At 40.1% G+C, this 288,358-nt stretch overlaps 3 protein-coding genes, 3 long non-coding RNA genes and 2 pseudogenes across 20 annotated transcripts; 5 read left to right on the top strand and 3 right to left on the bottom strand.

The window, feature by feature from the left end:
• The first annotated feature begins 31,618 nt into the window (after nucleotides 1-31,618).
• FAM20B (FAM20B glycosaminoglycan xylosylkinase) lies at nucleotides 31,619-80,057 on the top strand. Of its 3 annotated transcripts, none has more exons than XM_082393354.1 (8): nucleotides 31,619-31,638; nucleotides 43,841-44,349; nucleotides 49,572-49,658; nucleotides 53,234-53,343; nucleotides 63,596-63,767; nucleotides 63,985-64,176; nucleotides 73,459-73,518; nucleotides 76,042-80,057. In XM_082393354.1, exons 2-8 carry the CDS (start codon nucleotides 43,973-43,975, stop codon nucleotides 76,271-76,273), a joined length of 1,230 nt encoding a protein of 409 aa, XP_082249480.1. In that variant the 5' UTR covers nucleotides 31,619-31,638; nucleotides 43,841-43,972; the 3' UTR covers nucleotides 76,274-80,057. The 3 variants fall into 3 exon arrangements, with proteins under 3 accessions (XP_082249480.1, XP_082249479.1, XP_082249481.1); XM_082393353.1 differs by lacking the exon at nucleotides 31,619-31,638 and adding an exon at nucleotides 31,710-31,862; XM_082393355.1 differs by lacking the exons at nucleotides 31,619-31,638; nucleotides 73,459-73,518 and adding an exon at nucleotides 31,710-31,862.
• A 3,631-nt stretch (nucleotides 80,058-83,688) lies between these two features.
• Nucleotides 83,689-110,963, top strand: TOR3A (torsin family 3 member A). 3 transcript variants are annotated; one of them, XM_082393594.1, is made up of 7 exons: nucleotides 83,689-84,287; nucleotides 85,430-85,543; nucleotides 86,125-86,390; nucleotides 87,993-88,171; nucleotides 108,177-108,301; nucleotides 108,891-109,059; nucleotides 110,690-110,963. In XM_082393594.1, the coding sequence occupies exons 1-7, from the start codon at nucleotides 84,008-84,010 to the stop codon at nucleotides 110,820-110,822; spliced, it is 1,266 nt and encodes a 421-aa protein (XP_082249720.1). In that variant the 5' UTR covers nucleotides 83,689-84,007; the 3' UTR covers nucleotides 110,823-110,963. The 3 variants fall into 3 exon arrangements, with proteins under 3 accessions (XP_082249720.1, XP_082249719.1, XP_082249718.1); XM_082393593.1 differs by lacking the exon at nucleotides 108,891-109,059 and having other exon boundaries at nucleotides 83,866-84,287; XM_082393592.1 differs by lacking the exon at nucleotides 110,690-110,963 and having other exon boundaries at nucleotides 83,901-84,287; nucleotides 108,891-109,774.
• A 1,566-nt stretch (nucleotides 110,964-112,529) lies between these two features.
• ABL2 (ABL proto-oncogene 2, non-receptor tyrosine kinase) lies at nucleotides 112,530-229,970 on the bottom strand. Of its 9 annotated transcripts, none has more exons than XM_082378392.1 (13): nucleotides 229,515-229,970; nucleotides 139,913-139,975; nucleotides 138,512-138,682; nucleotides 134,391-134,686; nucleotides 131,071-131,343; nucleotides 129,893-129,977; nucleotides 128,667-128,844; nucleotides 127,866-128,050; nucleotides 126,709-126,861; nucleotides 125,734-125,823; nucleotides 122,810-122,983; nucleotides 122,032-122,265; nucleotides 112,530-121,722 (listed from the first exon to the last, which is right to left on the bottom strand). In XM_082378392.1, the coding sequence occupies exons 1-13, from the start codon at nucleotides 229,669-229,671 to the stop codon at nucleotides 120,566-120,568; spliced, it is 3,216 nt and encodes a 1,071-aa protein (XP_082234518.1). In that variant the 5' UTR covers nucleotides 229,672-229,970; the 3' UTR covers nucleotides 112,530-120,565. The 9 variants fall into 9 exon arrangements, with proteins under 9 accessions (XP_082234518.1, XP_082234515.1, XP_082234521.1 ...); XM_082378389.1 differs by adding an exon at nucleotides 200,617-200,697 and having other exon boundaries at nucleotides 112,530-122,265; nucleotides 229,515-229,651; XM_082378395.1 differs by lacking the exon at nucleotides 229,515-229,970 and adding an exon at nucleotides 144,536-145,647.
• LOC309636254 lies at nucleotides 120,200-125,726 on the top strand. Its single transcript, XR_014249325.1, has 3 exons — nucleotides 120,200-120,263; nucleotides 123,055-123,099; nucleotides 124,037-125,726. It is a non-coding gene; the product is annotated as an uncharacterized lncRNA (long non-coding RNA).
• On the top strand, nucleotides 160,970-174,049 carry LOC309605384. The gene is made up of 2 exons (XR_014231358.1): nucleotides 160,970-161,674; nucleotides 173,077-174,049. It is a non-coding gene; the product is annotated as an uncharacterized lncRNA (long non-coding RNA).
• Nucleotides 190,923-200,606, top strand: LOC309633625 (mitochondrial import inner membrane translocase subunit TIM14 pseudogene; annotated as a pseudogene). Its single transcript has one exon. The product of its transcript is annotated as a mitochondrial import inner membrane translocase subunit TIM14 pseudogene (transcript).
• A 15,552-nt stretch (nucleotides 229,971-245,522) lies between the features above and the next one.
• LOC309636306 lies at nucleotides 245,523-269,684 on the bottom strand. The gene is made up of 3 exons (XR_014249393.1): nucleotides 269,060-269,684; nucleotides 261,542-268,738; nucleotides 245,523-260,662 (listed from the first exon to the last, which is right to left on the bottom strand). It is a non-coding gene; the product is annotated as an uncharacterized lncRNA (long non-coding RNA).
• Nucleotides 269,685-274,089: 4,405 nt separating this feature from the next.
• LOC309634389 (transcription elongation factor A protein-like 8 pseudogene) lies at nucleotides 274,090-276,498 on the bottom strand (annotated as a pseudogene). The gene has a single exon. The product of its transcript is annotated as a transcription elongation factor A protein-like 8 pseudogene (transcript).
• Nucleotides 276,499-288,358: the final 11,860 nt, after the last annotated feature.

Raw genomic sequence — 288,358 nt, 5'->3', positions numbered from 1 at the left:
AAATGCCTTTAGTCTGTCCTCCCAAGATTAAGAGTTTGGCTGGAGATAGAAGCTGCAACTGGAAGGCGTTTCTCCCATTATTTTGAAGGGATCATTTCCTTGTCTTCCGGTTCCCAGCGCTGCTGGTGAGAATCCTCATCCCGTTCTCGCTATTGATCTTTGCCTGTGACTTTATTCCTTGACTCCACAAGCTGATAGCATCATCTCTTTATTCTGGATGTTCTGACAATTCAAGATTAAGTACCTTGGGTTGGCTCTATTTTCATTCTTCTTGCTGGTGCCCTGTGGGACCTTTCAGACTGGTGATTTATGGCCTCAAGCTGCTGAAAATATTTCTTGTATTAGTTTATCGATAATGTCCTCCTCAATTTCCCCTGGTCTCTTCCACTGAAACTTCTCTAGTATATGATATTTGGCCACCTTATTTTCCATCTCTCTTTTTGTCCTACTTTCTGAGAGATTTCCACGAATTTACATTCCACCCCTCCTACTGAATTTATTTTGACTATCATATTTCCAAGAACTATTTTTTGTTCTCTGGGTGTATATGTTGTCCTCTTTTTTACGGCTCCTTATCTTTCTGAGGATCATTATAATTGCTTAAGTTTTCTTCTGTACCTTACATTATCTTTGTTTCCTGAATTTCTTTTTTTTTTTTTTAATTTATTTATTTATTTTATTTTTGGCTGCATTGGGTCTTTGCTGCGTGCGGGCTTTCTTTAGTTGCAGCGAGAGGGGGCTCCTCTTCGTTACGGTGTGCAGGCTTCTCATTGCCGTGGCTTCTCTTGTTGCGGGGCACCGGCTCTAGGTGCGCGGGCTTCAGTAGTTGTGGCGCGCGGGCTCTAGAGTGCAGGCTCAATAGTTGTGGCGCACGGGTTTAGTTGCTCCGCAGCATGTGGGATCTTCCCGAGCCAGGGCTCAAACCTGTGTCCCCTGCCTTGGCAGGCAGATTCTTAACCACTGCACCACCAGGGAAGCCCCTGAATTTCTTTTTGATTTCTGTTTATTTATTTATTTTTGCTTGTTTTGTCTCCATCTTTAACATTGGGGGTTGTCTGGTATGGATAAAAATTATATAAGCCATAAAAGCAAAACACAAATAAGCTTCCCTTTAGAAATAAAATATAATAAAATATATATATAAGCTCCCCTCTTAAGGAAAAGAAATTAGGGTTTTTTTCAATAAAATGCTTTGCCAGGTAAACTCACTAGGGTAAAATTAAAAATCCCAAATCAGATTGCATTTTGCTGTACACTGTATTTTCTGTTCTTAAAAACTCCTGACACCTAAGGAATAAAAAATAAGAAACTTTATTTGCATTAAAACTTGTTTTTAATATAAGAAACACATAGAAAACACCTCCTATTCTTGAATTAGTCATCAGATTTGTGAAACCTTATTTAGATAATTATGTTAATCATAAATTTACGACTATGTGAATAATGTTAATGGTTTGAAGTTCACGTAAGCCTTTTTTCATAAAAAGTATGGTTTTCAAAACTCAGTGTAAACTCCTAGCAGATCAGGATAATTCTACTTGTTCTCTTACTTCTGCAGTAGAGTGGTAGTTGTTTTAAATATTCACAGGCATACCTCGCTTTATGGCGCTTTGCAAATATTGAGGTTTTTACAAATTGAAGGTTTGTGGCAACTCTGCATTGTCAGGTGATGGTTAGCATTTTTCAGTGATAAAGTATTTTTTAATTAAGGGGTGTACATTATTTTTTTAGACATAATGCTATTGCACATTTAATAGATTACAGTGTAGTATAAACATAACTAATACATGCACTGGGAAACAACAAAATTCATGTGACTTGCTTTATTTGCTTTGTTGTGGTGGTCTGGAAATGAACCTGCAATATCTCCAAGCTATGCCTGGATAGTGTTTTCTGAGCATTTTCCCTAAAACTTGAATACAAGGCCAAGTTTGTGTTTGTTGGTTTACTAATGATTTTCTCCCACTCTGGAGACCCTGGGCTGTCTGGGGGTGATTGGGTGGGCCTCTCTGAGTGTTGGACCAGGCATAAGGCCCACTGGAGCTCTCTACAGAGTCACCAGGCTGAGACCTGCTTATTTTGTTGGGAGGACCCAAACTTCAGAAGCTGTAGGTCTTTTCTCTCAAGCTGGTCAGTTTTTCCAGAGAAGAACCCTCCAGTTGCCAACCTGGAAGCACCTACAATTGCTGGGCTGCTCAGATCAGAGTGGAAAAGGGCCCCTGGGGCCTCAGAGGATAGTGTGAGGCCTTGCACTCAATTGCCTTGACTTCAGTAGGTGCCTTCCTCCCAGTCCGCTGGGCCTTGTGACCTGGAAGGTGGTCTGTCTGATCTATTTCTGCAGTGAATAAACTTCCCATCTCCCACAAGGGTGAGGACAGGAGAGGTGGGTTCCGACTCTCCCTGCGTGCTCTGCCCCATTTCGTCCCCCACCTTCTGAGGAAGCTGGCACCTACTGCTGCCTCCTTGGCCCGGACAGGCCAGTTCCACTTATTCTGTCTTTTAAACAGTTGTTGACATCTCTTATCTTTGTCTCTGGGAGTTTACACCTTTTATATTTCTTTTTTTTTTTTTTTTTTTGGCCATGCCGTGTCCCATGCGGGATCTTAGTTCCCTGACCAGGGATTGAACCCGTGCCCCCTGCAATGGAAGCATGGAGTCTTAACCACTGGACCTCCAGGGAAGTCCCAGTGTTTTTTAATGAAACTTCTTCTTAAATGGAGTTTGGGGAGGGAGGAGAGATATACATATGTTTTCAATCCATCTTGTTTAACCCAAAGTTCTCATTTTTCTTTTGTGATGACCAGATATTGTGCCTACCAGGCTCCAGCTCCTTCACAAATGCCTTCCCAACTACTCATTTATTTGCTTATCTATTCATTTATTTAACCAGTATTTTTTCAGTACCCCAGCCTCAGAGCCTGGTGGAACACTCATGTAAACAGACAGAGGCCAGCGTGATAAGGCTTGTACTTGACAGATCCAGGACTCAAATCTGGGTTATCGAATCAGACCCAGAGCTCTTTCCTCATGAGAATTCAAGTTAAAGCATCATATACAGTGGGCCCTCTGTACCCACATGTTCCACATCTGTGGATTCAACCAACCGCGGATAAAAATATTTTTAAAAAATTTCCAGGAAGTTCCAAAAAGCAAAGCTTGAATTTGTAGTGTGCTGGCAACTATCTCCATAGCATTTACATCATATTTACAATGAATTTACTTAGCATTTACACTGCATTAGGTATGTTAAGAAATCTAGAGATGATTTAAAGTATATAGGAGGAGATTATACGCAAATACAACACCACTTTATATAAGGGACTTGATGGGGGATTTTGAGATCCTGGGGGTCTTGGAACCCATCCCAGATGGATACCGAGGGACGAGGGGCGATTGTACTGCCTTCCAAATCCCTGACCTGGGCAGTACAAAAGAAAGTTACTTCCCTTGGGAGAAGGTGAGTGCTCCCCTCTGCAGGGCTGGAGGCCGTGGGGAGCCTGGGGGGTCATGGGTAAGGAAACAGTGGGTGTAGGCTTGTCTGTCATGGGTGCTCTCCCAGGGCAAGGTCATTGGACAACCCCCCATATCCCTTGCGATTCTCAATTCCTTACTTCAGTGCAACCCACCGACCCAAACATGAATTATGTGCCCTGGGCTGAGATTTCCACCTGGATGTTTATCAGGAGACAATGAGGTGACCCTAACAGCTCCCCCAGCCAGTGTCCTAGTCCATAAAACTTGATTCGTTCAGTCCCCTAACTCAAAATCGGATCCTCACGGAGGCTGGAATAGTGTTTCCAAATTCTTGACAGGTATTTAACTTCAGGATTCAGGAACAAGAAGTTAAATTCCTGGGAATTCTTGGAAATTTTCCAAAGCATAAGTTATTCTTAAAACACTTTCAACATCCTTGATACTCTTTACTCATTATTATGTATATCTAAAAATTTTTGTTCAATATATAAGAAATATTAACTTTAGTGGTATTCACAAAGAATCATGGCCTATAGTGAATATTCAAACGTGGGAAGACAACGTGTGTTGTTGGGTTGTGTTATATTTGGATAATGTAACATTCAGATCTTCTAGCAAAGTAAACAGTGCTGCACAGAATTATGTTAAAATTGCCAATTTAGGGACTTATTTTTGCTTTCAAAGCTTGTTATTTCTTGGAACACCACTCATAGGATTTGAAAAAAGTATACAAAGTATATAACCCTATTAATATTTATGTTGTTTGCAGTAGTAACTCAAGCACCAAACAGGGCCACAAACACACACTCATAATATCATAACAGCTTTAAGCAAGACCAATTATATGGTGACCACATCTCTGCTCCCATCACTGTTCCCAAAAATGTCGACTTTAACCCTCAACTAGGAGTTATCAGCACTTCCTGCTTCTGATTTCACTAGATGTCAGTGGAATCCTTCAAACCTGTCATGTCTCTGTGTTGACTGTTAAGCTTTGATTCTCACAGGAGAATTATAATACTTTTCCCTGTTTCCCAGATTGATTTTTCTCAGGATTCAGGATTTGGAAAAGCATACTAATTTTCCAAGAAGTGTCTGCATATAAACACTAGGCTGCAGTTGGTCTTTGCCTGATTTCTAAAGGAAGAACCTTGTTAAACAAAATAGTGTTGTAGATGAGAAGGTGGGCAAAGGGAAGGAAGGCAGCTGGTTGCTGCCTTTTATGGGCTGTCCCCTGGCCCTCATACACCCACGGCCACTCAGGCACAAAACAGCCTTTATTATGCCCTCAGGGGCCTCCTGGGAGCACTCAGATCCCCCAACCCCATTCTGCTCTTCAAAGTCAACATTCATTGAGCACCAACTACATACCAAGAAGCATGCTAGGCGCAGGGGACATGTAGATAAGTAAGACACAGCCTTTGCCATCAGGAGATTTGGTCTCATCCAAGGACAACTCAGGGTAGGGTCTGGTGGGGCCATGGGGGGAAATGGCAATGACCCCAGCATCAGCCACCAGTTGCCCCAGCCTCTGTCTCATCTTGTCAGCCTAGAGCTTCAACCCTCACTCCAGGGAGAAAAGCCTGTGGAGATCCCAGATATGTTTTCCTCGGAAATATGATTACTCACTTCAGCCCTCTGGTCACAGCTAAAGGTGCACCATCAATACCATCAAAGGTGTGCCTTTGTCTCTCTGGGACACCCAAGTGGAAAGAAGATGAAGGCAAGTTAGAAGGATTTGTTTTATTTCCTATGTCTGTTGTCTCTACTTGTCAAGTCAGTGGAAAGCTTAGAAGGGCCGTATGTTTACTGGAAGGAAGGGCAAGGTCCTAGAGAGGCTGGGGGCCCAGATCTGCTCTGGCTTCCATCTGGGAGGGAAAGAAATTCCTCCACCAGAAGGAACACAAGTTGGGCGGTGGAGAGCAAAGAAGGCAAGCCAATTCCTGGAAGAGGGAAGAAGCGGGGAGAGAGTGATGGGTTCCAGGCAAGGGTGGATTTAGCATGAACCTAATGAAGCACAAGCTTCAGGACCCCTCACTGCCAAAGACCTGGGAGAGGCCCTTAGCAGTTGCTTAAAATGTGTAAAATTTGGAAGAATGAGATATATTAACCATTATCAATTAAGCCTATCATCTTAGGGCTTCCCTGGTGGCACAGTGGTTAAGAATCTGCCTGCCAATGCAGGGGACAAGGGTTTGAGCCCTGGTCCGGGAAGATCCCACATGCCGTGGAGCAACTAAGCCCATGCGCCATAACTACTGAGCCTGTGCTCTAGAGCCCGTGAGCCACAACTACTGAGCCCACGTGCCACAACTACTGAAGCCCGGGTGCCTAGAGCCCATGGTCCGCAACAAGAGAAGCCACCGCAGTGAGAAGCCCGCGCACCACAACAAAGAGTAGCCCCTGCTCGCCGCAACCAGAGAAAGCCCGCACACAGCAACGAAGACCCAACACAGCCAAAAAAATAAAAATAAAAAAAAAAGACTATCATCTTAGATGATTGATATATGTATACATTGGGAATAGATTCCCCCTTTGACTTAATTAAAATATCCATCACCTAAAAAAAAAAAAAAAAAAAAGGCTATAGTCTTTTCCCAATTTGACATTTCTTGGTCACCCTTCCTTTCATGGTGGACTGTGTTTGGAACGGCTATGGGCATTTTTAGTATCTGGCTAAGGGGAGATTGAGCCCAGAGTGCATTTATATATGCGATTTGCAGTGACTTCCTGGTATAGTTAAATAATTTCTAGCACCCTTTCCCCAGTGTAGGAATGGCTCCTAGCAACGTTCCTCCTGTCCACTCACGACTCATGAACAAAGGCCATGTTGCAATATGAATGTGACCTGCGGCACCTAGTACTGGAAGTAGGTGGGAAATGTGAGAGAAACAAGGTTCAGAATGTACAGAATCAGAAGCTAGTTTGTGGAAAATTCCTCCAGTCATCATAAATGTAAAAGACAGACTTTGGTTCTCAGCGATGTCCAGTCAAAGTTTTCTTCTGCCAGGAGGTTCTCTCTTGTCAAGAATATACTTAATAATGCAGCATATTACAATTATAAGCACACCATATGTTTTCTCTATTTGTTGGGATTGACAAAATAGAATGTGTGAATTCCTGAGTTTGTAAGCATAAACCTGTAGCAATATTACAGAAAATGTTGATCAACCATAGTAAAGATTGAATTATCTTCCTATTCTTCCTATAGAAAATATTACAAAATTGTTGGCAAATGAAGTGGTTATCAAAGAGTATGCAGCCAAAAACACCTGGAAAAATACTGTAGAGGTGTAGTGGTCGGTTAACAAAAAGGTTATTTTTCTGGGTTTTTTATATTTGTGCTATTTGTCAGCCTTTTAAAATTTGTAATTTGACGTCACCTATTGTCTCATTCTAAGGAAGTATTTATTTCTAAGTAACTATTGATTTATCATTCTAAGTAAAAATCTCATTCTAAGTAAATACTTATAAAATTGTATTTACACATACAATTTTGTATTTGTAATTTTATATTATTTTTCTTAAAGAGATACCCAAATGGTAAAAGCTTCAGACCCACAAAGCCTAGATCTGGGCCTGGGCCCAGGTTTGGGTCCAGTCTCGGTCCTCAGAGTCCCCTGGGGTCCGCAGCCCACTCCTCCTCCAAAGTCTCCATCCTGGCCTCCTCATCTGTCAGGCCGTGGGAGCGATCAACAACTTGAAGCCGAGGAACACATCACCCCTCTGGGGAGTGGGAGGGTCTGCCAGCCAGTGAGACATGCCTTTGCTGGATTAGGCCTCTGGGGACTTTCCTTCAGAAAGCCCTGTCGGCAGGGTGGTTGGCCATTGTGTCAGCACACAGCACACACCGCACTCTACAAGTGAGCCCCCCGGGCCTCATGGCCTGGCCTGAGACCCCAACAACCAGAACTACCTGAGACTAGGTGTCCTGTAGCTGTTAAAAACAGGACCAGCAGAGGTGCGCTGCAGCTGATTGGAACCCCCAGATGTTCCTGAGGGGCATGACACTCCATCTTCTTAAACTTGCATAATTCAGGCTTTTTGCCTGTTTTTGCACACCTTCCTGCTCACCCCACATTGGCCCAAGTGAGTGCCTACCGTTTTGTTTATTTATTTATTTATTTGGTTGCTCCGGGTCTTAGTTGCGGCCGGCGGGCTCATTAGTTGCAGCATGTGGGCTCCTTAGTTGCGGCTCGCCAGCTCCTTAGTTGTGGCATGTGAACTCTTAGTTGCGGCATGCATGTGGGATCTAGTTCCCTGACCAGGGATGGAACCCGGGCCCTCTGCATTGCGAGCGCGTTGTCTTACCCACTGCACCACCGGGGAAGTCCCGAGTGCCTACTGTTTTTAAATAGTCAGAGAGCATGGAGCCAGCCTGTGCAGGGCATCTGGGCAGGGTCCTGTGGCTCCTCTCAGTGAAACAACGTGACCGTGCAAATAACCTGCTGCTCTTCTTCCTCACCCGGACTACTGGGTCCCTCTGACCACATTGCTCCAAGCCTTAGGGAAGTTTTTTGCACGGTTAGCCAGAACTCTCTGCCGAGAGATGCTACAGAGAGCTGTGGAGTCCAGGGCGGTCCCCATCAACTGTGCCAACCCAAGCATGAAAGGACACTGACCCCGTGTGGCCACTGGTGGAGGTGCAGCACCAGGAGAGAAAGGAAGGGGCGTCAGGCACCCACTGGTGTGGTCCCTTGGCCCTTTGACCTCAGGCAAATGACCCCTTCAGGCCCTCCCTGATCAGCTAAGCTTGGTCCCTACTCACAGCGCATGACCTTTGGGCGGGGGGGATCCGGCCCCCTCAGGGCCTGCTAACTGTTCTCCTCTGGTGACATGTCCCCATCAGGAACTCACCCCCGTGCTGTTATTGGGCAGTAGCTTCACCGGCCATTTGAGCTCAACGTGGGCAGGAGAGGTGCCACTGAGGGGGTGGCCCTGGGCTCAAAGAACAAGAAGGGTTCTGACAGGCTGTGGGGAGGAGAGTTCTGTTCCTCACTTATCCTCAGGTCCCCAAAGCACAGAGCACGATGTCCCAAACATAGTGGCTTACTTGATAGTGAGGAATAAGCAGATACCCACACACCTGCGCTCCAGGTGAGAGAATTGGCCTGAGCCCAGGCAGGCAGGCAGGTGTGGGAACAGGCAGAGAGGGCTGGCCAGGGGCGCTGCCTCTCGAGAAGCAAAGGTTCCAGGATAGGTGGAGCTCTGAATGGGCTTCTCTAGAAGCTGAGTCTCCAGCCCCAATTCTGTGGTCTTTCCCTGACCACAGGGCTTTCTGGAAGGGAAGGGGCCGAATGCTGCAGTCTGGGCTAGAGGCGGGGTGGGTGTAGAGCCAGGCAGTTGTAGCATTTCTGTGGCTATTTGAATTCCAAACATATCAAAATCAGGCTCTGTTTCTAAGCATTCACTCTTCTTTGATGCTACGATCAAGGTCCCGTAAAAAGAAAGTGCCATGCTTGGGACAGATGAGGAAAGAGAGGCTCAGACAAGCCAAGTAGCTTTGTCTCAAGCCACAGCTATTCCGTTTGTAAGAAGCCAGGTTGGGGTTTGAATAATACAATGAAAATACAACACAGGCAAGGCTGTTGGGCTCCAGAGTCCCTGTCCAGCCCCTGCACCCTGTAGCTTCGAAGGGAACAAAAGCCTGATGAGTTTCCGGGGCTCCCACCTCCTCCACCTCAATCCACTCTCCCCATTGCAGCAGGGTTGCCGCCTAAAAGGCAAATCTGACCACATCACTCCCTGTTCAACCCTGTCAGCAGCTCTCCTCTGGTGTCAGGGCAAACGCAAGACCTTGCCTTGGCTTTAGGGGCCTTCCCGACCTTGCCCCTTTTGCTCCAACCTCAATGCCGTTCTAATTTCTAGCTGCACTGATCCTTAGACAGTCCCCTAACCCACTACCTCTCAGACCTGATGTGCAAATGAATTTCCTGGGGACTTTGATTAAAAACTCAGATTCTGATTCCCTAGACCTGGGGTGGGGCTCTGGATTCTAGAGTTCTAACAAGCTCCCAGATAATGCCAATTCTGCTGGTCCATAGACCACAGGTGAGTGACAAAGTGCTAAACACGTCATATTCCCCTCACCTTTGACCTCTGCACAAACTCTTCCTTCGGTCTGAAACGTTTGCCCCTTCCTGCCCTCCTCCTCCTGCCCTGTCACTTTTACCCACGTGGCTGCCAATCCTACTCCTCCAGACCTCAGATTAGATGCCACTGCCTCCAGGGAGCCTTCCTGTCCCCTTTGAGACTGGCTAGGGCATGCCTCATCGGTTAGAGCTGCAAACAGAAAATCAAAATGGGAGAAACGATATAATATCTGGGGTTGGTTTTTAACATACTCAAGAAAAAATGTGGGATCGGGAGATAGATGAAATAAGAATGGCAGGATATTGGTAACTGTTGAAGCTGGATGATGGATGCTACATGAGGGTTCATTGTGCTCGCAACATTTGTATACGTTTGGAAGTTTCCAAAAGAAAATGGTTAAAAAACCAAAGCCTGGGTTAGGATCCTCTCCCATGTGCCTCTTCCTGTCCCGGCCTGTCCCCAACCCCTGTCCCGGCCTGTCCCCACTGTAGCGCTGACTCTACTGCACTGTGAGTTGTGAATTTTTTTAAGGGCTGAGATTGTACTGTGTTTGGTTCACTTTTGTACCCTGGCCTCTAGCGCACTCATTGGCACAGAGTAAATTCTCAACATATTATTATTGAATGATTGAATGAAAATCCTGCCAGATTGTGTTAGTTGACAGAAAAGAAGCAAATTGTTGAAAATATATGTTGAAACAAAACAACGCATATTGTTCTGCCTTATGTAGAGCTGTGCTGTGTCTGCTCCTGGAATCCTCTGAAGGCCACTGTGTCTCGGGAGAATCAATTTAAATGGCGAAGAAGAAAGAAAATTAAGACCCTGGACCTCTTCAGTGTATAAGGGAGAAGAGTGAAAACGTATGTGATTCAAAGCTGTTGGAACATAAATAGTATAGATTCATTCATTCAGTTACCAAATATCAGATCAGTGTCTGAACATAAGGTTTGTCTGCCATGTTAGAGACACCTCTTCTCCAAAGTAGCTACTTGCATGAGCTTATATGAATAGAAGTTCTAAAAAACAAAATTCAACTGAGTAAATACTAAAGATCTTATTGGCTTTATTCAATGATTTATGAATCAGATAGCATCCAATCTAGCAGATAGAAAGGAACTCCAAGGAGTTTACCAAATAAAAGAGTTTTATAGGGAAAAGAGAGCAGGAACAAGGAAGTTATACTAGGCAGAAAACAGTGGGTTTGTTATTGCAAAGTTACTTTCCTTTAGTGGATGGCAGGGCCTATCAGGCAGATTACCTAACTAATGCTGATTAGGCAATTCCTGCTTGACTGGTTTAAGATTCCATTTCTGGGAGAGCCAAAAGCACAATTAAGTCTCAGGTTGGTGACATGGGCTTAGCATAAGTAACTCCATTTTGGGTCTGTTGTCTTGTTTTTAACAGAAGCTTGTGTTGGTTGGCCAAATGAAGGAGACAGAGTGTTTTGTTTTGGACAGGAGAACCTAAAAAGAAGGAGGAGAGAATGAGGCAGAGGTGGGATGATGAGATCTCTGGGTCCCATCCTAGTTGAACTAAAGGACTAAGTTAGGGCCAGAGGTTAGAGAGCAGTCTTTGTAGGACCCTAGGCATCAACACAGCCAATGAACCACTTCCCCACTCCATTTCCTCCCCCCATCTGCTCGGACCCAGTGCTGCTTTAACACTCTGATGTCGCATGGTGGCCATGAGCAATGGGGGACGGGAGAAGAGAGCGTCATCTCGGTTTTCTGACTTGGAGAATGGAGTGAACGGTGATGCCCTTCAAAGGCGTGAGAAATACAGTGGGAAGAGCAAGCTTGAAGGAAACATGGTGAGTTCACACATGGAAACTGTTCACTAGAGGATCCCCCTTAAAGTGTGAGAGATAGGCTTATGAAAACCAAAAGAGGGGGTCACCCAGTTCCCCCAACAGGGAACAGGATTCCAGGACTCATTACCCTAAGAGGCAGGATCAGAGGCTGGAACTACAGCCAGAATCACAAAAGGCAGGTGGGTCTGAGAGTCAGGAGAGACAGAGCATAGGGGAACTAGGATGCATCACGGCAAGTTCAAAACTTCTGAGGTTAACAACAAGAAAGGCGATGGAGTTCTCTGACGGCACGTCTTTGGCCCAGAGTGGCAAAACTTACGCACGTATGATCTCAGGTACAGAAGTTGGCTGACTTCCACTAAACCATAAAATCTGGGGACAGACCCAACATCTTGTTCATTTCTGTACAACGAGCCCTAGAATAATGTCTAACTCAAAGTAGGTGCTGAGCCCATGTTTGAAAAATCAATGAACGAAATGAATGTGCTTGGAATGGTGTTGATTTTTGCTCTGCCCCCAAGCTGGAATGATTAATCTAGCTCACTCACACTCCATGTTGTTATTATTATCTTGGTCACTGTGTTTATACAGCATTTTATAACTCCCTTCTTCTCCCAAACTTCAGGGAAATTGAAGCTTCGGTAATGAGGTAAGGTTCCACTTGATTGTTTTCTGTGGGAAGTCAACCTTAGCTAACATCTGGTGGTCTCTATGACGTCCTCATTGCTGAAGGGATTTTGTGTTTTCCTTCGGCCTGCTAGATCCAGACCTTAGAGAAAAAGACCCCCCTGTCTTTCCATTAAGAGGAAGTTTAGTCTCATCTAGACTCTGTCTGGTTAGGGCCTGATTTTAGGTGGGCAGAGCAGACTTTAGCAAAATAAGCAGAGAAGAGAGAGGTTTCTGATGTTGGGGTTAGGCTTTTTTCAAAGTGAGGGGAGACCCTGGGGCTAGGAGGAGGAGAGGGCATTAGGTTTGAACTTCACCTTGGAGACCTCAGCTGTCTGGGACCTATCAGACATGGGCATGAGTCTGCCTGGCCAGCTGCGCCATTCTCCATTCCCGCTCCCTCCCAGGTCTCTGGTTCCGCTTGTTCCCTTTCTTCTCTGGACTTTGCTGCTTCTCTAGCCCCCAGCCATGTTCCTTCCTCTCCACATCCAGGTCTATGGACTTCATATGTGTGAGCAGTGACACACTGATGCCCTCTCAACAACGCTCATTCATTCAGCAAATATCTATGGAGCTCCCAGTATGTATCAAGCACTGTTCTAGGCATTGGGACTATAGCAGTAAACAAGGTAGGCAAAATTCCTGACCTCATGTGGTTTATAATTCAGTGAGGGAATGCTATACTATTGCTAAACAAATGAGCACGCCCAGCACTTTCTGAAACAGTGTGCACCGAGAGGGGCATCCCTAAGAGAGGTTTGCTCCGACACCCCTCTCACTATCCAGAAACAGGGTCCGTTCAGAACCAGGCAAAACTTATCTCTGCTGTTAAAAGCCAGGATAGTGGTTACCTTCGAGAAAGACAAACAAGACAGCAATTGGGAGAAGGTAGGTGGGGCTCCTGTGATGCTGGAAATGTTCTATTTCTTGACCTAGGTGGTTGTTACATGGGTGTATTCGTTCTGTGATCATTTATCTGTTAGCTTCTGATTTTTAAACTTTTCTGTAAACACATTTCACTTCAATAAAAAAAAAAAAAAAAACCTGTTTCAGTGATTAGACTATATTCCCCAAAAGACAAGTGATGTAGGTATAACTTACACAGTCAGATGCAGTCACAGGCTCAGGGGTGTGGTAGGGGAAGCCTTCTGGCTGTCCCGTAAGCCCCGCTGGACACACTGCCAGGGGCCCAGGGTGCACCTCCCTCAGGGTGTCTCACTGCGTTAGAGGAGCACTAGACAGCACCCTGTCTCACTCTGCCCTCCAGGATGGTCCTCGCTCAGTCAAGGGCCCGGCTTTTTGTGCAGAGCAGTCAGCACTGTGACCCGGGAGGAGAGGCTGGTCCCTCCCCAGACCCCAATCTCCCAATATTTACCAAAGGGGCTTGTGAGGAAGACCAGGAGTGGGAAAGGGGCTTTCCAGATATTGGAGGCCGGTGGGCCAACTACATAGAACCCCAACCCCCCCAGGCTGTGCAGGATTTCAGAGGAGACAGCTCCCCTCTCCCTTCTTCCCACTCACACCACGAAAAACATCCTTTGCCCCCAGGCCAATGTCAGTTTTCTCTCTGAGGTGATCACTGGCTGAGTTTAGATACTTCATACGGCCTCCGTTCTCCTGCAAAGACGGGTCAACAAGATAACCCAACCTTAAAAATGGACAAAAGATGCTCAGTATCATTAGTTATCAGGGAAATGAGAATTAAAAGCACAATGAGATACAACTATATTTCCACTTGGAATGGCTACAATGAAAAGACCTGACAACACCAAGTGTCCGGTTGCAGGGCAAATGTCTACCTTGCTGGTGGGACTGTAAATTGGTCCCCCTCTCGGAAAACTCTTGGGCAATTTCTACTAGTGCTAAACATACCCAGTAATTCTATTCCTGGCTGTGCACGCAACAGAAATGAGTGCTTGTGGCTACCCAAAACATACAGAAACACCCAAGAATATTCAGAGCAGCTTTATTCCTAACAGCCACAAAACTGGATCCAACCCAAATGTTCATCAGAGGAGAGTGAATATTGAGGCATAGTCATACACTGCAACACTACTCAGCAATACAAAAAAGACAGACACTCTGCCGTGCACATCAACCTGGATGGGCTTCACGTGACGTTGAGCGAAGAGGAGGCAGACACAAGATTACATACAGTATGATTCCATATAAATGCAGCTCTAAAACAGGCAACACTGATCTACGGTGATAGAAGTCAGGATAGCAATTCCCCTCCTGGATTGTGGGGTATTTACTGGGAGGAGGTGCTGGGAAGGTTCTATATCTTGATCTGGGTGGTAGTTACATGGATGTGTGTATAAATAAAAGTTCATCTAGTTTTACACATATTGCACTTAAGATGGCATGTAAGGGAATTCCCTGGTGGTCCAATGGTTAGGACTCCATGCTTCCATTGCAGGGGGCCGGGGTTCGATCCCTGGTCAGGGAACTAAGATCCCGCAAGCTCCATGGCATGGCCAAAAAAAAAAAAAGATGGCATGTAAGCTCTACTTTGATAAAAATTTAGAAGAAAGAAAGAAGAAACAAAAAAAGGAAGAGACAAATGAAAGAAAAATCAACAACAAAACTTGGCCCTCTCATAGGCAAAATGGTACAGTCATTCTGGAAAACAGGCAATTTCTTAAAAAGTTAAACCTTCATCTCCATGGAAGCCAACAATCCACTTTTTGGTATTTATCCTAAAGAAATGAAAATGTATTTCACACAAAAACCTGTATATGAATGTTTATACCAGCATCATTGACGATGTCCCCAAACTGGAAATAACCTGATGTCTTTCAACAGTGAGTGGATAAACTGTTACATGTATACACGGAAAACTACTGGGCAGTGAAAAGGAATAGACTATGACATTTGCATCAGCATGGTTGGATCTCAGATGCATTGTGCTGAGTAAAAACCCAATCTCAAGAAGGTACCTACTACATGATTCCATTTCTATGACATTCTGGACAAGACAAAAATACAGGAACAGAGAACAGAGTAGTAGTTGCCAGAGTTTAGAGACGGGAGAAAATGTCTGAATACAAAAGGGGCATCACTAGAGAAATCTTTGGGGTGTTGGAATTGTTCTATATCCCGTCTGAGGTCACAATCTATAGGTGTGTAAAAATGCATACATTATACACCAAAAAAAAGTGACTTTCACTGTATGCAAATAAAAAACAATTTAGTAAAAGCGAAAAACAACAAGGGAGTTCCCTGGTGGCCTAGTAGTTAGAATTCCGGGCTTTCACTGCCATGGCCTGGGTTCAATCCCTGGTCGGGGAACAGAGATGCCACAGGCCACGCGGCATGGCCAAAATATAAATAAATAATAAATAAATAAATAATAAAAATAATAAGATAAAATTATACTTAAAAACAAAGATCCACAATAAAACTCTGTCCTCTCTTCACCAATCCTGACCTTCACTCTAAGCTCAAGCAGGAAGGGCAGATGGCAGAGACCTCAAGGACTAGGGCTGGGCCTGGCTCGGAGCAGATATTCATGATCTCAATATCCTATCCAACCATTCACATGGCTTTAGAATCATCAGTTTCCTGTGAAACGCCATTAGCTCACTGTCCAACTCTGCGTGTTTGCTTTTTAATCCTTAGACTTCACCACTCAGAAACAGCTGAGCTACCCACATGACTCTCCAAGGGAGAATTTGTTCTCTGAGGCCAGGGCCAGTGCAGAGTCCCTTTGGGGGAAAACTTATCACGCACTAGACTCGTCGTAGCCATAACCCAGGGTTCCTCTCAGCTGGTGGGGCCAGGGCGTGAGCTGTTATTTATCCATGTGGAGAGAATTGCAGGTCAGTTGTTCTTGGTTATTTATACAGAGTGCCCACCGTTCCCCACAAGGTCGTGTCCCATCGCTCCTTGGCACATGTACTTGTGATGGTTGGCTCTGCTTAGAATTCCTTCCTCCCAACCCAAGACCTTGCCTCTGTCCCCCTGGAGTGTTCAGGACCCTGCTGAAATGTCACCCTCTCTCCCCCCACCCAAGGCAGAATCCGTTACCTTGTCTTCTAGCGCTTTGCATACTCAAGTCCTGCTGATTCGTCCCCTAAATACCCACCAATGGTCCCCTCTTCTCCACCAGCACCATCCTGGCCTCAGTTCAGACCATCTCACTCAGACCTTCGTGAGGCTGAGATAGCCTCCAGGCCACCTTCTCTGCTCTGACCTCACACTTCTCCGATTCTCCCTTAAACCTTAAAACCTCCCATGGTTCCCCCTCAGTGGGGTAGGCACACGAGAACCTGCCCCAGCCAGACCCCTGCTACTTTTCTCATTCCCACCTCCTTCCCAGACGCATCCCCTACACGCCCGTAAAACATAGCCACCCGCTCTTCGGCTCCTGCACATCCCTGCTCACACTGGTCCCCCTACCTGGAAGGTCCTTCCTACCCCTCTGTCTATTTAGGAAAGACCCTACTCCAATGCCACTTCCCCTGAGCACCATGCCCTCCTTCCATCTCCCCAGGGACATTCATCGATTCAGCAAGTATTTCCTGAACACCTGCTTGCTGGAAATCAGAACGGTGAGTAGGATGGATAAGGACGCTGCCCTGGGGGAGCTCCCATTCTCCCGGGCGAGACTGATGATAAACACACCCACACGTACTGTAATTTTAGAGCCATGAAGGTGCAGGGCCAGTCACGGTGGCCTCGCTGAGGAGATGCCACGTAGGCAGGGACCTGAAGGAGGTCCTTCTCCCTCTGGGTTCCTGAGCACTTTGTGTTCTTTATGGGCTCTCCTATCTGCTGTCTGACTTAGCAAATCAGAACATTGCATGGAACATAACTTGTACTAAAAAATTGTGCTTTGTTTCTCTGAAATTCCAATTTAACTGGCTGTCCTGTACTAAATCAGACAACCCCACTCCTAGGGTCTCCCTGCCCCGTGAGATCAGGGAACGAGGACTCTCGTACCCTCAGGGCCCAGCCCTGTGGCCGGCTTGTAGTAGGTACTCAATAAACAGTGGAAGAATGATCAACAGCACTTATTACCCTCTATGGCCTTTTTTATTTGCATAGAGAGTCTCCCGGACACAGTAACCTCTGCAGTGGGGACAGTGCTGGATAACGTCCTTTGTGCCTAATGCAGGGCCTGGCTAGAGGCAGCACAAGGGGGGTTTAGGGGCTTTAGCTGCCCTCCTACCCTCTCTACCCATGGCTCCCCTACCTCCTTGCATAATAACAAAATAAGAAAAACATTTTAAAATGTGGTGAAATATGTAATATGGAAAACTGACATTTTCTCAATCTTATATACACAAATAAAAGCATCTTTGGAAAACTTTGCCATATGTATTGGTGTGCAGTATACAATCTAAGAAGAAATTGTTCCATCCAGTTCCCTGGCTATGCCCTTCCAACCAGACAGGCTCCCCTAAACTTCTCCTCTATTGAAATTGTGGAGCTGGCACACACAGCTGGTGGGTAGGAGTTTGTTATTTGAGCAAGGAGTGTCAAAAGACCGTCTTGTGATTCTAGCTGTACGAGTCTGTCTCCCTACCAGACTGGCGCTCTGTATTGTTCCCGGGCCTTGCACGTGGCAGCAGCTCAGGAAAGGCAGGTTGAAAGCCTGACTACCAAGAGCAACAGATCATACCTGACCTTAAAACTCCCCCCTCAGCACGCTTCCCCAAAGAAGGCCACTTCAGAAGCGGGTCCCACTTTGCCCTCTGGAGGTCAGTGATGCCATCAAGGCCCAGCCTACACCACAGACTGGGTCAAAAGCAGCAGCCCAGGAAGGGTGTGGTCTAACTGCCCAACAAGTTCTATGAATAAGCCCAGTCTTCACTCATAGTTCATGAAAGGAGCACTGTCCCAGGGCAGCCTCAGCCCCTGTGGGTTTCAACTCAGAAGGAGAATGTTGTTGCTTGAGCCTCTTTCGAGTTTTAAAAAGGACAAGGAAAGGCACTGTGTAAAGTGTTTTACTTCTGACCTTTTTTTTTCATGACTCCAAACTGCTGGATGTTGAAAACCTTGCATTTACTTGTGAATTGCCAGTCTGTGTTTATGTATAGAGGAGGGTAAAGACTTGAAGGGTCAAAATTATTTTCAGTTTCCCTGTAAATTTCTCCACAACTTAGCTTTTCATTGAGCATCCTATATTTATTTCTGTGTAATTATGCCATTATTTGGTGCATTTTATAACCAGAGATGCTAAAACTGTTCTATCCCACTTATGTGCTGAAGTCAGATGAGCCAAGATGGCGCCACAGAATCCAGACCCACCCAGAAGTTAGACGGGGCCTCACTTATCCATGGAAGATGGTCCTGGATGAACACACTGATTTATCCAGGAGAATGAGCACAGAAACATTGTAGGTTATAGTGTCAGATATTAACTCAAAGACAGAAAATTAATTAAGAGCACACTATGTACTTGTGTTCAAGGGAAGCCAATAGCAGATCTATTTCATATATTGAAGGCAAAATTAGGGGTTAAATGCAAAATAGAGGAGAAAAGGGAGAAGGAAAATCTGAAGACAAGTTGGAAATAATGAACTTTGCCTCTTCTTGGGTAAGCTGTTGATTAGCAGGCAGCTAGCTAAGACGGAGGTCAGGATGTTCTGCCCTTGGCAGCTGGATGGGTCATCAAAGAAGATAAATCAAGTCATTTATGGATTCTCCAGAGCCCCTGGGAGTATAGCTGGGCTGTGAACATGACAAGCGGTCTCTGTGTCATGTCTGCCAGGGTCCTGGGTGAGCACCGCCGTCTCTGTTGTGCTGGTCTACCCCACAACCCTTATAAAAATTTCTCAGGAGCAAACAAATGCAATCAACCTAAATGTCCAACAAAGGGAAAACTGCTAAGTAAACTATAGTATATCTTCAGCAGAGGTTACCAAAGACATTTTAAAATGTTTTAGTAATTTAAGAAAATGTAATAAAAGAATATGTAATAGTGTGGGAAGTTGTTAATGATGTACTGTTAAGTTAAAAATAAAAAGTAGATTTCAAAGGAATAGATACAGGGAATTCTGGGTAAAGATGACAGAATAAACACACATGTATTTTTTTGGCTCCTCCCCAAACCCTGCTAAAACAACAATAAAATGATTTTTTTTTTCCTAAATGAAATAAGCTCTTTGTTAGAAGCTTAGCAGTGATATTAATAAACACAGATTCTCTAAAACAGATAGCAAACAATGAAAATTTGCTTTAAAGCAAGACTAAAGGAACATAAACCTGGGCCTGTAACTATGGCCTCAAAGGGTATTTTTAAAGGCATACACTTGCAAAGATAGGGAGGGAAAAAGAAAGTGACAAAATTTGGAAGCACATGGATGAGTGATCCACACAGGAGAGACCAAGGAGATTCCCAACCTGATGTTGCAGGGAGACCAAGGAAAAAGGGCAGAAAGTCTGTGCAGGAGTGAATCAGAAGGCTCCAAGGAAAGATTTCTTAAGGAAGGTGAAATTGTTGGAATAACTAATATGTTTGACTTTCCAGAGAGGAGATATAGGCAACCGGCAGAGATTTGGGGATTGAAATAATAATAATAAGGACAACTAAACAAATAAAAATGAAAAACAATCATTAACTCAAAAAAAAAAAAAGGTAATCAGACAAGGACTATATCCATCAGGATTCAAGCAGGAAATAGAAATTATACAGTAATTTGAAAGAGTTATTAACTATAATAGTGGATTGGAGTAAGGAGGGATTGGCTGGTAAAAAGTGAAGAAAACTATAGAGTTCAAAAACAGCAGACACAAGGGGCAGCCACCAGCCCCTCCAGCTGAGATAAAGCACCAAGGAGGCCCCTCCCTTCCCAGGACTAAGATCCGGCTCACTGAGCAGCAGAGAAGTCTCCGTGGAGCCGGGACAGAGGGACTTGCTGGAAATCTCTAAACTCGCTTAAAACCCACCCTCTAGGGTTCTAGAAAAAGCCATTTATGGAGAGGGGTCTCACTAGAGACACCAGAAGGGGAATCAGGGAAGCCCCTGGCTGTTGTGCACTACAGGAGCCTGGCCATCCGAGAGGGGCACAGTAGAATGGAGATGGAATATTCTTTTTTTTTTTTTTTTTTAATTAATTAATTTATTTATTTATTTTTGGCTGTGTTGGGTCTTCGTTTCTGTGCGAGGGCTTTCTCTAGTTGCGGCAAGCGGGGGCCACTCTTCATCGCGGTGCACGGGCCTCTCACTGTCGCGGCCTCTCTTGTTGCGGAGCACAGGCTCCAGACGCACAGGCTCAGTAGTTGTGACTCACGGGCCCAGTTGCTCCGCGGCATGTGGGATCTTCCCAGACCAGGGCCCGAACCCCTGTCCCCTGCATTGGCAGGCAGATTCTCAACCACTGTGCCACCAGGGAAGCCCCGAGATGGAACAGTTTTGTCCATGAAGATGGACACCTTCTTGCAGTGTCTCTCCGGCACCTGCTACTGACAGGGCTTAACATGGTGCCACCCAGCAAAGGAAAAATATTTAAAAGGTCCAATATGATTTTCACAGAGCAGGCAATGAAGGGTAGATTGGAGCTGAGAGGCCATAAATTGATAACTGGCACAAAGATCTTTTTTAAGTTTATTGTGAGAATAAAATAAGATAAGATATGTGATGCTTTTAGCACAGGGCTTTGCAAATAAAATGAGTTCTCAGTTAATGGTAGTTACTCTACTGGGCGATTAGTTGGCTGTTAGCAAAGAACACTTTCAGTGTATTCTTGGGTAGCTAAATGGATTATCAAAGAAAACAATTTCAGTTCTTTCTAAAGCTTTTTTTAAAAAATTATTTATTTTATTTATTTTTGGCTGTGTTGGGTCTTTGTTGCTGTGCGCGGGCTTTCTCTAGTTGCGGCGAACAGGGGCTACTCTTCACTGCGGTGTGCAGCCTTCTCATTGTGGTGGCTTCTCTTGTTGTGGAGCACGGGCTCTAGGCGCACAGGCTTCAGTAGTTGTGGCTCACAGGCTCTAGAGCGCAGGCTCAGTAGTTGTGGCGCACAGGCTTAGTTGCTCCGTGGCATGTGGGATCTTCCCGGACCAGGGCTCAAACCCGTGTCCCCTGCATTGGCAGGTGGATTCTTTTTTTTTTTTTTTTTTTTTTTTTAATAGCTGTGGGGTTTTTTTTGTTTGTTTTTTTGTTTGTTTTTTTTTTTTAATTTATTTTTATTTTTGGCTGTGTTGGGTCTTCGTTTCTGTGCGAGGGCCTTCTCTAGTTGCGGCAACCGGGGGTCACTCCTCATCGCGGTGCGCGGGCCTCTCACTATCGCGGCCTCTCTTGTTGCGGAGCATAGGCTCCAGACGCGCAGGCTCAGCAGTTGTGGCTCACGGGCCCAGCTGCTCCGTGGCATGTGGGATCTTCCCAGACCAGGGCCCGAACCTGTGTCCCCTGCATTAGCAGGCAGACTCTCAACCACTGCGCCACCAGGGAAGCCCAGCAGGTGGATTCTTAACCACTGTGCCACGAGGGAAGCCCTCAGTTCTTTTTAGATTATCCACGAGACCTCAGGAGTTCAACTGTGAGGTATATGTGACAATATATGAGGATATACTGGAGTGGGGAGATCGATGAGAAAATCTATTAGCAGAGAATTGCAATAGCCTAGGAAAGAAATGAGGAGGGTCTGGGTGGGTGGTGCCACTCCCTAAAGAAACACTAAGGCCTCAGCCATGGCAGTGGGTGACCCACCAGGTCAGAAAGTGGTTGGTCTTTAAGCAAAGATGTCTTCAGAGCAAAGAACAGGATCTACCCTTGTAGAGTGCCTTAGTTGGAAAGCTCTGGGCTGCAGGTAATAGAGAGTCTGGCTAGCCATTGCTTGAACACTCATACAGCTGGAAGTAGACCATTCCAGGTCAGGTCAAGTCAGTGGCTCAGAAAGGATCCAGGTGGCATGAATGTGCAGCTACTGCCATTCATGCACTGCTGGTGTGAGTGTAAATTGGTACCATCCCTTTGGAAAACTGGCACTATCTACTAAGTCTGAACATAAACATACCCTATTACCGAGCAGCTCCACTCATAGGTGACCAAAACACTCTTCATGGCAGAAGAATGCTCATAGCAGCAATATTTGTAACAGCCAAAATCTGGAAACTATCCCCATGTCCATCAAGAATAAAAATGGATAAATAAATTGTAACATATTCTCCCAGTGGAATTCTATTCAGCGATGAGAATGAATGATCTGTAACTACACACAACATGGATGAATCTCACAAATGTAATGTTCAGTGAAAGACACCAGACGCAGAAGAATACTGTGCATTCAGAAAAGGACTTGTCAGGATCCAATCAGTTTCCATCTATATGAGGTACAAAAGCAGAACAAACTTGTTTATGATGTTAGATGTCAGGATAGTGTCTACCCTTGGGGGACGGTAGTGATTAGAAGATGCTGGTTACACAGGTGTGTTCAATGTGTGAAATTTCATGGAGCTGTATGCTTATAATCTTCTACATATATGTTATACTTCAGAAGTTTAAAAATAGGAGAAAAAACGTGTCTGATACTTTCTATTTTTCCTTTCTGCCTTCTTCAGATGGCTGGCCCTATTATCAGGCTTCTACCCTCATAGTTGTAAAGTTGCTGCCAGACTGCACACATAAACTCTTTACAGGGATGCATCCACAGGCAGGAAGTTGGGCATTTCTCCTTGTCATTCTCCTTTTAGTAAGGAGGACAACCTTCTCCAGAAACCCTCCAGGTGATTTCTCCTCAGGTCCCATCAATTGGGATTGGTCATATGCCCCCGTTCTAGCATCATGGGAAGCTGGAAAAACAACTTTTGGCATGTCCAGCCCCCTACCAGAGGCTGAAAGGAGAGGGAAGGGTGAAGGAACGATTATAGGATGGGAAACCAATAGTGTCCACCCCATATAGTAAGAGTCATACATGTTGCTGAAAGACTTAATCACTAGCCAGATCCAGAGAGATATAGCTCCTTTCTGATAGGGAGGGCTAAGTGAGGTAAGAAGGTGGTCCTAGGATATCAGAGAGCCCCATCAAGTAGGTACTAGGAGGGAAAACTGGACTTGGAATCCCATCTCTAGTTCCCACTCTACTCTAACCAGTTGTGTTACTGTGGGCAACTTACTTCAACTCTAGACCTGTTTCTACATCAGTAACATGAGGAGACTGGACCAAATCCAAAGTCAGTACATCTTGCATGAAACTTCATTACTTCAAGGTCCTTGAAAGGAGGACATTGAGCTGCTTTTGTTGCTGACATTAGATAATGTTGCCCAACTGTTATTATGAAAGGTTTTCCCTTTTGGTGTTTTTGAGGTTGGTTTGCTTCCTTCTGTAAGCAGTTTTTTGAAGCACCATTCTCACAACAATTCTCCATCCCTCTGACATCGTCTCTTCTCTCTCTCTCTCTCTTTCTCTCTCTCTCTCTCTCTCATCTGTTAGACCTAACCAGGGAGTAATCCATCTCCACTACCCTCCCAACATACCACATGAGTACCACCCAGAATCAAATTTTTTTGTATAACCACTACTTTCCTGGAACTAAACAAATGGATTTGCCTCAGAATAACTTAATAATAACTCACTAACTGACTTCCCTAAATAGGTAAATAAGCATCACAATTAACAATAATGCAAATTAAGTTCAACCACCAGTGCATCCTTATTCAGTGATCTGGCAAAAGTTCTATAGTCTCAGTTTACCAGTTCAGTGTTCAATTCATTTTATTTTTGGTCAACAAGTATTTATTGAGCAACTTACTGTGTACCAGACACTCTTCCAGATTCTAGGTATACATATATGAGTAAGACATAGTTCATACCTTCAAAGAGCTTTCAGTCACTGTGAGAAACAGATGATTTCACAATACTAAGAGGAAAATAATGATTATAAATCTGTACTGATGGACACACAATGCATAAAGATTTAATTTATATATTACAATAGCAGCACAAAGGAGAGAAGGAATGAAGCTATACAGAAGCAAATCTTTATGTACTATTAAAATAAAGTTGGCATTAATTTGAACTACACTGATAAATTAAGATGTTTATTGTAATCACCAGGGAAATCACTAAGAAAATAATTCAGAAACTATATAGTAAAAGAAACAAGGGAATTAAATGGTATACTGGAAAATACTGATTTAACACAAAAGAAAGCATTAATGGAGGAATAAAGGAACAAAAAGTCATAAGACATTGAGATAACAAATATTAAAATGGCAAACAAATCCTACTTTATCTGTAATTACATTAATTGGATTAAACATTCCAATTAAAAGGCAGATACTGCCAGAATGGATTAAAAAACACAATCAACTGTATGATAAGTACAAGAGATATACTTTAGATATACTTTAGATTGAAAGAAAAAGAGTGGAGAATGATATTCCATGCAAAGAGTAACCAAAAAGAGTTCGGGTGGTTATACTAATATCAGACAAAATAGACTTTTAAAAAAATGTTGCTAAAGACAAAGAAGGACATTTTATTTTAAAAAAAATTTTTTTAATTTGGCTGCACCGTGCAGCATGTGGGACCTTAGTTCCCCGACCAGGGAACGAACCCATGCTCCCTGCAATGGAAATGCAGACTCTTAACCACCGGACGGCCAGGGAAGTCCCAAAGAAGGACATTTTATAACGATAAAGGGTCAGAATCCATCCAGAAGACATAACTATTATAAACACATATGCACCTAATAATGGTGCCGCAAGATACATGAAGCAAAAACTGACAGAATTGAAGGGAAAACAAACATTCAACAATAATAGTTGGTGACTTTAATACATACCCACTTTCAGTAATGGAAAGAACAACTATACAGAATATCAATAAACAAGGAAATAGGAGACTTGAACAACACTATAAAACAACTAGACCTAGAGATCTATAGAACACGCCACCCAACAAAAACAGGATGTGCATTCTTCTTGAGTGTAGTAGAAACATTCCAGGATAGCTCATGTGTTAGGCTATAATACAGGCCTCAATAGATTTAAAAAGACTAAAGTCATACAAAGTATGTTTTATAACCATGATGGAATGAAATTAGAAATCAATAACAGAAGGAAATTTGGGAAATTCACAAACATGTGGAAATTAAACAACATACTCCTAAAAACCAATGGATCAAAGAAGTAATCACAAGGGAAATTAGAAAATGAAAACAAAATGCAAGATACCAAAATTTATAGGATGTATCTAAAGTTTAGAGGGAAACATATAGTAAATGCCTATATTTTAAACAGAAGATCTTAAATCACTGTAAGATAGAGGGATATGCAGAGGCTTAGGGGAGCTGAGAGATGGGGTACTTAGCTTTTCCATAAAGATGACATTTTAAAGGATGAGTAAGGCTGGAGGAACGTGGGAAGGGAATTCCAAACAGAGAACAACTTGAGCAAAAGCACACAGGCATGAACTAGCATGGGGTATGAAGGAGAGCTTTACACAGTTCAGTATTTCCAGAATGTAAAGTGTGTGGCAAAGAAGGCTGAGAAGGCTATAGGGGCAAGTGGGTCCCAACCCTGGGGGTTTTATATGCTCTGCTGAGAACCTTCAGCTTTATTCTTTGGGTCACTGAAAGGTTATAAGCAGGCATATAATGTGGTTCAGATTTCCTTTTGGAAAGATCTTTCCAGATGGAGTTGTCTATGTAGAAACTCTGGAACAGATTGCAAGGAGTCAAGGTGGAAAGATTGGAGACAGAGAGGCTGGAAAAAGGATCACTGCCATAATCCAGGGGGAGAAAACGGAGCCTGAACCTGAACAGGAGCAGTGGTGGTAAGGCTGGAGGGAAGGAGCTGGATTCGAGGAGTCTTTAGGAGCCAGGGTTGGTGGAAGTTGGTACTGATTGGAGGTGGGTGAGGACGATGCGTCTAGGACACCCAGTGTTTTGGGTTTGGGTGAGTGCTCGCCACAGTGAATGAAAACCAGAATGCCAGAGGAGAAACAGGTCAGAGGGTGTCTGGGCATTTTCTTAAACTGTTTTTCTTTTCCCCCTTTTCTTGTGCATTGTCTTGGAGGAAATGCTATCCTGGTAGCACCATTGTTGCCAGGGATGTGCTAACCTCTCTCGAAACGCTTACACACCCCCCTCATGGGTCCCCTGCACTCCCTTCCCCAAAGGGCCCCGTGCCAACGTGTCTTGCCTCCCTGTTTCTCGCACAGGGTTCCCCGGGGCACACCAGGCATGGCAGTGAGCTGTTGGCTGCTTTCTTCCCTGGGCTCCTAGGCCTGCTGTGTTGAGTATCCTGTCCTCTCTTGTTCTGGGCCACCTCCCTCTTCCATGAACATCTACCTTTCAGGACAAGGTCACAAACTGCAGGCCTGAGCACCAGATTTCCCCCAACCATGTGTTTTATTTGGCCTGCCCTGTATTTAAAATATATATATTAAATGTAAATGCCTTTGAAGGAGGGACCAAGGTTCTCTCTTTGTCATGTTCCCTGGAAACCTCTGGTTGTCTCTCCCTAGGCCTGCTTTGCTCATTTTCCTTCATGCCTGGCAGCTTCAGGCTTCTGAACCAAGCTCCACTGGAAGGGGAGATGCAGGGGGTCTGGTCCATCAAGGGGCAGCATCTTGACAGAATAAGTCATTGGCTTCCCTGTCACCGGACAGGGGTTTTCTGTAGAATGCCTTTGGAAGGACAATCTTACCTCCCCCTCAAAAGTAAAACCAATTGCCCATATATTAGACCGAATTGTATGAAATTGCCGATATTGAACTGGTTTTGCCCCCTGAAGATGGCAATTTCACATGGTTCAACTGATTAACATGATCCTGACTTAGTCACTAGTAGAACAGTGGTTCTCAGCCTGGGTTGCAAATTAGAATAAGCTGGGAGCTTTTTAAAACTACCCTTGCTAGGACCTCCCCCTAAGACAATTAAATTCAAATGTTTGAGGATGGGGGCAGGCACAGGGATATTTTTAAAGTTCCTGTGCAGCCAGATTAAGGACTGCAGCTTTAGCACATCACTGGGTCAGTCATGAGAGAGGCTCAAAGAGTCTTCAGCTTAACTCCTTAGCATATTACCTGTGGGCAATGGGAGCTGAGTTTGAGGAGCCCAGATCTTCCATGTGGCTGCAATTACCTCATGCAGCGATTAACGCAATTACTTCATGCATTAAATTGGGTTAATAAAAATTAAAGAATTTCCATCACAGCAAAAAAAAAAAAAAAATGTGTATTAAATACACATGTGCATGTGGTACCATCCTAAGCGCATTACAAAATGACTGCCTTGTGGGAATTAGCAATCTGGAATTTGCAATATTGTCTCTGCCAAACCCACTGAAGAACCCAGTGGCATTAGAGAAAGACACAACAAACTGGAAAACGTTCAAAGATGTGGCCCTGGACATGCACTCAAGAGCATACACCACAACAAAGTGTGCCTTTTGGCCGGGCTAATTAAATCATTTCAGCCATACATGGCAGTTTAGTGAAACACTCTTTGTGAGTTATAACTCCTTTGCATTCTTAGTAATTCTAGGAGTTTCACTTTCCCCTTAATGTCTTTTTTTTTTCTTTTAATGAGCAGAGTAAAAAAACCTAAATAAATAGATAAATATATATTTAGAATAAAAGAGAAAATAGCATATATTACTTTTGGGGTGATGACAATGTTCTAAAATTAGATTACGTGATGGTTGCTCAACTCTAAATATAATAAAAACCATTCAATTGTACACTTTAAACAGGTGAGTTTTATGATATGTAAGCTATAGCTCAATAAAGCTGCTCTTTAAAAAAACAACAACCATAATACTAGGGTTGAAAAAAATAACTGAAAACAGTTAATATAAATTCTGAATTTCCTGGCAAAGAAGCTGTGTGTGTGTGTGTATGAGAGATGCTGTCCTTGGGACTTGACAGGTTCCCTCAGAAGGCACTGACAGAGGTGCCACAGGAAGGGTTAAGTGGGCAGTCCCGATGCTGTAAGCAAGGGGTGGGCTAGGAGTAGCTCTGCAGAGCCCGTGGCAAAATGAGAGAAAGGAGTTTGCCCAGTTGGAAAAGAAATGCAGAAGCAGCATGCACAGAGAGCCCCGTGCAGGGAACAAACCTGCCCCGGAGGCAACGAGACACAGCACACCTCCTAGCAGGGAACAGAAGGACACGAGTACTCCTTCACTTACTAAACCTCCCGCCACCTCCTCCCAGGCTCGAGCACCTTGGACCAGTGTGAGCTCTCCTACAGCTCCCTTCAATTTTCTTGATGCAGAATTGATTTAATTCGTTTCATTAGGATCCATCACTGTGGGTGTATTCTCTGAAAAGAAGGAGTGTGCGTGCTGTGTTCGTGTGTGCAGGCACCTTGAGACCGTACTCCCCTCATACCTTGGGATTGCTGGACTGTTATGTTCCCCTTATACCTAGGGCTTGACAGATTGTCAGAGACTTAGAAATTCTGAAAGAGTGGAAGGAAAATGCTTACAGAGATGAAGGGGCCAAGAAAGAAACCTCCAGTGATCCCGATTCCCCAGGTCTGCAGGACCTGCTCTCCTAAAAGCTCTTTCAAGTGTTGAGGGTCTACCATGCGCCATGTACAGGGTTAGTGCTATGGAAGAGACAGATGTGAATAAAACACTGTCCTTGGCTTCAAAGGGTTTACTGTTCAGGGGAAGAGGCCAGACATATCCCCAAAGACATCAATACAAACCGTACCGCGAGAGAGGTACAAAGTACTGAGTCTCAGAAGCCCAGGAAAACACGTGCAGTTAGAAAGGTCAGGAGAGCCTTCCTGAGCAAATGACTTTAGAGAGATATGTAACATTTTCACAGATGAAGGTCGGGATGGGGTGAGGTGGGAGTCCCGCAGGAAGTGCGCTGCCCTTGGCTGGAGGGGGACAGCCAGATCCCTGCTCTGATTTCAACTCAATGCACTTCAACACATCAGTGCAGAGACACTACCCTGTGTGAGGCAGTCCACAGGTGGAGATAAAGGTGAAATAAAGTCAGTCTGTGTCTTCAAAAGCCTTGCAATTAAAGGACAGGGAAGAGAGAGGCAAAGGGAGAGATTAGACAAAGATACCTAGTACCACAAGATATCACATGCGTCGTGAAAGGAAGCATCACAGAAGCCTTGGCAAAGTGCTCCGACCTAACTAACGGGGGCTCTGCCTGACCTTCCATTCTGTTTCTCAATATTAGACTGTAAAATTCTCAAGGATGAGGACCAGGACTTCTTTGTCTTTGCATGCCCTGGATCTAGCTCAGTGTCTGGCACTTGATAGACATTCGTTGAAGGAAGGAAGGTGGAAGGGAGAAAGGGAGGGAGGGAGGGAGGATGGGAGGAAGGAAGGAAGGAACAATTCTCCCATCATTTGCTGAGGAAGTCTGACTTTAAATTCACATAGCACTGCCTAACTTTGGTTCTTATTGTCCCTCTCTGCTCCCACCCATATTTTGCTCACCTCAATCCTCCCTCCCTTATTGTTAGTGTGGGCTGACAATACCAGCCCACACTATCTTCCTGGACCTCGATTCCTTCAATGATCACAGTCTGTGCTGCATCATTTAAGTACTCCGTATTCCTTGCAGCTGCCTCCTGTGTGCTAGTCGTGTAAACTCTTTGAAGGCAGAGTCCCCTTCTTAAATGACTGCATCCCCCATAATACCTCGAACATATTGACTGTTGATTGGTTGGGAAATAAGGCCCATTACAGGAGGGAGGGGCAGAGACTCACATCCTGGGGTGGCAGGCACGGTGCTAGTGCTGTGCATACAGGCGCAAAGAGCCTGGATAATGGGGCCTAGTGGAGAGAAAACTGAGGCACCGAACAGTTTTGCTATCTGAAAACCTCTGACACAGAGGCCCCAAATCCATAATTCTCCTTCTCTGAGGACAGAAGAAGAGAAAGTGTGTCTGTCCTGCAGCATGTGGGGTGGATGGAAGGATTTGATGGATGTGAAATTAAGCGCTGGAGTGGGTTGCCTAAAGAGGTCATGAACCCCTCTCTCTGAATGTCCCTAAAGACAAAGGGATCACCAGGAAACTGAGGCTGCAGGATGCACTGACTGGTCTCCTGAGGAGTACCAGTTGGACAGTCCATCCTTGCTGTCTTTATCAGAGTTACAGGTAAGAAAGAGTCCTTTGGGGGTAAAGCATCTTAGAGGAAATGTTGATTTGCCCTTTTGCTTTATGATCTCCAGATGTAACGAACAAGGTTTAGGAGGATTAGCTGACTGCAGGCAGACCAATGTTCCTGTGTAGAGAAATAAGGTGGACTCTCATTACTATCCAGCTCATTTCCCCAAGAATTATGTGTTCCATGGTCAGAAAACGACCCCCAAGCATTTTCAAATACATCCAGTAAAAGGCTGATACAACTCCTCCTGCATTTGACTGTGTACTCCTTCTTGCAATGATGTAATGTTTTCTGCAAAGGGGCTGCCTCCCTAACTAGATTGTCTGGGGCAGATATCAAGACCAATTATTTCTCTAGGATCATCTGATACTAACTGTTCAAAAAATACACAAATGAATACTAACTAACATTATACAATAATCTGCAAGTACTCTCCCCACACATTTCCTATTTTAGTCCTCACAACAACCCTGTGAGGTATGTACTATGATAAACTCCCATTTGCCAGGTAAGGAAACTGATACTCTGAAAGATTAAGTGGCACACCCTGTATCATACAGCCAGTAAGGAGTTCTTTCCTTTGCTTAAATGAACTATGGAGCCTGAAAAAAGTGTCAGCCCCGTCTCTCCCGTCACACATCTTATCGCATGGATCAGTGTGCATTATAATACTTCAGGGACAGGCACACTAAGTCCAAGCTTAGTATATGATGAATAAATGAATGGATGCGTTATACAGCGGATGCACCGTAGGGAGTCAGTGGAAAGGAGATAGTTTAAGAGAAGGAAGAATCTTTAATTCAAACTATTTATAAGGAGGGAACTCCCTGGGGGTCCAGTGGTTAAGACTTGGTGCTTTCACTGTCGTGGGCACGGTTGGATTCCTCCTCAGGGAACTAAGATTGCACAAGCCCCGCGGCGAGGCCAAAACAAACCAAAACTATTTATAGGGAGTCTACTGAGTGTCAGGCATTGGAGACCCAGACACGACTGCCCTGTCCTCATGGGCCTTACAGTCCATTGCAAAAGACAGACGTTAAGAAACTATTACAATCAATTAGTCACACTTTTATTAAATGCTACAAAATGTAGCAGGGAGCTTTGCTCTGGTCCGAAGTAAGAGGGCTCACTATGGTAAGGCTGGCCTCTTTTGGGCAAGGGGATACACTTATATAGGCAGAAGCAGAAGTACCAATGAGGCAAATGAAAAGGGCAAAAGGAGGAGGGAAATTGCTTCTCACAAACAGAACTTGACCTAAGGGACCCCTACTTCCAGTCCCGCTGACTGGCTGCCTAGCTGCTCACGAAAACCAGGAAAGAAAAAGCTAAGGCTAGAGAGAAGTTAGAGGTCAATTTACGTAAGCGGGGCGGGGCGGCAGGGAGAAGCAGGAGAGGCGTGAGCCGGCGTCGAGAGAGTTAAGCTGACCGGCCCGGGACGCAAAAGGTTAAGGCGGGCGGTCCGGATCAGGTCCGGTAGGCCCGCCCACCGGAGGGCGGGGGTGGGACCTCGCGGAAGAAGCCCTTGGATTGGCCGCGGGGAAGGCGTTACGCTAGGAAGGTACCAACAGTCGCGAGCCGCGGAGGCGGGGGGGTGGGTGTGGGACCGCGGGGTGAGGTGGCCAGGGAATGGCCGGGCCGGGGGTGGGCGGGAGCCGCAGTAGCGGCGGCTGGGGGCGGTGAGCGCGGCGTGGGGCTGCCCCTTCCCTGAGGCGGCGGGGGCGGCCGGGGCCGCGCCGCACCGCACCGCGCGGGCGGCCATGGAGCGAGCCTAGGGCGCCGCAGGTGAGCGGTTTGGGGGCGGGGGGGCGGGGGGCCGGGCGGGAAAGTGCAGGCCCACCCGCGGGCGGGGCGCGGTGCGTGGCGCGCGCCGGGCTGGAGCCGTCTGGGGGCGGGGCGCCTCCCTGAGGGGCCGGGCACCAGTGCCCAGAGCGGTCCACGAGCGGCGGCTGCCTCAGAGACCGGCCCGGGCCGCGCGCCCCGCTTCGCTGGCCCCGAGAGGGTTCCTACCGGCCGTCGTGGCTGGAGGGACGCGGCCGAGGCCGTCGCCTCCTCGGCCCGCCTGAGGCGCGGGCCTTACTTGGGGGCGCCTCGGGCCGCCCGGGATCCGTCCAGTGACCCACCCTCGCGCCCGGACGCGGTCCCCAGAGGCGACTGGCTCTGGTGCCGCCCTCGTGTCCCGCCGAGTGCTCGTTGCGGCGGCCCGGGGTGGGGGGGTATCGCGCGCTCGCGGGCCCAGCTCGTGGCCGAGAAGCGCGAGTGACTTCCAGGCCTGAGGCGGGAGGCAGGGTAACCGTGCCTAGGGATCCGCGGTCTCCTCGGGATCGTGCACCCCGCGCTCGCAGTCGGGCACAACTTAAGGAAATGATACGGTTGTCCCAAGTGGGTTGCGCTTGAGATTTCATTTCCGGGTGCTGTGGTCCCGCAATTAAAAGCGAACCGAAACGTTGCCATTAATGATGAGCGTGAGCAGTTGTCAAGTTGCGTCCTTGATTGTGGGATCTGATAAGAGTTTCATTCTAATCAGGCTTCTGTTACCTGCAAGTGTCCCGGTACGAAGAGAAGGGGTAGAAGGATGTTGGAGTGAAAGTGGAGGGGACAAGACGTGATTGGTTGTTAGGGAATTATTAGTCCTTTAAATGGCCATATCGTCAGTTGGAAGGGTGAGGAGTTTATAATTTGGGAAAATGAGGGATGCTGGGTACAGTGACTTGAGTTTAGGACCAAGTATCAGTATCATCCCCACCCAGCTAGTTTCCCTTCAGAGGTTTGATTTCTCACCTTGAAAAGAAGGAACAGGAATGTGGGTCTTTTAGCTTTTAAATTGCAGGACTTTATGTAAAACGATAACTATGATTACCGTTTACTAACTATTCCTATCCTCCTTGTGTTGTAAATTAATGCATAAATTTCATTGGGGTTGATTATTTTTTATTATTTATTTATCTGGCTGTGCCGGGTCTTAGTTGCGGCAGGCAGGATTTTCCTTGCTGGGTGTGAGATCTTTTTAGTTGATCTAGTTCTCTGACCAGGGATCGAACCCGGGTCCCCTGCGTTGGGAGCGCAGTCTTAACCACTAGACCACCAGGGAAGTCCCATGGTGTTGATTATTTTAAATTGGGTTAGAGACCTCAGTGTGCTCTACGTATTACAGTCTTGGAATTTATGCAGGACCTTTGAGCTAAGCCTTAGAGCTCTTCCACATATATTGTTATTTATCATCAAGACATGTCCTTGAGAAACTGAGATACAGATGTTAAAGATGCTAAGTTATTTGCCTAGACTTAGAGCCAGTCTAAGGTAGATTTAAAAATTCATGTTTTGTGTTAAATTAATAACCTCTGAAGTTTGTGAAGATGTTGGACTTTGGCCCCTAGAACTGTTCAGTGGAATCAATCAACAGGAGGGCCTTCCACCTTTGAAAGTGCTTGTCAAAAGAGAATTAAGAGGCACAAGCAAGCAATTCAGAGTCAGCGTCACTTACATTAAAGTGCAATGATAGAAATGAATGGTGGTAAAAGATGATCCGGAAATCTTGGAGCTCATAGCTTTTCTTCAGTGTGACTGGTAAAAATGTGAGATTGATTTGTTCGGCTTGTTTCTCTGGAGCTAGTAAGAAAATAGCCATAATTTAGTTAAAGAATGAAAATTGGAAAACACACACCCTGGGTTCTTTGAATAGGGAACAAACAGATCATTGTTTCTATCATCTAATCCTTTATGTCATAGAATTTCTTTACGTTGAGTTGATAATTCCTTGACTTTTAGTCCATTCTCTTGATTTCCATTTGTAGACTCCAGTTCTTTCACACAGCGTTAAAGCCTCTGCTTTTTATCTTTTCTGAATTTTGAATTTCTAAATGAAATTTTCTGTTTCCTCTACTTGCAGGGCAGACTTCAGCTTCCTACACTTTGTGTGACCATCATTTTAATGGTATAAACCCTGAAGCCAGATACTTCAGCTCTTGAATTGACAACTTTTTAAAATAGCAACCACAGTGGTTGTCTCTCGGTGACTGCTACAATCTCATAATAGAAACAGGAGGCTGCTCTTTGTATTCTGTGGCCATAGTTGGAAACAGTAAAAAGGAGACTGTCTTCTGAAGGTGATGTCAGGCCACTCTGGGACTAAGGGCCAGGTAGTTTTGGGGTGAGAAGCACAGTTACAATGAGGCACTACAGCGTGGTGTAGTCGTGATGATGATTGATGTACTTTTCTTTTTGCACCTAACAGTGCATAGTGCATAGTAGGTGTGCAGTAAATGTTTGGTGGTTGAATGAATGAATGGAAAACAGTATGCGGGAGGAGGAAATATTCTAGTGCAGATGATAAATTGTTTAGCTCCTCTTTACAGGAAAATAAAAGCCAAGAAAGTGTGTTTCTGATTCCTGTTGAAAATAGTTCTGTTGAGATGGGTATCTGTAAAGGGTGTTACTTGCTGGAGCTGCCTTGAGATCTAATTTTGTGATTGGGTGGTGTTCTAGCCACCTGCAGCCTGAGTGCAGCTTCACAGACCTGCTCCTGCAGCCTTCTCTGGCTAGGTTCAACAAGCAGTTGGATTGGTAGACAATATTTTTGCACTAATAGAAGAACTAGAGCTCTTGGTATTGGCCATGCCAGTATCGTTGACCCTGACTGTCCATCTTCTGGTCCTTCATATTGGGGGTGGGAGAGGGGAGTTATCCCTCCCCGAAGTGCTCCTCATTCCACACTTGTAAAGCTCTCCCTCTTTTCCTTCCTTGAGCTGCCTCTGTAACACTCAGGGAGTAATGAATTCATTGGCACAGACCTGGGGTACAGAACAGAAGATCTTACTTTGCAACTGAAGCTAGCTTTTGACCAACTTATAATGTCAGCATGACTGCTAGAGCCATCTAGGAAAGAATGTAATGCAAAGCTCTCACTTGTGACTTTTGTCATTCATATCCAAAATCAGAAGAGGGAAGGCCTAGCTCTGGACCTGGTGAGTTTGGGGGGTTGCATCTGTCATCCCAGTATGAGATAAGAAATGAAGGCTGATGCAGAAAAGAGATACTGAGCTTTGGTGTGTGTTTAGCAGACTACTTTCTGGCAAGGTAACTACCCAATGGAGGGGAAGGTGTTAATTTGGGTACATTTTAAAAGGAGGTCAAGGAATATGAAATTATGAATGTGAAACACAACCAAGTACAGGATGAGGCAGTGAAGTCGATCATTCCATGGTCTTAAATGCTAACTTTCTGCTTTATCTATATAGCAGTGTGGGAATAAGATATTGGGTGCAAAAATTCTTATTTTAGCTATATTTTTGTGAAGAATTTTTTACAATGTATTATATGTTTTGTTTGCTTTTTAAGCAATATAGTGTAACCTTGATTGACTTGAGGTTATAGTTACAGACAGTAATCCTGTAGGGCTTTGAGGTGATTGAAATATGTAAGTTGTTTGTCCCCTCTGCTTTTTGAATTCTTGAATTTGCTTTCAGTAGTCAATCTGTCTCTTCTTTCAGAGGCGAAAAAGCTGTACTTTTGCTGTTGTTAGCATCCCTGCTGCCCTTTTTAAAATTTTTGCAGCTTCTGATCTTCTGTGGAGTAGCAACCCAGATAACACTGCTTCCTGAAACTGAATGCAAAACAGCTAAATAGGCTTAGTGAGGGTCTGCCTGCCTGTTCTGTATTAGTGGATGAACTTTGTGACCATTATTTTGGCTGCCCAAAGACCTTTTGTTCATTTCTTGTTTCTTATCCTTGGTTTAGATAGTGAATTTGCGCTCTGTATAGGTGCATTTATGTCCCTGTAGTTCTTTCTGTAGAAAAAAGAAAATGATATGGAAATACCAGTGTTGGTTCTCGTTTCAGAAAGCATTGCCAATAATACTTGAAAATTTGGGTCCAGCCCTGTCTTGTATCATTCTTGGGGCAATGTTGGACCATCTCCAATCTTCCTCTTAGCATTTCCAGATCATCTTTACTCCCAGTCCCAACCAACACCAGACACCAGCTTGGCAATAGCAGTTGCCTTGAAAGATGGAAGCAAGGTATACAGAAGGCAGCAATTTAAAATTGAGTATATCAAGTTGGTATACATATTTGACATTTCAACATTCTTACTGTACTGTATATCTGAATTCATTACATGACTTAGTTTCCCTATGTCTGTTTAAAAAAAAAAAGAGGCCATATTTAAACCAAAGAGCTGAAGAAATTCTTATAACCATAAAGGTCTCTCTTCCTTGCTCTTCACTCCTTTTATTCAATAAGCATTTATCCAGTACCTCTCATGTGCCCTGCACTGTGCTAGGTTACTTGGAACTACAAAGAGAGTAAAATATATCCTCTGTCCTTGAGGAACTTACAATAGGGTAGAGGAGACAGGCATGCCAAAAAATATATGTGTGTACGTATGTGTGTGTGTGCATTTATATTCATATATAACAAGGGATCGTGCCTGGAGCCACTCAGCCATAACTCAGCACAGACCTGCTTGGGGTTCCTATTTCTAAAGTGATCTGTGGCCTGTCAGCTTGACATACCCTAGAACATAAAGTTAAAAGTGTGAGGTGTCACTCTTGAATAAAGCTTACATACCTTTTCAAGAACTGTAGTGAACTGAACAATAAAGATGGAAAACATGAAACTCTGAAGTAAATGTTATATGATTTGAAATTCCATATTTCTATGCTATATAGTAATTATATTCTATATAGCCTTAAATGGTTGTTAGATACCGATAATTGAGCAGTGAAATACCTGGAACTTAGAAAAGTTCATTATACCTGGCCCATTTGAAACAGAATGCAGATTCTTAGGCATTTCCATAGAGTTTCTAGATCAGTGAACACTGCACGTGTTGGTTTTTTAGAACAAATCTCACTAGCAGTATGAGCTGAAGGTTTTTTCTTTTCATTTTTCAAGGAAGAGCATTAGAGGGTTGCCCTAAATCAAGATTTAAATGGGACAGGTTGCAGGAATTGAATTTTTTTCAAAGAGGGAACAAACACTCCATAGCCTGTTTCAGTTTTACTCTCACACCCAGGAAGAAAGGCTACTTTATGCTTCATTAATGCTTGGTGATCATTTTCGTTCCTTCCTTCACAGGGAACTGTTAGAGGATTTCACAAAAAAAAAAAAGTTTACATATGTGAATAAATATTAAGTGAAAACTGTGAGGAATATATAACACTTGAATCAATTCAGACTATATGGAGATTTGATTTTCTATACCTGTAACTTAGGTTACTTCAGAGCTTATCTTAAAAGCTTTAGGACCTGCAAAGCTGTCATCTTTAAAACACAGATTTAATTTTCCAAACTGAAGAAAATTGTGAAGGGCATTCTATTCGGCTGTTTTTGTGAAATAGAAGAAGTTCATGCTTCCCATCTGTTTCACTTACATTGAATGTGGTAGAATTGAACTTTGTAGAGAAGAGAAACAGGTTGGTCAAATTAGTGACATAACCTCCCAGTCTTCTGCTTCACTTGGTACCCACGCTGAAGAAACCTACTTGCTTACAGCCTTAGCTACTCCTCAAATTTAGGAAAGGATTTAGTTCAGGAATATAAGATTACTAGAACTCTTGGTAATGCAACATAGGTATCCAGCCCCTGACTGTGTAACCCAGAAGACAACATAAGCAATGAGGGTTATTTTCTTTGTCATTCTTTCTCCTCAGGAAGTCATCTTTGGGTTTTTGATACGGTAATAATGACCAACAAGAATTACTATAGGTTGTCCAAGCACTAATTTTAGCACAGTACACATGGTAATGACATTCATTTTTAACAATTCTGTGAGTCAGGTAATAGTGTTCTTATTTCATTTTCCATATGAGGAAACTGAGGCCCAGAGAGGTTAGCAGGCATTCAGACCCAGGCATTCTGAATCCAGAGCACATATTCTTAACCCCTCTGCTACAGAAGAGTTTATATTTAGAAAGAAGGTGAATTAAGTAGCTGTTTCTTAAGTGGAGACTTAGCAAGGAAAGGAAAGGAAAACTGTATGTAGATACTGATTAATGATATTACTTGTTGTTAGATTTTGTCTTAGTTGAGGACTCCCAATTGAACGTGAAAAAGAACAGTATTATGCTGTTGTGGGCAGTGGTGGCAGTGCAGGAGTAGGCTGGTTTTCTGAGGATAATAGGGATTTATTCATGTAATAAAAACTGGATGCCATTTGGTATTAGAGGTTTAGACTTCCTAGCTAGAAACACACAATGATAAGTGGAGAGATTTCTGAATGCTCTTTATTTTACTTATAATAATTGTCACTAACCATCAGGAGAGACTGCATTTATTTCTAGGGGGCAGCTAGTAAGAATGTAGCACAGTGCTCTAATGTCACCACCAGTTAACAAGAGGGCAGTATATCAGACTTACCCCAAGGTGAAAGTATGTGTGTTTTTAATTTTTTTTTTTTTTTGTACTAAAGGGTTGTAATTTTGGCTGAAGTTTAAAAGTTAAGCTTTATAAACTGGGTGTGTATAGTTGTGTGAGTCTGTGAGTGTGTAAGGTTAGCCTTGATTGCTCTAAAGTATGTAAAGGGACTTCAGTAAATGATCCGTTTGAGATTCTGTCTTTTTCTTGTGTTACCTTTAAGAGACGTTAATTATTTATTAATCCAATCTTTATTTGTATTAATGGTTAATTTAATGTCTCCCAAAGAGTTGACATGGACAGAATAGATGTGAGAATGCTGGGTTTTAGAAATTACCCCCAAATGTAGTGGCTTAAGACTAAATGATTTGTTTCTCATGACTATATAGGTCAACTGTGCCCAGCTGACTGGTTCTTCTGCCCACATGATATAGGCTGGAGTCAGATGGGCGGCTGTATTTAGCTGGGGCCTCAGCTGGAACTGGAATGCCCTTAATGGCTTCACTTCTGTGTCTGGCATTTAGCTGGAGTGGCCAGAATAACTAGGGGCTGGCCAGGTCTCCCATCATTCAGTAGCCTAGCCTGAGCTGCTTTACATAGTAGCTTGGCCCCAAATGGAAGCTGCTAGGTCTTTTAAGACACCTAGCACACAGCCACTTCCACAGCATTCTGTTGATCAAAGCAAGTTACAAAGATAGCCCAGATTCAGGGGAAGGAAAAATAGATTCCACCTCCCGATGGGAGGAATTGTTGGTGTCTGTCTTTGTAGACAGTCAACCAAAAACTCTTAATTAAATTCAGGTCTTACCTTTTATACTAACCAAACCTTCAGAGGTTTGCTGAGACCAACAGTGACCAAAGAAGAAGTTTGTGAAAGTGTCCTTGTAATTTCTACTCAGGATCAAGGGTGAGGAGATTGTGTGAGTAAACATGATAAGATATTTTACTAGTTATATAATAAATCCTACCCCCTTCACCATCTCCTTTGTTAATAGCCCTCTGCATAAAATGTTCATACGGAATGTTTTCTTCCGGTATTTGACACTCACAAAGCATGTTACATTCCCTTCATGTGGTAAGAACTTGATTTGACTGCTGAATTGGAAGCACAAAAAAAGAGTATTACTGAAGCCTTCACTTTAGTTGCTGTGAGCAGAAGTTGGGATTTCTTCTCCGTGACGTTCGGAGAAGTAGCGTGAGGTTGTCACTTGATCAGAGGGCGATTCAACGTGGCACTGCTACTGTTAAGGCTTGGAACCTCACTGGTGGCTTGTGGGAGTGTTGGGGTGAGGTCTTTGCATGTTCTCAGCAGCCACATGTATTGAATTTTATCAGCTGATGACTAACAGATCTCTGCACTGATGTGTATTTCTGTATGTGTTCCTCCAGACATCAGCCAGATTCTTGAACAGAGGATTCTAGTCTTTATACTAAGACTTCACCTTTTTCTGTGTGAACCTGTTTCTCCCAAAACAATTTTTAGTCATAAGTTTATCCTTATAAAACACTTATCAAATGTGTAGGATAGTGTGTGTGTGTGTGTGTGTGTGTGTGTGTGTGTGTGTGTGTGTGTGAGAGAGAGAGAGAGAGAGGAATGAAATATTAGCTTCCATATCAAGCCTCATTTCACTGATGGAGCTGAGTGTGAAACCAGAGTTCAGTATGAAAATTCCTTAATAAGCTTCTGCCTTCCAGAACTCCAGTCTGGGAATTTATACCAGCTTTTAGTGTGAAGACTTACATTTGCCCTGCGTTTTTATATTTAACATTTTTTGAGTTATGTTATTACCTTGAGATTGTTCTTTGAGGTAGGCTCTGTTTCACATAACCGAAACATTAAAATAAATGACCATAATATAACTGGACAATGTTACACTGTTGGAGGCATTTATACAGGAGGTGAGGGCATGAAATATAGCAGGCAGGCTCCTGGGAATGCAAGAGAAGTTTTCATGAATAACTTGGGATATACCCAGTGATCTTGCTTTCATTTTCTTAGTATCTGAAAAGAGGGATCCTCTTAGAAACCCAGTTTGCAGAGTGTGCATAGTATGCTGCTGTCTCCAGTAAGAAAAGAAGATAATACAGCATGGAAGCTCTGTCTTGGGTACCCTCCCCTCTCAAGCATACAGGAGAGAAGGGGATCATTGTAAATAGTAAAAGAGTCTGCCATTATTAGAGGATGGAATTATTCTGTATCATGCATCTAATACATTTTTCTGGAATAGGAGTCTTGCAAACTCATAGACTTTTTGTAAAAATTCCACTGAAACCTCTACATTGTCGATTTCTTGAATATCATTGTTCTTGCCCTGTAGGCTGAAGGAGTAGCAGCTTTCCAGCTAAAGGAATACCTCTTTCTGAACTGTCAGTACTTACTCAGAAAAAGAGACTGTACTCTGAAACTACCAACTAAATTGAGTAGAGTGTTGGTAGAGAAGTAGATTCCCAAAAAAAGGAGAGCTAATTAAGGACAGCCAACATTAAGGTGCCAGTTAATACACACTCATTTGATACCGAATACCACCGAGGAAATTAACAGCAGAGTCCTAAGATACTTGCCTAGCCTCATTTGCAGTGGTTTGTTCAGTTTAGGTGAACAATGCATCTACCCTTACTATGCTACGTACTGCAGGGAGTGCAAAGGTAGTTAAGATCACTAAGGAGCCAGGATTCTGAGAGGGGGATTGAGAACTACATACAAGAAGACACTGGATAAAGCAGAATGTACTTAAGTACTGGTCTAAAGATGAGAGAGGTTAGTTACTATAGAGTGTGAGGAGAGACCAGAAATGGCTTTGGAGATGGCCCTTCAAAGCTCAGTTAGGCTTTAAACAGGAGAAGATGGGAAGAAAAGATAAGAGCTAGAGGAATTTTGACAAGAGTTCCAGTGAGGAGTGACTTAGGGGACCATGTTTGTGGTGGAAGCTGACAAGTGATGAGTGAAGAGAATGAGAGAGATGCCTAGCAATGTAGATTGGCCGAAGTCATTTAGGGTAGGGCTTTACTGCCTTGCTAGGGGATTTATAGAACTCAAAAATGGTGTGTGATTAGAAATATGATTTTGCTGCATTATCTAGTCTGGATTGGAGGACGTGGAGGCCCAGAGGCAGTTCTTTTAGGGATCCAGTAGAAGGTGCTGAGCACTAAATGAAGTCGATGGCTGTGGGCATGACGGGCGGTTGTAGAGAACAGTGTCAAATTGCAACCTTACTTGTTCTACCAGGATGTGGTGACTAATCACAAACAAGAAAACTTGTTCAGCCCCTTCGTTCAACCTGCCCTCGCTACTAATCTGCAGCGGTAAATAGTGAAGTGAGGTAACAGTTGAACTCTTCAGTTCACTTAGTAGAAATTTCTGTCCTAGTTGAGTGGATGAATTATCTGCAGCCCTAAACTGATGAATGTGCTCTTCTGAGGCCCATCAGAAGGTAATGAGATTTCAAAATTGAAAAGCATACAGACTCAGTTTGTTTTGTCTGAATTTTGGAGCTACTAGAACTTCCTATTGCATTGGTGATTTAAAAAAAAAAAAGCCCTCACTCTCCCTAACCTTTGTGCCAAATGTTTAGATATAATTTGTTTATATAGCATAAGGGAGGAATTTCTTCATTCTAAATGAAATGAGCAGCATCATTAGAAGTTCACGGGTTAACCCGACTTTAGTCCTGAGGAGGGTTTTGTAGGAAGTGAAAATCTGTTCAGCTGACCCCTTTGTGCCAGAATTGTACCTCAGCAGGAGGTAGTTGCAGCTGGAGGTGCTGAGGAAATGATTGCTGACACAGGGAGATTTCCATGTTACCTTTTACCACTGCAGCCAGAGATGTGTACTGCTGAACAAATAATTGAAGAAGTTGTGTGGTTTAGGTCATGTTGGAACTAGCAAAAATCTCTGAAATCTGCTCTTCTAGCATTGCTGTTATCAGTAATCGCAGGGAACTGTTTTACTGAGTTTCACACCAAACTTGATACCATCACAATTACATTTTGGATGTACTTGAGTTGCCTGTGTTTCAGCTAATAGTGTTATGTACTCCCTGGGAGATGATAATGCAACAAAACAGGTGGCTGGAGATAATTAGAATTTGAATGTGACTCTCGCTTTCCCATCTTTATGAAAATGAATGGGAAGAGAGGTCAATCACCACGAATAAACTGCATGTCAGCAAGCTCTGAGCAAGGTGCTGCCCTTAGAACACACTGTTGCTCTAGTAGACTGTTCTTGGATGTGTTTCCAGCTGTTATTAGGGGAGCAGTCTCCAGTTTGGGTGGGAGTGTCTCAGCCTGAATCGTTTGTCCTATCTTTTGTATTGGTTTTATTTCTTCAATTAATGGTTTGAGTTGTTAAATGAACTGGAGAGTGAAGCAACACCCTGTTATCTTCTTGTCATCTTTGTCTTAGCCCAGTGCAGTGCTGCCTGTAGGCATGTAGCAAAGTAAGCTTGTGCATGTTTTTAAATGGCCCTGTGGAGTGGAAAGCAACCTGTCAGCATGCAAATGAGGCTGAATTGTATGTTCTTGACACCCTTGCAAAAATCTTGTATTTGGAATCTTTTAGCTTCAGAATTGACCAGAGGGTGGTGCGCCCCACACCGGAAGCAGCACTTCTTTATGTCTGTAGCATCAGTATCTCTGTTACGTGCCTGACCAGTCCAGATTTCGTAGTGTTGCTCTAGTATCAGGTTTCATTAGTTTTCTGGTCATGTTCTACTAATAGCCAGATGGTGTAGGGATATGTTTTTCCTTTACTTAATTTATCCAGATTTGATTATCCATATTTTACAGGGTTTTTAATTTTGAAAAATAATTAGTAGAAGACTGATTAAGTAGAGATACATATCTGGGTGTTTGTCGTATTTAAATACATGAATAGCAGATATGACATGTCCAGGATTGCTAGGTATTTGAATTTGGAGAGGGAGTTATTACTCTCCTCTGTACGCTCTTTGGCATTTTTAGGAGTTCCTGTCTTATAACGTGTCATAAAACTTATATTTGGAGGAGATAACTGAAAAGTTACCAAATACTGGTGGTTTTGGATATTCAGAAGTCCTTTATGGATTTTGAAAGCTAAAAATGAAAGTTAAGGAGTTATGCCTATCTTAATGTTTTACTTTTTTGTGCTTTTTCCTATTGTTTTGGTTTCTAGGAATTGGTAGCCATCCAAATGGCTCCTAGATGGCTCTGCACCCTATTAAAACGGTAGTATTTGCTTTTAAATTTTCAGTGTACCTGGTTCTTAACTATTAGGTCCTTCCTTGGACCAGTTCATTTTAAATTATTGGGTCTTCTCGGGCATAGGATTAGCAAGGCTAAAATGGTGAGTAATATATTTGAGGCTTGCAAAAGATTCAGGGGTGGAAGGACAGAATTTCTGATTGAATTGTGCTTTATACTTGGGCTTGCAGGAATTGTGGGAGGCACCTCAGTGAAGAAATGGACCAGTGTGTATAATCATGGAATCTCCTTGCTGACAATCACCACCTGCTCTCCTTGATAAGTGAGAGAGAGTAGTCAGGGGAGAAGGAAAAGAGGTCAACATGAAGCTAAAGCAGCGAGTCGTGCTGTTAGCAATTCTCCTTGTCATCTTTATCTTCACCAAAGTTTTCCTGATTGACAACTTAGATACGTCAGCTGCCAACCGGGAGGACCAGAGGGCCTTTCACCGAATGATGGCTGGCTTGCGGGTAGAGCTGGTGTCCAAGCTGGACCACACCTTGCAGTCTCCCTGGGAGATTGCAGCCCAGTGGGTGGTTCCCCGGGAAGTGTACCCTGAAGAGACACCAGAGCTGGGGGCAATCATGCATGCCATGGCCACCAAGAAAATCATTAAAGCTGATGTAGGTTATAAAGGGACACAACTGAAAGCCTTACTGATACTTGAAGGAGGACAGAAAGTTGTCTTCAAACCTAAGCGGTAAGTCTTCATCTTGAAGTTATCTGTGCTATTTAGTTGTAACTTGGTATTTATATGAGTGCTCATCTCCCTCTCTTGGTATTCTCTTCAGTAAAATGGGAAGGAGAGACTAGAAGATCTCTGAAGTCTCTTCTAGCTCTTAATGTTCCATGATTCTTTGAGTAAGGGAAATTTATAGGAATATGTTTTGGTTCAATATTAGATGGCACATTTTACAATTAGAGCTATCCTTGATTCTGAAATTTGTCAGGTATCTACTATGTGCCAGATGTTAGAGATACAAAATGAATTGGTTAGGAAATAAGCAACTTGCCACCATAAGTGTACAATTAAAGACTGGGCAACCACATGTCAGGGACACTGTGGAGTAGGAGTTGCCCAGAGTTGGAGTAGGTTTTGGATGGGTGACTTAAGTCCTTTTTAGCACTAAAGCCGTGATTCTTTCACTTGAGCTTTGGTTTTGTTTTAATTAATAGGCTTTATTTTATTTTTTAAGCAATTTTAGGTTTACAGAAAAATCAAGGGGAAAGTACAGAAAGTTCCTGTGTACCCCCTCCCCTCTCTTCCCCAGTCTCTCCAGTTATTAACATCTTCCATCAAATTAGTACATTTGTTACAGTTGATGAGCCAATATTAATTTATTAACTAAAGTCCATAATTTACATTAAGTTCACTCTTCATGCTGTACATTCTGTGAGAGTTTTAATAAACTTATAATGACAAGTATTCACCATTACAGTATCATACAGAATAGCTTCCCTGGCCTCAGCGTCCCCTGTGTTCTATCTATTCATCCTTCCCTTCCTCCCCCTGAACCCCTGGCAACCCCTAATCTTTCTACTGTCTCCATGGTTTTGCCTTTTCCAGAACGCCATATAGTCGGAATCATACCTTTTGTAACCTTTTCAGATTGGCTTCTCTCTGTGTCTTAAGGTTCCTCCATGTCTTTTTGTGGCTTGATAGCTTTTTTTTTTTTTTTTTTGCTAAATAATATTCCATTGTATAGCTGTATCACAGTTTGTTTATCCATTCACCTACTCAAGGTCATCTTGGTTGCTTCCAAGTTTTGGCAGTTATGAATAAAGCTGCTATAAACATTCATGTGCAGGATTTGTGTAGATGTAAGTTCTTAGCTCATTTGGGTAAATACCAAGGAGCACAATTGCTGGATCATATGGTAAGAGAATGTTTAATTTTGTAGGAAACTGCCAGTCTGTCTTCCAAAGTAGCTGTACCGTTTTACATTCCCATCAGCAGCGAATGAGAGTTCTTGTTATTCCACATCCTCAACAGCATTTGGTGTTGTCAGTGTTTTGGATTTTGGTCATTCTAATATGTGTGTAGTGATATCTCGTTGTTGTTTCTTTTACCTGTTTTAAGCAGAGAACTGGGCCATTTTAGTTGCCTCAGTCCAAATTTGAACTAGAGAGGGCTAGATCATATGTTGTTAGACAGTGATCCCTTTGGACTTTTCTAAGGATCTACAGAGATAATTCGTGTGGCCATTCTATAGTATAATTAATTTTTTTAAAGTTTTCTGTTTGTATATGAATTTGAAATAGGTTAACATGATGGTGATTTATATTCTTTTGACAGGAATTAGTTACTAGTGGGTTTTCTCAAAATTTTTAATGTCTAAAATTTTCTGTGTACTAAACATTTTTTTCATTCCTCAGTAGAGCTTTTGAGAAAATTATAACGCATAACTTTGGGTCTCTTGCTGGAGTGGGAGAAGAAATATGGGGTGAAGGGGTGCAAAAACCAACTGTGACCAGAGTAGTTGGCTTAGCTCCCTTCATGACCCATATATCAGTAGATAATAGGCAAGCAGAGAGCTAATATTATTGGAATTCCAGAAGTGGAAGGGATCTGCATTTGCCTGGAACTGGGAAGTATGGTGTGTGGAAGATGTGGAAATTAGGAAAGTTTTAAAATGCAGTACACTTTTGGAGAATAGAAAGTCTGATTGTCAGGTAATGAGGAAAAAGCATAGTTATGTGGGCCTTGGATCTAATTTCTGTTGCATACACACCATTTGCCAGGCATTACACTAAGTACTTTTGTATCTGTTAATGCTTTTAACCTTCATCACGACTGTGGGCAGTTACAGTTCTTATTTCCAGAGTAAGAAACTGAGACTTAGAAAGAATAACTTGAGAAAGAATAACTTGACAAGATCACCCTGCAGTAACTAATGGAGCTGTCAGAGTGTGAGCAACTTGTGTTCTGCCACACACGTGTGATTCTCTTAAATTTGTTTGCCTTCCTGTAAGAGAGATAACATGGATCACCCATCATCAAAAATTTGCTACTTTCCTTTTGAAATATGATCTTTGACCCCTTGATTTGTAGCCTGAGAGATTGCAGCATAAGCAGAGTGATGGAAAGAAGACAAACTAAAAACAAAAATTAAATTCATGTAAAAAGAGATGAGTTGCAGGCATTTTGTGTTTAAATAAAAGGATACCCTCTCCACACCCACTATTTGTACACTAAGAATTGAAGGTGAGATGGGACAGCAGGAAGTGTTAGAAGGCAGATATTACTGATGGTGTGCAACATTAGTATTAGTCCAGGTGCTTTGCAGATAGGACTGGGGTATTCAGACAAAGCATAACTGGAGGGAGGAAGAGGCCAGACTGGTGACTAGTGGACGTGGCAGCAGATAAATGCATAAGCTAACCTTAGTCACTGTTGCTTTATCTCATATCTCTTACTACCACTGCAGCCTTCCCATTACTTTCCTCTTCCAGACCATCCTGAAATCCACTTTCATTCTTCTCCCAAATACCCATATAATCACTGTGCTCCCCAACTTTAAAACATCCAGGGATTCCCATTGCTCACCAGACAAAACCCAGCCTGCACAGCCTAGTGACCAGCCCCTCACAGCCTGGTCCTCCTCTCTACACCCAGCTCTTTATTCCTGTCAGTGCGGCCCCTTCCTCCCCCATCACCTTCTGAAGAGCCCTTGTCTACGCCCAGCTCCACAGATGCTCATGCCCCACCTCCCGCAAGCTGTCAAGCCCCTGCAGTAGGTGATAGCGCTCTAGTCACTGCACACACTGACCTGGGCTGATTACACCTGGCACTCTCCTGGGGTGGGGAAAGTGGGTGCACATTTAAGTGCTTGTAGAAATTGACTCCAGCCCCCAGACACCCAGCAAATTGCTATTCTGACCCTGCGGGCCTCTGAGACTATATAGTCCCAGTGTAAGTGCAAATTAATGTTCTTGGTCACATTCTGATGTCCTTCACCAGAAGGATAGGAGTGATTTATTGGCAGTTACTGTATGAATTTTGCTGCTCTGTCAGTGACTTAAGATGGATTGCTGTGTTGAGAGGAGGATCTAAGACCTTTCTGCTAAATCGAGACGTGCACCTTTCTTTAACAGCCGCTTGTGGTTCAGCATTTCTGGAGCCTGGTTGTCCATGTCCTCCTGCCAGAGATGGAAGATTTGTATAGTATATGAAATATATAGGAATACAGTGATGCCTTTATTTGCACATTTTTCTTTATTACATTATTATAAAAGTGATTTTTTTCAGTATATTGGGTTGGCCAAAAAGTTAATGGGGCTTTAAGTAAGAAAAGACATTTTTCACTTTCACGAAGATCTTTATTGAACAACGTGTTCACTAACTGAACGAACTTTTTGGCCAACCCAATAGCTGTATTCTTTCTGGAAGTAAATTGATTTTCACAGGCAAAAACTGCAGTTACGGTGGGAAAGGAACAAGACGGCAAGGGCCTGGGGGTGGGTAGAAGTCAGTGACTGATCTTAGGAAGTGCTGAAAGGGACCTTGGAGATCAGCTAGTCCAACTACTCATTTTACAGCTGGGGAAAATGAGATCCAGAGTTCTGACTTTCCGTATTTCTCATAACCAAGGCATGAACTAAGGATTCAGACCTTTGGACTCCAATGCAGTTCTTTCATTTTGATTCTTCTTCCTTTCCCTTTTCCTTCCCTCCCTGTTTCTCCAGCCTACTCCCAAAGTTCCTGGATTTTTCTAGGGTTTTACATTTCACTCAAAGCAGCCTTTCCATGTACTGGAAAGTTTTCTAATGTTTCACTAAAGGAGTGGACTGCACATCTCTACAAATCTTCCTGTGGCTCCTCTGGAGTCCTGAGAAATAAGGTATTCAAGGACTGTCACCCAGCTTTATGGACAGCCTGCAGCTGTAGTGGAGAGAGAAGTGCTTGAATAGTGTCAGCTTTTGCTGCAGTCCTGTTTAAAAACTGAGACTTTTAATTTGGAGGTAACAGGTGTAATCCTTGGCAGCCTAAATGATGCTTTGACAATAGAAACAAAAAAATACGTTTGAGTATATTGACCATGCTAAGAAGAAACTGGTGTCCAACCAGGTGGTTTTGCATGACTGTCTTCTAACATAAATGTTTCATCACTTTGATTTGAAAATGTGTTTGGTGGACATGGTTTTACTTTGTATTCTGTGGTCATTTATGTTGAAGGTCACTACCTTGTATAGTACCGTTTCTCACTTCCCCATGGCCTTTTCAGCATTGGAGATCCAAGTGTCCTTAGTGGGGTGGCTCCTCTTCACGTCATTCTCAACTTATTTCTGTCTTGAAAAGCCTGATAGGTCTCCTTTTGATTCAGGAAATGCAGGTGAACAGTAGAGGTCATAGGTGAATTGTGTCTAGTTCTTCCCATTAACAGGGAAGGCAAATGTACCTTTGCCTCCTTGTTAACAAAAACAGAGGCATATCTGGACCATTTTTTTCCCCAAGAAATTTAAACTTCTCTAATAAGCCTTGCCATAGCCATTCTGGTAAGCCTTGCCATATTTTCCTTTTACTTCAGCTTAGTCTAATAAACATTTCAGTAGACATTTATTAAGCACCAACTGTAGGCTTAACACTGTGCTGAAGATACAAAGATGGTCCTCACCTTCCAGAAAAGTACCTTACAGTTTTACTTAAGCTACATTGAAAGTCTTTTAGAGGGGTAAAAATAACATCTGTGTTTTATTCATAGAATGATTGCAGAGGTAGATGTATAATTCTAGTTTTCTTCTCCACTTCATCTTCACCACATCAACCAGTGATCTATGCTAATCCATGACTGTTCTCAGGATTGACAGAGAAGTTTTCTAGAGCAAAATCAGGCTTGCAAATTTCTATTCTGCCTCTTGTGCTGTCGCCTCTGGTACTGACATAATTCATGTCTGCATCTGTGCTTCCCATTCACTCTGCAGGTATAACCGAGACTATGTGGTAGAAGGGGAACCATATGCTGGTTATGATAGACACAATGCAGAGGTAGCAGCCTTTCATTTGGACAGGTATGTGTAATCACAGTGGGTTACATTCGTTTTGTTTCCTTTTGGAAATATCTTGGAGAGGACTTGTGGACTCCTTTCAAAGGAATGTAATAAAAAAAATGAAATCTAATAACTTTAACTTGTTACCTACTTTAGATAACTGATTAATTCCATTAAATTTGTATGAGTTCCTCATTATTTGGGTGGTACTAGGAATACCAAAGTAAATGTCTTAACTCCAGGCTTTTTTAGGTCATTTCATTCTGTTATGCCCTCTCTCATTAGCATGAGTGAAGATGTTCTTGGTAAATAAAATGGCAGGAAGAAGGCCAGAGTTTGAATTCAAGTCCCTAAATTGAACTGGCCATTAATTGGGCCTGGCAGTCCTGATTTTTGTTTTGTTTTGATCTTGTTTTAAATAATACTCACTTATCCTCATATGCTAGAAACATATAGCATGACATATATGTGAATTTTATTGTCCTTTATACAAAATATGCACAGCTTCAATAACCAGGATAATTCTAAGAGAAAAATAGATGCGAATTCTAAATGTATAAGTTAACTAGGAAAATTAATACTTTTTTAGCAAGTTACTAGTCAGGATCCTTGTAACTGAATTGTCTAGTACCCCAGTTGCTCCTCTGATCAGCTCTTTAATCAGGGCATATTGGTAGACTTTAAAAGAAATTATTCACAATATTTTTGAAATGAATCTATAAGGAAACCAGAAGAAAATAAAGATGAATTTTTGTCTTTTTTCTGGATTAGGAAGGATTTTCTAAGCATAAAAGCAATAATTTAAAAATCACAAAGAAAAAACTCAATAGATTCAACTAAATTAAAAACAAATTAACTCATATGTCAAGAAACATCAAACAAAATTTGAAAGCAAACAAACTTAGGAGGAAAATACTTGAATCTAATATAATCTAAGCATTAATAACCTTAATATATAAATGTTTAGAAAATCTTATACATGCTCTAAAACGCTAGTAGAAAATGGTCTAAGAACACAGTTGGTTGAATAGAAATTATTGATTGCTAATAAATATGACAGAGGGAGTTCATCTTCACCAGTAATAAAAAAAAAATCCAGGGAATTCCCTTGTGGTCCAGTGGTTCAGACTCCGCACTGTCACTGCTGTGGGCCAGGGTTCAGTCCCTGGTCAGGGAACTAAGATCCCACAAGCCACGCAGTGTGGCCAAAACAAACAAAAAAATCCAACTGAAACAATGGGATACTATTTTCTCCTACTGAAAATAGCAAAGATTAGAAAAAAGATAATACTTTATTGGCAGGAATACATTGACATTTGTATACTGCTTCTGTCATTGTTAATTGGTTCAGTCATTCTTTTAAGAACTCCGGCATTATGTATCAAAAACCTTAATGTTCATACCCTTTGAATGAGTAACTACCTTTTTATGCAAACATCCCAGATACTTCTAGGAAGTACCCTAGAGAATCAGAAATTCAAAGATACATATACCAAGATCTTAGCTAGTAGCATTTTCAGTAGTGAAAATATGGAAGCAATCTAAACATCTATTGAAAGGGAAGAATTAAATAAATGTTTGTTCACAATACCATGAATTTTCACTGCCTCTTCTAAGGCCTAGTGGGAAGGAGTTGGATAAATCCTACTCATCACTTAATTGCACATTAGAATCAGTCTTTCCAAGACCTCATTTGTTTCCTTATTTTCTTCATCCCTAAACCCCTTCCTGTTTCCCTGTTGATGGACACCAGCAGTTCATGAAGATCTTTTTCCCATATCCATACCAATATTTTATATTATCCAACATACTAATTTTAGTTAATCTAATATATGTAGAGTGGTATCTCATTATTATTTTATATTCCCCCAATTATGGGCAGAGATTAGTACCTCCTTTTCACAGCACAACACCTGTTTGTTAACTTAGAGTGAAGTGGTCTTTGTATAGAAATTATTACTTTTGATGTTAATTAAATATAATCATGTTTCTATTTATTTATTTATTTATTTTTGTGGCCTCGCCACACAGCATGCGGGATCCTAGTTCCCTGACCAGCGATCTAATCTGTGCCCCTTGCAGTGGAAGCACCAAGTATTAACCACTGGACTGCCAGGGAAGTCCCTATAATGTTTCAATTTATCACCTGTGCTTTGGGGGTCTTGTATTTTAAAGCCCTTCCCTCCCTCAAAGTCTGAAAGATATTCTCTGGCCAGTCCCCCTACCCCTTTTGTTAACTGCCCCATCCAAGCTCAGGTGCCACTGGACATGGCTTCCCAGCACTAAGTGGCTGCTGTTCTTTGAAGGTCTGACAACAGTCAATGGGGAGAAAAAAATACTTCCCCACTTTTTTTCCCACCTTATACTTTTCTGCTCTGGGTTGCTATTTCTCCATTACATTAGGATTTAACCACCTCCTCTGGCCTCAGGAAGTTCTCTCATTTTTTATGTTATTTTGACATCTATTGATCTCCTTTTGTGGCTTTTCTAAAAATGAGTTTAGGACAGAGTCAGTCAGCAGCCCTGAACAATGGATTATTTATTGCACAGTCATTTTTTTTTTTAACATCTTTGTTGGAGTATAATTGCTTTACAATGGTGTGTTAGTTTCTGCTTTATAACAAAATGAATCAGTTATACATATACATATGCCCCATATGCACAGTCATTTTTAAAGGCTTTTTTAATAACATGAGAAAAGGCTCATGATACAATGGTGAGTGAAAAGCAGGAGACAGAAGTGCATATAGCATAATCTCAATTGTGTATATACACACAAAGAGTGAGTATGTGTTTATATATACATGTGAAGGAAAAAATGGTCTTATGCCGAAATGGTAGTAGTTACTTCTCGGTTGTGGAATTATGGATGATTTTAATTTTCTTCCATAAATTTCTGTGTGTTCCAAATCCTGCCCCTCCAACTTTTCTTCAGCGAGTGTATATTTTTTAGCCAGAAAATTTCCTTTTTTAAAAAAAATGATGGTGCTCAACGATAAGGTTGGACTTCTAGACCATTAGAAGTATCTTCAAATGTATCTATATTTAAGTTGTCCTATGAGTTTATCCTTTTAGATTAATCTGTATAGTTTTCTGTCAGTGTTTTATGTAAAGGTTTGAAGCCCTGTATGGGTTTAAGCCCAATTTTTTTTTAATGCTTTGTTAAATTTTAAAATTTTATTATGAAAAATTTCTAACAGACGTAGAAAAAATAGTATAGTGAACCCATATACCCACTCCCTAGGTTTAACAATTGCTCACGTTTTGCTAGATTTGTCTTACATAAATTATTTACATCTTGATATTAAATTCATAAATGTATGTACGCTAAAAAATACTTACCAGCAATCAGCAATACCTTTACACACCTAACATGATTAACCATTATTTTTAAGACTACTGTTTAGGGAATTCCCCGGCAGTCCTGTGCTTAGTGGTTAAGACTCCACGCTCTCACTGCCAGGGGCCCAGTTCGATCCCTGGTTGGGGAACTAATATCCCACAAGCTGCACAACGCAGCCAAAAAAAAAAAAAAAGACTACTGTTTAAAATATATCCACAAAGATTTTTCTCTTCTGTTCAACCTTCCAAACCAGGATTCTGGGTTTCCGCCGAGCCCCCTTGGTGGTTGGCAGATTTGTTAATCTGCGGACAGAGATCAAGCCTGTTGCCACGGAGCAGCTCTTGAGCACCTTCCTAACCATAGGTAAGGAGGTTATAGAGGACGTTTAGGTAAGGGAATAGTTAATAAATTAAATGGGGCATCATTGAGCAAGCTGGCTCATGACTTTTAGGAACTGAAGAACTCAAGAGACTACAAAAGCAAATCAGGCAACTTGTTCTCAGATTACTGGGGGAAATAGATCTAAAGGTGGATGGCAGGAAATTGAAAGTTTTCCCTAATGCACGCTTTGTGTGTCTGTGAAGTAGGAAGTGAGGTCATTTACGATAGTGTAATTAGGGGATAACTTTATTTCCTTCTGCTTGATCTTAAACTAAATCTCAAACTCAAAATTTGGTCTAAATCAGTTATTGTCTGTGTATCATTGCCTTGGTGGTTTTTTTCATACTCCTGTACTTTCTTGGGAACTGTTTCCTGTCTCCTGAGAATTGAGCAAACCTTAAGGCAACTCGATAAGAGGGTCAGAAATTCCCTTGTAGGGTTGCCCTTGGGCCTGGAAGATCACCACTGCCTCCTCCTACTCTGCAAAGGTTAGCCTATGTAACTCTTTGTGTGTGGAACTGACTGCCATCCCTCTGGCCTCTGTTCTCCATTGTCACACTCTGAGGTAAGGGGTCTGGGCTAGAATTCTCACTCCTGTTCTCCTTGCAGACATAGTGAGAATGGGAGGAATTCAGAGGTGCTGTGGTCTCTTGTCTGAGCCTCTTCAGGGTGCCATTTTCAATGACACAGTACTCTGCGTTGATATGACTGTTGAAATAGACATTGCAAGATGAACTTCAACTTGCTTTGCCAGAGCGAATGGATTTACATTTATAATGAGGTGAAACTGAATATTTAAAGCACTTTTGACAGATTCACCATTCAGAATTTAAACTTATCAGGCTAGGGCTCTGCTGTTCTTACAAATAACCAAAAGCATACAGTGTCACTGATTTGTTTCATATATTTTCTAATCACTTCTGCTTGTCCAATTTTATGCTTAGGCAAACATGCATTCCTGATGGATGAGAAGAATAGGCCCGCTATCTAGAGACTCATAGAAGGTTAACTCTCATATATTGTGCAAGGTGCGGGGGAAGGGAGAGGCCAGAAAAAGGTTTGTAGAGGAGGTTATTAACACTTGGGCTGAGTATTGAAGAATCCGTAGACGCTACCCAGGCAGCAAAGAGGGAAGGGCATTGGGCAAAATAACAGGAAGTATAATGGAAATGAGGGCACAAAGACCTGAAAGTACAAAGGACTGGTACATTTAGAGAAAAGCTTCTGGATACACTCTACAGCATAGGGCAGTGTCTTAGTTTGGCTGCTATAACAAGATATCATGGACTGTGTGGCTTAAACAATGGGGATTTATTTTTCACAGTTCTGGATACTGGAAGTCCAAGATCAGGGTGCCACCATGGTTGGGTTCTGGTGAAAGCCCTCTTTGTGATTCACAGGCAGCAGTCTTCTTCCTGTATCCTCACATTGCAGAGAAAGAATGAAAGAGGAATCATCTCTGTCATGTCTCTTCTTATAAAGGCACTAATCCCATCATGAGGACTCCTCCCCAAAATCCCACCTCCAAATACCACCATATGGGGGCTTCACCGTGTGAATTCTAGGGAGTCATGAACATTCAGTCCATAGCAGGCAGGTAGAGGGATTGGCTGGAGATAGGTTTTAAATAATGAGCTGACCTTAGCACAATTTTTAAAATGTATTACTAGATAACTTGGTATAATGATAACTAAATTTTGTATAGCCCTTGCAACTTGACAAAGCACTTTCACACAGTTACCTTATTTAATCCTCTTGACAAAAGAGTGCAATAAGTAGGGGAGATTTATCCACATTTCAGACCTGAGAAAGAGGTTTAAAAGAGTTAAATGACTTTCCCAAAGTCACAAAGCTACTAACTGTTAGCCAGGATTCAAACCCAGATTTTGAGACTAAAATATTTGATCTGCTTATATTCTTCTACATTCATTCATTTATTTATTGAACAAAATTTTGTTTCACTCTGTGTGGCAGGCTCTGAACTAGGTGTTGAATATACAAAAATGAATGACACCTTCCTGCCTTCAAGGAGCTTTATCTAGTGGTGGGGGAGCCAGACATATACAGAGGGCCTGTGGGAATGTGAAGGGGAAGAGGAGGGGGTCTAGAAGTTAGGGCTGGAGTGATAGTTTCAACCAAGTCTTAGAGGGAGAATAGCAATCCTGCAGGAAGATACAGTGGGAAAGAACACCCTAGGTTTGGAAAAGGACTCTTTAACCTTTTTTTGTGCAAGTGACTCCTTTGGCAGTCTAGAGAAGTTTCTGGATCCTTTCTCAAAATAATGTTTTTAAATACATAGACTTATAAACAAAACTAATAATATTGAAGTATATATTTTTTAACCTAAAATTACAAAAAGCTAATTTGTGATAGAGTAACATGTGCTTCGTTATTTACACATTAAATAACAAGATTTAGAGTGATCTAGTAACTACCATAATTTCGGACCATAAATATAAATGATACTTTGCAGTATCTGCAACAATGCTAATATATGAAAATTTTATTGATTTCTTCTGTTGAGAAAGTTACAGGTAACGCTAATACTATGGTTTGCTGCCTACCATCATAACTGAAGGAGATGCTAAGTTTCAGGTAGAAGTTAGTGAAAATAAAAATGTAATTTTGTTTCCATCCAGTTCACAGGCTCCCTGAGTTAACCCTGTTCTAGGTGGAGGACAGAGCAGAGACAACAGTGACAAGAAGTGAGAGAAGAGCATGGCAAGCTCAGGAGACTGTGTAGTTGAGCTGAAGTAAAGATTTTCTCCTTAGGCACTGGGAGGCCATGGAAAAGAGTTTGAATGTGGAAAGATCAGATTTGAGTTTTAGAAAACTAATTGTAGCAGCGTTGTGGAGGATGAATTGGGAAGGGCAAGCTGAGATGAGAGCCCTTGGGGGCTGTTGTAGTAAATGCACATGCAGTGAGTCCAAACTAAAACCTGGACATCTAGGGGATACTCAAGAATTGGAATGGAAGGAATTTGGTGAACATTTGGGCTGAGTGAGACAATTGAGAGAGAGGAAAAAGTTAAAAATGACTCCTAAATTTCTGGATTGGATGACTAAGTGTATAATGAAGCTGTTAGCTATCTTAGGAATATATAGAAAGGAGCAGACTTAGGGAGATGGAGCAGAGGAAGATAATGAATTTAATTTTGGATATTTTGTTTCCTTGTGTAAAATAATAAATAGATATATTGGTTTCTGTCCCCAGTTCCTGACACACAGCTCCTAAAACCCTTGTAAATTCCTAAGTGATAGGAACACTAGGAGCATATCTTATTCTATTGAGGTGATTCTGGGTTGGTTCCTGGATGCCTCCTGGATGGAAGCTGTTCACCAGAAAGACCAAGCCATAATTAGAAGCTTGGAATTTTCAGCCCCGTACCCTTGCCCCTTCTCCAGAGAGGGGAGAGGAGCTGGAAATAACTGATCATGGCTGGAGTTACTAATTGATCTTGCCTACGTAAGGAAGCCTCTATAAAAATTCCGATAGTACGGGGTTCGAGGAACTTTACTGGTTGGTGAACCAAAAGTTTCCACGTGCCACCATGCCAGGCCCCAAACTCCGCAAAGACAGAAGCTTCTTTGTTCAGGACCTTGACCTATGTATCTCTTCATCGGCTCTTGGTTGATGTCCTTTGTAATAAACCAGTAATCTAGGGAGTAAACTGGTTTCCCGAGACCTGTGAGCCGCCCTAGCAAATTTTTTTTTTATTGAGGTATAATTGTACAACATTATGTTAGTTTCAGATGTACAGCATAATGATTCAGTGTTTGTACATATTGTGAAATGATCACCACAATAAGTCTAGTTAACAAACATCACCATATATAGGTACAGAATTTTTTTTTTTCTCGTGAGGAGAACTTTTGAGATTTGTTCACTTAGCAACTTTCAAATATGCAGTACAGTATTATTTACCATAGTCACCATCCTGATGACTTATTTTATAACTGGACGTTTGTACCTTTTGACTCCCTTCACCCATTTCTCCCACCCCCCGACCCCCCAGCCTCTGGCAACCACCCATCTGTTCTCAGTATCTGTGAGCTTGGGTTTGTTTTGTTTCGTTTTGTTTTAGATTCTGTAAGTGAGATCATACAGTAGTTCTCTTTCTCTGACTTATTTCACTTAGTGTAATGCCCTCAAGGGCCATCAGTGTTGTTGCAAATGGCAAGATTTTATTCTTTTTTATGGCTGAGTAATATTCCATTGTATATATACCACATTTTTTTTCGTTATCCATTCATACATTGATGAGTACTTAGGTTGTTTCCATACCTTGGATATTGTAAATAGTACTGCAGTGAATATGGGGGTGCAGATATCTTTTTGATTTAGTGTTTTTGTTTTCTTCAGATAAATACCTAGAAGTAGAATTGCTGGATCATATGGCAGTTCTATTTTTAATTTTTTGAGGAACCTCCATACTGTTTTCCACAGTGGCTGCACCAATTTACGTTCCCACCAGTGATGCACAAGGGTTCCCTTTTCTCCGCAGCCTTACCAACACTGGTTATTTCTTGTCTCTTTGATGATAGCCATTCTAACAGGTATGAGGTGATGTCTCATTGTGGTTTGATTTACATTTCCCTTGTGATTAGTGATGTTGAGCACCTTTTCATGTATCTGTTGGCCACTTGTATGTCTTCTTTGGAAAAATGTCTATTCAGGTCTTCTGCTCATTTTTTAATAGGATTATTTTTTTGCTATTGAGTTGTATGTGTTCTTTATATATTTTGGATACTAACTGCTTATCAGATATACGATTTGTAAATATTTTCTCCCATTCAGTAGGTTGTCTTGTTTTGTTGATGGTTTCCTTTGCTGTGCAGAAGCTTTTTGGTTTGATGTAGTCCCACTTGTTTATTTTTGCTTTTGTTGCCTTTGCTTTTGGTGTTAAATCCAAAAAATAATTGCCAAGACCAATGTCAAGGAACTCACCGCATATGTTTTCTTCTAGGAGTTTTATGGTGTCAGGTCTTAAGTTCAAGTCTTTAATCCATTTTGAGTTAATTTTTGTATATGTTATAAAATAGTTGTCCAGTTTCATTCTTTTGCATGTGACTGCCCAGTTTTCCCAACACCATTTATTGAAGAGACTGTCCTCTCCCTGTTGTATATTCTTTACCCTAGCAAATTAATCAAACCCAAACAGGGGCTCATAGGAACCTCTAATTTATAGCCAGCTGGTCAGAAGCACAGGTGACAACCTGTACTTGCAATTGGCATCTGAAGTGGAGGGCAGTCCTATGGGACTGAGCCCTTAACCTGTGGAGTCTGATGCTATCTCCGGGTAGATAGTGTCAGAATTAAGTTAAATTTTAGGACACCCAGCTGGTGTCCAACAATTGCTTGGTGGTGGGGGAAAACCCACACACAGTGAAACTGGGTGCAGAATCTCATCTTGACAGGAACATCCAGGAGTAAATGTTGACTAGTTATTTCAGAGCTAAAATCTGTAGCTTAGGCAAGAAGTGTGGGCTGGAGCTATAGATTTTATTATCATATGTGGTAGTTCATCCAAGGACAGCATGGAGATCGAGGTCATCAGAAAACCAGTTTTAAAAGTTTGGCGCATCCAGGAAATAGTGAAAGATTCAGAGCCTCAGGTTCATGGCTATAAAACCGGAATATTGAGGTCTGGAAAGGTAGATTGGAACCAGATTATTCATAATTAATAGTTGGCATTGATTGGTCTCTGACAATGTGTCAGGCACTGTGCTGAGCATTACTGGGGATTGTCTCTTTCACTCTTCACAACCCAAGGGCGGAAGAACTGTTATATTATCTCCGTTTTACAGAGGGAGCTTAGATAGGTGAAATTACATGCCCAACATCTTGCAGTCTAATGACTATTTAGAGTCTATATTTTGATCCCACAAACCTGACCTTAGATTGCACTTTTAGCCAGTACACCTGACTCCATTCGGTTATAAAGGGTCTTATTTACCAAACTCAGAAGTTTGGATTTTGTCACATAGGCAACAGGTTTCCTACACCAAGCAATGTTTTGTTTTGTTTTGTTTTTTTATGTTTTTTGAATCAGTAATACATTCCCACAACTCACAATTTTTAAAAAATACCGAAAGGACTACAGTGAAAAGCTTTCCTCTCATCCGACCATTCCTTCTCCCTCCTCCTAGTGGTAATCTCTATTAGTAATTTCTTTATGTCCTTTTTGTATGAAATATGAATATATATTTTTATTTAACTCTACTATTTTATACAACATATGTCATACTGTACATACTACTGCATCTTATTCTTTTATGTAATACATCTTGGAAATCTTTCTATTATCTCATGTAAAGAGTTTCTTCTTTTTTTTTTTTATTTTAACCAGCTACAGCATGCTCCATTGCATGGATCTACCATAATTCATTTAACCAGGCCCTTGTTGGACATAAAAGTTCCAGTATTTTGTTTTTACAACCACTGTTGCCCAAAATTACCCTGTACATATTTTATTTCATACATGATCAAATATATCCAGAAGTGGAAGTGCTGAGTCAAAGGGCACATACATTTTTACATAGATGTTTAATCAGTTTACATTCTCAGCAGTGATGTATGAGAATGCCTCTTCCCCCCTAGCCTCAACAGCAACGTATTATCAAACTTCGGGTTTTGTTTGTTTCACATGTAGCATCTTTTTATTTGTTTAAGAGCCATTTGTAGTTTGTCTTTGCATATCCTTTGCTCATTTTTTTAAAATAAATTTATGTATTTATTTATTTATTTTTGGCTGCGCTCGGTCTTTATTGCTACGAGCGGGCTTTCTCTAGCTGCAGCGAACGGGGACCACTCTTTGTTGGGGTGCGCAGGCTTCTCATTGTGGCAGCTTCTCTTGTTGTGGAGCACGGGCTCTAGAGCACCAGCTCTAGAGTAGTTGTGGCGCATGGGCTTAGTTGCTCCATGGGATGTGGGATCTTCCCGGACCAGGGCTCGAACCCATGTCCCCTGCATTGGCAGGTGGATTCTTAACCACCGCACCACCCGGGAAGTCCCCTTTGCTCATTTTTAGCTTTGTCATTGGTCCTGTCGATTTACAGGAGCTCATACATAAGAAGGATAATAGCCCTTTGTGATATGAGATATAAATATTTTCCCCAACTCTTTAATTTCTTTTGACTTTGCTTATAGTTTTTTGTTTTGTTTTGTTTTGTTTTTGGGGGGGTTTTTTTGCCTTACAGAAACTTTTTGTTTTTAATGTAATCAGTCCATCTTTTCTGATAGATTTTCTGATTTTGAATCATAGTTAGCCTTGCTCACTCCAACATAATGGAGGAATTCTGCTTTTTTTCTTTTCTTTTAGTACCTTTATAGTTTTATTTTTTGCATTTAAGTTTTTGATATTGTTGGAATTTATTCTGGTATATGTAATGAAGTATGGCTCCACTGTTGTTGGGTTTTTTTTCCCAGATGGCTATCATTTGTCCCAATAGCATTTGTTAAAGAGTCTCTTGTTTTTCCCTGTAGTAAATTTTCTTTATTTAGTTTCTTTATTTAGCTTTAGTTTCTGGACTTTTTGTTCTGCTCCATTGGACATTAAATCTGTTTATGAGCTGGTCTATAATGTTGTTGTTGTTGTTTAATATTTATTTTATTTATTTATTTTGGCTGCTCTGGGTCTTCGTTGCGGCACTCAGGATCTTTCTGGCGGCATGCGGACTCTCAGTTGCGGCATGCAGACTCTTAGTTGCAGCATGCATGTGGGATCTGGTTCCCCGACCAGGGATTGAACCCGCGGCCCCTGCATTGGGAGTGCGGAGTCTTACCTACCGGACCACCGGGGAAGTCTCCTATAATGTTTTAATTATTGAGGCATTATACTATGTTTTGATATCTGATAGGTCTAGTCCCCTCTCTTTGCAGTTATTTTAACAATTTTCTAGCAGTTCTTATTTATTTTTTCTTATGACCTTTAAAATTGTCATACCTAGTTACCCTCTAAAAGATCCGTTGGTATTTCTGATGGATCAAGTTAAACTTACAAGTTTATATTTTTATAATTAAAAAATAAATGTGGTATATCTTCCAATTAGTGTTCAAATCTTCTTTACCTAGAAAAGTTTGTAAAGTAATGGAGAGTGATAGAATCAGCTTTGTGGGTGGGTATATAGTGGATTAGTTTCTATTTAGTGTGTACTATGCCAGAGGTTGGAAATACTAAAAAGTTTGAGTGCTGTTTGTCTCTTCAAGGACACATATACATGAGAACATAAACTATCATTAAAGGAGTATGTGAGGTTTTCTGGGTGTAGGGAATTAGCTCATTTGATGGCTATTATTTCGTAGAGGTGGAGGGCAAAGAAAGCATTACTTACCTTAACTTTTTATTTTGAAATAATTTTAGATATACATGAAAGTTGCAGAAACGATCCAGAATCCTCCAGATTCCTCAATTGTTAACACTTCTGAATCATTTGAGAACAGGTTGCAGACATGAATATCCATTACAGCATTATATGCTCCCTTAAGACTTCAGTGAGTATATCCCAACTACCACAACACTCTCCTACACAACAACATTCAACCATCAAAATCAAGAGGTGAACATTGATCCAATATCACTGTCTAATCCATAGATCCTATTCAGATTTTGCCACTTGTCCATGTAATGGCCTATGTACATCCAGGATTCAATCTAGGATATTGTATTCAGTTGCATTCACTTGTCATGTCTTTTTAGCATCCATCAGGCTGAAACAATTCCTCACTCGTCCTGTTTTTCAAGACCTTGACATTTTTGAAGAGTGCAGGCCAGTTACTTTCTAGAATATTTCTTAGTTTACGTTTGTCTGATGTTTCTTCATGATTTAAAAACTTTGGTGGAAATGCTAGCAAAGTGCTATTGTTCACTTCTCAGTGCATCATATCCGGAGGCACGTGATGTTGGTCCCATTGCTGGTGATGTTAACTCATCACTTGATTAAGATGGTGAGTGTCTGCAAGGTTTCTCCAGTATTTTATACTTACTAATAAGTAATTACTGAGTACTTTGTAGGGAGAAACTCAAAACTATATAAATATTCTATCCTCATCAAACTTTTGTCCACCAGTTTTAGAATTCATTGATAATTCTTACCCGAATCAGTTACTACTGTGATAGTTGCCAAATGGTGATTTGCTAATTCTGTCATTTCTTCTAGACTTACTGGTTGCCATTCTTTTGATGAGTAGAACTCCCGGCCCTGCCCCACTTTTGTTTACTTATTTATTTATTTATATCACTATGAACACGTAGACTCTTAATTTACTCAGTTACAATTTGTTACTGTTATTATTTGATGCTCAAACTATCCCAGATTTGGCCAGTGGGAGCCCCTACAAACTGTCTCTTGTGTCATTTGGAATGTCCCCGTCATTCTCTGAGTGCCTCCTTACAGCTGGCATAGCAATATGACCCAGGCTCATCTTGTACTTTCCCTGCTCCTGCTCTAGGGGTCATCTGTTTCTCCAAGGAGCCCTGGTTCCTTTTAATACAGTATTAAAATGACATTTAGAAACTGATATGTGAGTGTGTTCATTACTACCTGAGTGTTATTGTTTCCAGGTTTTCTAGAGGGGCAAAATATGTATATATATACATGTGTATGTATATATATGCATACATATACACACACAAACATTTGTACTTTCTTTTATATCTGTGTTTTAAAACCATCAATTCAAACCAGTATCTCCAATTCTAATTCAACACTGCAGGATTTACTCTGGCCTTCTCTCTTTTTATATGTTAAACTCCCTTCTCCATCTATGAGAAACCTGGTTCCCATTATCCTCAGTCTGTTTACTCATTTGCTCTAGACCCCACTCCCCACTCCGTATGTAACCAAAGTCCTGGTCCATGGCTTGGCCTTGTACATGCCCTCTCTCCCTCCCCTGGGCATTCTGGCCAAAATGTCAGTCCTGCTGAAGAAGAAGAGGACATTACTTAAAGTGAGTTCAGAAAGATACTTGTGACAGTAGTTGACTTCTGGGAGAGATTGGGTAGAAGGGACAGAGAGGGAAAGGGGGACTTAACTTTTTCGTATATATCCTTTTGTACCTTTTGAATTTTTTTACACCATGTGCTTTTATTTCCTATACAGAAAATAAATAAAGATTTAAAAATAAGCTCAGGATCTTTGTTTTCACACAGAGCTGCTCTCTTCTGCATTGTTTGGGGAGAATTTGGAGTCATCCTTTTTCTGTAAGTGTATTTGGTTCCATTCTCTCCTTTAGGAAATAATACTTGTTTCTATGGGAAATGTTATTATTGCCGAGAAACAGAGCCAGCCTGTGCTGATGGAGACACGATGGAGGGGTCTGTCACGCTTTGGCTTCCAGATGTGTGGCCTCTACAGAAACACCGACACCCATGGGGCAGGACTTACCGAGAGGGCAAATTAGCCAGGTAAATGCTCCTGTGAGCCACTACTTCATTCTCTCCTGCGCCTGGTCAGGTGCCAACCCTGTGTAGGAGCCAGGGTTCTGTCCAAGACTAAAAAGGACTATGGGGGGTTCAGGGGGAAACCTGCTAGTCAGGGACTCTCTCTTCTCTGTGTTTTAAACATTGTTATGTGTGGTGCTGGCACTCAGTAAACAACCCTGGTGTTGCTGCTTCCCTCCAGGTGGGAGTATGATGAGAGCTACTGTGACGCTGTGAAGAAAACATCCCCTTATGACTCCGGCCCTCGCCTCTTGGACATCATTGATACAGCTGTCTTTGATTACCTGATTGGCAATGCTGACCGCCATCACTACGAGAGTTTTCAAGACGATGAAGGCGCTAGTATGCTCATCCTTCTCGATAATGCCAAAAGGTAGGACCAGCAGGACTCTCCTTGTCAGTTAGGGGTCCTGTGTAGACAAGAAGAATGCTTTCTAGGGTACCCTGGAAAACCTCCAGAGCAGGCTCAACAGAAGGCATCCTTCTTGTTTCCACTCGGAGTCTTTGCCATTGGCACCCATCCTTCCAACTTGTTCAGAGTTTGTACTCCTTTCACCTTCAGGGATCTGAGGACTTTAAAAAAGTGGAAAACTCACTTTTTTCAAAGAGTCAAAGAGTATGATTCTCTTCACAGACAACTGGAAATCAGGTCTTCTATTTATTGCTACTTACATCATTCTTTCTTGACTAGGATGTTTAGAATCTTGAGAAATACATAGTTAACGGAACATGAAATTTAGTTGTTGTTAAATTATTCTATCCAAAGGTTCATACAGTTTAAAAAATTAGTTTATTTGATAGGATGTTTTTGCTATTTTTATGGCAGTTTAGGCCCAGATTTTTTCTATTATGAGTAGGAGAGCAGTTAGTTGCTTAGTGATTGTATATAAAGACAAGTTACTTTTATCTTGAATAAGACAATTTTATTAATTTTGAATAAATGGAATGTCCTCATTTAGGTCTGAGCTATTTGAAGAGCACATTGTATTTTCAGTTTGCACTCTGCATTCTCCATGGTACCCAGTTAAGTGCCACACTTTTAGTTACACATAATAAATGTTTGCTAAAGAGAATACTTCCTTGGAGCTGGAATTGTCCAGGCTCTGAGTCACTATTGGGTTTTTTTTTGGTTGTTTTTTTGTATTTTTGAATTTTATTTTATTTATTTTTTATACAGCAGGTTCTTATTAGTTATCCATTTTATACACATCAGTGTATATATGTCAGTACCAATCTCCCAATTCATCGCACCATCACCACCACCCCCGCCACTTTCCCCCCTTGATGTCCATACGTTTGTTCTCTACATCTGTGTCTCTATTTCTGCCCTGCAAACCAGTTCCTCTGTACCATTCTTCTAGGTTCCACATATATGTGTTAATATACGATATTTGTTTTTTTCTTCCTGACTTACTTCATTCTGTATGACAGTCTCTAGATCCATCCACATTCCTTTTTATGGCTGAGTAATATTCCATTGTATATATGTACCACATCTTCTTTCGAATGGATAAAGAAGATGAGTCACTATTAATGTTGGTTGCTGAGAATAAGCTGAGACATGGATACTCGGTGAAGAATGCTTGGACAGCATTTGCTAAGGAGGCCATCACCTCATACTGAGCACCAGGTGCCTCATACTCCATGAAAGGGGGTGGCAGCTACAGAGAGTGAGAGGCCTGCAAACATTGCCTCTCCCATTCCCAGCAAAGCAGGTAGTGGCCAGTGCTATGTATTTCATTTTCATTTATACTGTATTTTCAGTTCCTGAATATCTTTATCGCTACTTGTAAAAATGATCGTGTGCTGTGGAAATACACGTTGAAGTAATTGCCTTTGCCTTTTATTATTTGAGGGCCTGCACTGTGCTGAGGGCTACCAGACCCTCCAGCTATTAAGGTGAGCATCCAGGAAAAGAGTGGAAGGTTGACAGTTTTTCCAGAATCAGTTCTCCTTTTCTAACTCGGAATTACTAAGAGCATTTTTACATCTGCTTTGAATCACTGTTTTCTCAGCCTCTGTGAGCAGTTTTTCCAGTTTGAATCTGACCATATACTTTCTTGTAGGGAATACGATAATCTAAGTCTTTTTCTGATTGGTAATATTAGAGTAGAACAAGTATAACTTCTTTTTACAGGTAATGACCTTCTGCTTGTTTGCGAGAACCTGATATCAGTAGCCTTTATTTCTCTGCATACCCTTAAAACCTTCTCAGGTTTGGGGGTCTTCAGGTTCTCCCTTGGTCTGTGGACCCCATACCGTGTTACGATGGTTATGCTTCAACACCTTGCAATATCCTGGCAGGAGCAAGGATCCTTGTAAAGGAGTATATTTGTTGTTTGATGCTGCAGTACAAGCTGTTAGGAATCCTGTGTCTAATTGGTCATGCCCTGTTTATTTTTATTTTTATTTTTTTTTTCACACACACACTGTATTTTATTTTTACAAGAGATAAATAGACTGACACCAAGCATTGTACATGGATGACCACAACAAAAGCAACAATGATTGCAATTACCAAACCTGAAACACACTCATACTATGTCATAATATTGACATTCAGTCCAGCAATCCTCCACTGTAACAGCTCCTTTACTTTGCAGTGAAAATTGATTTGTATATTCTTTGCCTCTGAGTCCTTGTGGGATTTTTTTTTTTTTAATTCAGACAGAAAGTCACAAAAATTATACTCATCTTCATCAGTTCACTCAGTCTCATGTAATTAAATTTTTTTTTTCATCTTGATCTTTTGTTAGCACTTTTTTGAGTTCATCAGTTTTTCATTAGAGTTCTGAAAATGCTTATTCATTCAGTTCAGCAGTACAGTCAGTTACCAGAAACCTGTACTTGTCAGAGTCTTTTCCATGAATTTCTTGAAGATGAAACCCTTTTATAGGAACATATTTGCAAAAGCATCAGAGTACACCCACAACTGTCTGTAAATGACAAAAGACTTAAAAATGACCACAGTTAAAGATTTGATGAAAGTTCATAATAATGCAGTTGACAAGAAAATTAGTTATTTCTGAGATATACATTTTAAAGTAATAACTAGGATTATTACTTATAACATTATACCAGAACATATAAGATTTTTAGAAATTTCATGTAATGTCTGAAACATTTATATTAACATATTTCCATACATATTTCCATACAAATACAAATATAAGATTTTTAGAAATTTCATGTAATGTCTGAAACATTTATATTAACATATTTCCATACAAATAACCCAATGAAAGTTTAGTATTAGTTGTTTTGTTTGTTTGTTTTTTTATACTGCAGGTTCTTATTAGTCATCAATTTTATACACATCAGTGTATACATGTCAATCCCAATCGCCCAATTCAGCACACCACCATCCCCACCCCACCGCAGTTTTCCCCCCTTGGTGTCCATATGTCCATTCTCTACATCTGTGTCTCAACTTCTGCCCTGCAAACCGGCTCATCTGTACCATTTTTCTAGGTTCCACATACATGCATTAATATACGATATTTGTTTTTCTCTTTCTGACTTACTTCACTCTGTATGACAGTCTCTAGATCCATCCACTTCTCAACAAATGACTCAATTTCGTTCCTTTTTATGGCTGAGTAATATTCCATTGTATATATGTACCACAACTTCTTTATCCATTCGTCTGTTGATGGGCATTTAGGTTGCTTCCATGACCTGGCTATTGTAAATAGTGCTGCAATGAACATTCGGGTGCATGTGTCTTTTTGAATTACGGTTTTCTCTGGGTATATACCCAGTAGTGGGATTGCTGGGTCATATGGTAATTCTATTTTTAGTTTTTTAAGGAACCTCCATATTGTTCTCCATAGTGGCTGTATCAATTTACATTCCCACCAACAGTGCAAGAGGGTTCCCTTTTCTCCACACCCTCTCCAGCATTTGTTGTTTGTAGATTTTCTGATGATGCCCATTCTAACTGGTGTGAGGTGATACCTCATTGTAGTTTTGATTTGCATTTCTCTAATAATTCGTGATGTTGAGCATCTTTTCATGTGCTTCGTGGCCGTCTGTATGTCTTCTTTGGAGAAATGTCTATTTAGGTCTTCTGCCCATTTTTGGATTGGGGTGTTTGTTTCTTTAATATTGAGCTGAATGAGCTGTTTATATATTTTGGAGATTAATCCTTTGTCCGTTGATTCGTTTGCAAATATTTTCTCCCATTCTGAGGGTTGTCTTTTCGTCTTGTTTATGGTTTCCTTTGCTGTGCAAAAGCTTTGAAGTTTCATTAGGTCCCATTTGTTTGTTTTTGTTTTTATTTCCATTACTCTAGGAGGTGGATCAAAAAAGATCTTGCTGTGATTTATGTCAAAGAGTGTTCTTCCTATGTTTTCCTCTAAGAGTTTTATAGTGTCCAGTCTTATATTTAGGTCTCTAATCCATTTTGAGTTTATTTTTGTGTATGGTGTTAGGGAGTATTCTAATTTCATTCTTTTACATGTAGCTATCCAGTTTTCCCAGCACCACTTATTGAAGAGGCTGTCTTTTCTCCATTGTATATCTTTGCCTCCTTTGTCATAGATTAGTTGACCATAGGTGTGTGGGTTAATCTCTGGGCTTTCTATCTTGTTCCATTGATCTATGTTTCTGTTTTTGTGCCAGTACCATATTGTCTTGATTACTGTAGCTTTGTAGTATAGTCTGAAGTCAGGGAGTCTGATTCCTCCAGCTCCATTTTTTTCCCTCAAGACTGCTTTGGCTATTCGGGGTCTTTTGTGACTCCATACAAATTTTAAGATGATTTGTCCTAGCTCTGTAAAAAATGCCATTGGTAATTTGATAGGGATTGCATTGAATCTGTAGATTGCTTTGGGTGGTATACTCATTTTCACAATGTTGATTCTTCCAATCCAAGAACATGGTATATCTCTCCATCTGTTGGTATCATCTTTAATTTCTTTCATCAGTGTCTTATAGTTTTCTGCATACAGGTCTTTTGTCTCCCTAGGTAGGTTTATTCCTAGGTATTTTATTCTTTTTGTTGCAGTGGTAAATGGGAGCGTTTCCATAATTTCTCTTTCAGATTTTTCATCATTAGTGTATAGGAATGCAAGAGATTTCTGTGCATTAATTTTGTATCCTGCAACTTTACCATATTCATTAATTAGCTCTAGCAGTTTTCTGGTGGCAGTTTTAGGATTCTCTATGTATAGTATCATGTCATCCGCAAACAATAACAGTTTTACTTCTTCTTTTCCAATTTGTATTCCTTTTATTTCTTTTTCTTCTCTGATTGCCATGGCTAGGACTTCCAGAACTATGTTGAATAATAGTGGTGAGAGTGGACATCCTTGTCTCGTTCCTGATCTTAGAGGAAATGCTTTCAGTTTTTCACCATTGAGAATGATGTTTGCTGTGGGTTTGTCATATATGGCCTTTATTATGTTGAGGTAGGTTCCCTCTATGCCCACTTTCTGGAGAATTTTTATCATAAATGGGTGTTGAATTTTGTCAAAAGCTTTTTCTGCATCTGTTGAGATGATCATACGGTTTTTATTCTTCAATTTGTTAATCTGGTGTATCACATTGATTGATTTGCGTATATTGAAGAATCCTTGCATCCCTGGGATAAATCCCACTTGATCGTGGTGTATGATCCTTTTTTTTTTTTTTTTAATTTTATAGCTACTTTATTTTATTTATTTATTTATTTATTTTTGGCTGTGTTCGGTCTTCGGTTCGTGCGAGGGCTTTCTCTAGTTGCGGCAAGCGGGGGCCACTCTTCATCGCGGTGCGGGGACCGCTCTTCATCGTGGTGCGCGGGCCTTTCACTATCGCGGCCCCTCCCGTTGCGGGACACAGGCTCCAGATGCGCAGGCTCAGTAGTTGTGGCTCACGGGCCCAGCTGCTCCGTGGCATGTGGGATCTTCCCAGACCAGGGCTCGAACCCGTGTCCCCTGCATTAGCAGGCAGATTCTCAACCACTGCGCCACCAGGGAAGCCCTGTATGATCCTTTTAATGTGTTCTTGGATTCTGTTTGCTAGTATTTTGTTGAGGATTTTTGCATCTGTATTCATCGGTGATATTGGTCTGTAATTTTCTTTTTTTGTAGTGTCTTTGTCTGGTTTTGGTATCAGGGTGATGGTGGCCTCATAGAATGAGTTTGGGAGTGTTCCTTCCTCTGCAATTTTTTGGAAGAGTTTGAGAAGGATGGGTGTTAGCTCTTCTCTAAATGTTTGATAGAATTCACCTGTGAAGCCATCTGGTCCTGGACTTTTGTTTGTTGGAAGATTTTTAATCACAGTTTCAATTTCATTACTTGTGATTGGTCTGTTCATATTTTCTATTTCTTCCTGGTTCAGTCTTGGAAGGTTATACCTTTCTAAAAATTTGTCCATTTCTTCCAGGTTGTCCATTTTATTGGCATAAAGTTGCTTGTAGTAGTCTCTTAGGATGCTTTGTATTTCTGCGGTGTCTGTTGTAACTTCTCCTTTTTCATTTCTGATTTTATTGATTTGAGTCCTCTCCCTCTTTTTCTTGATGAGTCTGGCTAATGGCTTATCAATTTTGTTTATCTTCTCAAAGAACCAGCTTTTAGTTTTATTGATCTTTGCTATTGTTTTCTTTGTTTCTATTTCATTTATTTCTGCTCTGATCTTTATGATTTCTTTCCTTCTGCTAACTTTGGGTTTTGTTTGTTCTTCTTTCTCTAGTTTCTTTAGGTGTAAGGTTAGATTGTTTACTTGAGATTTTTCTTGTTTCTTGAGATAGGCTTGTATAGCTATAAACTTCCCTCTTAGAACTGCTTTTGCTGCATCCCATAGGTTTTGGGTCGTCGTGTTTTCATTGTCATTTGTCTCTAGGTATTTTTTGATTTCCTCTTTGATTTCTTCAGTGATCTCTTGGTTATTTAGTAACGTATTGTTTAGCCTCCATGTGTTTGTCTTTTTTACGTTTTTTTCCCTGTAATTCATTTCTAATCTCATAGCGTTGTGGTCAGAAAAGATGCTTGATATGATTTCAGTTTTCTTAAATTTACTGAGGCTTGATTTGTGACCCAAGATGTGATCTATCCTGGAGAATGTTCCGTGCGCACTTGAGAAGAACGTGTAATCTGCTGTTTTTGGATGGAATGTCCTATATATATCAATTAAATCTAACTGGTCTATTGTGTCATTTAAAGCTTCTTTTTCCTTATTTATTTTCATTTTGGATGATCTGTCCATTGGTGTAAGTGAGGTGTTAAAGTCCCCCACTATTATTGTGTTACTGTCGATTTCCTCTTTTATAGCTGTTAGCAGTTGCCTTATGTATTGAGGTGCTCCTATGTTGGGTGCATATATATTTATAATTGTTATATCTTCTTCTTGGATTGATCCCTTGATCATTATGTAGTGTCCTTCCTTGTCTCTTGTAACATTCTTTGTTTTAAAGTCTATTTTATCTGATATGAGTATAGCTACTCCAGCTTTCTTTTGATTTCCATTTGCATGGAATATCTTTTTCCATCCCCTCACTTTCAGTCTGTATGTGTCCCTAGGTCTAAAGTGGGTCTCTTGTAGACAGCATATATATGGGTCTTGTTTTTGTATCCATTCAGCCAGTCTATGTCTTTTGGTTGGGGCATTTAATCCATTCACGTTTAAGGTAATTATCGATATGTATGTTCCTATGACCATTTTCTTAATTGTTTTGGGTTTGTTTTTGTAGGTCCTTTTCTTCTCTTGTGTTTCCCACTTAGAGAAGTTCCTTTAGCATTTGTTGTAGAGCTGGTTTGGTGGTGCTGAATTCTCGTAGCTTTTGCTTGTCTGTAAAGCTTTTGATTTCTCCATCAAATCTAAATGAGATCCTTGCCAGGTAGAGTAATCTTGGTTGTAGGTTCTTCCCTTTCATCACTTTAAGTATATCATGCCACTCCCTTCTGGCTTGTAGAGTTTCTGCTGAGAAATCAGCTGTTAACCTTATGGGAGTTCCCTTGTATGTTATTTGTCGTTTTTCCCTTGCTGCTTTCAATAATTTTTCTTTGTCTTTAATTTTTGCCACTTTGATTACTATGTGTCTCGGCGTGTTTCTCCTTGGGTTTATCCTGTACGGGACTCTCTGCGCTTCCTGGACTTGGGTGGCTATTTCCTTTCCCATGTTAGGGAAGTTTTCGACTATAATCTCTTCAAATATTTTCTCTGGTCCTTTCTCTCTCTCTTCTCCTTCTGGGACCCCTATAATGCGAGTGTTGTTGCGTTTAATGTTGTCCCAGAGGTCTCTTAGGCTGTCTTCATTTCTTTTCATTCTTTTTTCTTTAGTCTGTTCCGCAGCAGGGAATTCCACCATTCTGTCTTCCAGGTCACTTATCCGTTCTTCTGCCTCAGTTATTCTGCTATTGATTCCTTCTAGTGTAGTTTTCATTTCAGTTATTGTATTGTTCATCTCTGTTTGTTTGTTCTTTAATTCTTCTAGGTCTTTGTTAATCATTTCTTGCATCTTCTCAATCTTTGCCTCCATTCTTATTCCGAGGTCCTGGATCATCTTCACTATCATTATTCTGAATTCTTTTTCTTTAAGGTTGCCTATCTCCACTTCATTTAGTTGTTTTTCTGGGGTTTTTTCTTGTTCCTTCATCTGGTACATAGCCCTCTGCCTTTTCATCTTGTCTATCTTTCTGTAACTGTGGTTTTTGTTCCACAGGCTGCAGGATTGTAGTTTTTCTTGCTTCTGCTGTCTGCCCTCTGGTGGTTGAGGCTATCTAAGAGGCTTGATGGGAGGCTCTGGTGGTGGGTAGAGCTGACTGTTGCTGTGGCGGTCAGAGCTCAGTAATACTTTAATCCACTTGACTGTTGATGGGTGGGCCTGGGTTCCCTCCCTGTTGGTTGTTTTGCCTGAGGCAACCCAACACTGGAGCCTACCTGGGCTCTTTGGTGGGGTTAATGGCAGACTCTGGGAGGGCTCACGCCAAGGAGCACTTCCCAGAACCTCCGCTGCCAGTGTCCTTGTCCCCACGGTGAAACAGAGCCACCCCCTGCCTCTGCAGGAGACCCCCCAGCACCAGCAGGTAGGTCTGGTTCAGTCTCCCCCAGGGTCACTGCTCCTTCCCCTGGGTCCCGATGCGCACACTACTTTGTGTGTGCCCTCCAAGAGTGGGGTCTCTGTTTCCCCCAGTCCTGTAGAAGTCCTGCAATCAATTCCCACTAGGCTTCAAAGTCTGATTCTCTAGGAATTCCTCCTCCCGTTGCCGGACCCCCAGGTTGGGAAGCCTGACGTGGGGCTCAGAACCTTCACTCCAGTGGGTGGACTTCTGTGGTATAAGTGTTCGCCAGTCTGTGAGTCACCCACCCAGCAGTTATGGGATTTGATTTTACTCTGATTGCGCCCCTCCTACTGTCTCACTGTGGCTTCTCCTCTGTCCTTGGACATGGGGTATCCTCCTTGGTGAAGTCCAGGGTCTTCCTGTCAATGATTGTCCAGCAGCCAGTTGTGATTCTGGTGCTCTCGCAAGAGGGAGTGAGAGCACGTCCTTCTACTCCGCCATCTTGGTTAATCCTCTGCCCTGTTTATTTTTAATTTAAGTGATTTGAGCTGTGGGAGCATGAAATTATCCAGGATCACATTCAGGTTTCTTATAGAATTTGTTCTTGCTTTGATGCTAAGAAGGGGACGGGTGCTTCCACCTAATTCACTAAGTTTTCATTTAATTTTCAGCTTTGGGAACCCCTCGCTGGATGAGAGAAGCATTCTTGCCCCTCTCTATCAGTGTTGCATGTAAGTTACACAGTCAAGTACATTTGCCTGCATTGCCTTCCTTTCCAGGCTCAGGTAACAGTACATCAGTTTTCTTGGCTTTAAAACTTCCTAATACCTGAGCAGCGCTTTTCATGCTTTTCTAACCCTGAACCCCCTGGAGATCCTGAGCTGTAGGGGATCAGGGAAAGGTTTCCACAGCAGTGTAGCCCAAAGCTCAGAATGCATTTTGAGTTTTGTATGAGTAGAAATTTTCACTTTATCCAATAATGTATATCCATTTTGTTTTAATATCAGAATATAGTCCTCACTCCCCCCCCACCCAAAATCTAGTGCAACCCATGCCCCTAGTTGCTGTACTATGTTTACCTTGTGGTTTCAAGTCCTCTCACTCAACAGCACAACCCACCTGTGGTTTGCTTATCTCAGTTTGAAATTGTGTAAACCAAAAGTAGCTTTCTCCATAGGTATTTAGTAATTGATTTTTTAAAAGTCTATATTAGATAACAAAGAAATTAAAAAGTAAATCAAGAAAATGAGATAAAGACTGGGCTCTAAGGAGCTCCTTTTCAGATCTTCATTGCCAGTATGATTGTAAAGCATGGGCACTAAGAATCAGCTGCGATCCACCTTGCTTGGCTACACAGAAGTGCAGGTCCAGGAGTACCACTTCCTACTGCTCAGCTCCCAGAAACACACTGATCATGTAAGACTGCCTCTTCTGGCAACTGGTCTGTTTTACTTTTCTTTTCTTTCTCTTTTTAATAACAACAGTATTCTGCAGAAAGTGTTTACCTAGGCAACCCTTAATTATCTTCATTAATATTGGGAAGCAGTGATACATCCAGTCAGAACCTGTATCTGTGAAGGAAGATGATTTTGTATTAATAGTGCTATCTGTCTGGTCCAGTCAGGAGATAGAAAAGACATGGTGGGTTAGACAGGACAGTTTAGTATAAGCATTATTAAACTCTTTGATACAAGAGTGACTATAAAAGAAAACTAGAGCTGAGGGAGAGTACCCAAGGAAGAACAAACTTGGAAGGGGATCCCCCTCCCCAAGGCTGGGGTTTGGACCTCAGTGGAGAAGGTGTAGTTCAGCCCACTGAATAGCAGAGAAGTGTGTTAGTTTGCAGGTGCTGGGAGTGCAGGAAGCAGCCCTCCAGAATGCAGGCAGGGTACAGGCAATCAGCAGGTGGTAGCATGGCATACCAAGAAAGCAACAACTCAGTAGAAACCCTCCAGGCTACAGGCAAGGCTTATTTGTGGGCCTGCACAGGGAATTGGGGCACCAGCATGGGTGGGTGGCTTTGGGGGCTCTGGTTTCCATGTCAGGAGGGCCTTAGGAAAGTTATCACCAAGCCAGGCCAAGGCTGCAACATCATGGAGGGCCTGCCTGTTCTGGGAATGTGGCCAAGGCAGAGTTTCATTTGATGACCTTTCCCGCACACTACTGACCCACTCACTGTACAGCAGCCAGAAGTGTCTGGAGAACCTCTTCCTTCTGCAGTCTCCTTCCAGTGTCCTCTACCGAGAAAGCCTAAGAGGAGAGATGCTTAAAGGATCTCTGTCCATTATAGCAGGGCATATATGAAGAGTGAATTTGGAGCTGTGAGAGGCAGTCAAGTGATACCTTCGTCACACAGGGGGAACTCTAATGCTCTAGGCACTTGTAGTATTTTTCAGAAGAGTAAAACCACACTGCCTCTGTGCTTGTCCATCCCTGCCATGCTTTATCCGAAGATCCTTACTTTCTTACTTTTCAAATGGTTGCAGAACAAGTTGCCTGCCTCATGCAGAGTCAGACTTTAATGCATACCTAGTAATTCTCACATTACCCACAGGGAGGTAAAAACTTTTTTTCCTAAGATAAATAAAAGATCCTCTTTAGTTGGTAAAATAATTGAGAAAAATAGGTATCCTTAAACTTTTTCTATTTATAATATTAATGCTAGAATTTTTAATTCAGAAACATAAAAAGAAGGAAATTAAATTACTTATTAAGATGTAAGGATAACTCCTGTTAACACTGTAGTGATTTCATTGTAATCGTGTGTATGTTTGTGTGTATGCTTACACACACATTTTCTTTCCCCACAGATTTGGAGTAAAAGAGTGTTTTCCCTCCAACTATTTTCGCTGACTCAATATTATATCATGGGCATTTCCCCATGCCACTGAATTTTCACAACTGCTTTTAATGGCTGCATCGTATTCCCTTGAATGGATAAGCCATAATTTATTTAACTATTTCTCAGTTGTTGGACATTTCAGATTGTTTCACATTTTTCCTGTTACAAATAGCACTGCAATGAACATGTATAAATATTGTATATATTTCTCATTAATTACCGAGAAAGAAATATCAAAATGTGGTAATGTTACTTACTCATAATGTAGAGCTACTTCTAAAACAGAAATGATTTTTCTAGTTGAGATAGTTTACGTAATTATTTCTTTACTTTTGTCTGCCATGCGGGCTTTAATCTCCATTTGATAGTGAGAGGTTTTATGTAACCTGTCCTAAAACTTTTTTTCTCCCAGCATTCGGGTTTCTACCTGGAACAGACTGAACTACCTGAAGAATGGTGTGCTGAAGTCTGCCTTAAAATCTGCCATGGCCCATGACCCCATCTCCCCAGTGCTCTCTGATCCTCACCTAGACGCTGTGGACCAGCGGCTCCTGAGTGTCCTGGCCACCGTGAAGCAGTGCACTGACCAGTTTGGGATGGACGCAGTGCTGGTGGAAGACAGGATGCCTCTCTCCCACTTGTAATTCTCCACAAAATAAGTGAAACTTCTTTTTACAAAGATAGAGAAACAGCACAATCAATTCCGAATGGTATGAGGTGGATTGGAAATGGCCAGCAGCACGTTCTGGTGACAGGGGACAGGGTGGCCTTGGATTTCTTTGGTGTTTGCTGTAGTAGAAGTTGAAGCAAAGACTACAAGTTTCAGACCACGGAGCTGTACCTGCTGAACCACCTTCTGACTTCCTCGGCGTATGCCCATTCTAGCAGTGGGCATCACAGTTGGTCAGTATTAATTCTCATGCCAAAGGACAAATTAGAGGTGTGACATTTGAATAGGTTAATGTTGGGGTTGGTTCTGAAGTGTGTGTTTTGAGTCCATCCTTATAATCCTTTCTCCACACTTGTGGATTTTCCGAAAACACTTTGTAATCTCTCGAGTCCAGGACTAGTCAAATTGGGAATTTTACTGCTTCCTAAGGAGTGGCAGCAAGTAACCCAGCATTCTATTAAGCCAAAGTAGCATGCTCTGTTGGAGGGACTATGTTTTTAAGATAGAATTAGAGGAAGGACAAAAGCAGGAAAGATGTTTGGGCTTTTAAGTGAGTAGGTGGTGCTTTTGATGATTCTTAAAGGAGGGAAGAAGAGAGAGAGACCTGCTTGGTAGAACCAGAATCAAGGCGGTGATTGAATTAGTGAAAAAACAGGTTCCCCTGTATTTAAGTTCTTAACGTATATAAAAGCAAGCATGACTTGTACCTAAGTAAGATTTGCATTCTCATAATTGTGTCCAAATTAATCCAAAAAAGTGTCCCTGGAGAACCTACCATTACAACCCAAGCACAATTCTGTTATGGAGACTTTTTTTTCCTTTTGCCCAAAGCAGGCAAATCCTTTGCAAATTATCAAAGCAAACTGAAATAACAGCTTGAATAAGAGTTAGGTTGCCTGTCTTCTCTGCCATCCTGATTTTTAAAATGAATTTCCACTTCTGTCTTCAAGGCATTTGGTCATTAAAGCTGCTGTTCCCAAGAGATTGGCGATCCTATTTGTGCCTTTCTTGTGAGAAAAGCCAGCTCGCTCCTACGGATAATATAGTTCAGATCCTGCTGGTGGCTGGACCTATCTTGTGATTTGGGCCATGTGGAAGGCTGGAAACAAAGATTTTAAGCCTTCTGAGCCTTAAAATTAAGGTGGTTACCAGGAAGAGCCTTAAGATTTTGATTTATGTCAAACCCTGATTTCATCATTTAATCTTGTTTGGAGTTCTGAACCCACAATGTAGTATTGTCCTTCCGTCTCCTATTAGCACTTTCAAATTTCAAGTTGCTAAAACAGGCTTAGTTTTGTGTTCTGCCAAAGCGATTTGACATATAAGCACTTGCATTAAAATACAGGGCAGAGGAAACTAGGCCTGGTGTGTGCCCACTCACGTGTCCTCAGAGGTGGGTGCTTCTCTCCTGCATTTTGTCTGGGGACTGTTCCAGTTTTGACTTCTGTGAAGCAGACACTAATATTTAAACAGTGTGGTTGAACAAATTTACTGCCAGCCATTGGAGACCAGTTTTAGGTAACCACCCTTTCAAAAACAGTTAAGAATTTATGCCCCAATTTTCTCAAATTGAAAGATAACTGAGTACCCCATAACTACTTTAAAGTAACATGAAATTAGGACGCTTTTGTACTTAGTATGTACATTTGGCGATGTACACAGAATGGGCTGAGTTATTTTTAAAAAGGTATTGAATTTAAGAAGACAGGTAGTAGCACAAAACACTGAGCTAGTGTTAACAGAAGGAAGCATTAATTCCAATTTTAAACTCATTTACTATGTGCATCCAGGGAAGTTCACATTTGAGCTTGAGAATACCTTGGATGGTGCTTACCTCAGAGCATCAGGGAGCCAGCTGGAGGGACAGTGGGGAGGAAGTCAGCGCTGCTCTCCTTGGTAAATGTTAGCTGAACTAAATTTCTTTCAAACATGTGATACCTTCAGTATGCCCCAGTGAAATGAATAAGAGCTGTTCTCAAACTGGGAACTTTATTCATGATGTTGAAGGCAGAAGATTCTGCTAAGGAAAAAAGCAGGAGGAAAAGCTGCTTTGAAAAATGCCTCATTCTTTTTTCCAAACATTGCAGAAAATGTATAATCTCATTCTCTTTCCCTATTTTAAAATTCATGATCTTAAAAGGTGTTCAGATGTATAGTGGTTAAAGTTAGAATTATGCTAATAGAGTGGTGTGAACTGATGCTTAGAATATAAATTTATGTTCTAAGTCAGGATCGGATTAAGCTGCAAAAGTACGGTTAGAATCTTGGAAACAAACCAACCATAAGCTTATAGCCCTAAAATTCATAAACACTAAATTCTGTTTCAAAAAAGAGGTAGATATCTTTTTTTTTAAGTTTTGTAATGCTATCCTCTTGATGGTTTATCTTTTAGAATCGAGGACTATTATAATCAAACAGGTCATTGGAAGGGTTTTTGATCAGTCCTAAGCTGGGCGTGCCTAGCTAACATCTAAAGGTAGATGTGGGTACATGTTAATATTATAAAACTAAGAAAATCAGAACTGAGTACCATTTCCTGCCCCCCTTCTTCCACTTCTTAAATATTAGGTTGGCCAAAAAGTTCATTCTGGTTTTCCACACCATCTTACAGAAAACCTGAATGAAATTTTTGGCCAACCCAATATATATATTCCATAGTTTGGGCGAATATGGGTATAGAGGTTTCATTCTAGAATTGTTATTTAATATGAAGCTGTATTATGGGTTTTGGGGGTAAATAATTTTCTGTGCAAAACATTAATAGGATCTGATTTACTCAGAGTATTGCTCAATAATTTATTAATAAGGCATTTCTCCCTATTTGCACTCAGGATTAATAAGTCAAATGAAATTTAATAAGGAAATGGGAGAATTCAGGTACATCCTATTATTTTGGGAAAGATGAATCCTATACATGGCAAAAATTCCATGTCACCTGAAGGCAACATGTTCTTCCAAAGAAATCCAACCTTTCCTTTCTTTAAAAAAAAAAAAAAAAAAAAGGCTTTTGGCCTTCCCCTTCCATCCACCACGTTCCTTCACCCTCCCTTCTCCACAGCTTCCGTATTCTTGTTTGACCATTACCTGACCACACCTCAAATAATGGTAAACAGCATCTATCAGTGAGCTGTCTTATGTGAGTCGTCTTGTGAGCTTGGGCTTCAGGAAACATGAGTCAAGGTATATGTATATATATAGTCATATATGTATTCTAACAAGAAAAAAATGTATTTATTTTGACACAGGGAAACACTGTTGCTGAAGAACCTGAAGCTAGGAGAAGGTTCTCTTAGTCTCTGAGAGTAAATCTAAGTGACATAAAGATATCCATTCAGCAAACACCTCCTGTGCTAGCCAGGGCCGACGCCCGAGGCGCATAGACCAGCCTCGTGAGATGGTTGTACAGGGGAAGGCCAGCTTTCCCCCTTCGACGCCTCAAGTCTGGGTTGAAAAGGTGAGGGCTGGATACTATACTGCCACAGGTTTTTAAGGAACTAAGGTGTTACTCACAAATACAAAATGTCTGGGGGGGAACTGGGAATAACTTACTGGGAAATTAATTTATTTGCTTCAAAGAGAGGTGTAGGAACCACTACCCTCTGTTTTGATCTGCCAGGGATTTCCTCTCAGAGCTGTTGCACAAATAGAGGTTGTGCTTGGTAAGATACCAAACAAGACAGATATGCACCTAAATTTCTAATGTGTTCTATGGGTTTCAATTCTGAAAGAAAGAAAATGAATAAAGATTTTAATAAGTACTGATGTACCACCTTTTCCTCATTCTTTCCCCACCTCCCCACCCCAGTTCGGGATACTTCCATTGTTTTCAATTCCGATTTCCTGTTTTGTTAGGGGACAGAAGATTACATCTTCTGCATACACATAAACTTCCACAGGGATTGTTTCACAGAATCGACGGATAAGACCTTTACACTTCTCACTAGTCTTCAGAAGGCCCATATCAGGTTGTGACTGAACTGAGAATTTCAGTAGGATATTCTTAGGTGCCTTTTGTTTATTTAATTGTTAACTTCTTTCTTGCAGCTTCTTTAGAGGTAAAGAATTATGAATCCCAAAGAACTTGTCAGCACAGTATCATAGAGGCCTGGAAGAAAAGACCAGCTGCCCTGATTATAATTCTTAGGACACCCAGACTTTTAAATTTTGAAATGGAAATGCAGCGTCATAAACCTCAACCAGACAACTGAGCAGAGTTCTCAAGATTTTTACTTGATTTGTAGCGTTTTTGTTTGTGCCAGTTTTTGTCACTTGTACTTGAAAACCAAAGGGAGGCTAAAGCCTAGTTAACAGGTCCCTCGCTGACTCACCTCATACGATCATTTTCCAGGCGAGATTTCAGGCTTCATTTTCTTCTCAAGCATACCAGCAAGACCAGTATTAAAGCCTGAAAAGGCAGCTGGGAGTAGGGAGGGAGAGGTTCTGTTATGGGCTCATTTTACCCACTGTATTTGCCTATAAAAACTGATTTTTAGCAGCCCTCATTTTGTAAAATAGACAAGAATGGTCGTAACCACTGGTTTAGCGTGGGTGAATTCTGTAAGATAAGCCACTTTATGAATCCGAGGGAATTAGAGAATGAAGTCACAGTGTGTAAAGTATTGGTCTTCAGTAGACATTTGGGCCTTGTGCTGGAGGCCATCAAGATGATAATGACTGTCCCTTCCTTCAAGGAGCCCATAGTCCTAGCAGAAGAGACTACTTGTGAAGTACCAAATGCCTCAGGAATCATGTGAATTAGAGTGGAAATAAGGAGCAGGAAAGAATCACAGGAGGCTGAGAGTGAGAGGTAGGCAGACCTACCTTGGGGAAGAAGGGGAGATCAATCCAGGCTTGACATGTGGTGTGTGTAGAACCCCTGACTCCAGAAATGCAAAGCCGTATGTGTGTAAGATATAGAGCTTCCTGGGCCTGTACTCTGTTTTCAGTACGTGGGTCACCAGAAATAACCCTTCAGGGGTTTCCTTTGGTTTTCATCAGGTGTGCCCTGCCTCTTGAGAGGAAGTCTCAGTCCACTGTGATGCTTCAGTTGCTCTACTTCATAGATGTTAAAGGAGCCATTGGCTTGTAGATTAGCTGTGAAACATTCATTTTATCTTTTCAGAGTTTGCTTTTTACATGCCAAATTTATTTGGAGATAAAGACTTGATTTTTACCCAAAGGTTGTTTTCAAGGTGGATGGTGTTCTGACGGCCTTCAGCGGGGTAGGGAAGTTGTCTAATTGCTAAGCTAGGTCCCATTCAGATGACCTCAATAAAGGTGCTGTGTGCCCATTTTCTCTTTGAAAGACTGTGCTAAAATGCATATTTTGATTGAGTAGGTTTGGGGCCTGAGTTTGCATTTCTAACAAGCTCCAGGGCAACGCCAGTGCCACTGGTCCTTGGGCCATTCATGAGTAGCACTGAGTTTGCTTGCTAAGGAATCAAGCTACCCCGTAGTTTTCACAAAAGCCTCTAGATGTCCCCATCATCTATGAGATCTTTGCTCCTAGAGTTACAACCAGTAGCTTCCAAGCACTGAGAATGAAATATGAGCAATTTACTTGAAATAGAGGCTTAGCTAAAAACTGGTGTTTGGATTCATTGTTTCTATGTGGGACTGACTCTGGTAAAAAAAAAAAAAAAAAAAAAAAAGTTTACTCTTTCAGGAAAAAGATGTCTTGAAATCAAATTGTCCCAGAACTTCCAAGCTACCTGCTTTATTTACCATGAAATGTGAAATCCAAATAAAAATCCAATCTCAAAAATTATCAGTTAGACCTACATGAAAGTTACCAGTTGAGAATTATTTCCACAGTCTTCAAACATGGATTTTTTTTTAAAAGAAGCCAGGGTAAATACTAGTAATTTTATCACCATAAATTCACCTGTGAAGTTCACAAGTGTACATAAAGTCTTCCAAAGCCTCCTGTGTAGACCATCCAGTCTCCTCCAAGGCGGGGGCATTTACAATAATAAAGGTTAATGCAGAACTGAATAAGCTCATTAGCCCTCACAGCATGCCTATGAAGTGACCATTTTATTATCCCCATCTTAGAGGTGGGGAAACTGAGGCATAGAACAGTTAAGTAACACCCAAAGTGACATATCAGAAAAGGGGCCATTCAGTTAATCACTATACTAGATTGCCATTCATGCTCAAACAACATTTATTGAATGAGTTAATGTTTTCAATTTCCAAATAAGCATAATGGTGTGTTCCTTGTTAACTGTCCTTCCAAGGGTTTCACGAGCTTGATTGCAGATAACTCAGCACTGGTGTACTAGCAACTGCTCTGTGTGTGGAAGGTTTGAGTTCAGCTCTGACATCACTCTGAATGACTAAAACATACAATATGCATACATAATGTAGCTTTTCAATTTAACTTTCTAGGTATCCTCACACAGGTGATTATCTGATTTATGCAGCTGTTTGTCTTGCCTTTTTTTCTTTCCTCTTTCGTAAATTATCAATATGTATATTCTTATTGCCATTTTGTTAATTGTTTTGGATTTGTTTTTGTAAGTCTTTTTCTTTCTCTATTGCTGTTTGAATTAAAGGCAGGAGCACATTTGGTGAGCTCTTGAGGAAGGAACAGACCTGGCATTGAGTGTTATCTAAGAGACTGGAATGAACATATGAATCAATTTGGCTGTGACAGATCTGGTGCTAGGATTCACCTTATGGTATGGGGAGGCCAGCCTCAAAGCCACTGAGCCTATGAAATTAGTCAAGTCCCATGATTTCGAGACAGCAGTTTCTTCCTAGGACAAGATGGCTCTTAGGCCAGTGGCTTCAATAACTCAGGTGATTTTGAAAAATGCTTTAAGCTCTTCCAAAATCTAGCGACCTTGTTACCTGCTCAGGTTATGAGAACAGAGTCCCAGGAAAGAGGCTCGTAGGTCTTTTGCCAGTGGTGTCTGAGAAGCTGCTCACAGTCACAAGCATTTGAAAGTTGCAAACTTAAAGCCAAGAAAGTGCACCCAGTACTCGGCCTAACTTGTTTTTAATGGGCTATGATAACATTGATATGAGACCTCGTGATTTTCCCATGGCTCTGGGAGTTTCCAAAACCCAAATATCTCCAGACTGGAGCCCACCAGCTTCCTCTTGCTTTTGGTGGACTCCAGCTGTGGAAACCTGCTGATTCTTTGCTGCTCTGTTTCAGTTCCCTTTGTAGAGGAGCCACGCCCAGGGCTGACTGCCCTGGCCAACTCAAGCTCCTGGGTGAGATGGTTGCCCGGTTTCGTCTAACAGGTTGGCAAAAAGTTGATCTGCAGACACGGGACAGGGCACAAGTGGGTGCCCGTGTTAAGTAGGCCTCAGATGGGGCACCAGAGCTGCCCGAAAGTATCTGGGTGATTATTGACAGTGGCCATCTTAAGGCCTGACTTCAACTTCTTTGCAACCACAGTCACCCAGAAGAGACTGCTTGCTGCCCGGCAGCGAGTCCCCGGTGGGTGGGCGGCGCCTGCAAGCGGCCTCGGGACGCCCTCCGGAACACCATCCGGGTTTCGGTTCCCGGCCGGCGTCTGGCTCGCCCTGGGTCACATGGGAGGCGAGCTCTGCCCGCCTGCGGTTCCCGTGGCAACGCCAATCCCCGGCCAATCCGGGCCTCGGAAGTGCCGGCGCGCGCCCGCCCGCCCGCCCACCGTGGGCTGGAAAGAGCCGTGGAGGGCGGGCGGCGGAGGGACCGGCTGCCGACCTGGCCATGCTTCGCGGCCTGCGGCGTCCGCTCTGGCCCCTGCTGCTGCTCCTGCTCCTGCTCCTGCTGCTGCCGCCCCCGGGCACGTGGGGACACGGCAGCCGCGCGAGGCCGAAGGAGGGGGCCGAGGAGGCGGGCTCGGCCGGGTCCTGGCCGGCCTTCCAGGGCCTGCGGGAGCGGCTGAGGGCGGCCGGCGCCCTTTGCAGACGCTACTGGGCTCTCTTCAGCTGCCGCGTGTGGCCCGACGGCTGTAGGCAGGATGAGGAGGCGCCGGCGCGGCCCCTGGGTAAGTAAGACCCGCCGGCTCAGGAGGGCGGGAGCGCGCGGGCTGGATGCGCGAGGCACGATGGAATCCGGGCACGGAGGTCAGAGCCTCGCGCCTGCCCTGGGCCATTGTGATCGGGGTCACCAGGCGGGCACCTTAGCCGCCGGCTTTGCTATTCCGCCCAGCCTTTGGGCCAGGCTGAGGGCAGGGAGCCTCTGCGGGACCAGGAAGGCCCGTCACTGCCCTCGTTCCCAGCCCTGGCGCAGCGCCCTTGTGCATACGAGTGGGCCTGGCTGCGCTCCCCCACGTCGCCCGTTCTTGACTCCTCCAGGCGGCTCACACTTCCTTGCTGTCTCCGAACCTGCCCTGGCATTATTCCAAGGAGCTGCTCTTGCCCACCTTCTTGATGGCTTTAAGGAAAGTCCCCGGTTGGATACACCCCCAAGTACCTTCTCCTTCCCCTTTGCTGCTTCTGGTGGCGGAGGCTGGGCTATGAGTCCACCGGACCTGAGTTCTGATTTATTCTCTGTCACTGACAGATTGTGAGGCAGGGTTGTCACGTCACCGTCGTGGACCCAGTGATCTCTGAGGCTCCTTGCAGTCGATGTCGTTAATTCTAGGTCCTGTAATAGTACTGTAATGGTAATGCTGCAGTGGTGCTAGAAACATCTTCCATTTAAATCGAGAGTTCTAAATTCCAGTGAATGGTTTTTGTTTCGTTTTTGCTAATGCTGGGCATATTCAAATTGACATTTGATAAAAGAATTGAGATACTTGGGGTTGGCCGTGATCAGATGATTCTGCAATCCAAAGCAAGTAGGAAGAATGATAATCACCAGTTACTGTGTGTCTCCCTCCTAGGCTCCAAACTCCTTGCAGGCAGGGCCTGGGTTTCTTACACGTCTGGCACAAATGCTTAAGGCTTATTTGTTGAGTAAACTGAGCTTTTGCTGCAGCTGGAGCTGCATCTGTATATAGCAAGGCCATCTACTTCCTCATAGCCGGAGGTGCCCACTTGTGCCCATTCCCTAGTGCGGCACAAGGAAGGCCCAGGGCAGAGCAGCGGGGAGTGGCTCTGGAGAGAGGACGGGAGAAGGGATGCAGTGCTCAGCTCTCCCTGGGACCTGGGCTCCGTCCCTGTCTCACAGCTCCTCCTTTTCCAGGCTGGAGCCTTCCCCTGTTGGGCCAGCAGTACCTGGATATCCTGACCACCTGGTACTGCAGCTTCCAGGACTGTTGTGACAGTGGGGACTGCAGGATCATCAATAACTTCACAGGTTGGACCTTACATGGCCCTAAGGCCCAGGAATCTGTGGGGAGGGGAGGCAATTCAGGAAAATGCTAGGGTGAAGGGACCCAACCTCAGCCTGCCCACAGCTGGCAGCACACCCTCCCTGTGTCCACCACGGCTCCTGATCGAAACCCTGCAACCTCATGGCTGAGAGGAAGGAAGGCCTTGGAGGAGGGCTTTGCACACACTAGCTGCCTTCAGTAGGTGTTTGCTGAGTTGAATTAGAATGAATAAAATGAGGGTGTCTCCATAAAATATTTAGGGGGTCCTGAAACTTCTGGGTGGGAGCAACTTCCTCCTCTGGATAGGATTCTGCCAACCCTTCTGGGGTGTCTTCAGGGCCTTCAGAAAGGGTCAAGTCAACCTTGATTTCTCAAAACTCTTCAGAAAATAGCCCTGAATCTCTTCCACTGCAAGGTCTGCCCAGTGGCTTCTTGTCCTGAGGCCACCAAACAGGATGGCTCCCACCTCATAGACGTTCAGAGGTGCTCAGTCTCTCGGCTGTCGCCGAGCCTGGTGGGGACGCGCCTGTGCGCACCTCTCAGCATGGCTCTTTCCTGGCCCTAGGCCTAGAGGCGGACCTGCGCGTGCGCCTGCACGGCCAGCACCTGGCCCGGGAGCTGGTCCTGACAGCAGCCAGGGGCTACTTGGAGCTGCCCCGGCCAGACAAGGCCCTGGCTCTGTCGTTCCACGGCTGGTCTGGCACAGGCAAGAACTTCGTGGCGCGGATGCTGGCGGAGAACCTGTACCGGGACGGGCTGAGGAGCGACTGTGTCAAGGTGTTCATCGCCACGTTGCACTTCCCTCACCACAAGTATGTGGACCTGTACCAGGTGAGGCCGGCTGTGCCGGGGAGCTGGGCCAGCGGGGCTGGGTCCGCCTGAGGCTCCGGCAGCTGAGGCGCAGGCCCCTGTGCTGGGACGGGGGCTGAAGCCAGCCCTGGGTGTGGCGGTTGGAGGACGGGGCCGCCGTTGCGAAGGAACCTGTAACCCACAGAGGCATCCACTCCACACAGATGAGGCCCTGAACACGTGGAGGAAAGAGTGATGTCCCGAACACTATTCGTGCCGAGCTGTCGCCCTCCCTGCCATACAGGAGAGGCCAGACACTGAGCTTAACCAGACACTTGGTGTGTTAAATTTTTCTGTCGCGGAAATAGTGGAAGTGCCTCAGGAAGTGTGGAACAGAGAAAGCAAAAACTTTATCATAATCTCCCCCCACGGACACCACCACAGTTGGCATTTTGGTGCCTTCAGGCCATTTCCCCTGCGCTCTTTTATGTCACTGTAATTATATTGGACAGAAAGTTGCATATCCCACTGTTTTTTTAAGCAGGCTTATCGTAAGTAATTTTTCCATGTCTTCCCCAAACTACTCATTATATGTCAACAAGTGGAGGGCAGAAAGTGTCTCTGCTGCTCTGCTATTTTGGGTTTCATTCATTCAGACATGTTAGCCATACGATGACCAAACCCCACTGCAGCATGACAGAGGTGACTGTGTCTACCTTTGGCTTTTAGTTCCAATATTTGGAGTGTGTTAACCTGGGAAGATTATGTAAGCCTTTGAGGACAGATTGCCTGGCAGTTTCAGCGCGGCCCGGGAGGGCAGGGGTAGGCTAACGTGTTCTAAGGGCAGGCAGCTGGTCAGCCGGGCCTTCCCAGAAAGAACTGGCTGGCTTTGCAGTAAAACAGCTGTGAATCTCAGCTTCCCCACTGTGAAAACCGTGTGCACTCTCTCTCTCATACCCTGCCCATCCTCTCACACACACTCTGGGGAGACAGGGGGCTGAAGTCAGAATCCAGGAAGGCTAGAGGTGGATGGTGAGTGTGGGCTCTGCTAAAACACCCCACCCTGGGGCAGGAGCTGGCCCTGTTCTCCTGAACCCTGTAGAGCAGCATCTTTTCACTAGAGCGCTTACTATCCTGCCTGGGGTGGGGAACCCCAGTTTTGAGTTGGCTGGGTCCCAGACAGGTCCTCCCCTGGGTTCTTCCCTGAGAGCCCAGCCTGGTGCCAGCAGGTGCTCTGCTTGTGGGAATTCAAGACGGCACCTGTGGGCATTCGAGCCTATCTCTGCCTGTCACCCCCGTGTGAGAGCCTGACTCCTATCCTTGGGGAGGGTGAGTTAGGGTTAGTTCTGGGAGGGAAACTCATCCTGAAGGGGAGGGAGCATGGCTGGGGCCGTTTCCCAAGGACCCTCTCCCTTTCCCCAGGCTGGCTCCACCTAGTTGGCTTTCAAACCTCAGGGCACAGGAGAATCACCTGGGAAGCTCATTAGAGGCAGATGCCCTAGCTCCACCCCCGGAGGTTTGGATTGGTGGTTCTGCGGTGGAACCCAGCTGCAGGTGCCCTGGGGAAACCAGTGCCTCACCGGGGCCCTCGGGGCTAGAAGGTGCCTCCCACTGCACCTCAGCAGCTCCCTGTATTCTGTGCAGGAGCAGCTGGCAAGCCAGATCAGGAAGACGCAGGAGCACTGCCACCAGACCCTGTTCATTTTAGATGAGGCTGAGAAGCTGCACCCAGGACTGCTGGAGGCCCTCAGGCCACACCTGGAACGCCAGGCCCCCGAGAACCCGAGGGCCAAGTCCCCGAGAACCATCTTTCTTTTTCTCAGGTGAGGTCTGGGGAACAAAAGTCAGGAGGACTGGGTGAGGGGAGGAAGAACCCTGTCCAGGCGCTGTGAGTGCCAGGCCTGGGAGCTGTTACTTGGCCTGTAAGCCGGCGGTGGAGGGCTTCCACGCTGTCCTAGGCTGCCCACTCTTTTCCAAAAGGGAGACCAACACAAACTCCGGGAGAGAAAACAGAAGCCCAGCTGACTGGGTGGCAGCAGGGGCGGGGAGCCTTAGGTCTCCCTGCTTCTGCCTTGATTCTGCCAAGCACTTCTGAAGGACTCTGACATCCCCTCCCCCAGCACAGGCCAGCTAACTAACTCCCAGGACCAGCCTGGGGAGGACAAGCTGTCCCTCATCTGACCTCCTCCATGGTTCTCTTAGGATGGGGAGGCTCCCCTCAGACTCCCCAGTTAGTACATAGCCTCCTGAGGGAAGGACACTGGGAGTCCCCTCTTAGAAGGACATTAAGTGTTCTTTTTTAATTGAGGTATAATTGACATATTAGTTTCAGGTGGACAGCGTGATTAGCTATTTGTTTATATTGTGAGGTGATCACAATAAGTCTAGTTAACATCTGTCACCATACTAGTTACAAAACCTTTTTGTTCTTGTGATGAGAACTTTTAATATGTACTCTCTTAGCAACTTCCAAATATGCACTACAGTATTATTTACTAAAGCCACCATGCTGTACATTACATCCCCATGACTTGTTTATTACTTGAAGTTCGTACAGTATTTGTCTTATTTGTCTTTCTCTGTCTGACCTATTTCACTCAGCATAATGCCTTCAAGGTCCATCCATGTTGTTGCAAATAGCAAGATTTCCTTCTTTTTTATGGCTGAATAATATTCCATTATATATATATGTATTTATATGTATACACACACACACACACATTTTTTTCTATATCCATTCATCTGTTGATGGACACAGGTTATTTCTTACCTTGGCTATTGTGAATAATGCTGCAGTGAACATGGGAGTGCAGATATCTTCTCAAGTTAGTGTTTTCATTATCTTTGGATAAATGCCCAGAAGTGGAATTGCTGGATCATATGGTAGTTGTATTTTTAATTTTTTGAGGAACCTCCATACTGTTTTCCGTAGTGGTTGCACCAATTTATATTCCCACCAACGATACACAAGTGTTCCCTTTTCTCCACAGCCTTACCAACACTGGTTATTTCTTGTCTTTTTAATGATAGCGATTCTAAGAGGTATGAGGTGGTATCTCATACCTGTTATGATTTGCGTAATATCCCCCGTGATTAGTGATGTTGAGCACCTTTTTGTCTACCTGTTGGCCACTTGTATGTCTTCTTTGGAAAAATGTCAATTCAGATCTGCCCATTTTTTAATTGGATTTTTTTTGCTATTGAGTTGTATGAGTTCTTTATATATTTTGGATACTAACCCCTTATCAGATATATGATTTGCAAATATTTTCTCCCATTCAGTAGGTTGCTGTTTTGTTTTGTTTTATTATTTATTTATTTATTTGGCCATGCCGGGTCTTAGTTGTGCCACACAGGATCTTCGTTGCTGCGTGCGGGATCTTTAGGTGTGGCATGCGGGCTCTTTTACTTGCGGCACGTGGCCTGTTAGTTGCAGCATACGGGATCTAGTTCCCTGACCAGGGATCAAACCTGGGCCCCCTACATTGGGAGCGCAGAGTCTTAACCACTGGACCTCAGTGAAGTCCCTGCCTTTTTGTTTTGTTGATGGTTTCCTTTGCTGTGCAGGAGCTTTTTGGTTTGATGTAGTCCCACTTGTTTATTTTTGTTGCCTTAGCTTTTGGTGTCAAATCCAAAAAATATTTGCTAAGACCAATGTCAAGTAACTTACTGCCTGTGTTTTCTCTTAGGAATTTTATGGTTTCAGGTCTTAAGTTCGAGTCTTTAATCCATTTTTAAAAATTTTTTATTTTCTATTGGAGTATAGTTGATTAACAATGTTGTGTTAGTTGCAGGTGTACAGCAAAGTGATTCAGTTATACATATACATGTATCTATTCTTTTTCAAATTCTTTTCCCTTTAGGTTATTACAGAATATTGAGCATAGCACCTTGTGCTATACAATAGGTCCTTGTTGGTTATCCATTTTAAATATAGTAGTGTGTATATATCAATCCCAAACTCCCAGTTTATCCCTCCCCCCCACCTTTCTCCTTTGGTAACCATAAGTTTATTTTCTAAGTTTGTGAATCTGTTTCTGGATTGTAATAAGTTCATTTGCATCACTTTTTTTTTAGACTCCACATATAAGTGATATCATATGATATTTGTCTTTCTCTGTCTGACTTACTTCACTTAGTATTATAATCTCCAGGTCCATCCATTATTTCATTCTTTAATGGATGAGTAATATTCCACTGTATATATGTACCACATCTTCTTTATCCGTTCCTCTGTTAATGGACATTTAGGTGCATGGGTTTATCTCTGGGCTTTCTATCCTGTTCCATTGATCTATATTTGTTTTTGTGCCAGTACCATACTGTTTTGATGCCTGTAGCTTTGTAGTATACTCTGAAGGCAAGGAGCCTGATTCCTCCAGCTCTGTTATTCTTTCTTAAGATTGCTTTAGCTATTTGGGGTCTTCTGTGTCTCCATACAAATTATAAAATTTTTTGTTCTATTTCTGTGAAAAAAATGCCATTGGTACAATAACTTGATAGGGATTGCATTGAATCTGTAGATTGCCGTGGGTAGTATAGTCATTTTGACAGTATTGATCCTTCTAATATAAGAACATGGTATATCTTTACATCTGTTTGTGTCATCTTTGATTTCTTTATCAGCGTCTTACAGTTTTTGGAGTACAGGTCTTTTGGCTCCTTAAGTAGGTTTATTCCTAGGTATTTTATTCTTTTTGATGCAATGGTAAATGGGATTGTTTCTTTAATTTCCCTTTCTGATCTTTTGTTGTTAGTGTATAGAAATGCAACAGATTTCTGTGTATTAATTTTGTATCCTGTCACTTTACCAAATTCATTGATGAGCTCTAGTAGTTTTCTGGTAGCATCTTTAGGATTTTCTGTGTATTGTATCATGTAATCTGCAAACAGTGATGGTTTTACTTCTTTTCCAATTTGAATTCCTTTTCTTTTTATATCTTTTTCTTCTCTGATTGCCATGGTTAGGACTTCCAAAACTTATGTTGAATAAAAGTGGCAAAAATGAGGGGGCTTCCCTGGTGGTGCAGTGGTTAAGAATCTGCCTGACAATGCAGGGGACACGGGTTCGAGCCCTGGTCTGGGAAGATCCCATATGCCGCGGCGCAACTAAGCCCATGCGCCACAACTACTGAGCCTGCACTCTAGAGCCCGCGAGCCACAACTGCTGAGCCCATGTGCCACAGCTACTGAAGCCCGTGCACCTAGAGCCCGTGCTCCACAACAAGACAAGCCACCGCAATGAGAAGACCGCACACCGCAACGAAGAGTAGACCCCGTGTTATCTATACATATTAGTGTATATATGTCAATCTCAATCTCCCAATTCATCCCACCCCCCCACCCCCCCACCGCTTTCCCCCCTTGGTGTCTGTATGTTTGTTCTCTACTTCTGTGTCTCTGTTTCTGCCTTGCAAACCGGTTCATCTGTACCATTTTTCTAGATTCCATATATATGCATTAATATATGATATTTGTTTTTCTCTTTCTGACTTACTTCACTCTGTATGACAGTCTCTAGGTCCATCCACATCTCTATAAATGACCCAATTTCGTTCCTTTTTATGGCTGAGTAATATTCCACTGTATATATGTACCACATCTTCTTTATCCATTCATCTGCTGATGGGCATTTAGGTTGCTTCCATGACCTGGCTATTGTAAATAGTGCTGCAATGAACATTGGGGTGCATGTGTCTTTTTGAATTACGGTTTTCTCTGGGTATATGCCCAGTAGTGGGATTGCTGGGTCATATGGTAATTCTATTTTTAGTTTTTTAAGGAACCTCCATACTGTTCTCCATAGTGGCTGTATCAATTTACATTCCCACCAGCAGTGCAAGAGGGTTCCTTTTCTCCACACCCTCTCCAGCATTTGTTGTTTGTAGATTTTCTGATGATGCCCATTCTAACTGGTGTGAGGTGATTCCTCATTGTAGTTTTGATTTGCATTTCTCTAATAATTAGTGCTGTTGAGCAGCTTTTCATGTGCCTCTTGGCCATCTGTATGTCTTCTTTGGAAAAATGTCTATTTAGGTCTTCTGCCCATTTTTGGATTTTTTGTTTTTTTAATATTGAGCTGCATGAGCTGTTTATATATTTTGGAGATTAATCCTTTGTCCATCAATTTCATTTGCAAATATTTTCTCCCATTCTGAGGGTTGCCTTTTTGTCTTGTTTATAGTTTCCTTTGCTGTGCAAAAGCTTTTAAGTTTCATTAGGTCCCATTTGTTTATTTTTGTTTTTATTTCCATTACTCTAGGAGGTGGGTCAAAAAAGATCTTGCTATGAGTTATGTCAAAGAGTGTTATTCCTATGTTTTCCTCTAAGAGTTTTATGGAGTTCGGTCTTACATTTAGGTCTTTAATCCATTTTGAGTTTATTTTTTTGTATGGTGTTAGGGAGTGTTCTAATTTCATTCTTTTACATGTACCTGTCCAGTTTTCCCAGCACCACTTATTGAAGAGACTGTCTTTTCTCCATTGTATATCCTTGCCTCCTTTGTCATAGATTAGTTGACCATAGGTGTGTGGGTTAATCTCTGGGCTTTCTGTCCTGTTCCATTGATCTATATTTGTTTTTGTGCCAGTATCATATTGTCTTGATTACTGTAGCTTCGTCGTATAGTCTGAAGTCAGAGTTTGATTCCTCCAGCTCCATTTTTTTCCCTCAAGATTGCTTTGACTATTCGGGGTCTTTTGTGTCTCCATGCAAATTTTAAGACATTTTGTTCTAGTTCTGTAAAACATGCCATTGGTAATTTGATAGGGATTGCATTGAATCTGTAGATTGTTTTGGGTAGGATAGTCATTTTCACAATATTGAGTCTTCCAATCCGAGAACATGATATATTTTTCCACTTGTTTGTGTCATCTTTGATTTCTTTCATCAGTGTCTTAAAGTTTTCTGAGTACAGGTCTTTTACCTCCTTAGGTTGGTTTATTCCTAGGTATTTTATTCTTTTTGTTGCAGTGTTGAATGGGACTATTTCCTTAATTTCTCTTTCTGATCTTTCGTTGTTAGTGTATAGGTGTGCAAGCTATTTCTGCGCATTTTGTATCCTGCAACTTTACCAAATTCATTGATTAGCTCTAGTAGTTTTCTGGTGGCATCTTTAGGATTCTCTACGTATAGTATCATGTCATCTGCAAACAGTGACGGTTTTGCTTCTTCTTTTCCAGTTTGGATTCCTTTTATTTCTTTTTCTTCTCTGATTGCTGTGGCTAGGACTTCCAAAACTATGTTGAATAATAGTGGCAAGAGTGGACAATCTTGTCTTTTTCCTGATAATAGAGGAAATGCTTTCAGTTTTTCACCTAAGAATGATGTTTGCCGTGGGTTTGTCGTATATGGCCTCTATTATGTTGAGGTAAGTTCCCTCTATGCCCACTTTCTGGAGAGTTTTTATCATAAATGGGTGTTGAATTTTGTCAAAAGCTTTTTCTGCTCTATTGAGATGATCATATGGCTTTTATTCTTCAATTTGTTAATATGGTTAAATCCCACTTGATCATGGTGTATGATCCTTTTAATGTGTTGTTGGATTCTGTTTGCTAGTATTTTGTTGAGGATTTTTGCATCTATATTCATCAGTGATATTGGTCTGTAATTTTCTTTTTTTGTAGTATCTTTGTCTGGTTTTGGTATCAGGATGACGGTGGCCTCGTAGAATGAGTTTGGGAGTGTTCCTTCCTCTGCAATTTTTGGAAGAGTTTGAGAAGGATGGGTGTTAGGTCTTTTCTAAATGTTTGATAGAATTCACCTGTGAAGCCATCTGGTCCTGGACTTCTGTTTGTTGGAAGATTTTTAATCTCAGTTTCAATTTCATTACTTGTGATTGGTCTGTTCATATTTTCTATTTCTTCCTGGTTCAGTCTTAGAAGGTTATAACTTTCTAAGAATTTGTCCATTTCTTCCAGGTTGTCCATTTTATTGGCATAGAGTTGCTTGTAGTAGTCTCTTAGGATGGTTTGTATTTCTGCGGTGTCCGTTGTAACGTCTCCTTTTTCATTTCTAATTTTATTGATTTTAGTCCTCTCCCTCTTTTTCTTGGAGTCTGGTTAAAGGTTTATCAATTTTGTTTATCTTCTCAAAGAACCAGCTTTTAGTTTTATTGATCTTTGCTATTCCTTTCATTTATTGTTTCTATTTCATTTATTTCTGCTCCAATATTTATGGTTTCTTTCCTTCTACTAACTTTGGGTTTTGTTTTCTTCTTTCTCTAGGTCCTTTAGGTGTAAGGTTAGATTGTTTATTTGAGATTTTTCTTATTTCTTGAGGTAGGCTTGTATTGCTGTAAACTTCCCTCTTAGAACTGCTTTTGCTGCATCCATAGGTTTTGGATCATTGTGTTTTCATTGTCATTTGTCTCTAGGTATTTTTTTATTTCCTCTTTGATTTGTTCAGTGATCTCTTGCTTATTTAGTAACGTATTGTTTAGCCTCCATGTGTTTCTGTTTTTTACGGTTTTTTCCCTGTAATTTATTTGTAATCTCATAGCGTTATGATCAAAAAAGACACTTGATATGATTTTAATTTTCTTAAATTTACTGAGGCTTGATTTGTGACCCAAGACATGATCCAGGAGAATGTTCCATGTGTACTTGAGAAAAAAGTGTAATCTGCTGTTTTCTGATGGAATGTCCTATAAATATCAATTAAATCTCTCTGGTCTGTTGTGCCATTTAAAGCTTGTGTTTCCTTATTAATTTTCTGTCTGGATGATCTGTCCATTGGTGTAAGTGAGGCATTAAAGTCCCCCATTATTATTGTGTTACTGTCGATTTCTTCTTTTATAGCTGTCAGCAGTTGCCTTATGTATTGAGGTGCTCCTATGTTGGGTGCATATATATTTATAATTGTTCTATCTTCTTGCATTGATCCCTTGGTCATTATGTAGTGTCCTTCCTTGTCTTCCTTGTAACATTATTTTAAAGTCGTTTTATTTGATATGAGTATTGCTACTCCTTTCTTTAGATTTCCATTTGCATGGAATATCTTTTTCCATCCCCTCACTTTCAGTCTGTATGTGTCCCTAGGTCTGAAGTAGGTGTCTTGTAGGCAGCATATATATGGGTCTTGTTTTTGTATCCATTCAGTGAGCCTGTGTGTTTTGGTTGGAATATTTAATCCATTCACATTTAAGGTAATTATCGATATGTATGTTCCTATTACCATTTTCTTAATTGTTTTGGGTTTGTTTTTGTAGGTCCTTTCCTTCTCTTGTGTTTCCCACTTCGAGAAGTTTCTCTAGCATTTGTTGTAGAGCTGGTTTGGAGGTGCTGAATTCTCTTAGCTTTTGCTTGTCTGTAAAACTTCTGATTTCTCCATTGAATCTGATTGAGATCCTTGCTGGGTAGAGTAATCTTGGTTGTAGGTTCTTCCCTTTCATCACTTTAAATATATCGTGCCACTCCCTTCTGGCTTGTAGAGTTTCTGCTGAGGAGTCAGCTGTTAACCTTATGGGAGTTCCCTTGTACGTTATTTGTCGTTTTTCCCTTGTTGCTTTTAATAATTTTTCTTTGTCTTTAATTTTTGTCAATTTGATTACTATGTATCTCGGCGTGTTTCTCCTTGGGTTTATCCTGCCTGGGACTCTCTGTGTTCCTGGACTTGGTTTACTGTTTGCTTTCCCATGTTAGGGAAGTTTTCGACTATAATCTCTTCAAATATTTTCTCTGGTCCTTTCTCTCTCTTCTCCTTCTGGGATCCCTATAATGCGAATGTTGTTGCATTTAATGTTGTCCCAGAGGTCTCTTAGGCTCTCTTCATTTCTTTTCATTCTTTTTCTTTCTTCTGTTCCACAGCAGTGATTTCCACTATTCTGTCTTCCAGGTGACTTATCTGTTCTTCTGCCTCAGGTATTCTGCTGTTGATTCCTTCTAGTGTATTTTTCATTTCAGTTATTGTATTGTTCATCTCTGTTTGTTTGTTCTTTAATTCTTCTAGGTCTTTGTTAAACATTTCTTGCATCTTTTCGATCTTTGCCTCCATTCTTTTTCCAAAGTCCTGGATCATCTTCACTATCATTATTCTGAATTGTTTTTCTGGAAGGTTGCCTATCTCCACTTCATTTAGTTGTTTTTCTGGGGTTTTATCTTGTTCCTTCTTCTGGTACATAGTCCTCTGCCTTTTCATTTTGTCTGTCTTTCTGTGAATGTGGTTTTCGTTCTACAGGCTGCAGGATTGTAGTTCTTCTTGCCTCTGCTCTCTGCTGTCTGGTAGATGAGGCTATCTAAGAGGCTTGTGCAAGCTTCCTGATGGGAGGGACCGGTGATGGGTAGAGCTGGGTGTTGCTCTGGTGGGCAGAGCTCAGCAAAAGTTTAATCTGTGTGCTGATGGGTGGGGCTGAGTTCCCTCCCTGTTGGTTGTTTGGGCCGAGGCAACCCAGCACTGGAGCCTATGGCCTCTTTGGTGGGGCTAATGGTGGACTCTTTGGTGGACTCCAAGGAGTACTTCCCAGAACTTCTGCTGCCAATGTCCTTGTCCCTGCGGTGAGCCACAGCCGGCCCCCGCCTCTGCAGGAGACCCTCCAGCACGCAGGTATGTCTGGTTCAATTTCCTGTGGGGTCACTGCTCCTTCCCCTGCATCCTGATGTGCCCACTGCTTTCTGTGTGCCCTCCAAGAATGGAGCCTCTGTTTCCCCCAGTCCTTTGAAAGTCCTGCAATCAAATCTTGCTAGCTTTGAAAGTCTGATTCTCTGGGAATTCCTCCTCCTGTTGCCGGACCCTCAGGTTGAAAAGCGTGACGTGGGGCTCAGAACCTTCACTCCAGTGAGTGGACTTCTGTGGTATAATTGTTCTCCCGTTTGTGAGTCACCCACCCAGCGGTTAAGGGATTTGATTTTATCGTGATTGCACCCCTCCTACCGTCTCATTGCGCCTTCTTCTTTGTCTTTGCATATGGGATATCTTTTTTGGTGAGTTCCAGTGTCTTCCTGTCGATGATTGTTCAGCATTTAATTGTGATTCTGGTGCTCTTGCAAGAGGGAGTGAGCGCACGTCCTACTCTGCCATCTCTGAGATGATCATATGGTTTTTATAATTCAATTTGTTGAAGAATTTTTTGATTTGCAGATATTGAAAAATCCTTGCATACCTGGGATAAATCCCACTTGATCATGGTATATGATCCTCTTAATGTACAGTTGGGTTCGGTTTACTAGTATTTTGTTGAGGATTTTTGTGTCTATGTTCAACAGTGATATTGGCCTGTAATTTTCTTCTTTTGTGGTATCGTTGTCTGGTTTTGCTATCAGAGTGATGGGGCCTCAGAATGAATTTAGGAGTGTTCCTTCCTCTGCAATTGTTTTGGAATAGTTTCGGAAAGATAGGTGTTAACTCTTCTCTAAATGTTTGATAGAATCGTCTGTGAAGCCATCTGGTTTTGGACTTTTGTTTGTTGGGAGTTTTTTAATCACAGTTTCAATTTCAGTACTTGTGATTGGTCTGTTCATATTTTCTGTTTCTTACTGGGTCAGTCTTGGGAAATTGTACCTTTCTAAGAATTTGTCTATTTCTTCTAGGTTGTCCATTTTATTGGTATATAGTTATTTGTAGTAGTTTCTTATGATCCTTTGTATTTCTGTGTTGTCTGTTGTAACTTCTCTTTTTCATTTCTAATTTCATTGATTTGAGCCCTCTCCCTTTTTTTCTTGATGAGTCTAGCTAAAGGTTTATCAATTTTGTTTATCTTTTCAAAGAACCAGCTTTTAGTTTCATTGATCTTTTCTATTTTCTTCGTCTTTATTTCATTTACTTCTGCTCTGATCTTTATGATTTATTTTGTTCTACTAACTTTGGGTTTTGTTCTTCTTTCTCTAGTGCTTTAGGAATAAAGTTAGGTTGTTTGAGATTTTTCTTGTTTCCTGAGGTAAGGTTGTATTGCTATAAACTTCCCTCTTAGAACTGCTTTTTCTGCATCCCCTAGGTTTTGGATCATCGTGCTTTAATTTTCATTTTTCTCTAGGTATTTTTTTATTTCCTCTTTGATTTCTTCAGTGATCCACTGGTTGTTTAGTAGCATACTGTTTGGCCTCCACGTGTTTGTGTTTTTAGTTTTTTTCTTGTAGTTGAGTTCTCAGTGTTGTGGTTGGAAAAGATGCTTGATATTATTTCAGTTTTCTTAAATTTACCGAGGGCTGCTTTGTGGCCCAGCATGTGATCCTGGAGAATGTTCCATGTGCACTTGAGAAAAATGTGTATTCTGCTACTTTTGGATGGATTGCTCTATAAATATCGAGTAAGTCCATCTGGTCTAATGTATCACTTAAGGCCTATGTTTCTTTATTGATCTTCTGTCTGGATGATCTGTCCATTGATGAAAATGGGGTGTTAGAGTCCCCCACTCTTCTTGTGTTACTGTCAGTTTCTCCTCTTATGGCTCTTAGTATTTGCTTTATATATTGAGGTGCTCCTATGTTAGTTGCATATATATTTATAATTGTTGTATCTTCTTCTTGGATTGATCCCTTGATCATTATGCAGTGTCCTTCCTTGTCTCTTGTAACATTCTTTATTTTAAAATCTATTTTATCTGATATGAGTATTGCTCCTCCAGCTTTCTTTTGATTTACATTTGCATGAAATACCTTTTTCCATCCCGTCACTTTCAGTCTGCATGTGTCTCTAGGTCTGAAGTGGGTCTCTTATAGACAGCGTATATACAGGTCTTGTTTTTGTATCCATTCAGCCAGTCTGTGTCCTTTGGTTGGAGCATTTAATCCATTTACATTTAAGGTAATCTTTTTTAATAAATTTATTTATTTTTTATTTATTTTTGGCTATGTTGGGTTTTCGTTGCTGTGTTCAGGCTTTCTCTAGCTGCGGCGAGTGGGGGCTACTCTTCATTGCGGTGCACAGGCTTCTCATTGTGGTGGCTTCTCTTGTTGTGGAGCACAGGCTCTAGGCGCACAGGCTTCAGTAGTTGTAGCACGTGGACTCCGTAGTTGTGGCTCACAGGCTCTAGAGCGCAGGCTCAGTAGTTGTGGCACACAGGCTTAGTTGCTCCATGGCGTGTGGGATCTTCCCAGACCAGGGTTCGAACCCATGTCCCCTGCATTGGCAGGCAGATTCTTAACCACTTCGCCACCAGGGAAGTACTATGATAATTATTGATATGTATGTTCTTATTGCCATTTTGTTAATTGTTCTGGATTCGTTTTGTAGGTCTTTTTTCTTTCCTTTCCTCTTTTGTTCTCTTCTCTTGTGATTTGATGACTAACATTAGTGTTGTTTTTGGATTCCTTTTTCTTTTGTGTGTGTATGTATTGTAGATTTTCAGTTTGCGGTTACCATGAGGTTTTGATATAACAGTCTGTATATAAACAAGATTGTTTTAAGTTGCTGGTCTTTTAATTTCAAATGCATTTCCAATATCCTGCATTTGTACTCACCTTTTCTCATGATTGCTGGTTTCGATATCATATTTGTGTGTGGGTGATTTCCTACCTTTACTGTATGTTCGCTTTCACCAGTCAGCTTTTCCATTCATAATTTTCTTGTTTCTAGTTGTGGCCTTTTCTTTTCTGCCCAGAGAAGCCGCGAAGCTGGTCTGGTGGTGCTGAATTCTCTTAGCTTTTGCTCGTCTGTAAAACTTTTGATTTCTCTATTGAATCTGAATGAGAGCCTTGCTGGGTAGAGTATTCTTGGTTTTAGGTTCTTCCCTTTCTTCACTTTAAATATATCATGCTACTCCCTTCTGGCCTGCAGAGTTTCTGCTGAGAAATCAGCTGATAACCTTATGGGAATTCCCTCATGTGTCATTTGTTGCTTTTAGTAATTTTTCTTTGTCTTTAATTTTTGTCAGTTTGATTACTGTGTGTTTCAGCACGTTCCTCCTTGCACTTATCCTGCCTGGGACTCTCTGTGCTTCCTGGACTTGGGTGACTGTTTTCTTTCCCATGTTAGGGAATTTTTCAGCTATTATCTCTTCAAATATTTTCTCAGGTCCTCTCTCTCTCTCTTCTCCTTCTGGGACTCCTATAATGCGAATGTTGTTGCATTTAATGTTGTCCCAGAGGTCTCCTAGACTGTCCTCTTTTCTTTTCATTCTTTTTTCTTTATTCTGTTCCACGGCAGTGATTCCTACCATTCTGTCTTCCAGCTCACTTATCTGTTCTTCTGCCTCAGTTATTCTGCTATTGATTCCTTCTAGTGTATTTTCTATTTCAGTTATTGTATTGTTCGTCTCTGTCTGCTTATTCTTTAGTTCTTCTAGGTCTTTGTTAAACATTTATCTTCTAGATCTGTGCTTCCATTCTTTTTCCGAGATCTTGGATCATCTTTACTGTCATTACTCTGAATTCTTTTTCAGGTAGATTGCCTATCTCCACTTCACTTAGTTGTTCTTCTGGGGTTTTATCTTGTTTCTTCATCTGGGACACATTCCTCTTGCCTTTTCATTTTGTATAACTTTCTGTGATTGCAGTTGAGCTGGGTCTTGTCCCTCTGGTGGGCAGGGCCATGTCAAGGGGTGTGCTTAGCAGGTAGCCGTATGCTCAGGAAGACTTTAAGCACCCTCTCTGCTGAGGGGTGTGGCTGTGTTCCTGCCCTGTTCGGCCTGAGGTCCCAGCACTGGAGCCTGAAGGCTGTTGTGGGTCCAGGTCTTGGTGAGAAAATAGCAGCCTCCAGCAGGGCTCATGCCAATGAGCACTCCCCAGAACTACCGCCACCATTGTCTTTGTCTCCACAATGAGCCATAGCTGCCCCCTGCCTCCACAGGAGAGACTCCAGTACCAGCAAGTAGGTCTTGTCTAGGCTCTTATGAGGTCACTGCTTTTTTCCCTGGGTCCTGGTGCACACGAGACGTTGTGTGCACCCTCCAAGAGTGGAGTTTCTGTTTCCCCTAGTCCTGTGAAATTCCTGTGCTCACACCCCACTGGCCTTCAAAGCCAGATTCTCTTGGGGCTCCTCCTCCTGTTGCCAGACCCCCAGGTTGGGGAGCCTAACGTCAGGCTCAGAACTTTCACTCCTGTGGGAGAACTTCTGTGATAGAATTATTTTCTAGTTTGTGGGTTGCCCACCCAGCGGGTATGGGATTTGATTTTATTGCAATTATGCCCCTCCTACCGTCTCATTGTGGTTTCTTCTTCGTCTTTGGTTGTAGGATATCTTGTTTGGTCGGTTCCAGCATTTTTTTGTGGTCGAGTTCATTCTTTTGCACGTAGCTTCCTGGTACCATTTATTGAAGAGACTGTCCTTTCCCCATTGCATATTCGTAGCTCCTCTGTTGTAAATTAATTAACCATATATGTGTGGATTTATTTCCAGGCTCTATTCTGTTCCATTTATCTGTGTGTGTGTTTATATGCCAATACCATACTGCTTTGATTGCTAAAGCTTTGTAATATAGTTGGAAATGTACACACTAGGAGTTCCCTCTTACTGTGTGCCACAGGCTCTAGAAATGGCTTGCAAAAAGTTAATTTTGAAATCAAGCTGTCCAATCCTATCTTTTTATGGCAGCTCCAACAGAAAGTCCTGCCCAAGGTCTGTTAGCAGTCAAGTTTGGGTCCCTGTTGGCCCAACTCGAATGCTTCACATGCAGCTTCTTGCACTCAGTGGAAGCCAAAGCACTCCTCCCCACGGTTACCCACCTCCCGCAGGCCAGTACATGCTTGCTAGGGGATTTCCCCCAGCTTTAGGGTACACCCTGTGAGGAGAAGTAAGGGATCTGGTTTTTCATCCAGGCTTGGTGTGTGTGAAGGAGTGAGCTGTGGAGGGCAGATCTTGTTTCATTGTGGACCCACAAGACAAGGTGGAACTGGTTTAAACTGTTGCTGGGTTGGGATTTTGGTGTGTTAGTGGCAAGTCCTTCCTGGTCTATAAGTAAGGCTGACAGGACACTACAGTGCATTGCAAAGCAGGGCCTTTGGGAGCCCCCAAAGGTGATTTTAAGAGAAAAGTAGAGAAAGCTTTTCTAATATGACTTGAGTGATCAGAATTAGGAGGCAAGGACAGTAAACTCTGTGATACTACTTATCACCTTCTGAGGTAGCCCAGAAGTGCAGATCTCTTCCTGTTGCAGTGAATTAGGTAGGGGCTCCAAAATGCAAAGGAGGCGAAATAAGGAATCACCTTGGTTCCCCAAGGCTTCTCCACCCAAGCCCTGGCAGGGGGTCAGGGCAGGGGACCCCTGGAACCATTCCTGCAGGCAGAGTCCTTCCCTCGGAACGGAAGGAAGCCTAGTGCCCAGCTACCTCAGGACGCCCTTTCTATTGCAGGGATCCTTTGACTTCGCGCGTGGCTTCTTTCCCCCTCCACTGCCTGGTTCCTTCCTCCCTCCTACCAGGCCAAGCCCACTTCTGCCTTGTGGCTGTGGCCAACCTTTCCCCAGCTTGGCTCGAGGTGCCAGGGCACTGACTTCCCCACCAGTTCTCAGCTTGGAAAACTTCACCCTTGCTGTTGCCAGGATTTCCTAATGCAACCCAGGTGACCCTGCTATCTCTAGGCAAATGTTTGCGTTTGTAGTATTTTGGTCATCGACCCACTGGCAGTGCCCCTGTCCCACCACCTGCCCTTTCCCCCTAGTGACCCAGCGTCTGTGCACTGTCTGAGGCCACGGGGTCCTGATGAGCAGACATTGGCAGAGTGGAGGCAGGGCCAGGAAGAGAGCCACTGCGGACAAGCTGCCCTGTGGGCCTAGTGTGATAAGGGATGCAGAGGCTGCACTGGCCCTGAAGGAGCCTTTGAGCCCCTAGGGAGGAGGATGCACACTGGTGAGAGAGAGGCGAGGACATGGCTTCCAGTTCCAGTGGCCCTGGTGTGGGCCCGGCCCGTGAGAGCCAGTGGTCCCCAACAGGCCTGGGTGGACTGAATGGAGCCCGTGGGCCAGCCAGGCTGTCAGTGCGGTGCAGCACCTCGCACCCCTGCCTCGGGCAGCCAGAAAGCAGCACCTCTAAACCCCAAAGTTTCCAGCTAGTCTAGTGATGATAGGTGGGGGAAGATGGTGTCTCTGGACTTGATTTCTACGATAACCTTACCTGTGTGGTGAGGACTCTTATATTTGAAAAAAAAAGCACAGCTGATTCAAATTGATGGTGTAAACAAATCACTAGTGTAAGGCCAGTTGTTTGTTTAATCCTGAAAAAAATCCTAAACCTGCTATTCGAAGTGAAGTGCTAGCGGCTTTGCTGGCCCCCCTGCAAAGTGGTGGTGTCAGATGGCAGAAAGGAGGAGGTGGCAGCTGAAGCAGGGGGTGTAGTGGGGAGCGGGGCTGTGGCTAGAGTTGTTGCCCCAGCACTCAGCCAGTCCTTCATCTGGGCCTGAGGAATTTGGGGGCCCTGGCCAAGTACCAGAAAACTAACATTGACTGCTTTTGCCCATTTCTACCAAGTACAGAAGGCTCTGGGAATGGAGTCACAGGGCAGGACAGGCACAGTGGAACTCTGGGGATGAGAGCTACTGGCCTCTTCCGTTGAAGCTGTAAAGTGAAGAGGGTAATTAATGCCTGTTCTCTTTGGGCTGCTGTCAGGAAAAGAATGGATAGAAAGGGCTTTGAAAAATGAAAAGAACTATACAAATGTCAGTTATTCATGGAATCAAAGGCCTTGTACCCCAGCACATAGCAGGTGCTCACAGAAGTGTCTATTTGTTGACTGACCATTGAATCCAAGGTGACCTAAGGAGGGCTTCTTAAATTGTCTGCTTCAAGTCTCTCATTTTACAAATTAGGAAACTAAGGTTCAGAGAGATTATGATTGAGTCAAGTTTGTATCTGTTCTTCAGGGAAGACTTAGCAGTTAAGGCTGGGTTTTGTTATCACAGTTCTGGAGGGGCCTTTGAGTCTCCTTCCTCTGTGGTGAGATTTCATGTCGTCCTGTCCCAGAGCCAGGGGAGAGAGTTCATCTCTAGAGGTGCCTTCTGTCCCTTGATCCCTTAAGACCTCCCAGTCAGCAGGCAACCTGGGAGGATGTGCAAGGGAATTGAAGTGTTCCGGGAAGGCAACATCTGTTTAAAGGTGTAATTGTTGGTGCCTGAGGAGCTGAAGACTAGGGGTGGGGTTGGAATAGAAAAGGGGCCCAGGTTATGTATTGGTGGGTGAGATAAAGCCTGTAACGTGGAGGAAGAAGAGAGACATTGGCTGTGGGACAAGGGGAGAAATTCAGAAGGGAGGTGGAGACAGATAGTGTAGACAAACATGCAGGGATGTCCATTTATTCAATAAACATTTAATAAATATTGAGTGCCTGATAGGTGCTAGGCACTGGGTAACCACAAAGAGGCTAAGCTTATGCTCTCAAGAAACTTAGTCTTAGGTGGCTTTCTGGGTAGAAATGGGGAAGGCACCGGAGTCTGTGCCCCTGGGGCTGAGGAAGTGAATCCTGTTCCTCTCCCTTTCACCCTGGATGCTTGTCCTGCAGCCCATGGAAAGGTAAACCCTCCTTTGCCTCCTGTGAGGAATGCAGGATTGGGCAATCCCTTGGCAGTGGGCAGGTCTTGCCTCAGCTGATGCAACTGTGGTCTTGCGTGTACACAGACAACCTGCCTGGCAGGCCTTCCTGCAGGAGGAGGAGTAGGGCCACAGCTTCAGGAAGTAGAAGAGTGTCGTCATAAGCAGCTTCCCCAGCTGCAGATGTCAGGGGAAGTCTGGCTGAGCAGCTGAACTTGAGCAGGGAGCCCCCAGGCTCTCTAGCTGGGGGCTCATGGCCTCAGGTGAAATCTAGCCGTGAGGGGCACACTGGCCCCTACAAGAAGGAAGATTGGATCACTTGGCAGGAAAGGATGCCTGCCCCAGCCTCTCTCTCCTTGCCCGTCCATGGAGGCAGGCAGGGAGAGAACCACCCAGCTCCTCCTCTGTGTCCCAAGCCTGGCCCCTAGGATACACTCAAATGCTAAATGAGAAGACAAATGAGCTAACATACCTGAGTGTCAGAGCTTGATGAGAACAGAATGGAAATACTGGATCCCCACCCCTTCACTTGCCACCTCTCTCCCTGTTTCCTTCACTCATTTTATTCCCTCACTCTGCTGGGCCTGAGGAAAAAGCAGGGCAGAGCTCGGTTTGTTTAAGGAGCTGGCAGAAGGCCTGGGAGGGGAGATGAGTGCAGTGGGGTGGAGAGAAGTATATCCATCAGGGGTGGGGAGGACGACATGCTGCCAGTCCCAGCCTCCACTTCCTCCTTCCCAGCTCTAAGATTTCTTCTCCCCTTCATCTCTAAATCACTCCTCTTTCCTGTATTTTAGACCCACAATTCCAGTTGCCCAATGAAATCACAACCCCTGGCGAGGTCACAGGCAAGTGCACAACACTCAAACGTGTGTAAATCCAAGCTGGCATCTCCACCCTTCTCCTATATTCCACTTTCGCTGAGGGGGCTGCAGGCCACTCAAGGCAGACACTTGATTTCTTTGTTGACCTCCTTTCTCTCACTTCTCACATCCATCACTTACAAGGTCCTGTCAATTGTGCCTCCTACACTAATTCTAAACCCTTCTCCATTCCCTACATCACCTCTAAACATGGACTACTGCAAAAAGCTCCCTGACTAGCTTTCTCTTCAATCCAACCACTGTGGCCCAAGAAGGATTTTCTTTCTTAGGAAGTAAAGTTGATCAGACTACCCTACTACCGTATACTCTCAAGTTCAAAACCCTTCAACAGCTCTCCATGGCCCATAAGCTAAAATCCAAGTGCATGGCTCACAAAGACCTCACGCCAGGCTCAGCCTACCTTTCATGCCTATGCTCCTCCAGCCTCTCCAAGCTACTTGCAGCCCCTGAACCCCACAAGCCCTCTGACTGTCGTGCCTGGACACGTGCCCTTCCCTGCCTTGTGTCTGATGATCACTACTCAGTCTACATTTGCCCAGAATTCTCTTCTTCCCTCTGAAGTCTTCTCCCTGGGCCCTAGTTGCTCCTACATTAGCCCTTGCCACACTGTCCTGGAATCACACACATGTGCCTCTCCTTCCACACAGAAGTCAAGGGAAAAATCTACATCATACCATCTTTGTGCACTCTGCACCTAGTACCGTCTCAGTGTTTGTCACAAGCGAGTGAGGCAGGGAGAATGGGTGACAAAGCAGGAGGGTGTGTTGCGATAAGATTTCCTGGAGGAGGGGAGGCCCAGGCCCCTCAACCTCCATTCTTCCAGTCACCAATGCAATGGCTTCGGTGGTCAGCTTATTCATTTGGAAGCCAAATATAAAAATAATGAAATCTAAGACATGACACCATAAAACTCCTTGAAGAGAACATAGGCAAAACATTTTCTGACATAAATTGTGGCAATATTTTCTTGGATCGGTCTCCCAAGGCAAAAGAAATAGAAGCAAAAATAAACAAATAGGACCTAATCAAACTTAAAAGCTTTTGCATAGCAAAGGAACCCATCAACAAAACGAAAAGACAACCTGCTACGGAATGGGAGAAAATATTTGTAATGCAACCAACAAGGGCTTAATTTCCGAAAGATACAAACAGCTTATACAACTCAATATCAAAAAAAAAAAAAATCAAAAAATGGTCAGAAGACCTAAATAGACATTTCTCCAAAGACATACAGATGGCCAACAGGCACATCCAAAGATGCTCAACATCGCTAATTATTAGAGAAATGCAAATCATAACCACAATGAGGGGACTTCCCTGGTCCCTCATAGTACCCAAGCAATGAGGTGGTGCAGTGGTTAAGAATCCGCCTGCCAATGCAGGGGACACAGGTTCGATCCCTGGTCAGGGAAGATCCCACATGCCGCAGAGCAACTAAGCCCATGCGCCACAACTACTGAGCCTGCACTCTAGAGCCTGCGAGCCACAGCTACTGATCAGCCCACGGACCTAGAGCCCATGCTCCACAACAAGAGAAGCCACTGCAATGAGAAGCCTGCGCACCACAATGAAGAGTAGCCCCCCACTCGCCACAACTAGAGAAAGCCCGCCTGCAGCAACGAAGACCCAACGCAGCCAAAAATAAATTATTTAATTAAATAAATTTAAAAAAAAAAAAAACCACAATGAGGTGTCACCTCACACTGGTCAGAATGGCTATCATCTAAAAGTCTACAAATACTGGAGAGAGTGTAGAGAAAAGGGAACCTTCCTACACTGTTGGTGGGAATGTAAATTTGTACAGCCACTATGGAAACCAGTGTTGAGGTTCCTCAGAAAACTAAAAATAGAGCTACCATGTAATCCAGCAATCCCACTCCTAAGCATATATCCAGAAATGATAAGAATTCTAATTTGAAAAGATACATGCACCCCAGTGTTCATAGCAGCACTCTATAATAGCCAAGACATGGAAACAACCCAAATGCCTATCAACAGACGATTCATTTAAGAAGATGTGGTATACACACACACACACCATATGGAATGTTAACCGGCCATAATAAAGAAATATTGCCTTTGCTGGATGGACCTAGAGAATATCATACTAAGTGAAGTCAGTCAGAAAAAGACAAATATTGTGTGCTATCACTTATATGTGGAATCTAAAAAAATAATACAAATGAATCTATATACAAAACAGAAATAGATCCACAGACGTAGAAAACAAAGTTCTGGTTACCAAAGGGGAAAGGGGGGGGTGATAAATTAGGGGTTCGGGATTTACAGACACTATATAAAATAGATAAGCAACAAGGATTTACTGTATAACACAGGGAACGATATTCCCAACAATATTATAATCACCTATAATGGAAAATTTTCCAACAATATTGTAATCACCTATAATGGAAAATAATCTGAAAAATATATATATATATAAAAAACTAAATCACTTTGTTGTTCATCTGAAACTAACCCAACATTGCAAATCAACTCTACTTCAATTTAAAAATACCAACAACAGAATCTGTTAACCGGGCTTGTCTCTTTCAGTAACCTTGGGGGCAACATCATCAATGAGGTAGTCCTGAACCTGCTTAAGGCTGGGTGGTCCCGGGAAGAAATTGGGATGGAGCACTTGGAGCCCCAACTCCAGGCTGAGATTGTGGAATCCACAGGTAAGTGACTCCCAGCCTTGCAGAAAATAAGCCTCTGTTGAGAGGGGAGGAGGGGGGTAATGTGTATGTACTAGAAGGTGTACTCATGAGATAGGGTATTCAGGATCACAGAGGATGCGCCATATAATTATCTCGTTGTCAGCTTCAGATAGGCACTAGAAAAGTGCCAAGAAAGCTGAAGTCCTTTTCTGAAAGTCCTTTGTAAGGGAAATAGTTGGCCGTGGCCACACAGGCAGTGGTCTATGGAGTACGCAGACCCTGAGGAAGAAAGTCTCACTGCGAGAGCCTCAGTGGCTCAGCCTCCAGTCAGATAGGTAGGGTCACTCCACCTTCTGCTTTCTGCCATCCAATGAAACCATAACCTGGCAGGCATAGCCCCTCTCCCCCTCTCACACATCCAGTTAATCACAGCCCTGTTTCCCTAAAGGAAGACACAGTTGCATAGTTCTTGACATAAAGTTCAGACAGCCCTCCCGGAGTTGGCATATAAGAACAAACCTTGCCCAGGCCTAAGGGTAGGGGACACCTCACAATTCCAGTTGGGTTCAGCCCCAAATCAGACTCCATGTAACTTTGCTCTTGATTTTAGACAGTGGCTTTGGACACAGCTGTCTTGTGAAGGAAAACCTGATTGACTTCTTCATCCCCTTCCTGCCACTGGAGTACCGTCACGTGAGGCTGTGTGCACGTGATGCTTTCCTGAGCCAGGAGCTCCTGTATACGGAAGAGGCACTAGATGAAGTCGCCAAGATGATGGTGTACGTCCCCAAGGAGGAACAACTCTTCTCTTCTCAGGGATGCAAATCTGTTTCCCAGAGAATTAACTATTTCCTGCCTTAAGGGCTAGAAGAAAACTTCCAAAGCTGCCTTCCTTCCACTAATAGGATCCTGGGGCCTGTCAGCACACTGTCCAGGACGTAACGGGTTGGAGGGGCAGGCTAGCACCAGCAGCCACGAGCACAAGTGGTGTGTAAAAGGGAGGCCTTAAATCAGAGACAGAGCCAATTCTTAAAATCACTTGGTGCCTTACAGAGCCACATTCCAAAATGTGGGCCAGCTGGTTGGAGAAGGTCATGTGGGAGATAAATCCCAAGGATTTATTAGCATATCAGCTCCTGCCTGCAGATGCCTGGACTTGGGTGTTGGGCCTGAGGCTGCAGTATCCTCAGTGACTGACAGAGAAGGGAAAAATGAACTTCTGCTTACCAGTGGCAGGAACTGGGTGGGTTAGCTTTCAAGTTGTTATTCCCAGAGGGAAGCTGATCAGCTTCTATCTGTGAGATCAGGAAAGAGCCTCAGGCTGAAGGAAAAAGTGCACAGAGGAAGATTTTTTTTTTTTAAATCAGGTATGTGTAGGCTAAGACTTGTTCTGCTCTGCAGATTTAAATCAATTAAAGAATTTTTTTTTAAGTTATGGACCTTGACATGATTGTATCATATGTAAAGATATTAAAATTTTGTATTTTTCTAAAACCCTCGGCTTACTTACCTTCTTACTGAGCCCTAGTAATCGTGCTCACTCAGCAAAATTCCACATGCCAGCTAATACTGATGGGGACTGGTGGAGACGGGGGACATATACTGGCACTCACAGAGCGGACAGGGTGATTACCTGCTCTGCCAGTTTACTTCAGTTTGCTTTGGGACCACATCAGCTGAGCCAGGCTATTTCAACCTCTTTACTGAAGAGCCACCCACAGCATATTGCCCTTATATATATGAAAACAGCACTCCTGTGCTCCCAGCTTTAAAAAGAAAAACAGTCATCGTTGAGGATTGAATGGCCATGTGTGAATGTGTACATTGTGCCTCTATACACAGGAGGTGCTCATTGTGTGTTTTTCCCCTTCCCTTGATTCTTCCCTTCTACCACACTTCTGGAATTACACACGGCTCTTTTATATGTGTCGTCACCTCAAGTGGCCCTCTTCTTTACAGTCCTCCCAGCCCTCTCACCTTTAGTCCTGGTAAAATGGAACACTTCTGCTCCTCTCCTGTTTAACACTTTATTACATTCGTTTACTTGAACAGCTACCTCTAGGTTAGGCAGTACCTAGCCTGAGCAACGTTAGATACCCAATCAATACTCACATAAATTAAAGGAACTTAGTTTTACACCACCCATGGGACAGACGTAAACCTGGCCTAACTGCACAATCAAATGGGGGCCGGTTTTAGGTGCTGGCTCCCTGTCTCACTCTAGAGCATTTCAGGAACAGTATGCAGCCACCCAATCCTGTAACATACCCAGATCTAGACTCTGTAAATACACACTTTAAAAGGTATGTTCTATAGCTTCAGGTCTCAGAGCCACAGAGCAGCTGACATGCTTTTAGCACTGGCCAGCCATGTTTGATGTCATAAACATTGGGTCTGAATCTCTTACAGCTCGGGAACCAAAACAAGCAGCAGACTGCAGTGGTTCCGCACACTCCTCTGGAGCCAGACTTCTCTGCTCAGCGGCTCCGCCACTTACCGCTTGCTGTTGAGACCACGGGGAAAGCTACTGGCTTCAGTTTAACCTTGGTTTCCACTTCTGTAAAAGTGAGCATACCTGTACCCACCTCACAGGGCTGTGAGAATTAAATGAATTAATATTTATCAAGTACTCAGGACACAGAGCTTTAGGTGTTTTAAGAATAATAAAACCTAGTAAAACTGCTGTCAGTTTTGGCACCATACTCAAAGCCCAGGCTGGGCCTTTACCTCCATTCTAATTCTTGGAACCCTGCGACTTTTGTTTTAGGTAACTAACATACCATGTGTCATACTTCGTGCTAAGTGCTCTATAGCCTAGTCGATACCTCATGTAATACTTAACACTTAGGGACCAATTTAATCACCATTTAATGACTGAGAAAATTGGGGCTCTGAGAGGTTAAATAACTTGGGTTAAGTCACAGAGCTAGTCAATGAAGGAGTGGGATTCAACCCAGGCAGTCCAACTCCAATTCCTATGCATTAATGACTTAATGCTTCTAAAATGATTTTCTTGGCAAAAGCCATAGCCTCAGGTGTGGAAAGTGTATGGAACAATGGGAGGTTGGAAAGTGTGTGGAAACAATGGGAGGTTCTCCTTGAATGACTCTGAAACAAGACTTCCTAAACTAAACCAAAAATGCATGGGAGAAAAGGACTGAAAGTGGCGTGTAAGGAGGTGTATAAACTGATGCTTAACAGGGTCAGGAAAGAGAATTTTTCCTTTTCCCCTTCTAGCGTCTTTGGCTGGCCTAATAATTAAACTGACATAAGATTAACAGGAGAAAAACAAAAGTTTAGTAAAATGTACACATGGGAGAGACCCAGGAAAACTAACTCCAAAATGGCAGAACCTATCACCTTAAATACTATTTTCAGCTAAAGACAAAAGCAGACATTGGGGCTGGGAGGTCAGTTATGGATGGTTACCAGGAAAAGCACAGTAAACAATTGTGAGGTTGTTATGCAAATTTAAGTCCTCACCTTCTCCACTGATAAGTTTCTAGAGATTTGGTCATCCTCCTCTTCTTGGTAGAGCAAGGGAGACACCCTTACAAATGGAGATTTCCCTCACAACTGTAAATCTCTCTTACAAAAGGGTAACTTACTCAGGTTTCGCCTGTGTCTGCAGTTTCTTAAAGATAACCAGCTTAAAATAACGCTTATGCCAAAGAGGCATATTTTGGGGTGGCAAATTCTGCTCCCCTACAACAGGCATTCTAATTGGACCATATGTGTGCATCGCTTCAGTATATCCTACTCATCCTGAATTAAAATGTTACTTCTAAAAGCAATGAGTCATTCATTTCTTTTTTAATTGAAGACCAAGTCAAACAAGACTAGAATGTTCCCTGTGAGGTTCCACACTTACTCCATTAATGCTGCTTTGGCTCAAAACATTTTTACAACTTATTTGGAGCTGTCCTCAGAATGAACTTTGAGAGAATTAAGTCTCATTTTACAGTCACCTCATGTTGGATGGACGGACAGACCCACACACACATCACCCACCTTATGTGTCAGCTGGGCTCCAGATGATGCCTTTGGCCATTTCCAAAACTGTAATCCATCAAAGGGTGAGTAGCCACCCCCAAAGAGGACCATTCTAAAGAATATGCCAGAGGGATGCTTGCTAAAATCAGCTTCTTTACCTTAAAGATATCTATTTTACGTAGAGAGAGAGAGAAATTATGCTTAGATTACCCATCAGTTAAAATTATAGGAGAAACACTCCAATCACAAGCCCACATTGCCAATAAAATATTGCAACCTTTATTTAAAATAAAACACAAGTTGGCAAGCCTTGTGAGACAACAGGCAGACAGCATTCCCCTTTCAAGGGCCTCATTATTTACATCAAGTTTAACACTGTTAGCAGTTCACAGTCAGACAACAGGGTGAAAGTATTAAATTAGAAAAACAAAACACCTGAAAATATATTACAATAACAATTAAGAACAAATACCTGACAACACTGGTAGTGTGACCCATGATTGATGTGTTTTCAATTAAATCCCATATTGTCTCACTGTGTCCCCTTAGCAATGCACACAGGGGTAGGCCCCCCAGACTTCCCCCTCTGTGCACCCACCTCACATACACCTGCAGAGCGTGACCTTTGGTATAAACAAGTTTTAAAGAATCTGAATCATATGTTTTAAGGACAAACTTCCATCAACAACCTTGAAATGTTCAAACTTATTTTTGCCAAGCAAGCACAAAACTGGGGTTTCTCCACTGATAGTCATGACAGAATCAGACTGCAAAGAAGGAAAAGCGTGGGGTCTACCCAGGAGACAGGGGGTTCTGAGCATGCATTAACAGCTCAGTCGGCCTGTTCATGGCAAACACACTAACCAGGGCACAGCTTCCATTCACCACAGGGAAAGATCTGATTAACTCCTCTCTCACTCCCCTCCTTTCTTAGTGAGCACGACAACAGTGTATGTACGTAATGTGGAATCGCATGTACCCTCTACACAGAGCTGAGATATGAGGGTTTTCAAACATACACCCTAAAGAACTATAAGATGAGTACCTCACTGTTCCTTCTAGCTGCTGAATACTCATTTCTCTGAAGGACAATCAGCCTAATCAGGGTGATTTCTCAAGACCTCAGCAAATTTCCCTCATGATGAAGTCCCAAGAAGAGCGGCCACAGTGAAAACTGGTTTGTCAAAATGGAGCAAGGCTGGTTATCTGGCCCTCATCCACCGGAAACATCTGCCTCTTGGCATTCTTGCCACTTACAACACATGGTACGGTACTTCAGAATTGTACAGAACAGAATTTGGATTCTCCACCAATGAGCCTAAAGCATTGCAGGATCCTGCAGTATCTTCCAAATCAAGAATAAATTTATTTGGCGTATCTGTGTTATTATTGTGTTAGAACTGCTGAAGATTAATTGCCTTTATATGTGAAAATTTTACTAACCAGAAGTCCCATTCTGCAACTAAAGTTTATGGTGCTTAATTACATGATTTAAAACTCCTATCCTGAGGCTCAGAAGCAAATCTAAGCAAGCTCCAACCATACAAACTCTTGGTATTTCCTTTCTTAATGCTTGCTGGCATTTGTCAGTCCACCTCCACCGTGTTCTAAAGAGTTAATTAGAATGATCCAAGACCTCAAGCCCTGAGTGTATAGCTCAGCACTTTGGAATGACATGCAGGATCCAGAAACTTGCTGCTTCGAGTACAATGATGAACAAAAAATCTCAAAGAACAGACATAGTCGGTGTGTACGTGTGTGGGGGCCTGGCCTTTCAACTTACAAGGAGACATCCCTTCCCTTAGATGGTCTGCAGGTTTGAAGATCTGTTCACACGCCATCTGTGACCTCAGGCTGAGGTAACAGGGCCTTGCTACTGTGTTCACGTCACAGAGCAATGGAGAGGGTAAAGGATATAATTTTTCTAGGAGAGGTAAACAATTTCAAATTCATAATTGTACATAGTGCACTTGGAGGGTGGGAAGGGTCCAGTTAGAGCGTCCTCCCCCCAGCTCACCAAGGGGATGGAGAAAAGTGCAGCAATCTACCAAATCAGCACCCCATGTGGAGAGAATATCTCACTGACGGGGGCTTTGAGCCACTGCTACCAAAAAGTTCATTTCCACCAGTTTTAGTTTGATGATTGTGCAACATCAACCTAGCTGACAATCTTTTCCTCTGCAAAACACATGAAATCCATCTTTGAAGGCACAATCCTCTAGGAATGATCTCTACCACTCCAAGTCAGCCCAGAATCAAGATGACCTGCCCAGGCCTTCTCACCCGGAGAGAAACATTGGCTCTTCTTACCCTGATTATCACAGGGTGGAATCTTCCCTAATTTCCTGTCCTTTGGATCTAGGATACTGAGTCAGAAGTGAAGGAAATATCATCTTACACACTTGTTATCTCAAGATACAATAGAACATATACACCTCAGGTGGGTGGCATGAAAACCAGCAGCCCCAGAGCAGAAACTCATCTTTTGGGACATTGCAGTAAACTTCACAAAAGACAGGCTGGAGCTAAGAGAGTCACTTGGGTAGATGCTCTGGGGCAGGGTGCAGCACATTCCGCAGCCCTGAAATCCACCCCCCGCCCCCGCCAAGTAATACAGGAGGGCAGAGGATGGCAGTGAAGTTCTGGCTGTAACAGAGCTGCAACAAAGCAGGTAACAGTAATTGTTACTCCAGGCACTGTTGGCTTGCCAAAAAAAGCTAGCCTTGTATTATATTTTTAAAAGTCTGATAGCTGGAAAACTGGAACTCTATCCTGTTAAGAGTGGGACAAGTTTCAGAACAAGCCCAAGGCCTCTCCTCTCTGACCAGTGAGGCCTACAGCAATTTCCCTGTGTTGTCACGTGGAAGGTACAGGCAACCTTAGGGCTGCCTTTCCCTATTTCTCTCCTGCTCCCACATATCCCAGACTGAAGCAGGAATTTACAAAAGAACTGAGCTACTGGCTTGACAGAAGCTAAGACAGAGATATAGATAGCTTAAGTCCATTAATACATATGAAGAAACTTATGTCCAGAGAAACTTACCTAAAGATGACTGGTCATAACAGATGCTTGGAGCACAGAGATGGCCCCCAAATCCAGGTAGAACAAGTTAATGTAAGCAAGATGATGAAACCCCAAAATCATCAAGAATAAAAATGTAGACAAACCTGTCAGCTCAATATGGACTCCTGTGGAGGCATAGCCTGATAGTAACAATGACATCGGTAGCAAAAATGGAAGGGAGTGGGAGAGGTCAGAATGCAGTAGAGCTACACCTCAGGTGTGGCCACCAATGCAATTAACTCTTGAGTATATTTAATAATTTAATAGGTGAGTTATATTCAGCTACTCCTCTTAGGGGGGAAAAAAACAAACAAACAGGGATGATGAATATCAAGCTCATCTATATCTGGTAGGAAATCCTAGAAAAGTAATTCCCAAAGTGCACTGGTTCTACAGCCATCCTATCTCTGCCCCACCCTCCCCAAAAAACAACAAAACTATGCAGGACATAGGTTAAAAAAGACACTGTCAACATGAACAGGTAATGCGTCTGCTCCCACCATATTTAGGGTACTAAATGGCTGAGCATGTGGTGGACAAACGTTCAAGGATGAGAGGGCCTCACTCTTCTTGAGTCAAGGTCCCTAGAAGAGCTTCTTTGTTCTGGAGTGAGTACATGTTACTAAAACCAGAAAGTTGGTCCCTAGTTTTCTGAAGTTATTCAGCACTGAGCTACAATTTTAGCAAAACACTTACTATACCTGCACATATTCATTTAGCAGTTTCATATTTATAAATGTGATAAATTACAGAGCTGATTGTTCATATATCTGCATTTTCAGGTCCCCCACAGGCAAAAGCTTATAAGTCAATCAACATCTAATTAACTGTTTTAACTTCTCAATAGACATTAATAATACAACTTTATAGTTATATTACACTTGATACTTTTCTCAAAGTGCTTTCATATACATTACCTCATAGTTATCAAAATGATACGGAACAATAAAGTTTTGTTGTTGTTGTTTTTTAAGAAAAAGGAATGTAGGACTAGGTTTTTTAAAATTTAAGTTGTTATTTCTTTATTACAAAGTGCAGATTGCTGTGTCGCTAAGGTCTGTCCAAAAGAATGACCCCATATAATTTTTTAAATTACTGAGTTCTACTGAATGCCTGCTTTGCTAGTGTTGCCATTACTCAACATTCAAGTCCCTTAAGGTCAGGGAGTGCCAGGAACGTGTGCTTTAGAAAGTGTGCAGCACTGTGCAGACTGATTGTCTACCTGAGCCACTTTTTTTTTTTTTTGGCAGTGTCTCACAAGGCAACAGGAATGGTGGAAAGACCCCACAACGAGAAAGTGAATAAGACCCAACTCTAGCCTTGGCTCTGCCACTAATTAACTGCTCTGAGAATATGGGCCAGTAACTTAACCATCCTCTCTTCCAATTTCTTAAGCTGTAAAAAAAAAAAAAAAAAAGAGTTGGGGTATTGCTAGTGTTCACACAGTGCTGGGTGTCTGAAACACCCGGAGAGATTCTTGGAAAACACACTGGCTGAGACCCAACCCCACAGGGAATTCTTGATCTGGGGTGAGGCCGACACATCAGGTTTTTTGTTGTTTTTCTTTTTTTAAACCCCAGGAAATTTTGTTGCACATCCTTGGCTAAGACTCACTGGAATAAGCGTTAATAATAATAGTAGTAGTAGTTAACATTTATGGAGTACTCATTACATGCCAGGCACTCAAGCTAACTATCCTACACACATTATCTCATTTAATCCTTACAACAACCCTGAGGTAGTTACTATTATTATCCCTGTTTTCCAATGAGGAAACTAAGGCCCAGGAAGGTTAAGTGACTTGCCTTCTAGACTGGCTTTAGAGTCTGAACTCTTAATCACTATCTAAACTGTATCCTTGAAGCTCAAAATCTCCATGATTTTGTTAAATAAATATGGGTGGTGCCTTAGCAAAGTCAGCATTAACTGGGCACTATTTTACTAGCTAACTTGCAACTGAATTGTAAGAAAATTCTAACTTAAACCCCATAATTCAGCTGAGAAAGGGTCTCCACTCTAAGAACCTCAATGTCATCTGAAGAAACACTGAATAAATTTCTCAGGGCCAATTTTTTTTTAAGGCTATATCTCTGAAAATCATGATGGAGAGCTGTAGGAAAATATATACATTTTAATTTTACACAAAGCCTTTTAAGAAAATACTTCATGTAAAGCACAATCAAGATGTATTCTCAACACTGCATTTTAAGGTTGTAAATCTAAACTGGAATCATATTATCTGTGCATGAAAAGATTGAAGCTGTGGTAACCCCAAAGGTATACATACGTATAACCACTTTAGAAAGTTTTCAACACCTTGTAGAAGGGCTTTTGCTATCTGCTTTGTTTTCAAACTAGATAGAATTAAACTACATTTTTAGATTCTAAAAGCAGTTTTCTCTGTTTTGAATTCAAACTTTTAAATTTACCTATGGTTATTTAAAAAATCTGGTCCTTTTCAAGTAGATAATAGAAAAAACCTAAGTTACACTTTTATAGTAAGTTGACAGTGCCTCTTTAACCTGAACCCTGAGCCCTCAACTCCTGAAGTTACACAGTTAAAGCATCACGTGGCTGGGTGTGCTACAACAGTCAATGCTACTCTTGACAGTGATGAGAAAAAAATCCATTCTATTCATAAACGTACTGAGCACCTACTTCGGACGAGGCAGAGCCAGGTGCGGCCCCTGAGAAAGACCCAGCCCCCACCCTCAAAGACTGTTCTTCGATGAGAAAACCAGGAAGCTTAAATACACTCAGTAGTGTTCCTCCAAGGCTTATTTTCAGAGCTCTCAAGGAAAGATCCCTTGCTTTAAAAAAAAAAAAAAAAAAAATCCCCTGAAAAACAATTAGAATCCCTCAAGTTGCATCCACAATGACAGGGATAAACTTAAAAAGCAGCATAACAATATTCCAAAGTTTTAGCTTTCCCTGCCCCACCCTTAAAAGGCTAATTGCTAAAACGATTTCAAGTTTACGGAAACATATGATGAAGGAGAGTGGCAAAGAAGGTAGGAGGACTGCTGGTTTTTAAATCCAAGTTAAAGGGAGCTCTTCCAACCATTACAAGGAGATTAGCCAGATCACTAGTTGCCTGTGCTTCACCTGTAGGTAACAGACAGACAGGGGTCACCCCACCCCTGAAAGGAATGCCCGGCATTGTCTCCTCCCTTCTTATCCTTCTCTTGGCCTGGGACTCCTCTGGAACACCCACGGTAAGAATCAGTTCCTTTCTTTCTAATGAAAACTAAATTTCCTCCTTGGTCAAAGATGCCAAACTCTATCCAAAATGCTTTTTCTCCCTTAGTATTCTAGCCCAATTAGTATAATCTCAGCAGTTTTAAATTTCATTATCTGCTACTGAGCAAAGAAGAGAATGAAAAACTTGTATTCATATATAACAATACTGCACTGAAGAGCTTTCCAGAGAGGCTCTCAAAGGGATAACTATACAGTTATTTGCAAAACACCCTTGAGAACATGTATCATTACATTTAATAGATGAAGAGACGGGGCTATGGCCTGACAATGGATCGATGACAGAGCCAGGAAGAAAACTCACTGTTCATCAATGTTGAATTCCTGTCTTCCTAAGTTAATATTCCTTTGGGAGGAAAAAAATGTATTTTTTTTATATTGCGTTCTCCTTGGAGGCAGGAATGGAGGGGGCATAAAGTTTTAAAAAGAGGATGAAGTGGTCACTGGAATTAGACCTGATATCGAGAGTATTAATAATATCTAACCAATTAGACTTGGTTCTAAATTAAGAAGCGATCCTAATTAACTTCCATAACAATAACTGAATAGGGTAGGAAAAGGAATCATTAGGTTTCTGGGATCTAATTGGTGTCCCCCGAAAATGACCTGCTCCTTCAACTATGCATTCTTAAAATAGAGGTGAAATGATAAAATAAATATCAAAGAATATTCCCAATATGATCTTTACAAACAAGCACAACAATTGGCAGGGGGAGTATGTGAGAGTAGAAAAGCATGTGAGAATAATTTAGGGTGATTCATTTGAAATCGTACAGAGTGAGACAATGCTTCTCCATATTCTCTACCTAGACTGGGTCTAAGGTGATAAGGGAGGGAGGGGAAACTGCCATTAGGACCAAGCCAGCTTCTCCTCTCAGTCACAGACCTCTGGGCTGACCACTGGGTTTCAAGAAGACACCCTTCCCCTGGCATTTTAGTTGATAAAGAAACATATAGCTGCTCAAGTCCTATGCCAGTATGTCAGTATGCAGGGGCACTGTAACAGAAAAGGATTCCCCTGTGAGACCTGTACATGACCATTGTTTTCAATAATGTTCAGTGTTGGTTAATGCCCTGAATGCTGCCAGGAATAAAGGAAGACAGCCTGCCCAGCAAGGGGCAGAAAAGAATCACCAAAGAGACTCCTATGCCTATGGTTTACAAGATAGGCACCAACAAGCAAAAAGCCAATCCTGACCCATTAGGAAACAATATACTAGCCTGGGAGAAGTGGCTTCTGCTAAGTAATATAAGATTTTAGGAGAAGGTTTCAATCTCCCTAAATATACTTCCTAGCATTCTTTATCTCCTGTACCAATTAATACACCAATGGCAAACAGGACAGGAGCATACTGACAGGGCCACATTTCCCAGTTTTGCATCTAGCCATCTGATCTGCAGTTCTTACTGCAGCAGTGACCTGTGGAAGCGAGGCTAACAGCAGCTTCCAACAGCCTTGAACAAAACTTCTCTTGGCACATTCCCAGCTTTCTTCTGTCCCACCCAGTAAGTTAGACGAGTTAGAGCACAATCACCATTAGTACCTACTGGGGCCCCAAGTCAATTCCCTTCCGTGTGGTGCAGAATGAGCGCCACAGCCAACGCGCTGTCTGGGCACAGTCCCTGCGGTCCTGCTGGAGCAGCCCTAACCAGCTCACATCACTCCAGGTAAGAACAGGCTGGATTTGGTTCTTCATGGCACGACATATGCATGTTCCCTGATGTTCCAGCGCAGCTTCCAATCCGGTCCACAACTGCCCTGCCCCCATCTATTTTCCCTCTCCTATGGGTTTTGCTTTTTGTTATTTTTGAGATGAACCTGTAAACGTGAGAACTCAGAGATCTGAGGTACTTCACAGAAACACACTCAAGTATCAGTCTTCCATTTTTTGAAACGAGAACACAGGAAAACAAGTCCCTTTTCCTCTCCCCTCAGAAATGTGTGCATCTTTCCACCCGGCTAACGGTGGCTACCTCTGCACCACATCACTGATTTCCTGTACACATGACAGTAAGTTGTTAAGGACAGGGTTTGCCCCGGGCACACCAGCAGCTGCCGAAGACACCTGCAGCTCCTGCAGGCTGAGTTCCAGTTTGCTCACAGCCTCGCGGAAGGCAAATTTGTTGCGAGTTTGGGGGATGCAGTCCACATAGCCTGAGCAGTAGTCGAGCAGCTGGTGTCCAGTGTCCACCAGCTGGCTGTTGGGCACAGGTTCCGTGATTGCACTGGACAGTAGGTCAGCACATTCCAGCAGGGCCTCCTTACTGATTTTGTCAGCTGAGATTTTCTCAGCCACCTGTCTGGTTTTTCTCAGAGCCACTTTAGTGCCTGCTGTGCCATTGGCCATTTTCGCTGGCGAGATGGAAGATGTGGGCAGAGGCACTTGAGGTGGGGGCATTACAGGCCTCCCAGCTTTCCCACTGATGGGCACTGCCCCTGGAGCCGCCTTCTTCCCTCCCTCCTGTGTCTCTGACGTGGGCTCTTCCATGGAGTCTGAGCACACGGCCGGATGCTGCAGTAGTCTCACCCCTGGCGGCGGGGGTGGGGCACACTTTGGTTTTACCCGGCGGGGTCGGTCCTTGTCTCCGGAGGAAGTGACCTGATGCTCAGATAAGAGCTTGAACTTATTCCCCTGAGAGTCTGTGCCAATGAGCTGCACGTCAGCTGGAGTGTGCTTCAGAGTGGGTGAGATAAGGACTGGCACTTTGTGGTTGTGAGTGGTTGGGAGGACCGCCGCAGCCTTGGCTGGGGCAGCCCAGCCTGTCTGCTCGCCATCCTCTGGGACTCCAGCCATGCCAAGTCGTGCCCCACCATTCCTCTCTCTGCTCTTGGGGGCAGCTGCCACTCCAGCCACCCCCAGTCCTGGAGAGTCCTTCTCTGTAATGGCTGGATCCCCAGAGGGGGTTCTGAGAGGAAGAGCGGTGGCTCCTCTGGGCAAAAGTTTGGCTTTTGGTCTCTCCCTGGTCGGAGCGGCACCTTCCTCTGATTTTTTGGGAAGCATGTCATTGGCCCTATCCACATTCTCTTCTGGCTGAGAAGAGGTGGACACTGTCCTTTCCAGCTGGAGTTTGGACCTCTGGCAGTTCCTGGGAAGGGTCATTGCCATCCTATCCTGCTCTGGAAGCCCTGAGGACATGGAAGATGTAGAGTTTGACCTTGGAAAAGGCTTGGAAGTGTCATCACTGGCTGTGGGTTTACCTGCTCGTAAGCCCAGCGTCTTTTTGATTAAGCGTGGTGTGAAGAAGCCTGTGATGCCAGACCACCCACCCCCAGCAGCGCCACTGCCCCCACCCCCGCCACTGTCGTCATTACAGAGGTTCCTCTGTGCAAAGCTACCCCCATAGCACTTGGGTGGCACCAGATTCGCCTCTTGCTGGGCAGCAGTGAAAGAGAACCCATCAGCATGCTGTAGAGAAGCAATAGATGAGAAGTTACCCGTGAGTTCATATTTCTTGTGGGGCTGATTCTCCATTTCTCGGAAGGAGCTGCTGCGTTTGGGGGGTGTGGGAGCATTTCTCTTTTTCATGAAGGAACTGAAGAAGCCTCCCTTCCTATCTCTGGTGAAGCATGTCTCTTTGGCATCTTCCAAGAGGCTGCTGGGGGACTTGTCTCTTTGCTTTCGAGGCAGTGCTGGGGACCCACTGGGGGCCTGTGCACTTCTAATGAACCCTGATAAAAAACGGCCAATCAGTAATGTGAAAAATAAGAAGTGACTCATTTGAGTTACTAAGGCTGAACTGTAAGAGTGCTGTTGGCATCTATTAAATGTCAAGCGTTAGCAGGACTCAGAGGAAACTAATAAATACATTATCATTTCACGCTATTGTTCCAAATGCAATATGGGATATAAATGGAAAGAAACAATCAGCTGGTTTTTACCTCGGCATTCACCTTTTCTCTAGAAACTACAGCACAACCTGGCTTCATCTATCAGACTCAATGAAGAACTTTTTGCCAGAACTGTAAAGACAGTAACTATTTGGGGATCAGGAGTTTAGGAGATGGAGTGGGAGGCAGAGCTGTATGCTGGACGGACAGACCAGGACTACTCACACTGGCAATGCAGAGCCCAGGGCTAGAGTGGCAAATGAAACAGATGCCAGCCACACTTTCCTCAGGGAAGATGGGCAGGAAAGTGGAAATAAAAGCATCATACCCCACGGCTCTTTAAACAAGGCAGTTTGACTCTACCTGCCTAGGGACTCATTCATACCTGGTGCTGAACTGGAAGCAGAATTTTCTGTGGCATCTTGTGGCCCTTCAATATTCTCCTTGTTCTCCCCCTGCTTCTTCAGCGTCCGGGTCTTAGAAGGAAGTATAGGTAATCGGGGCAGATATGGAACAACAGATGAGGAGGAGGCAGCTCTCCCAAGCTCCTCGGCTACCTCTGTGAGGAAGGCAAGGGGAATGATAAAAAGAACAATTTCATGACCAAAAAATGGGAGTTTCTCTTTTCAGAAAGGCATACAACTGAGAAGAACTGAAGAATGGAGTATAAAATATGTAAGTGGAATCACAGACTATGTACTCTTTGTGTCTGGCTTCTTTTGCTCAGCATTCTATCTGTAGATTCATCCCTGTTACTGCATGAGGCAGGGGTTTTTCTTGTTGCTGTGTACTGTTCAAATGCATGAATACACCAAAATTCATCCATTCTCTTCTTGATAAATGTTTAAGTTGTTTCTAGTTTTTGGCTATTATGAATATACTGCTAGGGACATCCTATTGTACTATGTGTCCTTGGCTTCACAGTGGTATGCACGTCTGCTGGGTACAGGAGCAGGTAGGTCACAGGGAGCACATAAATTCAGCTTTGTTGGGTCTTGCCAAACCTCCCCAAACTGGCTGGACCAATCTACATCCCCACTAACTTGTATGAAAGTTCTGGTTACCATGCATGCTTGCCAAAGTTTGATGTTAGTTTTTTTTTGTTTGATTTTAATTTTAGCCATTCTGGGATAGATGTGTAGTGGCCATCTCACTGTTTTATTTTGTACTTCTCTGATGATGGGTGATTTTGTGTGCTCATTGGTCATTTGGATATCCATGTTTACTAAGCGCTTGTTCAGAGGTTGAACAAAGCAAACAGATGTTTGCACATATTTTTATTTTCAGGTTGCACCTTGCATAAAAAGGAAGGTAGATACAATCCATTCCATTTCATGCCAGTGAAGCAAATGAGGCTCCTGAAAATGTGTTCACCCCATTAGTAAGCCTCAGCTGATTGAAAGCGGTCATGGGTTTTGTGGCTTTTACTAATAAGGCAGACATACTTTGCTATTCATTCCTGAACAAAAATGAAGTATGGATCAATTAAATTGTGAATTTTTGTAATTAATTTACACCTTTTTTTGGTAATTATTTTTCAAAACTGACCCCCCACAAGCGTGGGTACATGGCACATAACCCAAGCCGTGCCAATGAGATTCCTTTCCTACAGAGCAGCTGCGAGACAGACATGAGGATGCTGACAACTGTGTTCTGTGCCACCTGGAGGATTTGGAGGATGAGATTAACGTAGAAACAAACGTAAAGAGGTACTGCGTGGGAGAAGGTGTGGGAAGGAAGGAAAGAGAAGAGGGAAGGAGACCTGAAGCTATTTGAGTCCACGGCTTCAAGTGACCCTGAGGTTAGCGCCATCCCTGCTTTTCCATGGTTTGGTTATGAGGCAATAAATCCTCCTCTTGTTGCTTAAGAAAAGTTTGAGCTAAGTTTCTTTCACTTACAACTAATATACATCCTTTTAAGGTAAGAACTGTGTCTTATCTCTATGTTTTCAGACCCAGTATAGTGCTTACGACAGATTAAATACTTAATAAAATGTGGGTTAAATAATGTTAAATTTTTTGCTTAGCAATTTTTAATTGAAATTAGCTTTGAAAATTGATATGGTTGCTTTTCTAAAAGGCTATAACATTTTCAAGAGAAGCAGAAATATTTAGCTAAGGATTCAACAGAAGTTAAATGTTTACACAGAAGCAACCAATTCTTTGACCAATATTTATGATTTCTACCACTTTGACTGCATAGGATATAAAGCGACAGAGGAAAGAAGAGTGCTGTGATAGGCAGCTGCTCAATCTGGCCCAAAGGGCGAGCTGTGCCCTCCCCAAGCTGCAGAAGTTCCATACATCAAAGGACGAGGATGGAAATACTTTTCATTAAACTTTGGTGTTGTACTTCTTCCTTTCTTCTTACCTAGACATGATAAATCACTAAGGGAAGCAGACAAAAATCAACTTAGCTGATTTCCTCTTCTAACATTCTTAACTTGAACTTAAACAGTTACGTTCTCTGTTCAATTATGCAGGAAAAGAAAAATTTTAAAAATATGTATACAATTCTGGAACTACACCAAAATGTCTAACAGGCAAGTATAACTAAGAATTGTTTGTTTTTAGCTCTCTAAGAATAGTCTCCCTCTCTTTATAACAAGTAAGTTTATTGTTTCACTTTTGCAGATAATTTTAAAGAGACATTAAACACAGAAGTAGAAAACTTCCTGTATGTGTCCATATACTTGTTTGTTTGTTAGATAAGAAAAAGATTCTCACTATTCATAGCTTAACATTCTCATTCTAAACTTTCTATGTCAATATATTTAAGAATATCATTTTAACTACTCAATTACATGGACATAATAATTAGCACACTAAATATTTAAATTGTTCTTAATTTTTCAATATTATAAACTACACTCTGATGTAACATCCTTACAGCTAAATCTTTGTTCATACTCTTAATTATTTCCTTAAGATCTATTTCCAGAAATGGAATTTCTGGATATTGCTTTTATGACTTGGTTCTGCCTTTATAGGTGTGGTTTAGAGAGTTGAAATATTTTTCATTCTCATTTTTTCCTCTTCTCTTTCCTGCATCGTGTTAATGCTTAACCACTGAACTTAAACTTATTCTCTTCCTGAAAAGACTGAACTAATTTCTAATTAATATGAGCTAGAGACACAAAGATATACCTTAAAATAGAAAAAAAAAGCAAAACAAGAATAATAAAGGCCAAGAATTAATTCAATATCTTGAAATGGAGTCCCAAATTATAAGAATCTATCATTTTTGAAATGATAGCATCCCCAGCACTTAGAACTAGCCACCACCGATAGTAAATCACCAGATTCTCACCTTCAGAAATGCTGGAGTCATGGAACATGGTTTCAAAAGCTTGATGTGTTTCAGCAAAAGAGGGCCGGTCAGCAGGGCTCCACTTCCAGCCTATGTAACAAAAGAACAGTATTAAAAGCTTCTTGCAGGAATTAAATATCCAGGGGCACCCTGATGGTGAGTTCCATGCATTAGGACACATGCTTGTTAAAGCAGAGTTACAGCAAGTTCGCAATGATAGTGAGGCAGCCGTTTCTCAGTTCCAGACTCAGAGGTGTGATGAACCCACTTCCTAGGGCCAGTCCTTCTATGTAGCCTCAGCTCCTATTCCCTCTACTATAGGGATGCAGAAGGGTGGGGAGATGGTTTAGAAAATGACAAGTTTTCTTCCACTGGAAAAATGAAAAGTAGTAAAGCCTGTCTTTAAACTCACTCTTATAAATAATCAGTTGTACACATTTGGAAACATAACAGTATATCAGAAAGGCGGAGCTTGGAATTCACATTTGACAAAGACAGGGCAGTAGGCAACACCAATGCTCAATGGGAAAATAACAAGACATATTCAAACACACTGCAGTTTAATTCACTACTCACCTTCCTACTTTCTCATCTTTAAGAAGTCAGATGATTTTGTTTATTCATCACAGAAGTCAATTTCATGCATTCTCCATAGTCTTTAACAATCATTTTGTGTAGCTGAAAGCAGCCCTCCCCTACCTAATCTCCAAACCCAATTTCTTATTATCCTATTATATATGCAAATGTGTGTGGAAAATTGGGTGAATATTTGGGCCACAGACAATGGCTCTTCGGATTCCAATAAGACTCACTGGTAGAGCATACGATATCCCAATTGGCTGATCAATGACCAACTCTATGTCATGAGGCTGGACACAATCTTACAACATTGAGAGGAAAAATGTTTTCAATTTTGTTAATCATCCTGAATTGCTCACTTTAACCTTCAAAATTAAAATATGCAAAAATACTCACATGCTCTCATAAGTTCATACACCTTAGGGGGACATCCTTCAGGCTGTTCCATTCGATACCCTTTTTCCAGTAGATCATAGACCTGAGACAGGTCAATACCTGGATATGGTGACATTCCATATGTAGCAATTTCCCACAGGAGCACCCCAAAAGCTGCAAAAGGGATGAACAAAAAAGAGCTTTATATTTCTTCTGATTTTTTATTTTATACCATTAGGTAACTTCTCTTTCAAATTGTGGGTAACATTCACACTATTACAACATTAGTATACTCTTATAATTCTTACAACATGACTTGTTCTTCGAAGATATCTTCCACAGGAACACTTCACTGAAGGAACACTTCACTTTAAAGACAGTTTTCTTTAAATTTCCCAATTTTTATTTGGATTTCCTTTACTTCAATGAGGGAAAATAAACTATGACCATACAAGAAGTCTGGGGCATAAGCAAACTAGTCTAAGAGCAATTTATGATCTATTTAATGAATTTCACAATTTTTAAGTCAGCTAATACTAGAGGAATAATATAAAAATAGACTCATTTAAAATCAGATAAAATTCGCATGTGAAAAAAGAGTTTGCTTGATTTTCTCAGAGGTTATTCCTGAGTTTGAGATTTCTGGTAAAATATGACCTAGAATCCTCAACTATTTCTACTGGCCTACAATCCAAACTTCTAGACTTGTTCTGTCCCCTGAGTCTCTACTAAATCATATTTCTTTTCAGGGCAGTAGAAACAAGATCAGTTACAAGGACAAATTCTAGATGAAACTTCATCATGCCTTCCTTGAAAAGAGGTTGCTACTCTGTGTCACAGTGCTCTAGAAACAAGCAATAAAGCCTAATGTGGAAAACAGGGAGCTTCACAGAGAGGATCATTAGAACTTCAGTGCAATATAATACCTAGACTGTGAGTGCTGTGAAGGCAGGGACGTTTTTTACTTTTTTCTTTACAACTTCTTTCTACGGTAAGTGCCTCGCAGATAGTAATGCCTGGCAGATAGTAAATATTTAATAAATGCCTGCTGAATGACTGAAAAAGGACGGGTGTAAAGGCAAAGGATACGGATCATATAAAAGAGAACCTCTAAAGAATTAAGCATTTACTTAAAAAGAAAATGACAAAACACAGAAAAACGTCCCTTCCAACCTTACCCCAGACGTCAGATTTAATTGAGAAGGTATTGTAGGCAAGACTCTCTGGTGCTGTCCATTTAATAGGAAATTTGGCTCCAGCATGAGCAGTATAGGTGTCTCCAGTCATCAATCTACTTAAGCCAAAGTCAGCCACTTTTACCACATGGTTTTCTCCCACCAAGCAGTTACGAGCTGCAAGATCTCTGTGGGAAAGAGAAGCCAAATGTGATTCCAATCAGATGGTTCTGGAAAATGGTCATGAATGCTCTATTATCGGTTCTTTGTGCTACAAGCAGAGTTGATAAGTAACTGTTGACAGATATGGTATTTTATGAAAATCGCTGACATGGTAGAAAGCCACTAATTATACATCACTTGTAGAGTACTCATCAAGAGGCGGTTATGTGATGCCACAATAAAGCAGGCTTCAGAAAACGGGTTCCTATTTGTAAGTACAGTGGGATAGGTTTCAGAGGTGAGTAACAGATGCTCTTCTACAAGGTTTCAAGTTCTTTACTAAGACAAAAAGCTATTTTTAAACTTAAGCCGCTAGATGGAGCAAAAAGATCTTGGATATAGTCTTGGGCAAAATAAACAGCTTTCTGTTCTGAGAACAGCAAAAGCCCTGCATTAATACTTGAATCAGAATACACAGTAGGTTTATAGGAAATGACATTACAATGGTCCCTGTGAAAGAGAAAATTATTTTCCTGAGTTATCTGAAAATTTCTGGGAAGGTTCTCATATTCTTTCCTTTATTTGCATGTCAGGCAAGGCAGCTTCATGGTTAATCATAGGCGATAATCAGGTTTTACACACCTATGGATGAAATTCTTCTTCTCTAAATACTCCATTGCAGAAGAGATCTGAGTGGCCATGTAAAGCAGTACAACTGCAGTCACCTCTTCTCGGTTGCATTCTCGGAGATAATCAAGCAAGTTCCCATAAGGCATGTATTCAGTCACAATGTAAAATGGTGGCTCCAAAGTACATACACCTGATAGTTCAAATAGAGCTTGCTTTATTAGTATATATTCAAACACTCCAAACCACTTTGGCAAGAATAATGGACAATTTTTAAAGTCTAGTTCAGCAGTAATCTTTTCCTTTCTTGCCATGTCATTCTCTGAAAATAATGCAGCAAAGTTAAGAAGCTGGCTGATAGGAAGTCTTTACTTCCATTGATATCACACTCTGGAAATTCACATGCATTTTGAGTATGTGCCTGTTTGAGCAAAAGCAGAGTTACTTGTATTAATTCCATAAGGGGTCAGGACTACCGATACTTCTAGAGTTCTGTACGTGCCCACAATTCCCATCCTCAACTGCATGCTAACAATGTTTATCTAAAAGTAACAGCAATTGTGCATTTGTTGAAGGCTATGTGAGCCCAGACTGTAATAATGTTTTTTAAAAAGATTATAACTGTTTCCATAGTTAAGGATTTCACTAATATATGGCAGACTCCTTGTAAAAAACCAAAAGAAACTAATTCCTTTGGGATAGTTTGGTGCAATGAACACACGAAGAAACTGGCCCTATTTTTTAAAAGGCAATGGTTTCAGTCAAAGGTTTCTCTGTGATCTGAAGAGGTGAGAAGCCTATCTATCACAGCACAGCACTTTCTGCTTATAAAGGTAAACTGATGGGTGGTCACAATTTTTAATCTTACTCCTTTGCTTAATGCCTCTTTATGACTATGATAAAAGAAGGACTTTAATCATAGTCCTTTGCTTAATGCTTCTTTACTTTGCAAAAAAATTTGGGACAGTTTTTGGTTTACTATCATTTTGAATGATTCTGAACTTTGGTCTGGGGCAATAACCGTAAGCTGGGCGGTTTTATACATTGCAATCAAACCAGGTCACTGTTTGTTGGGTAATTTTTAAACACAGAGACTGCTGATTAAAACAACAACCATTTATTGAAATAGATTTGTACTAGGAGCTTCCACCATGGTGATTCAAAAGGAGGATTTAGAGATAACAGGGGACTGGGGGACAAGTATCTTTGAAGAAACCTATGGTTCAGGCAAGCGTCCTCACCTAATAGCTGTACCAGATTAGGATGCTTGATTTCCTTCATCACTGCAGCTTCTTTTAGGAATTCCTCCACCTCCATAGTATCTTCCTGGAAAGGGGGGAAGAAAAGAAAGAAAAAGAGGAAAGGGACACGCCCCCATCTTAATCATTTGAGTCAACTCACAATCCTAAAACTTCAGCTTTAAAAGGTGGTATCTTTTGAATATTTTAGCACTTACTTCAAGAAATTTTATCACAAAATAATATGCTCTATACAAGTCCAATTGAGAAAGAAAAATGTCTCCCTGAATTTATTCAATATTTGAAACTGGAGTAAAATTTAGTAGGGTGAGTAAAATTCAGCAATCATGTCCTATCACAACTGAAACACAAAAGACTTGGATAGATAACTCAGTTCTCTGCTAGTTTACTTCCCTAGATACCTCAAGCCTCTGAAAGAGGAGACAGAACAGTTAGCTGTTTACACATTTGTCTTCCTGACAAATTCCTTAAGGAGCAATGCATATCTGCAAGGCTGTACATATTGTTTCACACTCAGAACAAGCACTTAATAAGTGCTTGCAAAAGAACTGACTACTACTCATAGGTGAAGAGCAGTCCTTTTGAGTGACATGCCAGAGCTACTGAGGCATATGAGAAAATCTTCAGAGAATGGAATGAGTGACAAAACTTGTAATTCGATACCAGGATGCTTAAAGGAGAAAGAGGGTGGCATCAGGAAAAAGATTTCTGTGAATATGAAGATCAAGAAAAAGTGATCTAATCTCATGGAGATGGGAAGAGCAAGCAGCAGGGAGATAAAGGACAGAACAAGAAAAGAGAGTGCCCATGATTCTCCAACAATGCATGAAGAATTCTGTCCAGCAGGGCTTGTTCTGAGGAAGGAAAGCAGCTTGCTTTGCTTTTACAAGTAATAATTTGCTTCTAACCTCCCACCAAGATCTATATCAACAGCCTCCAGAGACAAACCTTCCCCCCATGTGGATTTCACTGCATCTCAGTGAATAATCTGCCCCTGCATTGTCAGCAACGGCACCAGGGTTAATCATCACAATTTGCTGATGTGCTTGGCACCAGTGGGTGGAAAGCATTCCAAAGTTAAAGAAGGGCAAGCTGATATTTCCAAGTGATTCAGCACAAAAGAAAAAGATGCCTGAAAACTGTAATTCTCAGCAACCCACCTTCAATGTTTTCACAGCAACCGTAAGGCTATATTTCTTCCAGACGCCAACGTAAACCTCTCCATACTGACCACCCCCAAGTTTGTGCTTCATGGTAATATCTGTTCGTTCCATTTCCCATTTGTCATGGATAGGGGACACACCGTAGACTGTAGGCTTATTACACTTGGGTGCTGGGTAGTGTAGTGTTGTTACCAGTCCATCAGCCACCGTGGAGTGATGGTGAACAAGCTCGGCCAAGGTGCTAAAGCGGCTCTCAGCAGTTACATACACCTGGTGAGGAGAGTGGAGAAAAGCTAAACCAACCTAAAAGAGGTCATTATCTCACTAGTCTTAAGATATGAAAATAAGCAGCACTATTCACAATAGCCAAGACATGGAAACAACCTAAATGTCCATTGACAGATGAATGGATAAAGAAAATGTGGTACCTATATACAATGGAATACTATTTGGCCATAAAAAAGAACGAAATAATGCCATTTCCAGCAACATGGATGTGACTAGAGATTATCATACTAAATGAAGTCAGAAAGAGAAAGACAAATACCATATGATATCACTTATATGTGGAATCTAAAATATGACATAAATGAACTTATCTCTGAAACAGAAACAGAATCATGGACATAGAGAACAGACTGGTGGTTGCCAAGTGGAGGGGGTTGGGGGAGGGATGGAGTGGGAGGTTGAGGTTAGCAGATGTAAGATTTATATATAGAATGGATAAACAACAAGGTCCTATTGTATAGCACAGAGAACTATATTCAATATCTTATGATAAAACATAATGGAAAAGAATATAAAAACAGAATGTCGATATATGTATAACTGAATCACTTTGCTGTACAGCAGAAATTAACACAACATTGTATACCAATTATACTTCAGTTTAAAAAATATTGATTAAAAAATATGAAAATAAGGAATTATCTTATTGAGGTAAATGGAAGAATTAAACCATGATGGCAGGGGGAAACAGAACTTCAGTTTAATCTCATTTAAACCACTCTTCCTATGGTTCCTAAAGTAGCTCTAGTCTTGAGGGGGATAAGCTTCCAAAATCTCTCTCTGGATCATCAAGACCACTGGTCTTCAAATATTTTTATGCAAAAAGACTACGGAACCCAAATATATAAGATAAAGGAAGAGAAACGCTGATTAAAGTAGGTAAGAGGGGATTGGCTTCCTGTAAAAGTTTATGAAATACCACCTCAGAATCTTGCACAGAACATAATTTGAAAAACACTGACTTCAGTTTTTTTGGTAGGGAGAGAGTACTCAAATATCTTATAATTTTTATTTCATTAAGATGTGCTTTTGAGTGTCTAGGCCATTTTACAAAAAGCCACAATTTTATTTCAGAGAGTTGTTAACAAAATTGTAGTTAATTTGTGATAAGCAGTAAGAAGTATAAAGTAAGATAGCAGTCTTTGGGCCTTATCTCCCAAGGGAGCTTGCTTATTTTTTAAAAAAGAAATTTCTAGTGTATACAGAAGAGTATACAATTAATAAATGGAGAATTGATGATTTCTATAAAGTGAACTCACCCATGTAAACATCTCCCACATGGAGAATTACAATATTACCAGCACCTAGAAGCCTCCCTCGTGCCCTCCCAGCTATTTACCCCTGCAAAGGTAACCACTCTGCTGACTTCTAACACCTTAGATTAGCTTTCCCTGCTTGTGAACTATACCTATACAAATGGAATCACACAATAAGTACTGTTTTGTGCCTGCTTTCTTTCACTCAACTTTTTTTTTGTGATATAATTCATATATCACACCATAAAATTCATGATTTCAAGTGTACAATACAGTGGTTTTCAATATATTCACTGGTTGTCCAACCACTACCACCATCTAATTCCCGAACATTTTCATCACCCTACAGAAAAACCCCATACCCATTACAGTCATTCCCACTCCCCTCATCCCCATCCCCTGGCAATCACTAACCCCTTCCGCTCAGCTTTATGTGTATGAGAGTCATCTATGACAGGGGTCAGCAAACTTTTCTAGAGGACCAGATAGTAGATATTTTAGGCTTGTGGCCATAGCGTCTCTGTCATTACTCAAATCTGCCATAATATTGAGAAAGCAGCCGTAGACAATACATAAACAAATGGGTGTATCTGTATTCCAATAAAATTTTATTTACAAAAGTAGGCAGCTGGTGGGTCACAGTTTTTCCTGAGAGTGTGTGTACCAGTACTATGTTAATTTTGCTGTTGTATGAGATTCCGTTTTATGGATATACCACAATGTATTAATTCATTCTACTGTGGTTAGACAGTTGGGTGTTTCTAGTTTCTGACTACTATAAATAATGCTGCTGTGAATATTCTTGTACATGTCTTCTGTACACAAATGCACTCATTTCTATTGGGTATACAACCAGAAGTAGATCTGTTGAGTCTCTCTTATATCATCACTCATCTGATTCTATTTGGTTTCATCAAGAAAAAATATGTCTGTAAGGTGATGCAAAAGAGAAAGAAAATTAATAATTTACTATCTCCTACTTTTTACCAGCCATTATGTTTTATGGAAATTATCTCACTGAATCCTCACAAGAATCCAATAATATGGGATGGGAAACTGAGGCTTAAGTAAGGTCACAACGTTAATAAATGATGGAGTTACCCAGCAAACCAGATCTGCTTGCTTTAAAGCCTGTGTGCTTTTCCCCTACTATGCATATCACAAAGAGAGAAAGAGTGGAAGAAACAATTCAATCTAAATTTACTGTTCAATAGAAGAATTGACATAAGCCTATACTTTACCATTTATAAAGTAAAACAGTCCCATTCTAATATGGCCATTTCTATATGGTTGGTCTTTCTAACATATAAACTGCTAAATGACTGATTGAACTATTTATAGTAACATACATTAATGATCAACATCAGTCTCAGAAGCCTCAATTCTTATTCGTTAAACTTTCTGGTAGAGATTATTATCATTTTCATAGATACAAGGTTTAATTTATAAATTCTACATAATGTGTTGGATGCATATATGCACACCTGTATACTGATGATGATGAGAACAGTTAGCTTATACAGCTGTTCTCTTCATTCTTCACCTTCAAATCTAGCTCATCATTAAACTATTAACATAACACTGCTTTTAATTTCCATTACCATATTCTTTTGAAAAGAGTAAGCTCTCTCTCACATGCCAAATAGCTCAAACTCACGTCAGTGATTAGTTTATTTCATGTCAGACATAAAAACTATACTCTTTGGTCGTTCTGAGTATTGTTTCTAAAGAGCAGCCAGTCCACACCTAGAGGTGGCTGCCAGCCAGTCTTACCTTGCCATCTGTGGTGGTATTGATCCTGTAGTGATACACACGCCCCTCATATCTGAGCGAGATTGACAGCTGCCCAGGGCTGCTCTCACTTTCTCGCACCAGGAAGCTGCCATTGATTAGACTGCTGAGTAGGTACTCTGCTGCACTGCGAGACACAGGTCCATGGTACCAGGAGTGTTTTTCCAGGCTGTTCACTGGGGTGATGTAGTTGCTTGGCACCCAGCCTTGGCCATTCTTAGAGCGAACTTCACTCCACTCACCATTCTGGTTGTAACCAAGGACTCGTAGCTTTTCACCTGGCCAGGAGGTCGTCACAGAATGAAAGAAAAGATGTTAAGACTATCTCAAATGGAAGCAGTCTACTGTCAAACTTAAAACTCACTGAAAAATGAATCAAGAACTTTTAAGCCAACAAAATTTTTAAAAATAATGAAAAGTTGGCTGTCATCATAGCCTGATTGATATCTTTAGCTCATAGCTTAAACAAAAGCAGCATAGTTAAGAGATGGTTTTCTGACACTACCTACAGAGTTTTAAAGGTTTTTAACCAGAAACTCCATGTATGCAACTAAGGTAGCATACAAAGATAAAAAGGTTACTCAAATGTCTGGAAAATGACATAGTCTCACTCTTCAAAAAAATGAAATTAATTTTTTCCTCAAAACAGTCTGTCAGGGAATGTATCTTATATATGGTTCAGTGTTAACCACAATCAAGGACTAGGGATAAGACATGTAAAATACAAAGTTACTTCTAAATTTCAGTTGGCACAAAGGCTACAAAAACCATCAATGTAAAAAAACAAAGAACAAAACAAAAAAGAACTGACCACAGAGCTTTCAGCAACATTTTCAGAAAGAAAAGTACTTGGAGGTGGAGGTGGGCAGTGAGGACTCCCGAAGCACAATCTTTTCCAGGGCTCAAGTTTTAAAACAGTTAGAATTTCCCAATTTCCCTCCCATTCCCCATGATGAATTAATCACCCCTATCTGCTCCTCTCAAATTAGTGTGTGGCAAAGGGAAGCTGAGTCTGAAGTTGGAACCCAAGACACAAGTTACTCGGAGTTATCTTTGCTATCAACTTCAATGTCCTTGATTTCTCTAATAAAGCCGTGAACATCAACTTTAGACTCCCCAAACATACACCCTGTCCCTGTACTTGCAGCACAGGCAAAACACGGAAGGTGAAAGAGGTATCATTAGTGATAAATGATAACTTAAAGAATCCTTATAAGGCCTTAGGCTCCCATATCTGAGAGATGCAAGCCTTCCTATAGAGTTCACATTGACTTCACAGTGTCAGAAAACAAAAGAAAGCCAGAGCAATCAAAAGCACATGGCTCAGCAGTTATCAGGCAAAGGCTGTTGAGGAAAAACTCAAAATTACTATTCTGGCAGCCATCTAACTTTTTTCAGCAGTCTACAGAAATGTTTACCATAGGATAACTTTCTATTAGCCCCTACCACCTCACCCAAGACCCTAGGATGTGAGACATTCAATGAGAAAAAACATGAGTTTATGCATGTGCACACGCACACACACACATACAAAAAATATATATACGTATAGGTATATAGTAGTGTACGTGCATGTGGTGGTGGAAATGCATGTGTACTGATAAATACTCCACAACCATATCTGCAGGGAAAAAAAATCTTACTGCTGCCAGAAAAGCTAAATAAGACTTGTCAGTCTGTAGCTTTTCTCCACTACTCTAAGAGAATGAGAATTAAAGACTAAGTTCTTTACCAAGTATATTACTGTTGCTTCCTTACAAAGAACTGATAATGACATGTCATCATAATCAGGATACAGTCAAACTCCCTAGGTTTTTGGTTGTTTGTTTTTCCCTTTTTGGCAGTTAGGAGGAGAATTTTCCACTCTGGAAGTTTTGAATACCATGGAAATTGACAATGGATATAAACATTGGCCCTATTGCCAGAGGAATCCTGGGAGAACTTTGTTTTTGTTTGTTTGTTTGTTTGTTTATGGCTCTGTTGGGTCTTCGTTTCTGTGCGAGGGCTTTCTCTAGTTGCGGCAAGTGGGGGCCACTCTTCATCGCGGTGCGCGGGCCTCTCATTATCGCGGCCTCTCTTGTTGCGGAGCACAGGCTCCAGACGCGCAGGCTCAGTAACTGTGGCTCACGGGCCTAGTTGCTCCGCGGCATGTGGGATCTTCCCAGACCAGGGCTCGAACCCGTGTCCCCTGCATTGGCAGGCAGATTCTCAACCACTGCACCACCAGGGAAGCCCCAAGAACTTTGTTTTTTAATTCAAGCAAAATATCATCTTTGAAGAAGGAACTAAAATAAGTATTGCTATTTTATTTTTTAAATATTTTCTTGTCTTTTAAAATAATAAATTAGCTTTAGCATGACACTGTTTTATATTAATAAGAACCTGGATAAAAACCTGGCATTTCGAAGGTTTTAAAAGAAATCACTGTTGGTCATAAGAAAACGGGAATCCCACTTCTTGGGCTGCACACTAGTAGTTGCCATTACTGGTAACAGATGAATCAACAGGCTTTCTTTATCAATGTTTCCTTGGTGACTGACTGAGCTATCTTGGAAAATAACTGACATGAAAATTATATCTAGGAAAGAATGTTCTGAGTCTTCACTTCACCAACTTCTCCACTGAAGCATCTTAAGGTAAAAGAGTGTGTTGTAGCCCAAAGAGACTACCTACCACACAGTATATAATGCTTTTGAAGTCCTTTGTTTTATCCTAAACCTCTGTGTAAAATTTTCCTCCCATCATAAAACACAGCCCCCCACACATGTACAAATACCATCACCAACCTACCGCCCCCAAAACTACCCAAAATCTTTAAGTAAATTGATGTTAGGAGATAATAATGCACTTTACTTTTCCTGTACTTTTGAAACCTCCTTGCACATGTACACATACAATCATGCCCACTCTGGGACATACCTACACCCCAGTTTGAGAAACTCAGTTTTAAGGATTTCTGCTTTTGAAGAATCTGGCTGGATTTTAAAAATTGATGTATATAAAAATTTTATTTAACGGTAACATTCCTTGAGTGGAGACCTGTCTTCTTAATTTGGTATATGTGCTCCCATTTAATACCTCATTCTGAACCCTTACAAATAAAAAGAATATGTTTGACAAATAATCATTTAAGTTACATTTTCATTTAGCTAAAAATTATCCTGAATCTTATTTTTTCCCAGTAGGAAGCTTTCATAAATGCAAAAGACAAGAAAAGCTTAAGCAGATTAGCAATCCAACTCACGTACACAATGAGAATGTCCTATACTATTTCTTTCTCAAAAAAGTTTCACGTTTTCTGTCCTTGTTCAAAAAACCAATAATGGTTGGTTTTACCTGGACATGTTCTCGATGTTCCCTTTGATAAGAATTTACTACTGAAAATAAACTACTACTCTGTTGAGAGTGTTAGTACAATAGAAACCCTTCCTACTAGTCCTTTCACTAACGCATATAAACACAAATGAGAGATAAGTTGTCTAGGCCAGTGCTACTCAAAGCAGGTCCACAACAAGATGCTTGTGCCAGAATGTGAATCACTGGATTACTTTCTTCCTGCTGAAAGTCTTGTTCCAAAAAAGGAAAATGTCAGCTGAACTAAATAATAAATAGTGTACTTAGCAATGTAGTTGTTTTACATTTTGAGTGAAAGTTCTTAATCTCAGTGCAGACTGGTAACGAATGGTTCTCAAATAGGCAGTCAGTCCACGAACGACACTTAGAGTAGCACTGGGGTCTGGCAACATGACATCTTAGCCACAGTTCAGTGAGAAGAGGTGTACGGTAAACCTTACCTTTGTGGCAGGTGAATGCTGGCATATTATGTATAGTACAGAATTCCGAGAATGAGTAAAGTTTATGTATATATCGTGTGGTGTTTTTTCTAAAGTACTTCGTCTCATTTTAGCCTTAATAAAAATCCTATAAAGTAGATAAAGTGGCATTATCCCCTACAAAGGTTTAAAAAAAAAGAATGAACCAAAGGTATCTGGGCCCAAATTGCCTAGCTAATTTTAATCAGAGGCAGAATCTAGAATACACCCCTTTATTTCTTAACCACTAATAAAAACTGAAAAGTGAGAGGATGTTACATAGAAGCTCACCTTTAGTAATACTCAGTGTGTTATCACCACTTGCTACGAAATCATAAAGTGCAACAAAGAGATTAGGGTCACTCTCAGTGGCTCCAAGCAAGTTCTCCTTGGAGCTCCACCTGATGGCTTCATTCAGGGCCTGGGGTTCAACATCACAACCATAGGGGCGGTGCAAGGCTTCTGAAAGACATAAAGAGAAAGGAGTTCACAGTAAGTCCAAGAGATGGAAATTCATTTGAATTCAGTACATACACAATATTTTAGCTGCTGGCATTATACTGATGGCTCCAGGGTGGAACAAAACTGTACACATAGTTGTGGAGTCATGAAGAATGAGCAAAACAGCACCATCTCCTAAGCAGGAGAGAAGTCTACTTGTTGAAAATACAACAAGATAGAGAAAAGAACACAAAACGAGCATTTAGCTGTTATATGCCTTAACCAAAATCAGAACTAAATGAATAGGAAAGGCACAGTTTCCTCAAAATAAAAAAAGAAATCTCAAAAAGAAATGGCAGTTCATTTTATAAAACACACAAGATATTTTGTCTAGGTGACGGTGGTTTTAAGAAGGAATAGTTATGTTTTATAAGTCCTCCCAAAGTACCTTTCTCCCCTTACTCTCTCCATATAAAACAAATTGTGGAAAAGATAATAGAGATTTTAAGAAATATGTACAGACTGTATTAATCCAGACCTTCCATTTACATATAGAAAATTACAGAAAGTGCTTTTAGAAAAAAATCCTAAAATTATCTATTAAATAACAGAAAAATATTTTGGTTTAATACAAAATATTTTTGGCATCCCAAAATACCTTTGTGTTACCATGCACTGTCTATAACATAACAGCTTTCAATTGTTAATTGTTTTAATGAAAAAAAAATTTTTACCCTATTTTCTTTTCCTAAGTGGTACATTTTTATAAAATAACTAACTTAGGGCTCTAGAAAATACTGCCAGCAGTGGACATGATTTATTGAGTTTCTATCATGTGTACTGGTTGAAGCCTTGTAAGACCTGGTTTCTTCCTCAAGGCATTGTGGTTCTTAGATTTAGTTATACTACACAAACAGGTGATCCCTATACCATCTTAGTTAAAGATCACCTGCTTCTCACAGTTCAGGATGATTATACAAAAATTACACTCATCTTTCAGTAGCAATGTTCTTAATCACTAAAAACTGGTTTTTGTGGCAATCTGCCACTATCCAGCTGCCTCTGTCATAAAACAACACTTTTCTAGTATGTCTCTCTCTCCCTCTCCTTCCACTCATTTTTAATTTAAACTTGGTTTTATCATACATGAAGAAAAACCCTTGAATCCGTGATTTTCTTTCTTTTCCAATCCATTCCCTCCTCTCCTTCTGTACTGCCAATGTCTTAGTTCAGATTCCCATCATCTCTCACCTGGACTACTGCCTCCAGTCTTGTCTCCCTCAAATCCATCCTCCACACAGCTGGCAAAGTGATCTATTTAAAACAAAAATTTGACCATGTCACTCTTCTTAAGATTCTTTAATAGTTCACCATCAAGCTAAAATCTCTTTAACATGGCCTACAAGGTCTCTTATTATCAGATCTCTACCTATTCCTCCAGCTTCACCTCTCCCCCATTCCACACCTCAAATTTTACATCTGAACATACACCATGATGCTTCCTACCTTTTTGCCTTTGTTCACATAGTCCTATCTACCTAGAATGTGCACTCATTCCACCCTTTTTTTTGACTGGCTGGCTTCTACTCATTTTATTGATATAACACTCAACTCCAATATAACCTCCCCGTGGAAGCCTCACATGCTCCTCCTCCCTGTGCTCACAAAAGCATTACCCTTGCTGCAGTAACACCTCCTATCTTTATCCTCAATTTATATTCATTTCCCCAACTTCACAATGTGCTCCTTGGCATAAGAACTGTATCTTTTTTCTAGCAAGAGTCACATAATATGTGTTCAGTAACTGTTGACTGAATGAATAACCAAATTACACAAAAATATAAGTGATAGGAAACAGTGAGATGTCTTTTAAACTTCAAATAGCATTAACCAATGTTTTTAAAATGGCTTCATAACTGTCTGTATCAGATAGACAGAAATTCCTCTTATAGGTTGGATGTTCTTCTAACAGTTTATTTCACTTCTTCACATTCCTTCCTCCTCTTAAAAAGAATATATTTTTTAAATTTCACAGCTAATTAAATTGTTTTACATTAAGAATGTTAACAACAAACCTGATGATTGTCAAACAGTTCAAGTATATTTCCTTCTTTTTAGATAAAAGAAAGTCCCCCTTGTTTGACATTACAAGAAGAACAAAAATCAAGGGTAACAAGAACTTCTGTACTACCAAGTCAGAAACAGTAATCAAGTAGACACTGAAGCCAACTCTTAAATCCTATCAGGCCAGAAACAACAAATACTGTATGTATATTTATACCTTACTTTGTGAAACCCAGTATATTAAAAATCTAAGATTTACAAAACTAATGATTTTAGTGAACATCTACTATACAGTAGGCACCATGCTAGGCCTCAGAATATAAAGATTAAAAATCACTAATAACATTATTTGGACTTACTATAAAAAACTAGCATCCATTCTTTCCCCCAAATGTGCTGCTCTCACAGAATTTTCCACCTCAGTTAATGGCAAGTCCATCTTTTCAGTTCCTCAGGCCAAAAACCTTGGAAGTTTGAGTACCAACTGTAAGATAAATAAGCTCTGGGGATCTAGTGTATAACATAGTAATTATAGCTAATAATACTGTATTATAAATTTTAAAATTGCTAAGAGACTAGATTGAAATTGTTCTTAACACAAAAAAGAAATGGTAATTATGTGACATGATGCAGGTATTAGCTAATGCTATGATGGTAATCATCTTGCATTATCAAAGTGTACCAAATCAACACTTATGTATTATTATACCTTAAACTTATACAATGTTATATGTCAATTATATCAATAAAGGTGAGGAAAGAAAAACAAAAAACCTTGGAATCATTCATGACTCCTTTTTTGCTCTCCAATACAACATCCAATCCATCAGGAAATCCTATTGGCACTGCCTCCAAGAATATATCTGGAATCTATCCATTTCTCACCGCCTCCACTACTACTGCCCTGTCACCACCATCATCTCTCAGCTAGATTATTTCACTAGACTTCTAACTGATCTCCATGCTTCTTATCCTAGCTCTCTACTGTCTATTCTCAACACACCAACCAGCTTTTAAAGCATAAGTCAGATTGCTTTACTCCTCTGCTCGAAACTCTTTGATGGCTCCTTATCTTGGAATAAAAGCTAAAGTCCTTACAAGGGGCCTGCAAGGCCCTTTGCAACTTACCTTGCCCAATTCATCTTCCTACTATTCCTCTCCCATTTTACCTCATTCTGACTACTGGCATCCCTGCTGTTGCCTGAACAAGACAGGCACACTCCTACCTCAGGACCTTTGTACTGGCTTTTCCATCCGCCTAAAACATTCTTCCCCAAGACATCCACATGACACTTCACTCAAATGTTACCCTCTTGGTACGGCATTCTCTGACCATCCTATTTTAAAATGCATCTACTCCTGACAACACTTCCACATCCCCCACGCCTCCTTTCCGAATGTATTTCTCTCCATCACTTTTTTTTTTATAAATTTATTATTATTTTTTTGGCTGTGTTGGGTCTTCGTTGCCATGCGTGGGTTTTCTCTAGTTGCGGAGAGTGGGCTCAGTAGTTGTGGCTCACGGGCTTTAGAGCACGGGCTCAGTAGTTGTGGCACACGGGCTTAGCTGCTCTGCAGCATGTGGGATCTTCCTGGCCCAGAGCTCGAACCCGTGTTCCCTGCATTGGCAGGCGGATTCTTAACCACTGCACCACCAGGGAAGTCCCTCCATCACTCTTACTACCACAAAATATGTAATTTATTTATCATCACATTCACATCAACTATTACCTCATCCCACAAGAATATTAGTTTCAGGAGGACAGATATTTTTGCCTGCTTTGTTCACTAATAAATTCCAAGCACCCCGAACAGTGAATGCATATAAGAGGCTCTTGAAAACAATTTGTTGAATAAATGAATCATGCATACTGCTATACTCACAGAGGGTGCTATGAGAGGACAGAATAAGAAAACAAAACTCTGCAGTCAGAAAAGGTTTCAGAGAAGAGAAAGCATTTAAATTGGATGAGCAGGAATTCTGCTCTGATGATAGTAGAATGACAGACTGTCAAAGTGCAAGGACATGTCTATGACATGTGATTCATCTGTACTGGAGAGGAACTCCATCAAGCTCAAAGGAGGATTTTTAAAGGCAAGTCAGCTTCTTAAAACCATGTTATTTGACAAAAGGAGAAAGGAGAATGAGACCTATGGCACAATTTTATGAAAACTTAAAACATATATACAGGCCAAAAAATACTGTACATTTCTGTAATATATACAAAATAATAAATACAGGAAAACAGTCATTTCTGAGACCAAAGCACTAGAAGAACCACAACTTGGAAAACAATCCTTTTTATTCCCCAATCCCCTTCTTCCCATCTCTGGTTTTACAGTCTTTTTGGTCAAGTCAAAAGATCTTATTTCCTTCGTTTCTTCTTTCTTCCCACTCTTTTGTTCTCACAGTACTAAGGCTCTATTTCCTGTACAATCCGCCTGCACAGGATATCCACTTAAACACCATCCTACCCACTAGCACCAAACAAAAGGGGAAATTTTCCAAAGACAAGAAATAACCTAACATTTTCCTGAGGCCAGGAATGAACATGTTTTAAATCGTAAAGAGTTAAAGAACTAAATGGGGGAGAGCAAGCTAAGGAATGAAGACAAAAAGAGGGGGGAGGACCTATAGGAAGTAAATGCCACCGTGTTATCCAGTAGGTCTAGTCTATGCTACTTTCCTCATCGGCTTAAGACAGTCAAATCTGGATGATTCAGATGTACTGCACCCGCCCAAATACAAGTGTGTAGGCTGGGAATGTTTTATTTTTGAACAACGTCAAGTGACTACTATACATGAGGTAACTTAGATAGTGAGTTATCTGTCATTACTCACTATTGTTGAGGTATATCATGGACTTAAGATGACACAACAGAAGACTCTAATTTTTACTTATGGAATATAGGACCCAGGTAGCAGAAATACATTGTGACTATTAAGAAAAGGTAATTTTGTTACTTTTTTCTACTCATACACTTGTAGGAAACAACAAAAATAAGGTAAAACATAGAAGTAGCAGCTTGTACAAAGTAAATTATCAGGATTAAACAAGTTAAAATCCAGAATAAAACTCAAATTCAGAGATAATTCCTAAATTTAACGTTTAATGTTTAATTACTGTTTAAATAATGTCTAATGTTTAATTTAATGTTTAATTTTACTTAAAACACTTTTTACCAATTAGTCATTCAATAACTTTTAGCAGAAATTTCTAAGTTTAAGAAATTTCTAGGTAGAAATTTGTCAGGTAGTAATTGGAGAAATTAATATTCAAAAATTTCAGTTTAGGCATTTCCAAGCATTTTTACAAACACTTATCTTCCTAGAATTCTACTTTGATTCCATATTCTCTAAGAAGCTAATACATTTTTTTTTTTTCTTTTTGGTTGTGCCGCGCAGCTTGCAGGATTTCAGTTCCCCAACCAGGGGTCAAACCCAGGCCCACAGCAGTGAAAGCACAGAGTCCTAACCCCTGGACCACCTGGGAAGTCCCTAAGAAACTAATACTTTTTAACACCTCTTTTAAAAACTGTGTAAGGTGGTTAGATAAATCAATTGTTCTCAATATCAAGCCATATGTATCTTAATACTACAAAATATCATGTTATTCATTTCTTCTTTCATTCAATAGGTACTTACTAAGGTCCTACTATGAAATACCAGGAAAAAAAAACACATGAAGCTTCACTGGCCAAGAATAAAGATGATAACAATAGTAGATAATATCAATTTTTTGAAATCTCCATTCATGCTTGATTACTGTAATTATGTACCCTCCCTAAACTATCACCCTTATATCATACCTGTCAAGTTGGGTAGAGCAGTTTCTGAGGCCTCACTGCACAGGTAGCAAGGCGATGTGTCCTGATCTCTGCCATAACAATTAGGTAGAAGCAGAGCTGTCCCAAAGACCATTCCTCTGCCCAGAAGCACAAAAGTTTAACTGATGTATGTACAGAGGAAGTCTTGGAATTCCACTCTCTGACAAGCAATACCATATGCATGTGACACTCATTCATGTACTCAGTAGCCAGAAGGAACCAATGGAAGGGTAAGCATTTACAAGTCCAAAGTGGGTGAAGAGTTACATAAAGGAAAATGTCTAGTAATTAGCAAAACATTGAGTCAGAATGGAGATACTTCAAAACCTCTGGAACATTTTGAAAAAATAAGTAAAAACTGACACACATGAGTAACAAATAATAAAATACGTAGGGATTAGTACATATAGATGGGGTTTCATTCCTAAGTGATAATGAAGTGAGACTGTAGAGAAAAGTTTCCTTGAAGAAAACGCATTTACAATAAGTGTTTACACTTTTAAAAGAGAGGAAACGCCTAACAAGACTCATCTTTTGCATCACTTAAATTAGTTCACGAAACCACAAATCCAAAGTCAAAGAAATAGTTACAATCTGATTCATAAGCACAGAAGCCAGGAAATGACAGCCTTCACTAAAATTTTGGCTCTATTATAGCTTAATAAAGGTTAAAAACATGGCATGATAGTGCTGAAAACTTTTGAGTATTAAAACTTTTAAAAGTGAAAGCCTAACCTTTGTTAATACATAAGAACAAAGTTAAATAAAACTTAAGAACCTTATAGGAAATTAGTAAAATCTACAAATGATGGATGACTTTAGTGGTATAATCTACAAAAATAATACAAGAATGTGTTACTGTACACCTAAGAACACCCATTGATTCAATAAATATTTGTTAAGTACCTACTATGTACCAGCCACTGTGCTTGGTTCCAGGTCAATAAAGGTTAATGGTAAAATTATAGATAGTAGAACTGAAATAGCCTTCAATAAAGATGTTACAAAATTATAATGTAAACTTAAAGAATGACTTTGATGTAGGTAATTATTAACAGTGTAAAAAAAACAAACCTTATGCACTCAAAGAAATTAACTTTAAAAAAAAAAAAAAGAAATTAACTTTTATGAAGCCAGTACTGTTAACATCATGAGGAAAGCAAGAGTTAAACGACTAATGGGTTACCTCAAATTAATGACTCAGAATTTCAAATACTGGGTTGAATTTCTCCTTCCCTAAATTACACAAAATAAAAGGCAAAGGAGCTCCATAATTCATATTTTATACATATCTATATTCTATACCATATGATTTACTATTTAATCAGTAAATCTGCTATTTAAATTACCAATAATTTATAGTTACATTTTTTAAGGCTCCTATATTGTTTTTTTTTTTAAAGATCGTTTTGTGATCTCAGATTAACAGCTTTGTTCTTTCTTTTTTTTTTTAATTTTTATTTATTTATTTATTTATTTATGGCTGTGTTGGGTCTTCGTTTCGGTGTGAGGGCTTTCTCTAGTTGCAGCAAGTGGGGGCCACTCTTCATCGCGGTGCGTGGGCCTCTCATTATCGCGGCCTCTCTTGTTGCGGAGCACAGACTCCAGACGCGCAGGCTCAGTAATTATGGCTCACGGGCCTAGTTGCTCCGCGGCATGTGGGATCTTCCCAGACCAGGGCTCGAACCCGTGTCCCCTGCACTAGCAGGCAGATTCTCAACCACTGCGCCACCAGGGAAGCCCAGTATTTCATTCTTTTTGATGTGATGGTAAATGGATTATTTCTTGAATTTGTCTTTCTGATCTTTTGTTGTTAGTGTATAGAAATGCAACAGCTTTCTGTGTATTAATTTTGTAACCTGCCACTTTACCAAATTCACTGATGAGCTCTAGTAGTTTTCTGGTAGTGTCTTTAGGATTTTCTATGTATAGTATCATGTAATCTGCAAACAGTGACAGCTTAACTTCTTCTTTTCCAATTTGGATTCCTTTTATTTCTTTTTCTTCTCTGATTGCTAGAGCTAGGACTTTCAAAACTATGTTAAATAAAAGCAGCAAGTGGACATCCCTGTCTTATTCCTCATCTTAGAGGAAATACTTTCAGCTTTTCACCGTTGAGTATGATGTTAGCTGTAGGTTTGTTGTAATGGCTTTTATTATGTTGAGGTATATTCCCTCTATCCCACTTTCTGGAGAGTTTTTATCATAAATGGGTGTTGAATTTTGTTGAAAGCTTTTTCTGCATCTATTGAGATGATCATATGGTTTTTATTCTTCAATTTCTTGATGTAGTGTATCACACTGATTGATCTGTGGATACTGAATAATCCTTGCATCCCTGGGATAAATCCCACTTGATCATGGTGTATGATCCTTTTAATGCATTGTTGGATTTGGAGTGCTAGCATTTTGTTGAGAATTTTAGCATCTATGTTCATCAGTGAATTACTGGCCTGTAATTTTCTTTTTTTGTGGTATCTGTCTGGTTTTGGTATCGGGTTACTGTGGCTTTGTAGAAATGAGTTTCAGAGTTTTCCTTCCTCTGCAATTTTTTGGAACAGTTTCAGAAGGATAGGTGTTAGCTCTTCTCTAAATGTTTGATAGAGTTTGCCTGTGAAGCCATCAGGTCCTGGGCTTTTGTTTGATGGGAGTTTTTAAATCACAGTTTCAATTTCAGTGTTTGTGATTGGTCTGTTCATATTTTCTATGTCTTCCTGGTTCAGTCTTGGGAGACTGTACCTTTCTAAGAATTTGTCCATTTCTTCCAGGTTGTCCATTTTATTGGCATACAGTTGCTTATAGTCGTCCCTTATGATCCTTTGTATTTCTGTGGTGACAGTTGTAACTTCTCCTTTTTCATTTCTAATCTTATTGATGAGTCCTCTCCCTTTTTTTCTTGATGAGTCTGGCTAAAGGTTTATTAATTTTGTTTATCTTTTCAAAGAACCAGCTTTTAGTTTCATTGATTTGCTACTGTCTTCTTTGTCTCTATTTTGTTTATTTCTGCTCTGATCTTTATGATTTCTTTCCTTCTGCTAACTTTAGGTTTTGTTTGTTCTTCTTTCTCTAGTTGCTTTAGGTGAAAGGTTAGGTTGCTTATTTGAGATTTTTCTTGGCTCCTTGGGTAAGATTGTATTGTTATAAACTTTCCTCTTAGAACTGCTTTTGCTGCATCCCATAGGTTTTGGACTGTTGTGCTTTCATTTTCGTTTGTCTCTAAGTATTTTTTTGATTTCCTCTTTGATTTCTTCAGTGAACCATTGGTTGTTCAGTAGCATATTGTTTAGCCTCCACATGTTAGTGTTTTTTATAGTTTTTTTCTTGTAGTTTATTTCTAATCTCATAGCATTGTGGTCAGAAAAAATGCTTGATATGATTTCGATTTTCTTAAATTTACCAAGGCTTGCTTTGTGGCCCAGCACGTGGCCAACCCTAGAGAAGGTTCCCTGTGCACTTAAGAATGTGTATTCTGTTGCTTTTAGATGGAATGCCCTATAAATATCAATTAAGTCCATCTGTTCTAATGTGTCATTTACGGCCTGTGTTTCCTTATTGATTTTCTGTCTGGATGATCAGTGAGGTGTTCAAGTCCCCGGTATTATTGTGTTACTGTCTATTTCTCCCCTTACGGCTGTTAGTATTTGCCTTATATATTGAGGTGCTCCTACGTTGGGTGCATATATATTTACAACTGTTATATCTTCTTCTTGGATTGATCCCTTGATAATTATGTAGTGTCCTTCTTTGTCTCTTATAACAGTCTTTATTTTAAAGTCTATTTCCTCTGATATGAGTATTGCTACTCCAGCTTTCTTTTGATTTCCATTTGCGTGGAATACATTCTTCCATCCCTTCACTTCCAGTCTGTATGTGTCCCTAGGTCTGAGGTGGGTCTCTTGTAGACAGCATACATACAGGTCTTGTTTCTGTATCAGCCAGTCTATGTCTTTTGGTTGGCACATTTAATCCATTTACATTTAAGGTAATTATCAATATGTGTGTTCCTATTGCCATTTTCTTAATTGTTTCTGTAGGTCTTTCTTCTTCCCTTCCTCTTCTGTTCTCTTCTCTTGTGGTTTGATGACCCTCTTTAGTACTGTGTTTGGGCTGCTCTTCCTTTTTTGTGTGTGTATCTATTGTAGTTTTGGGTTTTGCTGCTCCCATGAGGTTTTGATATAGCACTCTATATAGGTACAAGGTTGTTTTAAGTTGCTAGTCTCTTTCCTGCCTAGAGGAGTCCCTTTAGCATTTGTTGCAAAGTTGGTGTAGTGTTGCTGAATCCTCTTAGCTTTTGCTTGTCTGTAAAGTTTTTGATTTCTCTGTCAAATCTGAATGAGAGCCTTGCTGTGTAGAGTATTCTGGGTTGTCAATTCTTCCCTTTCATCGCTTTAAATATATCATGCCACTCCCTTCTGGCTTGCAGAGTTTCTACTCAGAAATCAGCTGATAACCTTACGGGAGTTCCCTTGTATGTTATTTGTTGTATTTCCCTTGTTGCTTTTAATATTTTTTCTTTGCCTTTAATTTTTGTCAATTTGATTATTATGTGTCTCAGCATGTTCCTCCTTGGGTTTATCCTGCCTGGGACTCTCTGTGTTCCTGGACTTGGTTTACTGTTTCCTTTCCCATGTTAGGGAAGTTTTCAGCTATTATCTCTTCAAATATTTTCTCTGGTCCTTTCTCTCTCTCTTCTCCTTCTGGGACCCCTATATTGCGAATGTTGGTGCGCTTAATGTTGTCTCAGAGGTCTCTTAGGCTGTCTTCATTTCTTTTCATTCTTTTTTATTTATTCTGTTTCCGTGGCAGTGAATTCCACCATTCTGTCTTCCAGGTCACTTATCTGTTCTTCTGCCTCATTTATTCTACTATTGATTCCTTCCAGTGTATTTTTCATTTCAGTTATTGTATTCTTCATCTCTGTTTGTTCTTTAGTTCTTCTAGGTCTTTGTTAAACATTTCTTGCATCTTCTAAATCTGTGCCTCCATTCTTTTTCTGAGATCCTGGATCATCTTCACTATCATTATTCTGAATTCTTTTTCAGGTAGATTACCTATTTCCACTTCATTTAGTTGTTTTTCTGGGGTTTTATCTTGTTCCTTTAACGGGGACATAATCATCTGCCTTTTCATTTTGTCTAACTTTCTGTGATTGTGGTTTCGTTCCGCATGCTACAGGATTGTAGTTCTTCTTGCTTCTGCTGTCTGCCCTCTGGTGGATGAAGCCATCTAAGAGGCTTGTGCAAGCTTCCTGATGGGAGGGACTGGTGGTGGGTAGAGCTGGGTCTTGCTCTGGTGGGCAGGACCGTGCTCAGTAAAACTTTAATCAGCTTGTCTGCTGATGGGTGGGGCTGTCTTCCCTCCCCGTTTGTTGTTTGGCCAGAGGCGACCCAGCACTGGAGCCTAAAGGCTGTTTGGTGGGGTAAACTGCAGCCCCCAGGAGGGCTCATGCCAATGAGTAATTCCCAGAACTGATGCTGCCAGTGTCCTTGTCCCTGTGGTGAGCCACAGCTGCCCCCCAGCTCTGCAGGAGACCCTCCAACACTAGCAGGTAGGTCTAGTTCAGTATCCTATGGGGTCACCGCTCCTTTCCCCTGGGTATTGGTGTGCACAAGACTGTGTGTGTGCCCTCCAAGAATGGAGCCTCTGTTTCCCCCCGTCTTGTGGAAGTCCTGTAATCAAATCTTGCTGTCTTCAAAGTCCAGTTCTCTGGGGATTCCTCCTCCTGTTGCCGGACCCCCAGGTTGGGAAGCCTGACGTGGGGCTCAGAACCTTCACTCCAGTGGGAAAACTTCTGTATAATTATTCTCCGGTTTGTGAGTCACCCACCTGTCAGTTATGGGATTTGATTTTATCATGATTGCGCCCCTCATACCATCTCACTGCAGTTTCTCCCTTGTCTTTGGATGTGGGGTATCTTTTTTGGTGGGTTCCAGCATCTGCCTGTGGATGGTTGTTCAGCAGTTAGTTGTGATTCCAGTGCTCTCACAAGAAGGAGTGAGCACACTTTCTTCTACTCTGCCATCTTGAACCAATCTGAAAACTGACTTTTAACTGAAAGAACGTGGCAGTGACAATGCAATGACTATTAGGTACTGTTTAATGTCACTACTTTGATTTCTTTTTTTTTTTTTAATTTATTATTATTATTTTAAATTAATTTATTTAATTATTTTTGGCTGTGTTGGGTCTTCGTTTCTGTGTGAGGGCTTTCTCCAGTTGCGGAAAGCGGGGGCCACTCTTCATCGCGGTGCGCGGGCCTCTCATTATCGTGGCCTCTCTTGTTGCGGAACACAGGCTCCAGACGTGCAGGCTCAGTAGTTGTGGCTCACGGGCTTAGTTGCTCCGCAGCATGTGGGATCTTCCCAGACCAGGGCTCGAACCCGTGTCCCCTGCATTAGCAGGCAGATTCTCAACCACTGCGCCACCAGGGAAGCCCACTACTGTGATTTCTATTAAGGGCATAAACAGCTTTACCTATAATGCTTTGGCACCATTAGTGCAAATGTCAGCACAGAGATTTGTTGAACACAATCAGATTATTTATTCATTCATTCATTTATTTATTTATTACTGCACTGGGTCTCAATTGCTGCGTGCAGGTTTTCACTAGTTGCAGTGAGCGGGGGCTCTCTTCGTTGTGGTGAGCAGGGGCTCTCTTCGTTGCGGTACGCAGGCTTCTCATTGCAGTGGCTTCTCTTGTTGCGAAGCACAGGCTCTAGGCGCACGGGCTTCAGTAGTTGTGGCACACAGGCTCAGTAGTTGTGGCGCATGGGCTTAGTTACTCTGTGGCATGTGGGATCTTCCTGGACCAGGGCTCCAACCCATGTCCCCTGCATTGGCAGGCGGATTCTTAACCACTGCACCACCAGGGAAGCCCCACAATCAGATTCTGAGAATTGCTGCCTCTAGGATATCCACCTGAGTTAATGTTTCACTTTATTTTCAATTTTTAAGCCCTGCTTTTTAAAGTTCATTTCATTACATAAAATATTTACATGGTTCCAAAGTTGAATCTACAGAATGAGGCACCCTCCCACCTCTACCCTATTCACTCCTTCCTTAGAGGTAACCTAAATTTAAGTGTTTTATTCTTACACTGTTTTAATGTAAATGGATACATATTCACAAACCCTTCCTTCTTCTTAAACAGTAGGATATTTCACACTTTTTCTCCACTTTGCTCTTCTCACTTAACTATAAGATCACTCCACAGTAGCACACAGAAACAGTTCTCTTCCTATGTACAGCTGCATAATATTTCATGCCAATTACCACACTCTTAAATGAGGACAATTTAGAATAAATAGTAAGGTTTCTTTATTCTGGATCATGAATGTGAAAAAATGCCAGTTACATTTAAATGGTTCCTTCATGAAGTTGGAGAAGAACTAATCAGTGCTGTTTATGTTATTCAACTCCGATTTAGGCAACTAGACATCTCCATTTGTTATCAACTTACGCACACAAACACAAATCAATATATACTTTTTGCTAAAGCATATTGACCTCCCTCTGAATTGCACTGTACAGAACTGAATAAGGGACCCCTAAAAAAATTCTCAATAATTCAACATTTCTCTACAAAACCAAGTTCAGACAATAAGTACATTTCTATTTATAATTCTTGGGTAAGAAAAGAATAGTTACAATAATGATGGGACATTCAGGAGCACCCTTACATTAAACACTGGTCAAAGAAAAAAGTAGAAGGAAAAAACCTACGCAACTCCCACAATAAAAATTAGGCAAGGTTCAGAAAAGTCAAAGTCATTAAAGACATACAAAGGATGTGCAAACAGCTCTGTGGGAAATGACAGCATCTAAGTTAGAAAACTACAAAAATTAAGAAAAGACATTCTACTTGAGGACACGGCAGGGGGAAGGGGAAGCTGGGACAAAGTGAGAGTGTAGCACTGACATGTATACACTACCAAATGTAAAATGGATGGCTAGTGGGAAGCTGCTGCATAGCACAGGGAGATCAGCTCAATGCTTTGTAACAACCTAGAGGGGTGGGATAGGGAGGGTGGGAGGGAGGTTCAAGAGGGAGGGAATATGGGGATATATTTATACATATAGCTGACTCACTTTGTTATACAGCAGAAACTAACACAACATTGTAAAGCAATTATACTCCAATAAAGATATTTTTAAAAAGATACTCTAAAAGTAAAATATGAAAAGATACTTTTGTCATTCTATGCTGCTTTTAATTATCTAAACCATCTAATACCACCTTTAACATTTTAGAGAAAAAAATAAAATGAAAAAGTGCACATGAAAAACTAACCACCAAAAAATGATAAATGAAAGCCTAAGATTAAATGCAACAAAAGTATTAGTATGACATGTTTTCTTTTTAAATTGTTTTCAGTTTATAAAAGCAATATATACTCATTATAGAAAATCTGGGAACTATATATAAATAGACGACACACTACCCACTTCTACACCCCCACTTACTAAATTATTAAAATATTGGCCCTTTTAATCTGCATCATATTTCATTCATTCAGCCAATTATTTATTGAGTGGATACTATGTGCAAAGCATTTTGCTAGGCAGGATATATCAAGTGCTAGGCGAGAAATAAAGTCCATAAGAGAGAAATGTAACAGGTTGAGGTAAGGTGGGGAGTTTCACTACCTCACTGCAGGATCACACTTACAAGAGAACAATGACTGGAATATTGCAGATTTTGCATTTGAAACCTTGGAGGCTAGAAAGAAATGAAAAAGCATTATCTTAAGTGCTCAGAGAAAAAACTGTCATCCCAAAATTCCATAATCACAGAAAACATCCTTCAGAAATGAAGGTGAAATAAAGACATTCTCAGTTGAAGGAAAGAACTCATTGACAGCCGACCTGCTCTAAAAGAATTGTTAAAGGAAATTCTCCAGACAGAATGGAAATACCAGAAGGAAACTTTATTCATTAGGAATAAAGAAAGAGAAACAAAAATAGGAAATAGAATAGACTACTCTTCTCAAGTTCTTTAAAATATGCTTGATGATTGGAAGCAAAAAGTATAACACCATCTGTAGGGACTCTTCAGTGTATATAGATATAATATGTAACAACTACAACATAAAGAGGGGAAAGAAAATTATATAACAGTAAGGTTTCCATATTTCACTTGAGGTGGTAAAATGTTGAGTCTAAGTAGAATGTGAAAAGTTCAATATGTATATTGCAATCCCTAGAGCAGCCACTAGAAAACCTATACAAAGAAATATAGCCCAAAACACAACAGATAAATTACAATGCAATACTTCCAAAAAAAAAAAGTGAACCCAAGAAAGAGCAGGAAAAGGGAAACAGGAACATAAAAAAATAAAATGGTAGACCTGAATCCACATATTTATAATTACATTAAAGGACAATGGCCTAAACACAGACATATGGCAGATATATGATCCAACTATAGGCTATCTAACAGAAACTCATTTCAAATATAATCACATAAGTAGGTTAAAAATAAAAGGATGAAAATGTATGTCCACACAAAAACGTGTACATGAACGTTCCCAGCATTATTCATAACACCCAAAAGTGGAAACAACCAAAATGTCCATCAATTAATGAATGGATAAAGTTACTCAGCAATAAAAAGGAATGAAGTACTGATACATGCTATAACATAGATGAACCTTGAAAACATTAAGCCAAGTGAGAGAAGCCACTCAAAATGAACATATATTCTGTGATTCCATTCAGATGAAATGTCTAGAATTGGTAAATCCATAGAGACAGAAAGTAGATTAGTGGTAACCTAGGACTGGGGGTGTGGGGAGGAATATGGAATGACTGCTAATGGCTACAAGGTTTCTTTGGGGGGGTTATAAAAATGTTCTAAGATCAGATTGTACTGATGGTTGATGAACTCTGTGGATATACTAAAAACCACTGAATTATACACTTTAAATGGGTGAATTTTATGATATGTGGATCTATATCTCCATAGAACATTAAAAACATTATGCTATATGAAAGAAGCCAGATTAAAAGTCTACATATTGCATGACTCCATTCATATGAAATCTCCAAAAAGAGCATATGTAGAGAAAAGGAGATTAGTGGTTACCTGGGACTGGGTTAGGAATGCTGACTGACTACAAACTAGTACAAGGGAAATTCTGAGTGATGGAAATGTTCTAACAGCTATATTGTAGTGAGGGTTGCATAACTATGTACATTTTTTAAAAATCACTGAATTGTACATCTTTCAAAATATAAGTTTTATAGAATGTAAATCATAAGTCAATGAAGTTTTTGAGCCAGTCATGAACTCTTCGCTCCTTGAAGAGGCTGCATCCCAGTTTGCCCCTGATCAGTTAGGGAGGGATTCTGCTCCATGGAAAAGGACCTCTCTCCTAAAGAGACAGAGCCTGTTGCCTCCATCACAGCTTCCCTTTGGGCTCATTTCAAGCTTGGCCGAACTGGGGAACAGAGTGGAGACTGCCCTGCATTCCCCTTTCCTCTGCCTCAATATGTCTTTATAACGTCAGCTGATGTCTTACAAAGGGCAAGGGAAGCCAGCACACACCCAGAACTCTTGCTGGTCAGAGATTCCCTAAGCGTCTGTCCTTGCCTGAGTTTCGTGTGCCTGTGTTGTGAACCTTGGAACTCTGGAGTTGGGGAGGGGGGGGGCAAGTATTGCCCTAAGAATGCTTACTGTTCTTTTATTGTTGGGATCTGTTCTTGGGTAGGGTGGCAGTTGGGGAAGCTTGACTTTGTCTTCGTCAATAAACTCTCATTTACACAAAGGAAAAGAAAAGAAAAAGAAAAAAAAGAAGTCAATAAAGTTGTTCTTTTTTTAAAATAAATTTATTTATTTATTTATTTTTGGCTGCATTGGGTCTTTGTTGCTGCCCATGGACTTTCTCTAGTTGCAGAGAGCGGGGGCTACTCTTCATTGCAGCGTGCAGGCTTCTCACTGCGGTGACTTCTCTTGTTGCGGAGCTCTGGCTCTAGGTGAGCGGGCTTCAGTAGTTGTGGCTCACGGGCTCTAGAGCGCAGGCTCAGTAATTGTGGCACACGGGCTTAGCTGATCCACAACATGTGGGATCTTCTCAGACCAGGTATCAAACCCGTGTCCCCTGCATTGACAGGTGGATTTTCAACCACTGCACCACCAGGGAAGTCCCAATAAAGTTTTTAATAAGGCATAAAAGGTGAAAAAAACAAGCAAAACCAGACTTTTGTTGTCTGAAAGATACTGTTAGGAGCATGAAAAGATAAGCTATAAATGGGAGAAAATATTTGCAAATTATATGCCTTACTCATTAATTTTCCTAGAATATGTATTTAATATCTGTTGACATATCATTTTTTCCTAATTATAGAAGCAATACTTGCCCATTTTCTAGAATCCAAAACACACAGGAAGGAAGCCAATTAAAAGCAATCAGGATCCCATCACCCAGAAATAACTACTGATAATATTTTTCATACATTTATATCCAGTCTCTTTCTTATCTTATTCTTAAATATGTTCTCTAACACATACTCTTACATCAATTTTTAGCCTTGAGATTAAAATTAACATATAATCTACCAATTCCTATAACTTAAGATTTGGAACTTGGCAATAGAAAGAATTTAGTTCATAGATTTGTTTGGGACATGTGCAAATTTGATTTATTTCATTTAGATTTTTGTTCTACATATTCAGATTCCTAAGATCCAAAATTTATAAAAGCAGTATGCTTTTTAGAAAGAAATTCAAAGCAACTTTATCAATAGGTAAGTAGTTTTTATATCTTTATAAAGCATAAACAATTTTAATTTTCAAGGATGAACAAAATTTAAAATGAAACATATGTTATAATCTATTCCTAAAGTATTTTGCCCATTTTGTGGTCAAAATATCAACTGCCCAAAAGTAAAAATAGTCCTCACGTGTTCCCAAAATCAAATAGCAAAGTTTTCAAAGTCTGAATATTTCAGAAATTTATTCTAATGAGCTTACAATTTTGATTATTTTCAAATGCCATACTTAATTATGTACTGGTTTCCATGAAAAGAGAAGTTGATGTCTCCTCGCCATTCGCAGATCTTTATTCTCCTCACAAAACTGAATTAGAATCTTGACTTTCAACTCCACCCTCAAGGAAATGGAGAACTTGCTATAATTTATTATATTCAGAGATGTTGACTGGGCCACATTTTCTCTGTCTACTGTGTTTTTCTCCTGTTTCTTTTTAGAAGGTATGGTCTTTTCATGCAACAAAAAGGTAAGATCTATAACTTGGTCCTAGCTAACTATATTTCTTCAATAGGCTTGAAGCAAAAACTCCTTCTAATAACAGAAAGTGTATCCTGCCTTGCTTAGTTCCATGTGCAGATGTCATTCTTGAAAGAGAATCCTGTTTAAAGGAGTGATACAGGGGGAACTTAGGGATTGTGCTGTCTCTAAGAGAATTCTTTAATATCATCCCCTAATAGCACCCCCTTCTCATTATTTCTCACACTATCATTTGCCCTGTTTTTGAAGGTATAGGTGTCGTGAGATAGTATTAAAATATTTGCATTTGGGAAAGAGTCACCCAGCCATTTGCAGATAAGATTATTTAAACAGATAGCTGTTTGCATTCAACAATGTGATCACTAATTTTCCTCTATACTAATCACTGTACCTTGCACGTAGTAGGCACTCAGTATTTTTTAATTAGTGTTCACAAAACTCTGCCAGCATGAGTTTTCCATGCAAATTAAAAATGACTCAAAGCAATTCTAGCTCTCTCTACACTTTGATTATAATAATAGCTACCATTTATGGAGCATGTATTATAAACCAGGCACTTCACACACTTTAATTGATATATTACAAATTATAGTATTATTAACTATAGCCCTGAAGGACAGGCTTTATTATCACCAATGTACAAATGCTCAGAAATGCTAAGTATCTTATTCAAGCTCCAGAGCTAGTTGGTGAAGCCAGGATTCAAAACCGTTAGGTCATGTATAACTCCAAAGCCCATGCTCCTTTCGCTATTCAAGGCTGCCTCAATAGAGAGTGGTACAAAAACAACTACTGGGAAATGTTTTCTTCTTACCTTCTAGAGAAGAATTTTAAGACAGCCAGACTGCCCAAGTGGAATGACCTTGATTCATCTGTCCATACACAGGATGACATTTAAGAGTCAAACCTAAGAGACTAATCAGAATGATATACATGTGCTCACCAACCAATGGGTTCCATCAAAGGAAACTGGAAACTGCTGGAATTTACTCCCAGCAGCAGAGTAATTACAAATTTTTCCAGAGTTAAGGCACAATGACTCAAAAGAGTTTTAAAAATTTGTGTAGGTCATGCCCGAACTCAGAATGCATCCAGAAATATAACCTTTCTTTAACTGACAACTTTCATCTCTTCTTTGAAGAATCTTATTTAGACCAAAACAAAATACTGTGTCTTTACTTTTGATTTGTCCTCAAATATGAAAGAATGAGCTGAACAAAAGGCTTCCCTTAATGTACGGCTCATCTCACAAACATCTCAAACAAAAAAAATACTGTATATGTGAGCATTCGTTAGGAAATATTTCTTATAGTTCTAAAGGTCCTCTAACCTTACCCTCTAGGACACCTGTCACTGCCCTGCAGATAACTTAGTAACATAATCCTTTCATGTGATTTTAAAAATCAAAAAAGCTGGTCTTTCCTGTTTCCAACTGGTGGAGCTAGTTTTCCAATGTCTATGAAGAGGCATGTGTATGTGTATATACTACACTCTCTATACTTGGGTCCTGGCTGCAAGCTATTTCCTGCTGGCTGAATTCAGATATTTCCAATGGCCTTAACTGAAAGAAACAAAGACCTGATTCATTACCCTTATTTCAGCAGCAATGGCTGTCCAAAGCAATAGAACCCTCCCTACAGCACGAGTGTTAGAGGTAAGAAGAAAAAAAAACATACTTCAAATTACAAAATTCTTTTGGTTTAGGGCTCAAAATAATATATATATATTTGTTCAAATAATCTATAAAAACATGCTCAGGATTCAATCCATATGATTTCATTGCTAAACTCTGTACTTCTCTCCAGCTTAAAACAAGACTACCAGTGAAATTACGAAATTACTGAAAAATTTTAAAGATACATCTTAGTTAATAAAGCTCTCAAAGTTATTTTTACTAAAAGATCTGTCTGAGAATACACAGTACTATAAGTACTACATAAATACTATGTATTATGTAACTGTGTACTATGACTCAAAGTTCACTATTATCACTCGGTTAATTTATGATGTGGGGTAAAATCATACAGGGCAGCAAAAAAACTCTGCTTTAACACCACCACCACTGCCAATAATGTCTTTCCAGGTCACTAGTTCAAATATCCAGGTGAGAGTTGTAGGTGAAAAGGGAAGAAAGGGGAGGAAAAGAAGGGAGGAGGGAGGAAAGGAGGAAAAAAGAATACTTTAGAGGTATCCAAAAGATAAAAATACAGAATCCTTAAGAGCAGGAGCTAGTAGAATTTCTTCACCAGGACAGCTGGGCCCAGATCAAGAGAGTAGTGGCTTTGTGCATTTAAATTAACCCAAAAGTGTTACTAATTTCAATTTCCCTTTTCAGTTTTGCTATATTTCCACTGATTCTATCTTGATGATGGAAGGGCAGAATACTGTGCTCACTAGTAACATTTACAGGACAGACTGAGGAAGAATGTAAATCAGGTATCAAAACTCTTCCTAAATGCTAAGCCAGACTGTGAGGAAAAGAAATAAGGGACAGGGAAGAATAAGTTAAGAGGTTGAAAAAAGCAATGTTATATTAACCCCACAGGAGCAAAACTTAAATTCTGGACTTTTGAGCACCATATCATTTAGGAGCAATTTAGAAGACAGAGAATGGGAGAAAATTAACATCTAACAGTTGCTGAGTACTTGCTGACTTAAGCCAAGCACTTATATCTATTACCACTAATCCTCATCTGAACAATGACAGAAATATATTATCCCTTTTCTCAGATAAACAGACCACATAATGCAAACTATATGTATTTTTTATTTTAATTTATGACTATAACCAGAGAGACAATTTTGGAGTAAGATTTGAAATTCTGCCTTTAACATTTATAAGCCTTGAAATTGTGGGCACTTAATAACTCTGAAAACATAAATAAATAAATAAATAAGACAATAAAAATAAATAAATAACTCTGAAAACAAATAAACCCACCCTATTTACAGCATGGTACAACAGAACCATGATAGTATTACAAAATCATATGCATTTTATTAAATATCCTCCTATGCCAAGGATCACATGCCCTGAACTGCCAAAACCAGAATGTTTTATGGACCTCCACAATCACCTGATTGTTTGGCTTTCTGCACTTATGCAGTAAAACTGACCTCTGACCTAAGGTGGAAATGAGTGAGTAAGACAAGGTCTTTTCCATGATGAGGGAGGAGAAAAGAAAAGATAAAGCCAGAAAAAGATACCACAAGAAAACTACAGATCAATACATCTTATAAATACAGATGCAGAAATCCCCAATAAATTACTAGCCAACCAAATGCAGGAGCATATTAAAAGGACTATACACCATACCAAGTGGGAATTATCCCAGGAATGTAAGGTTGATTTGACACACAAAAATCAATCAATGCGGGACTTCCCTAGTGGTGCAGTGTTTAAGAATCCACCTGCCAATGCAGGGGACACGAGTTCGAGCCCTGGTCCACAAAGATCCCACATGCCATGGAGCAACTAAGCCCGTGTGCCACAACCACTGAGCCTGCACTCTAGAGCCCGCGAGCCACAACTACTGAAGCACGCGTGCCTAGCCTAGAGCCCATGCTCCACAAGAGAAGCCACCACAATGAGAAGCCCGCACACCACAACGAAGAGTAGCCCCCACTCGCGCAATTAGAGACGGCCTGCACACAGCAACAAAGACCCTACGCAGCCAAAAATAAATAAATACATAAATTTTTAAAAATTCAATCAATGCAATACACCAAGTTAATAGACTAAAGGGAAAAAAACATATGATCATCTCAAAATAACTCCTATTATTACGTGGGAAAATTTTTCTAAAGCATTCCTATTTAGATATATAATTTCTAGCTTTTAAAAAGAGATGTTTTAGGGACTTCCCTTGTGGTCCAGTGGTTAAGAATCCGCCTTCCAATGCAGGGGACACAGGTTTGATCCCTGGTCGGGGAACTAAGATCCAACGTGCCGCAGGGCAACTAAGCCCACACGCCACAACTAGAGAAGCCCGTGCACCACAACCAGAGAAGCCTGTGCGCCGCAACAAAGAGCCCATGCGCTGCAAGCAACACACTGAAGACCCAGCACAGCCAAAATAAAAAAAAAAAAGACAATTGTTATTAAAAAAATAAAAAGAGGCATTTTGAAGTCATGCTTTGCAGAATTCTTTCTAGTTGTGTTTAACAAGAATATATGATAATACCATGACTGATTTAATGAGTACCTAACACATGTGAAGTGTTAAGCACATGAAATTTGATTTAATTAAAACTGCCCTTCAAGACAGCTGTTATGAGTATAAATAGGCAGTAGAGCATAGTAGTTAAGAGCATAGACTCTGAAGCCAGATTCCCTGTGTCTGAATCCTAGTTCTACACTTAGTAACTGTGTGACCTTCATCAAGTTAACATTTCTGTGCCTCAGTTTCCACAACCAAAAATGGACAGTATGATAGTACCTACTCTTAGAGAAGAGGCATAAGAATTAAATGTTATTGTATGTAAAGATGTTAAAACAGTGTCTGATACAAAATAAGAGCTGTATAAAGAGTTAGTTATTTGGTTGGTGAAGATGAAAAGGCTAATTAGAAGGAATGTACACCAAGCCCTATCTTCAGACCTTAGCAATGAAGTTTCTGCCTTTTCTATCAGACTGTAGTGGATGATCAGATGAAAGCTGGTTTCATCCAACTTTAACGTGGGTAAGATGCATACTCTAAGGACAGATAATCTCTTTAATCTGGAATCCTTAGAACATGATGTCCAAGATCAATTAATTTTCCAGTTCACAGAGGGGATCTGTGCTAACTCTTTTCTTCTTACAACTAAGGTAACAGACGGTGTAACAGTCACAGAGCACATGAAGACTTTCACATCTTGCTGGTGAAGGAGTGGTAAGTAGTCCTAGACAAGATAGTGCCTCAAATGTACTGACAGATTGTTTCATAAATTATCAGCAACAGCTGTTTATGATGGGATTTCTGGTTCAGGTGATTTCTTGATTTTCTGCCTATGGATTTAAGAGATTAATCTATTTAAGAAAAAGGCTAGACTTCCTGCTAACATCTGGAAGAAGGCAAGGATGCCCACTCTCACCACTTCTATTCAATGTAGTATTGGTAGTCCTAGCCACAGCAATCAGACAAGAAATAAAAAGTATCCAGATTGGAAGGAAAGAGGTAGAATTGTCACTATATGCAGATGACATGATACTATATATAGAAAACCCTAAAGACTCCACACAAAAACTACTACAACTGATAAACGAATTCAGCAAGGTAGCAGGGTACAAGATTAACATACGGAAATCAGTTGCATTTCCTTACACTCACAGTGAAATATCAGAAAGAAAAAGTAAAAACACAATCCCTTTTAAAATCACATCAAAAAAATTAAATACCCAGGAATAAACCCGACCAAGGTGGTGAAAGACTTATATGTTGAGAAATATAAAACACTGATAGGGGCTTCCCTGGTGGCACAGTGGTTGAGAGTCTGCCTGCCAATGCGGGGGACACGGGTTCGAGCCCTGGTCTGGGAAGATCCCACATGCCACGGAGCAACTGGGCCCGTGAGCCACAACTACTGAGCCTGCGCGTCTGGAGCCTGTGCTCCGCAACAAGAGAGGTCGCGATAGTGAGAGGCCCGCGCACCGCGATGAAGAGTGGCCCCCGCTTGCTGCAACTGGAGAAAGCCCTCGCGCAGAAACTAAGACCCAACACAGCCAAAAATATATATAAATAAATTAATTAATTTAAAAAAAAAAAAAAACACTGATAAAGGAAAATGAAGATGATTCAAAGAAATGGAAAGATATCCCATGCTCTTAGATTGTAAGAATTAATATTGTTAAAATGGCCATACTATCCAAAGCAATCTATAGATTTAATGCGATCCCTATCAACTTGCCCATGACATTTTTCACAGAACTAGGACAAATAATACTAAAATTTACATGGAACCACAAAAGACCCAGAATTGCCAAAGCAATCCTGAGGAAAAAGAACAAACCTGAAGGCATAACCCTCCCAGACTTCAGACAATACTACAAAGCTACAGTAATCAAAACAGCATGATACTGGCACAAAAACAGACACATGGATCAACGGAACAGAATAGAGAGCCCAGAAATAAACCCACACACCTATGGTCAATTAATCTTTGACAAAGGAGGCAAGAATATACAATGGAGAAAAGATGGTCTCTTCAGCAAGTGGTGTTGGGAAAACTGAACAGGCACATGTAAATCAGTGAAGCTAGAACTCTCACTCACACCATACACAAAAATAAACTCAAAATGGCTTGAAGACTTAAATATAAGACATGACACCATAAAACTCACAGAACATAGGTAAACGTTATCTGACATAAATCATAGTGATGTTTCATAGGTCAGTCTCCCAAGGCAAGAGAAGTAAAAGCAAAAATAAACCAATGGGACCCAATCAAATTTATAAGCTTTTGCACAGCAAAAGGAAACCATAAACAAAACAAAAAGACAACCTATGCACTGGGAGAAAATATTTGCAAACAATGCAACCGACAAGGGATTAATTTCCAAAATACACAAACAGCTCATATAGCTCAATACCAATAAACAAACAACCCGGGACTTCCCTGGTGGTCCAGTGGTTAAGAATCTGCCTTCCAATGCAGGGGACGCGGGTTCGTTCCCTGGTCAGGGAACTAAGATACCAAATGCCGCCGGGCAACTAAGCCTACACACCACAACTACTGAGCTTGAGTGCTCTAGAGCCCGTGTGCCACAACAAGAGAGCCCGTGTGCCACAACTACTGAGCCTGTGCACTCTGGGGCCCATGCACCACAACTAAGGAGAAGCCCACGTGCCTCAACAAAGAGCCCGCCCAGCACAACGAGGGATCCCACATGACACAACTAAGACCCAATGCAGCCAAATAAGTAAAAAAAACAAATAAATATTTTAAAAAAACAATCAAAAGATGGGCAGAAGATCTAAATAGATATTCTCCAAAGAAGACATACTGATGGCCAATAGGCACATAAAAAGTTGCTCAACATTGCTGATTATTAGAGAAATGCAAATGAAAACTACAATGAGGTATCACCTCACACCAGTCAGAATGGCCATCATTAAAAGTCTACAACTAATAAATGCTGGAGAGGGTGTGGAGAAAAGGGAACCCTCCTACAATGGTGGTGTGAATGTAAAGTGGTGTAGCCACTATGGAGAACAGTATGGAGGTTCCTTAAAAAACTAAAAATTGAGCTACCACATGATCTAGCAATGCCACTCCTGGGCATATATCTGGAGAAGACTCTAATTCCAAAAGATGCAGGCACCCCAATGTTCACAGCAGCAATATTTACAACCGCCAAGACATGGAAGCAACCTAACTGTCCATCAACAGATGAATGGATAAAGAAGATGTGGTATATATATATATATATATAGATATAATGGAATATTACTCAGCCATAAAAAAGTGAAATAATGCCATTTGCAGCAATATGGATGGACCTAGAGATTATCATACTAAGTGAAGTCAGACAGAGAAAGACAAATACCATATGATATCACATGTCGAATCTAAAAAATTGATACACATGAACTTATTTACAAAATAGAAACAGCTTTAGAAAACTAAGTTATAGTTACCAACAGGGAAAGCAGGAGAAGATACATTAGGAGCATGGGATTAACAGATACACACTACTATATATAAAATAGATAAACAACAAAGTTCTATTGTATAGCATACAGAACTATATTCAATATCTTGTAATAACCTATAATGGAAAAGAATCTAAAAAGAATATATATGAATATATAGATATACACACACACGTGTATGTACATATATATACAAAAAACAGAATCACTTTGATGTATACCAGAAATTAACACAACATTGTAAATCAACTATACTTCAATAAAAAAGAAAGAGGCTGGAGAATATGGTGGGAACTCTGCCTATCCCTTCAAAATTTGCCATTTTGGGTTGTTTTTCTGAATATCATTACCTTGCAGCCTTCCTGGAATTCTGATTAAAAACCATGGGTAGCTACACTTTCTTATACTTGGCTAACATAGAATTATATTAATCTCTCAAATAACCTGAACTGGATTAGTGTAATGTGTTTAAATATAAGCTTCTCTGAAGCTGCTTGTATTGATACAGAATCATTTTTTTATACAACTACTCTATCTTCTGCACCATTCCTACCTATCAAAACACTGTTTAATGGAGCTGGAGGAAATCAGGCTCCTTGACTTCAGACTATACTACAAAGCTACAGTAATCAAGACAGTATGGTACTGGCATAAAAACAGAAATATAGATCAATGGAACAGGATAGAAAGCCCAGAGATAAACCCACGCACATATGGTCAACTTATCTTTGATAAAGGAGGCAAGAATATACAATGGAGAAAAGACAGCCTCCTCAGTAAGTGGTGCTGGGAAAACTGGACAGCTACATGTAAAAGAATGAAATTAGAACACTCCCTAACACCACACACAAAAATAAACTCAAAATGGATTAAAGACCTAAATGTAAGGCCAGACACTATCAAACTCTTAGAGAAAAACATAGGCAGAACACTCTATGACATAAATCACAGCAAGATCCTTTTTGACCCACCTCCTAGAGAAATGGAAATAAAAACAAAAATAAACAAATGGGACCTAATGAAACTTAAAAGCTTTTGCACAGCAAAGGAAACCATAAACAAGACGAAAAGACAACCCTCAGAATGGGAGAAAATATTTGCAAAATGAAGCAACTGACAAAGGACCAATCTCCAAAATTTACAAGCAGCTCATGCAGCTCAGTATCCAAAAAACAAACAACTCGATCAAAAAATGGGCAGAAGACCTAAATAGACATTTCTCCTAAGATATACAGATTGCCAACAAACACATGAAAGAATGCTCAACATCACTAATCATTAGAGAAATGCAAATCACAACTACAATGAGGTATCACCTCACACCAGTCAGAATGGCCATCATCAAAAAATCTATAAACAATAAATGCTGGAGAGGGTGTGGAGAAAAGGGAACCCTCTTGCACTGTTGATGGGAATGTAAATTGATACAGCCACTATAGAGAACAGTATGGAGGTTCCTTAAAAAACTAAAAATAGAACTACCATACGACCCAGAAATCCCACTACTGGGCATATACCTTGAGAAACCCATAATTCTAAAAGAGTCATGTACCACAATGTTCATTGCAGCTCTATTTACAATCATCAGGGCATGGAAGCAACCTGTGTCCATTGACAGATGAATGGATAAAGAAGATGTGACACATATATACAATGGAATATTACTCAGCCATAAAAAGAAACAAAATTGACTTATTTGTAGTGAGGTGGATGGACCTAGAGACTGTCATACAGAGTGAAGTAAGTCAGAAAGAGAAAAACAAATACCGTATGCTAACATATATATATGGAATCTAAAGAAAAAAAATGGTTCTTAAGAACCTAGGGGCAGGACAGGAATAAAGACGCAGATGTAGAGAATGGACTTGAGGACACGGGGAGGGGGAAGGGTAAGCTGGGACGAAATGAGAGAGTGGCATGGACTTATATATACTACCAAAATAGCTAGGTAGTGGGAAGCAGCCGCATAGCACAGGGAGATCAACTCGGTGCTTTGTGACCACCTAGAGGGGTGGGATAAGGAGGGTGGGAGGGAGACGCAAGACGGAGGAGATGTGGGGATATATGTATATGTATAGCTGATTCACTTTGTTATAAAGCAGAAACTAGTACACCATTGTAAAGCAATTATACTCCAATAGAGATGTTAAAAATTTTTTTAAAAAACACTGTTTAAGGGACATCCCTGGTGGTCCAGTGGGTAAGACTCCACATTCTCAATGCAGGGGGTCAGGGTTCAATCCCTGGTCAGGGAACTAGATCCCACATGCATGCCGCAACTAAGAGCCCACATGCCACAACTAAGAAGCCCGCATATGGCAACTAAAGATCCCACGTGCCGCAACTAAGACCTGGCGCAGCCAAAATAAATAAATAAATATATTTTTTAGAATAAAATAAAGAGGTCGTATGGTTTAAAAATGAAATATTGCTTTGTTTACTGTCTTTCTAGACATAAAAAAAATAAAATAAAATAAAATTCAACTTAATAAAACACTATTTAAATTGAATACCAACCTTTTGGAACATGTATAAATATATATCTAATTATCATATTAGTATGTATCTAATTAGTGCACATCTATCTATCTAATTCTCATAATAATCCTGTCAGGTAAATAACTTATCCAAGATCATACAGATTTGCTCCAATTTCCTTCACCTTCCTTACATGTTATACTTTATGATAAAAATTCACCTTTGAAAGATAATACTGAAACATAAGTGTTTTTAAAATACTTAAATTATTAATAAAATAGTATGTACCTTTTATGACAATTTACAATTTTTTAAATGGAATCATTTAATTCTGAGTTTCTCAGCCATGACACTACTGACATTTGGGCCAGATAATTCTGTTTTGGGGAGGTGTCCTGTGCATTGTAGGATGTTTAGCAGCATCCCTAGCTTCTACCCACTAAATGCCAATAGCACCCCATCCCAGCTGTGAAAACCAAAAATGCCTCAAAAGGTTGTCAAATGTCCCTTGGATGGCAAATTGCCCCACTGTTAATCTTTATAACAATCCTACAATATATAGGGCTTTGACAAAAATCCTAACTGAGTGGTACTCAAGCCCAAGTTTTCAGACTTTGAATCCAGTGCTCTTCCCTCTGCAGCATTTCTGCTCTACCTTATATGCTCCCAACCCGTAATCCAAGGAAAATATGTGATAGTGTGACCTTGCTTACAAATATGTACAAATGAAACGGTCATAAAACATTTTTACTACATGTGACGCATTCTTATGTTCCCTTTTCTTTTCCTCTCTACCATCTCAACTGCTAGTGTGGCTCCCCACTGGACTGATTTCACAACCCATAATTGGAAAACTACTGTCTAAGGCAATAAAACGAGTCAATCTGTTGTATGAGTATTCTAATGTGTTTTATAAAGTTTTTCAACATCAGTAGATAGTACAAAAAGACATTCTGGTTAATCCTAGTCAGACCTAGGTGATCTGAATCTTCTCTTCTCAGTTGTTGTTCCTCTGCTAACAAAACCCCAGACTGAGTGATTTCCTAGAGTGGGTTCTTCAGCCTTAGCACACACAAGAATTACCTGAAGAACCTGTTGGAAAACACAGGTTTTCCTCTGAGAAAACACTCTGAGTTTCTGATTCAGTTGGCCTAGGGTGGGACCTGAGAATCTGCATTTCTACTATCACCCAGAGGTGAAATTGATGGTACTGGTATAGGAATCAAACGTTCAAACTACTGCCTAAAACTGCCTTAGAAATGGAATAAATGAGTCATAAAAAGAGATTAAAAAAAAAAAAAAAAAGTCGGGGAGGGTGGGAGGGAGGGAGATGCAAGAGGGAAGAGAAATGGGAACATATTGTATATGTATAACTGATTCACTTTGTTATAAAGCAGAAGCTAACACACCATTGTAAGGCAATTATACTTCAATAAAGATGTTTAAAAAAAAAAAAAGCATATGATTCTTTAAATGCTTGTTTCAAGACTTAAAACTAAATGAAATCATGTATCTATATATTTAACAAATAATGAGTGCTTATCATGTGCCACACTATTTGGGGTAACATACTAATAAGTCATTATTTCCCAAAGTATGTTCCATGAAAGTAGATTGAGTAGATGTCACAGGACAATACTGAATAAAACAAGTCTTACAACAAAGAAATGTCTAACTTATTAGAGTCATTAATATACTCATGTTTATAGCAGCCATCCAAAAGGCAGCTACAGCATGTAGCATATCTCAGATTTCTTTTCTCAGTCTGCTATTTTTGAGCATCTCAAAAAACTAGTATTCCGTTGTACAGCAGAAACTAACACAACATTGTAAAGCAATTATACTCCAATAAAGATATTAAAAAACAAACAAACAACTAGTATTCCAGGGAAGGCACTCTGAAATATGAACTGAGGGGATGAGAAAGGTTTGGACACACCTTTATGTCAAGCACTTCATACACATGAATTAAAATTATCTAATTTTTATAATAATCTTATCAGGTAAATAATGTAGCCAAAATCACAGGATGACTTACAGAGTAACCCACTTTTTTTTTAATTAATTAATTTATTTATTTATTTGGCTGCGTTGGGTCTTAGTTTCAGCATGCAGGATCTTTGTTGCGGCACGTGGGATCTTTTGTTGTGGCGAGCGGGCTCTTTGTTGCAGCGCACGGGCATCTCTCTAGTTGTGGCACACGGGCTCCAGAGCGTGCGGGCTCAGCAGTTGTGGCACGCGGGCTCTCTAGTTGTGGCACGCGGGCTTAGTTGCCCCGCTGCATGTAGGATCTTAGTTCCCCAAGCAGGGTTCGAACCCACGTCCCCTGTGTTGGAAGGCAGATTCTTAACCACTGGACCACCAGGGAAGTCCCTAGAGTAACCCACTTTTAAAACCTGGCTGCTGGTCTTTCTCTGAAGTCCTGTGACACTCTTTTAATAAGAAAAGTGATAAGAACAAGAAACATTACTTACTCATGATTTACAAAGGCCAAACAAAAATGGGTTAAGACACTAAGAAAACAACACATTAAAAAAAAACATGGCAAATGACTTGAACAGACACTTCACTGAAGAGGTTATATAAATGGTGAATAAGCATATGAAAAGATGTTGAACATCAGCAGCCACTAAGAAAATGCAAATTAAAACCACAATGATACCACTACATGCCTATTAGAATGGCTAATATGAAAAACACTGACAATACCAAGTGCTGAGGATGCTGACCAACTGGAACTCTCAAACACTGCTAGGGATAATGCAAAGTGATACAACCACTCTGAAAAACAGCCTGGCTGTTTCTTATAAAGTAAAACAAACACTTACCATATGACTCAGCAATTCCACTCACAGGTATTTACCCTGGTGAAATGAAAACTTGTATTCACAAAAACCTGTACAGAAACATTTATGGCAGCTCTAGTCATAACTGCCCCAAACAGGAAATAACCTAAATGTCCTTCAACAGATTTACAAATAAATTGTGGTATATCCACTACCCAGCAATAAAAAAGGAATGACCTATTGATATACACAACAACTTGAATCTCAAAGGCATTTTGCTAAATTTACAATAGAAGCCAGTCTCACAAGCACATTGTATGCTTCTATTTATATGCCATTCTTAAAGAGACAAAACTACAGTTCACCCTTGAACAACATGGGTTTGAACTGTGCAAGTTCACTTATACATAAGTTTTCCCTAAATACATACTACAGTGCTACAACAAACTGTGGTTGGTTGAATCCATGAATGTGGAACCGTAGATACCAGGGCCAACTGTGAAGTTATATCCAGATTTTCCACTGCTCAGAGGGCTGACACCCCTAACCCCCACGTTATTCAAGGGTCAATTGTGTAGTGACAGTGAACAGACCAGTGGTTGCCAGGGGTTAGGGGTAGAAGAAAGATGTGACTACGAAGGGATTGCACATGAAAGTTTTTTGGAATGATGTAACTGCTCTGATTATGGGATTACACAGATCTGCATGGGTTAAAATCCAAAGAACTGTAAAACAAACAGAAAAATCAATTTTACTGTATGATAATTTTAAAAATAAAGAGGAAAAAAGGCAAAAAATGGGGCTGAAAGTACATTTTCACACCAGTTACATGAAAATAATAAAAAGTCATGCCATAAATGTCATATCACAGAACACTAAATTTTAGTAATACCTACAGATGAGAATTTACAGCTTAACTTGACAATCTAAAATTTCCACGCTTATTTTAGATATAAATACCCTTCTGTTCAGAATTGTGACAAAAGTTTAGAGGAAAGTAATAGCCCTCCTAAACACATAAAATGTGTGGAATTCAGCATTCCAAGATCTTTGCATCTTAGCAGAAACACATCATTGCCTACGTTGTTTAGGCAAAAGATAATGAAATATCTAAGGGATGAAAGGAATGTGCCAATCCTCTTTCCCTCATGGAATTCTCAAAGTCAATGTAACTAGCACCTGGTACAATGACTTCAATGCAAGCTCAGAGCTGACATTCCTAGGAAGGGACTCACAAATAAACCTAGATCATTCCTAAAGATCTACAATACAATCCTCTGTAATCCAAGCAGTCAGCTGTTTCACTGAGACTAGGGAAGCATGCAACAACTGCTTACATATACTCACATACACATTCACACACACATTTCTGCATGGAATGTATATGATGTGTCTGTGCCCATAAAGAAACAATATAACTCAATCCATAGGAAATTCTAAAATGCCTAACTCTCAGTATTAATTCATCAATTTATTAACTATTCAAATATTTATCAAACATCCACTTTGTACCAAACACTATAACAAGCACTTGGGATATAACTGTAAACTGGAAAGATGAAATCTGGCCCTCATCCATCACCTCCAATTTAAAGACATACAAGTCATTTTTATATCAACCATCTGAAGTAAAGTGAGATCAATGACAGCAAACTGCATAGCACATGATGGAAACTGAAAAAAACTTAGTATGGCCCCAGGATTTCTGTTTGTTCTTTGTGCGGAGGCAGGTATGTGCATGAAATGAAGTGCTAAGAAAATTAAAGTAGGAGAGGTAAGCAAGGACCAAATCTTGGAGAACCTTGAATGCCACACCAAGAATTTCAGATTTATCTTGTTGGCAATTAGAAGCCATTAATAGCAGTAACAATTTCAATAGTTTTTCTTTCAGACAAATATGTATTTTGAATATTCTGGATTGTGGAGGAGGGGACAAATAGTTAAACCAAGGAAATAGAAAATACACACAATACACACTACGTCACTGAGCTAATAGTTAAATAGTATTTCTCTTTGCCTCAATAGAACAACATATTCACTTATTAACTCTTTTCCCAAGGAATTAAAATGAAGAACATCCTGCATAATATTAATAATTGACATTTGTATTAAACTTTACTATTTACAAATAGTAAATAAATAGTAAAATCATTTTTAACAGATATTGCTAACATTCACCCCATTTTATAAAATTAAAGATTGAGGACATATGTTAATTGAAAAACTGCCCTTGTTCTAACGTTCAAATTACATATAAATGAGAGAATGTGACCAATGTACTCGCTGGCTAAAAACAGATCAAATTAGTTCTCTGTGGCTCAACAATACCTCTTTCTGGCCCTAATTCCACAACCTTAGTTTAGGCCACCTTCATTCTTCACCTGGGTTTTTGCAATGGTCGGTCTCCTCACTGGTCTCTCAGCCTCTGGTCTTATCTAACATCAATCTAATATGCATCAACAGCCAAAGATGATTTTTTTCTTCTAGCTCACAGGAAAATCTGATTACATCACTACTCTGTTTAAAACCTTCCAATGATTTCCCCACTGCATTCAAGTTAAAGTCTAATCTCCCTCACATGGCATAAAAGGTTCTTTTGCAGGGACCTCGGCCTTACTCTCCTACCCATTCTCCTTTTGGTAAACACCTGGCCTCTCATCTTATGCTTTGCACATACTCAATAATTCCCCAAACCCTCTTTTTTTTTTAGCAAATATTGTTCCCTCACCCCCAAATACTTTGTGTCCCACTGCCCCTACCTGGATTTTTCCTGGCTAACTCCTACTGCTTCAGATCTCAATTTAGGTATCTCATTCTAGTAAATAATATCCATGGACATGAGAGAAAGCATCTCATTAAAAGATGCACAAAATAGGTTGGACTCTTGTTCCCAGTTTTTCAGTTCCTCCCTGTTAAAGAATTATACATCCAAATCTTTGGCCAGAAGACTCTGCAGTTACCTACCACTAGAATAGAGAAAGTATGTTTCCTGGCCTCACTGATGTTGGGCGTGGTCGTATGACTTTCTCTGCCCAACAGTGTGGGCAGTATGCCAATTTTGGTTTTGTTTTGTTTTTTAGTATTTATTTATTTATTTTGGTTGCGCCGGGTCTTAGTTGCAGCACGCAGGATCTTTGTTGTGGCATATGGGATCTTGCGGCGGGCAGACTTCTTAGTTGCGCCATGTGAACTCTTAGTTGTGACATGCATGCAGGATCTAGTTCCCCGACCAGGGATCGAACCCAGGCCCCCTTCACTGGGAACGCAGAGTACTACCCACTGGACCACCAGGGAAGTCCCCCGACTTTGAATTAGAGCCTTAACAGCTTTCATGTGTGTTTGTTTCTCACCCTTCTTGTGTTTCCACTTTCTCCACAGGAAGATTATGAGAGATGCAGAGCAGACCTATGAGCTTGGGAGTCAAATCCAGCTGAATCCAGTCAAACTCAGCTGAGAGCAACCAAAACCCAGCTGACCCAGAGACTCATGAGGGAGAGGGAAAAAACGTTGTTTTAAACCACTGGAAATTTCAGATTATTTACTACATAGCATTTTTTTTGCAGCAATAGCTGATATAATGCATTTCCAATAAAATCTTACTTTTAACTATCAAAAATATATTCCTATTGTTTTGATTATGTACTAACAGGTTTAAATACTAAATCAATCATAAAATTTTTAAACACAGAGAAACTAAAAAATATCCAATTTCAATTTATATACCTATCTTAGGTGCAGAGAACTATGATATGGTATTTGGGGAGTCAATATAATGCAACATTAGGATAAAATTCTATGAGGGAAGTAGGACAGAAATACAAATCCAAAGAAAACAAGAATAATTTACAACTTTCAGCTGTTAAATGGTAATGGTAAGTGATAAATCACTGCGGTATTTAGATTCCTGGATACTTTTTCTTTTAAAATGATGTAAGAGCTTTATTTTAAAATATCATTATTTATAACATATCAAAAATTATATAATTCACGATTATTTAAACTTATGATGAAAAAAGTTTTTAGATGTCACCAAAAATGTGCAAGAGAGTACACATCTATTTTCTTTCTTTTGGTGTACAGTTCTATGAATTTAATACATGTATAGATTCATGTAATCACCACCTGTTTGTACAAGATACAGAATAGGTACATACATCTCCCTCAGGCTACCCCTTTACAGTTACATCCTCTTCTAACCTAGATCTTCCAGAAGTCCTTTTAGGAAATACGTGAACAAAAAAGTATGAAAAACACTGCTGTATGACACTAACTAGCATGACTTACTTGTCCAGTTACTGAGGCTTCAAATTTTTAGCCAAATTCCAGTTCATTTAGTAATATTAATAATGCCGGGCTTCCCTGGTGGCGCAGTGGTTGAGAATCTGCCTGCCAATGCAGGGCACACGGGTTCGGGCCCTGGTCTGGGAAGATCCCACATGCCGCGGAGCAACTGGGCCCGTGAGCCACAATAACTGAGCCTGCGCGTCTGGAGCCTGTGCTCCGCAACAAGAGAGGCCGCGATAGTGAGAGGCCCGCGCACCGCGATGAAGAGTGGCCCCCGCTCGCCACAACTAGAGAAAGCCCTTGCACAGAAACGAAGACCCAACACAGCCATAAATAAATAAATAAAATAAAATAAATAAAAATTTAAAAAAAATAATAATAATGCCAAAAATATCCAATAAGTAGTGGTAAAATCTACTCTGGGGGCCAAATAATATATTCAAGTCAGTCAAAACTGAGTTGGTTAATATACTTACTGACTCAGAGTTCATTACAGTCAAAACGTAAGTTTCTCCACAATACTCACAGAGGATGATATAGATGAACTTAATCTGGAAACTATTCTTATCTTTAAACAGGTTTGCTTGGTTATACTGATTAAGTATTAAAAGACCTCTCTGAGTTAGAATTTCCTCCCATTTTCTGCTTGCCTTAATTTTTCAGAAAGTTGAGATTTAGATAAATATCACTTCTAAAGAGCAATTCCAGATAAAATCATCAAAGTATAATACAAACAAGAATAAACCCTTTTGCACACAAAAGGAATCTAACCAGTCTCTCAAAACACCAAGCATACCAGGAGAAGCACTGAAAGTCAAAACCAAGGGACTTTAAACAATTATGTAAAATATAAGCAGGGAAAGTCAAATATAGGAAATAACCTAAAGTAGCTCTTGCTGAATTAAGAACACTGCTTTCATTCTATCCAACTCTAAAGAAAAACCTGCTAACAAGGTAGGTTATTTTAGTCATTAAGACCAAACATTAAATAATACCTCTCTCTAAAAAAAAATACACGATACAAATCCCCAACACAGTTGTATCTGAGAATAAAAAAGAATTAAATGGAAAGTGTAAACTTCAGTAATCTGTGTTAGCATTAATTAATACACACAGAAATCCTCATTCACTCAAAAATTTTTGAACTACTACTCTGTTCAAGGGACTATAATTGTGATATAACATGACTGGTGATGGGCCATTTGTGCAGAAGCTCATTGATAATTCTACTAACCTCTTCATAACACACCACATTTTGAACCCACTTACAGCAGGGTTTTACTGTTAGCGAGATACTAAGGGGGATACAAAGATGAAAGATACAGAGACTGCTCTCAAAGAGCTTAACATCTAAGTTAGAGGTTTGGTTAGAATAGGTTCATTCTACACTGCTATGAAATAAAAGTACAACATGTACTTAATAATGCTACACTTAAATACAAGGAAATGGACATAAAATTCTGTAAGGAACTCTGTCAAACTTCACAGAATGAGTTTTCATGTACCCAGAAAAAGAACAATAAAATCATCAAACCTAACTACTGGTCACAAATGTTCCTTATTGATGCTATGAAACAATCCCACAGTGGGGGAAATCCCAACAGAGACCACATATAACTACCTTTCTCCTCACTAAAGCTGATCACAGAGCAAGAGCTTAAAATAATTTCATGGCAAAGTAAAAAGCAAATTAAATCATCTTAAAAATAATAATAGGGGGGCTTCCCTGGTGGCACAGTGGTTGGGAGTCTGCCTGCTAATGCAGGGGACACGGGTTCGCGCCCTGGTCTGGGAGGATCCCACATGCTGTGGAGCAGCTAGGCCCGTGAGCCACAACTGCTGAGCCTGCGCGCCTGGAGCCTGTGCTCCGCAACCAGAGGCCACGATAGTGAGAGGCCCGCGCACCGCGATGAAGAGTGGCCCCCACTCGCCGCAACTAGAGAAAGCCCTCGCACAGAAACGAAGACCCAACATAGCAATCAATCAATCAATCAATCAATCAATCAATCTTTAAAAAAATATTAATAATAATAATAGGTTATCAGCATTTTCAAATAGCAAAGACTAGAATTAAAAGTTGAATATGCTGCACTTCAAGAAAAAGTAACTCCTTAATCAGGTCTCGTTCTAAGGAAGATCATAAAGTAGGCCTTGATGGACAGGTACCCTCCTTTCCTGACCTCTCTTATGAATTTGTCTCCTTACTTCCCAAGGACTTGCACCCCTCACGATACTCCTACTACCCTCTACATGCACACATACATGAATGCACATACAAACTGTCCCAGGTCTATCTCTTTCTATCTGAAGGACTGAAGTGATTTTATCTTTGATTGGAGAGTGGTATTAGGGGGAAGAGAAGGGACTCCATTTATTTTCACTACACAAGAGCTAAGGGTGTTTACTCCTCCAGGCAAGGTCTCTAGAAAAATTGTGCTCTAGAGCCTTAGAATTTAAGGATAATATAATAAGTAACTTCTACTAAGATTTTGTTGTTGTTGTTGTTGTTGTTTTTGGCCATGCGGCATGTGGGATTTTAGTTCCCAGACCAGGGTTCGAACCTGTGCCCCCTGCATTAGAAGCGCAGCATCTTAACCACTGGACCACCAGGGAAGTCCCTACTAAGATGTTAATGCACATATAATGGCACTGAATCCCACCACCTCCCTAACTATAATGATATCTACATCTTAATAGGTTACACAGTGAAAATGGAAAGAAATTCATTTTTAAAAGAATTTTAGCCATTAACTAGCAGACAGAGAGACACTGCTGGTGTTCCTAAAATCATGCCATAAAGCCTATTCTTCTATCCCTATTAAAAAATACACATGGACTAGCTCTGTTTTAACTTTGGCCAAAAAGCAAGCAAATCTCTTCTGAAAATACTAAATTAAAATGGTCAAACAAATGTCTACCCAGAATATTATGGGGAACTCTGCACTGTAAAACACGTATATAACAAACCTCATCTGGACATTCAGAAACTTGTATTAAAAATCATAAATTAGGGACTTCAAGATGTGTCCCTGGTGTGCAGTGGTTAAGATTCCATGCTCCCAATGCAGGGGGCCTGGGTTTGATCCCTGGTTAGGGAACTAGATCCCACATGCATGTCGCAAACAAGAGTTCGTGTGACACAACTAAGGAGCCCACAAGCCGCAACTAAAGGAGCCCACAAGCCCCAACTAAGGAGCTGGCCTGCTGCAACTAAGACCCAGCACAACCAAATAAATAAATAAATAAATTTTTTAAAAAATCATAAATTATAAAGAAAAGTTTTAGTTTAAAAAAAAAAAAACTTCCATACACATTCTTCCAAAACCATCAAGAAATATTTTGAAGCATTTTCTAGGAAATAGCTGATATAATTAGAATAACGCAGTAACAAATTTTAAAGCTACAAAGGCCTTCACTGTCTTTTTAGAAATAATAACCTTTTCCTTTGCACAAAACAATATTAAGAGTGAAGGGAAGGGGGCTTCCCTGGTGGCGCAGTGGTTGAGAATCTGCCTGCCAATGCAGGGGACATGGGTTCGAGCCCTGGTCTGGGAAGATCCCACGTGCCGCGGAGCAACTGGGCCCGTGAGCCACAATTACTGAGCCTGCGCGTCTGGAGCCTGTGCTCCGCAACAAAAGAGGCCACGATAGTGAGAGGCCCGCGCACCGCGATGAAGAGTGGCCCCCGCTTGCCGCAGCTAGAGAAAGCCCTCACACAGAAACAAAGACCCAACACAAGCCATAAATAAATAAACAAATAAATAAAAATTAAAAAAAAAAAATTAAAAAAAAAAAAAAAAAGAGTGAAGGGAAGGACTTCCCTAGTGGCTCAGTGGTTAAGAATCCACCTGCCAATGCAGGGGAAATGGGTTCCCTCGAACCCTCGTCTGGGAAGATCCCACATGCCACAGAGCAACTAAGCCCATGCGCCACAACTTCTGAGCCTGCGCTCTAGAGCCCGCATGCCACAACTACTGAAGCCCACGTGCCTAGAGCCCATGCTCCGCAACAAGAGGAGCCACCACGATGAGAAACCCGCGCACCGCAACGAAGAGTAGCCCCCGCTCGCGGCAACTACAGAAAGCCCACACACAGCAGCGAAGACCCAACGCAGCCCCCCAAAAAAAAAGAGTGAAGGGAGAGAACCTAAAGGTGAAGACAAGATTTAAGATACATAACAATTCCATTAGATATGATATCAAATGTTATATCAATTATTTAAAATGTCATTGTGATAAATAGGTCTTATCTGGATACTAATTCAGAAGAGAATGACTTTTGAACCTAACTGGATATATGACTATACAGAAGCAAAACAAATAAATGTTTTTTAAAAGAATAAATTACAATAACACTCAAAAAACCCTGAAGCATGATACTTCATGCTTGCAAGGGGAAAAAAAAAAAGCTTCAAATATATTGGTAAACCACCATTTTTATTATGGTTTCCCCTTATTAACTATTCGTGTGTGTGCATGTGTGTATTCATATCAAATTTCAGGTAAAGAAGAAAAAAATTCCCACTTTTTTGTATTCTGACCTATGTATGTATATGCCTTAAAAGCAGCTGTGGAGCACCTCTTCACTCACAACATGTTCTCTTCCTTTGTCTCTGACTTTCCCCCCCCTCCCCTGCATGCCCTGGGAACATATTACTCCCCTACTCCTACCTCCTCACCTTGGATCAAAGAATAAGAAGCTCACCCCATCCCTACTACTTGCAGACACCCAAAGCCGTTCCAGTACTATAGTTCATTCTTCTTTGATATTCCTCGCTGAAATCCCCTGCACCTGTACATACACCTGAGAATTAGTTTGAAATATTTTGAAATATATATGAATATTACACTTTATTCAGTCCACAGTATAGTCTTAAAACCTTCTACAACTTTTTTTAATATCCCTCAACTTTTCTATTGATTCTAAGCAAAAAAGGAGAAGGTAGAGAAAGATAAAAGAGTGATTATCCCCTGGCCTCCTCTTAGTGCCTTTACCTTTTGCTACTGCCTGTGAAATTTCTTAGAGCACTTTTTATTTCAAAAACAGGAGAAAATATATAAGATAGGGGGTTTTGGGGGTTTTTGTTTGTTTTTGGGTTTGGGCACAAATAGGCAAGGTGGAAAATGTACATGGCCAGAGAAGGAATAGGAAATTAGGGATGCCAAAACCAGAAAGAAAATAAAGACGGGCAGAATATTAGACCAGGCTGATATTAGATGTTGAGCTAGCTCCTTTACCCTATTCCCTTTACCACTTGAATTGGCCCTCTGTTCCCTGGCCAGCCTCAAAAAAGAAAAGCCACCACCAGTCACTTGGAGCTGGTGAAGACTAGACTTCCACAGTCAAGAATACTTCACAATAGTAAAAGTTTACCAAGTATTTGGTGGCTTATTTAGAATATTAGAACAGACTAGTCTGAAGCTACCTAAAGGAAATAAATTAGCTATCTGAGGAGTAGGATGGGAGGGGGAAGCTACTCTCCTTAAATAGATGTCCTTAAGGAATAAACATCTAGGGCTCCCCTGGTGACGCAGTGGTTGAGAATCCGCCTGCCAGTGCAGGGGACACAGGTTTTAGCTCTGGTCCGGGAAGATCCCACATGCCGCGGAGAGACTAAGCCCGTGTGCCACAACTACTGAGCCTGCGCTCTAGAGCCCGTGAGCCACAACTACTGAGGCTGCGTGCCACAACTACTGAAACCCGAGCGCCTAGAGCCCGTGCTCCGCAACGAGAAGCCACCGCAATGAGAAGCCCACGCACCGCAACGGAGAGCAGCCCCCACTCGCCGCAACTAGAGAAAAGCCCGCACACAGCAACAAAGACCCAATGCAGCCAAAAATAAATAAATAAAATTATTTTTAAAAAAGGAATAAACATCTAGCTCTTAATTTTAATCTCTCAGCAGACAAATATCCTAGGAAGTTTTACTACTGTCTGGCATGCTGTCTTGTAAGTCTAATAAATGAGAATGTGAGCTCATGCCCTAGCCAGTAAGACATAAAGGCTGATGAAAGGGATGATGAAGCAAATTAATAAAGGAGATTACTGGTTAGAAAAATTCTTACCACTCTCTCCACAATCAAAAGAGGTTGTAAGAAATTGATAGAAATCAATTATCACTCCTTTTTAACTATACGCATAAAAGAGTTCTTAAAGTTCTAAAAGTCTCTCACTTTGGGAGATGAAGGCAAATATCTGGGATAGTCAAGTGCTATTCAAGAAAACAGAAGCCTTATTAGGCCATTATTAACAGCAGCTAGTTTTGGGGTTTTTTTGTATATCAGAAATGTTTTTATTGTTACTAATATTCCACTATATGAATATACCACAGATTGTTTATACATTAACCTACTGATGGGCATTTTTGCTGTTTTCAGTTTCTCGCTATTAAGAATAAAACTGCTATGAACATCCTTTTTTTTGCTTTTTTTTTCTTGCTTTCATTTCTTTTCAGTAAATACTTAGAAATGAAATGGTGGTCATGGGATAGGTGTATTCTTAACAGTAAAAGCTTAAGTGCTAAACAGTTGCTCAAAGTGGTTATACCATTTGCCCTACAATCAGCAACATTTGTGAGTTCCATTTTTCCACATCCAGTTGATATACTGTTGGTGCTGTCAGCCTTTTTTTTTTAACATCTTCATTGGAGTATAATTGCTTTACAATAGTGTGTTAGTTTCTGCTTTATAACAAAGTGAATCAGCTATACATATACATATATCCCCATATCTCCTCTCTCTCTCGTCTCCCTCCCACCCTCCCTATCCCACCCCTCTAGGTGGTCACAAAGCACCGAGCTGATCTCCCTGTGCTATGGGGTAACAGCAGCTAGTTTTTAATGTTGTTACATTTTCCTATGGTAAAAAAAATACAAGTAGTTGATCATTTTTCCAAAGTAAAACTCTAGATTTGATGAGCCAAACCTAGGAGTGAGTATATCAATAGAAAAAAATCAACTTTAACTCAACACATTAGCCTAGGGGAAAGGGAGGGACTAGTGAGGCACAGGTTTCTGTTACTGGCAAGAAGAACAAGGATTAAAAACATTGTAAGAGATTAAAAAACAAACAAACAAAAACACTGTAAAACAAAATAAAACAAAAACTGGTTGCAAGTTAGGCTGCTACACTAAGCATCTTGATTATTCCAAAGATGCCCTGAGATCCAACCCAACCCTTCTGGCTTCCGCCAAAGAAGCATAGAAACAGCCAAGTTCCAAGAATAGTCATGACATACCATCCCCTTCCAACTACAGTCATCCTCAGGGAGACTGTCGGTCTTCGGGAGTATCTTGCCCTGGGTCTAAAGGCACTATCAGAAGGTCAATGAGTTGTTATCACTGCTTCCTTCTTTATCCACTGAAACCCAAATAAACAGGAAAATAAGGAACCTTGGATTTAATAGCAATTAATTCATTTCATTTCATTTATTTATTTATTTACTTTTACGGCCACACTGCGCAGCTTGCAGGATCTGAGTTCCCCGACCAGGGATTGAACCCATGCCCCCTGCAATGAAAGCGCAGAGTCCTAACCACTGAACCGCCAGGGAATTCCCAATTCATTTAATTTAATGGCAATTACTTTATGTAATTCATTGGGGACAGCAAGACTAGACTAAAACTGTTATCTCTTTCAAAAATCTTGTTTTCTGGGGCTACCTGGAAAACAATAGGTGCTAAAATCAACTTTTAAAATACTTAAGAATAAAAGATGGCCCTTCTCCTGCAAAGCTGAGGTCAACTGTATATTAACAAGTTATATAACCAGTTTAAAAGTGAGTTTTTGGTCCGGGAATAAGAGCTACTCATACTGTTCTCCCTGTTCAGTCATCAGTAGCCAAGGAAAAAATTCTTACTAAAACTTCTTTACCTTAACACATTATGGCCTATTGGAGTGTCATGGCCTTCTAACAGAATGCCCATAACAAGATCCAAGGCTTCTGGTCTCTCTACTCATTATATGTGTAATACATTCTGGTATGTAATTGAAGTGCTATGTGTAAATATACTTGTGTGTGTTTTAAGTTTGCAGTTATCCTTGATGCATTTCTCCCCTTTATTTCAAGTTTTCATTAAGTATCTAGAGATAATTATCCATATGCAAATGGTGCTACACTCTTAAAAGTAACCTACTTTCTTATAAGTGCTAAGTATTTTACTATGTGATTCAATATACAATATATACGACATATAATATGTAAATACAATATATATATCACTAATGTAGAATGGTGCGTAGCAGAACCTTTTTTGACATAAATTGTGCAAAAAGTAAAGTTCTGCCCAAGTTATGATTTTCATAGCCACAGAATACAATTTAATAAAAGTTTATGATACTTCAATGTAGATGTGCTTGAAAAGTCTTCAATAAACTAACTTTGAACTATGAAAATATCTAACAAATAAGAATTAGAAAGTATTTGGAGACTTGAATATACTTGTACCACCCGGCATATAGAGGTTCTGTCTCCCACTGTACAAACTACTCTTTTTTTTGTAAAAGGGGAGGAGAGGACAAAATAACTGGGAATGTAAACATCATGGAAATTCATCGTAATGTCAGCCATGGAATTTAAGAGATAGGAGAAACTTTATAGATTATCTAATTCAAGCCCCATTTTTAAGGATGAAGTAACTGAAATAGAAAGAGAAATTAACAGACTCATCCGAGGTAATATATAACTAGTTAAAGGCCTTATAGGTAGAATTATCTCCTAAGAATGAATCCCAGTACATGGCAGGTAAGGATGTAAAATGGTGAGTTCCGTGGAAAACATTTTGGTGGTTCCTCAAAAAGCTTAACACTGAATTATCACATGTCCCAGCAATTCCCCTCCCAGGTATATACTCAAACGAACTGAAAATAAGGATTCAAACAGATACTTAACACGCCAATGTTCATTGAAGCATTATTCCCAATAGTCAAAAGGTAGAAACAACCCAAGTGCCTAGCAAGAAATGAATGGAGGGACTTCTCTGGTGGTCCACTGGATAAGACTCCTCGTTCCCAATGCAGGGGACCCACGTTCAATCCCTGGTCGGGGAACTAGATCCCGGATGCATGCCTCTACTAAGAATCCACATGCCGCAACTAAGAATCCACATGCCGCAACTAAGACCCAGCAGAGCCAAAATAAATGAATATTAAAAAAAGAAAGAAAAAAATGAATGGATAAACAGAAGTAGAATATACATACAATAGAATATTATTCAGCCATAAAAAGGAATGAAGTTCTGATACATGCTACAACGTGGTGAACTTTGAAAACATTATGCTAATTGAAATAAACTAGATACAAAAAGACAAATATTGTATGATTCAACTTACATGAAATATCTAGACTAGGCAAATTCATGAGACAGAATGTAGATTAGAGGTTACTAGGGGCTGTGAGGAGGGAAGAATGGAGTTATTGCTTATTGGTGATATTTTCTGCTTCGGTTGTTAGAAAAGGTTTGGAAATAGTGGTGATAGTTGCAATACATTGTGAATGTAATAAATGCCACTGAGCTGTACACTCAAAATGGTTATAACGGCAAACTTTATGTTATATATATTTTATAGCACTACAAAAAAATTTTAAGAGTAAATCCCATAAAAGCTGATGTGCTGGAGTCAGGTAGTTCTGGCATGGAAGAGCTGGTCTACCCCAGGAAAAAACACAACAGAGATGTCTTCAATCCCACACTTTAATTTTTTTAAATTATTTTAAATAAATCTAGGGACTTCCTTGGTGGCGCAGTGGTTAAAAATCCACCTGCCAATGTAGGGGACACGGGTTTGAGCCCTGGTCCAGGAAGATCCCACATGCCACAGAGCAACTAAGCCTGTGCACCACAACTACTGAGCCTGCACTCTAGAGCCCGCGAGCCACAACTACTGAAGCCCGTGCGCCTAGAGCCCATGCTGCGAAACAAGAGGAGCCACCACAATGAGAAGCCCATGCACCACAACGAAGAGTAGACCCCGCAACTAGAGAAAACCTGCGTGCAGCAATGAAGACCCAATGCAGTCAAAAATAAATAAATAAATTTAAATAAATCTAAATAAATTCCGGTTTTCACACAGTTGCTGTTTATATAATAAATATTTATGGTACCTAGATTCATGCCAAAAAATCCAAGACATTTTTAGTATGCTTATACTCTCCTTGAATATTGTTTCACCTAATGATTTCACAACTAAATTTAGTAGCAGAAAGAGTAAAAACTTACAGTAAAATGATTAAGATTCTGGACTCTAAAAAGGAAGAACATCTATCATAAAGCCTTCTTGTAAAAACAAACATGTATCACCCACTGACTAAGTCATTATTTCTAAGGAACACCCAGATGACAACTTTTGACGTCAAGAATAGGAAGGAAAGCAAGATTGACAAAAAGAGAGTGGAAATTAGGAAACACAAATGCATTAACAATAGTTACATCTTAAGTAGGAACAATATAATGAATCACCAATTTAAAATGTGCAAACTCAGATGTACTGATCTAGAAGGGTAAGACACATAATCTTGTTCAATTATTTAAAGAGCTCGGATAATTCCTCCACATGAAGATGAAGTCTGCAATTCTAATCTTCCTACCTAACATCCCAATCCCATAATAAGCAATCATATTATACTGATTTTGATTTATGACACATACTCACTGGAATACTGATTATTTCATAAGTCAAGTGTCGAAGCAATTTTCGGTTTGGGAAGGCGAAGAAGTGAAATTTAAAAGCCAGGAATATTCAATATATAATGCTACATAATGTAAATATTAGGAAACAAGAGCAACAGCTATCTTAAAAGCTTCCTGTAATAGAAAGTATCTGTGAAGAGTAAGCCAAGAGCTAGGGAGTACCGAGGTAAATAAGACATGATCCCTGGCCCTCAAGAACCTCACATACTAGTGGGAGAAATAAAAAAGTAATTATCATGGTTACATACAGAGATGTGGCCTGAATGTTTTGGTATCATAGAGCAGGAGTGTCAACTAGTATAGCCAAAAGCAGAGAAGGCCTCTTAAAAGAGGATTCTTGGTCTGAGTCTTAAAGGAAAGCCAAGAGTTAGCCGTGGAATAAAAGTCAGCATGTTAGCATGTAAAAAAGTACAACTGTCATACATACATATATGTATTTTTTTTTCATTCTTTCAAGAAATATTTCTAGACTACCTACTACTTGCCAGGCACAGACCATGTTTAGAGAACAACATGTATTTTAGTATGGCTGAAGCCTAGAGAGCATGTATGAGACTAGGCAGGCACCAGATTATGAAAGCCTTGGATGCTCTGCTAAGGAGTTTAGACCTCATCCTGAAGATGGTAAGAAATCAATGAAAGCTCTTAAGGAAATGACAAGATCAGATACACTCTGATCAAGATCAATACACTCTGATTCAGGCTTTCCTATACAATCTCTCTGAGGAGCTGGCATGAAGACTTCAAAGGGAAAAGAAGGAAGGAGCTGATATGACCCATGTTTCAAAGATACTGTATGAACATCAGCAGCTAAAGTCTACTACTTCTCTTGTTCTGTCACCAGACTCCACTCTAATGGGGTACAAAGCTTCCATACCAGTAGCAGGTAGAAGACAGAAGAGTGGTAATGTAGAGGAATTCCTCTGGCCAAAATTCATAAGGGCCATCCACAGGGAACTACTAATTTTAAACAGAATATTATATTAACAAAATAAAACTAGAGCATATTAAAACATTACCTGATAAGATGGTAAATTCTATGTTGTATGTATTTTACCACAATTAAAAATAATTTTTAAAAAAAGAGAAGAAAAAACAACTGCAATTTAGGCACCCTATTTTTTCTACTCTGGCAAACATTTCACAAAAATGTAAACACATTAGTTCATACTATACTTAATTATAATTCCCTCATTCTTCCTTCACAATTAAAGAACTCTTCAAAGTCTGCCTCCTACCACAAAGCAAAATGTTTAAGACCACAAAGAAAAAGTATGATAATTACTATCTTACTAGGGGAGAGAGGAGAATCATATCCCAAATGGACACCATCCAGTAGCCCACTATCCTTTCCTAGAGACTTGCCATGGTGCAAACTGCCACCATAAAGAATGCACATGAATTTGGGCAGACACATTCTAACAGCACAGCTGTCTGTCCAGGCATGCTGCTGAAACAATAGTACATTCCTACTTGTCCTGTCCCCCACCCACCCTAAGCCCCCTTACAAAAGGAAGTTTAAACAAAAAACTGTCTTATTTAAGCATCTAATATGTATATATGTGTGTGTGTGTGTGTGTGTGTGTGTGTGTGTGTGTGTGTGTGTGTGTGTGTGTTCAGTAAGATCAGTTAGGTAATAACAGTAGCAATGAACCCCTCTAACATCACCCTTATCGCTATGTTAGTCTCTGAAGATTCCTGAAGAGGAAAATAATTTTTTTCATGTGTATTTCTCAAAAGTCTTGACTTGAGACTGCCATTTAGGTTCAAAGAGAGGATAACAAGTCACCATCTTTCAGAAACTTGATCTAGTATGGTAGAGGAGTGAGTACTGAGAGTCAGAGTAATGGAGTTTGAGTCCTAGGTAGCCATCTTACTAGCTTTGTGACCTTGGGGAAATTGTCCAACCTCTTTGAGCTACAGTCTGTTCATCTATAAAACATGAGCAATGATGCTTACACTACCTACATTATAGAGTTGCTGTGACGATCAAAGAACTAAATGTAACCTTACCTCAGCCACACGCTGCAATGCACCCTTCTCAATAATCTAAATTTAACACAACCCATTTTGAATACGTATTCTAGCTTACTAACTCATTCCTTCCAGTACATGAACTCTTATCATAATTTGATCCCATCAGGACCTCAAATCTACCGACTCAACTATTTTTTCATTGTCCCTCACCCCTTGAAGTCCCCTCTTCTCTCTTTATCCAGTTTAAGTTCCATGATCCATAAACATAATCACTTGCTCCCCTCTCACTTGGATACACTCACTTTGCAAAATCACAAGCTTGATTAAATTAAATTCTCTATTCTCCTACTCCTAAAATCAATATGGAGGGAGGAAAAACACACACACACACACAACCAAGCTGACTGGTGACACTTTTAACTCATGACCTTTAACTTCAAGTAAGCCCTTAATTCTGCCTGGGAATAATACTGTATTTTCCTAGGCCATTTCACTCTCGCATTTCTCTAAATGACAATTATATGCGCTCTCCTCTCTTCTCAAACTTCTAATGCCTTCTTCCATCCCCTTTTTTGCCCTCAGCCGATAACTTTGCTCAGAAAATTAAAGGGATTAGAATTTCCAGGAATTACCACCATATCCACCCACAGTATCAGCAGCTATCTGCACCTAAATGCTCTGCCTTCCTTCTTGTTATAATAAATGAACAACTATCTGTTCTCTTTTCAATATCAGCTCCAGCAATTCTTCTGCTCTCTTCTATATCATCAATATCTCCCTCTCCTCCTTTCTACTAGATCACTTCCATGAGCATATGAAGTATATACGAAAATGCTGTAACTTCTCCTATCATAAAAACTGTACTAGCAGAAACACTGCCAGGTTGAAATAAAGAGAACAGATAGTATAAAATGAAAACAGGCCTTTGGATTCCCCACATTTCTATGAGGAGGAAACAGGCTGAGAAAATGACTCATCTGCAAACACAGGCTGTACTTTATGGAAAAGGAAGACCCAAGGGGACGGGACAAAGAGATTAAGAAGGGTGACATAACTTTTACAAGGTCATGCAACTAAATAAGTAGCAGACGTGGGATTTAACGCAGAAAGTCTACATTCTTAACCAATATACCTATTATGTGCCAACCAAAATACGCATATCTCATTGAATCTTTTTAACTTTTTATTTTATATTGGAGCATAGTTGATTAACAATGTTGTGTTAGTTTCAGGTGTACAGCAAAGTGATTCAGTTACACATACACATGTATCTATTCTTTTTCAAATTCTTTTCCCATTTAGGTTGTTACATAATATTGAGCAGAGTTCTCTGTGCTATACAGTAGGTTCTTGTCTGTTATCCATTTTAAATATAGCAGTGTGTACCTGTCAATCCCACCCTTCCCCCCTGGTAACCATAATTCATTCTGTAAGTCTGTGAGTCTGTTTCTGTTTTGTATCTTTTTTGTACTTCTTTTTTAGATGCTGCATATAAGCAATATCAGACGATATTTCTCAAACGGTATTATTTCATTCTTTTTAATGGCTGAGTAATATTCCATGGTGTATATATACCACATCTTCTTTATCCATTCTTCTGTCAATGGACATTTAGGTTGCTTCCATGTCTTGGCTATTGTAAACAGTGTTGCAATGAACATTGGGGTGCATGTATCCTTTCTGACCATGTTTTTATCCAGATATATGCCCAGGAGTGGGATTGCAGGATCATATGGTAGCTCTGTTTTTAGTTTGTTTGCTTTTTTTTTTTTTTTTAAAGATTTTTTTTTTTTTAATTTTTATTTATTTATTTATTTTTGGCTGTGTTGGGTCTTCGTTTCTGTGCGAGGGCTTTCTCTAGTTGTGGCAAGCGGGGGCCACTCTTCATCGCGGTGCGCGGGCCTCTCACTATCGCGGCCTCTCGTTGCGGAGCACAGGCTCCAGACGCGCAGGCTCAGTAGTTGTGGCTCACGGGCCTAGTTGCTCCGCGGCATGTGGGATCTTCCCAGACCAGGGCTCGAACCCGTGTCCCCTGCATTGGCAGGCAGACTCTCAACCACTGCGCCACCAGGGAAGCCCTGTTTGCTTTTTTTAATTAATTTTTATTGGAGTACAGCTGCTTTACAATGTTGTGTTAACTTCTACTGCACAGGAAAATGCAACAGCCATACATATACATATATCCCCTCCCTTTTGGATTTCCCTCCCATTTAGGACACCACAATGCATTACGTAGAGTTCCCTGTGCTATAGAGTGTTTTCCCCTCAGTTGTCTATTTTATACATAGTATCAATAATGTATATGTGTCATCCCAATCTCCCAGTTCCTCCCAACCCACCCCTTTCCCCCTTGGTATCCATATATTTGTTCTCTATGTCTGTGTCTCTATTTCTGCTTTGCAAATAAGATCATCTATACCATTTTTCTAGATTCCATATACATGCATTAATATACAATATTTGTTTTTCTCTGACTTACTTCACTCTGTATGACACTCTCTAGGTCCATCCACGTCTCTACAAATGACCCAATTTCGTTCCTTTTTATGGCTGAGTAAAATTACATTGTATATATATACCACATCTTCTTTACCCATTCCTCTGTTGATGGACATTTAGGTTGCTTCCATGTCCTGGCTATTGTAAATAGTGCTGCTATGAACACTGGGATGCATGTGTCTTTTTGAATTATGGTTTTCTCTGGGTATATTCCCAGTAGTGGGATTGCACGGTCGTATGGTAGTTCTATTTTTAATTTTTTAAGGAACCTCCATACTGCTCTCCACAGTGGCTGTACCAGTTTACATTCCCACCAACAGTGTAGGAGGGTTTCCTTCTCTCCACACCCTCTCCAGCATTTATTGGCTATGGATTTTTTGATGATAGCCATTCTGACTGGCGTGAAGTGCTATCTCATTGTAGGTTTGATGTGCATTTCTCCAATCATTAGCGATGCTGAGAATCTTTTCATGTGCCTCTTGGCTATCTGTATGTCTTCTTTGGAGAAATGTCTATTTAGTTCTGCCCATTTTTTGACTGGGTTGTTTGTTTTGATGATATTAAGCTGCTTGAGCTGTTTGTAAATTTTGGAGACTAATCCCTCGTCGGTCACATCATTTGCAAATATTTTCTCCCATTCTGTGGGTTGTCTTTTCACTTTGTTTACAGTTTCCTTTGCTGTGCAAAAGCTTTTGAATTTAATTAGGTCGCATTTTATTTTTCTTTTTATTTCCATTACTCTGGGAGATGGATCGAAAAAGATCTTGCTGCAATTTATGTCAGAGTGTTCTGCCTATGTTTTCCTCTAAGAGTTTTAGAGTGTCCAGTCTCACACTTAGGTCTTTAATCCATTTTGAGTTATTTTTGTGTCTGGTGTTAAAGAATGTTCTAATTTCATTTTTTTACATGTAGCTGTACAGTTTTCCCAGCATCATTTGTTGAAGAGACTGTCTTTCCACCATTGTACAGTCTTGCCTCCTTTGTCATAGATTAATTGGCCATGGATGTATGGGTTTATTTCTGGGCATTCTATCCTGTTCCATTGATCTATATTTCTATTTTTGTGCCAGTACCATACAGTTTTGATGACTATACCTTTGTAGTATAGTCTGAAGTCAGGGAGCCTGATTCCTCCAGCTCCATTTTTCTTTCTCAAGATTGCTTTGGCTATTGGGGGTCCTTTGTGTCTCCACACAAATTTTAAAATGTTTTGTTCTAGTTTTGTGGAAAATGCCACTGGTAATTTGATAGGGATTGCATTGAATCCGTAGATTTCCTTGGGTAGTACAGTCACTTTGACAATATTGATTCTTCTAATACAAGAACATGGCACATCTTTCCATCTGTTTGTGTTGTCTTCCATTTCTTTCATCAGCATCTTATAATTTTCGGAGTACAGGTCTCGTCTCTTTAGGTAGGTTTATTCCTAGGTATTTTATTCTTTTTGATGCGATGGTAAATGGGATTGTTTCTTTAATTTCTCTTTCTGATGTTTCATTGTCAGTGTATAGAAATGCAACAGATTAGTGTATTAATTTTGTAACCTGCAACTTTCCCAAATTCATTGATGAGCTCTAGCAGTTTTCTGGTAGTGTCTTTAGGATTTTCTATGTATAGTATCATGTCATCTGCAAACAGTGACAGTTTAACTTCTTTTTCAATTTGGATTCTTTTTATTTCTTTTTCTTCTCTGACTGTCGTAGCTAGGACTTCCAAAACTATGTTGAATAAGAGTGGCGAGAGTGGACATCTCATTAAATCTTTACAACCCTATGAGTAGAAAAGTGCTAAAATTATCCCCATTTTAAAAATGCAGAAACCGAAGCTTAGCTAGATTCAGTAACTTAAAACACATTTTCCAAAAAAACTACTTTTTAAACATCTACATTATATTCAGAATTGAGATAAAACTTACAAACCAAAAAGATAAACAAGATATGTATTACATTTAACAGTCAGTTTCCAAAGTATTCTCTTACAAGAAAATTACTGCATCAAAATGTTTAAGTAAGGGACAAGAAAGATGTCTCAAAAATAAGAAAATAATAAAATGACTATATTCTTTTTTTTTAATTTTATTTATTTTTGGCTGTATTGGGTCTTTGTTGCTGCGCACAGGCTTTCCCTAGTTGTGGCGAGTGGGGGCTACTCTTCGTTGCGGTGCGTGGGCTTCTCATTGCAATGGCTTGTCTTGTTGCAGAGAATGGGCTCTAGGCGTGCACACTTCAGTAGCTGTAGCATGCGGGCTCAATAGTTGCGGCTTGTGGGCTCTAGGGCACGCAGGCTTCAGTAGTTGTAGCCTGCAGGCTGTAGAGCACAGGCTCAGTAGTTGTGGTGCACAGGCTTAGTTGCTCCACAGCATGTGGGATCTTCCCCAGACCAGAGGTCGAACCCGTGTCCCCTGCATTGGCAGGCAGATTCTTAACCACTGAGCCACCAGGGAAGTCCCAAGAATGACTATATTCTTAAACCATTAAAACTACTGACTTGAGTCTAATAATACACACTAATGCTAAATATAACCACTCTTCCACTAAATTTTACTGTATAACGAACAACCCTGTTTTTAGTCAGAAATTTTTTGACTGCATATTTGTTTTGTGTTATTTTTACTGGAAACTATCTACAGGGCAGTATTTTACTGTATCTATTAATAACTGCAACTTATTTTTGTAGTGTGCTTTCCAGTTAAAATCTTTCAAGTAAATGGGGTAGGCACAGGTGTTCCTCCTGCAGTAAGTTTTCAAAACTCAAATTGGATATGACTAAAGGAACACAATTTATACTGCATAGAATGCCACTGGTTAAAATTCACAATCAAGGAAAACACTGTGTGTGCATCACCTTCAAGACAGATGCTGGGTGATTAAGGAGTGAGGTGTTATTTCCTTTGCCACTGATAGTTGTGACTTTTCCTGCCAATTATTATTTTTATAACCAATTGTCAGTATAGCTGGCTATGTCTGCCTGTGATTAGTATCAAACATTGCTCAAGAAAGCAATTTCTTTCACAACTCTTCCACAAAGAGCACATTTCAGTTATAAGCAGCTTTCATTTTTTCCTCTACTTTGGCTAGAATCACTAGATATACCAATTTACATACCAACAGGGTGCTTTAGAGTTCAATATTTATGGGTGTTTTAACAGCCTCATTACCTCAAAATTTTGGAAACTGTAACTATTTTGTTAGGAGTTAACAAAGTTTGTTTCTATATATCTGTAAATATTTGGCTTGCTAAATAATAACGTCAATAAAAATTTAAGGATAACATTATTTAAAATTTAAAAATTAATTAAAGATACTTTCTCTGTTTAATTTTTTAAACTATTAAGCATGTTAAAATGCTACTAACATCCTTAGCTATTTGTTAAATCAAGTGCCCCAATGATTCTTATAAGCAAAACCATTCAATCTACTTGCAGTTACTTATACCTCAAAAAAATAATGAATGTCCTAAAATATTCCATAAATCAGACAACCTATAAAGCCAAACTGGTTCTTCTTATTAAAATTAGTAAGGCCTTTAAGCTTTTAACAGAAAAATTTCCACTTATACTTTGCATACTTAACTCTTCTAAATAAAATTAACTATGCAAAACTTAATTCAAATCAAAATAAATAAGAAAGCAATAAACACAACCAGAAAGCTGGCAATTAAGATTAAAAGGTTTAGATACTGTATTCCTAGAAATTCCAAGTTGACTTTCACTTGGAGGAAGATAATCAAGGCTGTCATCTTCTCAATATAAAGAGAGCATCTTTATATGTATGCACAAAGCACTCAAGATAATCATAAAGCAGCAATTAAACAACAAAAAAGGATAACTCCTGTCTTTATTAGTGTACAACTGAAACAGTCAAAAAATCATAATACAAAACAAACGTAAGGCAAAATGTTATAGAAGAGCACTGAATCGGAAATCAGAAGACCTAAGTTATAATCTTTTCTCCATCAGAGATATGAAAATTTACTGTATTTCCATTTCCCCATCTACAAAATTAAGGGGCAGGGGAAGAGATCATCCTAAGGTTATTTGCAGCTCAAATCTTATGATTCCATGAACCAAACTGAGGTTATATCTTATTTTCTTATCTTAAATAGAAATAAAAATAAATTATTACATAATTGGGGTTAAAGGTAGCCTTATACTATCTAAAAGATTGTTGTAGATAAAGACTATGGCAAAAATAAAAATCCAAGAAAAGGTATGAAAATATATTAATAAAAATACATACTGGACTTCCCTGGTGGTGCAGTGGTTAGGAATCTGCTTGCCAATGCAGGGGACACAGGTTCAAGCCCTGGTCCGGGAAGATCCCACATGCCGCACAGCAGCTAAGCCTGTGCACCACAACTGCTGAGCCTGCGCTCTAGAGCCTGCGAGCCACAGCTGCTGAGCCCTTGTGCCACAACTACTGAAGCCCACGCACCTAGAGCCCATGCTCTGCAACAGGAGAAGCCACCACAATGAGAAGCATGCCCACCACAAGGAAGAGTGGCCCCCGCTCGCCGCAACTGGAGAGGGCCTGCGTGCAGCAACGAAGACCCAACGCAGCCAAAAATAAATAAACAAATAAATAAAATTTATTAAAAAAAAAAATACATACTACCTCTCTGGATAAAGTTCCTTCTGTAAACATTTGAAAAAATCTGAAGTTATCTTCTATACCATCAATGTGAAACTTTTAATAGCTACTTTATAAGTCACAGGAACATTATACAAGCAGATGAAATTAATAGAAATTAAGAATAGAGAAAATTATCAATGCCCTTGTAGGCTATAACTACATAATGTGTAATAAAATATTTTTGGAATTCACTTTCAGAGTTCTTTCTTGAATGGGTGTATGACTATGCTAGTCATTTCAATGTAGTCCCTAAACTTGACTGGATTCAGCAATTCCTTATTTAAAAGATTTCATAAACTCAATATACTAGGCTTTCCCTCTTACTTTCATTTTCTATTCCTCTTCTCCTTCCAACACTAACTATATTTAAGTATGCTTCACAGTGTCTGTTTCGCTTTTCTATTTCCTACATCTTTACCATGTCTGATCTTTATGTCTCCCTTATCCATGATTTCATCTTTGATTCAAAATGCCTTTATTCACCCATTTAGATATTAAGAGTCCTGAGATTTATTTCCTTTGATGCAATTCTTTTCCACAATATCAAACATAGGAAGTTTGCTAGCAAATTCAGATATATTACTCAGTGACTCAAAAGTTTAAATTTTACATGTTGACATTTTTATATTCCATTTATTTTCACCACTAGCAACCTACTTGCTTGAAGTCTAAGAATTTTGACTTTTAAATACTTTTTAGCATATCGATACACGCTGGAGAAACCAAAGCATTTCAAATTTGAAAAGTCACCTAGTCAAACTGGAGAGGAAAACATAGCACCCAATATTTGTCAAAAATCTGCAACATAGCCTTTTTTTGGAAGGCCTAAGAAAAAAATTTACTACATACTGTAATATAACTATAAAAGGTATTGGAAGTTCTTTTGGGAATCTTACCATATTTCTTTAAGATGCAAGTAATGCTTGGGGGATCTATACAAACAAATTTAAATCATTACAGAGTTTAACTATAATTTCTAAAGTTACCATTTAAAAATGAATATTCATTATGAATTCACTGTCATTTCTTACCGCATTATTCAACAGTAAAAGTCAAATCCTAGAGAGAAGTGACACCAAACTAAATTTGATAAAGCTCTTTGTATCCAGTACACTGCTGCATATTCTATGGCTATTTTAGACTCATAACTAGTTTCTCTGCTTTCACCTCTGCCCCCAAGAGTTTATTTTCCACAAAGTGCACAGACTGAACCTTTTAAAATATAACCCCCCTACACCAATAGATCCCCATCCTACACACAACTTTTACCTTCTTTCTCCCTCTATGTATTATCTCCTAGCATTCTCCGCCTGAGCCAGTCCTCTCTATCCAGTCCAGCCTCCTCCACCATTCTGGAAGGATAAAAACCTCTGCTTTACAAATATTCTCCAGAATTTTGCCTTTGATGGTTCTCTTCCTGGAATATTTTTCTCCTGAAAGTCTTAAGTCTCACTCCTTCAGATCATTCAATTCTCTATTGAAATGTCACCCTACCAGAGGCTTTCTCTGACCACCCAATCCAAAACAGCATTTCCCCTATCACTCTAATTTACCCAGGTTTATATTACTCTCAGAACTCATCACCACATGATATAGTAAATTTAAAAATAGAGCCTGTCTCTACCCACTACAATATAATCTCCATGAAGGCAGGTGGTTTCATTTGTTCAATGCTATATTCCCAGTACCAAGAAAGTGCAACTATTAAATGTAGTTGGCCCACCATATCCATGGGTTCCACACTGGCAGATTCAACCAACCACAGACGGAAAATAATCAGGGGAAGAAAAAAAAAACCCAGACAGTTCCAAAAAAGCAAAACGTGAATTTGCAGCACACCAGCATCTATCTACATAGCATTTATACTGTATTTACAGGATCTAGGTATTTTCACCATGAGACACTTAGCCATAAAAAGTTTTGCCGAACAACTAATTGGCCATAAGACCATTTTGCATAAAAGATAAAATAACTGATCAACAGTTTAGGTTTCATTACACTAGAAAATGATAATCAGTTTTTGCAAATCTTTTGGGGGGCACAGTCATCCTTCCCACCCAACAAAACCAAAAGTTTACCAAGCTATAGAAAATACAAAAGAGGCAGTTAATAATTCACAAGCCTTCAAGAGCATTAATTATTGATTCTTTAGCTAATTTAGATTCAACACCTTGTTCTCTAATGCCATCTTTACCAATTTTGTGCAGCGAGCAGGGGCTACTCTTCCTTGCGGTGCGTGGGCTACTCTTCCTTACAGTGCACGGGCTTCTCTTTGCAGTGGCCTCTCTTGTTGTGGAGCAAGGGCTCTAGGCACGCAAGCTCAGTAGTTGTGGCGCATGGGCTTAGTTGCTCCGCAGCATGTGGGATCTTCCCGGACCAGGGATCGAACCCATGTCCCCTGCATTGGCAGGCGGATTCTTAACCACTGCGCCACCAGGGAAGTCCATGTGATTCTTGATGAGTATAAGTTTCTTGAAAATGGTGAAAATTTTTTGCTATTCAATAGTGAAGAACGTGATGTAGACAAAATTTTGGTATTTAGCACTGAATCTGGTGTAGATGATATGATGAAATATAAGGGCTGGGCATGTGATGGAACACTTAAATGTAGTCCAGATGTGTACTACCAGTTATATACGTTACATATATTGATAAGAAATAGCAGCATCCCTTTTCCATTTTACTTCTAGGGAGAGCTGAAGACACTTAACAGCAAGTTTTTTTATACTGTAAAGAACTGACATCCAGCATTAGATCCTGAATCCTCAACGTTCGACTTTGAGAAAGGAGTATCGCTTTATTCCCAATACAGCCGAATACAACTATAACCATGAATCTCCAAACACTTTAAATATATTCAAGTATTTTTTGTATTTTCATTTTTCATAATAAGGTCTTTTTAAATTTTTGTTTTCAATTTTTCAGTTTCATTAGGTCCTTTTTAATGTCTCTCTTTTACTTTTGTTATTTTATCTTTTAAGGCAAAATTGTCTTATGGTCAAGTAGTTGTGCAGTGAAACTGCTTCCAGCATAATTTTTTGCAGCACAGATTCTTAGGGCGAAAATACTGTACACAGTATTTACAACTATTTACATAGCATCTACATTGTATTAGGCATTGTAAGTAATCACAAGATGGTTAAAAGTATACAGAGGACATGCGTAGGTTATACGCAAATATTACACCATTTTATATAAGACTTGAACATCCTCAGATTTTGGCATCCGCAGAGGGCCCTAGAATCAGTATGCTGCAGATACTGAGGGACAACTGTAAATGAAAAATTTAAACACCTGACTCTAAAATCCATGCTATCAACTTTAATTATTCACACATACCAAAGAAGTCCTTTAAGTAATAAATGTTCAAAGTGTATTTAAACTGGAAATATTGCCTCTGGAGAAGAGAACCAGATGGCTAAAGGGAGAGAAATACGGGACAATTAAATGTATACCTCTTAAATCTTGAACTATTTGATGTGTTAACACTATATTAGTGTGTTAACTTTTCATTTATTATATTAATGTGTTAACTTCAATCTTGAATTATATTAATCTGTTAACTTTCTATTAATTTTAATAACACTTTAAAATTTGATAGTAATATTGATGCTGGAATTACATAAACTTCCCAGTTCAATTCTGCATTTTCAAGATGTGGAACACTAGTGGTAAAAATACGACATTATTCATGTCCTGGGATAGTTTAATAAGGTTTTTCAGGAATTTCTCAACGCACAAGAACTTTTACGTTCCCTTCCTAAATGTTCCCTTACTGTTGAATCATATTAACTAGTTCTCTTACTCCTGTATCACTAGCAAGTTGTTAGCTACATTCACTAGTTCACTCAGGGAGGGTAAAACAGCCATCAAACAGCCAAGTGTGGTAATACCTTTCTTTACTAACTAATTATGAGGTTGTTTGCCAGGGACATTGTTATCAGAAATTTTGTCACCAAAGACAGCAATTACAAAGAATAGTCTAAGATATGCTCCAGTATAGCCAGAATTTAAAGTCCTAGCCCTGGTAATGGGGTTGGTGAGAAGGTTGGGAAGGGAAAAGTGGAAGCAGCTGTTCAGTCACTTCCTGTTATCTACTCTAACCACAGCTAATCCCCAAATTAGACAGGAAGTTACTCCCAGTTCTCTTGAAAACTTGCTCCTCTCTTGCTCCTCTCAACTGACATGAAGGCCATGTGAAGAAGGACATCTTCAGAAGAGAAAACCCAGCATGACGATAGTAATGAAATCTTTCACAGATCAACACTAGACCTAAGGACCTTCCCAGGACTTTATACTTGTATTATATCATGAAGGATCAGAATTATAAAACCATAACTTGAAAGAATAAACACTGATTTCTGCCAGCTATAACATAAGAGACTACTGCACTTTATTTTCAGATTCAGATAATGCTGAATACTTTTCCAACTCTTGTATATTAAAATATTAGGTGTTACATGATATGACAATCTTCCTGTATGAAATCATTTTAACTACATACACATATTCCCACATCATTTAAGTAATCTCTACTTAATAAAATGTTTTTAAAAACCCAAGAGTTTTCCCAAAACTACTAAGAAACAGTTTATATAGTGTTATATGAAAGATGGAACAATTAATTACTCCCTCAATTGAAGTCAGAGAAAAAAATGACAATCAGTTGGAACCTGTCATATAAAAATTAAGTTTGGACCTAAGCAAAAACACTATCAATGGTCTTTCTTTTGTTTACTTTAAAAAAAAACACACATTGCAAACAAACAAAAAAGTATTAAAAGCAAGAGAGTCTAACAGTGACACTGTGACATTTTGCCTTTCCTCTAGTCCAAATACAACAAAACATGAACCAGTCACATTTCATTTATTGACTAATCATTGTACATAGCAGGGAACTTAACCATACTCAGCAGTTACAGAACTAGTTGCGAAAAATGGTTCATAGGAATACTCTGGCTCTCATTCTACCATAGGTATACACAGCTGGTATCTAGGTCATGCTAGTCAACCTAACCAGATGCATAACTAAAAGGCCTGATTATCCCAACACTCTCTATAGGTCTTTCCCCATTTTGCTAGGGAAATAGAGATTAAAAAAAAACACACACACACACACACAATATGAGTAAGTCAAACACAGTCCTTCTACCCAACACTGTTATCACCATAATATCCTATAAAATCATCACCCAAGCTCAAATTAAAACAAACTCTCAGTAATTCCTATACCACCTTTATTTTCAATGGACAAATATATATACTTGCTCTTATCCCAGACTGTCTGAAAAATGGCAACATTTTTCAAAGCATGCTATCATGATGGCACATGATTTCACCCACCTGTTGTACTTACAAATAGCAGAAATCAGATGAATTGATGAGTTAAATCTGACAAAGTCACTAAGAATCTATGTTCAAGGCATACAGGAATGAAATCCATGATATGGATATGTAGAAAACTCATACAATCATATCATAGACAAAATCAAAAAAGGGCTTAGGAAAAATAAATAAAGAATAAATTTTTGGCTAACTGAAGTATTTTCTGAAACATTAAGTGTGATAACCTTTTCCTAGTAAGCACAAGAGCCTAAACTGCTTTCTTGAATCTGGGAGATGTTGGTCAAAGGGTACAAAGTTTCAGTTATGCAAGGTGAATAAATTCTGGAGGTCTAATGTACAGCATGGTGACTGGAGTTAAAAATAATGTATTTGGGGTTTTGTACGTGCTGGTGGTGGCCGCGTCGCTTTGTGGTAGAGGCATAGAGTTGGTGGGGTGGGATGAACCGTGCTCCCGGTGGAAGCAGAGGAGCCGAGCGGGAACCACGGCCAGTATAGTGGTAGCAGTTGGACTGACCATTGCTGCTGCAGGATTTGCAGGCCGTTATGCTTTGCAAGGATGAAGCATATGGAGCCTCAAGTAAAACAAGTTTTTCAAAGTCTACCGAAATCTGCCTTCAGTGGTGGCTATTACAGAGGTGGGTCTGAGTCCAAAATGACAAAATGGGAAGCAGCATTAATACTAGATGTAAGCCTTACTGCCAATAAGGGGAAAAAATACTAGATGTGAGCCTTACTGCTCATCAACGAATTATGCTTTTAAATCACCCAGACAAGGGAGGATCTCCTTATATAGCAGCCAAAATCAAAGAAGCTAAAGATTTACTAGAAGGTCAAGCTAAAAACTGAAGTAAATGTATGATGAATTTTAAGTTCTTACTCATTTATGTATATGAGTGCCAGCTTTTTATAATAAAATGCCTCAAAGCTAAAAAAATAATAATAATAATAATAATAATGTATTTGTATACTTGAAATTTGCTGAGACAGTAGGTCTTAAGTGTTCTCACCATTAAAAAAAAGAAAATGATAACTTTGTGAGGTGATGGATATGTTAATTCGCTTGACTGTGGTGTTCATTTCACAATGTATACACATCAAAACATCATGCCTGTTGTATCATCAACATATATCAAAACAGAACAAACATACAACTTGATGCCTTAATTAAATATGCACAATTACCATTTGTCAATTATACCTTAATAAAGCTGAAAAAAATGCTGTAAATTCTTCCACAGATGAATATTGTCAAATTAATAACCCAAACCAGTCCTAAAAAGTATACTTTTTTTTTTAATGTAAGCAAGCAGAAAAGTAATAATTTTATTAAGCAAGAGATAATTTTTAAACTATAGTAGCAACTGTATTTTCTTCCTAAGAATTTTCTTCCTAAGTACTGGAGTCTCCCCTAGTGGACTGGTGAGGAACAGTTTTTTTGGTTATTAAATTGAACTTTTAAGTATTTGAGTATGACAAATTCACTAAAAATCTTACCTGAAAAGCAGATTTTTTCCATGGCCAAAGCAATGTTAACATTTTTTTTTTAATTTCATAATTTTGAAGTCAGTAGGGGCCCTGCAAGACAGAACCAAATCTGTTTCTTGAAAAAATACTGTTTCCAATGTTACGAATATAATCTCTTCCAAGAATTGTTATATAAACTGAGCATGAATTTAGAAATGTAAAATCAATCTTCTTTAACAGTTTCCTAATAATATAATTTAAAGCAAAAGAAGTTTACTAGGAAAATTACTTGGAAGAAGGAGATTGCCAAGCCCGTGTGGCCAGGCAGGGGTGTCCGAAGCCTCAGGCTTTGTGTGTCTGGAGGTATTGCAGTGATTCCATGGGAGTAACCCAGGATATGGCCAAAGTGTTCCTGGGGCATTTCAACATATGACAAATGTAACTCAAAATACCATAAAAAGGAGAGCAGCCAAGATGGATCAGTGAACTAGAAGACAGAGTGGAAATCACTGCCACAAAAAAAAGAATGAAAAGAAATGAGGACAGTTTAAGAGACCTCTGCGACAACATCAAGTGAACTAATATTCTCATTATAGGGGTCCCAGAAGGAGAAGAGAGAGAGAAAGGGCCTGAGAAAATATGTGAAGAGATAATAGCTGAAAATATCCCTAACCTGGGAAAGGAAACAGTCACAAGTCCAGGAAGCACAGAGAGTCCCATACAGGATTAACCCACAGAGGAACACACCAAGACACACTACAATCAATATGACAAAAATTAAAAGATAAAGGGAGAATATTAAAAGAAAATTACTCAAATTACCTCACTGATCTAAATGTGAACAATCGAACTATGAATATTAAGCAGAATACTTTTAAAGAGCTAATGGTTACAAAAAATGAATTTGAGAAACTACTGACAAAGGCTTGAAAATAATGTTTTTACATACCACATAATTTCTGATAATATGTAGAATAAGAAGAACGACTTAAAAACAATTTTAAGACACTCTATATACATAAAACTAAACAATGACTATTTCATATTTTTGCAAGTAATCGAGCAAAATCTAATGAAGAATACAAGTATACAAAGCCTTTTCAATTATACTTAACACATTGAAAATAATGCTACCATGCTTTCTCCATCCACATGGTCTTTATACATTGTTCCCACTATCTGAAACACTCTTCCCCACTCCTATCTACTAATATATTTAATAACTGCCCATCCTTCAAATCTCAACGAAATCAGCACTAACCTCCCTGACTAGGTAAAATTTCACTATTATTGCTTCTCATAGCACTATGTATCTCACCTTTTACTGACTTATTTAAATAATGGCTGCTCATTTTATTAGGTTACTTAGAGAGTTCTATTATTAGTTCTATTATTAGGTTGCTGTGAAAATTAAGCGATACATGTGTAAACCACCTAGAACAATGCCAGCCACATGTAAATACTATTAGTACTGGCGCCATTAAACCTGTAAGAGGTAAACTTTGCTTCTGTCATCTAAGATTATTCTCTAGAGTTTTAGTTTGTTGTTAAAAACTACTTCATTACTAGCATTAACACAGTACTAGAGTTGTTCTCATCTATTCCTTGTCAAAGTGTTTGATACTCCTCTCCTCAAGAGGCAGAGCTTAATTCCCTACCCTTTGAGTTGAATTAGGGACTCGTTTCTAACAAATAGAGTAAGATGGATGTAAAGTTGTGTGACTTGGGGACTAGGCCATAAAAGGAATTATGACATTCTGTTCTCTCCCTTTAAGATTACTTGCTCTGGGGAAAGCCAGCTGCCATACTATGAGGACATTCAGACAGCCATGCAGAGGGGCCCATGGGGCAAGGAACTGAAGCCTCCCACCAGCAGCCACATGCATAAGCCATCTTGGAAACAGATCCTCCAGCCCCAGAAAAGCCTTCAGATAATTGCAGCTCCAGCCGGCAGCTTGACTGAAACTTCACAAGACACCCTGAGCCAGAACCACCAAGCTAAGAAACTTCTGGATATCTGACACTGAGAATCATGAGATCATCAATATTGGTAGTTTTAAACTGCTAAACTCTGGAATAACTGGTTACTCAGCAATATATATAAAGTACTGTATATGTTTAAAGAAAAAGAGGATGATGATAGTAAATGAAGAAACAAAAGACACCGTCAAAGAAGACCAACAACTCAACAAAAAAAAAATAAACCTGATTTATTTTTGGGCAAAAGACTTGAATAGACATTTCTCCAAAGAAGATATATAAATGACCAATAAGCACATGCAAAGATGCTCAACATCACTAATCACTAGTTAAGTGCAAACTGAAACCACAATGATATACCACCTCACACCCATTAGGATAGTTACCACCAAAAAAAAAAAAAAAAAACAATAATAATAATAAATGTTGATGACTATGTGGTAATATTGGAACCCCTGTGTACCACTGGGGGAAACATAAAGTGGTGCAGCCGCTAGGGAAAACAGTATGGCACTTCCTCAAAAAATTAAATATAGATTTACCATATAATCCAACAATTCCACTTCTGGATATACACCCCAAAGAAATTAAAGCAGTCTCAAAGACATATTTGTACACCGATGTTCATAGCAGTATTACTCACAGTAGTCAAAAGGTGGAGGCAACCCAAGTGGTCCATCAACAGATGAATAGATAAACAAAATGTGGAACATGCATACAATGAAATATCATCTGACACATGCTACAACATGGATGAACCTTAAGGACATTATGTTAAATGAAATAAGCTAATCACAAAAGGACAAATACTGTATGATTCCACTTATATGAGGTATTTAGAGTAGCCAAAGTCATAGAGAAAATGTAGAATGGTGGTTGCCAGGGACTGGAGGAAGGGTAAATGAGGAGTTATTGTTTAATAGGTACAGAGTTTCAGTTTCGCAGGATGAAAAGAACTCTGAAGATGGATATGGTGATGGTTACACAATGCGAATGTACTTAATGCCACTGAACTGTACACTTAAACTGTTAAAATGGTAAATTTTATATTATGTGTATTTTACCACAGTTTTTAAAAAGACAGTTTAAAGAGGATCATATAGAACTTGCAGAAATGGAAAATATAATTACTGAAATTAGAAGTTCGATGGATTAAATAGCTGATTAGATCAGGTAAAGAGCACTCTGAAGAAATACACAAAATGTAGCACAGTGATACAACAACTGAAAATACGGAACAGAGGTTAAGCAACATGAGAATAGAACAAAAGGTCCAACGTATGTCTAAACAATGTTCAAAAAGAAAAAAGTAGAGAGGGAATTCCCTGGCCGTCCGATGGTTGGGACTCGGCGCTTTGACTGCCAAGGGCTCCAGGGTTCAATCCCTGGTTGGGGCATTAAGATCCTGCAACCTATGCAGCATGGCCAAAAAAAAAAAAAAAGCACAAAGGATTACCAGCAGGATAAATAATAAGAAATCTATACCTAGTAGTTACTTTGTAGTGAAAATGCTAAATACTAAAGACAAAAAGATTTACAAAACCACCAAAAAGAAATGATAGACTGACTCCAGGAAGGATAATTATAATGACAACTAACTTCTCAACAGCAATAATGGAACCCAGGGGATAATAATATACTGAGAAAAGTGAACACTAAAGCAGATATACTTCAAGGCTGTGGGATTCAGCCTAGTAAATGCACCTGCTTGGTTCAGTAGAAACGCACTTTTTTTCTTTTTAATATTCTACAGGTGATTTTGATACATACTCCTGGTTAAGCAGAGGAGGCAAAGGAGGAAAAGGTAGAAAGGGAGGGAGGGAACATAATAAACAAAACAAAATATTAACAACTGGGAAAACAGGGCAAAGAGTAAAAGAGTTCTTAATTTTTTCTTGCACCTATTCTATAATGTTAACTTTCAAAATAAAGTTATAAAAAGAACAAAAACACATACATACATCAGAATTATACAATTCTGTTTTAAGATGCCACTATTTCTAAACACTGATTCTAAAAATTCTAATAGGAAACCATGCCTATAAATTAGTCCAAATTGTCCCATTATTACCTGGGAGCATTCATCATGAGAGAATAGAAGTTGGATGTATTTAATCAGTTACTGAAACTTGATAACACACAGGTGTCAACTAATTCATGGCAACCTCACCATAAAGGTACAGAAAAACATTCATCAAGTTTCTATGCTTCCCCTAGCCCCTTCTTGACTTTGTACTTAATGATATTCTTAGTTCTTAAACTATGAAAAGTTCCCCTGGGTGATTTTGGAGATAAATTTAAAATTCCATTTTCTAAAACTTAATGATTCTTCTCTCCTCACTAACCTTCATACCCAACCTCACATCAAACCAATAAGGAGAAGAGAAACACAAGCTTCACGTTCTCTCCTTTTTCCCCTTTACATTTCTCCAATCTCTCTATATCTTGAAGAGCAGAAAAAGTATACTAACAGTTTTTAAGACAATTATGTGCAAGACAGTGGGAGAAGCTTTGTATACGTTATCTTGTTTAATAATCAAGCCAGCCATACAGCAGGTATTATCCTCATTTTATAATGAGGAAATAAGTTCAAACAATTCACATAGTGAATAAACCACAATTCTAACCCAAATCTGTCTAGCTCCAAAACCCCTGTACTTTCTACATCTTAGTGCTTTGAGTCACATTTGTTGTCTCACTTTAAGTTCTTTTAGAATAACATTTTTATAAAGTACAGAACCTTAGCAGATAGCCTGACACCAAGATCCAGCTTCACAAAAATGGAACCTTGAACAGAAGTTTCTCAGTCACAGATTAAGAGCTTTCTTCCCTCTCCTATAGACCCCAAAATTACTTTTAGTTTCGTTTATTCTATCTACTACCCTAGACATAACTTAAACCAAAAAAATGACATCTACCTATTGGATACTTCCATGTAGAGGCTTTTTCCATGAGCATGGTAGATTCCAGTTATAATTGTATCTGATTCACTGTTGTGTTGGGGGGCTTCCCCAAGGTCACTCCCAGGTTCAATGATTCACTACGACGACTTAGCACACAGTTGTACTTATAGTAATGATTTATTGAAGCTAAAGGATACAAAGCAAAATCAGCAAATGGAAAAGTCAGATGGGGTAAAGTCTGCAGGAAATCAGGTACAAGCTTCCAAGAGACTTCTCCCAGGGGAGTCACAAAAGACACAACTCCTCCAGCAATGAGTTTTAGCAACATGTGTAAAATGCTGTCTACAGGGTAAGCTCCTTAGAGGTTCAGTACCCAAGGTTTTTCTTAGGGGCTGGTCACGTAGGCACCCTCTACCTACCACGTAGCAAAATTCCAGACTCCCAGAAGGAAAGTAGGTGTTGAGCATAAACCACATTGTTTGTACTAACAGTTTAGACACAGTGAGCCACTCTTCACAGTTCTGGGAATGGTGGAAACCCTCCCAAAATCCAAGTTCCTAGACACCAGCCAAGGACCAACCTTGTAAGCAGTGGGTTCTAAGGATTATCGGTCTCAAGCCTGCTATGTTCAGTCTTTTCTGCACCACTGAGATGGTCTCTTTGGAAACAACGTACTGCTGCTGTTTTGTTTTTGGTGATCCCTGTTTTCTATCCAAAATGTGTCTCCAGGGACTTCACTTGTGGCGCAGTGGTTAAGAATCCGCCTGCCAATGCAGGGGACACGGGTTCAAGCCCTGGTCCAGGAAGATCCCACATGCCGCGGAGCAACTAAGCCCGTGCGCCACAACTACTGAGCCTGCGCTCTAGAGCCAGAAAGCCACAACTACCGAGCCCACATGCCACAACTACTGAAGCCCGTGCACCTAGAGCCCATGCTCCGCAACAAGAGAGGCCACCGCAATGAGAAACCCACACACCGCAACAAAGAGTAGCCCCCACTCGCCACAACTAGAGAAAGCCCGCGCGCAGCAATGAAGGCCCAACGCAGCCAAACATTAAAAAAAAAAAAAAAAAGTGTCTCCATTTCCTATCATTTTAACTAAAGTTTCCTTTCCTGAGATTTATATGTTTTTTATAACTTATCAGCTGCTTATGCCCAACTTTTAAAACTCTTTTACAAGCCACAAATACACTACATACACAATTTTATGATTAAATTCTGTATCTAACCTTAAGAAGCATACCTGTGAGAAAAAAATCCTTTTAAGATTTAAAGACAGTAAAAAATTAATCTTAGCACACTGGGATAAAATCATTTGATGCAATTTAATAGATATTATTGATCATTTATACAGCAACAGACTCAATAACTATAATGCTTCTTTTAAGAAGGAAAAGGAAAAAAGGGGGCCTCACTTCCATTACATTTCTACACATTTCTAGTTAATATGTACATTTACAAATTAGCTGTTAACATTGTTGGAGTGCTATCCTTTTATAAATCGCCACCTAAAAACTAGACAGTAGGACTTCCCTGGTGGCGCAGTGATTAAAAATCCGCCTACCAATGCAGGGGACATAGGTTCAAACCCTGGTCCAGGAAGATCCCACATGCCGCGGAGCAACTAAGCCTGTACGCCACAATTACTGAGCCTGCGCTCTACAGCCCGTGAGCCACAACTACTGAGCCTGCGTGCCACAACTACAGAAGCCCACGCACCTAGAGCCCGTGCCCCACAACACGAGAGGCCACTGCAATGAGAAGCCCGTGCACCACAACGAAGAGTAGGCCCCGCTCGCCACAACTAGAGAAAGCCTGTGCACAGCAACGAAGACCCAATGCAGCCAAAAATAAATAAATAAATTTATTTAAAAAAAAAAAAAAACACTAGACAGTAAACCCACGCTTCCTTCTTCTTGAAAGAAGTTAAACAACTCATGACATTTTAAAAGGAATAGACCACAACCTTGCTGTCCTCCTCCACATTTTTATTTTTGAGTTAATGCCTCAGACTAAGTATGCTCTGCTCAAAGGGTCATATAAAAAATTAACATCATAGGAATACTTTACTTTAGCTTAAAAAAAGGAAAGGTTTTTATATATACATATACAAGGTTGTACTTTCTTAGTTTTTCGGTTATATCAGCAAATTAAGCAATGCTGGACTGAATTAGTGACTGATCTGTACCCTGAAATAATTGCTGAAATGTCTTCTGCTTTCTTCCCTACAATCTCTCCCATTAATGTATCCTGTCCTTAAATAAACTTAATAATGAGCTCAGAAGAATGAAGAATACAGAAGCCTTCAATGAAGAACTTATCTAACTAAGGAAACAGGAATAACAAAAGTGTAAGACAAAAGTATGGGTGTTAAATAATGTGAGGAGGAATAAATGCAAAAGAAGTTCTAAGAGGACCAATAAAAAAAAAACCCCTTTCTCCTTTAAGATTTACAAAGTTTCAAAATATATGAAGTGAAAAAAAGATAGTTAACAAAAATTGCATGTATGTTTTATATACTTTTTGATTAACAACACAAACTATGAAAACAGGGTTTAAAAGGTTACACAGGAGAACTTTAATGATTGTTGTCCCCAAACAGGAAGATGGGTTTGGGGTTTGTTTTACTTTTTGCTTATGTTCTTTTTTATGATGAAATATACCACTTTTGTAATAAGAAAAAATTAATTCTTTCCCTTTCCCCTTAAAGAAATGAAAGAAACGAGTAGTAAATATACGGCTTTTTTCCCCCTTTTTCTAGTTTAAAGATGAAGCAAGATCTTTGTAATAAATATTTTATACTTGTACAAATAATACAAAAAACAAACATTTCACACTTGGCCGGCCATTCTTCTGTTAGCTTTGCAAGCTGTCCCCTCAAAACTCAGTGATCAAAAATAAATAAAATAAAACAAAATACTCCAGGAAAGATCTTCAAGTTAGAAGCCAGTTAACATGCACCATCACCCTCCATATTAGTACAGACTGTCCTCTCACTGAGGTCCTCCTTAGACCTTAGATCATTCTTCACTTCCATTATTTTCCCAAAAATTATCCTCCTCAAAGTAAACTGCTTTTTCTCTTTCTATATTCATTGCAAGTAACAAAAAACCCTACATTTATATTATTGTTAGAAAGCTAGGGACTTCTCTGGTGGTCCAGTGGTAAAGAATCTGCCTTCCAATACAGAGGACACGGGTTCGATCCCTAGTTGGGGAACTAAGATCCCACATGCCGCACCACAACTACTGAGCTCCCGCGCCTCAACGAGAGAGCCCGCGTGCCGTAAAACTACAGGGCCCACACGCCCTGGAGCCCACGCACCACAACTAAAGAGAGAAAACCCGCAGGCCACAACTAGAGAGAAACCCGCACGCAACGAAAGATCCCACACGCCTCAACGAAGATCCCGCATGCTGCAACTAAGACCCGATGCAGCCAAAAAAATATAAGAAAATAAATAAATAAGTAAAGTATTAAAATAGTCTTTAAAAAAAGAAAGCTATAACACAGAAGCTCATGAATTAAGAGAGGCAGCTTGGTATACTGGAAAGCACAGTGGGCTAAAGTTAAGTCTTACATTACAGTCCAGCTCTGGCTGTGCCACTTATTATACATTATTTAATTTAGTGTAAATAGGAGATAAGAGGATTCTTTTGTGGTAGGTTGTCTTAAGATATTTCTCTTTACACAACACCTGCTAACTGTAAAAAAAAATTTTTTTTTCAAATAATATAGACATATGTAGAGTTGAAAGTGGAAGTTCCTTTCATATCTCTACTCCCACAACCACCAAGGAGCCTGAGAAGATACTAATAGGATGCTCTTCTAATAGTCCAGCTGATAACATCTGTTTCATTCACAGCTCTCTGGGCCTAAAGGAACCTCCTCTGAATCTGACAGATTCAGAGATTCTAGAGTTTGAGCTCAACATAGTTACTAGATAGAAATTTGGGTCTTCTCTCTAAGGGAGGGGGTTAGTGTGTTGCATACAACACAAAGAATGACCCAATATTTAGCAACCAGCAGAGCAAACTTAAGGTAGTCATTACTGCTCTCCATCAAATATTTCTAGCTGCCCTCCCAGGCTCATAGCAAAACTGCACCTTCCCCATCCCCTTGACATGATGTGATGCCGAACATCTCTTCTGGTTTTTAAAGTTTCCACTAGTACTTGATTCACCATTCTCTCTTTCCCTCTGCAACGCAACCGCCAGCATTCTAGAATGATGGTGTAAGACTAACAGCCTGGGTCTCTGGGTGACAAAAGATAGGCAGAATCCCTCTCCCACCTCTGCCAAAACCCCCTCCTCCAACACACACTGATCTACACTGAACAGGTAGTGTGAGTGACAAACTTTTGATGTGTTAATCCACTAAGATTGGGGTGGGGAGCTGTTGTTATCAACCTATAACCTAACTAGACAAACCAACTGATTCTAAAGTTAATATAAAAAAATAAGCAAGCAGGCATAGCCAGGAATATTCTGAAAATAAATGGAAATGAACTAGTCCTACTGGATGGCAGCAACAACAAAGAGCTAATATCTATAAAGCACTAATTACATGCCAAACACTATTTCTAAGCACTTTATATAAATTTATTCATTTACTCCTAATAACAACCTTATTAGATGGGTATTATCATCTCCATTTTACAAATAAGGACACTGAATTATAGGGATGTTAAGTAACTTGCCCAAGATCACACAGCTAAGGAAGTGAAGATTTGAAGCAAGGCAGTTTAGCACAAAGCCTATATATTCTTAACCACCATTCTTTAGCACAAAAGTCTATATATTCTTATTTATACCACACATTATAAAAATACATTAAAACAGTGTGATACTGCCACATAATTAGGCAAATCAACAGAAAGAACAGAAAATCCAGAAACAGAATCAAATGCACACAGGATTTTACTATACAAAAAGGTGAATAAACATAGTTTATTCAATAAATGGCTATTTTGAAATCCTTATATCCTTTCTGTCAGCAATTCCAATTCAAGGCATTTATTCTACAGCTATACCTAGCACATGTTTCAAATGATACATAAGATTTTTCACTACAGCACTGTTTGAAACAACCTAATTATATAATTCATCCATACAATGAAATGTCATGCATTAAAAAAAAGAAAAGCAAGTTCTTTACTTACTAACATGGAAGAATCTCCAAGATAAATGAAGTGGAAAAAAAAAAAAAAGCGAGGTGCAAAACAGTATATATGCTTCCACTGTTCTCCAAAAAAAAAAAGACTGGGGGGATACACATGCATATATGTATGTATGTGTAGATATATATATATATGTATATATATATGTGTACATATACACACACACACTTATCTGGAAGTATACATAAGAAACTGGTGATTTGGATTGCCAAAATTTGAGTGGCCAGGGAAAGGGGATGGCAGAAACACTTCTGTACCATTGATTTTTTTTTTTTTAAGAAATTTTTCTTTTTTAATTTATTTATTTTTGGCTGCATTGGGTCTTCGTTGCTGTGCGCGGGCTTTCTCTAGTTGTGGCGAGTGGGGGCTACTGTTCGTTGTGGTGCGCGGGCTTCTCATTGTGGTGGCTTCTCTTGTTGCAGAGCACGGGCTCTAGGCGTGCAGGCTTCAGTAGTTGTGGCATGCGGGCTCAGTAGTTGTGGCTTGCGGGCTCTAGAGCGCAGGCTCAGTAGTTGTGGTGCACGGGCTTTGCTGCTCCACAGTATGTGGGATCTTCCTGGACCAGGGATCGGACCTGTGTCCCCTGCATCGGCAGGCGGATTCTTAACCACTGTGCCGCCAGGGAAGTCCCTATACCATTTGATTTTTGAACTATTCAAAGGTACTGAGCATTCAATAAATAAATAAATGATTTAAATTTTACAAGAGAAAAAGACTGAGCCATTTAGCAGCAGGGATAAATGCCAAAAGAATACACTGAGAGTTATCATGATAAAGAAACTGAGCAGCCATTACACTCCATGTACTACAAGCTGAAACCGAGAAAGCCAGCTGGAAGAAAGGAAAACTGAACAGATATACAGAGCAAAAAACGATGCCAAAACCTTGCAGCCCCTAAAAGAGAAAGATGGAGCATGCAGTCTTAATTTCTAATGGCTTACTAGCTCCATTTTCCATGAGGCCCAGACATACCATGACTCCTACCGACGGAGTGTCATGATCTCCAGTGTACACACATACAACACACGCTTCCACTGGAGTTAGCTCCACTGGTTCACCATTCCCCGCCCCCTCCTTTTTTTTCTTAAGGCCCCTACAACTAACTTTTCTATTCATATGAATGGCAAGGTATTTCAGGATGATTTCAAAGTGCCCTTTGTGAGAGGGAAAAGAAAGACTTTGATCTACCTAAGTGAAGTGCTAGAAATATCCAATCAAAATGCTGATAACTGTACCAAAATAAAATAAAACTATACATTATACTTACCTATATATCCAGAAGCACTGAAATCTGGCAATTAAACCAAGGGACAGAAGAAGCCTAAATACAATATACTATCTTGTATTAAGGTCTCAAAATTATCTCAGCCTTAATGCTACCGTAATTGTTAAGTACATTAACCAATAAAAATGTTAGAAAGGCAACTTTAAAAAAACATTAATAGCTATCACTTTTTGAGTACTTACCATTCACCACGCACCCTCCGGGAATTTTACATGTAATATTTATTTAATTCTCACAGCTCTATGAGGCAGGTACTATTAGCATGACTATTTTACAGATGAGGAAACAGACACATATAAAAAATTCAGAACCCTAAGAGACCTTAGAAATTATGTATTCCCATGCAAATTATTTATTTTCTACCTATGTCAAGATATTGGTATACTAAATCATAAATTTAATCCAGGATCTAAATCCACACAGTCTAACACCAGAGTCCATAGCTATTAACAGCATGCTTATAAATGGCACTGACTGATGTTATAATTAAAAGCACTCAAAGAAAACCCAAAAGCTTCAAGAATTGCAAGTGTGAAAAATCTGTTTACATCAAGATTAGGGAACAAACACAAAGTCATTCCTGGTAGATCAGTAATCTCTTAAATATATTTTTTTAAAGAAATATTTTCCTGTTAATAGTAATTATCTAGCTATCTTTTATTAGTATTTCTTTTAAATTCAATTCTAAAAAATATCTAAGGGGACTTCCCTGGTGGTCCACTGACTAAGACCCCATACTCCCAATGCAGGGGGTGGGGGTTTGATCCCTGGTCAGGGAACTAAGATCTCACATGCCGCACGGCGTGGCCAAAGAATAAATAAAATAACAAATATCTAAGAAGGCACAAAACAAGTACATGAAGGCTAGTCTCAAAATAAAATGGTAATATTTATTAATCCTTAAGTGAATTGTGTATGTTATATTGTATTTTTCCTTCTATTTTATTACCATGAAAGCTTTGGGAAGACAGTGGAGCATCACTGCAGAACATCTCCCCCTAGGTGCAGCACAAATGGGAAAACCACAAAACTTAAGTCAAGCTCTGCTTCCTACTAGTTATGTGGCCTTAAGGTAGGAGACTTACTCTCTCTTAGCTAAACATCTTCATCTGTAAAACCAGGAAATATATATAGCTTCTGGGGTTGTGTTGAGGATTAAGTGATAGGGTAGAATAAAGTGTCCAGGACACAGCATCCAATCCTTTCCCAATGCTATTATACTGCTAAAGCACAATGGTTAAGAGCAAAATGTTTAGAGTTAGACATGTCTTATCGTGAGACCGTTTTCATCATTTATTTGCCAAGGACTAAATGAGATAACACCTGAAGTAGACTTTAACATATAAATGCTGAATAAGTATTACTACATAAGTAATACTACCAAAAGCAAAAATTGGGCACCAAAGGTAACTAGAAACTAAACCTAGAAAAATAATAAAAGTTAGACTCTAATCTTTCTGTGCTCTACTACTAAGCTATGTGTCCGTGATCAACTTGTTTCATCTGCCTAAGCATTAGTTTATTCATCTGTAAATCAAGGGTACCAGAATACTGGGAATTCCCTGGCAGTCCAGTGCTTAGGACTCCGCGCTTTCACTGCCAAGCACCTGGGGTTCAATCCCTGGTCAGGGAACTAAGATCCGGCAAGCCGCGCAGCACAGGCAAAAAAAACAAAAAAAAAAGTGTATCAGAATACATAATTTCTTTTTTAAGAGTTTTTTTGATGTGGACCATTTTTAAAGTCTTTATTGAATTTGTTATAATATTGCTTCTGTTTCACGTTTTGGTTTTTTGGCCACGAGGCATGTGGGATCTCAGCTCCCCGACCAGGGATGCAACCAGCACGCCCTGCACTGGAAGGTGAAGTCTTAACCAGTGGCCCACCAGTGAAGTCCCAGAATACATAATTTCTAAGGTCTCTTCCAGTTCTAAATTTTTATACCTCTGTCTGTCTGCCTACCGAAGTCATAAATTTTATCTTAAAACAACCAATACCGTCACATATACATACACTCACCCTCAAGGAAAAAAAATATAAACCTGTAGCAGATTGAAAAATTTAGAGATTCAGGGAGATGGCCAAAAATGGTAAGCACTACAACTCCAGTTGAAGATTTTATTTTTTTATTTTTTTATTTTTAAAATTTATTTATTTTTGGCTGCATTGGGTCTTCGTTGCTGCACACAGGCTTTCTCTAGTTGCGTCGAGCGGGGGCTAATCTTCGTTGCGGTGCACGGGTTTCTCATTGTGGTGGCTTCTCTTGCTGTAGAGCATGGGCTCTAGGTGCACGGGCTTCAGTAGTTGTGGAGCATGGGCTCAGTAGTTGTGGCTCTCGGGCTCTAGAGCGCAGGCTCTGTAGTTGTGGCTCGCGGGCTTAGTTGCTCCGCAGCATGTGGGATCGTCCCGGACCAGGGATTGAACCCGTGTCCCCTGCACTGGCAGGCAGATTCTTAACCATTGTGCCACCAGGGAAGTCCCTCCAGTTGAATATTTTAATAAGAAACATGTTAATGTCAAATACTTTAAATAAGAAAAAATTATTTTAAAATGGAACACCTAAAAATAATGAAAAACAGTGTTAACTTATAGTTGCTACAAAAAACTGAAAATACTTAAAGCATTTTGAGTACCTGCCTAGCTCGCAAAGACTCTCCTGAAACATCAGTTTCACACAGTGGTAGGCCCAGAGCAGCTAAATACATTCTAGATCAGTGGTTCTCAACCAGGGGTGATTTTATCTCCAAGGGGATTTTAGCAATATCTAGAGACATTTTTTGGTTGTTACAGTTAGAAGGTGAGCGCTACTGGCATTTAGTTGACAGGGGCCAACAATCCTGCTAAACACCCTACAATGCACAGGACAACTCACACAAAGAACCATTCAACCCAAAATGTCAATATTACGGAGGTGATCTGACCACCAATCACAGCTACTCTCCTGGGAATCTGGAACTGAGACTAAGAAATTAAAGTTTAATATAGACCATCCTTTTGGTCAGAGAAGAGATTACCAAAAAAAAAAAAAAGTAAAGTATGGTTTGAATGTCTAAGAGAGAAGAATAAAGTGAGCAAACAGAAGCCAAAACAAGAGACAGAAGATAAATATTGCCTGAGTTTTTAGCAGCCTTCCACATCCTGTTTCTGGGCCAGCCTAGCTGCATTCCTGTTCTTGAGCCTCCACTATCTCCATATAAATTTTCTAGGTATTAAATAATCTGGAGTTGGTCTCTCCTACTTGTAACCAAGAGCCCTACTCACACATATTACCCACAGAAAACTGCTAAGACAGAAGAATCGACTACAGCAGAGTAATAGTTCAACACAAGTAAATCAAAAATAAATGTGATGAAACTTTATAATAGTAAGAAACCAATGGTGAGCTATAGAAAAAAGATCAATGAGAATTAATCTATAAATATAAGGACAACAGAGGAAATAGAAAAGGTAAATAATGTGGAAACCAGGAAAATAGTCAAAATTTCCTGAACTAGAAGGAAAAGCAAAAACCAAAGACAGTTGGTATATGATATAAAGACTGAGAAATAATCACTTAAGACAGACTCCTCCTCAAACATCTACCTACCAAGCTCTTAAGCTTTAAGAGGAAGAATTTTATACAACTCAATAACACAAAAACAATTCAGTTAAAAAATGGGCAGGGAATTCCCTGGCGGTCCACTGGTTAGAACTTCGCGCTTTCACCGCTGAGGGCTCCAGTTCAATCCCTGGTCGGGGAACTAAGATCCCGCAAGCCGCGCGGTGTGGCCAAAAATTTAAGAAAGACAAAAAGAAAAATAAATAAGTTAAAAATGGGCAGAGAATCTGAATAGACATTTTTCCAAAGAAGACACACAAATGACCAACAGGTACATGAAAAGGTGCTCAACATCACTAACCACAAGGGAAATGCAAATCAAAACTACGAAGAGATATCACCCCATGCTGGTTAGAATGGCTATCATTTTTTAAAAAAGAGATAGGGTTGGCAGGCAAGGGTGTGGAGAGAAGGGAACCCTCCTGCACTGTTGGTGGGAATGTAAATTGGTGCAGCCACCACAGAAAACAGTATGAACGTTCCTCAAAAACCTAAAAATAGAACTACCGTATGAACAGTGATCTGACTTCTGGGTTTATACCCAAAGGAAATGAAAACAGCATCTTGAAGGAATATCTGCATTCCCACGTTCACTAAGCATTATTCACAATAGCCAAGATAGGACACAACCTAAGTGTCCATCAAGAGATGAATGGATAAAGAAGATGGGAGAGATACACATACACACACACACACACACACACACACACTGGAATATTATTCAGCCATGAGAAAGAAGAAATCCTGCCATTTGCAACAACTTGGATGAACCTGGAGAGCATTATGCTAAGTGAAATAAGTCTGACAGAAAAAAGGCAAATACTGTATGATATCACTTATATGTAGAATCTAAAAAAGCTAAACTCAGAGAAGCAAGAGAGGAGAGTGGTGGTTAACAGGGCCTAAGAAGTGGCGGAAATGGGGAGACACTGGTCAAAGGGTACAAACTTCCAGTTATAAGATTAACAAGTTTTGAAGATCTAATATAGTGCATGGTGATTATAACTAATAATACCAATACTGTGTATTTGAAAGTTGCTAAAAGAGTAGATATTACATGTTTTCACCACAAAAAAGAAATGGTAATTATGTGACTTGATGGAAGTGTCAGTTAATTGCTATGATGGTAATCACACTGCAATACATAAATGTGTCAAATCAACAGTTGTATACCTTAAACTTATATAAGGTTATATGTTAATTATATCCCAATAAACTGGAAGACAAAAAAAGAGGAAGAATTTTTAAAATAAAAAGATTTTATATGATGCCAAGAAAAAAGAATAAACAGGTAAACATAAAAGGATAAGCATGACCTCAGACTTGAAAAAGTAAGAGTATGGTAGAAAATTTGCCAGAGCTAAAGCCATCTTGACACAGCCCATGGCCAAGATGACTTTTCTCTTTGAAGACAGCTAGTTATTTCAAGAAACAGATAACTTGAAATAATTAGATCAAAGAACTTACAAATCCATTAGAATTTTCCCAAACAGCAGCATTCATAACAGAATAAAATAGAAAATGAAAAATATAATGATAAAGACAGAATGAAAACATTATGAAATCCTAAGACTTAAAAGTGCAGTTAAGCTAAAAATAGGGTAGTAAAAGGAAAAACATACAGTGGATAATAAAGCCAAATTTAAAGTAACTTTTTTCCAATCAGTAACTGCAAAGAAAACTCAAAGCACCTCTATGGAATAAACTCTGCACTGTAACATGCCAGGTATAATATTCCTAAGTGAACAATGCAAAAAATACCTTCTCTTGTTGAATGTATCAATTAATTTAAATTTATTGAGGGTCAACTTTGTGCCTGTCACTGTTAAAGGTACAGGGACTCCGGTGGTGAACAAGATCAAGTTCCTGCTCTCATAGAGCTTACCATACCATTTAAAGCAGAACTGTCCAACAGAAATGCAAGCCACAAATATGAGCAAAAATATGTCATTTTACATATTCTGGATGCTAGGTTAAATTTTTTAATCCGTAAAATTAATTTTAACAATCTATTCTAGGGACTTCCCTGGTGGCGCAGTGGTTAAGAATCACCTGCCAATGCAAGGGACACGGGTTCGATCCCTGGTCCGGGAAGATCTCACATGACATGGGGCAACTAACCCCGTGCGCCACAACTACTGAGCCTGCGCTCTAGAGCCTGCGAGCCACAACTACTGAAGCCCGCAGGTCTAGAGCCCGTGCTCCGCAACAAGGGAAGCCACCGCAGTGAGAAGCCCACGCACAGCAACGAAAAGTAGCCCCCGCTTGCCGCAACTAGAGAAAGCCCATGCGCAGCAAAGACCCAACACAGCCAAAAATAAATAAATACATACATTTATTTTTTTTAAATCTATTTAATCTGACATATCTAAAACATTATCGTGTCAACATGTAATCAACATAAAAACATGAATGTGACATTTTACATTCTTTTTTCATACTGGGTTTTTGAAATGTAGTGTGTATTTTAACACAGCTCTTCTCAATGAGGACAAAGGACATTTGCTGAATAGTCACATGTGGCTAGAAGGTGCCATACTGGACAGTGCCAACCTAGGAAGAGGGACAGGGCTGCTTTCTTTTTTTTCCCATTTCAAATCTTGTCATATTCTTTGACTATTTATAAACTCTCCACATATATCTCTGATAAAAATAACTATAAAGAGTTTTCTGGTCAGAACAAATAGCAACTCCAAGCACCTATTTTATGAAAAACTGGAAACAACCCACCATCAATATGAAAAATTCTGAATAAACTGTGGTATAGTTACACAGTGGAATACTGAACTATATTATTTCAAATGGATATATCTCAGAAACACACAGAATAGAAAGAGAAAGTTGCAAGATGATACATCTGGCATAGAATTTATGTAAATCTTTCAAACATACAAAGCTACAAACTGGCGCCTGCCCCACACACACCCTCTACAGATAATTACAAGTGGAATAAAATGCAACTACGCAGAAGGGAAGGATAAACACCATCAGGGTAGCGTTATACTCAGGATAGGAAGGGAGAAGAATGGGTTTGAGAAGGTCTGCAAAGGGTATTCAACTGTCTCTATAGTGTTTTCTTTCTTTTTTTAAAAATGTGACATAACATGAACATTTGTTAAATCTGGGTGGCGGGTACCTGGACATTCTGTTATGTGCTCTACTTTTCTGTAAGTTTGAAATACTTCCTTTTTAAAAAAAATGCTTTCTTCACATTTTATTTCTATTTCTGAAGAATAGACCAGAGTTTACTGGTATCAGGAACTTAACTTCTGATAAATATACATTTTTATAAAAGAAAATATTCTTTCTTCATACCTCCTTAAAGTTAATTCTCAGTTTCACAGAATTAATCATTCCGCACTGAATCTGGTCTTAGAGTTAGCTAATGGATTATCAGCATAGTTAAAAATATATATATTGATTCAGAAGCTAAACACAAGTCCAGATGCTATCTGGAGAGAATCCGGAACTCCTCTATAGTATCCACAGAATACATCTTTTTTCATAGCTAAAAGGTTTACGTTTACCAAAAATCAGTGTTCACAGGTCTCAACTACTGATGTAGCACTGTGACCATGAATTGTCAACATTAGGAATGTATTTACCAAACTTAATATTCCCCTCAGTGCAAAAACATAAATTGCATGCTTTATTCTAGATGCTAGTCACCAATAATGACACTTCTTAATGCAAAATGTAGAGAAACAATTTCTCTAGTTGCCGTATTATATACCAGGCAATTTCTCTGAAGGTACACTTAATAACATATATATGATATTTATGTGTATATATACACACTTATTATATATATACTTTAGATATATGTACTATATATACCTTAGCTATTTTGTAGAAAATAAATGGACAAAACATGTATTGTTACCACCAATAATAGTATCCAGAATTCATTAAGAAAAAGGATAGACGGTCTCTCTCTCCCTGCAACCCACTCCTACTTCCACCATGCCTCCTCCAACCAAACACCTTACAGTACAGAAGTGTGATAAAGAATGAATAGTAATAACAGCTTAAAACTCTTCCAAAATAATCCTTATTTTTAAAAAAGGGCCTCTAGGAATATCAGTTTTAAGAAAATAAAAATGTTGGTAGAAAGTTACTACTACAGAAAATCTGGTTGCCTTCCTAGAAAGAGAATTAAAGGGAAAATGATTAGATGCAATACGAATACAGTAAGGCAACCAGACCCAAGACTGACAAACAAAAATCACTACTCACATACTAGCAATAAGCAATTAGGAAATGTAATGCAGAAGAATTACACTTATGATCACAACAAAAATTTTAAGAAGCCCACCAATAAGCTTAACAAGAAATGTCCAAAAACAATGGGAAAGCAATGGAAAATCTTCTACTTAAGGACACAAAGATGACCTAGACTGGCAAAGGGACACCATATTCTTAGATGTAAGGACACAATAATGCAACAATGTCAATTCACCCTCAAATTAACCTATAATTCAATACAATCACTATCAAAATCCCATCAAGATTTCTAAATCTTAACAATCTGGTCCTAAGAATCTTTAGAAGATATAATATGCAATAACATCCAAATAAACTTTGAAAAATAACACAATAATAGGGAGCTACCCAGGTAAACATACACACTTTAAGCTTATAATACAGTTATCATAATTAAAATATGTTAACAACATGCAGGAAGAAATAAAGATGAATGGAACAATGGAAAGAGTTTTAAAAAGATCTGTGGACATTTGAAAATTAAATATATAAGAAATACAGCTCTTCAAAGCAGTGGAAATTGATGAACTATTCAATTATTAGTACAATGGAAAAACATTAAGTTGGTTCCAACCTCAAATATGTATATATAAATTTCAGAAAGGTTCAAACTGGTAACAAGAAAAAATATGAGGAAAACAGGAGATCTTTAATAATCTTGTAAACAAATATTCGTCAATAAGAAAATGGTTAAAATCTAAACAAAATGGTTAAAATATATATCAAGAGCACAGAACACTATAAAGCTATTGAAAAGAATGAGAAATGTACACATCCTGGCATAGAAAGGTCTTCCAGACATATTAAATGCAAAAAACAAATCTGGGAGGAAAAAATTCATACAGTATAATGCATTTACTTGCATTTATGAAATGGCAAGAGAAGTATTAATATGTGCACTCACATAAATGTAAATACATAAAAAGTTCTGGGAAGATAACATATCAAACCATGAACAGTAGTTTCCTCTAACAAGGGAATATGGATCATGGGTCGGAATATCAAAGAGAACTTTCATGTCTAATCTACATGCTTCTGTACTGATTTTTTTTTTTTTTACATCGAGATACCTCTTTATATATTTTTACACAATTAAAAAAATGCAAATTTCAACATTAATAAAAGAAAGCTACTATAACAAAAACTTTCAAGTGTCAACCTTTCTTTCCTGTAAGAAACAGATCGGTGATACGAATTATGCCTGTTAGTACTGCTAGTCTTAGGAAAATTTTTAAGTTTTCCTAAGAAAATTACCAAGTTTTCTTAGTAATTATCTGGAACCACAAAATGCTAAGTGGCAATCTTTAGTACTAACTCAGTATTGTTATTTTAATTTGCTGGAATTAGCATAGAGAAAGAAACATGTTAACAAAATTGTATATGTACATATTGTATATTATATTAAGCCACAGAACATTTTCTTTGACCTTGACCACATCAAGTGAAAGGTTTTCTAAACCCTCCCTCTCCTTGGAAAAGCAAACCAGGGAATATAAATTGCCTGGGCCTGCTGAGCTTTGTGTTCTGCGGGATCAAAAGCCAATACTGGCAGAGTTCACTACAGAGGAGCCCGCAGTACCATCACCATAGACTCTGCACATTTACAGCACAAAGCAAAGACAGAGAAGAAGCTCAATATAGGTCTCATTTTTTTAAGCAACCAAAATTAAATTTGTCACAGTATTATATTTAATGTGCATTAATCTGTGCATTTATATGAGTGAAAGTTCAATGGAAAATAATTGACCTGGGACTTCCTTGGTGGCGCAGTGGTTAAGAATCCGCCTGACAGCGCAGGAGACACGGTTTGATCCCTGGTCTGGGAAGATCCCACATGCCGCGGAGCAACAAAGCCCGTGCACCACAACTACCGAGCCTGTGCCCTACAACCCGCGAGCCACAGCTACTGAAGCCCGTGCGCCTAGAGCCCGTGCTCCACAACAAGAGAAGCCACCGCAATGAGAAGCCCGCGCACAGCAACAAAGAGTAGCCCCCGCTCGCCGCAACTACAGAAAGCCCGTGCACAGCAACAAAGACGCAATACAGCCAAAAATAAATAAATAAATAGATAGATAAATTTATTTATTTAAAAAAAAGAAAAGAATTGAACTGAGAAATCATTCTAATTAGTACAATGACCACAAATTTACATACTGAAATTATGCCCTCAACCCAAAAAGGCAGAGATTAGTAACCAACAGTTATTATACAAAATATCACACTTCCCACACACACAAGACAAGACTAGTTTATTAACTGTTTCATGAGAGTGTTCATCAATATCTACTTAAGCAGCATCATTCTTTTGGACAGCAATTCTGTCTAAATTATACCTAAAAACTCTCTGAGATATTAACATAGGCAATTACTGTAAAATAACTGAATAAAGAAACATAGGAAATACTCTAGAGCGTTATGCTAGTTTTTTTTTTAATTCTATCATATTACCTAAAAAGGAAAAAGAAATGTCTTTATAAGTTGCATATTACAATAATAAACTAAATAGATCACTTTAAGTGGCTACACAGATTCCAATACAAGGAGAAAAGGAGAGTTGTAATCTATCAACAGGGAGTGGGGGATATAAAAGTCTTTAAATAAGAAATATTAGTCATACTAAGTCTAGAGGTTAAGCCAATAGTTCAACATTACCATGAGATTTCAAATTGCACTGTGAGCGCCTACTGCTCCGTTTGTTAGGCCATAATATCTAAGTCTCAATCCATAGCCACAGAGTAAGTATATAGATCTAACCCTGGTCTACCATTCTGAAACCCTCATCATTGGTCTCAAGAGAGATAGGGTAAAAAAAGACTAAAAATCTTCCTATATACACACACATACATATACATATGTACATATACACAAACCCCAAAAGGTAGCTAGGCATCATCCCACATAACTACAGAATCACAAATAGGTATCCCAATTTCTTTGGTCTCTTATCTTTTTCAATTTGAGCAAGCAAGGTTTTATGGGGTTTAAGTGAAAAAAACCCTGCAATTAAGTACTTAGAACATTCCTGGCACACAGCACTCAATAAGTGGCAATTATTTCTTCACAGCTTCTTCCAGTGACTAAGGCCCACTCTAAGTCTGTCAGCAGAACTCTGTGTGTCTTACCTCCCTTTTCCCTGACACAAGATTCTTTCAAAAGCGCACCTCTCAACACACCTTCAACATATGAACTTTAAGAGATTTAAAAAAAAAAAAAAAAAAAAGTTGAGGCCAAAGCATCTCTTCCTGCCACAAAAAAAGTGGCACAAGACAGTGGACACCTGCATGTGGACACTAGACTTGCAACAAATGGACTTTTGAACCAGTTTTAAGTAGAAGAGTCAATACACTATGTTTTCTGACAACTGACAATCTTTGAATTACTTTTGATCCAGCACTCTTCTTAATCTCACATTACCAACAGTTCTCAAAGTGTGGCCCCAACCAGCAGCATTCAGCAACACCTGAAAATTTGTCAAAAATGCAAATTCTCTAATCCCACCTCAGACCTAAATAAGAAACTCTGGGGGTGGGACCCAGCAATCTGGGTTTCCACACTAAAGTTTGAGAATGGTTCTATATGATCTGGTGAAGTATCAACAGTGACACTCCAAATTTATCTATTCCAGAAGAAATCTGTTAAGATTGATGAGGTTAACATTATGTATTTTGAAATCTTATACGCATAGTATATGAGAAAAAGCCCAATTTGACTCACAAAATTAAGAATATAAAAGTTCTACTAAAACATGCTTTTAACAAGAAACTTTATAACCGGAGGTAAAAATAATATAAGAAGGCACAAAAAGTTCTTAAAGGATGTCAGATGAAGGAGATTACAATATAAAAAATCATTAAATATTAACTAGCAAACAAATGTGCCAGCTTAGAATGAGGTCTCAACCTAAACTTTACATATGCCTTGGCCTGTGTTTCTTGTTCAACTTCTTTGAAGGAAGAAAAACACCAGTATGAAAAGAGTAAGAAAGACCCATAAGACAAATAATCCTAAGAAGATAACATTTACCCTCAAGGAAGGCAGGTCTAAGGTGATTTCAGATCCCCAAAATTTCCCTATCTTTTTGCTGCTTTCTGAAAGTCCTTTAATAATCAAGAGTCACTTCAGAGAAAAATAGAGACTTAGACAAAACAGAGACTTAAAATATAAATGCTAAGACAATTCTACACTTTAGCATGCTATCGTGAAGACAATAGCAGCATTTGAGATAGTTTACAAAACATTTTCACATAAGACTCATGTAATCTTCACAACCATCTTGAGGTAAATAACAATGACAACAACAAAACTACTATTTATTGAGCACTTAGAGCCTTACAAAATTTTATCATTTAATTCAACAACCTGCTGAGGTTGGAGGTGTAAACCACTTACCAATGTCAGACACAAGGCAGGATCTGAACCCAATTCTATCTCATTTTAAAACCCATCTTCCTGGGACTTCCCTGGTGGCACAGTGGTTAAGACTCCACGCTCCCAGTGCAGGGGCCCTGGGTTCGAGCCTTGGTCAGGGAACTAGATCCCACGTGCATGCCACAACTGAGAGTTCACATGCCACAACTAAGGAGCCCACCTGCCACAACTAAGACCCAATGCAACCAAATAAAAATATTTTTTTAAAATGCATTTAAAAAAATAAAATAAAACCCATGTTCTCTAAATCTCTACACTATGGCAAGATTTGGAGACAAAGGCTTGAGTTTCAGTCCCGTAACTTAACAGCCATCTGCCCTTGGGAAGTCACTTAATTCTCAACTCTTCATCTATAAGATGGGAAGATTAATATCTGTCCCCACCTATTTCAGAGTACAGCTGACCCTTGAACAACTCGGAGGTTGGGGCACCGACGCTCCACGAAGTCAAAAATCCTCTTATAACTTTACAGGTGGTCCTCCATATCCGGGTTTGGCATCTGTGGATTCAACCAACCGCGATAAAACTATAGTACATATTTATTGAAAAAAATCTGCCTGTAAGTGGACCCTGAAAGTTCAAACCCATGTTGTTCAAGGGCCAACTGTAATTGTAAAGATCAAATAAGACAAAGGACATAAAAGGTGTTCATAAACTCAAAAAAAACTACACAAATATAAATTAGTATTACCATCATCATTACTGATTTTGACAGAGGGAGTGAAGAGAAAAAAAAAAAGATATAGTATAGTAATTGCAAGGGGGAAAGATGCTGGTTTTTCTTTTTAAAGCAAGCTCAAGACCCTTAAGGAGAAACTTCAGACTTCAAAACTTACCTGGGATCTTACTGTCAATTGGGCTGTGATAAAAGAATCTGTACCACAAATTATTTTGTCACTTTTCTAAAAATACAGACACACCCAGATACCTGTAACTCATGCAGATTTGGAGGTTAACAAAAACCTAACAGCTGATTTCTTTTTAAAAGTCTGGTTCTCATAAGAATCAGTAGCCACTATACTAGGTCACCATAATTAAAATTCCCTTGCAACAGCCTTCCTGTTCTTTTCTACAGTATCATTTTCAACCTGTGGTGCCGACATCTTTCATTCTGCAAAGACTAAAACACGAACTACAAATCCTAAATAAAGAAATCAGACCACTTAAACTGATGAGTTTAAGGGAAAAGTTTTATTACTCAAAACTTCACAATTTAAGGTTAATTTTTAATAGCATTTACAGCAAATAAGTGAGAGAAGGAAATAAAGTTGAAGTGAAATCACTCAACTGTTGTAATGTATGTCAGATATTAAAAAGACGAGGTATTCAACCCTAGATTACTAGTCACAAAACATCAGCTCACCAAAAAGGTTCAATAGCAGATTTCAGAAAAATCACACAGCACTCACCTTTTTCATACCAAAACACAGCCCAATTATTTTTATTCCTTCTAAATTACATTCACAAAAGGCATTTTTGGCAAAGCAAATTATTATAACAACTTACATATTAATAAAAAAAATTCTCATTTTCAATGAGAAAACACCATTTCTTTTATCTACAGAAGAAAAATCATGGACTCTGATAAACCCATTTCTGTAATGTACATACATTTTTACTGACTACGTACAATATTTAATCTATATTTAAACCTACATGTAGGGCTTCCCTGGTGGCGCAGTGGTTGAGAATCTGCCTGCTAATGCAGGGGACACGGGTTCGAGCCCTGGTCTGGGAAGATCCCACATGCCGCGGAGCAACTAGGCCCGTGAGCCACAATTACTGAGCCTGCGCGTCTGGAGCCTGTGCTCCGCAACAAGAGAGGCCGCGATAGTGAGAGGCCCGCGCACCGCGATGAAGAGTGGCCCCCACTTGCCGCAACTGGAGAAAGCCCTCGCACAGAAACGAAGACCCAACACAGCCATAAATAAATAAATAAATAAATAAAAATTTAAAAAAATAAACTTACATGTAAACTCAACAGTCAGACCTAACTTTCGTATATGAAATTATGTGCTAATACCTCAATACTGAAACTCAAGACAGTGACTTGTACACTAGTTGCCAGGTTTTTTGTGTAAATGTCAAACAACAGGTCCACTGAGAAGCTTCTGAACCTAACTGAATTTATTCATTCAAACCAGAATTTATCATGTGTTTCTAAGCAGTGGTTCTCACCTAGGGGCAATCTAGCAATGTCTGAAAACATTTCTGGTTGTTACAACGGGGGGGGGGGGGGGGGGGGGGTAGTTTGCCAGAAAGGGGTGCTACTGGCATCTAGTGAGCAGAGGCCAAGGATGCTGCTAAACATCTTAAAAAGTATAGGACAGACCCCCACAACAAAGAACGACTCACCCCAAAATGTCAATAACTGCCAAGGTTGAGAAAATCTGAGCTATAGAAGTTTATAAACACCCATCTGTCTAAAAACAGTACTCACTTAACCTTTGTTTCCTATATTATTTGCCAATTCTATTCTTTACATACTAGTCTTTGGCAACAAACTTACCCTATTCCCATCCTTTCAATCAGCTTCTAACTTCCAAACTTGTCAACACAGCCAATTTCAAAACTTATTATCTTTGACTCATCCCTATTCTTGATAATAGTAGTAGTAGTAGTAGTAGTAGTAATGGCCAGGGCCAACACATATTTAGCCCTTACTACATGCCAGGCACTATTCTAAGTGCCTTGTACATATTAACTCATTAATCTAGGTACTATTATTACCAGGTATTCTTATTATCCCCATTTTACAAATGAAGAATCCAAGGCACAAAAAGGTTAAATAACTTATCCAGGGTCACAAAGATAATAAGCAGTCAAGCCAGGTTTCAAATCCAGGCAGAATGGCTCCTAAGTATTCTAAAGTCATCCTCTCTTCTTTCATCCTCTAAACCAAGTCATAAAATCCTTAAGTTCCACGAGGACAGGGGCCTTGTTATACTCACAGCAACCTCCCCAGGGCCCAGTACATAATAGGTGCTCAAAAAACTTTTCTTTGTTGAATGCATGAAATATCCCTCAAACTCACCCCACCTGTTTCCATTGCCTCCACTCAAGGCCAAGTCTTTCAGCACCTCACACCTGGGTTTCTTTACATAGCCTATAAACTAACCAATCAGGTAAATGGATATAAACTCCTCTGCCACATTTTCAATAACCCAGCCCATAACCCAACGTATTCAAAGTTTTCTTCCCACTGCTTCTCAATTATCAGTAGAATCATAACATCTTAGAGTCAGATGGTACCTTAGAGATCACCCATCCCAACATTTAACAGATAAAGAAACCCAAAGATGGTAAGTGACTAAATCACCCAGCCAGGTGGAGCCAAGACCAGAACTTGATTCTTGCAATTTTTGCTCTAGGATTCACTCCTAGAGGATTTGCTTCACTCATGACAGATGTCTCTCCTCACTATTCCATCAACAAATTACGTTCATTTCAATTGTTCACACTTAAGTTGTTTCTCCTGCACAGCCTGCCCTCTTTTTCTTGCTCCATAGATCCAAATCCTATTCATCCTTCAAAATCTCCTCCTATTCCATTCTTCATGACCTCCTCCTTCTCAGAAAATCTTACGTCCTGAATAGATGCTAGAGGAAGAGGATCACTATTACCTACTGGGCCAAGTTTAATACATAACTAACACTTCCCACAAAGCAAAGCTACTTGGATCATTTCTTCCCTGAAAACTACCCATTCTTTGCTCCTATGTTTCAGGAAGTGATTTCGATACAGACTAACTTATATGGCACCTTCATAAAATGTTTATATACCTGGAAGAGAATCTCACTCACATCTTTAAGAGTAGACACGTAACTCCTGAATGGCCCAAATCACCTATATCTCTTCCATTACGAAACTCAGGTTGTTCACAAAGTCCAAACCCAGAACTCTGATACAACTCACCTAGCAGCCACAGCTTCTAAGGTTCATCTCTTTCTCTGCATACTATCATTTGTCTTAACTTCCTCCAGAACTCCATTTCTAAGGAATAGTTCACACTTCTTTTCCTTCCTTGTCTTCCCTACACTATGCAGTACAGAATACCCTCTTTTATCTTTTATTATTTTCCACATGCCTCTTCAGTTAAAGTCCAGTTTGCTACCTCTCATCCAACCTCAACTATCCAGTCCTTTACACAGAAGTCACATCTATCTCTTCAGCCTCTCTCAGGTCTTAGGGTATTCTCAACTCCATGAAGGTTAATTTTGGTTTTTTCCCCCCTTTTCCATTCTTCCTTCCTCTAGACAAGTGGCCTCAAAAGTGGTGTGGGTGCAGCTCAGAGGAAGTGCAAAAGGATCCACTGGGCTGCAGGAAAAAATTTATTAGAACTCTTGTATTTATTTTTTCATCTCATCCTTTCTTAAATTCTGTTTCTGTGTACATTTCTAAGTTACACATTAATACAGTAATAAAGATACATAAATTCTTGGGGTACGTGATCACGAGTCTGGAGACAACTGTTTTAAAAACACCCTGATAATGAGGCCAAAGTAATAGGTTCCAGACCATATAGAGAATGTAAGTATGTATGTGTGTGTGTGTATATATATATATATATATGCACACCTGGTAGGAAGAAAAACTCTTGTTCGTATCCAAAGTCCTAACGATGCCCACCAACCTCTAACCCCTGCCAGCCATCTCAGAAATGTGTCCCACTCAAAAGAGCAGAACAGAGGATGGTTTGGCAAAGTCCTTCATTTCCAGTTTGAAAAAAAAAAAAAAATTCAAAGTGCTAAGATACTACCCTTATCTTTCCCATAGAAGGGTACTTCAGGGCACTGTTCACTATCCTGACACTGCTCATTGCCTGAGTTATACGTAGATACTTCCTAGGCCACTACCTGCTTAGATTCAGTTCCTATTTCCCAATCCCTCGAGGCACAACTCATGCTCCCTTCGCTAACAACCAATTTATACTAACACCTGGACTGAGCTCACACCTCCCTTCATCCTTCTCTCCCGAGGACACTATCCACCGTCTTCCCCGAGCCGCACAGTCGTGTCCCACCCAGTGCAGAAGACTGTCCATCCAAGGTCCCTAAGACCACTTCTCTTTCCTCCTCCGCCCCCGGGAGCTGCCAGCCAGGCTGGAGACGGGAGGGGGGGAGGGGTGTGACTCGCCTCCCGTGACTGGCCCAGATGGCAGCAGATTCCGCCCCCACTCTTGGGCACCCCTCCACCCCTCGAGCCCCTAGGGCTGCCTGTCTGCCTCCCACCCCGCCCCAACCCCACCTCCGGCCTCCCCCACGCCCTGACGCCGGCTCCCGGACACACTCACCATGCTGGGTGAAGATATTGAAGCCGGCCTCTGCGGTGCGCCCCGCCAGGTCCCGCCTGCGGCTGGAGGGCCTGGCTGCGCTGCTGCCCCGGATCCCGCGGGGTTGCGACTGCTGAAGCCCCGGAGCCTCCCCGACGCGGCCCACCTGCTGCCCCATCCCTGCACTTGCGTACTCCCGCGCCCCCGCCGACCCCTGGTCACATTCCTCCTCGGCTCCGGCCTCGGGCTCCAGGCGCTTGCTCCGGCCTCTCCTTCCCAGTCGAGGCCCCGGCCCTGAGCGGTCCGGCCACCGGCGTCTCCGCACCCGACTCCTCACAGCAGCCGCCGCGCTGCCTCTCGACGCCTCACAGATTCTCCTTTTCCCTCCCCATCCCGCGGCTCCGCGCCCTCAACGCTGCCGCCCCCGCCGCCGCCATCTTTAAACCACCGAGCACTGGCAGAGCGTGGGACAGAGCGTCTCCCGCCCCCCACCCGACCAGTCACCTCCGCTACTCGGAGGGAGGGCTTCCCGGCGGCCCCGCCCCGCCCCGCCCCGGCCCCGGCCCGACCGCGCGCCCCCTTCTCTTCCGAGGGTGGGTTCGTCCCCGCCCCCCGCAGCCCCCGTACCTACCTCACTGGCACGTCTACCGCTGCTTCAAGTCTTTCGGCCCTTCGGTTCGTTCGCAGCACCTCAGCCTCCCACATCCGAATCCGCCTTACCCAACCCCTCCCACGTTCGGTTCTACATGCTACCGCCTTTTTTAGGGTTGGTCGCTCTAAAGCCTTCCCTGTCCCACCTCCACCTGTCAAATCAATCAGTCGCGCTGAGCGCCCCAGGTGCACAGCTCGCTCTTTAGCAGGCACAGTTGGGACAGAAAAGCACAAGGCGTTTGGTGCTTGCCATCCAGGTGAGGCTCCCTAAAATGCCCCGGAGAATTCCTTTAAATACCCTCGTCACCAAGCCGACCTACAGTCAAAAGTAAATGATATCAAATTTACATGAAGATAATAAAAAGGTACATTATTTCATTGTAATTTTTTGAAACTATTTCATAATGTTAAGTTGTACTCGCCTCGGTTGTCTGCACTCTACAGTCTCATTGGAGAAGCAGTTATGATCCGGTTCCTCATATTATATTACCATGAATTCCTCTTTAACTCGTTTACCGTGTAACCACGTGTGTTTCGGTTACCCTTACACTGCTTGACAGTAAAGCTAATCTTCCTACCGGCATGCTTTATATATAGTGCACGTGGTCAGGTCTCCTTTGATGACAAAGGAGAAAAATAAAACTACCTTTGACCCTGTTTCTGAGTGAGAACTTATCTTCAACTTATGTTATCTAAAGACAGTGACTCAGGCAGAAGAGAAATGTTTTTAATGCGCGCACACATACATATATATGTATAAATATTCATTTATCATCTCCCCCCTACTGATCATTCTTGCATGTTAATATTGATCCAGTTTTTTACATTCTCAAAGAACTTGATAATTGTTCTTTAGCTATTCATTTAGCTTCCCTATTTCCTTTATAAAAAGTATCAACTATTGGAGGTACCACACTGAAAATTTGTTTTAAAGCAGAGGATGTGGGAGCCATTGCAAAGAAGCAACAAAACAACCATTCGGAAGATAATTTTCAGGGAAAAAGGTGGATACAGCTCTCCTTTACATGTCTTTCATAGAACTGGGCTGACCTTAGATGAACCATTAATACTCACTACTATAAAAGTGCTCTGAAATTATTCCGTTGCCATCCAGGGTATGACCAGAAATAACTGAAATTGCCCAGCAAATGGGAACAGAGACACTATGCTTTAGCACTGGATACAATATGAATTTTCCATTTGGATCAAAGTTTTCCTGTGTTTAAAATACTTTGTTTTTTTCTTTTAATTCCTGAAGTGTTGCAACTACTGGAAAAAAAAAATCATTGACAAGGGATAAAGGTGGTCATAGAGCCATGATTTGGTTTGTTGTTTGATTTTTATTATCTGAGAGAATTTAATCTGGGGGATAATGGTCTGGCTTCTCTACTTCTTTCATAGTATGTAATGGGTAAGTGTAGTATAGTGCAGTGGTTAAGGGAGGCACTTAAGTGCTTGAGGTCAAAACTGGGCTCAATATTTGTTTGCTCTTAGACAAATATTTAACCTCTTTGTGCATCAGTTCCTCATCTGTGAAGTGATGATGATAGCAACAGTACCTACCTCACAGGGCTGTTGTGAGAATTAAATTGGGTAATATACATAAAGCACTTAAAACAGTATTTGGCATATAAAAAGCATCATACAAGCACTCACTATTAGTACAAAAAATGTAATGTTTTCAGAAATCCATCAACTTTTCCAGGCCTAATTTTTTTCAAGTGGTATATACTTAGATAATAGAACAAATTCTACGGTATTTATTCATGTGAGCCCCCATCCACCACCTGCCACCTTTATTTAACTAAAAACAAAAACACCAATCAACCAATAAAAACAGGTGGAATCATATATCACTTTGTTAGTCATTCCCACCTGGTCATCACCAGTTACCTGCACATGTGAACTATTGCATGTGAAATATTACCTTTGCTTAGCATATGAAGATTCCTCTACCATAGAGTCTTAAGATCCTCCCTAGACTGAAGCAAATATCTTGTAAGTGAAGATGTTTTTCAAAGTGAAATGGGAATTTTCAGAATGGGGGGGCAGTGGTTGATAGACCAGGGAGAACCTACTTACTTAGGTGTGGGACACTATTTCATCTCAATATAACCAAGCTCAAGTGACTCACCTGAGAATTACAATTAAACATTTAAAACGATTAAAACATTTAAAACAATCCCAAGTAGTACTAGCTCAAGCTGAAATGAGGGCAGCTGTGAACTCCAGGCAGATGCAGAAACCAGATGAAAAAAAGGAGCAGGGATGGTGCACAGTAGCACAGGGACAGCCTCACCTGAGCAGTGGATGGCCCCAAAAATCAAACCCATCATCAACACCAACAAGGCACAATGAAGACATAGATGCTCATCATCTTTACCTTCCCTATAATCGGAGTAATACCACTATTTCCAGAAGCAGGGAACTGGTAAGCAATGCTTCACTGATCCCTGTCTTTACCCATCTGGATTTCCAGGCTATTGCCACATCCTTACACTTTCTCCCATATTAGTCAATATTTCTTTCTCTATGTCTATATGGATACAGTGTTCATTTAGACTCAGATCATCTCTCTGCTGGATTCTCCTGCTGCTAGCCTTTTCTTTCTAGGTTCCTCACCAAGCAATTCACTGAAACAAAAATACTTCTTCCTCTCGTTGCTTTGACTGTGCTTCCCCTCCCTTTCATCATGTACAATGTCTAAATTTTTCACCTGATGTTTCAAAATTATTTTCCAGGATACACTGGATTATAATTGCCTAATGTTCATCAGCTCCTGTTCCTCAAATCCCCACCCCTTCTATAGCAGGCATATATGTTTTATCCAATAGGCCTATTTCTAGGATGTCTTCCTTTTAACTCTGACTTTTGCAATACTCAGATTCTCCCCAATATGGTGCCCAAATGACTCCCTTTACAGTATTCAGGGTTCTACTCAGATCCTGCCTCCTTCTTAGGAAAATCTCAGACTTATCCATAGAGACATAATAGTTTCCCTGTACTCTATTTGATCCATACCTAAAACAACCACAGCTGGTTAACAATTATTTGCCTATAAAATTCAATTACCTCCCTCCACATCCCCAAATGTGTTTAATTTTTGACATATGGCTCAATGTCATAGGGTTAGAAAGAACCTTAGAGGTCATCTAGGATAATCTTCTGGAATTCCCTGTACAATAACTCCAATGAGGGAGCCCATTTATTTTGAAGAGTTCTAATTGTCAAAAAGTTCTTCCTAGAGGTAAACTGACACATGCCACCCTGAAACTTCCATCTGTTTCACCCTTGGTCCTAGTTCTACCCAGTAGCTACATAGAATAAATTTCACTTTTCTTCTACACAACAGCCCTTCAAATATTTGGGAGCTGTCATGTTTCTCAAAATCTTTTCTTTTACCTGTAAAATACATATGCTTGTATAGTTATGTTAATCTCTGTCTATATTATCTACATGGGCTCAAAATATTTGTGTAGATAAATTGGAAGAAAAATGTATTTTCATATGTAGCATTTTTCTTCTTTTTTTAGCTTTATTTTTATTTATTTATTTATTTTTAACTCAACATTTTATTCTATGGTACAAGTACAGAAATTTTTTACTGAGGGAGGAATGCATTGAATTCTATACCTGTTAATCTTTATTTTGTCCTTATTATCCTTTCCATTTTAAATATTTATATAAAACAGAGAAACTTTTAAACTAGTCATCAGTTATTGAGACTGCTTTGTGGTTTCACAATTTTCACACAACTTATACCATTTTATGGGCCAGCACATATCCAGTAATGTCCCTGGGCTTTGTATGCTTGTCTTCTCCTTGTTAGGTTTATTCCCAGCAATAGGATTACCTGTATCCATAATGCCAATTGAAACACCAAAGATGGACATCATGACAATCAGTAACACCGCAGTCTCACAAAATCAAACAAGATAAAGACCAATTGTGGTAGCGAACATTGACACCCCCAAAAGAAGAAAATGATTCATATTGTCAAAAAGAACTCCACCAATCACAGAGCCACCCAGATATCCAAAGGCACGGCCCACAAAAATCAGAGAAAGACTGCTGATATTGCGATTCACATTTGTTGCCAAATCTTGAAACGTGGGTCCCAGTATAGCGACACTCATTCCCTTTTCACTGTGATGGTTGTTTCCTTTGCTGTGCGGAAGCTTTTTAGTTTGATGTAGTTGCACTTGTTTATTTTTGTTCTTGTTACCTGTGCTTTGGGCGTCATATCCATGAAATCATTGCCAAGACCAATGACATGAAGCTTACCACATTTTGCAATCATTTGTGCTATTCTGCCAGTGTTGGAGGGTCTCCCGCAGAAGCGGGGGTGGCCGTGGCTCACCGCAGGGACAAGGACACTGGCAGCAGAAGCCCTGGGAGGCACTCCCTGGCGTGAGCCCTCCCAGAGTCTGCCATCAACCCCACCAAAGGGCCCGTCGGCTCCAGTACTGGGTCACCCCAGGCCAACCAACCCTTTTTTTAGCTTTATTGAGATTTAACTGACATATAACATTGTTTAAGGTGTACAGTGCCTTGATTTGATACACTTATATACTGCAAAATTATTACTGCCATAGAGTTAGCGAATACCTCTAGCAGGCGCATAATTACCATTTCTTTTTATGGTAAGAACATTTAAGATCTACTCTCTTAGCAGCTTTCAAGTATGTAATACAGTATTATTAACTATAATCACTATGCTGTACATTAGAGCCCCAGAATTTATTCATCTTGTAACTGGAAGTTTGTACCATTTGACCAATACCAATCCTCCTCCCCCTCCCTGCTCCCCCCAGCCCCTACTATCTTTCTAGTCTACGTTTTTTTCTTTTTTTTTAAATTTATTTATTTATTTATTTATTTTTGACTGTGTTGGGTCTTCGTTTCTCTGCGAGGGCTTTCTCTAGCTGTGGCAAACGGGGGCCAGTCCTCATCACGATGCGCGGGCCTCTTACCATCGCGGCCTCTCTCGTTGCGGAGCACAGGCTCCAGACGCGCAGGCTCAGTAGTTGTGGCTCACGGGCCCAGTTGCTCCGCGGCATGTGGGATCTTCCCAGACCAGGGCTCGAACCCGTGTCCCCTGCATTGGCAGGCAGACCCTCAACCACTGCGCCACCAGGGAAGCCCTAGTCTACGTTTTTATGAGTTCGGCTTTTTAAGATTCCACATATAAACGATATCATACAAGTAGTCGTCTTTCTCTGTCTGATTTATTTCACTTAACACAAACGTTGTTACAAATGGCAAGATTCCCTTCTTTCTCATGAATAAAATTCTGTTGTATATACAGGCAAACCTCATTTTATTGCACTTTGCTTTATTGAGCTTCACAGATTTTGCATTTTTTAACAAATCGAAGGTTTGTGGCAACCCTACATCACACAAGTCTGTTGGCACAATTTTTCCAACAGCGTTTGCTCACTTTGTGTCTCTGTAGCACATTTTGGTAATTCTGGCAACATTTCAATCTTTTTCATTATTATTTTCATCATTATTATATTTGTTATGGTGATCTCTGGTTAGCGATCTTTTTTTAATAAATTTATTTATTTTATTATTTTTGGCTGCTTTGGGTCTTCGCTGCTGCATGCGGGCTTTCTCTAGTTGTGGCGAGCAGGGGCTACTCTTCGTTGCAGTGCACGGGCTAATCTGTGGTGGCTTCTCTTGTTGCAGAGCACAGGCTCTAGATGCACGGGCTTCAGAAGTTGTGGCGCGTGGGCTCAGTAGTTGTGGCGCTCAGGCCTAGTCGCTCCGCGGCATGTGGGATCTTTCCTGACCGGGGCTTGAACCTGTGTCCCCTGCAGGCGGATTCTTAACCACTGTGCCAACTGTGGTTAGTGATCCTTGATGTTACTACTCTGACTCACTGAAAGCTTAGATGATGATTAGCATTTTTAGTAATAAAGTATTTTTTAATTGAAGTCTGTATATTGTGGTGTTTTTTTAGACGCAATGCTATTGCACGGTTAATAGACTCCAGTAGAGTGTAAACATAACTTTTCACGTAGACTGGGAAACCAAAATATTTGTTTGGCTCACTTTATTGTAATATTTGCTTTATTGCAGTGGTATGGAAATGAAGCCATAGTATGTGCAAGTATTGCCTGTACATACCATATCCTTTTTATCCATTCTTTTTAAGCTGTTTGCACATGCAGTACTTTGGGTTTTATGTATGGTTTGTCTCTGCATTGTTGTTGTATTAAATCTTTAAAGGCCTATAGAGTGCCAAATACAGTTCCATTTACAGACCGACATTTTTAAAGTTTTTTTGGATGACAGTGAGGAGGAGGATTCTTATCTGGCTGGCATAGAATACGTCATTATCTTTGAAGATAAGGAGATGGATTAAATGACCTCTTGTTGTTCCCTTTAGCCCCAAGGGTCTATGATTCGATACTTCTTTGACTAAAAAACTTTATAAATTATTAAGAGACTATTTCAAACAATTGGCAAAGTGCTATATAAATGTTACTAGTAGCAATAATATCTATTCATTTTAAATTAATAAATTAGTACCACTCCTTTTCTATGGTAATAATGAAATAGCTGACTAAACAATCCATTTAACATGTAGCCTACCACTAATTAGTGTAGTGGAACTGAGCCTGCTTTAGAATTTATGTGAAATGGGTTTTTCTTTCAGTTATTTATTGCTGAATAAGAAACAATTCCAAAACCTAGTGGCTTAAAACAACAGCGATTTATCACTTCTTGCAATTGTGTGGATTGTCTGAATAGTTCTTCTGCTGATTTCACCTAGGCTCACTCATGTAACAGCTTTCAGCTGGAGGCTCAGCTGAGATGGAAGGTTGGCAATTCACATATCTGGCATTTGGTGCTGCTGTCTCAGTTCTCCTCCACTGGCCTCTTGTGGGCTGAATTATACCCACCTCCCTATTCATATGTTAAAGCCCTAACCCCCAGTACCTCACAAAGTGACTGTATTTGAGGATAGGGTCTTTAAAGAGGTAAATAAGTTAAAATGAGGCCCTAAGGGTGGGTCCTAATACAGTATGACTGATGTCCTTATAAGAAGTGGAAGTTTGGACACAGACACACAGATGGACGACCATGTGAAGACAAAGGGAGAAGACAGCCATCTACAAACCAAGGAGATGTCTCAGAAGAAACCAACCCTGCTGACACCTTGATCTCAGATTTACAGTCTCCAGAACATTGAGAAAATAAATTTCTGTTAACTCACCCAATCTGTGGTACTTTGTTATGGCAGCCCTAGCAAGCTAATGTAAACAGTCTAACCTACTGGAGAACAAGAGGTATATTAGTTTGCTAGGACTGCTGTAACAAAGTACCACAGGGTGACTTAAACAACAGAAATTTATTTTCTCATAGTTCTGGAGGCTAGAAGTCCAAGATCAAGGTGTCAGCAGGGTTGGTTCGTTCTGAGGGCTGTGAGGGAGAATCTGTTCTCTGCCTCCCTCCTGGCTTCGGGTGGTTTCCTGGTAATCTTTGGTGTTCCTTGGTGCATAGCATCACCCCATCTCTGCCTTCATCTTCACATGGCACTCTCCGTGTGTGTGTGTGTGTGTGTGTGTGTGTGTGTGTGTGTGTGTGTACTGTAAAGACCCTATTTCTTAATGTCATATGGTGAGGTACTAAGAGTTAAGATTTCATTGTAAAGCAACTATACTCTGATAAAGATGTTAAAAAAAAAAAAGAGCTAAGATTTCAACATATGAATTTCGGGGAACAAATTCAAGCCATAACACTGAGCTTCCTTAAAGCATGGTGGTCTCAGTATTCTAAGAGAGCAAGAGCGGAAGGTGTAACATCTCTCGAGTCCTAGTCTCCAAAATTCTCACAACATCACTCCCACCACATTCTATTAATGAAAGCAAGTCACAGGCCAGCCCAGTTTTAAAGGATGGGGAAATAGGCTCCACCTCTTAATAAGAGGACCAGCAAAATATTATGGTCATGTTTTCAGTCTTCCATAGGATCTTATCCTTTTTGACAATTAACTAGCTATATGGCCTTGGGCTAATCATAAAAGCTTAGATTCTTAGAATCAGAAGGGACCCAGGCCAATCTTACTCTCACTACTGAATAAATTTCCTCTGCCTCCTTCCCACTCCCAAGGTCTCCTTCTCTTTCCATTCTAAGGGCTGCTCCTAGGTGAACTCATCAAGCCTCTGTGTCTGTACTTATGCTGTTTCCTCTGTCTTGAAAGCAAATACCCCTTTCTTTTATTTCCATCTTTTTATTGAAGCATAATGTTCATATAGAAAAGCATGTGTGTGTGTACTGCTTGATGAATTTCACAAACTAAACGCACCCATGTCATCAGCATCTCGGTCCAAAAGCAGAACGTTACCAATACCTTAGAAGCCTTCTCCATGCTCCCTTTCAGTCTCTATGCATTTCCGCCCAACTCCACAAAGGTAACACTATACTGACTTTAATAGCATACATTGATTTTTGCATATTTTTGTACTTTATATCATGGAATCAGACAGTATGTAATCATTGTGTCTGACTTCTTTCACCCAATATTATGTGTTTGAGATTCATTCATATTTTCATTTATAGTTGCAGATCATTTATTTTTCATTGCTGTATAGTATTTCATTGTATGACATTATAGTCTACTTTACTTATCCATTCTATTGCTGATGAGCATAGTTTTCATATGAATATCCTAGTACATGTCTTCTGGTGACCATAGATATGCATTTTGTTAGGTATTTTTCTGGAACAAAGAATATGTGATGTTTAGCTTTAGTAGATACTATCTAATGGTTTTCCAAAGTGGCTTCACCAATTTTACTCTCACAAGTAATGTAGGAGAGTTTTGGTTGCTCTAAATCCTCACTAACACTAGACATTTTCCATCCTTTAACTTTTTAATCCATTTCACACTTCTTTTACTGTCTAACTCCTATTTGTCTTTTTAAGACTCAGCTTAGGAGTCACCTCCTCCAAGAAGGCTTAACTGACATGCTGGATTAGATGTCCCTTCTCTGGGCCCACATTAACCTGTATCTGTGCCCCAGGCTTTAGAAGTTACCTGTTTAGAGTTGTTGAGGTTAGTATGAAGGACAAACTGGCCCATGTGTAAATTGAAACCAGTCTTTGTAGCAGTATCTATCAATACATTTACTCAGTTCATAAACACAATATACATACTATGTGTACAATTCATATATTCTTTTACCTAGTAATTCCTAAAAATTACTTTTACATTTACACAAAGATACATGTTCAAGTATGGTCACAGTATTGGTTTTGTTTGTTTTGGTTTGTTTTTTGTTTTGTTTTGGCTGCACCACATGGCTTGCAGGATCTTAGTTCCCCAACCAGGGATCTAACCCGTGCCCCCCTGCAGTGGAAGCCTGGAGTCCTAGCCACTGGACTGCCAGGGAATTCCCACAGTATTGTTTTGTTTGTTTGTTTGTTTTTTAAGACTTATTTATTTATTTTATTTATTTTTGGCTGTGTCAGGTCTTAGTTGCTGCATGCAGGATCTTTGTTGAGGCATGAGGGATGTTTTGTTGCAGCACACAGGCTTCTCTCTAGTTGCAGTGTGCAGGTTTTCTCTTCTCTAGGTGTGGCGCACAGGCTTCAGGGCGGGTGGGCTCTGTAGTTTGCAGCACACAGGCTCTCTAGTTGAGGCACACCAGCTCAGTAGTTGTGGTGCACGGGCTTAATTGCCCCGCACCGTGTGGGATCCTAGTTCCCTGACCAGGGATCTAACCCACGTCCCCTGCATTGTAAGGTGGATTCCTTACCACTGGACCACCAGGGAAGTCCCACACAGTATTGTTTCTTTTTTTTTTTATTTTTTTATTCCTAATTCTACTTTTTTTTTTGAATTTTTGAATTTTATTTTATTTATTTTTTTATACAGCAGGTTCTTACTAGTTATCTATTTTATACATTTTAGTGTATATCTGTCAATCCCAATCTCCCAATTCATCCCACAGTATTGTTTCTAATAGTGAAAAATTGAACCCAAAGTAACTGTTCATCAACATAGGAATAGTTAATGTAATACTAAGCACTGGTCGAAAAAAAAAGAATGAAATAGGTATATAGGGCTTAAAAAGATCTCCAAAGTTTACTGAAAAAAAAAAAAAATAGCAAGTCACAGAAGAACATGAAAACTTCTCTGGATGGGGTAATGGGGAAGAGTTACCAGAAAAGGGGGGAAGGGGAATACCAGAAGTGCTACCATTTTGTCTGGGCAAACTTCAGCATTTGCTACAATGTTTATGCCTTCCATCTGAAAACTCCTCTCTGAATTTCCTTACCTATAATATGAGGTTAATAATAATGTATACCTTCAAGGGTTTTATGAGGAGTTAATATATGTGAAGCTCTCAGAACAACACAAAATTGCCTCACTCTCAAACCCCCAGCCATAGTGATTGGTCTAGGGATGGTCAGCTGACCCAAGCTTGGCCAATTACAGTCCTCCCCTGGACATTTTGGAATTGGAATTGAGAGAGGCCAGACCCTCTTTGAGAACTCGGACTGTGAGATGTAAAGTGCAAGATATTTTGGCAGCCATGTTTCCTCTCATTTGGAGCAGAGAAGAAGAGGGAATTGATATGCAGGGAGAAAAAGTAAGCATTTATATTTATAATCCATTTTTTTTCTTAAGCTAGTTTGAGCTGTTTTTCTGTTATAATCCTAATCAATACAACCAATACAGTGAATACAAATGCCATAAAATACCATGTTTATTTAATGCATATTACTCATCCATAAATGGTAAATTGGGGAATGATATCTGTAGAGCACGTAAGTTGTGCTACTCCATTAGGATCTTTCCTAGCATGTTAATGTTTTGAAGTGATCAGTAATAAACTTTCTCACAATTGAAGAGAAACCTTTAGCAATAAATGAAGACCAAAAAAAAGCTGAAAATCTCATAGAAGTGCCGTCCTTTATTGTACACACAAGTGTCTTCCTTTAGTGAATAAGTGACTAGTTTAGTGGCTTCAAGAACTACTATATTTTCCATTGAGCTATCTAGAAAAGCTGCAAGTGCAGAGGGAAGAAGCTGCAAAGACATTTTCGCATGTTTCCCTTAAGAGAGTTTGCCAGACCTTCCTCAGCTTCCTTGTTTCCTCTCCAGCTCCACAACTATATCTCTTGTGAGTCTGCTTTCAGCAAAAGAAGCAAGCTGAACTTACTTCTCAATGTTCCCTCTGCCTAAAATGCAGTCCTTTTTTCAGGTTGCCTGGCTAACTCCTACTTATCTCTTAGCTCTTAGCCTAAGTCTTCCCCTAGGAAGACTTCCCAAACCCTAGTCTAGGTTAGATTACCTCACCTTAACGCTGCTACGCACTTTCAAAGCAATTCATTACCTGCTACCAACACTTATCCCACATTATTGTAATTACCTGTTTAAGAGCTGTCTTCCTCACTAGATTCTAAGTCCAAGAGGGCAGGAAGTGGATTGATCTCATTTACCAGTGTATTCCCAACAACTTAGTACAGTGCCTGGTATACACAAAGTGGCCATTAAGTATTTATTAATAGAACATTAGAAATCTCTACTTTCTATCTTTTCTACAAATAATTTGTCAGATATATTTCTTTTGAAAACATAAATGGAAAACTACCAGAGTAATAAATTCTCATTTCAGGAGACTTAGAAAATGTATAAAATTATAAAGAAGAATGCAAATGTTGTCTATAATACCACCATTCAGATATAAATATTTTTGGTGTTTTTCCTTTCAGTTTTTTTCTTTTGTTTGTGTATATATATACACACACATACACATTTTTGTTAATTTTATCTTTAAAATAAATAATACACAACTTCCTCTGTCCTAAGAATTAAAGTAATACAGAACATAGATTAAGAAATGAAAGTTGTCCTTTAAGCCTCCCCTCAGTTGTTAAAAGTTGGTTCACTTTTTTTCTGCAGCTTTATTGAGGTATAATCGACATATAGCATCGTATAAGGTTAAGGTATACAATGTGAAATGATTACCACAATAAGGTTAGTTAACACATCCATCACCTCATATTGTTACTTTGTGTATAGAGGCGGGGTCCGCTTTTTTCAAGCAAAATTGGGATCATACTGTATGTACCAGTGGTTTTTGAATTTTATTTTACCCTGCTCCATAGTAAAAAAGTATATTTTACATTACAATTCAGTTATACACACACATACATGCATATATGTTCACACACATACACACACATACATTGATATATGACTGAACTTTAAAGTTTCAGGAAACAGTGCTTACTCTTGTGATATACTCATATTCTCTATTCTAGGCTAGTCTATATCCATTTGTTTCTTCGTTTGTATAAACACTATACCTACGGAGGGGCAGGTTGGAATGGGTTGTCAGAGCCCCAGCAAGGTAAAGGAGAATTCGTGTGGGGAGGACAGCCAGCCAGTGGGGAGAGAGAGTGTCAGAGTCCAAGTGGGGTGAGCAGGGCATCTCCATGGAGAAGCAGTCTTGCATGAACTGTCAGAACCTGAATATTGTGGGAAGTGCCACCATGTGGAAGTGGTGGCTCAGCAAGGAGTGTCAGAGCCTAGATGCCATGAGGAGAGTATCCACATCAGGGAGGAAGCAGTAGTTATGGGAGATTCGTTACCTACAAGGGGCATAATCAAATAAGTAAATTTATTCATAATGTCAGCCAGGTTTCTCACTATCAGAGAAAGGAGTTACAGATATAAAAAGAGAAAAAACTAAAAGGAACCCTACGGTATATTCAGAACTGACTATTTAACTTATAGAGCTCTGTGCAAAATGGAAATGTGGGGTCCATTGTTCAAAATTAAGAATTTCAAGATGGTGAGAGCAGAGCATTAAACCAAGTGCAGCTGTCTTTCTAAGTGGGGGATCCTGTGCAACCACACAGGTCTCACGCCCACGATGCCAGCCCTGGGTGTATTCATGTACATAGATGGAAATGTACATCTGTTTTTATTACTAATTATGAAATATGATATGGAATTTAAAATATATAATATTCCCTACTCTATCCATGAAAAGATTTGAGATCAGAAACACCCCAATAGCAATAGCACATCTAGTGCCTAGATCTTGGCTTCTAGATACAATTCTCTACTAAAAGGAACCAGAACATCTTAGAGAAATGGTCTGAAACAGGTCTGGGGCAGGAAAATAGCTGACTCTAGAGCTATGCCAGAAGGCAATGCTCAGAGAAGGTGGGGCATGTCAAAAGAATCAAAGGCTAGCTTGAATGGGCTCTCATTTACAAATCTGGAAAATACAAGCATCAAAATAAATAATTAGGAAAAAAGTAAATATAGTCAGGATAATGGAATCCAGTTTTCTCACTATTTGAGAAGGATGTTAGAGATATGGAAAGGGAGAAAACTATTGAATAAAATAGGAAGCCATGAGTCCATACTTATATAAATTAATATATAAATAATTTGAAAGTTTGATAAGTCACGAGTTATGTACATGTTTCAAGAACCTCCCTACAAAATACTTATTAATAAGTAATTATTAATCAAGAGACACTACAATGGAGAAGACTGGCAGATACCATCTTAATTAAGTGATCAAAATAAATAACATCACCATGACTAATCAAAATCATGCTCCCGCTGATAGGTTGCAAGGAGAGAACATGGATATTCCTACCAAAAATGAGTCTGGATCTAATCATCAGGAAATACTGAAACCCCAAAATGAGAGATATTCTACATTCTGTAATCTGCAAAAGTGCATCATGAAAGTCAGGGGAAGACTGGGGAACTATTTCAGAATGAGAGAGACTAAAGAGGCACCACAATCTAAAGACAACATCATCCTGGATTGGTCTGTTTACTCTAAGAAACATTTCGCAAAACTTGAATAGGGTCTGAAGTACAAGGTACCTATGTATGCATGTTAATTTTCTGATTTTGATAGTTGTATTGTGATTATACAAGAGAATGCTTATAGGAAATACACACTAATGTACTAAGGAATAATGGCACATCGCATCAGCAACGTACTCTCAAATAGTTCTGTAGACAAAGAATGTCACCTGCCTTTTCAGTAAGCAAAGCATATTGTGGCCATAAAGCCATCAGCCACTGCTGCAGCCACCCACGACGTGCACCCTGAGGGGAATTTGGGATGGAGAAAAACAGGATACTGGCCCTAGATAGTTAAGATGCATATCAAGGGAATACATTTAACAAGCCCAGACTCTTGCACCTTCCCATACATAGAAAAACACTAAAGTCATTAACTTGAGATGTTTGTTTTTCGTGTGTGATTAGCAGTAATCTTTTGATGTTCGACTACATTTTTTTTTCAGCAAAAATTTCTATGTATCCTGGCTCCTCCCTTACCTCTTTGGAACAGTCGTCAGAGCTGTCTGAGAGGCATCTTCCCGGGCTATAGTCCTCGGTAATGTCCTCGAATAAAACATAATTCTCAACTTTTAGGCTGTGCATTTTTTTTCAGTTGACAGTTTAAATGCCTTACCAAAAAAAAAAAAAAAAAATCAACATATATGGGTCTATGAATTTACCCTCATTGACTAATCTAATAACCTTATCGAGAAAAGAAACAATGGTACTTTATTTTTTTCGTATTTTAATTTTATTGCATATAGTTGGTTTACAATGTTGTGTTAGTTTCAGGTGTACAGCAAAGTGATTCAGTTATACATACACATATATTCATTCTTTTTTAGATTCTCCTCTCATATAGGTTAGCACAGAATATTGAGTAGAGTTCCCTGTGCTATACAGTAGGTCCTGAAACAAGGGTACTTTAAAATGAACAACGGTACATTAGAATTGTTCTTAATGAACAATGGCTGTCTTCAGTGGTTACTGCTTTTTTTGATATACGCTGACAAGGTATCTATTAATTAGCTTTTGGTTAAGAATTGATTTTACAGTCTCAAAGGAACATATTTCTGAAAATTGATTATTGACATTCTCTTTGCTTATGTCTTTCTGACATTTTAGGGATTGCTGCCAGTACTAGCATGATCAATGGTCCTAGTTTGCCAGGGTTGTAGCACTGAAAAGTCCCACTTAATGGGAAACCCCTCCACAGGACACAAAGTTTCCACACTGGTGCAACAGCTTGGGGGAAACCTGCAAAAGCCTTGTGGCAGCCCACAAAAATAGAGTCTGAAAGCAACACTGTTTTTAGGGTCAAATGGCTCCAACACAAACTACCCCACCTGTGTAGTCACTGGTTGCTGTTTTTACTCCTGAAGCTGATGTTGGCAACCTTAATTACCAGTTCACAATAATGAATCATCCATTGTTGCCTTGCTAGGAGTGATACAATTTAAGTGGGCAATTTAAATGCCTTGTAACAATCCATTTTTGGCTTTGCCTGTGGATTAACTATTATGCTTTGTATCAAGATAGTACTAGTTTAACTTTTAACACTGGGAATACTGTGAATTTTCTAAGAATTCAGGTAATGAAAAAGAACAATTACAACACCTACACCCGCATGATCTAAACATGAAAAAGAAAGTTAGACAACTGTGTTATTTTAATGAGAGGTAGATGGAAGGAGCCATACAGCACGATTAAGAAAGTAAATAACCAAAACAGAGCATACTACACAATTTGCAGAAAAGAATTTGGAATTGAACATTGTGAAGGGGAAGTGAAAGCTCTGACTCTGAGAATCTCACAAATCCAGAGTGAGAAAGGCAAGTACTTCTAAATCAATCAAAAGTTTTCTCCTCTCCCCCAAAGACATCAATACTCAGTCTAAAATAGACTGAACTGAATTAGTTAGGCCATACCAAACAAGTTAACATGGATTAACATGCATTATTGTATCTTTTCCTAAACACTTTGATATAAAATAAACACATTTTAAAATGTTTTATATGAAATTAATAACACATATGTGTATAGTTTACACACACACACATATATTTGGGGAGGGGGGCAGTCTGGTAGGGCAGTATTCCAGTCTGGCTCTCTAAAAAGTTGGCCACTCTTGCATTGGCCATTCAGTCACTAATTATTTATTAAGTTCTTACTATGTGCCAGATACTGTGTCAGGGTCTAAGGTTACAGCTGTAAAAAGGCAAAAAAAAAAAAAAAAAAAAAATCCCTTCTCAAGAAAACTATAGTCTAATGGGGTATTCAGCTGAGATAACAGACACTATAATATATTGAAGTGCTAAGAGAGAGGAAATGACCTAAAAGCACAGAGGCAGGGCAAAGAAGGCTTCCACTAGAGTGGGAATCTGGAAGATGAACATGAGTCAGCCAGGGGAAGCTGGGGGTTGGAGAAAGGGCAGAAAGAAGCATCCTCTGGGCCCTAAATAAGGTCAGTGAGAGCAGGGCACAAGTGGGGAGCTATGAAGTTTTCTATCAGGTTTTTTTCAAGCATCAGCAAATATTTGTGAGTGTTTGCTGTGTCTCCTATGAGAGATACAAAGAACAGTGGATAATCATGTGAGTGATTACAATACAGTGGGAATATAAGACTTAAAAAGTTAAATATCAACACAGGAACAAAACAGCACAAGAGATGTCACAAGTTAAGATACAAATTCAGTTAACATTTTAAGTGATTTAGCTCAATGCTTTTACATTATAATTTGAAACTTTTGAAAAAAAATTGAATGTGCAGAAAAGCTGGAAGAACAGTATAATGAAGCTTCATATTCCTCCCCACCTAGATTCACCAACTGTTGACATCTTGTTACACCTGCTTCATCTCTCTCCATATGAGGACACTTCCCTTTTGCCAAAACATCTGAAACTAGGTTTCAGACATCTGTACATTACCCTTGAATATGTCAGCCTGCATCTCCTAGAACAGAAACATTCTCCTACAAGAGCACAATGCCCTAACTACACCTAAGAATATCATCATGAACTCAATAACGTCACGCAACATTCAGTCAATACTCAAATTTCCCCAAATGTCCCCCAAACATTCCTTCATAACTGTTCCCCCCACCTATCACATTTGAAAGTTCTTCTGTACCTTGTAATGTACTTCTACTGTGCCTGGAAAACAAATGTAACCTCTTTTGGTCTATTTCCTCTCCTTAAAGATTAGCTACACATTAACATTTATTCTACTTGGACTTATTGGATCTGTGATGAATGATTTATGATTGGATCTGTGAAGAACACAATTTGGAAAGCATTTCAGGATAGGCAGCCACATTACAAAAGTAACCTCTAGGTGTCCTCCTTGGATAGAAGAAATCTGTAGCTATTTGCTACCGAGGACTTTTCCAGAGCAGTCATTATTTGAAGACATACATTTTTCTTTGGTCAGCATAGATCAAAGAGTCTAATAATGCCTCAGAATTCTAAACAGAACATAAATAAGCTCAATTTATATGATTCTACAAACATTTGGCACACATGAACTAGGTTGCAAACTGGGAGATGTGAGGATAATAAAGTCACAGGACAAAAATAAACCAGCGTTAAGTATTCAGACTTGTTTCCCCACTTCCATCCCTTTCTAAAAGGATTTTTTTATTGCTCAATATTGTGCCTTTGTTATAACTGCTCAGTTAAATGGGCAGATGAGGACATTGAGACACAGAGATGAAATTACTTGCCCAAAGGTCACATACCTAATAAGTAGCAGAGCTATGATTCAAACTTAGGTAGTTTGGCTCCAAAGTCCATGGACTTCGTCCTGTAATGATGCTATCAAGCCATTACAAAATAATGAGTTCGTCTTCATGTGTCATCATTCTTTTTCTTCATAGATAGTTACTGCCACAAGGTCATAATGTAGGATTAAAACAGTGTGAGAGGTCACTTAATCTTCATGTGCTGGATCAATCCAAACCATTTGAATGCATTTTAGAATTTCCCTTCCTAAGTTGCTAAAACTTCATGTAATTGTACATAAGCCTGAACATTAAGGTTCTTATTTAAAATGGAATTGGACCCCAAATCCGAAGATGGTCCTGGAACCAACCCCAGGTTTTTAATGAGTTTGAAGCAGGCAGGATTTAAGGGCCAGTCAGCACTCCATATCAGTGGAGGATTTGTACTTCAAAAAATATCTCCCCCACTTAATTTAGATATGTACCCCACACCCACCATTGAAAACCAGTGCTCTGAATGAGTCCTAAAGAAATTAAGGAAAGAAGAAATCCTTATCTTTTTTTTTTTTAATAGAGGATGTGCATTTCTTTATTTCTTTATTTTTATTTTTGGCTGGGTTGGGTCTTCATTGCTGCGCGCAGGCTTTCTCTAGTTGCGGCGAGTGGAGGCTACTCTTCAATGCAGTGCATGGTCTTCTCACTGCAGAGGCTTCTCTTGTTGTGGAGCACGAGCTCTAGGCGTGCAGGCTTAAGTAGTTGTGGCACGCGGGCTCAGTAGTTGTGGCTCATGGGCTCTAGAGCACAGGCTCAATAGTTGTGGCGCACGGGCTTAGTTATTCCGCAGCATGTGGGGTACTCCCGGGCCAGGGATTGAACCCGTTGTCCCCTGTATTGGCAGGCAGATTCTTAACCACTGTGCCACCAGGGAAATCCCAAGAAATCCTTATCTTGTGTATTATTCACAGCAAAGTTAACATCCTACCTTGCATTATAAAGTTGGGATACAGTATAAAATAAATAAGCTACAGGATGTATTGTACAGCAAAGGAAATACAGCCAATATTTTTTAATAACTATAAATGGAGTGTAATCTTTAAAAATTGTAACTCACTACGTTGTACACCTGAAACTTACATAATATTGTAAATCAACTATACCTCAAAAAAAAATAAATAAATAAAATGCAAAAAAAATTTTTTTAATAAAAAATAAAGTTGGGGTACACATCAATGTACCTACCCCTCCTCCCTCCCTTTAGTGAGGTAAGCACTAGGAAGTTACCTTGGTCACTTTTATCCATTGACCATGAAAGAGACCCCCCACCCCCACCCCGGCAATCACACATCCACAAAAGCAGGTGTGCAGAGAACTATAAGACAGTCAGCATATCTGGCTTCAAAGATGAGTAGGTCAATTATCTGGGAAAGATAGTGTAATTAGGACTTTTGTGTTTGGGAGTTGAAAATAAAAAGTTTCCTGACTCGTTGAGTTATGGATCACCCTTGTGAGAGAAAAGGCTCTGGGTCACAAATGGTGAACATTTCAACCCACATTGACTAAGGTGACCAAACATCCTGTTACCAAGTCCAAGCTCACACTGCTTGCTGCGTGACAGGCCCACAGATCAAGAGACAGTCGTTGGAGCAAGGATTAGAGACTTTATTTGGAAAGCTGGCAGACCGAGAAGATGGTGGACCCATGTTCCAAAGAACCATCTTGCCTGAATCAGAATTCAGGGTTCTTTTATACTAAAAGGGAAGGGAGTAAAGTCAAACATTTTCTGGTTCTGGTCAGCCTCCAGAGGGGATGTGTTCATTTCTTCCTGCTTGCAGTCATTCACAGGTGGGCCTGGTCAGGATGATTCCTGTGAGCTAAACAAAGGTATTTTAGCTTAATGCTTATTACCTGGAAGGCAGGGTTCCCAGAGATGGGCCATTTTGTATAATTTAAGCTTATAGGCAGCATGCCTTTAGTGATTAACTTGTAATAGAATACAAAGGTTCTTCCCTATTACAGTCCCAGATGGTCTGAGACAGGGGATCGTTTCCTAGGACAAGAAACTTTCATTGTTAAAACCAGGAAAGTCCCAGGCAAACCAGGACAAGTCAATCATCCTAACTGACACAGTGCTCTTGTGGTGCCTGGTCTATGAGGTGATGGGTCTGAGAAAAACGAGCACCAATGAAACCCCTTTGAAAATCAACCTTAGATGAGCTTATCACTGAATGAAAAGGACCATCCTCCCTCAAGGTTCTATCATGGCCTGTGCTGAGATCAGGGTCAGAAGGGTACCAGTATCTTCTGTCAGTAGAGTTAGACCAGTGGTCAGTAGCATCACTGTGAAACAATAGGAACAATAGACTGGTCCACTTTAGGGACTGCCCACTTGGATACTGTATTAGTTAACACCAGTTGTTTCCTTAGTCAGTCGTTCTCAAACTTCAGTGTGCATCAGGATCAACAGGAGACTTGCTGGGCCCCATCTCCGGAGTTCTGATCTGGGTAAGAGACTGAAAATTTGGATTTCTAACAAATTGCCAGGTGATACTGACGCTGCTGGTCTGGGGCCATATTTTGAGAGCCGCTTAATCTTAATATTAGATGAGTTGGCAAAAATCTCAGTAGTTTAGCATAATCTTCATTCACCCAACAGTCCAAAGTGTGTGTTTCTGTTTAGGTGGTTCTCTTAGGCAGCTCTCCTCTGAATGGTAACTCAAGCACCCAAGTTCCTCCGTGTGGTTCTGCCAACTTCAATATTGTGTTCCCAAGGTTGCTCTGGGGATCATTACCTTCCAGCGATCAAACATGGGGATAGGGGACAAGCATGAAGGATCACTCCTGGGAAGCTTTTTGTTTGTTTGTTTTTTGTTTGTTTTTGGCCGTGCTGCACGGCTGGCGGGATCTTAGTTCCCCGACCAGGGATTGAACCTGGGCCCTGGCAGTGAGAGCACCCAGCCCTAGCCACTGGACCGCCAGGGAATTCCCCAATCCTGGGAAGTTTTTATGGATCCGGCCTAGAAGTTACTATATTTTTCAGACAAATGGCCAACACCTAACTGCAAGAAAGACTAGGAACTGTTGTCAAACTATGTGCCCAGGAAGAAGAGAACATGGGTTTGGTCTCTGCCACAGTCTTCTCTCCTGGCCATCAAATATCCATTTCATCCCTTTTTACCATATACAGAACACAATCCTCTTTCTCCACCAAGGGAAACAACTCAAAATCTCTTCCAGTCATTACATCAAGCTCAAAATCCAGGATCTCTGGGTGACACAGTATTTTCTGTGTCAGTATTTTCTAGGTCTGGAAATAGCTCCTCATGGTCTGATGACTTTAGAATTAGGGAAACAAGTTTTCTGTAAATTGTCCTCTCCCCTCCCCTACATTCAATGGCAGAGCTGGGACATACTATCCACAGTAAAACAAACAAACAAACAAACAAACCCCCATTCAGGAAAAAGAAGAAGAGGAGGTAACACACAGTTGCCAGTCCTTTGCAATTGTGAAAACCAGCTGCGCAGGCACTGTGAAGACCTCTGTATTGGTGTGGAAGAATTTCCTTGATTAGACCATGGTCCTGCTCTTTGGGAAGAATTCCTCTTCCCAATTTTCTCTGCAGTCCCTGGCTCCATCTTCTAAGAGGCTCTTCCTTTTCCGTTATCCTTCATGGCCACATCTGAAGCCAATGTCAGAGAGCGCGTCATCTTTGGGGACTTTCACAGCGTGTTCCCTGCCCACGCAAATGTGGAGGCTTGAGAGCTGTTTTAAAATTTCCTGGATAGGCAAAAGCTTTATAGACTAGGCTTGTGGGTTCTTTATCAATACAATTCCAAGTTCCAGAACTTGGCTATTCTGATCTATTTGCTTTGAGACTCAGGTGCCAGTAACTACTCCCGAAGTTATTTACTAGACCTAGGGTTGCCAGATAAAATATTGGGTATCCTGTATTTTTATTTGCTAAATTTGGCAACCATATCTAGATCCATTTCTCAGGGTCATCTTAATTCTTTGCTTCTTTACCTCATGATTTGCTCTTTCACCTAAAAAGTGGTTACCTTAAGGGTTGGCAGAGAAGAGAACATCCTTAATTGCCTAATTGCCACACAGCTGTCATTTTGTTTACTCAGTAGTCTTGCTGAGCCTTTTTCTCTCAAGGCTTTTTTTATCTTATCCTTTAATATTTGGAATCTAGAAGCCATAGGATTTCCCAGCCTTATAAAGCTCATGATCTCTGGATTTTCCTCATCCTCTTTGATCTCTGCCTGAATTGAGTCCAGCTCAATTCTAGCCTACACTCATCTCTTTCAAGAATAACTTGCTGAGAGCAGAAAGTTAAAATTCAAATACACTAGCATTCAAACTCTTTCCAACCACTTCCCTATAGCAGGGATTCTAGACCTAAGGATTTGTAACTTGGATGGTACATTAAGTCAAGTTCTCTGGAAGCAGACACTGAAATGAGGATTCATGTGCAAGTGATTTATTAAGGATTAACCAGGAATGAGGGAAAAACAGAATAACGATAGGATGCAATTTTAGGCAAAGTTCCAACCTCAGCTTGATCCAACAGGGGAACTCTGGAGCATATGTTATACCTCAGAGCAAAGAAGCTGGGTTGTCATACATCCTCACCAGTCACTTACTGGCCATGGCTGCCCTCTGGACTTAAACACCCATGCATTTCCAAATTTCTACATCTGTAGACAAAGGGCTCCCATAGCCCAAGGACGGTGCTCTGAAATGTCTCAGGTGAAAGCTGGTAAAGCAAATGTAATAGAAACTGTGGGATTAGCAGATGGAACCCCTACAAAGGATCTGAGGAGATCAGGCAGAGAACCAACAGTGTCCACCAACATGGGAAACAAATTACATCTTTATTTTCACTAACCCCAACTGAAAGTTAACATTTCCTTTATTCAGTTATGAATGTAGGCAACAAATCACAGTAGTATTAGCAGCTCCTGTGAATTATGTCCCAGGTATATTCATATAATATTATAGTTGTTGCATACATGTTGTAACATACCTCAAGATATTGTTTACACTCATATACTCATTGCTACTTTGAAATTATGATAGTCCCAAGATTTGCAGTTGGCAGGCTGGAGACCCAGGAGAGCTGACGGTATAGTTCTAGTCTGAGTCTGGAGGCCTGAGACCCAGAAGAGCCAATGATGTAAGTTCTAGTCCAAGTCTGAGTCTCAAGACAGAATACCAGTGTCCCAGCTTGAAGACAGTCAGGCAAAGAGTGAATGAATTCTCCCTTACTCAGCATTTTTATTCTATTCAGGCCTGCAATGGATTGGATGAGGCCCACCTACATTGGGGTGGGCAATCTGCTTTGCTTGTCTACTAATTCAAATACTAATCTCATCCAGAAACACACTCACAGACACACCAGGAACGTTTGACCAAATACTTGGGCACCCAGTGCCCAGTCAAGTTAACACATAAAATTAACCATCACACATTCCTAGATCTTGTTATTTAATGGATTAATAAAGATGCAGATATGTTACTGTATCACATCTTTGCTTTTTAAAAGTATTTTCCTAAGCATTTGTCAATACAGTTGGTTTTCTGGTACACATTTTATTTCATACATTTAAAAATATTACTTTGAAATGGGGTCTGTCAGCTTCACCAAACTGCCATAGGGGTACGTGGCACCAAAACGAAAAAAGGAAAGGAAGGAAGGAAGGGAAAAAAGAAAGAGAAGAGATGAAAAGATTAACCTCTCTGCCCTAGAATTACAAATGCATTTAGGCACACAGTCATCCTTCTAAGTTATTTCAAGTGATGTCTTATCAAATCTTTTTTTAGCGCATAATATGCGTCTCCATTTTTCTAAGTTTGGATATCTGTTTCCTTACTTCCCACTGCTGATCCACTAAGCTGATGTCACAGATTTTAGGGTTTTGTATATGTTAGCTGCAGAGCTCTATGAATGAGATTTTGCCCTTTTAAAAGAGACCACAGAGAAATCCATTCTCCTTTCTGCTATGTGAAGACACAGCAAAAAGATGGCCATCTATGAACAAGGAAGCAGGGCCTCACCAGGCACAGAATCTGGCAGCACCTTGATCTTGGACTTCCCAGCCTCCAGAGCTGTGAGAAATAAATTTCTGTTGTTTATAAGCCACTCAGTGTATGGTATTCTGTTACAGCAGCTGAACAGACTAAGATAACAGCACTCCATCCACTTCAAGATACTAATGTCCTGTATTGGTTAAGGTAAAACTATCTGCTATAATAAATAAATGCTCAATCTCAGTGGCTTAACAATAAAAATAACATTTAATGCAGTGTTCATGGGTCACAGCACATGACTGTCCTGGGTGATTCTCCTGGGCAGCTCCCACTCAAGAGATGATGTAGGTACCCAGAATCCCTCCATCTTGTGGCCCCATCATCTTTACCAGATGGATTTCCTCATCCAGCTAGAAAGAAAGAGAGAAAGGAGGATTGTGCTTGAGAGGTTAATGGCTAGAACTCAGTGACATGACCCCACCTAACTGCAAGAGAAGCTGGGAAATATAGTAGAGCTGTATGTCCAGAGAGAAGAAATGGTTGGTGTAGGATTGCCAGATAAAATATAGGACACCTAGTTAAATTTAAATTTCAGATAAATAACAAATAATTTTTTTAGTATAAGTTATATTCCATATAATATTTGGGCATCTTGTATGTTTACATGCTAAATCTAACAATCCTAGCTTTGGTGATCAGCTGACAGTCTTCGTCACAGGCAGGATGTCAGACTGACCTTTTGAACTGCTTAAGGCCTTGAGTTAATTGAAAATTCAGCGGGAGGAAGGAGCCTGAAGAGATAGCAATTCTAGACTTCCTGATAAGTGGATTTGGGACTAGTGCAATTTATTTGGGAAGATGAAAAGGTGGGACAATATTTGTATCATGTGTTCATGGAGACAATAAGTTACATTACCAGGGGCCTTATCCAGGATATTTATGAATTCCCATCTAGCACATACTTATAGTATGGACTAATTGAAACTCCCAAAGTGGGAAGTATTGAATATTTTTTAGACAATGGCTATGATGCTACAGACAGGCTAGGGTACATGGATGGATGAGATACTTAAAGTCCCTGCTAATGTGGTAGACAGAGACTAGAGTCTGTGGTGAGTCTGAGATTGAAAGGATTCTAAACTATGCTTCAAAACCAGGCAGATATAGAGTGGTTGGCAGAATATGCAGGAGAGAGGACATGATGATATTAATTTCTTCTTTGTGATCCCCATCCCTGGAGAGTTTTGTGTAATGTAGACATATAGAAGGTAGTTTCTAAAGCTTCTAACTCAGACTCCAAAAATTTCTAAAAAATAACAGCACTCTTCTTGAAGCAAGGACTGTGGCAAGTCTTGGTGTTCAAGAAAACGCAAATTACCCCAAGCCTAGATAAGCCATCAGAGACATGCCCAACGCGTTATGTTGCAATAGTCTGTGGGAAAGGGCATTCAGCCTGTGATAGAAGTAATGATTTCCAGAATCTGAGGGTATTATCTGGAATGACCTTTCCACCCCCGGGAAAGAAAGAAATAAAATTTTACGACAAATTGCTGAAGTCCTACAAAAGAAGCAGATATTAGAAGGGGACTAGATATCAATATAGTGTTCCAATGATGGTGCCCTAAAAGTTATTGATGACCCCGTGTAGAAAATATCTTTATAAATGTGGTGAAGTGGTTGTAGGTTCTTTTTTTTTTTAATTTAATTTTATTTTATACAGCAGGTTCTTATTAGTTATCTATTTTATACATATTAGTGTATACATGTCAATCCCAATCTCCCAAGTCATCCCACCACCATCACCCACCCCACCCCCAAGTGTTTGTAGGTTCTTAAAAGTATCTAGGTGAAACAGTTTTTTCCATTTTTAAAAATTATGATTATATATGGTAAAACTCACTCTTTACTAACACTGTACCCTAGTACATTTCTGTGAGTTTTGAGTCATTTAACTACCACCAAAATCAAGATATGGAACAGTTCTTCTGTCTTCTAAAAAACTGCCCTCTTTGTAATCAACCCCTCCCCCAAACCCTGCCAGTCCCTGGCATCCACTGATGTGTTTTCTGTCCCTATGACCTCTGCTTTTTCTAGAATATAATATAAATGGAATCATATAGTATGTAACTTTGTGAGTCTGTCTTGTTTCACTTAGGATAATGCTTTTGAGATCCATCCATGTTGTTGCATGTATTAGGATTTAGGACCTTAAGACTTAAACAAGGGCTTCCCTGGTGGCGCAGTGGTTGGGAATCTGCCTGCCAGTGCAGGGGATATGGGTTCGAGCCCTGGTCTGGGAGGATCCCACATGCCGCGGAGCAACTAGGCCCGTGAGCCACAATTACTGAGCCTGCGCGTCTGGAGCCTGTGCTCCGCAACAAGAGAGGCCGCGATAGTGAGAGGCCCGCGCACCGCGATGAAGAGTGGTCCCCACTTGCCGCAACTAGAGAAAGCCCTCGCACAGAAACAAAGACCCAACACAGCCATAAATTAATTAATTAATTAATTAATTAATTAAAAAAAAAAAGACTTAAACAAAAATTTTTTTTGAGAATATAGAGAATCGTCGGATCTCTCTGGTCAGAAGTTTTAAGACTAGACTCAGAGAAAGGGGAAGCTCCAAATTCAAAACTATTAAGACATCATACACATTTAGGGGCTTTGCTCCAAAAACTTATCTCCAATGGATGCCATAGAGAAATCAAGTTATCAGAGACACTGCTTTTAATGAAGGGCAGAGACATAGGCTAAAGCTGTGAAACTGCCTCCAAGATTTCTAGAATTAAGGAGGTTAATTCTGAAAGAGGAAAAGAAGACGTAATCCTTTTGAAAGAGCCATCAAGACCCACTCTAAGGTCCCTACAGTCAATTGGGAATGTTAGCAGCTCTGAGCTTTGTTTGGGAGTAATCATCAAAGACTCTTAAGGCCAGAAGGAACTGCCCAGCTATGTCCTTGCTTTTATTTGCTCTGGAAAAGATGGGTATGTATAGAAGGCTGCACAAAGGAGAACCATAAAAGCTAAGGCATGTTTTGGAGTTTTCAAGAAACAAAGGTGAACCCAGAGAAAAGAGGATCCCAAGGCTGATAGAAGCTCTTTCTCCTTTCATAGGTAGCAAAGGATCCAAGATGGAGAGAAGAGGCTGGAATGCTCACAAAACAACAGAAAATAGGCAGTATGGGGGCTGGCCGCATCCAAGCAAGACCACCTCCTACTTGGCTGCCTAAAAGGTAGTTACTGTCCATTCTTTGAATCCCATGGCAGGAACCAAGGAACGTACAGGAAGGAGGGCCCATAAGTACAAATAAAGAGCTATCTCTTCTCTTTTGTGGGGCCCAGGGACTTAGAAGATGGTCATAACTCTGAGGATGAAGGCTTGGCTGGAACTTCAGGCTAGAAAAACAATGTATCTTTCTGTTTGGAGCTAAATTTAGCAGTAATTTGCTAGGCTTCCAAAGAGGAAAAGAGAAAAATTAGCCAGAACCTTGGGTCCATAAAGTAGCAAATACTTGAGTACATCCTGATTCTGGGTCCAGGACCAGATTATGGCCCATAAGGCAGCAGTGCATGTGGATAGAGGATATTGTTATGAACAAGTATCCTGCCAGTGCCTTGGCAGAAGCCAGAACAGAGGACCAGCCAGCACTCTGTAGAGGCCAGCTGCCATTTGCTATCAGCATTCCATTTCATGATAGCAGCAAGAAATTCTGTGCACTGGTTACCCTGGATTCTCCAAGCATCCTAGACTACAAGGATCCAGTATTCACACTCTGAGGAAAAACTAGGGCATGAGTAAACCCCAAGCCTGGGGACTAGGGAAGTGGAGTCTCTGATTACATATATTTTTATAAAACCATGTCATATAGAGCTTTGTACCCTTCACAATGCTTTTTAAAATTCCCCATTTAATTAAATCTTTATTGAGTACCCATTACGTACAAAGCACTGTTGAGGAAGGTCAAGTTCACATATTACTCCCCTTTACCTAGTAACTTGAAACACCATTTATATCAGTAATACACTTATGAAGAACTAATCACAATGATCTGTCCAACAAACCATTCTACAATTTCTTTAAGAATTATTCCAGGGAATTCCCTGGCTGTCCAGTGGTTAGGACTTGGCTCTTTCACTGCTATGGTCTGGGTTCGATCCCTGGTCAGGGAACTAAGATCCAGCAAGCCACAGGACTAGCCCCCCCCCAAAAAAGAATTATTCAAAAAAGATTTAATGAGATCCTATGTACTAAGTGGCAGGCATTGGACTAGGCTCAGGCTCAGAGGTAGAAAAGTGAACAGGTAGTCTTTTACCTCAAGGAATATGGTCTAATGGATATATAAATCATACAACCATTTTATTTATATTTACATATGTGAAATTTAGAGCCTTGATTGTAAGCATTGTAAACACTGGATTGGCTTTATAAAAGGGAGGAATGGGTATAGTAAGAATAATGAAATATGCACGTTTAAAACCACACAGCATAGTGTCTGACACATAGTAGGTGCTCAGTAAATATTTATTCATTTGCCATATGATTGTATTTGAAGGTATTCTGGTAAAAAAGGTATTAGAGGGATGTGTGCTAGTTATTTATTTACTTTTTTTAAAAAAGGAAAGCACAGATTTCTACATGCTATGTTCTGTCTCTCATACTGAAGGGATTTACTTTATACTATCTCATCCTTGACCTGTAAAAAGGTTTTACACATCAGAAAGGGGAATTCTCATTTAGCTCTGTAATTATAGGGAAAATTTTTATACGGGCAGTCCAGTCATACTGGTATAAAGGATTGGGCTGCTAGTTAAGGGTCTATGTGGTGAGATTGTTTTGAGAACTGTCTGTTCCAAAGTACTCTGACCACAGATTTGCAAGCATCCTTGGAATCATTCCAGAAGAATCTCGACTTTGGGTAAGATTCTATTTCAAAAAGTTCCCAGAGTGTAATTCTATTAGAGAACACATTGATAAGTCCATACCTGTTAAAACATTAGCAGTGATTAGTTCATCAGATCGATTTACAGGACAATTAAATATCTCTGACAGGTGAGTTTTGCTGTATATAAGTTAAATCTCATTAAAACAGACAAAATTTCAACATAGAGAAATGACATCTGGACTTTTAGAGACATTCAGAAAATTATTAAGTACATTTTCTTGAGCTAGGAAAAGAAAGAGCAATCTTAAGACAATAACAACATTACTCTGGGTTTATCTAATGCCTTTCCTCTGAGAAATGAATGTACATATTTCTTATTTTTATTATTCTGATTCATCAGCCTCTAAAGTAATCTATTTAAAAACATGTTGTTTAAACATAAATCCTGAAGACATTATAAATTAACATCCAGAAGTATTCCAAATAAAATTCCACTGAATGGGGCACTAAAAAGAAAGTCCTGCTGGTATAACATAAATTCAGTTCTCTTGTATTTGAAGAACTCCTCTAAAAAGGTGTGTTTTTGTTTTCAGAGACATTGAATCCAAAATTTTGCATTCACCTTTTAGGCTAACTATAGTGAACTCTGTGCTTTATAACCTAATGAATTAACCTGCAGGCACCAGAACAATAATGCCAGAATAGTCTGTTCTCTACCGAGTGAGATTTCAGGGGTTCTGAAAACCTTCTCCACTAAAACAATGCTTTCTTGTCCTCTACCAATGACAGTAACAGATAAGATTGGAGACCTCACATTTTTGTCACTCTTACTCAGAGTAGCACAGAGGTATAAGATCCAAATTGTTTTATAAAATGCAATAAGTTGAGTTAAAACTCACATTAGAGTATGAAAGTCTGATATCATAATACATTTTTGATAAGGGGGAAGGTGGAGCCTGGGAAAGTAACATATTAGTCTGTGACCTTCCTGGTGAGAAATTTCACTGCTTTACAATCTCCATTGTGAAGTAGTACATACTAACCTTTATTTGTTTAATATTTACCTTCCAACTGCTTCAAGGTGTGTCCTGACCAAGTAGGCTAAGCTGACAGGTGGGGTAACATCAGAGGTCAGGACTACATATATATCTCATTTGACTCTAACTTCTACTTTGCATCTGCCTTTAGCTATCCAAATTCAGACATGGAAATATGTGTATAGTAGGTGGAGGAATTTCAGAAGAAAACCAGACTTACTTTCAGGATAAGAGAGTAGATTTTACTGTTTTATCAAAAGGAGGGCTCTTGACACGGGGAGCGGGAAGGGTAAGCTGGGACGAAGTGAGAGAGTAGCATTGACATATATACACTACCAAATGTAAAATAGATAGTTAGTGGGAAGCAGCTGCATAGCACAGGGAGATCAGCTCGGTGCTTTGTGACCACCTAGAGGGGTGGGATAGGGAGGGTGGGAGGGAGGTGCAAGAGGGAAGGGATATGGGGATATATGTATACATACAGCTGATTCACTTTGTTATAAAGCAGAAACTAACACAACATTGTAAAGCAATTATACTCCAATAAAGATGTTAAAAAAAAAAAAGGAGGGTTCTTGGTGACACCTGGAATATGTTCAGAAAATAAATGGGTTTATCTTCGTGTTGATCTCATTTATAATAAATTGCATAGGTCTCCTAGAAATTTTTTAAAAATGGAGCTCGTGACACAAGGATTTATAAGAAAGAAAGAATGAAAGAAAGAAAGAAAAGAAAAGTTTCAAAAAATTGGAAATTTGTCAAAAGTAATTGAACCATTAAGTACAAGATCATTAAGCACAAAAATGCTTCTATATAGGACCTCCCTGGTGGTCTAGTGGTTAAGACTCTGTGCTCCCAATGCTGGGGGCATGGGTTCGATCCCTGCTTGGGGAACTAAGATTACCACATGCTTTGTGACCAAAAAAAAAAAAAAAACTTCTATACATTACAAAAAAACAAAAAAAAAAACCTTACTGACATTAAAATGTGAAACCTTTTGGGAAATGTTAACCTGGGTTTTTTTTTGTTTTTTGTTTTTCTTTTTAAACATCTTTATTGGAGTATAATTGCTTTACAATGGTGTGTTAGTTTCTGCTTTATAACAAAGTGAATCAGTTATACATATACATATGTTCCCATATCTCTTCCCTCTTGCATCTCCCTCCCTCCCACCCTCCCTATCCCACCCCTCTAGGTGGTCACAAAGCACAGAGCTGATCTCCCTGAGCTATGCGGCTGCTTCCCACTAGCTATCTATTTTACATTTGGTAGTGTATATATGTCCATGACAATCTCTCACCCTGTCACATCTCACCCCTCCCCCTCCCCATATCCTCAAGTCCATTCTCTAGTAGGTCTGTGTCTTTATTCCCGTCTTGCCACTAGGTCACTAGGTTCTTCATGACCTTTTTTTTTTTTTTTTCCTTAGATTCCATATATATGTGTTAGCATACTGTATTTGTTTTTCTCTTTCTGACTTACTTCACTCTGTATGACAGACTCTAACTCCATCCACCTCATTACAAATACCTCCATTTCATTTCTTTTTATGGCTGAGTAATATTCCATTGTATATATGTGCCACATCTTCTTTATCCATTCATCCGATGATGGACACTTAGGTTGCTTCCATGTCCTGGCTATTGTAAATAGAGCTGCAATGAACATTTTGGTACATGACTCTTTTTGAATTATGGTTTTCTCAGGGTATATGCCCAGTAGTGGGATTGCTGGGTCATATGGTAGTTCTATTTTTAGTTTTTTAAGGAACCTCCATACTGTTCTCCATAGTGGCTGTATCAATTTACATTCCCACCAACAGTGCAAGAGGGTTCCCTTTTCTCCACACCCTCTCCAGCATTTATTGTTTCTAGATTTTTTGATGATTAACCTGGGTTTTTTAACTTGTACATAGTATTATAGAAAGCCCTTGGTTAAAAGTCAACAGTCATGGTAGTCAAGTCCACACTATTACATTAACTACCTGAACGAAGTTGAGAAATCCATTTAAACCTGCTTGTTTTCAGTTTCTGCATCCATAGGATAAAAAGGCTCAGTGATCTCTGACTCATTTAAGCGCTATCATTCTGTATTGTCAGTCACTGGTCATAATTTTAGCTCTAAATCCTATCTTGAAATCTCACATATTTATTAGAAGACATTTCCTACAGTTTCAACTAGCATGTGCATTTACCAAACTAACTTCTTGAATTTCACAACTGCATAAGTAAATTGAGAAAAAACAGTGAATCTTTACTGATATATACAGGCATCATATTATCTTTCTATAAAAAACAAGGACTAGACTTGCTATTTTTATTAGGATCAGGTTTCCTCAGACTGGCCCAAGGCAAGGCTATGAAACTATGAGGTTCATTATAAGTGGGCTATCGCCTCTTCACTTCCTCCTATTTGCTAATATGGCCTTTGGCAGAACCCCAAGTGCCTCTGCTTTCACAGAACTCTGCAGGTGCCCAATACCCACCTTTCTTCCTAACCTCTTCATGTTCCACCTCTATGTTCACCCTTTAATACAGTGCCTCATTACTAAATTCTTTATTACTTACCCACAACAATCAATGTCCATTCTTTTTTTTTTTTTTTTTTTTAATTTGTTTATTTGGTTGTGCCGGGTCTTATTTATTTATTTATTTATTTTTTAAAATTTTTGACTGTGTTGGATCTTCGTTTCTGTGCGAGGGCTTTCTCTAGTTGTGGCAAGCGGGGGCCACTCTTCATCGTGGTGCGCGGGCTTTTCACTATCGCAGCCTCTCTTGCTGCAGGGCACAGGCTCCAGACGCGCAGGCTCAGTAATTGTGGCTCACGGGCCTAGTTGCTCCGCGGCATGTGGGATCTTCCCAGACCAGGGCTCGAACCGGTGTTCCTTGCATTAGCAGGCAGATTCTCAACCACTGCGCCACCAGGGAAGCCCCAATGTCCATTCTTAAAGTTCCTAATTCAGTGGGTATAATGAGGAAAATTATCTGATTAAACAAGTTAATGTTAAGTAGTGAATATATCTGCACCTTGTTTCAGAAAGTATAATTGATGGACTTTCATACTCAGCAGCAAAGTAAAAGAATTTTAGGGAGTGGAGGGAAATTTGGGCAAGTACAAGTGCCAGAAAGAGCCTTTCTGCTTTACAGCCTTGTTACCCCAAGTATGGTACTAGGACCAGTAGCAATGGAATCACCTGGGGGCTTATTAGAAATTCAGAATCCTGGGCCCTCCCAGCCCTACTAGTCAAAATCTGCAATTTTTACAAGATAGGAGGAGGAGGTGGTAGTTTCTTTACACATTAAAGTTTGAGAAGCTTTGCTTTACAGTATTTTACATAGGTGGACACTTTCCCTCTCTGGTTTAAGGTCAGCTAACTCTTGCTTATGAGAATCTGTATTCAAATGAAGACCCATTTTTGCTTCTAAGCAGCCTTCCTTCTAATTTTTGACCCACCAATACAGACTCCATTGTAATTTAATACATTTGGAGAGGAGGAGGCATTACAAAAAGCTCTCATTTAACACAGTATTGAAGGGAAGTAGAGCAACTGGAAATTAGAAAACTATGTAGGATACACAGGTACAATAGTGAAAGCAGAAGCCAATGGTTGATAAAAGATTTCAACCCACATGACAATCAAAAGAAAGTACTCACGAAAATGGAATCACTGCACAATTGCTAGGACTGCTATTGGTAAGAGTGGTGAAGGGCGTTAGTTTGTATATATGTCAAAGGTATTAATGAAGGTAGCCAATCCAATCCAACTAATTCTACAGAGTTCTTTTCAATTTCCATCTCCTGTCCTCCACAAGGCCTTCTCTGACTCCGCCTACAACACTGCCTTTATTAAGGTAACCAACTGGCCTATTTGCCCAGGACTATCTTGCATTTCTCTCTGAAGGTTCTGTGTCCCAGGAAGCCCTTCAGTCCCCAGCAAACCAGGATCATTGGTCACCCTCCCCCCAGTCCACATTGGAAGTACTACTCCCTACTTTGAACTTCTTTAGCTGTCTGAACTCTCACCATTAATTTAGCGCTTCTTTTGCTTTATGTGGTAATTATTTGTATACAAGAAATGTTTCCCAGATAAACATTTCCTTATAAACTACTTAAGGACAGAACTTGTCTTTAATGATTTCTTTTACTCCATACAGCATGAAACCAGTGTCAGGCACACGTGAACCAGTTAGCTGTGTTGATGGAAATAATCAATAAACAATCTATAATAGGAATAGAAAAGAGTTTTATTTGAGCCAAATTGAAGACTATAGCCCCAGAGACAGCCTCTCAGATAACTGTGAGGAACTGCTTTGGAGAAGCATGGTTTTCAGCATGGTTTTATATATTGTTGGAACAAAGAACATCAAACAAGTCAGGGATACATTCCTGCAACATTTCAAAAAAAAGAGATCACCCTATTCACAATGAGTTGTATCACCTTGGTGTCTGGGAAGGGAGTCTTACCATTGAAGGAATACCAGCATTGGTATTCAAGGAGGGGAGCCATTTAATCTTATTTTATTTTATGGCCACGCCGCGTGTCTTGTGGGATCTTAGTTCCCCGGTCAGGGATTGAACCCAGGCCCTCAGCAGTGACAGCATGGAGTACTAACCACTGGACCACCAGGGAATTCCCTAATCTTTATTTTTAACATGGACATTCTTTACTTCTGGTCAGTGCATACTTTTCTTTAATAATTTAAGCAGATATATTAACACAACATTGTAAATCAACTACACTTCAATAAAAAAATAAAATAAAATAAAGCAGATGTATAATGTATGTTTGGTAAGCTAAAACCAGGCTGTTTTAGTTAGTACAAAATTCAAGTTAACTCACATTTAAGCCAGAATGACTTCCCCATACCTCAGTATGTGAAAATTTCTTTCATCACTTCCCCCCTTTAGACTGTAAATCTTTCAACAGAAAGCATTGATGATCAAAATATTTGTCCCTTGATGCCAGAGATTGCTGCTTGCCCTGGGTCCATCATGTCCCTCAGGGCTAGGCCTCTTTTTTTTGTTGTTTATATGTGTATAGAGATTTGCCTAGTTATCCACATTGAGGGTAAACTAATCAGATATAGTGAACAAGCACACAGGTATGCGAATGGGAAAATATTTTAGAGACTGTACACTTTAGCAATTGCACTGAATTGTCACATAAACATTGTACACATGCTTTTAGCAGTAGGCTTAAAGCAAGCAGTGATACATGTCATGATATCTAGGAAAAGAATAATAATACATACTATGACAATGATAATCATCTGTAAAGCAAAACAGAAAAAAAATGTCTATTCCTGAGGGGAGTCTACTGAACAGATCATTTAAAGGGTTAGTTTTTCTTACATCTTGTAACCATTTTGCTTTTGGGGAAGTTTTTTCTGGGTGTGTCAACTTCTCCAGAGGTACTGATATAAGTGTAACAAGTAGTATGAGTAATAGCACAAATACCTCCTTGTTTAGCCCGTAGAAAATCTAAGGCAGGGACTTCCCTGGTAGCGCAGTGGTTAAGAATCCACCTGCCAATGCAGCGGACACGGGTTCAAGCCCTGGTCCAGGAAGATCCCACATGCTGCGGAGCAACTAAGCCCATGTGCCACAACTACTGAGCCCGCGCACCATAACTACTGAAGCCCGCACGCTTAGAGCCTGTGCTCCACAACAAGAGAAGCCACAACAATGAGAAGTCCGCACACAGCTACGAAGAGTAGCCCCCACTCGCCGCAGCTAGAAAAAGCCCACACACAACAACGAAGACCCAACACAGCCAAAAATAAATTAATTAATTTTTTTAAAAAAAGAAAGAAAATCTAAGGCAACCTTGTTATCTAATATTACTTGGGCTAAGGAATTTAGGGGTGTCTATTGTGCTAAAATGCTTTTTACAGTCTTTTGGCTATTTGACCAATAGTGGCTGATAGATTTCTGATCATCTCTTTGTTTACATGTACTCTTGCATTAGGAACCAGGATTCCCAAAAGATTTTGCCACCAGGTATCTTGGTTTCTTGCTAACATGAATCTTTTTTTTTTTTTTTTTTTTAATTTTATTTATTTATTTATTTATTTATTTTGTCTGTGTTGGGTCTTTGTTGCTGTGCGAGGGCTTTCTCTAGTTGCGGTGAGCGGGGGCCACTCTTCATCACGGTGCGCGGGTCTCTCACTGTCGCGGCCTCTCTTGTTGCGGAGCACAGGCTCCAGACGCGCAGGCTCAGTAGTTGTGGCTCACGGGCCCAGTTGCTCCGCGGCATGTGGGATCCTCCCAGACCAGGGCTCGAACCCGCGTCCCCTGCATTGGCAGGCAGACTCCCAACCACTGCGTCACCAGGGAAGCCCCTAACATGAATCTTTTGACTCTGTAATGAAGAAAGGAAGGAAGTTCATCTGTTTCCTTATGTACAGAAAATGGGGTAACATAATGTCCTTATAAATATAAACTTTCTATTTACCAGCTATTAAGACGTTTATATGCCCATCCTTGGGAAAGTGGATCAGTTCCAGTACCACATACGAAGACAAAACCTGGGAGAGCACAAGTGATCCCTCCCAGAGTGCTCTCATTGATAGCCTTATTAACTGGAAGTTTTGTCAACACAATATTAAACTATGGGTCATTTCTCTTGCAGGCTTTCCAAAAGTCATTTGCATGGTATTTAACATATGGGAGTTGCTGGCATAATTTATTTGCATTTTTCTCTTTAAGACATTTTTCAATAGAGTAAGAGACAGAGTGAAGGGATCCTGGGGTAAGTTGTGCTCAGTCTCTGAGGACTGAGGATAGTATCTGAGGATACTAGATGGACACATACTAATGTGTCCATCTAGTATGTTGAAGAATTTGAACGTGAAAGGTTAGGCCAGAGGGGGATTGGTCTAGAGGGATGGCAATATTAAGTACATCTGAAAGTCAGTGATAGGTATTAAGAGGGGCCTATATTGGTCTTATGTTGACTGAGGAATTTGATGATAGATCCAACAATTGGTTACATTGCCCCAGAAGTATACTTTGTGATAAATTTACTAAGAATTTTTTTTGCCATCCTGAATACGGGGTCAAAAGTATAGCTAGAAGTAAAACAATAACTTTAGATTTTGATAGGGTGACAAACATTTGGTAAGCTTTCAATTGAGCTAGTAGAATGGGTCTCACAGTCCTGGTCTGAGTTCTTGGGTAAGCTGTTTACTACTGTTGTCATCTTTTTCTTATCCTGGTGTGAGTGTTGTTTGAGGTCAGCAGTTCTTTCCATAGACCAGTCCAGTACAGAGGCCCTTCTTAAGTGGAAAATATAAATTCAAGAGTCAACGCCCTTCAGTTTTATTGTGCATATGCTACCTGATAAGGGCACTTTCATCTAGGTTGGAGAGAGAGTCCTTTAACTGATGTCTTTCTCCAGTATGTATAATCCCCTGGTTGTGGGTCATGGGGCATCTGATCTTCATCCAAAGATAGATTACTGTGATTAGCTTCAGAAACAAGCTTAGAGTATCCTTTTAATAATTCAATTAAATTTTATTATAATGTAACATAGTAACAAGAAGCCAACTAGGAAGTGAGTCGAAGGCAGAAAATACCAAACCTCAAAGACAGTAACACTTAAAACTTAATATCCATAAAGGTATATTGTTGAAACATAATTTTTTATCTTTAAAATTATCCTATTTCTATCAAATATAGTTAAATTAAAACCAGTTTGTTTGCTAAATAAGTCTGGTTTCAATAAATTTGGCCTGATTATTTACATAAGTATAATTGATCGTATAGGCTCTTTTAAATTTTGCTTCGCTGGAACTTTTCATAAGGAATCTCAAAGTGAACTTTTAAAAGACCTCTCAAGGCCAGGAGAGCCATGCCAAGGACTTGTCATCAGATCCCATCTGCAATAGCTACAGATTTAGGTGGATATCTCTCTTCTTGAGGTCCAAAATATCTTGAGGTTCCTGCACCTGCCAGGAAGTGGCCTTCCTTCCTTCCTGGAAAGCTCCTGTTGGGAACCTAAGAGTTTCCAAATTCTGGAGGGATCAGGTAGAGAGAAAAGATAAATGCTTCAATTCTCTTAACAAGGGTATAATTTACTAAATTGCTGTAAGTCATAATTAGCTTAAGGCGAAAATTTCCCTTGCATCTGGACAACAAAGATTAAAAGCTAGTAATATTTCAGACAAAAAGTTGTAAAATTATAATCATATTTATCAGTTCATTCAAAGCCGTGTAATTAATTTTTGTTCTACTTGAGTCCAGTTTTTTCCATTAGTTCTGTCCACATTGCCTGATGACTGAGGGTGATAGTATTGACAGTGATAATTTCAAGAAGTTTGTGAGGTTTTTGTTGATTTGCCCAGTAAGTGGGTGCCTTGATCACTGGAGACTGTAGAACTATACCCCAAGTGGAAAACACATTTTCTAAGTTTCTTTTTCATTGTGAGGGCATCAGCTTGCAGCAAGCAGAGGCTTTAACCTTCAAACAAAAAGATGGGGTTGGCCAGGGAGCCAAAAAGAGCCAAGCTGTTTTGGGTTTCCCATAGCCCTGACTGTTTAATTCACAGATATTGTTTACCCATCTTAATTTCTCTGATCTAGGAGCAGACTCTTGCCATGTTATCAGGACATCAGGATGGCAAAAGTCTGACAATGAGGGGTAAATTTTTGCAAAAACAGAATGGACTTTATCTACACATGCCATAATCTTTACAGATTCTGTCGGTGTTGTCTTTGTTTTTTTTTTTTTAAATATTTATTTATTTATTTGGTTGCACCAGGTCTTAGTTGTGGCATGCAGTATCTTCATTGTTGCCTGTGGGATCTTCGTTGCGGCACGTGGGATCTAGTTCCCTAACCCGGGCCCCCTGCATTGGGAGCGTGGAATCTTAACCACTGGACCACCAGGGAAGTCCCTGTTGCTGTTGTCTTTGTATGAAAGTCAACTAGGGCATTTCCCTAATACTCAGGTTCAGTCCCTTTCATGTGAGCCTAAATTTTGATGACAAATAACATTTTATGTTAGGACATATAAGATTTCTATGAATTTCATATAATTTCTCAAATACTTATATATAAACACAACATAAAGAAGGCTTAATGTTACCTTTTTTTTTTTTAAGGAATTACTTTATTTTTATTTTTTATTTATTTATGGCTGTGTTGGGTCTTCGTTTCTGTGCGAGGGCTTTCTCTAGTTGTGGCGAGCGGGGGCCACTCTTCATCGCGGTGCGCGGGCCTCTCACTATCGCGGCCTCTCTTGTTGCGGAGCACAGGCTCCAGACATGCAGGCTCAGTAATTGTGGCTCACGGGCCCAGTTGCTCCGCGGCATGTGGGATCTTCCCAGACCAGGGCTCGAACCCGTGTCCCCTGCATTAGCAGGCAGATTCTCAACCACTGCGCCACCAGGGAAGCCCTTAATGTTACCTTTTATTTGACAATGCTTCCCATGTAATTTAATATACAAAATAAGCCTAATTAGTTTAATATCTCTCTTTGAGGTGCTTCAGGACAAAATCACTTTCTTTTCCCTTAACAAAATACATTTCCATTCTTCTTATCTCCTTTTACTAAAAACACACATCTTATTTTCCTTGTATACTGAAATGCTTCCCTTATTACTTCTAGTAGCTTTAATTACACCTATGTTATAATTTTTAACCCTTAAAAAACCTTAATCTCTTGAGAAGCAGGCTATTGTAAACTGTCATATCAGCACTTCCTGATTGGTAAATCTGTGAACACATTTTATAACCTCTAGAAACGTACATTTTCTTATAACATTCTTCCCTCAATGTGGTATAAGACATAGGTCTAATAAATCCAAACATCTTTAGTTTTTCTTTAGTAAGAAAAGTAGGTAAACTTAGACTTGCTTAGCAATTAATGTTTCAGTATTTTATCATAATGAGAAATGATCTGGATATTCAATGAATTCTCATCATTCAATTTAACTTAGCAAAACTCTGAAGTTTCAAGTTACCAAAAATTGGAGAAACTATTTTTAGGTAGACAGACCATAAAATATAATCATTCTTTTTTAAAAATTGAAGTATAGTTGATATACAACATTATATGTTACGGGTGTACAGTATAGTGATTCACAATTTTTAAAGTTTATACTCTAGACCCTCTGCCTAGGATCTTTCCCTAGGTCCTCTTCACCTAGGAAATGTAACAGTACCCCTTTAAGACTCCAAGTCTTAAGATAACAGCTCAAATAAAAGTCATAGACTGTCACTTAATACAAGGAGATCTAGATATCAGGAAAAACTCACCAAAGCACCTGAAGGGTTCTGTGAAGCCAGGGGGACTCAAGGGGCTGTGCTTGGTACCAAGGCGCTGGTCCAGCATGGACTCCAGGTAACCTCAGATGGGTTTTTCTGATATCCTGCCAACTATGCCAAGCAATGTTGATGGAAATAATCAATAAACAATCTGTAATAGGAATAGAAAAGAGTTTTATTTGAGCCAAACTGAGGACTATAGCCAAGGAGACAGACTCTCAGATAACTCTGAGGAATTGTTCCAGAGAAGCATGGTTTTCAGCAGTATTATATCTTATAAGAACAAAGAACATCAACCAAGGGATACATTCTTTCAAAGTTTCAAAAAAACCAGATCACCATGTACACAGTGAGTCAGTGTGGCCTTGGCACCTAGGAAGGGAGTCTTTATCATTGAAAGAATACCAGCATCGGTGTCCCAGGAAGGGAGGCATTTAATTTTTATTTTTAACATGCACATTCTTTACTTATGGTCAATGCACCCTTTTCTTTAATAATTAAAGCAGATGTACAATGTATGTTTGATAGGCCACAAACAGGCTGTTTTAGTTAGCATAAAATTCAAGTTAATTTGTGTATAAGCTAGAATGATTTCCCCATACCTTAGTATGTAAAAATTTCTTCCATCAGTAGTTTGAATGAAAGAACCTATTTGAAAAATATATATATATTGTCAGTGGAAGTATGTCTGTCATGGAATTTCAACCTATTGAATCAAAAAGTGATAATTTGGAAATCCGAATATTCCTATCTTTGCATTTAAGACTGTTTTAATGTGACTGTAACTTAACTTTTCAATCTAATCTTTCCCTCCTCCACTGTGTTCCTGAAACCATGGTTGATGTGAGAATGTCCAGAGGGTAAAAAGTCACAGAATGAACATGGTACATTTTCCTAGAGACTAGTGTTTACTTAAAGACTTTTTCTTAGAGATGGGGGTGGATGGGGAATGTGAACTTCTGCACAAATATGCTTTGTCAGATTTTTCATTTCGGGCATTATGGAGGATTAGGTGTCTAGAGAAACTCTCCTGGCATAGAACACCTAAAAATGTATATATATACATATATATATAATCAAATGTTGGTGTTTGCTCTGGAGGCATCTGTCTACATGGATGGCCTAAAGCTTGAGTTATAACAGGTGCAGTGAGCAGGAGAGAAAACTAAAGACTTGTCCCCTTATGGTGGAAGATTGGATGGAAATCCCTACATGGATCTGAGAACCCCAAGGAGATACAGTACTTTACTTCAGCTTATAAACAAGGAAAAAAATACCAAACAGAAGGATTTATCAGTGACTTTTGTCTGTCTCAACTTAAGTTTTGTTGGAGGAAAAACATGACTTTGGTGAAATTTCTGAACTATGCAAAAAACAAAATAAACAAAAGATTCCAACTAAAAATGTAGTTTAAAGTGGGCTTGGATTGCTACTTCTCCACCTGGCAGAAGTACCTTGCAGAGCAAATTCAAATACTCTCTGGAAAAATGCACTTTAAACCTAGGCCTCAGAGACACCCCAAGGAATATGAGCATGCGTATGGTAACTCTGTTTAACTTTTTGAGAAACTGCCAAAGTGTTTTCCAAGGGGGCTACACCATTTTACCTCCCTACGAACAATATAGGAGGGTTCTAATTTCTCTGCATCCTCGCCAACACTTACTATTTGTCTTTTTTATTATAGCTACCCTAGTGGGTATGAAATAGTATCTCACTGTGTTTTTTCTTTTTAATTAATTTATTTTATTTTATTTATTTTTGGCTGTGTTGGGTCTTCGTTGCTGCACGCGGGCTTTCTCTAGTTGTGGTGAGCAGGGGCTACTCTTCATTGCAGTGCGTGGGCTTCTCATTGATGTCGCTTCTCTTGTTGCAGAGCACAGGCTCTAGGCGTGCGGGCTTCAGTAGTTGTGGCACACAGGCTCAGTAGTTGTGACTCACGGGCTCTAGAGTGCTTGCTCAGTAGTTGCGGTGCACAGGCTTAGTTGCTCCGTGGCATGTGGAATCTTCCTGGACCAGGACTTGAACCCATGTCCCCTGAATTGTCAGGCAGGTTCTTTATCACTGCGCCACTAGGGAAGTCCTTCTCATTGTGGTTTTGATTAGCATTTCCATAATGACTGATGACATTGAGCATCTTTTCATGTGCTATTGGCTATTAGGTCTTTGGAGAAATGTCTATTCAAATTCTTAGCCCACTTTAAAATTGGGGTTTTTATCTTTTTATTGTTGAATTAAGAGTTCTTTATATATTTTCAATACAAGTACTTTCGATAAAGTATAATTTGTCTATTTTTTCTACTGTTGCCTGTGCTTTGGGTGTCATACCTTAGAAATCGTTGCCTAATGTAAAGTCACAGAGATTTAGGCCTATGTTTTTTTTCTAAGAGTTTTTTAGTTTTAACTCTATTTTGAGGTTTTTTTTCTTTTTTGTACATGATCTGAGACAGATGTTTAACTTCATTCTTTTCCATCTGGTTGTCCAGTTGACTCAGCATCATTTGTTGAAAAAGAGTATTCTTTCCCCATTTAAGTGACTTGCCTCCCTTCTCAAAACCAATTTACCATAAATGTAGGTGTTTGTTTTTTTTTCTGGACTCTCACTTCTATTCCATTGATCTATATGTCTAAACTTATACCATAATATCTCTGTTTTTTTTTTTTATTGAGGAACAGTTGATTTACAATATTATTAACCTCAGGTGTACAACAGAGTGATTCACAATTTTATAATTATACTCTACCTATAGTTATTACAAAATATTGGCTATATTCCTTGTGCTGTATAATATATCCTTGTAGCTTATTTATTTTATACATAGTAGTCTGTAACTCTTAATCCACTACCCATATCTTATCTCTACACCCTTCCCTCTCCCCACTGGTAACCACTAGTTTGTTCTCTATATCTGTGTCTGCTTATTTTTGTTATATTCATTCATTTATTTCTTAGATTAAGATACAGTATTTATCTTTCTCTCTCTGACTTATTTTACTAAGCATAATACCCTCCAAGTCCAGTCATATCGTTGCAAACGTCAAAATTTCATTCTTTTTTATGGCTGAATAGTATTCCATCGAGCATATATATCACATCTTCTTTTTCCATTTTCTGTTGATGGATACTTAGGTTGCTCCCATACCTTGGCTATTGCAAATAATGCTGCTATGACATTGGGGTTCATGTATCTTTTCAAGTTAATGTTTTCATTTTCTTTGGATATATACCCAGGAGTGGAATTACTGGATCATAAAGTAGTTCTATTTTTAGTTTTTTGAGGAACCTCCATATTATTTTCCCTAGTGGATGCACCAACTTACATTCCCACCAGCAGTGTACAAGTGTTCCCTTTTCTCCCCATCCTCACCAACATTTGTCATTTGTGGTCTTTTTTTTTTTTTTCTTCTGTGATAACTGCCAGTTTTATTCCTCTGGCTAAGAGATCCAGAGGTAATTTGAGGTTTACATTTTTTTAAATAGTTCTTTCATTAAGAATTTAGGTGCCCCCATTGCCCTTATAAGCTGGTTGCAAATTATTTGATTGACTCTTAATTATAAAAAAAAACTTTAATTCTTTTTGTATGTGTGACGTGTTCATTAAAAAATACATATAAGCAAAAAGAAAAAAACTCACACCACACAGAAATAAGCACAGTTAAATTTTTGATATATGTATGTATGTATACACACACACATGCACACACACACAATTTGAGATTTTCTCCTACATGTGTGAGCTGATACTAAATATGCTGCTTTGTTAGCTGTTATGTTTTACTTTACAATATGGAATGAACATATTTTCATGCATATGTGTGAAACTTCCCAATTGAAAAACAGACCTGGAGAATGTGTCAAAATACAAAATCCAGCGGCTTCCCTGGTGGTGCAGTGGTTGGGAATCTGCCTGCCAATGCAGGGGACGCAGGTTCGAGCCCTGGTCTGGGAGGATCCCACGTGCCGTGGAGCGACTGGGCCCGTGAGCCACAGCTGCTGGGCCTGCGCGTCTGGAGCCTGTGCTCCGCAACAGGAGAGGCCACGATGGTGAGAGGCCCGCGCACCGCGGTGAAGAGTGGCCCCCGCTTGCCGCAACTAGAGAAAGCCCTCGCACAGAAACGAAGACCCAACACAGCCAAAAATAAGTAAATAAATAAATTATTAAAAAAAAAAATACAAAATCCAGATGCTGGTAATAAGGACACTACCTAAAACAAAACTCCACCAGATGATTAAAAATAAAACAAAAGTCAAAGATACATCAGAAAATGCTAACAGAAAGAAAGCAGGGGCCAGATTTTAATATCAGACAAAAAAAAAAAAAAAGAATTCAAGGCCTAAAGCACACAGGATGAGGATGGCTGCGTGAATGTCTTTGTTTCCAATGCATCATCACAAACTTGTTTCTTACTCTTCTTATCTCTTCCCTAAGCCTTTCCAACTCATCTACTCCTCTTATCATTTCTTCTGGGTCCAAATGTCTAACCGGAGTGTCCTCTTTATATCCCTGACCAGGCTGAGTCAGCCCTCTCTAAGGTTTCCTTCTACTTCCGGGCTTACACCTTCTTCAGAAGGTTGAGGATTTCTTTCTGCCTCCTGTGGTACAGCTTCCATAGGGCAGTCTTCCTCAGCCTTTGTCATGTTCTGTGCTTTTCCTTCATTTTCTTCACAAGACTTTTGCATGTTGACTTTTGCATGCATTTTACTCTTATTTCTTTTTTGAATAAATTAACCCTGCAGGGACCCAGGGGATTTTCCTCCCTCTTCCCTCACTCGATTTGGGTCACTTCCGAAAGACCAAGAGTCCTGAAAGGATCCGGGGCACTTTTCTTCTCCAGCAATAGGGAGCTGCCTGTGGTCTTTTTGATGATAGCCATTCTGACAGGTGTGAAATGATATCTCATTGTGGTTTTGATTTGCATTTTTCTGATGATTAGTGATGTTGGGCATCTTTTCATGTGCCTGTTGGCCATCTGTATGTCTTCTTTGAAAAATGTCTATTTAAGTCTTCTGGCCATTTTTTTAATCAGGTTGTTCATTTTTTGATATTGAGTTGTATGAGCTGTGTGTGTCTGTGTGTCCATGTGTGTGTATATATGTATACATATACATATATGATATTAACCCCTTATTCGTCATATCATTTACAAATATTTTCTCCCATTCAGTAGATTCGTTTTTAATTTTGTCAATGGTTTCCTTTGCTGTGCAAAAGCTTTTAAGCTTAATTAGGTTCCGTTTGTTTATTTTTGCTTTTGTTTCCTTTGCCTTAGGAGGCAGATCCAAAAAAATATGGCTACAATTTATGTCAAAGAATATTCTGCCTATGTTCTCTTCTAGGAGTTTTATGGTTTCAGGTCTTGCATTTAGGTCTTTAATCCATTTTGAGTTTATTTTTGTATATGGTATGAGAAAATGTTCTCATTTCATTCGTTTACATGTAGCTGTCCAGTTTTCCCAGAACCACTTATTGGAGAGATTGTCTTTTCCCCATTGTATATTCTTGCCTCTTTTGTCATAGATTAATTGACCATAGTGTGTGAATTTTTTTCTGGCCCTCTATTCTGTTCCACTGATTTATGTGTCTGTTTTTGTGCCAGTGCCAAAATGGTTTTTTTTGTTTTTGTTTTTGGCTGCGTTGCTTCTTCATTGCCGTGTGTGGGCTTTCTCTAGTTGCGGCGAGCGGGGTCTACTCTTCATTGTGGTGCACGGGCTTCACGTTGCAGTGGCTTCTTTTGTTGTGGAGCAAGGGCTCTAGGTGCGTGGTCTTCAGTAGTTGCAGCACGTGGGCTCAGTAGTTGAGGCACGCGGGCCCTAGAGCACAGGCTCTGTAGTTGTGGCACACGGGCTTAGTTGCTCTGCGGCATGAGAGATCTTCCTGGACCAGGGATCGAACCTGTGTCCCCTGCTTTGGCAGGCGGATTCTTAACCTCTGCGCCACCAGGGAAGTCCTGCCATACTGCTTTTCTTTGAATTTTACTTTATTTACTTTTTATACAGCAGGTTCTTATTAGTTATCTATTTTATACATATTGGTGTATATATGTCAATCCCAATCTCCCAATTCATCCCACAACCACCACACACCCCTCCCCCACCATACTGTTTTGATTACTGTAGTTTTGTAGTATAATTTCAAGTCAGGGACGTGATTCCTCCAGCTCCGTTCTTCTTTCTCAAGATTGTTTTTGCTATTTGGGGTCTTTTGTGTTTCCATACGAACTTTAAAATTACTTGTTTAGTTCTGTTAAAAATGTCTTTGGCACAGTGGTTAAGAATCCGCCTACCAATGCAGGGGACATGGGTTCTATCCCTGGTCCGGGAAGATCCCACATGCCGTGGAGCAACTAAGCCTGTGTGCCACAACTACTGAGCCTGCACTCTTGAGCCCATGCCCCACAACTACTGAGCCCACATGCCACAACTACTGAAGCCCACATGCTTAGAGCCTGTTCTCTGCAACAAGAGAAGCCACCGCATTGAGAAGCCCACACACCGCAACAAAGAGTAGCCCCTGCTCAACGCAACTAGAGAAAGCCCATGCACAGCAATGAAGATCCAATGCAGCCATAAATAAATAAATAAATAAAAATTTTAAAATGCCTTTGGTATTTTGATAGAGATTGCATTGAATCTGTAGACTGCCTTGGGTAGTACGATCATTTTAACAATATTACATCTTCCAGTCTGTGAATACAGTGTATCTTTCTTTCTGCTTGTGTCATCTTCTATTTCTTTCATCAGTGTCTTATAGTTTTCTGAATACAGGTCTTTTGCCTCCTTGGGTAGGTTTATTCCTAGGTATTTTATTCTTTTTGATGCTATGGTAAATGGGATTGTTTTCTCAATTTCCATTAGTTAGTTCTTATAGAAAAGCAACAGATTTCTGTATATTAATTTTGTGTCCTACAACTTCACCAAATTCATTAAAGAGCTCTAGTAGTATTTTGGTGGGGTCATTAGGATTTTCTAAGTGTAGTATCATATCATTTCAAACAATAACAGTTTTATTCCTCTTTTTCAATTTTGATTCCTTTTCTTTCTTTTTTTTTTTTTTGTATGATTACTGTGGTTAGGACTTCCAATAATGTATTGAATAAAAGTGGCGAGAGTGGGCAACCTTGTCTTGTGGAACAAGGATGATCTTAGGGGAAATGCTTTTAGCTTTTCACCATTGAGTATGTTAACTGTGGGCTTATCATACATAGTCTTTATTATGTTGAGGTATGTTCCCTCTATAACCACTTTGATGAGAGTTTTTATCATAAACTGATGTTGAATTTTGTCAAAAGCTTTTTCTGCATCTATTGAGATGATCATATGGTTTTTATTCTTCAATTTTTTAATATGGCATATCACATTGATTGATTTGTGGATACTGAACCATCCTTGCATCCCTAGGATAAATCCCCCTTGATCCTGGTGTATGATCCCTTTAATGTATTGTTGGATTCAGTTTGCTAATACTTTGTTGAGGATTTTTGCATCTATGTTCATCAGTGATATTGGCCTGTAATTTTTGTGTGTGTGTATGTGTGATATCTTTGTCTGGTTTTGCTATCAGGGTGGCCTTGTAGAATGAGTTTGGAAGTGTTCCTTCCTCTGCAATTTTTTGGAATAGTTTGAGAAGGACAAATGTTAACTCTTCTCTAAATGTTTGATAGAATTCGCCTGTGAAGCCATCTGGTCCTGGACTTCTGTTTGTTGGGAGTTTTAAAATCACAGTTTCAATGTCAGTACTTGTGATTGATCTGTTCATATTTTCTATTTCTTCCTGGTTAAGTCTTGGGAGATTGTACATTTCTACGGCTTTGTCCATTTCTTCTAGACTGTCCATTTTATTGGCATATAATTGTTCATAGTCTTTTATGATCCTTTGTAACCTTATGCCATAATATCTTTTATAGCCTAATCTAATGACATTTGATCACTTCTGCCATGTTCTGTTGATTACACAGATTTACTCTGGTACAATATGAGAGGAATTACATAAGACTCTGAGTACCAGGAGGTGAGAATCATTTGGGGCCATCTTGGAGGCAAGGTACCACATAACAGTAACCATGTAATTATTATCTGGATGTATAAAAATGTATGCTTTTTGTAATTTAGTAATACAATCAGACTTCTAAATCTAATAAAGGCTAGTTTCAAAGTACTTACCCTAATCATCATGTTTAATGGCAAAACATTAAAAGCATTCTCTTTCAAACCAGGAAAAAGACAGAAATGCCCACTTTCCCCACTCTACTCACCATTGTATTATAGGCCTTAGCCCGTGTAATAAGGCAAGACAAGGAAAGAATTTGAAAGGAAGACATGACTCTGTAATGCTTTGGTGATGATATGATTCCTACATGAAAAACTGAGAAAGAATCTATGACAGTTAATGAGAGCAGTTAGTAAAACTTATAGATATAAGATTATACCAGCAGCAAAAAAGAACATTTATTTTAAAATGATAGCCTTACTGTAGCAACAAAAACTGTTAAATAATCTGGAAAAAACGTGCAAGATCTTAGTGCAGAAATTTATAAAAGCTTATTGAAAGACATTAAGGAAGACTAAATAAATAGGGAGATATAGCCTATTCTTGAATAAGAAAAATCAGGCAAGAGGGTCATGCCCTACTAGATTGAAAAACATCTTAACATTCAGCTGTAATTATTGAAACAATGTGGTATTGACAAAAAGATTAGTAAGTCAATGGAACTGACAAGAAAGCACAGAGACAGACCATGCTTTGGGAACTTGACATACAATAGAGTTTTCAGTTGAGAAAAGATGCTCAATTGGACCTATTTAAAGTTTTTTCCTCATATCAAACAAAAATAAATTCCACGTGGATGATTAAAGACTTAAATATGAAAAACAAAACTTGTAAAACTTCTAAAATAAATTACAGAAAACCTTCTTTGTGATCCCATGGTGAAAGAATTTAAGACAGAAAAAGGTGAAACCATAAAAGAAAATATTGCTACTTTCTGTCCATCAAAATACACTATAAAAAGAGTGGAAAATGCAATAAACAACCTAGAAGAGGCTTGTATATAACTGACAAAGTATTAGTACTCATAATATTTTTAAATTCTACAGAGAAAATCTAATGGAAGTACAAGCAAAAGCCTTGATGTTATGAAAGAAAAAACACAAATGGCCACTAAATATATGAAAATGCTCAAAGTCCCTGGTAATCAGAGAAATTCAATCTAAAACTATAATCATATTTCATATGTGTACCGTACAGGCAAAACATAAAGGGTGATGAATATGTAGAACAACAGGTACTTGCATTCACTACCAGTGAAAGTTGGTACAACAATTTTGGAAGACAATTTGGTATTTTTCTGGTGTTCTATTGCTGCATACAAGCCACCCCAAATTTAGTGACTTAAAATAACATTCCACAGTTTCTATGGGTCAGCAAATTGGAAGGGGCTTGGCTGGGCAGCTCTGGAATCATTCATTCAGTTCCAGTGGGTCATCTGGGAGTTGGGGCCACTAGGAACTGGCTGGAATCATTCTTCATGTTGTCTCAGCGTCCCTCCTTGGGACCTCTCCACTTGGGCAGCTAGACTGAGCTCATAGCATGGTGGCCTCAGGCCTCTGGTTGGTGAGAGTCCTTATAAGGAAGCTAAAGTCTTTTAGGAGCAAGTATTTGAGCTAACAAAATAGAAGGTGTATGGCCCTTTATGAACTAGCTTTGAAAGTCACACAGAGTAACTTCCACCATTCTCTATTGACTGAAAGTTACAAAAGCTCACCCACTATCAAAGAAAGGGGACATAGACTCCACGTCTTGATGGGAGATATGTCAAAGTCACATTGTAAAAAGAGCATTTGGATGGAAGATATTTTTGTTGCTATCTTTAGAAAATATTATGTGCCATAGGCACTATTTACTCAAATTTAATTCATTCCTGGATATTTACCTTACAGAAATTCCTTCCCATATGCATCTGGAGACACAACACTTCGTAATTAGAAAAAACTGAAAACAACGTGTCCAGCAACACTGGAATGGATAAATATACAGCAATACTCTTCATAAGTGAAAGTGAATGAACTCTAACCACATATATTGATATGAAAGAATCACAAAAACAATGTGGAACTGAAAAGGCAAATTGTAGAATATATACATCATTTATATCAAGGTCACAAACAAGTAAAGCTATTTATGCTACTTTATGTTATATTGTTTAGGAATATCTACATTTGTGGTAAACTAGTAAGTTATAGAGAAAAGCAAAGGAATGAGTACCATAAAATTCAGGATAGTGGTTTCCTGGAGGGAAAACAAGCAGAAGGAGAATAGTCTGGGAGGGGTATACTGGGAGCTTTAAGGTTCTGGGCTGTTTTATTTCTTAAGCTGAGTGGTAGTTACTTACTGTTCAGTTTAATAATAAACTGTTTATTAAGTTTTGAATTTGAATTAGGTTTGAAAACAGAACAGTTTAATAATAATATTTAAAATATATGTATATATTCGTGACAATTCTCACAAAATTCCAAAAATATGTATTTATATAAAGGGCTTTGCCACATGTATAATGAACCTCCTTTCCCAAGAAAGTATATTAGCCAAGTTCAGAAATAGGAAACTTGTTTTCTCCTCTGATAATAGACATTTGAAACATTATTTTTACATAGCACCATTGATATGATAGACTGGTATGCAAAGTTTGCATTCATTTTAAAGATAAAACATGAGATTTCAAAGACATTGAGTGGGGATATGGGGACAAACGCTTAAATTTCTTGATGAATGGGACATTTGAGTTTATTCTTTCTCTGTAAGGAGATATTTTGGCAGAAACGTTTTGAGAAGCTCTGAGTCTCCTGGCCAATTTGATTACTCATTATTTCCTGAACACATCCTGTATCTTTTTTTTTTTTTTTTTTCATCCTGTATCTTCTGACTTCATGCTTTGGCTCCTGCCAAACCTTTCAAGTCACAAAATTTACTTGGTAAAATAGAGGAGGTAAAAAGCCAACTTGTTCTTGTCCAGAACCAGGACGATTCGATCTACATTCTGTGTTCCTACAGAAGGGAAACAATCCTCTAACATTTGTGCAAGTCTGCCTTATGACCTAAAATTTGAAGACCTGGATCCATTGTTTCATACTGACTCTGCAACTGTACGAACTCAGCCAATAAGGGCGATTGTTTCCAGCTGATAGCAGTTTGGTGAAATTAATTGTTGCTTGACATTATTTTTGTTATTTAAAATTCATTCAGCCCTGACAACCTACTAGGGAATCTTAGTCAAATTTCTAACAGATGGCTATTTACTATATTGCTAAAACCACTACAATTATTTCTTGAATTTTTACTGGTAATTTCTGCAGAGTTAGATTCCAGTGGAAATTAAAGGTGGACTGTTAGAACATTGCATAGAGGATCTTATATAGTTCCAGAGAGTGGCTTTTCATCCCTGAGTATGAAGTTTAATGTGCTCCTACGTCTTCTTCTAAAACAATATACCGAAAGACATGTCTCATTACCACACATTGCCCAGCCCGACTCTGAGTCAGTGAACCTCTCACCTCCATAGATTGTTCATTGTGTCAAAGGATGTACATTAGTGAAGCAAACTGGGTAAACTTGCTCTCTATTGCATATGCTTTAGATGTCTTGAAGGCAAAAGTCTTGACTCTTCACACCTATCACTCCTGTCTATTTTTGGATTTCTTAAATCCATGATTTCTCAAGAAATCTCTTGAGGTGTGCTTCCCACTTCCTACATATGTGATTCAGTTAAATTCAAAATCTATTTATTGTTTCCTATACTTACTGTGTTACACACTACACAGGGGAATCAAGAATGGGTAAGACCATCTCTGTTCTTCAGGAACAATAGAGAATTTTGTGTGTATGTATGTGTGTATGTTTGTGTTTGTGTGTGTATACAGGAAGTTGAAGTAGGTGGTTAAAAAGTATATAGATAACTGTAAATAAGGCACGTCACACATGCTATTTGTAGGCCCACCAATAACATGTGTGGGATTGAGAACGAAAGAATAAATTGAGGCCCACGTGCCTTATGTTTAAGTCTTTAAAAGTTATAAATCAAGTTCACACAGGACTATCAAATAAAATATATCTTCTTATATCAACAAACAAACCTTTATAACAATCAAATGGGAAAATATATCTAAAGCTATAACTTTTGTATGACTGAAAGAGAAGTAAAATGTCAAATATTACAATTTAAATATTATTGCATGTGTCTAGATTTTGGCCTGATGATCCAATGATATTTGGATGGGGAATAAAATTAAAACATATGTAATTCATATATTATCATGTATTTATTTCATAACTTTTATCTTGCCATCATCAACAAAATCATTAATTATGTTATTATCATTAAGATTTTCATTTTCTGTGCACTATCTACAGTAATGACTCAAAGTATTAGTATACAAAATGTAGTAGAATTTAAAGTGTACAAAAATTGAATGTGTTGAATATATTTTCATTAGGAAAGTACATGTAAAATGTAAAATAAAAATTATTTTAATATATGTCTTAAAAGTTATTTCATTTATAAAATATTATATTAAAATTAAATGGAAAAATTAAATATAATTAATATCAATATTTTAAGTCATATTATTTAAATAAAGCTGGCATTTAAAAATGTTTTTCTTTTTGTCTGATGTATTACATGTAGTGAAGTACACAGACCTTAAGTATATAGTTAGAAGAACTTTTACATTTGTGAACACCCATGTAATCACCACCCAGATCAAGACACTGAATATTTCTAACACAGCGGCAGGCTCCCTCATGCCTTCTCTCAACTGATAAGTTGGCAAAAGGTAACCACCATTCGGACCTCTATATTAGTTTTTTCTGTATTTAAAAATTACTTTATTTAGATATAATTCACATACCATAAAATTCACCCATTTAAAGTGTACAATTCAATAGTTTTTAGTGTAGTCACAGAGTTGCGCAACCATCACTACAATCAATCTTAGAACACTTCCATCACCCCCAAAAGAAACTGTATCTCTTAGCAGTCACTCCCAATTTCCACTCAATTCTCCCAGCTCTGGGTAACTACCAATGTTCTTTCTGTCTCTACAGATTTACCTATCCTGGACGTTCCATATGGATGGAATCATATAATATGTGGTCTTCTGTGACAATCTTATTTCCCCTTAGCATAATATTTTCAAGTTTTATCCACGCTGAAACATACGTCAGTACTTCATTTCTGTTTATGGATGAATCATATTCAATTATATGGATACACTATGTTTTATTTATTCATTCATTAGTTGATAAGCATTTAGTTTGTTTCCACTTCTTGGTTATTACGAATAATGCTGCTATGAATACTTTGCACAAGTTTTTGTGTGGACAGATGTTTCTCTTGGATATATACCTAGGAGTGGAATTGCTGGGTCATATGGCAATTATATGCTGAACTGCTAGGCTGTTTTGCAAAGTGGTTGCACCACTTAAATATTTTTACTGTAAAGTCTGTTTTATCCGATATTAATATAGCCACTCCAGCTTTCTTATGATTGCTTTTTGAATGATACATGTTTTTCCATTCTTTTAATTTCAACCTCTGTGTATCTTTGAATCTAAACTACTCCTATAGATAGCATATAGATGGATTTTGTTTATTAATGTATTCTGTTCAATTCATTCACACAATGTTATTATTATCGATATAGTTGAATTTATGTCTGCCATTATAATTTTTGTTTTCTGTGTCTCATGTCTTTTTTGTTCATCTCTTCCTACTTTACTCTTTTTTTCTTTAATTGAATATTCCTTAGTGTAACATTTAAATTTCTTTAATGATTTTTTCCCTATATTTTTTGGAGTTATTTTCTTAGTGGTTTCTCTAGGTCTTACCATATCGTCTTAACTGACCAGAATCTTCCTCAGATTTATACCAACTTAGTCCCAGTAAGATAAAAAAAAATCATCTGGTGATTTAGGAAATCTTGAGGGTGTTTTCTTACGTGTGTATATTACCTGAACTATTATTACATCTATGGCAGTGTCTAAAATGTAATACTTTGCTATTTAGAGCTAGAGGCAGTCTATCGAGTCAAGCTGCAGTCTACTTAACAGGGATAGGTGGCACTCTTCCTTGTATATAAAGAAATCTGTTTGTAGAAAAACAAGTGATGTCAGCATGCAAGATGACTGAATCACTAAGAGAAGGAATGAAGTTGTGTCTGACCTCTCATTAGTTTGGGATCTGCCCACAATCTTATATTTCAGTTGGCTTCATTAACTCATTCAATGTATTTTTCAGGTGGCTCTTACATATTTTGCTGGATGCTTCCAGAATACATAAAAAAGAGAGGAGTCCAACTCTCCAAGAGTTTTCAGGGACATACCAATCAAGGTTGTCCTGATTTACACTCTTGCCTCATACTGACTTAGTCACAAAACCTTAACTCCGGATGAGTCTATGTTTTCACTACACCTGAGTGCCAATGGAGAAATTACACATATTTGAAATGGGATAAAGATTTGTTGCTTGTTTGGTATCATTAAGGGAGATGTGACCCTTTGAAGAACTGAGATGTTGGACTTCCCTGGCTGAACAGTGGTTAAGAATTCGCCTGCCAATGCAGGGGACACTGGTTCGATCTCTGGTCTGGGAAGATCCCACGTGCCACGGAGCAACTAAGCCCATGTGCTACAACTACTGAGCCTGCGCTCTAGAGCCTGCAAGCCACAACTACTGAAGCCCGCATGCCTAGAGCCGGTGCTCCGCAACAAGAGAAGCCACTGCAATGAGAAGCTTGCGCACCACAATGAAGAGTAGTCCCCACTCGCCACAACTAGAGAAAGCCAGCAGGCAGCAACAAAGACCCAGTGCAGCCAAAAATAAAATTAATTAATTAATTAATTTTTTAAAAAAACCAAAACCTTTCTTAAAAAAAAAAAAAGAACTGAGATGTTTGTATTTTAAAACCCAATTTGGTTCCTGTTCAGTTTCCCGTTCTGGCTCCCTGTAGACCCCAGTGTCTTCTTGTGATATTGCTCAGTCCCCAGGCTCAGGCCACTGTTCTCTTCCTTCCCCACATCAAAGTTTAGCTGCATCCCTGGGTGGTAGGACTTTAGATGGCTTTTATCTTTGTGCTTTTCTGTACTTGATTTTATTTTCTGCAGTAAGTATGCATTATTGACACAACCAGCAAAAAACGTTAGAGCTATTTTTATTGTAAAATTAAACAAATCTTGATTGCTTCTTGTTCAGTTTCTTTAGGTCTCAGTTGGAGATGGACTAGTGCAGCTTAAATATTAACCCGAGTACAGCTTATTCGTCCTTCTCCAGGAAGCATTTTCTTACTTCAGTCAGCATTAACTCCAGCCACCCAGCCTGCTATGCTGAAAATCCTGGATACATCCTGAACCACCACATCCAAACACTCTCTAATTCTGTTAATTGTCTGTTTAAATCTCTCTCAAATATGCCCACCCCACTTGCTACTGCCCTAGTTTAGGCACTTATCATCTCTCATCCATAGTACTGTAATGCCCTTCGAACTGGTCTCTCCACCTTCAGTTTCATTTCCTCTAGTACAGTACAGTCTCCTAAATCATGACTCTTCCCTACTTAACATCCTTTACTGGCTCCCCGCTGTCTATGGGAGTCTGAGTCAGAATGTCTCAGCATGGTCTACACATTTCTTTTTTTTTTTAAGTTTTTATTTTATATTGGAGTATAGTTGATTAACAATGTTGTGTTGGTTTCAGGTGTACAACAAGGTGATTCAGTCATCCCTATACATGTATCTATTCTTTTTCAAATTCTTTTCCCATTTCTTTTTTTTTTTTTTTTTAATTTTTAAATTTATTTATTTATTTTTGGCTGTGTTGGGTCTTCGTTTCTGTGCGCAGGCTTTCTCTAGTTGCGGCGAGCGGGGGCTACTCTTCATCGCGGTGCGCGGGCTTCTCATTGTTGTGGCTTCTCTTGTTGTGGAGCACAGGCTCTACACGCGAAGGCTCAGTAATTGTGGCTCACGGGCTTAGTTGCTCCGCGGCATGTGGGATCTTCCTGGACCAGGGCTCGAACCCGTGTCCTCTGCATTGGCAGGCAGATTCTTAACCACTGCGCCACCAGGGAAACCCCTTTTCCCATTTCTTAAGCCCTGACACCAACTTTATCTCTTGCCACTTCTCGGTAAGTAACCTACACTTCAACAATACTCAACTACTTTCCAGTCTCTTGCATAGTTCTGGCTCTAGTTCTGGCTCCCTCTTGCCTTGTTAGCCTTTGATCTTGTTTTTCTTTTGCTTAGAATGTCCCTCCTCCCTTGCCTGCCAATTAAACTTCTCTTTCTTCCTACTGGTTCAGAAAGCTAGAGTCAGGTAGACTTCCACCATTCAACCTTCCCTCTCCTAGAGTAGCAGCCTGTGATAATCATTCCATCTGCTCCTACTGAATCCAGAAGATAACAACATCAAAAATAATGATAAACCTCAGTGTAGAAAAGTGTAAAATAACTGTTGATATTTATTGAGCACTTCTATATGCCAGTGTCTGTACTTGGAGCTCTGTAGGCATTGACTCATTGCATCCTTACAGTGACCCTGTAAGGTAGGCACTTAAAAAAATTTTTTTTTAAATTTTAATTTTAATTTTTTTATGTCTTTACTGGAGTATAATTGCTTTACAATGGTGTGTTAGTTTCTGCTGTAAAACAAAGTGAATCGGCTATATGTACACATATATCCCCATAGCCCCTCCCTCTTGCGTCTCCCTCCCACCCTCCCTATCCCACCCCTCTAGGTGGTCACAAAGCACCGAGCTGATCTCCCTGTGCTATGTGGCTGCTTCCCACTATCTATTTTACATTTGGTAGTGTATATATGTCCATGCCACTCTCTCACTTCGTCCCAGCTTCCTTTCCCCACCCCCCCACCCCCACCACCAAGGTAGGCACTTTTATTATCCCTTCTTATTATAATACTTGTCCTACTTGTCTTGAAATGGCTAACTTATTATCAATCTCCCCAATAGACAGTTGTTTTTATTCATCTTTAGATTCCTAGCAACTAATGTAAGTTCCGTACACGTGGATTTTGTAGTGTGATAAAGCCAACATTCATATTTAACCAAGCCTTGATCCCAAGGAGTGAATGATGTGAGATTTTCAGGTCAGTGGTGGGAGAGGCTTGGAGTTTGGGCAGAGGCATTTAGGGTCCCTCCAGTCATATTAAATGATCTTTCCCCTTGAACTAAATGGCATCCTCCTACTTGCTTAAGAAAACCACCTGGGAGTCACCTTGTTTACCACCTTTCTTCACACCTGCACCCCAGGAAAATATCCTGAGATCCTTCAACTTCTGTTTCTATAGCAACCACCCTAATCCAGGTCACCATCATATATCACATGGATTTGTCCAGTAGCTCTCTATCATTCTCTGGCTTCTCCCTGTTCCATTTCTAACCCCCTGCAAGTCATTCTCTACAAAACAGGTTGACTTAAAAAACAAGACAAGACATAACTTAACAAACAAAAAATCCAAACAACAGGATTAGCCTTCTGCTTAACTTGCCAACCTCAGTCTCATACCCTCCACACAAGGTGTTTCAGGCCTCCTGGCCTTCTGTTCCTCAAACAAGCCAACGTTGTTCAGCATCAGCACTTCCGCACCCATGTCCTCGGTCTAGAATGCTCTTCTTCCCCATAATTGGCATAGCTGGCTCCTTCTCCTCATTTAAGGCTTAGTTCAGATCATTTCCTCAAAAAGTCCTTTCTTGACCACTCTGTTTTGTTTTCTTCTTAACACATCACTACCTGCTATTATTTTATTTACTTTTTAAAAAAATTTATCTTTTCCACTAGAAACAGAAGCATCTGAGTGCTGGTCTTCTGTAATATTCACTCCTGTATCCCTAGCACCAAGAACAAAACACAATATTTTTTGAATGAATAAACAAAACAAGGGAAAAAACCAAGTCTTTTTAGTGTGTGTATATAGTGGTGAGCAGTCTTAAAGAAAGGAGTCCCTGTGTCCCTACTGCTCTTAAACTGGTAGGAGGGGAGAGGTGATGTATCAGAGCCTATTGTCATCCAGGTGGCAGAATTAGCAATTACAACTGTAGAAGAGGTAAACTGGGTGCGCCTGCCAATGACTGCCAGTCCTGAATTGACTGAACGCTGAAGCCAGGTTCTGCTTCAGGATGAACAATGCTGGGTGCTCTGGGCGGCCAGGGGAACTTATACAAATCTCCTTGTTAAAAGGTCCACCGAGAGTAGTCAGTTTAGGTAACCTTGATCCATTCGTTCAGGGAAGCCTGACCAGGTCATGGGTGGCCATCTCAAACTGATAGTGTAGGGTTGGATTGACTAGACAGGCTAGGTTAGCTCGTACTGGTTTGCAGGCTGAGAGTGTGGCCCTTCAGTCCGTGTTGCCCACATCATTCCCTTTTCACCTACCTTTACTCT

The sequence above is a fragment of the Balaenoptera borealis genome (genome assembly GCF_965194805.1).
Source record: "Balaenoptera borealis genome assembly, chromosome: 1".
NCBI classification, from domain to species: domain Eukaryota; kingdom Metazoa; phylum Chordata; class Mammalia; order Artiodactyla; family Balaenopteridae; genus Balaenoptera; species Balaenoptera borealis.
The sequence above is the reverse complement of the archived record's forward strand: the minus strand, read 5'-3'. Positions and strand labels throughout refer to the sequence as shown.

Bases quoted from the DNA above. Each gene is read 5' to 3' on its own strand.
- FAM20B (XM_082393354.1), top strand. From the start codon at position 43,973: ATGAAGCTAAAGCAGCGAGTCGTGCTGTTAGCAATTCTCCTTGTCATC. The intron at 49,659-53,233 runs GTATGTGTAATC...CTTCCAAACCAG, and splicing joins GCAGCCTTTCATTTGGACAG to GATTCTGGGTTTCCGCCGAG. The intron at 64,177-73,458 runs GTAGGACCAGCA...TTTAATTTTCAG, and splicing joins CTTCTCGATAATGCCAAAAG to CTTTGGGAACCCCTCGCTGG.
- TOR3A (XM_082393594.1), top strand. From the start codon at position 84,008: ATGCTTCGCGGCCTGCGGCGTCCGCTCTGGCCCCTGCTGCTGCTCCTG. The intron at 84,288-85,429 runs GTAAGTAAGACC...CTCCTTTTCCAG, and splicing joins GGCGCCGGCGCGGCCCCTGG to GCTGGAGCCTTCCCCTGTTG. The intron at 109,060-110,689 runs GTACGTCCCCAA...AATCTCTTACAG, and splicing joins GAAGTCGCCAAGATGATGGT to CTCGGGAACCAAAACAAGCA.
- ABL2 (XM_082378387.1), bottom strand. From the start codon at position 229,671: ATGGGGCAGCAGGTGGGCCGCGTCGGGGAGGCTCCGGGGCTTCAGCAG. The intron at 138,683-139,912 runs GTGAGAGATGAT...TATGTCTTTCAG, and splicing joins GACTGGAGGCAGTAGTCCAG to AAGCCTTGCACCGCCCCTAT. The intron at 128,051-128,666 runs GTGTGTAAAACC...TCTTTCCCACAG, and splicing joins AAGAAGAATTTCATCCATAG to AGATCTTGCAGCTCGTAACT.